The following is a 232180-nucleotide window of genomic DNA, read 5'->3' as shown; positions in this document are numbered from 1 at the left end:
ATTTACCATGATAATAATAGGTTAAGACTTGAATAATGTTTTCATCTTCTTTCATCTTCACCCTGTCTCATATTATGTTATTTTTATCCTGATGACAGAATAGGTACTACAGGTATTTTTACCCTGGTTTTACAGTCAAAGAAACTGAGGCACAGGCAGGGTTGCCCAAGGTCACATAACTGCTTAATAGCAGGGTAGACAGGTGAAGTAACTGGATGTGTATCAGCCATGCCTTTTCCCCATGCCCCCGGCACTCCCCATGACAGCTCCCTGAATCCCAACATTTTATTCTTTTGTAGGATTAGACCCAAGCATATAAATTCCTTTTTCCCTCTCTCCATTCCCACATTCTTTTATTTTCACGTACTTACTATAGGCCTTGTAGGGGCTCTGTGAACAAGACACAGGCCAGGTGCTGTGGCTGATGCCTGTAATCCCAATGCTGTGGGAGGCTAGGCATTTGAGACCAACCTGGGCAACAAAGCAAGACCTGGTCTCTATAAAAAATAAAAATTACCCGGGTATGGTGGTGTGCACCTGTAGTCCTAGCTACTTGGGAGGCTGAAGTGGGGGGATCACTTGAGCCCAGGAGTTCGAGGTTAGAGTGAGCTATAACTGCAGTCGTCCTTTCTTTGGTTGACAGAGAAAGACTCTGTCTCTACAAAAGGAAAAACCAAGACTGGTAGTTCTGGCCCTCATGGGGTCAATCATCCAGCTAGGCAGCCAAGTCCATCAGTAACAGAAGATGCTGAGGGATAAAGTCCAGAGCAGCAGAATCCCAGGGCTGTAGCATCTCAGTGCTTACCCCAAGCATTGAGGCCCAGAGCTGCTCCCGTCGGAGCATAGGTTTATAGCCCCAGTTCCCCTGAGCCCTGCACAGCTCTGTCCCCTGAGATGGGGATGCTCTCCACTCACCACTGGCACAAGCCACCTGAGTAGCAAGCAGGTATGGTGGCTGGTGGCTGCAGCAAATTCTGACCTGGCAGTTGTCCTCAACCCCTTTCTCCCTTCCACAGACCTATAGGCCAGAAAGTACACGTCTTTCCAAAATGTGTCCTAGCACCCCAACCCACACTCAGTATTGAGCTCCTCCTACATCTGCCAGGCCATGGATCTATACTAAGTAAGTGTCCACCCAGGCCTGTCCAGTTGCTGCAGCCAATTCAGGCACCCTCCTCTCAGATTCTGGACTCTTCAAGACCTGAGCTGTAGCCTTCCTGCAGCACAGTCTGCTGGCATCTGAGGGTGAAGGGGCTTGCAGGCCACGGCAGGGGTGACTGCCGTCCCTCCCAGTGATGATAAAACTGGATCATCCTGAGGAGCCGAGCCTGACTCAGCTGCACTTAGAAAGAGTCTTCTCTCGCATGCCTGGGGGCCTTCCTGGTGCAGGTGCCTCGATGGGGTCAGGGGAGGATGCTGCTGGTGGTAGCTGGTAGAACACGGAGGAGCCTGGTGACTCCCAGAAGAAGACAGAAGGTTAAGCTCACAGCTTGGACCCACTTTTTGTGCTAGGAGGTGTGGGATTCTGGTTGTGCATGTGTGTGTAGACTCTGACCAGTGTGCACCTGGACCAGGGAGCTGGATGCTTCAGGCTTCACCCTGACTCTGCCTGCCTTGCTCTTGGCCCTTGGAGAGCACCTGGGTCTTGGTTTTCTCACTGGAGTGAGTCGTAGGCAGCTAGAGCTGTTTTGGACTGCTGAATGGAGGGCTGTACTGGCTTTCCTGGCACTTAGGCAATCCTAGCTAGCAGAGGGGTAGAGACAGGGTGCCTTTTTAGGGGGCCATGACAACAGGATATTTTAAGCTTACTTGACCACCCAGAAAAGTGCCCTGTCCACCAGAGTATAAGGCAGCATTGGGGGATCCCATAGGTGGGCAGTGTGCTGGGGCAGGGGGGCCTACATCTCTCAGCAGCCCTGGGCAAGGCAAGCGCCTTCCTCTCCTTGGGCCTCACTTTCCCCGTTTAGAAAAAGGAATTTGGATGAGAAGTGTTTAACGATCTATGAATTTGGCAACTCAGGGTGTCAAAAGGGGAAGGGGTGTAGGCCCCTTTAAGCATCTTCCCCATGGTGGCTTCCAGCCATGACTGCTCGTGGGAGGCATAGTGAGCTGCAAGCACTGTTTTATTGGAAGGGTTCTCAGAGCTCCCTACCCCTGAGTGTTGCTCCCTGCTACCTGCCTGAGTGCGTGACTGCTTGCCTTCTACTCTTTGAGTTCTAGTTGTCAGTAGAGGGCCCCTGCTATGTAGATACATAAGTTGGGAAGATTCTAATGGCCCAATTGTAGATTCTAATTAATATTTCTAATGGTCACTTTTAAAAGAATAGAAAAAGAAGAGCCCCGAGGCAATGGCCTTAGGGGAATTTTAATGGCATGATCAGATGGCAAGGTCCACAGATGATTACTTAGGGTGGGAGAATGTTACAGGGGTCCTGGGAAACAGGGCATCCAGGGTGGGAATCAGAGGGAGAGGTAGGTGGCCAGTTTCACCCTCTCAGCGTTGCTGGGGCTGAGTCCTGCAGGAGCAACCTGTGTGCTGGAGGGAGAGCCTGCACATGCAGGCTGGACTCCGGTGGCCCACGGAGAAGGTCAGCAATCTCTGTTTCTCTTCTCCGGTTCTTGACTTTGCGCCAGGCAGCTGTGGATAATCTCATCAAATAGAGCACAAGGCTCAGGAGGCTGAGCCATGGAGTTGCTGCTCTTAGCTTAGCCCCATTGCAGCTTTTAGCTTCCCCCAGAGCAAAGCACTGTTCCTAAGGCTGCAGGCCACCGCCCCGGAAAACAGGTGGTTCCTTTTGGCACCAAACCAGGTGAGTTAGACAGTGCGACTCATCAAAGGGCCATCCCCAAGACTTGAAAATACTGAGGGTGCACGTTTTTTAAATGAAAATGTATCTTTGGAATTGTAAAGTAAATATTACATAATAGAGACTGTAGATGAGAGAAGCTGCCACCTTCTCACTATTGTCATTTTCAGAACTTTTTTTTTTTTTTTTTTTGAGACGGAGTCTCGCTCTGTCGCCCAGGCTGGAGTGCAGTGGCGCAGTTTCGGCTCACTGAAAGCTCCACCTCCTGGCTTCATGCCATTCTCCTGCCTCAGCCTCCCGAGTAGCTGGGACTACAGGCGACTGCCACCACGCCCGGCTAGTTTTTTGTATTTTTAGTAGATGGGGTTTCACCATGTTAGCCAGGATGGTCTCAATCTCCTGACCTCGTGATCTGCCTGCCTTGGCCCCCAAAGTGCTAGGATTACAGGCGTGAGCTACTGCGCCAGGCCCAGAACATTTTTATTTGTATTTTTTTATTTTTATTTCTTTGAGATGGAGTCCTGTTCTGTTGCCCAGGCTGGAGTGCCGTGGTGAGATCTTGGCTTACTGCAACCTCCACCTCCCTGGTTCCAGTGATTCTCCTGTCTCAGCCTCCCAAGTAGCTGGGATTACAAATGTGCATCACCACGCCCGGCTACTTTTTGTATTTTTGGTAGAGACAGGTTTTCACCATGTTGGCCAGGCTGGTCTCGAACTCCTGACCTCAGGTGATCTGACTGCCTCGGCCTCCCAAAGTGCTGGGATTACAGGCATGAGCCACCACGCCCAGCCACAGAACATTGTTAACATTAATTTTTCAGGCCTTTCCTAACCATCCTATCTAAATTACGCCCTTTGTGGCCCTATTTTTTTTTTTTTAACAACAAACATCTGGCCTTATTTATTAGGCACTGTTCTAAAACCTTTGCAAGTATTGACTTATTCAATCCTCACCATAGCCCTCTAAGGTACTCTTACTTGTTCTATTTTAGATCTACGGGGGAAATTGAGGCACAGAGGGGTCAGGGAACTTGCCCAGGATGGTACAGCTGGTGAGTGGCAGAGCTGGGATTCAAACCCAGGCAGCTTGGCTTTAGAATCAACAGTCTGAGCCTCATGTCCTGCTGCCCAGATCTGGCTGTGGACGCTCTTTATTTATGTCTTTCTTTCTTTCCAGCCGCTGAGCTGCTCACCCTTTATCCACTTTGCTTATCACACCGTCTGGCACACAGTGGCACTCAAGTGCTATTTGTCAGGTGAATGAAGGAATGAATGAGAAAGGGGGAATTTCCCATAACCCAACTACCTTAGCACAATAATTATGGTAATTTTGACAGATTGTAGATTTCAAATCATGGGTCAGGAACCGCTCCTGCCAGTCCTGTTGTCCCGTCATCGTCTTTGAGGCCAGAACAGCCCAGCTGTGCCAACATACCTGGGGCGAGAGGCAGCCCATGTTCCTCATGCCAGTGGCCAGCTGCGGCTTGGCCTCGGGCCTGTCTCTTTCTTGATCTCGCCCTTACTCCCTTGCTGTCTCTCTGAGCCTCCTTATCGCTGTCTGCCTGTCTTGTCCACTTCTCTTTGTTCTCTTTGTGCCTCTAGACCCTCTTTAAAGCCAGTGGAGTTTGAGGACATGCAATAGTAATTTTATAATCATTACCGGGCAGTGTAAAACAAACGTTAGCACAGCTGGCAAAGAGTGTAGGCAGGTGGTTCCTTTGGGATCCTAAAAAAGCAGGATACAGCTGAGATCTCTGTGACATTGTGGATTCAGAAACTGCTGGAACTGTCCAATCCCTGTGGTGGCTGCCCCTTGTAGGGGTGGTGCCAAGGGTGGCTTGGGGGTTTAGGTCCTCCTAAATTTCCATTAGGCCCCAACACATATACAATATAGCTAAAAACAAAAACAAAAACAAAAAACAGCCCAGTGTATTTGTTATGAAAACACAACTTCGAGATGAGTCTCTAGACCCCAAGTCCCCCCTTTGGATAAACTCTGGAGCTTCACAGCTGCTGGAGACCCATTTGCTGTCCTCTGCTTTGCTAACCATCTTCACTGAGTCTTTAATAACAAGTGGGGCTGGAAGACTGACCAGTGCCCTGATTCATTGACGTATTGATTCATTGCAGGTCCCAGGCACAGGTTGATAATTATCTAACTGTTAGATTCTAACACACATTGGATGGCAATACAAAGGGCCTATGAGGCAGGGTCCCCTTCTTAAAGAACTTCAGAGGAAAAGTTAAATGGCAGTTCAGGGGTTAACTGACACCATGTTGGCAGCAACAGATGGTCAGAGATGACTGTGCTGTGTCAAAGGCACACAGGACAAATATGCACAACCAAGTTCATAGGCAGGAGAGATCCTGTGAGCTGGAGAGAGGTCAGGCTTTGTGGAAGAGTGAATTTGCCCTGGGGCTGGAGGATGAGTAGGAGCTGGACAGCTGAGCAGGAGGGTGGGGGAGGGTGTTCCAGGCTGAGGACCAGCGTGGGGTGTGGTTGGGAGAACTAGAAGTGCGGCATGGGACTATGTGATGAGTGGGCCTAGTTGGGAGGTCTGACGGATATGCTCAGCCCAGGCAGTGAGTGTGATGCTGATGTCAGGGCTGCCCACAAACTTAAACAAAAGCCTGGGAACACAAACGTGGTATACACCATACTAACCAATGTGGGAAAGAAATCACACATGGAGCCACTTCTAAGACACATTCAATAAGAGCAGACATGGGTGACCATCCTGCGCTTCTATCCTGTGGGCCAGGGCAGCACTCCCAGGAGAACCAGCATCTTCATGTGCCAGGGTCCCCTTGGGAGGTGAGTCTGGGCCTCTCCTATGATGGGCCAGCTGCAGGGTCCTTCCGCACTCAGGTCCTCTGCTGAAATGATGTGGCCTTGGTTTTGCAGGAGGATGAGCATGGTAGAACAGGCTGGCTTGGGCAGGTGTCCCTTTTAGTAGTCCTCTGGGTCAGTCTCTCTCATGGCCTGTTGATCCTGACAGATCCCAGACCACCTGTGGTAGCCCAGAGATGAATGAGGCCTACTTCAAACAATGCCCTAATGCTGAGGCTTATCTGGCCTCTGTCCCACCAGAAACCAATCAGTTCCAGGAAAAGTTTTCTAGCCCGGCCTGAACCCTGCCAGTCCAGTAACAGCATAGCCCCTGGCATGTAGTGAGCACTTGATAAACATTTGGCTGATGGAATTCCCACCCTCTACGTCTCTCACAGCTGAGTGCCTCCCAAATCCTTGCCCAAGCAGCCTCACCCTCTTCCTCACTCTCCAAACCTCCACAGAGGCCACAACTGCACCATCTCTGTTGCTATTCTCATCACTGAGACATCATCCACCATGCATCTCCCTCCACTCTCTCCCTACCCCAGCTCTCCAGGACCCAGCCTACCACGATTCCCAACTTGCTGGCTGGTCCCACTGTGGCTTCTTGGGAAGTCTGCAAGGATGGAAAGCCCATGTGAGTACCTAATGGCGGGGGGTACTCAGAAAGAGGAGCTGCAGAGTTCTTGGTCCACAACAGGCTAGCAGGGAAGAGAAAGCTGCCTGAAATCTATCTTAATGTATCTCTCCGTCTCTGTCTCTCTCTCTCTCTCTCTCTCTCTGTGTGTGTGTGTGTGTGTGTGTGTGTATACACATATATGGACATCTAAGTTTATGAGGCATCTTTGCATGAATATGTATTGATATATTTTCATTTATTGGCTTAATTGATTTTTTCTGCCTTTGTCAGCATGTCTTCGGTTATAAAATATGGGGTTTGGGAATCCGATCTGCGAACAGGGCGTATGAGCAGCCGTGGGAGGGCATATCCCAATTCCCCACCCCTCAACCCTCAGCTCCAGAGGCATTGAAGGAGAGGCAGGACAAGCACTTAGGGTTGTTTAGGGAGTTGCGACATCCTATGAGAAGTGGAACTAGATGGCAGTTGAGGTCCCTTTAATTCCAGTGAATTTAAATCTAGACTGCTTTGTATAGTAACCAGACATGATTAAGTGGTGGTTCAAAGTGTGATGTTGTGGGGCAATGGAGCAACGGTGCTTATGAGAATGACCCCTGGTCAGGTGGATCTGGGTTGAGGCACAGCTGCATAACTTAATGATTGTGTGCTTCTGGGCATGTCTCCTAACCGTTCTGTGCCTGTTTCTTCATCTGTAAAATGAGGACAGCAATAGTACCTATTAAGGTTGTAGTGAGAATCAATGAGATAAAACATATGATAAGATAACACACGTGGTAAGTGCTCAGTCAATGTTGCTGGTGGTTGTTAAGGCTGTTATTCTTGTTGAAGGATGCAGTTTTAAACACTTGGGTCCTCAGATGAACCATCTGGCTCTATGGAGTCATCCTTAACTGTCTTCCCCAGCTCCCATCCTTGCTCCTGACCTAAAATTCCACTAATGGGGGGAGAGCTCCTGTCCTCAAAATGCCATCCCATGGCCAGTTCAGCTGGACACTAGGAGAACCTAGCCAGGCTGTACTCCACTCTGACAGCTTTGGTTTCTGCTAGGGTCCACCCAGCTGTACACTTGGAAGGGACAGACCATTCAATCCCAAATGCTGAGGCATCATTGCTTCCCAGGCCAGCCAGTGACGCCCTCCTTTGTCCCCTAAACAACAGGAGTCAGAGATATGTTTATGTGGTGCCAACCCAGGGAGGATGAGGATTCTGAGGGGCAGTGACTCTTCAGCCTGCTTTTGGGTTGTGTAAATGAAACCTATGCAAATGAAGCAGCCATTTCTGCTCTTACTCCTTCTAACCAGCTTCCTTCTGGGAGAGAAGGGCTAGGCTCACTCTTTAGTTGTGCTTCCGGGCTGGATGCAGTGGCTCACACCTGTAATTCCAGCACTTTGGGAGGCCAAGGTGGGCGGATCACCTGAGGTCAAGAGTTTGAGATCAGGCTGGCCAGCATGGTCTCTACTAAAAATACAAAAATTAGCCGGGTGTGGTGGTGCATGCCTATAATCCCAGCTACTCGGGAGGCTGAGGCATGAGAATTGCTTGAGCCTGGGAGATGGAGGTTGCAGTGAGCCGAGATCACACTGCTGCACTCCAGCCTGAGCGACAGAGAGAGATATTCCATCTCAAAAAATATATATATATTGCACTTCTGGTGTGAGCCCCTTGCAAAGGTTGCTTGCCCTAGGCTTGTCCTCTCTACCCGAGTCCCTATGTTTGTACTCCTCTCTACACAGCAACAGGTTGGGGGATTCTCTTTAACCCACCAGCAACTGTTCAACCTGGCACATGGGCAGGAAAACTCGAGATTAAAGTCTGAGAACCTGGAAGGGATTGTCAGATCCAACCCCATCATTTCAGATGAGAAAGCTGAAGACCAGTGAGAGGAAGAAACTTCTCCTGTTAAAGCACACTGGATGAAGACGTGCTCCACTCCCAATCTCCACAAAAAAATCACTGATAGAGTGGCCTCCACTGTTCACCAATTTTGCCTTTTTATATGATAGTTTTCTTTCCTGAGAGGGTTGAGAATCCCCATGCAGTGCTCTTTCTGGCAAGGGCATCATACTTAGCAGATTTTACCTTTATTATCGGGGAAAACCGGACAGTCACGGGGAGCTGCTCCTCTTCTTTTGGACTTGGAAACAAAAGAACCTCACTGGGCAGGAGTTCCTGAGGAGAGGAGTGTAAGTGGGAGTGAAGGGAGTGAAACCCTGGGCTCCCAGGGGAAGAAGAGTGGGCCTTCAGTTGGCTTTAAGAGGCCTCTTGCCCCTCGCCTGCCTCATAAGGAATCTGAAACATTTAAACCCCAGAGGCTGACTCAATAAGAGTCATTTGCATAATATTTTAGGGTGATTTAGCCATGCGCAGCTACATGTGGCTGATTTAGCTATGCTGGGCTTGGTGGTCATAAGAATAGCCCTGGTTCTGACCGACACATCCTATATCTGTCTGTCCAATGACCCTAACCCTTGCTTGGGCACTTAACTGTTTGTCAGACTTGGACCAATCACCTTACTGTGTGCCAGCATCATGCTAAGCTCCAGGAATTTGAAGATGAATCCAGCCTGTCGCCCCTTGGAAAGTCAGGTCTGAGACTTGGAAGTAGGTGTCTGTTTGGTGGGGATCACCCAAAGATCAGCCCGTGGGTGTCCCTAATTTGGACAAAGAACCCTCCAAACTGGACCCATCTTGGTATGCCTGCCTGCATGACCTATTTTTTAAGCTGCAAACAGCTAGCATTACCTGTTCTCAACATCTGGCATTACCTACCTGCTTAGTCACCTTCCCTCAGGCTTCAAACAGCTGTAGGGCCCCACCTCCTATCCATCTAGGGTCCCTCCCTCCCCTTTTTCTTCCTGAAAGGATCTGGAGACACCAGCTCCACAAGTCCTGGTGTCTTTAAAAGGATCAGCTTGAGGAATAAGGCTCATTTGAGAGCTGTGACATTCATCTGACTCTAGTGAAAGTCCAACAGCCACTCCCTTTTTGGCCTCCAACTGGGCACCATGAGGGCCTGCATCTCCCTGGTATTGGCCGTTCTGTTCGGCCTGGCCTGGGCTGGTAAGTCACTATCTGGCGGGCATGGGATTGCTGGTGGGGCGGGATCTTGCAGAGAGTTGGAGAACTTGGTAGAGGGCAGGGCCGTGGGACAAGGGAGGGTGAGCTCTGTCCTAAACCCGCAGAGCACTTTTGGGTTGTCCTTGTCTGAGGGTGCAGGCGTTGTTCCCAGAATGGACTGGACTATGTGGAGAGAGTTGCAGGGCTGATGGTCTGATTTCATGGAAGTCCCTTCTTGACATCTTGGAGGATCAGCCCCAAACATCCCTTAGTCCAGCCTGACTTTTGATCTCCCCAGTATTTTGTTGTTTGGGGCCACTGTAAGGTATAAAGCTAGGGCTGGGGTCCACGGGGTCTGAGTGGCCTGGCTGCCCTTGGTCACTCCTTCCACTGCCTGGTGACAGGTGAGGTTGTCTAGGGTGTGATCTTTCTTTGGGTACAGCCTTAGGAGGTGGGCAGGCTTAGGAGGAAACTGAAAGGACCCTTGACCAGGAGGTGGGCCATGTCCTATCTGGGGCTGTACAGGGGTCAGAGGAATGGATCTCTGTTGCAGTGTTAGGAGAATTAAAGAATACAGAAGGGACCTGGCCCACAGTTATGAGAGGTCCAGGGGATGGGACTGGCAGAGGAACAGGACTATGTTCCTGTTTAGTAACTGTGCAAAATGCTGGTGCTGATGTGTTAATTGGTAGCTAGTGGGTGGGTGGGAAGGAGTGCCAAGGGAGGGGCTGAGCTGAAGAGTGTGGGGAGAATCCTCCTCTGCCCACAGGAGAAAGAATCCTTCCACTGGGTTGCTCCTGTGTAGGACTGTGGAAAGGATTAAATGAAATAATGTATGAGAAGCACCTGGTGCAAAGTGAGATCTCAGTGAATTGGAAATTCGCTATGATTATGACTATAAATATTCTTGGGAGAAACTTCCACTTGGGGTCATTTCCAACTGGGTTGTGGAAAGGAGACCCTTACGGGATTTCTAAATTGAAAACCCCTGGAAGAGGAAGTTGTGCCTCCCAACCATGGATGACATAGTGCACCTTACCAGAAACCAGCTCTGCCTGGGCCCTAGTGGGTGGAGAGGCAGTGGGAGAGCATGAAGGTAGGCCTGGGAACCACCAGCCTCAGCCCTGTTGGTGGGGAGGAAGGTGGAACCTGGGGGCTTAATGTGTTGGGGTGGCCAGCGGGCTTGGCATATTCCAGCCTTAGGGAAGGAGAGCAACCCTGGATATTTGGTTCCTGGGGGGACATCCCTGAGGGCAGAGGTAGCAGTGGCTTTAGAAGTGCAGGTGGAGCTCTTGCTGCTGGGTCAGAGGGCAGTATCTGCTTCGGCTGTGGGATCGATGCGGAAGTGAGGTCAAGTGTGTGAGGCTTCCTAAGGTGGCAGGGAAGAGGCTCTGCACTTGTTGATACTATCCCAACATCTCAGAACTGAGAGGCAAGAATATGAATCTCATGGGGAATCATTGACAGCCTCAGGTCCTCCTTTATGAGCTGGATGTCTGTGGAGAACCTTGGTTGATTTTTTTTGGTTGTGAATGGAGGCAGGAAGCTAGTCCAAGGGGTGAGGCTTCTTGGTTGACTAGGTCTCCATGGAAACAGCATCTGGGGCCTTCTGAGAGGTACAGATATGTAGGATGTCCCAGTCATCAGAGGGGCTGAGCGCCAGTGTACAGGGACACTGTGTCCACCCAGGCTTGGGAGCAAGCTTTCTTGATGGCCAGTATGGATAGGGAGTGGCTGTTCTGGCATATTGAAGTCTTAGAAAGTACAGAGAAATTGAGCATTTCATGGGGGAATGGAGGGAGAATCTGAACCCGAGAGAGGAAAGGCTCAGATGAAGAAAGGCAGAGAGTCAGAGAGGTGAGGCAGAGAAACAAGGGGCACAGGTTACTACAGCAGTGATTCAGGCACCTGGCTTGGGGAGCAAGGCTTACTCAGAGTGTTGGTGTTAATGGTGCAGTGTGGGGATGCTGGAGTGAGTTGTTAGGGTGACTAGTTACTCATCAGAGTGTCCCCAGAACGTCACAGCAAAGTGCCTATGAGGAAAAGTTCCTCCCACCCCTGCCCTCCACTGTCAAATCCCAAGGTCACCTTGAAGCAGACTAAGTGCACAGAGAAATGTGAGAAAGTGCTGGCATGGGGCTCTTGCTGGAGACAAAGTTCTTGAGCAGAGATGAAAAAGCCCACTTAGCTTGGGCCAGTGGGGGTGCTCTCCTGCACGTCCAGCTGACTGCTCGCTTGCAACCCTTCTCAACTGGTGCCAGCTGCTGGAATGAAGTGAATTGTTTCCCTGGACTCTGCTGATTTGACCCATTAAAAACATTGTCCTGATTTGCCTGAATTCTCTCCCTTTGGATTCTGGGTGTACTGCCAGGCTGACTGAGCAGGGAGCTGATGGGCTGAAAATTTCTCCTTAAGATCTCTGCATTCAGGCTCCAAGGGAGCATCATTTAACATTCAAGAGGAGTTCCTGCGGGCTTGAAGGAACAAGTGGCCTTGGGCCTGGTCTCTTTTAGGGACTGGAAACCTGCCTTCCTGGCCACCTTGGAGGCCTGACAATGCGAAGTTGTCTGAGGACCCGGGTTAACCTTGACCCAATGCCTCTCTGATGTAAAGAATACAGACCTGTAGTGATGAAGTCAGCCAGGAAACCAGCAACACAGATGTGCTGACAACCCAGCCCAAGGGATGGCCCTGTTGAAACCCTGGGAGAGTGCCAGCTAGTTGAAGTGTGTCGACAAGGCCACCACACAGGGAAGACTGCTCCAGCCAGTCTGAACACTCGTCACTTGGAAGATGAGCAGGAAATATTGCCACCGTTTATTTACCTAACAAATACTTCTGTGGTACTACTATGTGTCACTTGCTGTCCTAAGTGCTTTACACATATTAACTCATTTAATTCTTATAAATATTCTATGAGACAGGCTCCATTATCATCCCACTTTTACAGATAAGAAAACTGAGGCACAGAAGTTCAAATAACTTGCCCAAGATCACATAGCTAGAAAGCAGTAGAACCAGAATTCCAGCCTCAAGCAGTTTGGCACCAGAGTCTAGGTTCTTAACCTCTCTGCTGAACTGTCCCTCATTAGACACAGTATCAACCCTAATCCCAGAATCTAATACTAGGGACTGGTAACTAAACCCAACCTCTAATATTTAAGCTCTAACCCACTTCAGGCTTAAATTAAGATACTATACCTGTATTGAATCATAACCAGAACCAAGCCCCCAAACAAAACAGGGATTATTCATCTTTTTCTCATCCTGACACATTCCTCAACCCCGAATGTCATCTTAAGTCTATTCCTATTCCTTACCCAAATATCAATACAAAGTTGTTAACTTATCAACTAATTTAACTCAAGCCCAAATCCTAACTGTAGTTCTTAACCTAAATAACCCCAACGCTGGTCCAAATTAGGTTTCAGTTTCCTCACTGATACAAATTCTGATGCCGATGGTAACTGTGACTCTGATCTTGACGTTCTCTGTAACCCACAGTATGACCTCTGAACCCAGCGTTCGTGAAATCCAAACCTCAGGAATCTCAAATCAACAAAGACTCTGTTATCACCCTTAAAGCCCAGAGTGGATAGTGGGTTTCCACTGTTCCTTCAAAATGTCTTGTCTTATGCCCCTTGCGACCAAAAGCTTGCTTCTGCAAACCATTTGGCTGCAGTGGGGGATGTGGTCTGTGGTTACACAATAGAATGCTATGCCAGAGCCCAATTCTCACCCGCACCCGCCTCATTCCCCACCCTGAGCATAAATTCATCTGAATGTACTCCAAAGACGGGAAAGAACAGAAAGATGTGACACAGGGGGAAAGAGTGTGCAGAGAAGACCAGAAGGGGAGAGAAGAGCAAAGAAGCAAAGAACATAACAGGGATGGGATAAGAGCCAGGGGAGGGTCAGGGGCAGGGGACATCCCTGGGGCAGTATGACATGACAGGTGAAGGGGGCCTGTGGGCTACACCCAGTTCACAGACCTCTTTCTTTGGTGTGCTTAAAGTGTTACAAGGTTGGAAAATTTCACATAAAAATGAAGATTTATCTTAATAAAAAAGGGGAGGCTCTGGCAACACTGAGCCCACATCCCAACATGGCAACAATCGGCTAGAGCTGAGCATCAGCTGCAAATTTCAGATGGAGCATTGCTCTCGTTTGTCACGGTCTCCATTTCTTCCTACTGCCTCATACCCTGCTTCTTTACTTGTTTATGTTATGGTCCTAACTCAAATAGGCATTTGGGTTTGTGATCCTGGTCTCTTTGACGAGCCTTGAAATATTTGGTGGGTGTTGGGTGGTGGGGAGGAGGCTTATGCTGTGCATGGGAGGCTGTGGATGTTCTTCTCCTTTGCAGAGAGTAATGCCCTTCCCTGCCGGGTACACTCCTGCCCTGGTCTGTGAACCCTCCTGCAGGAGGCACCTTGGGGAGAACAGGGTCTCCATAGAGCTGAGTTTGTGACCTTTACTGCCCATAGGAAAAATGGAATCCTGTGCATCTCGATGTAATGAGAAATTTAACCGGGATGCTGCCTGCCAGTGTGACCGCCGGTGTCTCCGGCATGGGAACTGCTGTGAAGACTATGAACATCTGTGTACTGGTGAGCCTCCTTGTGAGACGAAGGCACGTCCAGCCTGTCTAAGGGGCCACTGACCTGGGTGTCCAGCAGGCCAGAGCAGTGTTCAGGACTGACAGGGGCTCTAAGGGTCTGGACAGAAAGCACTGAGGGACAGAGGCAGGGTCAGAAATTTGGCCACCACTTTTCTCAGGTTTTCTAGGATGCCCCCAACTTAAAATACAGTAGATGTCATTTACCTAGAATTTCTGTCTGAACTATCAGTATTAACAATATCTTGAAAGTTTAAGTACCAAATTCTAAAAAAGGGTAAAATGATAAAAATAATATTTTAGTATGTATGACATCATTAATTGTTATTCAACACTTTAAATCACAAAAATGTAAAAATGGTAGCAAACTCTCACAACTTGTGTACTGCCAGGAAGACTGCACGGTGTCACAGTGACGGACATGATTCATACCACTCTTCCTCTAGTGAAGGGACCACGTGGCGCAACTTCTCCATACCATCATTTCCAGCCTACCAATTAGAACAGGACATGCACCACCTTTAACTGCATAGTTTTAAATGAATACTTGAAAAAAATCTTGTATGAATAATCAACTTGTTTAGGTGCTTCCAATGTTGTCAACTCCCAGATTAATGATCTTCTGCTTTGTGACACAAAGCCTTGCTGTCAAGCCATGCACTCTGACTCCCAGTTTTGAAAACATGGTCACTGAAGCCACGTTAGGTAATGGCCATCAATTTCACTGCATAATCATTGCACAGGTTGTGCATTGCACAGGTTGTGCATTGCACAAGAGAACCTAGTTAAGCAGCAAGCTGGACCAAAATCCAGTCTGTATCCTTCTCATCAGGTTTTGTGCCCTGGTGAAGAGTTGTGTCTGCTGAGAGAAAGGAGTGCTGTTTTCTGAATTTGCCCAAAGGTGGTGGCCAGTTAAGCACCCACAGAGCTGCTTCCACTCATATGGAAGCTTTTTTTTCAATTTATACAAAAACACCATATGTATTAGTCCATTTTCATACTGCTACGAAGAAATACCCAAGACTGGCTAATTTATAAAGAAAAAGAGGTTTAATAGACTCACAGTTCCACATGGCTGGGGAGGCCGCACAATCATGGCGGAAGGCAAAGGAGGCGCAAAGACACATCTTACATGGTGGCAGGCAAAGTGCGGGGGAACTGCCCTTTATAAAACCATAAGATATCGTGAGACTTATTCACTATCACAAGAACAGCACAGGAAAAACCTGACCCTATGATTCAATTACCTCTCACCAGGTCCCTCCCATGACACGTGGGAATTATGTGAGCTACCATTCAAGATGAGATTTGAGGAGGGAAACAGCCAAACCATATCACCATATAAGCATATGTATTATACATCAGCACCACATATATATTAGCACACACACATACACCTCCTTCCCCAGGCAGGGAGACCCAGGCCGAGATCAGCCGGAATCAGAGCCTATGCCTTTTCTCCTGTCCTTGTGTCCCCACTTTTTCTTACCATTCAGAAAACACAGGAAGGCTTGTTCACCTTGGACCATCAGGCTGGCATTCAAGATAAAGGCAATACCCAGCGTACTAGCCATTTCATCTTCAAGTTTCTGATTTGCAACCCCTTTCCAATAGAAAAACATATTGGAAATGATGGTTAGGATTCCAGCTCAGCACACAAAATTTTGTTTGGCATAAAATGTGGCTGAATTCAGAACTCTATGGATTGCCAGCACTTAGAACACAGCCTGACACATAGTAAGTGATCAGAAGATGTTTGTTGACTGAAGAATAACCTGACTGGTAGTTCTGATGGTAATAACTTTCCAGCAAACTCACTAGTAGATTCTGAATCACTTTGTAACAGTACTGTTTGTTGGGTGTGTGGAGGGGGAGCTGGGGGGATTATTCCACTGTGTGATGAGAGAGGAACTCAAAGTCCCCAGGAACATTTCTCCCTGCTGCATCACCCCCAACCTCAAATCCACCCTTCTCCACCCAGAGCTGAGCTACAGTCACTCAACTTGCAGGTGAAGGGAAAGGGGCAGCAATAGGAATATGCTTTTCTGAACATGCCTTTTCCCTAGACGCGGTCTTTGTGGCCATTTCCAAGTGGGGCAAAGAAAGAAGGGAAGTTGGAATCTCAGGAAACAGCTCTTATTCCTTGAGGCCCTGAGAATTTACCCTGAACTCTGATGAGAAGTTTTTCTAGGTTCAGGATGTTCCTAAGTGAGGGCTTTGTCATTAGGACAGCATCAAGGCTCTATTGATCTGTCAACTTTTGTTAAATCAGAGTTTTCATCACCAAAATCAGAGTTTTCAATCCAGATGTGTCACCTGGGGAAATTATTTTCCTTCTTTATAGGTTTTCTATAATGTGTCTTCCATTGGAAACATCTTCCATTTTCTGTTTTCATCCGCATTATTTGGTGCCTGTCCATTGGACCCCAGTCCCTGTTCAGAATTTGCTTCCAGTGCCCTTGCTTGTCCCCTGAGGCTGGGGAAGCAGAGAACCAGAAACCAAGCAGCAGGGGAATTCTCAGGTTGTTGGTGACTTTATTTTTCTATCTACCTGCAGAGGACCACAAAGAGTCAGAGCCATTGCCACAGCCGGAGGAAGAGACAGAAGAGGCCCTCGCCAGCAGTGAGCCTGCTTCCCCAAAGGGGGGCCCTCAAGATAAAGCAAGAGGGACATGAGGGTGACAAGGAGGGGCGGCCATGGCAGTGGCACCAGGCCCAGGCCTCAGCCAGATGAGAGAGGCTTGTTGGATTCTGGGAACCTGGGCAGGAAGAAGCCTGGGGGGCTCAGCCAGCCGGGGGTCCATGGGAGGAGGGTAGCTAGGAAAGAGAGCCTGAGGCCTGGAGAGGGAAGTGGAAGAGATTTTATTTTTAGAATGAGAAGATTAGAAAAACAGCAGGCCAGAAAGTAAAGTTGGGCATCAGAAAGGACTTCCTGACTGTGAAGGGTGTGCACGAATTAGGTTTGTTTGTTTTCCTTCCCTGGAGATCTTTACTGGGCAGAGTGAAGAGAGCCAGGCTAGGGAGGGACAGCCTGTGGGGCATTCAGAGCGACCTCTAGAGGTCAGCCCGGGACACACCACCCCTCTCTTGTCAGACTTGTACTCGGCACCCACCTCTTGCGAGGGCCGCTGCTACGAAGCCTTTGACAAGCACCACCAATGTCACTGCAATGCCCGCTGCCAAGAGTTTGGAAACTGCTGCAAGGATTTTGAGAGCCTGTGTAGTGGCCATGGTTAGTCTTCTGCTCCCTTAGCTAAGCTGCAGAGACAGAAGGGCTTTAGAGCAGGTTCTCAACACGTGGTCCCTGGACAAGCAGCTTCAGCAATGTCTGAGAACTTGTTAGAAACACAAACTCTGGGGCTTCACTCCGGGCCTACTTAATTAGAAACTCTAGGGGTGGGACTCACTGTCCTGTTCTACCAGGGCCTCCAGGTGGTTCTGATGCATGCTCAAGTGTGAGACCCCTTCTAGGGGGAAGGGGCGGGGGACATCCTGTGGGCAATGCCGTGTGGTGATTTTACAGGTCCTTTAGGCTCTAGACCCCTGTCCACCACTAGGGTGTCCAACTGTGGCCCCCCTCCCTCCATGCCAGCTTCTTGAAGGTGCCCAGGAGGGGATGCACACAGATAATTTTCTGCCCGCCCCCCTTTCCCTCTGGCTCTGAAGCCATCCCTCTCCCACTTCCTCCCAGAGGGCTTCTCCCACAGCAGTGATGCCATAACCAAAGAGGAGATTCAAAGCATCTCTGAGAAGATCTACAGGGCAGACACCAACAAGGCCCAGAAGGAAGACATCATTCTCAATAGCCAAAACTGCATCTCCCCGTCAGAGACCAGAGACCAAGTGGATCGCTGCCCAAAGCCGTGAGTTCCCACAATTCCTCTTTCTACCCCCCAAATCTTGCCCCTATCCTTGCTTCTTTTGATGCCTCAGCTCTTTTATCCTCAAGTCAGGCAGGATCAAAGGGAGAGCAGAAAAAAAATAGGTCTCCAGAGACAAAGCCATCTTGAGGGACTGTGGATATCCAGTTGGGAGGGTTTCTGTGATTGGCCAGGCTGAGGATAGAACAGCTCTTCCAAAACATGAGGTGGAAGAAAAGTGACCTGATGTGTGGCTTTCAAGAGTACCCGAAGTGCCCCCTCGGCTCCTGAACCCAGCCCTCGCCTGTCTGCTCCTGGCCTGTCTAGAAGTCTCTGGAGGGGTCACTGCCCTGTGTTTGGGGCTCTCAGTGGGTTCCCCTCTGCCTCCCCCAGACTCTTCACTTATGTCAATGAGAAGCTGTTCTCCAAGCCCACCTATGCAGCCTTCATCAACCTCCTCAACAACTACCAGAGGGCGACAGGCCACGGGGAGCACTTCAGTGCCCAGGAGCTGGCCGAGCAGGATGCCTTCCTCAGAGAGATCATGAAGACAGCAGTCATGAAGGAGCTCTACAGCTTCCTCCATCACCAGAGTGAGTGAGCACCCCCAGGCCCCAGGGCGCATGAGTCTGTCTGAGGGAAGCCAGGTGGGCGGGGGAGGGGAAGGTTAGGAGGGCAGGTGAGGAGGCGGTGGGGACTCTGTGGAGGTCAGTGTACATCTGGGAGGGATGAGGGATGAGGCCAGGGGGAAGCCAAGGAGAGGTTAGGAACCCAACCAGGAGCTGGCACATCCTCTGGCTGGCTGGCTGGCTTGGAAATCAACCCACCTTTGACTTCATGTTAACTGCCTCATGCACGCCCACCCTCTACTACAGTCTCAGGGTTCTCTGCCGGGTGTGAGCCTCCCCTCACATCCCACCCCCACCCAGGGCACGTCTCAGCCACCTCCGCGATCCTGGAGTCAGCACCATGTTTCAGACAGGTAGAGTCGCTGACCCTACTCCCTCCTCCTGCACTAAAGTCCAGGAATTGGGTTGGCTGAGTCTACCTTTTGGCTGGGGAAACAACATCAGAAAATCAACAAAGGTTCAGAGAGGGAAGTCCTATCGGGAAGAGTTGTGGTTGGAAAGCCTCCAGATAGAGATACATTTGAGTCAGACCAAAAAAGATTTTGGCCGCAGGACTTCTTGGCATGGAGTTGTTTGTTACTGTCCTGCAGATTCCTTTCCCAAACTCCAGGCAGCTGGGCTTTGTCTCAGGGGTGGCTCTGTCCGGGTCTTCCCTCGTTGTCCCTGAGAGTGCCTTGGCTCAGAGCTGCTGCCTTCCTTAAGAGTTGGTGACACTGTTTTTAGGTAAAGTGACAGCGACACAGGAGTGACTCTATGAAGAAGTTGCAATCCTGTGCTGCCCCCTGGCGTTCTCTTCATAGTAAACACACAAGAGAATCTTGGAGGTCTAGACTGAGCAAGGGCTTTTCAAATGAGAGAAACGGAGGCCAGACAGGCTAGACTTATCTGAGGCCACAAATGAGTTGGAAGCGGAGCTGGGGCTGGAACTCAGGGTTCCGATGCCAAGGTCAGGCTGTCCCGTTACTTACTCTCTCCTCACCTCTCTCCTTGTCCAAATCCCACTTATCCTTAAAGTTCTATGATAGTTCATATCCCACCGCATTTGTGAAGGCTGCACCTGCCCCAGCTCACTCTGGCTTTTGGCACCTCTGCAGAGTTTGGAGTGTGGTCCACAATAGCCTTGGGCCAGAGAGACTTGGTTTAAATCTTGGCTCTGCCACTTGCTAGTGACTTGACCCTGGGCAATTTATTTGACCTCTCTGGGACTTCCCTTTGAAATGGCGTTTTTGAGGATGACTGCTTATAAAGCACCTAGTAGAAAGCCTGGCACTCAGTCCTTGCTCAGTAAGGGGAGCTATTCAGTGTGTGAAACCATTCTCTGTTATTTCATGTATGTTTAGTCTTGTTTTCCAAATGTGTTTTAAGTCCTTGAAAGGAAGGAATATGTCTGGTATTCCTTTTGTATTCACCATATAAAATTGTGGGCAGTAAACAGTCAATCTTTGATGTTTCCCTCATTGAAATCTCCAGCCCTGAACTTTCCCAAGGGCCTTTTCAACATCTCCACTTAGCTATCTAACCGATATTCTACAGAACTTAGTGTAGAAAGAATTTTTGGTTCCCATCAAAAATACCTGCTCCTCTCTGGGTCTTCCCCATTTCATAAATGGCAACATAACCCATCCGGTTGCTCAGGCCAAAAGCCTAGTAGTTAGATTTAATTGTTCTCTTTACCTCAAAGTTCCCTACTCCCATCTCCTCCATCAGTAATGTAATGTCCATCACTCCCACTTCAAAATATGTCCTGGGCCTACTGCTTCTTTCTCCTCCTCCGGAGTTAACACCACCATCTAAGCCCCATCAACTTCTTACGTGGACAAAGCATGAGCCTCAAAACTGGTCTCTCTGCTTCCACTCATACCACCCCATTGCCTTTTTAACATACACAGCCAGGGTGATCTTTTAAAAGCTCCTATCATATAATTCCCCTGCTTAAAATCCTTCAGTGGCTCTGCACTACCAAGAAGCTATAGAGTTGTTAAAGAGATTGGTTTCTGGAGCTAGACTGAGCGGACTCAAGTGCTGTCTCTACCTTTCAGTAACTGTGATCTTGCATGAGTTTTATACTTTGTCTCAGTTTCTTCATTTCTAAGTTGGGGATAATTAGTACCAAGCTTATGCGAAGATTCAAAACAAGGATTCAGTGTTACATTGGAAGCACTTAAAATGGCAGGCACTAGGTGGACAGAAAGCAATTAGTAAATCTAAAACATTTTTTGTTTTATTTCTATTTGCCTGAGATCTGACCTTCTTGCCATGGCTTGAAGGATCTGACCCTTGGCTGCTTCTCAAACCTCCTCTCCTACCACTCTCCCCTCCTGCTCCAGCCTCACTGACTTCTTTTAGTTCTTTGAATGGCAAACTCAAGTCTGCCTGGAGCCTTTGCTCTTGCAGTTCCCTCTACATGGAAGAATCTTCCCCACAGATCTTTGTGTAGCCAGTTCCTTATCCTTCAGCATTCTGATCAGTGCTACCTTCTCACAGAGGCCTTTCTGATCTTCCTTTCTAGAAGACCCCCCCCACCTCATGTGCCAGCCCTTTCCCATCATTACAGGCTACTCTGCTTCATATCACTGATCTGAAATCATATTTCTTATTGTTTACTTATTATTTGACTCCTCCACTGGAATGTAATATAGATAGAGACCATGTCCTTGCTATTCCCAGCTGAATCCTCAGCCATTAGATCTGGATCTGGCACAAAATAGGCATCCCACAGATAATCATTGAATAAACAGCCGAACACATTTGTTGATTGAACACACGTGTTTCTTGACGTGTGGGAGCAAGTAGCTCTTCAGGTCTCTGTTTAGCGCTCCCAGGATCTGGCCCTGCCTCCCCTCTCCAAAACCCTTTGCGTTCATCTCTGCAGATCGCTATGGCTCAGAACAAGAGTTCGTCGATGACTTGAAGAACATGTGGTTTGGGCTCTATTCAAGAGGCAATGAAGAGGGGGACTCGAGTGGCTTTGAACATGTCTTCTCAGGTGGGAGCACTTTTCTTGGAAAGAAAGAGTTGGAGGGATGAAGAGGAATGGCTTTGCTCAGGAGCAGGGCAGCCCTGGGTGTGGATTAATCAGCAGTCCAGCCAACTAGCAGGGAGGGACCCATGCACTCTCCCCTGCCCATATGGCCGGGGGAGGGGGGGGTGTCTGAGGAGCCATTCTGAGAAACAGTCTTTTCTGGAGTACCTACGGGGGAAAGAAGACCAGATGCTGGGGCTCCCAAGGGGGTACATCTAGGACAAGACATGCGTCTGGGAGCAAGTTTGCCTACCTGTGAACAGTCCTTTGCTTCCAGTGCCTGGCCAGCTGCTTCCCAAGAGGGCCATGGTTCCCCCCTGTTCTACCCCATAAAACTCCCACCAAGCCTGGCTTGCTGCTGGAGTAATGGCTGAGAGAGGTCATCAGGATCACCAGAAGGAAGGATTCTCCCAAGGGCTTGAGCCAGAAGGGGGGCCTTCCTGAGGTGAGAGATAGGACTGTGAGAGACTCTGGGGACTCACAGCAAGGAGCCAAGCAGCTAGAAGTCAGAGACTGGAGAAGGGGGAAGGCTTGATGGGGTGGAGAAAGGGGATTGGAGGGGAGGGTGGGGAAGGAGCCCAGATTATCCATCTTGGACTCTTTATTATAGGTGAGGTCAAAAAAGGCAAGGTTACCGGCTTCCATAACTGGATCCGCTTCTACCTGGAGGAGAAGGAGGGTCTGGTTGACTATTACAGTCACATCTACGATGGGCCTGTGAGTACACGGGCTGGAAAAGCCTTGTCAGCGCCCAGATATCCTGCTGCTCTCACTCTGCATTCCAAACTGTCGACTTGTCTCTCAGCCTGACTCTCAGGGGGCAGCCCCAGGTGATTGTGACTATCACGTCCTCACCTGCTGGACAGCCACTTTAGCCAGCCAGGACACTGGAATTCCCTTCCAAACAGTGAAGGCTCTAGAAATGCAGGGGACAGGAGGCAGGAGGCACCATATCGGGGTGGGAGCCTGGGGCCTGGAGAGGATTCTCAGAGGGAAGAACAAAGATATGCAATTACTCCCTGCCTCAGTTTCCTTAGAATGTGGCTGAAAGTTTCAGCCTGGCTAGTCTGAGCTAAACTTCATACACTTTATAAGACAGAAACCTTTGCTGCCCGGTACCAGGAAATAATTTGGGGGCAGTAAATGATCCTTCTCTTCCATGTGTGAGGGCCACTGGGAACAGTGATGTCCTTGATATCCAGAGATGGATCCTATGGATAGTGATTTTGGCCTTTCTGGTAGATGTACACTGGCAGCTCCAGGCAGAGGGTCTGGGTGGGCTCAGACACCTTAGCAAGGCAGACTGCCTCCTCTATTTAAAGAATCCAGTCTCCCTGGAAGGTTCACAAAGGCCCCTAATGGACCCTCAATAAATACCGTCTGACTGTTGCCATTGGGCACCTGTTCTACTCCACTCTGTGGCACTCACCAGACCCCCTTTTCTGCCCTTCCCTCCACAGTGGGATTCTTACCCCGATGTGCTGGCAATGCAGTTCAACTGGGACGGCTACTATAAGGAAGTGGGCTCCGCTTTCATCGGCAGCAGCCCTGAGTTTGAGTTTGCACTCTACTCCCTGTGCTTCATCGCCAGGCCAGGCAAAGTGTAAGAATGGGGACAGCCAGGCCTGGGGGGCAGACTGGGGCTGCAGGCTGTCCTCAGCCATCAGAGAGTCAAGAGACCTGGACTCTGCCACAAAGAGGCTGAGAGGGCTTGGACAAATCTGTGCTTTGGGCCTCAGTTCTCTTGCTTGAACAATTAAGTTTTTGGATTGGTTTGGTGGCTGCCAAACTTCATCTTAGCAGCAAAACTATCTCCCCTCATTCCCCCAAAGTGAAATCTTATGTAGGACCTTAATATATGAAATAGAAATGGAGTTGTCCTAGAGCTCTCAGCATCTTTATTTGTCCCCTGAGGCTACTTAGGGGAACCTAGAGCTCCAGAAAGTACCATTAGGAACCACTGGGCCTCAAGTTCTCTAACATTCGGACACGTTGAGTTCTCCCACTTCTGAAACCTTAAGCAAACGTTTAATTTCTGAGGATTTCACCTCCAGAATCTGGGATTTTGGAATATTGCTCTGGGAAAGATGAGGAACAGCATTCTTTAAGAAGAGAAGAAATAAGGCAAAGATTTTGAAATGGCTCCTTGCACATGGGGAGCTGGAAGCAGCTGCTGAAGAAAGCAGTGCCAGCTCTGTCTTTAAGGCTGTTTAAGCAGAATGGAGCCCTTCTGCTTCGGTTGGGCTTGATCCTTCCAGCCCAGGGAGAGGCAGGGTGAAGTGGGGAGCCCCTCTGATTTCAGGTTCTTCCCCCACAGGTGCCAGTTAAGCCTGGGAGGATATCCCTTAGCCGTCCGGACATATACCTGGGACAAGTCCACCTATGGGAATGGCAAGAAGTACATCGCCACAGCCTACATAGTGTCTTCCACCTAATCAACTTCGAGCCAGAAAGGGGCATGAGGGCTCTTGCGAGACTGAAGTGCTATCTTCTCTGGACTAGAGAGAAGAGGGAGAGGACTGGAAGGGATCACCAAATCTCAAAGCAATGAGAAGCATTCCTAAATCCCAAAGTGCCCACATGGGAAAGAGATAAAATGTACAAATTAGAAAAATGTGGATAAACAGTCAAACCTTTATCCTCTAGAATTCTGGCAATGTTGACTAAGAAACAGAGTCCAGGCAGAGAAGGTAGGAGCCCTCCATAGCTCTCTGCCCTGATGTGTAGGGGAACTAGGAAGAAGTCCTTTGACCTCACCAGGCCTCATGCTTCCCTTTAATGTAAAGGGAAGGGGTTTGCCCACTTTCCTCTTTTTGGGGTTGGTGAGAGGGCAAACCCTGATATTTTTACTGTGAAGGTGTTTTCAATTGTTCTTAGGAAGAACAGCTGATATAAATTCAAGATTACTATAATGGCTGTTATTATACACAGCTCTGTAAACTACCACTCAGCCCTGTGTTGGGGTCCTCAAAGAAGTAAGGCCACAGTAATCAAGCAAGGGCCTTTGGTTTTTTCCAGAGTTAGATCCTCTCAGAACAGAGTCTGGGAGAACTCCAATGCTGAATGGAGAAGGGTAATAGGTTGGTGCAGTGAATGGGCTGGAGGTGGGGTGGCCTTCTCCAGGCCTGAGTGTTTTTGTGTCCAGCTCAGTATCTGCATCAAGAAGTTTCCCACTTGTGGATGTTTAGTGCAGCCACAGACTTGTATTTTGATCCCCAATTTTTTTTGAAAGAGTTCTCCTCATAGGAGGATGATTCAGCATCAGAAGAAGAAGGAACCCATAGCTTGGTGTCATTAACATAATTATTTTAAGGCTTATCCAGCAGCCATAATTTGAATAACTCTACGAGACCAGAGAGACTGTAGTTCCCTATTTTAACCTCAATTATGCATTTGTCCCCCAACCCCACTGAGAACTAAATGCTGTACCACAGAGCTGGGTGTGAACTGTGGTTTAGAAGGTTCAAGTTTCCAATTAAAGTCATTGAAGAAAACTTGAAATGAGCATCTTCTTTGTATATGGCCTCCCTCCAATGTCTGTCTCCCTGCCTTTTCCCTGGAGCAGGGCTGGCAGTGATACTTTTGCTCTAGAGTCTTTTCAGAATGGCTTGAAGAATGTGGTATCTGGATGAAGTCTCTGTTGACTCACTACATCTCTCTAGCCAAGAGGGGAAGAGAATTCTGTAATATGAAGAGTGGAAGGATCATTGCATACAGATAGTGAGGCAGCGGGGCGGGGGTGGTAAATGGAGATTGGTGGTCCCCATCCCCCCAATAACCAGTCCCCTTGATCAAATACACAGGAGTATAAGGACATTTCTGGATATAGCTTCTGTGGTTGCAGAGGTTGACCACACTGGGGGAAGAGGAGATGCTAAAGAGATACAGAAAGACTTCTTATCTGTAAACAGATTACTCAAGCCACAATGCTAGAAAACGGTCAGGTATGAAGAGATACCTCGGGCAAGTTTATAGACTGCAGATAGATGAAACAGGGCCTTGTCCTGCCCTTTCCCAGAGATGTTCACGGTCAATAGGCAAGACAGTGAGTCAGTAGAGCACAGGGGTAACAGGTACAGGCTCTGAAGTCATGTTGCCCAGGTACCTAGCCAGGCTCTGTTGCTTACTGGCCATATGAGCAAATTTCTTAATTATTCAGATTGTTTCCTCACCAGTCAAATGGGGATAATATTACCATTGTTGTGAGATAAGGAATGTGAAATAACATGCTAGTCTTTCTTATAGTAATTATTGTCTCACTTATTTTACAGATTTAATTTTATACTGGGAGAGGCAATTTACTATCCCTGCTATCAGCCTTAACCTTCAACTACTGGTGCCCAGTACTTGTGCTCTTCATAGGCCTCTTCAGAGGTCTTCCAGGTAGTCCAGTAGGAGACAGAAAGACAGAAATGCAGGAGAGAGTACTGTATTCCAGGGTCTGGGCCTTAGCTTTGCAGGAGAGAAAGGTAAGAACTAACATTTGTTAAGCTGTTAGTTACCATGTCCCAAGCTGTGCTAAGTAGTCCTTTTATATTCATTTTCTCACTCTGGTGGGTATTTTTATCTTCACCATTTTAATTTTACCTAGACAACTGAGGCTCAGATTAAGCCACATTCTTAGTCAGTAGCAGAATCAGGACTGCAAAATTCGACCCTTTTCCTCATGTTGTAGTGAGCCTGGATTTCTAGTAGTATCTACTCACTTATTCATTCATTATTTTTTAAAGAATATTTATTAAGACCCCTGACAGAGGCTGCTGGTTACCCCTCAGTATCTGCTCTCCTCTTCTTCCTTATTCACGGAAGTCTCAGTTTTTAGGTACACAAATGACTGTCAAGAGGACGGACTCTTGACCTCCCTTGCAACCAGAAGTAGGCGTGTGTCTATGTCCTCCCCAATGGCATGGAAAGGAAGTATTCTTAATGGGCAGGGGGTACCGTTATTCCCACTCTTGCCCTTTTCTGCTGACTGGATTTCAGACAAGATCGTGGGAGCTTGAGCAGCCAGCTTGAACCATGAATGAAAGCCATGTGCTGAAGACCACAGAGCAGCCAGGAAGGAGCCTGGGTCTCACACCGAAACTGTCACACTAATCCTGGATTGCTTATATTCAGTCTTACATGAAAGAAAAATAATCTTTCATGTTGAAGCCACTCTTATTTTGGGCTTTCTGTCACATGCAACCAAACTTAACATAGTATCTCCATAACAGGAAGTCCCAAGGCTCATTTTCTTCCTAAAGTTACTTAGCTAATACTTCCTTTCTTAAGATTTACATTAACTGTCAGACTCTAACTATTTGAAAGATCCCAATAATTGTTTTGGATATTAAAATTAATAGCATTTACAATCATTAATTGCAGTATTTTATTGTTGCGATAATAAACACTCCTGTTTATTTCCACTGACCATTACAATTGCAACACATAAAACACATAAAGAGGTTTGTCTCTTTGAAAATAACTCTTCAGGTATTAATGATAAGTTCAACTGAGATGACTGGAGTAAAGGAATAAAACAGACATAAAAGAATGGCAATATTTACACATTTTGTTGAAATCCATTTAAAGATAACTACCAATAGAAGTGGGAAGGTCTGCATGGAATCTAGGAAAGAACTTAAGGTGGCCTAGGTCTGAGCTCACAGGAGAGAAGGCTGCCATTGCAGGCACAGGTTTTGTGGGACAGCAGGAGCCTCAGAATAAGGTGATGATGACCATCAAAACCATTTGATTAACTTTTCTCACTTTGACTCTATATTCACTAAGCTACTTCTGATTATTATGTGGTTTGTGAGAGAAAAAGAGAGAGAAAAGAGGGGTCACCTAAGGGTCTATGAGGTTTTACCAGAGCAGCCAGCTAGCCCCCTTATCTCTCTTCTCAATCAACTCTGCTAGAATTAACAAAACAAATGTGGTTGCTTTTTTTAAAAACACCAGTAAATCAATATTTGCTTTTAAATACTTAATAAAAAAATTCTTAAAAGTCAGTTCTCTATCTCCCTAATACAACCAAAGAATCATTTCATTAGTAAATATTTTGTTGTACACTTAATGATTTGACTACTATGATTTAAAAAAAAAAGATACCAATAATTAAGCAATGGGAAGGATGTGCTAATGATATGACCTTGTAAGACAGCACCCCAGCCTAGTTCTTCATTGATCAGCGCCTGGGTTAGTGGCTTCCAGCTTCAAATGCACAGCTGTATCCTAGGCTTTAAAAAATTCTGATTGGCTTCACTCAAGACTAGTTACATCCGAATCTCGGGGATAGGACACAGAAATCAGTATATATATATACATATACATATATACATACATACACATATATATACATATACATATATACACATATATACATATACATATATACACATATATACATATACATATATACACATATATACATACATACACACATATGTACATATATACACATAAATACATATATACACATATATACACATATATATACTGTGTATATATATACTGTGTGTGTATATATACACACACACACACGTGTATATGTATACACTTCCTAAGTGATTCCAAAGTTCAGTCAAGACTGAGAACCACTGATCTGGATTTTGAGGATATTTGAGGTTACAGTCCTGTTTTAAATGGAAAGTTTCATTTGTTTGTGTTTCCTTTTGTAGACTTCTGCAATTATTTTTGTTTTGCTTTCGTTTAAGAGTTGTCATTGCAACGAAGACTCCCTCACACGGGAAGCAGAAGCAAAAAGTGTTAAAAGTTTCGTTCTTTTTTCTCTGTAAGCCAGAGCATATCTAAAGACAGATTGTAACATTGGCACATGTCAAAGAAAGACTCAGAGATAGATTCACTTAGAAAAGGAGTTTACTTGCAAAAGATGCGAGGAGTTGGACGGAAGGACTAGTTTGCCAAATACCAGTACTTAAAGGGAAAAAAAATCCCCTAAAATTACCAGGATTACCAGTTGACAGTAGTCTGTTCATGGTGGAAAAACAGTAACTTTCTCACATGGTTATTATACTCACAAAGGTCAGACAAATTAATGTCACAAAGGTCAGACATTAGCAAGGTAAATATTAGAGATTAAACTGTTTGAAGGCAATCCAAGGAAATATTCAAGGTTTTATTGTTTTGGAGATCAGAAAATCAGGATGATCCTGCAGTTTTTGGGTTATCTCCTATTAAGTTTAGTCATATTGGAAGCAGGCAGAAGGCTCAAATATTGCTTTTACATACCCTCAAGCCACCAAGCTGGTTCCATCCTGAGAAGGAAGTCACGAAGTTGACTTCCTGCGCGCGCTCAAGCCCAGGCTAAAGGGGGCGGGGCGAGGCCGCGGGGGCTTGTGGGGAAGTGCAGGAGGCGGGGCTTTGCGTGAGTCGCTACCGGGCTCGGCGTGAGTCGCTGTGGGGCTGAGGGGGTGGCAGTGCGGCGGGTTACGGCCTGGTCAGGTGAGCGGGCGTTGCGGTTCTCGCTGCCCGGAGCAGCGTAGGAGATCCTTGGGGTGGCCGGTGGGAGGAGGGGTAGTGGTTATGGGTACCGGTGAGGCGGGGCGGGTTAGGGCTGGCGGTGGAGGCGCGCGTTGAGGCGGCGCGTCGGTGTCCAGGGTAGCGGCGTTCCGGGGCGCGCGTTCCCGGAGGGGCTCGCCCCCGCAACCCGGGCCTGCGCGCTCTGCTTTGCAGGCGGATCCTCCACCCTGCTGCGGTTTGCGGTGCTCGGGAAGGCAGAGCCGCCCTCCCGCAAAGACCGCGGTGGGGCCCGCCCCCTTGCGGCGTGGGTGTGCGGTGTTCGCCGGGACAGCGAGTGTGAAAGTGATACCCCCAGCGCTGGAAGTTTCTGATTCTTGGCTCGCACCCCTGCCCCATCGCAGGGTCCCTGGGAGAGTTTTTGGGCCTGCTCGAGCAGCAGCGGTGATGGGTGAAATGGAAAAGCATCTAACCCGCGTCAGCATCTCACTGACTTGTTGCTCTTTTATTCATTTATTTGAGTTCCCAACAAAGTGTTGTACTAGTTTTGTTTTTGAATGAGTTGTGCATATATGGTCAAACATGGACACTGCCTGAAAGAAGCTTAAACCTAATTTAGTTGTTGAGGCTATGAGTCAGAAGACCTATCTGCATCTGCAACTGTCCCTTCTTAGTGAGGTATTTTTCACTGTCCTAAACAAATGTTTTTCTAATTCCGTCTCTCTCCCTCCCACCTTACTAATCTCCCCTCCGCCTAAAGCTTTGAATCTTCTACCTTTTTGGAGATTTTGACCCATCACTCATCCTTTTTCCTGTATCTTTTACTTTGTTGCTCTTCCCCCAGACTATGCTCAAGAACAAGTCTTATACTGTCAAAGGCAAATGTACTGTAATCTCCATATAATCTCATTTACTTAACTCATTTCATTCCCCCCTCCTTTTTTTTTGGTCCCAGGCTGGAGTGCAGTGGGCCCATCACCGCCCACTGTAGCCTCGATCTTCCGATCCTCCCACCTCAGCCTCCTGAGTAGCTGGAATTATAGGCACCCGCCACCATGCCTGGCTAATTTTTGTGTTTTTAGTAGAGATGGGGGTCTCGAAGTGTTGCCCAGGCTGATCTAGGAACTCCTGAGCCCAAGCTATTACCCCTGCCCTCCAACCTCTGCATCCCAAAGTGCTGGGATTACAGGCATGAGCCACCGTGGTTGGCCTTCCACCCTTTAAAAAAAATCTCATTGAAACTCTAAATAGAGGTCAGGCACGGTGGCTCACGCCTGTAATCCCAGCACTTTGGGAGGCCGAGGCGGGCGGACCACTTGAGGTCAGGATTTCGAGACCAGCCTGGCCAACGTGGTGAAACCCCGTCTCTACTAAAAAAAAAAAATGCAAAAATTATCCGGGCGTGGTGGCCTGCACCTGTAATCCCAGCTACTCGGGAGGCTGAGGCAGGAGAATCACTTGAACCTAGGAGGTGGAGGTTGCAGTGAGCTGAGTTCGCGCCACCGCACTCCAGCCTGGGCGACAGAGCGAGACTGTCTCAAAAAAGAAAAAAGAAAAAAAACCAAAAATTCTGAATAGTCTTTTTATGACTAAATATAATGCACTTTCTTTCCCTCTGTGGCATTTGGCACTGCTAACCTCTCTCACTTTCTTCAACTCATTTTTTGTCATCTGTAACAGTACACTCTAGGTTTTCCTCCCAACTGTCTAGGTGCTACTGCCTACTTTTTTCTTCCTTGGCATCTCTTTCTCCATTTAGTGTTCTCCAGGTTCACCCCATTCCCCAGTTGTCACAGTGGTTAAACATGGCCACATCCTTGATTCTAGCTTCTACCTTATGCTAGTGACACCAGAATTTATCTCTATTCCTATATAGCTACCTACGGGGTATCTCCTCGCCCCATTAGCACTCAAATTCAGCATATCCCAAACAAATAATCTGACTTTCCGTTTGCCCTCCAACTTTGATGCCTCTTTTCCTTTTAACATTGTATTTCTTGAGTCAAAATGGCATCAGTAATCTTACCAGGGTCCCAAGCCAGAAATCTAGGCCACTGTTTGAGTCTTTCTCTGTTCTCCAACACCTCAGTCTAGTCAATCATCAAGTTCTTTTTATTTTACTACCTTGATAGTTTCACATAACTTTCAGAATATAGGTCAGACCTCATGGCCTGCCATTTCAAGTCTGTCCCATGTCCACCTCTTTAATTTTCTTTTCTTTCATTCTCCCTCATAATTCCTCACTCTGCCTGCCAAGTGACTTTCCCTGTTAGTCACTTGGCGGGCCCCTTTGAAATCCAGCTAAAGTTCCAACACCTCTGGGGACTCCTTCCTTGACTCCACCACCCTACCATCTGATCCATGCCTATTTTTTTGCAGTCAGTTCCATAGCATCTGTATGTACCTCTCACACAGGGTTATCAACCAGGGGTTATTTTACCTCTCAGGGAACATTTGGCACTGTCTGGGATTCTTCGTTGTCACAGTCCATGAGGGGAAGGGATAATCCTGGCACCTAGTTGGTAGAGGACAGAAACGTTGCCAACCCTCCTACAATGCACAAGACAGCACTCTTACAACAAATTTTTTGGCCCAAAATGTCAGTAATCCCAAGGTTGAGAAACCCTGCCTAACATATTTTGTTACTAGTGCTTTATGTATTTTTTTCTTCTCCACTACACAGGGGACCTTGTCTTGTTTTTGCATCCCTAAATCTTGATTCAGGGCCTTTCACATAGTAGAAGTTAAACGTTGGAAGAAAAAGAAATAAAGGAGGTAATTGCTCAACTCCAAAGATGAGCAGCCTGTCTGCTACCACAGGCTACTTGATAATTTCAGTGATTTTTCTCCCCATTGCCTTTCTTTAATGTTGCCTTTCAAGGATGCTTAAACTTGTCTATTTTTCATTTGTTGATTCAGCAACTGATTTATTTTTAAAGTATTCTATTGATTTTTCTTTATTCGGCGTCAGTTGGCTCTCTTCTGTCCGTGTATCTTGGCCACTTATGAAGTGGTAAAAGATAATTAGCTAGCTTTCAGAAAAATAAACCAAATAGGCCTATTCTTATCAGAAGTTGGTTGTTCAAAATTCTGCAGGCCATAATGACTTCAGCAAATAAAGCAATCGAATTACAACTACAAGTGAAACAAAATGCAGAAGAATTACAAGACTTTATGAGGGATTTAGAAAACTGGGAAAAAGACATTAAACAAAAGGATATGGAACTAAGAAGACAGAATGGTGTTCCTGAAGAGGTAAATTAAGAATTCGTAATTAAGATCCACCAAAACTATTTTTATAAAAATAAAGCATAACTTTTAAAAATGTTTTGTGAAAATACTGAAATTGAAGTGAGTTGCTTCACTGTCAATTTTTTTTCTTTTTTTTTGCGATGGAGTCTCGCTCTGTCACCAGGCTGGAGTGCAGTGGCGCGATCTCGGCTCACTGCAACCTCTGCCTCCTGGGTTCAAGCAATTCTCCTGCCTTGGCCTCCTGAGTAACTGGGACTACAGGCGTGCACCACCACGCCCAGCTACTTTTTGTATTTTTTTTTTTTTAGTAGAGACGGGGTCTTATCATGTTGGCCAGGATGGTCTTGATCTCTTGACCTTAAGTGATCCACCCACCTTGGCCTCCTGAAGTGCTGGGATTACAGGCATGAGCTACCGTGCCCGGCCCACTGTCAATGTTTTTAGAAATTCTGCTTTTCAAAAAGTCTTTGTAATAATTAAATATATTACCATATTTTAAGGCTTAGTGAGTAGTTACTGAAGGGATGATCATGTGATAATACTTAGAGGTAAATAAATGACTAGCATCATAAAATATGTAGAGGTGTGTGTGTATAAAAATAATATGTGTGATTATGAACTAATGATATATTAACATACCATATTGGCATAAAAATGCAGATAGTACCTAGGTTCAACCAAAAGTTTTTCTTAAGACAGTGCATTTAAATATGGCTGGGTTTTTCATACTGTACATAATATGGAGGCAGTTCAGTTTGTCTTTTCACTACTGCTGGTTCATCGTACTAAGGCTGAAGATAGGTCGTTTTTGAAGGTTGAATTTAGGATTGCAAATTAAAGGTATAATTAGAATTTCTAGATAATACTTTTTTCTTGTGATTGAACAATGTTCAACACTCATCAAAGTATGAATTAAACTTTTCAAGTATAATTATTATAAGTGAAGGTGGTAAATTGGTCTTTTTAAACACTTTAAAATTAAAAAAATTCTTAGAAGAAAATATAGTGAGAATTTTAAACATAGCTAGTTATACAAAGAGTAACAGAGCATAATACTCACAACTTTGTGTTTTTTTTTTCCCTCCTTAGAATTTACCTCCTATTCGAAATGGGAATTTTAGGAAAAAGAAAAAAGGCAAAGCTAAAGAGTCTTCCAAAAAAACCAAAGAGGAAAACACAAAAAACAGGATAAAATCTTACGATTATGAGGCGTGGGCAAAACTTGATGTGGTAAGTTAATCTGGTCATTTGCTTCTTAATATTTGAGTAAAATTTTGTGGGAGTTAGCTGATAATCATGGGTTAAGTGAAACATAACGTAGAGTTATGACCTGTGTCTTTCTCTTATACATGATTTTATGTGGAATAAACATTTAATTACATAGCTCTTTAGTTAATGAGGTAATTTTTTTTTTCTGTAATCCTCTTTCAGCGAATGGTGGCTAAAACAGCCAGGATTTTATTTTTTCTTTCTTTTTACAAAAATTACTATTTACTTATTACTATTTATTTATCTAGTGTACTCTTCATCCAGTTTCCTCTGGTGGTTACATCTTTCTTAGCTGTAGTATACAGTATCAAAACTAGGAAATTGACATTGGTACAGTGTGTGTATGGTTCTGTGTTATTTTATCCCATGTGTAGGTTTGGATAACCCAACCGCAATTAAGATACAGATATATGGCACCACCACAAAGGTTCCCTTTGTGCCATGCCTTTATAGTCATACTGCTCCTCTCTTCGCCACCTTCTCTAACCCCTAAACAGTCAGAATTCTAAGATACTCCCAGAAAAGAATGACTGTGCAGATGTCGTTGTCGTAAACTGAAGGACCTATAGAAATCTGCTAAAAGAGAGTACCTTTGTGTCTAGTCTTAGAACTGGGGCTGTGTGACAATAAACATAGGCCTGTCTTGATCCTAGGAAGGTGGGCTTCTTTACCCTTCTAGACTGGGATAGCAGATATGTGTCCTCCCATCTCCCACATGTGATACACAACATACTTGGAGAATCACCACCAGTGCTCTGCCTTACAACCCTTTACCAGTGTTTCAAGCAGCCACTGTCGTGTCAGCCTGTGAAAGAGAACCTGTTGGCCAGCCCTATTCTGCACTCTGATCTACTTTAAAGGTTGATGTGGTTAGGGGTGTGTATGTTGGGGGATGTGATAACCAACTGATGAATTTGGAATATATATTCCTCTTTAGTTTTTAAACAAGTGTTTATTATGTAATATTTGATTCATACCAAAGAATATGTAGAGATGTATGTTCTAAAGCATAGTAATAAAATGAATACATGAGCCTACCATCTAACTTAAAGAGAATGTTTCCAATATTATTGAAGCTACTGGTATGCTCCTTTCTAATCCCATGTTCTTTTCTCACCTCTACTCCCAGAAGTAACCGCTGTGTGATTTCTCTGTTTATTTTCTTTGCATTTTTCTGTTTAACATTTTTACTGAGGTATAATGTGTATCAAGTCCAAAAATCTTAAGTGTGCATCTTCCTGAATTTTTACTCAAGTGTACACCTGTGAAACCACTGTTTGGATCAAGATACAGAACATTCTGGGAGGCTGAGGCACGAGAATGGCTTGAACCCGGGAGGCGGAGGTTGCAGTGAGCCAAGATCACACCACTGCACTGCAACCTGGGCCACAGAGGGAGACTCTGTCTCAAAAAAAAAAAAAAAAAAACATTTCCAGCCTCGCAGAGGCCTTCCTTTCAGTAGATGACCTCTGAAAAGTAGCCACTGTTCTGACCTCTCATACTGTAGATAGTTTTGGAATTTCATATAAATGTATTATACAGTATGCATTATTTAAGTTCGACTTCTTTTGCTGTCATTATATGAGATCCATATTGTGAGTAGCAGCAGTTCTTTTTCATTGCTGACCAGAATTCCATTGTGTGGATGTCTCAATTTGTATGTCCATTCTCTTATTGATAATACTTTTGTATTGTTGGCGGTTTGGGGCTATGATGAATAAACCTGCTGTGAACATTCTTGTATTAGTCTTTTGGTGAATATAAGCACCCTAGAGGAGATTTGCTGGGTCATAGTTTATAAATACATTTAGTTTTAGAAAATACTGTCAAACAGTTTTCCAAATTATTTGTGTGGTATTTTTCTTAATAAAACTAAGGCTAATTAAGAGAGCACTGGGACTTTTATTTAGTTTGCCATCTGCTTCAGGATTGTCCCAATATAAGAGAAGTAAAATTTTGAGTCTTGAATTTATCACTGTTGGAACTACTTTCTGAAAACAGAATTTATTCTCAAGTTCACGTAGCCTGTCTTCATTTTTTGTGTGTGTGACTTTTTGTTATATAGCCTGTTCCTTTTCATCAGTTGGTGTCTTCTTATAATGCCCGTTCCTGAAAGGCATCATCTCAGATGATTTCTTATAGAGATGTTTTCTACACAGGCATTTACTCATTCAACAGATATTGATTGAGCTCCTGCTGTATGTGGACAATGCCATCAAGATGGTACTGCATAGCTTGCAATTGTCATGTTAGTGTCTGTATACAAGATATAGTTGTTTAATTCCCATTTCATTCTAGTTCAGATCTGAGCAGCTGCTTTAGTGTTCTGCTGCTGTTAGTTTTCTATACATGTCAGCATAGCAGGGTTGGATAATCCTGCTACAATGTTGGTAGGCTGGTGGTATTTCTAGAATCTTCATGCTAAAACACATAGCTAAATTTTAGTCCATGTTTCAGTGTTCATTTAATGAAACTATGCATAGTTTTTTTATTTTTATAAGCAATTTTTTTCCTACGTAAATAACTTTAGTGTTTGAATGCAAAAAGAATTTTCTTTACATAATAATTAAAGTTTGTGTTTAAATGTGCTTTAATCAACTCTAATGGTCATCACGGTGGCTCATGCCTGTAATCCCAACACTTTGGGAGGCTGAGGCGGGCAGATTGCTTGGGCTTAGGATCCAGACCAGCCTGGGCAACATGGCAAAAGCCCGTCTCTACAAAAGATAAAAAAACTAGCTGCGCATGGTGGTGCATGCCTGTAGTCCCAGTTACTTGGGAAAGCGAGGTGGGAAGATGGCTTGAGCCCGGGAGATGGAGGTTGCGGTAAGCTGACATCACACTACTGCACTCCAGCCTAGGCAACAGAGCCAGGTGCTGTCTCAAAAATAAAATAAAAATAAAATCTTACTAAAAATCATTATTTTATCATATAAAAAATAAGAGGAAAATTCTGGTGGCGGTCTATGAAATTATTTATTACCATGAAAGTAGTGTGAGTCAAAAGAGATTGAGAATCGTGGGACTAGCACACTTTTTATTTTTCCTTTAGTAGGGGCAGCTATATTTTGGAATACACTGAGAGACAGTATAACATATCGATTGAGGGCTCTTGGAGGGAGTAGACTTGGTCACTTACTAGCTGAGTGACCTTGAATGAGTTAACTAACTTCTGCATTTCAGTTCCCTCAAGTGAAAAACATGGGTAATTATACCTTCCTCATAGGTTATTGTGAAGATTAGGAGTTAATGTGCTCTTTTTTTGTTCGTTTTAAAATAGTTTTTTGTTTTAAAATAAGGAAGAAAAAAAATTTTTTTTTAAACTTTTTCTGCTACTGGGTGCTAATTATATTAGTTTAGGGCTATTTGCAAACTTCCTTTAAGCCATAAGACCTAGCTGCTAATAGTTTGTGATTTAGGGGTGATTTGTACAGTCTGTTGACTTAGCTTTATGAGTTCAAAGTCAGATTCTTGGTTTGGATCTTGGTTTTCTAAGCAAAGGCATCTTTTTCTCTGGATATAATCTTAACAATGAGAGATTTGGGTTGCTTTGTAAGCCTGTAGGTCCTTAGATTGTAACAATTTACATTCATTTGAGTGTATTTTTTTAGTATGTCTTTTTTCTTTTTTTTCCTAATCATATAATTATGACCCCTGTTTTCCTTCTTTTGATTTTAGGACAGTATCCTTGATGAGCTTGACAAAGACGATAGTACCCATGAGTCTCTCTCTCAAGAATCAGAGTCGGAAGAAGATGGGATTCATGTAGATTCACAAAAGGCTCTTGTTTTAAAAGAAAAGGTACTAATTAGTTAGGTTTTGTTTTTTTTCAGGTAAGCAGGAGATGTTGAAAATCATGTGGATCCTAAAGTTTCTTGAGCATAGTTTTAGTAGGTGTTTAAACTTTATGTTGTTATTGGCTACATCCCTCTCTGGAGGCATTGTAACATAGTGGTTAGGAGTACATGCTCTGGAGCCAGATTACCTGGGTTCAAATCTCTGATAAGTTCTTTAAACTTCTGAACTTCAGTTTTCTCATCTGCAAAATGATAATAATAATATTACCAACCTCAGTGGGTTCTTAATGAGTAGTAAGTGAACTATTTTATGTAAAATGCTTGGACTGTACCTGGAGTTGTCCAGTGTTTTTAGTAGTAGATTGAAGTAACTTGAAATTAGTGTGTGATTCTTGGCGTAAATATTATATTCCACTCCCGGGTATCAAAGGCTATCTTTGGTTACTTTTTGGAATGTTCAGTATCTCCCTGAGGGATGTCTCATTATTATAAAACCAGCTATATTACTTTCACAAAGGTGGAACTCTTTTCAGATTAAACTCTTGATGCTTTTTTTTGGTTACATTTCTGTAGGTTGGCATTGTCAATAAGGAGTATAATGCTGGGTATTTTACTCATTTTTCTGCTTGGGCTCTTGGGTTGTGCCCATACAGTGACCATGTACAGTTACCCTTGAACAATGTGGGGTCAGTGCTTCATGCAGTAAAAAATCTGCATATAACTTTTGACTCCCCAAAAACTTAACTACTAATAGCTTACTGTTGACCGGAAGCAGTATGGATAATACAAATAGTTGATTAGCACAAATTTTATGTGTTATATGTATTATATACTGTATTCTTACAGAAAAGTAAGCTAGAGAAAAGAAAATGTTATTAGAACATTTTAAGGAAGAGAATGTGTATTTATTTATATAAATATATTTTACTGTGTAGAAGTGGATCATATAAAAGTTTTCATCCTTGTCATCTTCACATTGAGTAGGCTGAGGAAGGGGAAGGGGAGGAGTTGGTCTTGCTCTCTCAGGGGTGGCAGAGGCAGAAGAGGTGGAAAAGGTGGAAGGGGAGGCAGGCACACTTGGTGTAGACTTTTATTGGAAAAAATCCACATTTAAGTGGACCCATGCACTTCAAACCTGAGTTGTTCAAGGGTCAACTGTAGTGAATTTCAGAATTTGTAAAAAAGATCATTTTATATAATTTTCTTTTCTTTCAGGGCAATAAATACTTCAAACAAGGAAAATATGATGAAGCAATTGACTGCTACACAAAAGGCATGGATGCTGATCCATATAATCCCGTGTTGCCAACGAACAGAGCGTCAGCGTATTTTAGACTGAAAAAGTAAGAACTTTCTGTAATGTGTGTGAATGTGAATGTCTTATGTATATATGGAGACTTATTAAAAAAAAAGTGTGGAATAAAGTGTGGAAGACAGATTGAAAATGTATTGCATTTTCTTTTCAACTGTAAATTCTTATAGCTCACTCCTTTTTATTGAATTATTTTGTTTAAGCCATTTTAAACATCTGGTGCTAAAACCTTGTTCCCATAGCTCACTTTACTGAGGTATTCCTCTAAAAATTCAGTAATAGTGTTCTTTTCTAATTCACAAAGCTAAAAAAGTTAGTTGGATATTTTTAGAAATTAATATCCTGTCATTTTGAAAAACCATTTATCCACTATTTAATCTAGAGAACATTTTTTATGGAATACTTAAAATGTGTTTCAACATTTGTTTGTCTTTAAGTCATACCGACTTTTAAAGTAAATGATGTGGAAGAATATAAATGTGGTATTGTCTTATCACATGCAGATAACCAACCTATCATAGGGGTTTTTTAAAAAGATAAACACCATCAAGGAAGACATTCTTACTGTTTTAATTATTTGGAAATAAAATTTTATTGGTATCTGAGTTTTTACTATTTAAATAACATTTTTATGTCTTTGAAACTCTTGATATTAATCTTCTAAAAATTAGGGGAATATTTACATTTTATAATATTCGATATCTGTAATATATGTGGCATATACATGAATTACAGAGAATAGTTTAAAATAAGCCTATATAAGCACCCCTCTCAAGAACCAGAACATTACCATTATTTTTGAAGTTACCTTGATGCTCCTTTCTGTATCCTGTCCCTTGCCTCCCTCCCAGTTAACCACTATCTTGAATTATATATTTGTCATCCTTTTGATTTAAAAAAGGTTTATTATATATGTATATGTTCCTAAATAATATATTGTATAATCTTGCTTATTTTTGAGTTTAAAAGTATGTCATACTGTGTGTAGTTTTCTGTGGCTCACCTATTTATTATATTTTTATGATTCATTTTTGTTTTGATGCTTATAGCTCTAGAGCTCTCATTGTAACTGTTATATAGGATAATTTCTTTTTAGAAATATACCATTATGTGTCTATTCTTGTGTTGCCGGATTGTTGGTTCGTTCCTTTCTTCCTTTCTTTTTCTCTCTCTCCCTCCCACTCTTTCTTCCCTCCTTCTGTCCCTCTTTCTTTCTATTGCCCACCTTCTGTCCTTTCTTTCCTTATTTCAGCAATGCTGTGAACATTTTTATATGTTTCTTGGTGTCGGGTCATAAGATGTGTAGATGTTCAGCTTCACAGGATGATGGCAAAGGTAGTTTGTTGTTACACAGTTGTTACAAAGGTAAATGGATGAGTTTACATTCTCATTAGCAGTGTATAGTAATACCTATTTCCTACCCTTACCAACATTGATATAATTGGGCTTCTTAATTGTTTTCAATCTAGTGGGTATAAAATGGCATTTCATTGTGTCTTTGAAATGACATTTTGCATTTCTCAACTATTAGTAAGGTTTTCATTTCTCAACTATTAGTAAGGTTAAGCATCTTATATATTTTCCACTCTTGTTTTTTTCTTTTTTTTCCCTGTGATATGCCTATTTGGTGTTTGGCCATTTTTTTTTTTTTAAGGCTTTTCCTATTGATTTATTTTGAGAGTTCTTTATTCTGGATAACTAATCTTTTGGTCTTTTTCATAATAATTGTCTTCTCTCAATTTGTAGCTTATCTTCTTTATGGAATTTTAATGAATATAAACATTCAATTTTAATATATTTCAACTTCTTGATTTTTTAAAAAGATTAGGACTTTATAAAATGATTTGTTCAAAAAAATAGTTTGCTGCTTGAGTTCATCATAGTCTCCTCTAATTTCTTCTAAACATTTTTAAGATTTAATTTTCACATTTAGGTGTTTTCACATATGCTGAAGGTTTTTCCAGCTCTATTTTTGGAATAGCCCTACTTTCCCCTGTGGATCTGCCATGCTACTATTGTCATATGTCATGTTTGCCGAGATCACTTTCTCATCTCTCTGTTCTTTACACTGGTCTATTGCCTGTCCTTACATCCATTCCACACTATCTTTAATTATTATAGCATTGTAATTGTAAGTCTTAGTATTTAGTGTACTGCGTATTCTCCTACCTTTTATTATTCAGGAATGTCTTGGGTATTCTTGGACTTTTACTCATCAATGTAACTTTTAGAATCATCTTCCCAAATTCCTTAAAATACCCTGTTGGGATTTTGATCAGAATTGTATTACATTTATAAATCAGTCTGGAGAGAATCATATTATGTGTTTTTGTACTTTATTATAGATGAATGTGAAATATCTCCACTTAGATTGTCATTAATGTCTTTGAAAACAGTCTTACAATTTTTTGCATCTGTGTTTGGTAGGTCTTTGTTAGATGTTTTGTTTGTTTGTCTCTTGTTGGTCTCTCGTAGTCACCTTACTAAACTTATAATACGTCCAGCAATGTCTCTAGATTGTTTTGAGTTTTCTTTTTGGACCATCTTATCATTTGAGAATAATTTCAGTCCTTTTTCTTTGTTTCTAGTCCTTGTGTTTCTTTCTTGTGGAACTGCATTGGTGAAGACCTGTATGTAATACCAAGAAAAAGCAGTGATAACGGGCATTCTTGTTTCTCGCATTAAAGGGAATGCTACTAATGTTTCACCATTAGGAATTATAGGCATACCTTGTTTTATTGTGTGTCGCTTTATTGCGTCCACAGATACTGTTTTTACAAAACGAAAGTTTGTGGCAACCTTATATCAGGCAAGTCAAGCAACTCTATTGGTGCCATTTGTCCAACAGCATGTGTTTACTTTGTGTCTCTATGTCACGTTTTGGTAATTGTTGCAGTATTTCAGATTTATTATAATTGTATCTGTTATGGTGTTCTCTGATCAGGGATCTTTGATGTTTCTATTGTAATTGTTTTGGAGAGCCATCAAGCACACCCATATGTTGTTGTGCATTCTGTCTGCTTCATTGACCAGCTGCCCCTGCCCCCCCATCTGTCTCCTTCTCCTTGGGCTTCCCTATTTCCTGAGACACAATAGTATTGAAATTAGGCCAGTTAATAACCGTACAGTGAGGCCAGGCATGGTGGCTCACACCTGTAATCCCAGCACTTTGGGAGGCTGAGGCGGGTAGATCACTTGAGGTCAGGAGTTGGAGACCAGCCTGGCCAACATGGTGAAACCCTGTCTGTACTAAAAATACAAAAAATTAGCCAGGTGTGGTGGCGCATGCCTATAATCCCAGCTACTCGGGAGGGTGAGGCAGGAAAATCGCTTGAGCCCAGGAGGCAGAGATTGCAGTGAGTTGAGATCATGCTGCTGCACTCCAGCCTGGGCGAGTGAGACTCTGTCCCAAGGGCTACTCCAATGAACACAAATAATTAAAAGCAAAAGAAGCTTATTGTTGATAGGGAGAAGGTTTTATTGGTCTGTATAGAAGATCAAACCAGCCACAACATTCCCCTGAGCCAAAGTCTAATCCAGTGCAAGGCTCTAATGCTCTTCAATTTAGTGAAGGTTGAGAGAGGTGAGAAAGCTGCAGAAGAAAAGTTGAAAGCTAGCAGAAGTTGGTTCATGAGGTTTAAGGAAAGAAGCTGTCTCCATAACATAAAAGTGGAAGGTGAAGCAGCAGGTGCTGATGGAGAACCTGCAGAAAGTTATCCAGAAGATCTAGCTAAGGTAATTGATGAAGGTGACTGTGTTAAACAACACACACATTTTCAGCGTTGACTAAACAGCCTTCTGTTAGAAGACAGTGCCATTTAGGGCTTTCACAGCTAGAGAGAATGCCTGGCTTCAAAGGACAGTCTGATTCTCTTGTTAGGAGCTAATGCAGCTGGTGACTTTAAGTTGAAGACAGTGCTCATTTACCGTTCCAAAAGTCCTAGGGCCCTTAGGAATTGTGCTAAATCTACTCTGCCTGTGCTCTATAAGTAAAACAACAAAGTCTGGATGACAGCACATCTATTTATGAACTGGTTTACTGAACATTTTAAGCCAACTGTTGAGACCTACTGCTTAGGAAAAAAGATTTGTGGGAGGCCGAGGCGGGCAGATCACAAGGTCAGGAGATCGAGACCATCCTGGCAAACACGGTGAAACCCCGTCTGTACTAAAAATACAAAAAATTAGCCAGGCATGGTGGCGGGCACCTGTAGTCCCAGCTACTTGGGAGGCTGAGGCAGGAGAATGGTGTGAACCTGGGAGGCGGAGCTTGCAGTGAGCCAGATCGTGCCACTGCACTCCAGCCTGGGCGACGGAGCGAGACTCTGTCTCAAAAAAAAAAAAAAAAAAAGGTTTATTTCAAAGTAGTGTACTGACAGTGCACCTACTCACCCAAGATCTCTGATGGAGATGTACAAGGACATGAATGTTGTTTTCATGCCTCCTAACACAATATCCGTTCTGCAGCCCATGGATCAAAGAGTCATTTTCAATTTCAATTCTCGTTATTTAAGAAATACATTTCATAGGCTATAGCTGTCATAGATCGTGATTCCTCTAGTGGATCTAGACAAAGTAGATTGAAACCTGGAAAGGATTAACTATTTTAGATGCCATTAAGAATGTCCATAATTCATGGGAGGAGGTCAAAATATCAGTGTTAACAGGAGTTTGGAAGAAGTTGATTTCAACTCTTATGGATGACTTTGAGGGGTTAAAGATTTTAGTGGAGGAAGATGTGACCGAATTGCTGCAGTCTTGTGTTCAAACTTGAATGGATGATCAGTTGCTTCTTATGGATGAGCAAAGAATGTGGTTTCTTGAGATAGAATTTATTCCTGGTGAAGGCGCCATGAACATTTTTGAAATGACAACTGAAGATTTAGAACATTATATAAACTTAGTTGATAAAGTGGCAGAGTTTGAGAGGATTGACTCCAATATTGAAAGAAGTTCTATTATGTAAATGCTATCAAACAGCATCACATGCTACCACCACCACCCTGATCGGTCAGTAGCCATCAACATCAAGGCAAGATCCTCCAACAGCACAAAGATAAATAGTCACTAAAGACTCAGATAATTATTAGCATTTTTTAGCAATGAAGTATTTTTCAATTAAGGTATATACATTGTTATTTAGACATAAAGCTTTTGCACACTTACTAGATTACAGTATAGTGTAAATAAAACTTTTGTATGCATTGGAAAACCAAAAAATTTGTGTGACTAGCTTTATTGTGACATTTACTTTCTTGTGGTGGTCTAGAATCAAACCCACAATATCTTTGAGGAATGGCAGTATTGCTTTTATTATGCTTAATTAACTAAAAGGAGGTGGGAAAAATGCCTTCAGTGGGTAAGTAAATTCCCTTTTCAAGGATTTCAGAAACAAATTTTGAAGTTTTGGTTTAGTAAATTAGTTTTACTAACTTTATATATTTTAATGTTTTTAAATTGCAGATTTGCTGTTGCTGAGTCTGATTGTAATTTAGCAATTGCCTTGAATAGAAGTTATACAAAGGCTTATTCCAGACGAGGTGCTGCTCGATTTGCTTTGCAAAAATTAGAAGAGGCCAAAAAAGGTATTTTCTAGTCACTATCTAAAAAATTCTTTAACAGTGTTATCTCACAGATGCTATATAGAGAATACTGAGTAATCACAGTTACTACCTTCAGAGAGCTTTCTGTATTTGAACAAAGGTCGTTTTTGCAACTGAAATGATACCTTGATATTTTTAAGAAAGAATGCATTATTTGCCACCAATCAGAATTTGGTTCAAATTCTCATGTTACTAAGTACTAGCTATGTGACCAGTATCTCCTCTGATTTTCAGTTTCTCATCTGTAAAATAGGCATTAAAATGTCTTGTTGGCTTTAGTGAGGCAAGAGGTAGTGTGTTTAAAGCTCATAACACATGTTTGTTCACTTATAAATTCTAAGCCTTCTGTTATTTCATAAAATAGGTTTGTGTATTATAAATCACAAAATCTGAATAAAGCTGATATTTAATTGGATTTTGCTGCTGCTTAGGTTTTTTTTTTTTTTGAGACAGAGTCTTGCTTTTTCACCCAGGCTGGAGTGCAATGGTGTGATCTCCACTCATAGCAACCTCTGCCTCCCGGGTTCAAGTTATTCTCCCTGCCTCAGCCTCCCAAGTATCCGGGATTACAGGTGCCCACCACCATGCCCGGCTAATTTTTGTAATTTTGGTAGAGACAGGGTTTTGCCATGTTGGCCAGGCTGGTCTTGACTCCTGACTTCAGGTGATCCGCCCACCTTGGCCTTCCAAAGTGCTGGGATTACAGGAGTGAGCCACTGCGCCCGGCCTGCTTCTTGGTTTTATGATATACAACTTATGATAGCAGGTATCCTTCCTGGGGCTGGTGGAAGATGGTTTGTCATAGGATTTTGTCTGCCCTGGGGGAGAAGAAGAAAGTTCAGTGGCTTGGCTCAGCACAGTGGCTTACTCCTGTAATCCTAGCACTCTGGGAGGCCAAGGTGGGAAGACTACTTGAGGCCAGGAGTTTGAGACTAATCTGGCCAATGAGGAGAAAACCTGTCTCTACTAAAAATACAAAAATTAGCTGAACTTGTTGGTGTGTGCCTGTAGTCCTAGCTACTCAGGAGGCTGAGGTACAGAATCACTGGAACCTGGGAACTGGAGGTTGCAGTGAGCCAAGGTTGTGCCACTGCACTCAGCCTGGGCAACAGAGTGAAATCTGTCTCAAAAAAAGAAAGTTCGGTGGCCTAATGATAGTATTTCTTTGTTTCTCCTTTATTTTGCTGTAGGACAGTTGCCTAATTGTCACAGGCAACAAAAGATTGTTTTGTACAGGTTTTAAAATATTACCTATCTTTAAAAATTTTTTTTATCTTCTCTTTTACTTAGATTATGAAAGAGTATTAGAACTAGAACCAAATAACTTTGAAGCAACAAATGAACTCAGGAAAATCAGTCAGGTAAACTATAGTTATTTAAATTAAGTGTATTACTTAATGACCTTTATTTGAAGAAGTAAAGCTTTTTGCATAGATTTTGTACTATAGATTTCTTAATATTGAGATTTTCTAATTTTAATTCTTTGTACTATAGAGTTTTACTAAATGAATTTGCAAGCTAGAGGGAGTGTAATGGTATTTAAAGACCCTTGATTGTTCTAAAAGTTGCCTGAGATCTTTAGAACTACTGCTGCTTTACTCTTTCTCAGATGACAGAATTATTATTTTTTTATCCCACTGATTTTCTTCCTTTTTGGCTTATGCACTGTTTGAAACATTGAGAGAAAAGTGACAGTGATTGGGGAAAGTGTGCTTTTAAATATTACCATTACTATTGCACATAAGATCTGGTAAATATGTTAACTTGATTATAGTTGTGAACTGTATTATATATTTTTAAAATTTTGCCTTAGGTCAAATAATGACTGTGAATATTGAATTTGAGAAGTTTGGTGATGTAGTTGTAATGAACTGTTATGTCTGAAAGCAGCTCCTAAAACAGTTTCTGGCCCGTATAGAAATTCAATAAATATTTGTTGAATAAATGAGCAACTACTTTTAATGGATGCTACTTATTTATTTAAAATAATTCAACTTGTATTTTAGATTCAAAGGGTACATGTGCAGGCTTTTTACATGGGCATATTGTATGATACTGAGGTTTGGGGTATGAATGATTCCGTCACCTAGATAGTGAGCATAGTACCCAATACGTAGTTTTTCATCCACTCCCCTCCCCACCGCCAATGTTTCTCTCCCCAACAGGTAGTCTATAGTGTCTGTTGTTTGTGTTTATGTCCATGTGTACCCAGTGTTTACCTCCCACTTATAAGTCAAAACATGCAGTATGTGGTGTTTGATACTAATTTTAATTGAAATGAGAAGCACATTAGATTTATTATATGCTTATTTTACTTTTTACTTTAATAAGTAGAAAGATTTTGAATTAGAGTAGAAAATGTTATTTTGATTATTTAAAATGTGGCAGAAATTCTAATATATTTGAGGTAATTATGTTTTAAGGTCAAATATATATGCATCTTGCATTACTTTGTTTTATTTTAGCTGACTGCTATGTCTCCTAGGCTTTAGCATCCAAAGAAAACTCATATCCAAAGGAAGCTGACATAGTGATTAAGTCAACAGAAGGAGAGCGAAAGCAAATTGAAGCACAACAGAATAAGCAGCAGGCCATTTCAGAGAAAGATCGGGTAATCCAAAGCTATTCCAACATACAATGTATATGTTTTGCTGAGTGTTGATTTATTTCTTGTATATCAGTTAATTTCTTTCTTCTCTAATATTAAAGTTTTGCTTGAGTAGGAATTGGAAATTAAATGCACTAAAGCCTCTGGGACCTACTAATTCAAAATTTGGGTAATTGATGACTTTATATATAAATTAAAAAAATAACTATAGAAACACTTAAGTTTAGGAAACTACTTTTGAATGTTTTATTATATATTTACATATACATAGTTATAAATTTAACATAGAAGTTAATTACAATCCATTCTTATAATGTACTTTTTTCATTAATTCACACTGAACTGTTTCTGATTGAAATTCCCCTACTAATCATGAGTTAAGGAGGTTTAGTTTGTTTATAGCCTTTCCTGGACCCACAGAGGATTCCTAATAAATATTTATAAAATGATTATTGATTGTGATATTTGACTGATTATAAGTAAATGTTATAGTGAAATCAGGTATACAAATTCCAATACAGTTGAATTTATCTTATATTTGGGCATATTAAAGTTATTGAAGAGTGGGCTTTATAATTCTGGTACTGTATTCTTTCACAAAATTTATTTGAGTTATGAAATCCTTTTGTACAGCTTCTAATGTAATTTAAGACAGTATATTATTTGGACCTTTGTTAAAATAGGTTTTTAAATTTAAGCTTTGCGTAATATGTAATTAATGGAATAATAGTGAATGCTGCAAAGTAATATAGTAGTATACATGTTTTTCCTTTTTAGTACTGAAAAGAGAATAATGCCATTAAAAAAGAAACAACCCAAACCAACAGATTTTAAAACGTGTCTCATGGGCCAGATTTTTAACAATATTCTTTCCTGAAATACTGTTGGTGAATATCCTTGCAGTGTTTCATAAGATTTGAATTCATTAATTTTTTTTGAATTTTTTTTTTATTCTCCATATTTCTCTACAAAATAACAGGGGAATGGATTTTTCAAAGAGGGGAAATATGAAAGAGCAATTGAATGCTATACTCGAGGGATAGCAGCAGATGGTGCTAATGCCCTTCTTCCAGCTAACAGAGCTATGGCCTATCTGAAGATTCAGAAGTAAGTGTTGGTTACATTTTAGTGCTTTTCAGGATAAAAATTTATAATAAATTGGTAAATTTTTACCATAGTTACCTAACATGCCAATTATGGTGTGTTAGGTTAGCTCACATGCCAATTTATGGTAGATTTAAGTAAATTAAAATTCAATTTATATATTTTTGAGCATTTAAAGTGAAATGAGAGGGGAAAAATTGTGTGTGTGTGTGTGTGTATGTGTATGTGTGTGTGTTTATGTACCTGTCGTATACATAGTTCCAGGCACAAGGTGTGTATTCAGTAGATACACACTTGTTAATATTTTCCGGCTTTTAAGTCTGGCACTACACAGTTTACCAGTTTTTCTCTAGTCGCTTTATGTATAGTATTCTGGATCTTGATTAAAAATTATTTTTCACTTCAGAGCCCTTTGGGCAAAGTCTTATCTGGAAATGTTTTATATACATACATGTATAACAAAAGGGAACTGCTGTCATTGAAACTGCTGATTAATAACATATGTAACTAACATTTGATCCTATATTAACCAGCTTTTTCTGGATGTGCCCAAGTTGGACAATCGTAGAATTATATCCGATGGCAGAAACTTAGACTTAGACTTTGTTTCTCTTGTTATACTTTACACACTAATGCCAGAATTTTTAAAAGCCTGTGAGTATAAATAGGAATTCAAAACTTCTTCAGTACCATGAATTCCCCTTTAGCTGTATGTTGAACGCTTCTCAGGATATTTTTAAATGCTTAACTGTACAACTAGGATTACAAAGGAAACCAATTATATCAAAATATAGTTTTGAAAATATTAAAAATTGTGATATAGTAATATATTTGCTTTTTTATTAACACACCTCAAAATGAGAAATTACATTTAAAATACAGGCAAGTGCTGTATTTTATGCTCACCAATATTCAGAATTACAGTAGAAATTTAACCTGCTGCTTATTTGCATGTGATTGTACTGTATTTGAAACTACATTTAAAATACAGACAAGTTAATGTTAAAAAAATTTTAAAGACATGATTGTAAGGTTTCAATAAGGACACTAAATTTTGGGATGATCCTCAACACATCTTCCGTGTACTGATCAACAAGCAAGTGTGGATAGGGAATACCTGAAGCAACATAGATGATTAGATTTCCAATGTGATAACACATGCCTTAGCTCTTTGTCTTCTGAATAACTACCAGGGCAGAGGTGCCCAACAGTTGCCAGCCTTGTCACAAGAGTATCTATAAACCAGACACTGCAATCACATGCAAATAAGCAACAGGTTAAATTTTTACTGTAATTCTGAATAGTGGTGAGCATAAGCAATATTTTGAGATACCAGTAACAGTTGTAATGTAATATGGAAATATCTGAATTTTTTTTTTTTTTGAGACAGAGTCCCCCTCTGTCACCCAGGCTGGAGTGCAGTGGTGTAATTTTGGCTCACTGCAACCTCCACCTCCCAGGTTCAAGCGATTCTCCTGCCTCAACCTCCTAAGTAGCTGGGTCTACAGGCATGCGCCATGACACCTAGCTAATTTTTGTATTTTTAGTAGAGATGGGGTTTTGTCATGTTGGTCAGGCTGGTCTCAAACTCCTGACCTCAGGTGATCTGCCTGTCTCAGCCTCCCAGAGTGCTGGGATTACAGGCATGAGCCACCGCGCCTGGCTGAAATATCTGATTTTTGTTGGTGACAAAGTGATAGATACTGTTGTCTGCATTTGTATTTGAAAGAAAGCTAAATTTTGTTTGAAGTTTAGTGAAAATAATGATACAGTTTTTTTCCTAAACAAGTTTCCACATCCCTCAGAGAATCTCAGGTTAGGAGCTCCTGTCATAGAAATAAATTTTGATTATATATTTAACCTCATTTAAAGTAATAGATATCACTGGAGATAGATTCTTTTGTTGAATAGTCAGAGTAAAGATCATTGCATCTCTTGCTCACTTATGAAAATTTTGATTTTTGCTATCAAAGAATTGTGCATTGGTTTAAAAATTGTAAAGCCTGAGTTCGTTGGTTTGACTAATGCTAAGAGTAATGCCTTCTTATAGGTGAGAGATGATATATGCATTTATAAGATATCTAATTTATTCTATCAGTTTTATTTCTTTAGTTTATAATCGTATTAGTGGAATATATTATACCAAGTTAGCAGAGTATATTTTAAATTAAAAGAACTTATGACTCTTACTTGTATCTTTTTCTAGTGTATCTTTTAGATTCACAGTTAATATCAGAATTTTTTTCTGTACGTGGAGACTGTTGTTATGTATTATGGACTATGTGAGGAACATAAAAAAGCAACATTTCAAGCTTAGACTACTCCTAGTTGAGGTAACCATCCTATAGCTTGAGGTTCTATAAACTGTGTCAAATTAGAGCTAATTAGAACCAGCAGTATAGTCAGTCTTACCTACCAGTGTGTGGGGTAGCAGTAGGGAGTAAGAAGAAATTCACCTAGTTAGGCCAGCCAGGATTCCTAGAGAATGTGCTTTCTGGAGGTAATAGTCTAAATTAGTAGTTTGCATCGGGAAATGAGCAAGACATCCTTGAGTTACAATAATGGAGAGCCTGTGAGCTGACAAATGGTGGAATGTAGGCTGGTAGATGGTTAGCTTCAGAAAGGCTGAAGAAATAAGAAGATAATCAGAAATAAGGAGAGAAGTTTGGGCCAACATTGTAGTCCTTGAAGAGGACTGACCAAGAACAAATCTGAGTCCTATTCTTGGAGTAAAGCATAGATTTAGAGATAGGATAAGAAGAAAATAACCCAGTAGTATTAAATATTAGATTTAGGCAACAGGGTTGAGAGTTGGTCACAAAAATAAGGTAGAATCTTGGTTGCTGGAACTGGAACCAAACTAAGACTTGATTTAGTAGAGGGTGGTTCACTTAATGGTGATTAGGGGCGGCATTTACACTAGAGCCAGAGTAGACCTAGGGCAAGTGGACCTAACTAAAAATCAGAAGGTATCAGGGCTAAGGAGCTAGGCAGAGATGATAGTTTTTCGCACTCACCATTTTTATTCTATTTTTGATTAGTTTGTCTTTTTCTCCAGCCACCTAAAAGATGTTTGTTGATTGGATTTTTCTAAATTCAGTTTACAAATGGAGTGCACAGGAGACGTGTAATAATTTTAAAGGACTTACGTGAGTCTATTTTCAAAGAATAATCGTCTACCTCTGTGGCAACTTCAGACTTTTAGAAAAATTGTTGGGTTTTCTTCAGCTGTACAGTAGAACATGCAATTAAATATGCAATTAAATATACAATTAAAATGATTTCCTAAACATTTATCTTCTGAATTTTCTTTGAATTTGATGTTGGAAATTTTTTGATTTACTTATTCAGCAAATATTTATTGTGCTAAAATGTATCAGGTGTTCTGTGAGGCACTGTGGAAGGTATTAAGTATACAAATATTAAATGTGTAGTTGTTTTTAAGAAACCCGAAATTTGCAGGGAGCGACAGAAAAGGAGACCAATATTTGTGAAAATACGCTAAGATAGCGCTATGAAGGACACGTGCTATAGGAGTTCAGGGTGGGAAGAATACTGGCATAGACTGAGTCCAGGCAGGGGAATTCATAGAAAGCATCTTGAAATTGTTCAAACCAAACTGAGATCTAAAGGAGTAATATGAGTTAATGAGGTGAAAAAACAGGAAACAGGTCAAGTGTTCTAGTGCAGGTTCAAAGACATGGGAGTAGGCAGGTTGATGGTACCTCAACCTGGAAAGGGTGAGTGGTTCATATTATGGCTGTTATTGCAGGGGACAGTGGCAGAGAGAAGGCCAGATACTCAGGCAGGCCCCTGACTTTGCGCTCCAAAGGAATTTGACTTTATCCTGAAAAGTATGGGGGCCATGCAGGTATCTTGAATGATGTAATCAGGCAAGTAGAAAATAACATTGATAAGGGCATGAACACAGATATATTCCTTATCTCTTGCTGGAAAGTGAGTTAAATAAATCAGAGATGTTTAAGTTCATTCGAAATTCTGATTTTTTTCATATGAGATTTTGTTTTGAGGGGAAGATGGCATTCATTTAGGCCTTGGGGAGAATGCAATTACAGGAGTGTTTTTTTTTTTTTTTAATATTCTTATGAAACTTTTCAAACTTATACAAAAGTAGTATAATAAACTCCATGTGTCCGTCATCTAGTTCTAACAAGCCATACTTTTTTTGGTCATATTTGTTTCAGCATTTTCCCCCTGAATTATTGTAAAGCAAATCATAAACATTATGACGTTTATCGCTAAAGAAAGGATATTTTATACATAACCACAACCATTAGCACTCCTAAGAAATTAACAATAATTCATTAATGTCATATTAATATACGGGAATGTCTAAAGTTTTTTTGTTGTTGGGTTTTTTTGGTGGGGGGGGTTTGAGCTCTTCTTAAGCACCTTGTTATTGTAGAGCAGTAATGAGTAAGTCTTTAACTCTGAATTGATTGCCGGTTGCATGGCTGAGTAGAATTTATGCAAAGTGTTAGATGATATGCTATCACATTCGTAGCAAGTTCTCATTTTTTTGTTTCTCTATGAGTATGGGAGATTTACTGTGGGTAAATGTTAATAAAGTTTTATTAGAAAACTAATGCCAGTTAAAATTCTAATGTAATACCTGTGCATATTGAGACTTGGAGAAGAGGTAGGCAGAGAAGCAGTGGCATTCTTTTGTCTGCCCTAGTCATATTTTTGCATTATTATTTCATTGCTCCAGCAGACTCTCCTAACATTCCCTCAATCTGGTACCTTCTCCCTCCTCACCAAATGATTCCAAGATTTGGTGAGAATAAAAAATTTATAAAATAGTTCTCCACTTCAAACACAGATTTAGGAGTTAGTGATTGAAATTATATATACGCTTTTTAAATTAGAAACTTAGTTTATATGACATTTTTCCATAAGCTGCCTTTTTTCCAGTGAGTAATTTTATCATGTTCAATAATAGATATGAAGAAGCTGAAAAAGACTGCACACAAGCCATTTTATTAGATGGCTCATATTCTAAAGCTTTTGCCAGAAGAGGAACTGCAAGAACATTTTTGGGAAAGCTAAATGAGGCAAAACAAGGTAAGACTTTATAACAGCTGGCACTCAGTCATCCTGATGAGTGCCCAAGTTATAGAAGCAGAGATTCGTGTAGCTTACCCATGGTTCAAAGATACTGAACTTAGGGAATTATGTTTTCTTTCCACAGTTTAGATCATGAATAGATTTGGAGGAATGCAGCTTCAGCAATGTACCAGATTATCTTTTTGTTTAGTAGCATACAGTACATTCTGGCTAATTGCCAGTCAACATTAATGAAAAATTTTAATTATAGATGAGAATGGAAAAAGCGATAAAAAGACCAGAATGAAAAGGAAGGGAATCAGTGTTGTTGAGTGAAAGGGACTCACTGTGTGATATGCTTGAAGCCAATACTGTGACATCAGGTTTCTGAGAAAAGGCTTTGTTTATATTGAAAGTTGACTCCCAAAGAGACAGGAATCAAACCCAAATCTGTCTCATTGTCCTGGCCTTAAGGCAGTAATTTTATTAGAAAGGGTTTAGGGAGGTGGATACTGGAATTAGCAGGTAATTAGTGGAAGGAAAGGGAAAAGGTCTTGGGCATATGTAGCTATCTTTTCATGCTAACTAATGGACTGCAGGTGCAAATTTGGGGTAGTTAGTAGAACTTGGTGGAAATTCAGGCTGTGACATCAGCAAGCTCGTTTTTGTGTAAACTCCACTTGGCCATCTTGGTTCCAACCGATTTCAGCCGGTTTTTTTTTTTTTTTTTTTTTCTTAAATCCCAGTAAGCAGAGGAAGTTTCTTTGTTTCAGCAAGTTGTATCTTTTCCTATCTGCCATCCTGCAAACTGAAGAATTTCTGTTAGTGATTGATTTTTTTTTTTTTTTTTAAACTCTTCGGGCTGTGGTTTTATCAGCAGGTAGGGAGTGGAGGATAATGGAGATCTGATGCCATTTTAATTCTTGATACTATTTTTTTTCTTTGTTTTTATGGTCTTCTCTTTTAGGGTATTCATTGAATTAGTCTTTTCAGAGAACCAACTTGGTTCTCCTGTGTGTGTTTTCTATTTAATTTCCTTCTGCTTTTTATTTTATTCCTTCAACTTTCTTTTGGTTTAATTTGCTGTTTTTCTAGCTTCTTGAGATCAGTACTTAGATAATTGATTTTCAGCCTCTGTTCTTTTCTGGTATGTGCGTTTAAAATCTGGCAGTTTCTCTATAAGCCTGTTAGCTACAGCAGTGTTTTTTTTATTGTGGTTAAAAAAAATATGTAACGTTAAATTTATTATTTTAACCATTTTTCAATATATAGCTCAGTGGCATTAAATACATTTACATTGTGCAGCCATCACCACTGTCCATCACCAGGACTTTGTCATCATCCCATTCTAAAACTCTATACCCATTAAACAATAACTCTCCATTCTCCTCTCCCCCCAGCCCTAGTAACCTCCATTCTACTTTCTGTCTCTGAATTTGACTGTTCTAGATATCCTGTGTAAGTGGAATCATGCAGTATTTGTCCTTTTGCCTCTGCTTATTTAACAGCATAATGTCCATGTTGGAGCATGTATCAGAATTTCATTCCTTTTTAAGGCTGAGTAATACCTTGTATGTAATTCTCTTATTCTATTAATATTTTACATTTAGTGAGTTACTCTGTCATTTGTTTACATGGTGAACTTTGCTAAGTTAGATGACCTCTAGGGGCCTCAGTTTTATCACCTTTAAAGTGGGGTTGTAGTGAGGGTTACGTGAAAATTCATATAAAACAACTACAACAGTGTTCAGTAAATGTTCTTATTATAGCTCACCTGTTTCCTAGTAATCTGAGTAAAACTGCTTGAGCTAAAAATGTGATTACTAACTGAATGTATCATGAATATACATGCGAATATGAAAACTCCACATTTTAACTATGTTGTAATGTTTTTAAAAAATTCACTTTAGATTTTGAAACTGTTTTACTTCTGGAACCTGGAAATAAGCGAGCAGTAACTGAACTCTCCAAAATTAAAAAGGTAATGTATTATTTTCACCCAAACATGGTCATATTTTCTGAAACATAAATATATTTATTTGTTGTATAATAAATATTTTGATAGTTATGATTATAAATTTATTTTCAAGGAATTAATTGAGAAAGGACACTGGGATGATGTCTTTCTTGATTCCACACAAAGACAAAATGTGGTAAAACCCATTGATAATCCACTGCATCCTGGATCAACTGTAAGTAAAGCACTTTCATTTTTTCCTTGCCAATTAAATATGTTGTAATAGGAGAATTGGAAACCAGCTATTGTATTAGTAAACTTTTTTTTTTAAATTATACTTTAAGTTCCAGGGTACATGTGCACAACGTGCAGATTTGATACATAGGTATACATGTGCCATGTTGGTTTGCTGCACCCATCAACTCATCATTTACATTAGGTATTTCTCCTAATGCTATCCCTCCCCCAACCTGCCACCCGCAACAGGCCCCAGTGTGTGATGTTGCCTGCCCTGTGTCCAAGTGATCTCATTGTTCAATTCCCACCTATGAGTGAGAACATGCAGTGTTTGGTTTTCTGTCTTGTGATAGTTTGCTGAGAATGATGGTTTCCAGCTTCGTTCATGTCCCTGCAAAGGGCATGAACTCATCGTTTTTTATGGCTGCATAGTATTCCGTGGTGTATATGTGCCACATTTTCTTAATCTAGTCTATCATTGATGGATATTTAGGTTGGTTCCAAGTCTTTGCTATTGTGAATAGTGCCTCAGTAAACATACGTGTGCATGTGTCTTTATAGTAGCATGATTTATAATCCTTTGGATATATACCCAGTAATGGGATTGCTGGGTCAAATGGTAATTCTAGTTCTAGATCCTTGAGGAATTACCACACTGTCTTCCACAATGGTTGAACCAATTTACACTCCCAGGAACAGTGTAAAAGCATTCCTATTTCTCCATATCCTCTCCAGCATCTGTTGTTTCCTGACTTTTTAATGATTGCCATTCTAACTGGCACGAGATGGTATCTCATTGTGGTTTTGATTTGCATTTCTCTGATGGCCAGTGATGATGAGCATTTTTTCATGTGTTTTTTGGCTGCATAAATGTCTTCTTTTGAGAAGTGTCTGTTCATATCCTTTGCCCACTTTTTGATGGGGTTGTTTGTTTTTTTCTTGTAAATTTGTTTGAGTTCTTTGTAGATTCTGGATATTAGCCCTTTGTCAGAGGGTAGATTGCAAAAATTTTCTCCCATTCTGTAGGTTGCCTGTTCACTCTGACAGTAGTTTCTTTTGCCATGCAGAAGCTCTTTAGTTTAATTAGATCCCATTTGTCTATTATGGCTTTTGTTGCCATTGCTTTTGGTGTTTTAGTCATGAAGTCCTTGCCCATGCCTGTGGCCTGAATGGTATTGCCTAGGTTTTCTTCTAGGGTTTTTATGGTTTTAGGTCTATCATTTAAGTCTTTAATCCATCTTGAATTAATTTTTGTATAAGGTGTGAGGAAGGGATCCGGTTTCAGCTTTCTAGATATGGCTAGCCAGTTTTCCCAGCACCATTTATTAAATAGGGAATGCTTTTCCCATTTCTTGTTTTTCTCAGGTTTGTCAAAGATCAGATGGTTGTAGATGTGTGGTGTTATTTCCGAGGCCTCTGTTCTGTTCCATTGATCTATATCTCTGTTTTGGTACCAGTACCATGCTGTTTTGGTTACTGTAGTCTTCTAGTATAGTTTGTAGTCAGGTAGCCTGATGCCTCCAGCTTTGTTCTTTTTTGCTTAGGTTTGTCTTGGCAATGCGGGCTCTTTTTTGGTTCCATATGAACTTTAAAGTAGTTTCTTCCAATTCTGTGAAGAAAGTCATTGGTAGCTTGATGGGAATGGCATTGAATCTATAAATTACTTTGGGCAGTATGGCCATTTTCACAATATTGATTCTTCCTATCCATGAGCATGGAATATTCTTCCATTTGTTTGTGTCCTCTTTTATTTCGTTGAGCAGTGGTTTGTAGTTCTCCTTGAAGAGGTCCTTCACATCCCTTTTAAATTGGATTCCTAGGTATTTTATTCTCTTTGTAGCAATTGTAAATGGGAGTTCACTCATGATTTGGCTCTCTGCTTGTTTGTTAATGGTGTATAGGAATGCTTGTGATTTTTGCACATTGATTTTGTATCCTGAGACTTTGCTGAAGTTGCCTATCAGCTTAAGGAGATTTTGGGCTGAGACGGTGGGGTTTTCTAATATACAGTCATGTCATCTGCAAACACGACAGTTTGACTTCCTCATTTCCTAATTGAATACCCTTTATTTCTTTCTCTTGCCTGATTGCCCTGGCCAGAACTTCCATCACTGTGTTGAATAGGAGTGGTGAGAGAGGGCATCCTTGTCTTGTGCTGGTTTTCAAAGGGAATGCTTCCAGTATTTGCCCATTCAGTATGATATTGGCTGTGGGTTTGTCATAAATAGCTCTTATTATTTTGAGAAACATTCCATCAATACCTAGTTTATTGAGTGTTTTTAGCATGAAGCACTGTTGAATTTTGACGAAGGCCTTTTCTGCATCTATTGAGATAATCATGTGGTTTTTGTCGTTGGTTCTGTTTATGTGATGGATTACGTTTATTGATTTGCGTATATTGAACCAGCCTTGCTTCCCTGGGATGAAGCCAGCTTGATCGTGGTGGATAAGGTTTTTGATGTGCTACTGGATTCGGTTTGCCAGTATTTTATTGAGGATTTTCACATTGATGTTCATCAGGGATATTGGTCTAAAATTCTCTTTTTTTTGTTGTGTCTCTGCCAGGCTTTGGTATCAGGATGATGCTGGCCTCATAAAATGAGTTAGGGAGAATTCCCTCTTTTTCTATTGATTGGAATAGTTTCAGGAGGAATGGTACCAGCTCCTCTTTGTACCTCTGGTAGAATTCGGGTGTGAATCTGTCTGGTCCTGGACTTGTTTTGGTTGGTAGGCTATTAATTATTGCCTGAATTTCAGAGCCTGTTATTGGTCTATTCAGAGATTGAACTTCTTTCTGGTTGTCTTGGGAGGGTGTATGTGTCCAGGAATTTATCCATTCCTCCTAGATTTTCTAGTTTATTTGCGTAGAAGTGTTTATAGTATTCTCTGATGGTAGTTTGTATTTCTGTGGGATCAGTGGTGATATCCCCTTTATCATTTTTTATTGTGTATATTTGATTCTTCTCTCTTTTCTTCTTTATTAGTCTTGCTAGCAGTCTATCAATTTTGATGATCTTTTCAAAAAACCAGCTCCTGGATTCATTGATGTTTTGAAGGGTTTTTTTGTCTCTATCACTTTCAGTTCTGCTCTGATCATAGTTACTTCTTACCTTCTGCTAGCTTTTGAATTTGTTTGCTCTTGCTTCTCTAGTTCTTTTAATTGTGATGTTAGGGTGTCGATTTTAGATCTTTTCCTGGTTTCTCTTGTGGGCATTTAGTGTTATAAATTTCCCTCTACACACTGCTTTAAATGTGTCCCAGAGATTCTGGTACGTTGTGTCTTTGTTCTCACTGGTTTCAAAGAACATCTTTATTTCTGCCTTCATTTCATTATTTACCCAATAGTCATTCAGGAGCAAGTTGTTCAGTTTCCATGTAGTTGTGCAGTTTTGAGTGAGTTTCTTAATGCTGAGTTCTAATTTGATTGCACTGTGGTCTGAGAGACAGTTTGTTGTGATTTCTGTTCTTTCACATTTGCTGAGGAGTGTTTTACTTCCAATTGTGTGGTCAGTTTTGGAATAAGTGTGATGTGGTGCTGAGAAGAATGTATATTCTGTTGATTTAGGGTGGAGAGTTCTGTAGATGTCTATTAGGTCTGCTTGTTGCAGAGCTGAGTTCAGGTCCTGAATATCCTTGTTAACCTTCTGTCTCGTTGATCTGTCCAATATTGACAGTGGGGTGTTAAAGTCTCCCATTATTATTGTGTGGGAGTCTAAGTCTCTTTGTAGGTCTCTGAGGACTTGCTTTATGAATCTGAGTGCTCCTGTATTGGGTGCATATATATTTAGGATAGTTAGCTCTTCTTGTTGAATTGATCCCTTTACCATTATGTAGTGGCTTTCTTTGTCTCTTTTGATCTTTGTTGGTTTAACATCTGTTTTATCAGAGACTGGGATTGCAACCCCTGCTTTTTTTTTGCTTTCCATTTGCTTGTTAGATCTTCCTCCATCCCTTTATTTTGAGCCTATGTGCGTCTTTGCACGTGAGATGGGTCTCCTGAGTGCAGCGCACTGATGGGTCTTGACTCTATCCAATTTGCAGTCTTTGTGTTTTAATTGGGGCATTTAGCCCATTTACATTTAAGGGTAATATTGTTATGTATGAATTTGATCCTATCATTATGATGTTTGCTGGTTATTTTGCCCATTAATTGATGCAGTTTCTTCCTAGCATCAATGGTCTTTGCAATTTGGCCTGTTTTTGCCGTGGCTGGTACCGGTTGTTTCTTTCCATGTTTAGTGCTTCCTTCAGAAGCTCTTGTAAGGCAAGCCTGGTGGTGACAAAATCTGTCAGCATTTGCTTGTCTGTAAAGGATTTTATTTCTCCTTCACTTATGAAGCTTAGTTTGGCTGGATATGAAATTCTGGGTTGAAAATTCTTTTCATTAAGAATGTTGAACATTGGCCCCTACTGTCTTCTGGCTTGTAGGGTTTCTGCTGAGAGATCTGCTGTTAGTCTGATGGGCTTCCCTTTGTGAATAACTCGACCTTTCTCTCTGACTGCCCTTAACACTTTTTCCTTCATTTCAACCTTGGTAAATCTGACAATTTTGTGTCTTGGGGTTGCTCTTCTCGAGGAGTATCTTTGTGGCATTCTCTGTATTTCCTGAATTTGAATGTTGGCCTGCCTTGCTATGTTGGGGAAGTTCTACTGGATAATATCCTGAAGTGTGTTTTCCAACGTGGTTCCATTCTCTTCATCACTTTCAGGTACACCAGTCAATCGTAGATTTGCTCTTTTCACATAGTCCCATATTTCTTGGAGGCTTATTTTATTTCTTTTACTCTTTTTTCTCTAACCTTGTCTTGTCGCTTTATTTCATTAATTTTATCTTCAATCACTGATACCCTTTCTTCCACTTTATCGAATCGGCTATTGAAGCTTGTGCATGCGTCACGAAGTTCTCGTGCCAGGTTTTCAGTTCCATTGGTCATTTAAGGTCTTCTCTGCACTGTTTATTGTAGTTAGTCATTCGTCTAATCTTTTTTCAAGGTTTTTAGTTTCCTTGTGATGAGTTCAAACATCCTCCTTTAGCTTGGAGAAGTTTGTTATTACGGACCTTCTGAAGCCTGCTTCTGTCAACTTGTCAAAGTCATTCTCCATCCAGCTTTGTTCCATTGCTGGTGAGGAGCTATGTTCCTTTGGAAGAGAATAGGTGCTCTGATTTTTAGAATTTTCAGCTTTTCTGCTCTGGTTTCTCCCCATCTTTGTGGTTTAATCTACCTTTGGTCTTTGATGTTGGTGACCTCAGTTGGAAATGTAGAAATCACCCTTCTTCTACATTGATCATGCTGGGAGCTGCAGATTGGAGCTGTGCCTATTCGGCCATCTTGGAACGCCCCCTAACTCTTAAAGGAAATGTTGAAATGTCTTACTGGGGCCCTTTATTTTTTTTTAAGAATCTTTAAAAAATGCTTCCTAGGATTACTGACGTATAAGGGAAATTTAGCAGTGTTTAGAGTTTTGGGATAACTTTTTAAGTGAGTATTTTAATTTAACACTATCGATTTAAATATTTCTGCCTATTTCTCTTATATTAAAGGAATTTCAAGTAGTTTTACATTTTATAGAAATTAAATGTCTTTGTATTTTTATTACTGTTCTTTTCTGAAGTTGGGATAAACACCCTTGCGTCAAGTAAATTATGAAATATACATACAGAAAAGTACACAAGACAAATTATGATTTAGAGAATAATTACAAAGTGAACACCCATGAAACCACCGAGTCAGAAAATTAAAAGACATCACCCCTAAAAAACCTCTCTATGTACCCCTGACTGATCAAGATCCTCTTCCTGCCCTCTTAGACTGTTATGCATAGACGATCCTTTGCATAACAGTTTTCTTTATTAGAAATAACAATTTCATAAGGAAGTCAGAGGAGGTATTTTTATCCTCTTTTTATAAAGGCAGAAAAGGAGAGAAAGTTTGTTTTGCTATGTTTGTACTAGTTAGTAGTAGCAAATAGATTTCTTAGTTTAATACTTTTCCAGTGCATTTAATATGACTATATTCTTTTTTTTTTTGAGACGGAGTTTCACGCTTGTCCCCCAGGCTGGAGTGCAGTGGCGCGATCTCAGCTCACTGTGCAACCTCTGACTCCTGGGTTCAAGCGATTCTCCTGTCTCAGCCTCCCTTGTGGCTGGGATTACAGGCACCTGCCATCACGCCTGGCTAATTTTTGTATTTTTAGTAGAGACGGGGTTTCACCATGTTGGCCAGACTGGTCTTAAACTCCTGACCCCAAGTGATCTGCCCACCTTGGCCTCCCAAAGTGCTAGGATTACAGGCATGAGCCACCATGCCTGGCCTATTATGACTGTATTCTTGGTAATACTGGTTGTGTGTGTTGTGTGCGCCAGGCATAAATCTAGTTGTTTTCACACATTATGGTCATTTTCATATATTTATTTACTGTTCTTTTCAGTAAAAGTGATTACTTAATTAAATGTAGTTTAAACTTTTACATCTTTGGAAGACTTCTTTACAAAAATTCACAAGTTTACAGAAGGCCTTTGTTAGACGTCACTGTCCATAATTATAAAAACATTGCCACGTGATATGTGTAATATCCTATGACTAATATACCATAAGTAGCTTTTACAAATGTGTTGGGTCCACCTTCTTGTTAAAAATGAATTTATGTTAATAGTTGTGAAAATATAATGTGAATTTAAATCTCTATGGCAATATGACAAAACAAAACACCTCTAGGAAATGAGAAATCTTGGGGTAAACTGTTCTGTAAATGATCCAAAATCAACAAAGTTAGTATCCTAGTGGGAAGGGAAAAAAATTGCTGTTGATTTTTATAATGGATCTTCATGATAAAAAAAATGTGGGCATTATTTTTAAAAAGTAGAGGATAGCAGTTTGGTATAATGCCTTTGAGACTGGATTTGAGCCCCACTTGATAAACTTTGCAATCTTGAGCAAGTTAGTTAATCCCTGCGTTATCCTTACTTTTTCCCCATAAATTGAGAATAACCCACAGATTAGTTTATATCAAAGGAAATAATGTGCATAAATGCTGAGGCAGTTTCAGGTGAAACAAATTTTAGTTTCCTTTTTAGTCACATATTTGTGACACCACCTGGTCACCAGAGAAAGTGGTCAGGAAAGAAAGGAAGACTACGGAAAGTAGAGAGAGAAGAGAATGAGTCTCAGGATTATTGAAATGAAAGGCTAGGGCAGGGTAGTCTGTGCTTGAAGGGCTGGCAGCTTGGAGGTATTTTTAGCAAACCTCTAGACAGAGTGTAGGAGAGCAGAGATGTAGGTGAACTTGGGCCTGGGGTTTCTCCTGAGGGTGGTAATAAGTGAAAGTTGTCCTGATCCTTTTGTCTTTGCTAAAATATCTTATTTTGCTTTATTTCCTTTTTTTTTTTTTTTCATTTTTCTGTTTCCTGATGTCAAAACTTCACCTATTTGGTCCCTTTTTCTCTTTATTCCTTTGTTCTTCTCTCTCTCTCTCACTTTTTTTTTAAATGGTCACAATATACAACTAAATAAAATGTACGCTTCCGAGTCATGATTTTAAAAAAGAAGTGAATTGAACCTTTCATATTTTCTTAAGTTCTTTCTATAGTGGTTTCTTTTATGGTTTACTCCTGTTACTAGCATACTGTTCTTCCCCACAGTCCTTCCAGCTGTCATCAGTGACCCTCAGTGGCTCTCAGTACCCTGGGTCTACACTTAACAGAGACCAATGATTAGGAAATTCATAAATTCAAATCATTATTTACATATCTGTTGTCAAGGAAAGGGTTTAATACACATATCCATTCTTGATCAGTATCTTGATAAAAACTTTTGCTGATACAGTTCTTAGCAAAGCATAGGCCTTAACTTAATATGATTATTCTTTAAAATAGAACTGCTTGAAGAATTCTGTTATAAATTTTCTTATAGTTTTTTCATTTTTGTACCTTCATTTAGTAACACTCATTTATTACCATTGGGTCATATCTTAGCTGCATTAATGGAATTTCTGGTTTTAACATTGAGTTTGTTATCTATTGCAGAAGGAGAAGTGCTTATATTTACAACTTTTCAATTTATAATTCAACTATGTAGTTGGAATGTATACTTAGAGTACATTGAGGAAAGTTTTTTCTCTTTTCTAAAGATAAAACAAATTTCAAACATATACAAAAGTATATAGCTGCAACTGTTAATCAATATTTGCAAATTTTAGAAGCTTCTCTTAACTTGTTTCATTTTTCAATACCCTTGGTGGAACAATAGCTCCTCAGTGTATTTCTGTGTGTTTGGTATGATGATATAGTGAAGAATATTGTTGTATTTTATTAGATATACATATATTATTAAATATCAACATAAGTTGAAAATGACGTGTGTAGTGATCGAGATAAACAGTGAAAACCATTTATTTTATTAAATTGGAAAAAAGGGTTTACTTTTACCAACTTTGTGAATATTACTTGGCAGATTTTTAATCCTGGGCTAGTTTTATCCAGCTGCTATATATTGAGACAATGTGTTTAGGTTTTAGTGATAGTCTGTCCCATACATAATGCTGGTTATTGTCTGCCCTTATTCCACTTGCCTTCAGTTAGTCCACAATACTGCTCTTGGTTTGGTAATTTATTTGCTGTATTGCCCCTAGAATAGAGTCCAAACTCCTTTCATGGCATCCAAGTCCCTTCATAAGCTGTCTTCAAACAGCCTTTCAGACTTCATCTCCACCATGCCGTGCCTTGCACCAGCACCACTGGACTTCTCACCTTTCCACTGACTGTGCTGCACCCTTCAACTTTGCCATTCCTGTGTGCTTTTTCTGTGAAGGCTTCCCTCATGCCAGTGTTTATCTTCCTTCCTGTGTTCTCGTAGCATTTTGTGCTTTCATCTCTTAAACATACCCATGGCCTTATATATTTACGTATACATGTCTCTCTCCCTTGTTTCGACCTACCTGGGATAAGTGCTTTGTATAGCTTTTTATTTTTGTATTCTCAGACTCCTAAGTCTGTCTAGCCACCAAATTGAATTTACTTATCACTGGGATATTAGCTGTAAGAACATTGCAGCCTTTTAACTTGTGACCCTAAAATAGGAAACGTTTAATATTTTGATTTAAGGAATTGATTTTAATTGTTTTAGAAACCACTCAAGAAGGTTATTATTGAAGAAACTGGTAATTTGATACAGACTATTGATGTGCCAGATAGCACTACTGCTGCTGCTCCAGAGAATAATCCTATTAATCTAGCAAATGTAATAGCGGCCACAGGCACCACAAGTAAGAAGAATTCAAGCCAAGATGACCTTTTTCCCACAAGTGATACTCCAAGAGCAAAAGTATTGAAAATAGAAGAAGTCAGTGATACTTCATCCCTGCAGTGAGTAGAAATACTGTTATTTGATGATCGTCCAGAATGGGATAATTCCAATGGAGAATTGATATTACTGAGACTTCTGATTTGTACTCATCATGCTAATTTTTTGAACTGCCTAACTTAAGGTTCTAGCTTTTCTTTTTTGTTTGTACTTATTGTAAGGGTGATTTTGCTTAAAGAATGATTACTATTTTTTTTTTTAACCACAGTGTGAAATTTAAAGATGGTAAGAAGGTATCTTGAAAATTGATTTTGTTTAAAAATTTTCATTTCTAGGATTTCAGTTTTATTATTTAGTTCAGCAAAATTTTAGTTTTTTAAAAAGAAGTTTCATAAAAATGTAGAATTTATGGATTGCCATTATTTCATCCATTAGTATTTAAGACTGTTGTGGACTCTAACTTTTGTTTGGCATTTAAAAAATAGTTTATGTGTTTTTTCTTAATAATGAGAATATAGAAGATATAGACTAATTACGTTCATTTTGAGGTATGGAAACCTTACTCATATATTTTTACATTGCCACTCAACAAACCTGCTAAAAGTTGTTTTTTCTTTTAAACTTTGAACTTTAGTAGTACTTTTATTTAAAGTGATAGTATAGATCATGGGGCAATACTATATAGGCAGTTTTTTTTGGAAGAGCATTTCTTCCTTTTTGGAATATCTTGAAAATGATCATTTAGATCTTTGAAAGGCTAAATCATTAGTGTATGTTACATGGTAATTGAAATATATAGAAATGGTATACTCAAAAGGTGGCTAGGTTAGCTGCCCAGCAGAGGAGAATAGTCATTACATAGCCAGCATGTGAAAATTTGCAAGAGCATAATCTATTTTGCCAAAAAATGTTTATATATTATTAGCTGAAAGAATTGAATGCTTGTATAATACAAATAGATAATACAATATTAATAAAGTCAAAAATTTAAAATTTTTATTGATGTCTCCTTGATTGAGCTATGATTATTTATGGTTCTTTTCTGTTTGATACCTCTGAAATATTTCAGACCTCAAGCCAGTTTGAAGCAGGATGTATGTCAGTCTTACAGCGAGAAAATGCCTATAGAGATAGAACAAAAACCTGCTCAGTTTGCCACAACTGTTCTTCCTCCAATTCCTGCAAACTCGTTCCAGCTCGAATCTGATTTCAGACAATTGAAAAGTTCTCCAGATATGTTGTATCAGTATTTAAAGGTAAGAGAGAGGAAGGTAGTACTTCTGTTGTAAGTAAAAGGTCAGAGAACTTCTTTTGTCACTTTATAATAATGGTGCCATATTTGCTTTTTGTAGGATATTATTGTAGAAATTTTTGTAGAATACATCACCCTGGTCAGACCATTTAAAAATATTTACAACCAGGGAACCTTGATGTTCTCCTTTGGCAATAGATTCTGTGTCAAATTCTATTGTCTCAAATAACTTAATCTAATTTCATATATATTAGCTTAAGCTTAATCCTTCAAAAAAAAATCCTAAAATACATTGAGTGTCTTCTGTGTGCCAAGCAGAGCTTGCAATATGTAGGCAATCATTCTTCTAATATTTGCTTTAAGAAAAAGAATCAAATCCTATGAAATTTAGCAAATAATGGATTAGCATGGTCTTTTTCAAGTGTAATGAGAGTAACATTTCCTTATAATTATGCAATATAAAATTACTTCCAAATACATTTTCTCATGTAATTCTACTTTTAAAAATCTCTAGTTATATTTATTGCTCTTTGAGACCCTTTAAAGTTTCCTGTCTCTCTTAGGATGGTGTATATCTCTTCTGCTCGTAAGATTTTTCTGTGACTAGAACAGAGTGATTATCATGCAGTTCCTGTAACTTTCATTCTTCTATCATAATTGCATTTTAATGTGACTCCATTATTATTCATAAGTGCTAATGCATAGTAGTTATTCTTTTCTTTTTGTTTTGGACGGAGTTTTGCTCTTGTTGCCCAGGCTGGAGTGCAATGACGCAATCTCAGCTCACCGCAACCTCTGCCTCCCAGGTTCAAGCAATTCTCCTGCCTCAGCCTCCCAAGTAGCTGCGATTACAGGGATGTGCCACCACGCCTGGCTAATTTTTTGTATTTTTAGTGGAGATGGGGTTTCTCCATGTTGGTCAGACTGGTCTCGAACTCGCAACCTCAGGTGATCCTCCCACCTTGGCCTCCCAAAGTAGTTATTCTTTACTATTTTTACCCAAGCAGTTGTTGTGTAATTTGTGATATGTAAGTGTTGCCATCAAGTAATTGTCTTTTTATTTATTTTTTCAAGCAAATTGAACCATCTTTGTATCCTAAGTTGTTTCAGAAAAATCTGGATCCAGATGTATTCAACCAGATCGTTAAAATTCTGCATGACTTTTACATTGAGTAAGTCAAGTTTTTTTTAGTTATACAGTAAGTCCTCACTTAATGTCATTGATAGGTTTTTGGAAACTGCAATTTTAATTAAAATGATTAAGACATAGGAACATAAATCTTGTTTATATCAATTGGCCTATGGTAAAATTGATTTGTTTATACAGTATGCCGTTTTACATAAAGTCGCAGTTTTCACGAACCTATTGATGATGTTAAGTGAGAATTGACTGTACTCTTATGCTATGCTATTTCCAATGATTTGGGAAGTTCATTCTCTTTGAATGTATATAGCAAATTAGCAGCATATAGCAAAGTTAGCTTTCTTGTAAGTTTCATTGTTACAGAAGTTGCAAGGAAATGACAAGTACAGACAATAAAAAGGGAAAAGTTTAAAAGGGAGGAAAAAGGACTCTAATTTTTTTGTAGGGAAAAGTGGGGTATGGAAGTGACCAGTGTTTTAACAGAATAATAGTTTCCGTGCTAAGCTCTCATTTAAGAATATTGTAATTTCTTCAGTTGACTTGATAAATCTCTTCATTTGGGCATTTAAAATATAGGTATCCAGGGGAAAAATGATGTCATTTATGTATAATTAGAAGTATTGTGTTAGTAAACAGAATGATTAATAAATGAGCTGCTTTTAACTGATCATTTGTTTTTATATTTGGATTATTTCAGGAAAGAAAAGCCATCACTCATCTTTGAAATCTTACAAAGACTTTCTGAACTAAAAAGATTTGATATGGCAGTGATGTTTATGTCAGAAACAGAGAAAAAGAGTAAGTTCTATGAAAGTTTTCCCATGTTTATTTTTGTACATTCCTGTATTCATTCAACAAATAATAGCTGACATTTATTGACTCCTTATTGTGTATAAGGTTATATTTAATTAAATATTTATATTTAAATTGTATTATATTAAATTATATTTAAGTTAATTAAATTGGATAACAAGAACAGTTAAAATTGTATTGTTAGTCCTGACAATATTATGAAGTGTAGGTACTGTTTTCACTGTCCTTTTACAGAGGAGGAAACAGGTATAGAGAGGCTAAGAAACTTGCTAAGGTCACATAGCTAGGAAGCCAGACCCAGGATTCGAACCCAGGCAGTCCAACTCCATAGTCTGAGCCCTTCTACTTGAAAACGCAGTAAATGGTGTAATGGTGGAGTTCCTACTGTTACTGAGTATGTATAGGATCAAAGCCACAGGACCATGTAACTGGGCGAGGTACAGGAAAGGTCTGATCCATTCTGAGAGAGGTAATTTCTTTGAGTTTGATTTTAGCTGAATTCTCAAAGAAGTGCAAGAGTCAGAGGAAAGGCTGGGCAAGAGAGTTTTAGACTGAAAGAATGATACATGTAGTGGTTCTGAGGCAGGAAAGAGCAAATTGAGTCCAGAGAATTTAAAATGGTATGGCTGGATTGTAGAATAGGGAGTAATGAGTGGCAGGTGATGAACCTGAAGAATTGTATTTCTTTTTTATTTCCACATCACAATTTTTGGCATAAAGAGTCTGTTTTGAGAAATCCTAATTAAAGTAAAATTGCACTATGCAGAAACTTCAGTTGCTCAGAGTTTTGGGCTATACTCATTTCAGGAAAAAAGAGAAAAGTCATTCACATACCAGTGTGTCTTTTTTTTTATTTTTAATAATTAGCAAAACTCAGTGTAACATTTTCAGATACCTCCTGTACTAAACATACATGGGCTTCTTTTATTTCTTCTTTATCTTTTTAGCAGTGATGTTGAATTATTTTAAATCAATAAGAAAGATACTTTTGAAATTATACTTAGGGAAGTGGACATGTAATTTATATATATATATTTTTTAGGCCAAGCATGGTGGCTCATGCCTGTAATCCCAGCACTTTGGGAGGTTAAGGCAGGAGGATCGCTTGAGACCAGGCTGGCCAACATGGCAAAACCCCGTCTTTAAAAAAATACAAAAATTAGTTGGTTGTGGTGGCGTGCATCTATAGTCCCAGCTACTCGGGGGGCTGAGGTGGGAGAATCGTTTCAGCATAGAAGGTTGAGGCTGCAGTGAGCCATGATTGTGCCACTGCATTCCAGCCTAGGCAACAGAGTGAGACTCTGTCTCAAATAAATAGTTAAATAAAAATAAAAATATATATATATTAAAATATATATATGTATATTTTAATAGTGAGGGTTTAAACCAAAAGTTTTGGTTTTAGCTTTAGTTAACCAGAAATTTTCCTTGAAATCCCTGAAAAATGTTACTGTTTCTTATTACTGTTTTGACCTCATCTTTTACCACTCTTTTTTCAACCAGTCTGCCCCATTATAGTGGTTTTATATAGCTTTTAATATTCCAAACTGTCAGCCAGGCACAGTGGCTCACGCCTGTAATTGCAGCACTTTGGGAGGCCGAGGCAGGTGGATCACCTGAAGTCAGGAGCTCAAGACCAGCCTGGCCAACATGGTGCAACCCCGTCTCTACTAAAAATACAAAAAAAAAAAAAGAAAGAAAAAAATTAGCTGGGCGTGGTGGCAGACACCTGTAATCCCAGCTACTTGGGAGGCTCCGGCAGGAGAATCAATCGCTTGAATCCGGGAGGCATAGGTTGCAGTGAGCTGAGATCGCACCATTGCACTCCAGCCTGGGCAACAAGAGTGAAACTCTGTCTCAAAAAAAAAAAAAAAAAAAAATTACCAAACTGCCAAACTTATTTTGGCCTCGAGGACTTTGTGTTTGGCTGTTCTCTCAACGTAGAATATCTTCCTACATATCTTCACTTGTGTGCTTCTTCATTTGGTTTTCACCTATCACCACTTCACAGACGTCTTTCTTCACTGACCCCCCCCATGAACCTCTCTCTTCTTACCCTGCTTTATTTCTCTTCGTAATACATTACTAGCTGACAGTGGTTCATGTGTATGTTTATTGTATCTCCCTCTAATAGAATGAAAGCTCCATGACAGCAGGAACTTTGTCTACCTGGTTCACTGGGCCTCAGTGCTAGTACATAATAACCCCTCAGTGTCAGTGTGTTGAATGAATGAATTTAGTGTTACTCTAATGTGATAAGTTCAAGGTATCCGAGAATGCAGGTGGGCTCTTCGGGGTTTCCACTGTCTGCTAAGTTAAACATGGAAAGTGCTTAGAATGGTTCTGGCATGCAACTAAGTATTCAGTAAATACTTAGCTGTTGTTATATTTTATTATTGCCATTATCATTAATAACTGTTAGCTAGTTCTCCAGTTTTAATGTTGAGAAGCATGAACTATAACAGTGTTTTCCTAATGTTGAGTGTCGACCGATCAGTGGTAGTAAATATGATTTTTTTGCGATTCATAATCTTATTTTATTTTTTTGAGACGGAGTCTCACTCTGTCGCTCAGGCTGGAGTGCAGTGGTGCGATCTCAGCTCACTGCAAGCTCCGCCTCCTGGGTTCACGCCGTTCTCCTGCCTCAGCCTCCTGAGTAGCTGGGACTACAGGCGCCTGCCACCACGCCCGGCTAATTTTTTTGTATTTTTAGTAGAGACAGGGTTTCACCATATTAGCCAGGATGGTCTCGATCTCCTGACCTCATGATCTGCCCGCCTCGGCCTCCCAAAGTGCTGGGATTACAGGCGTGAGCCACCACGCCCGGCCCATGATCTTATTTTTAACCTGTAGTAGTTTTAATTTTGTAATATAAAAATATTTAACTGTCCCATCAAGTGTGATTTCATCAGTGTCATTGCTGTTTTTCATTTACAGTAGTGATGTAAAGTTTTCTTTTAAAATAAAATGATTTAGGTTTGAAAAACAGTTTAGTTGAAATAAAAATATTAAGTAAATGAACGTACACTTGTTACACAGATAGAGTAAACATTTTTAAGGTAGTACAGAATGAATTAAGTTTAATCTGCAAGATTAATATCATTGAGAATGCAGGGGAAATTTTATACTGCTAAAGCAAAATATTCCTGAAAGAACCATTGTTGGATTGCTATATAATTTTGTGTTCTCAGATTGGCTTTTTAAATATCTGAATTAGAATTTATAAACCTGTTTATTGCTTTAAAATGTAAAATGTTTTTGACAAATCAGATTGCTCCTTTTAATTTACATTTTGCTTGGTTTTTAAAAAATGAGATTAAAATGGAGAATTTTTTTTCTTTTTCAGTTGCACGTGCATTATTTAATCACATAGACAAGTCAGGATTGAAGGATAATTCTGTCGAAGAACTCAAGAAAAGATATGGTGGTTGATTTCCATTTTTGCTAAAATAATTGTTTTTGACTTTCATATGTAAATTTTTTCTACTGAAAGTGTTTTGCTTTTTAAGAAAATGAAATTATATAGCAGGAAAGGACTATCTTTGAACATAAGTTAATTAACTATAAGGTGAATTGTGATTTAACTAGTGAGAATTGTATTCAAGTGAACTCTTGTGTTTTTCTGAAAATAAAAATATAAATAATGAGATACGTTTGTAAGGATCAGCATTTTATTTTATGAGTCATTTTAAATGTTAAATTTAGATACATTCTTCAGTGACTGATAAATGTAACATTATTTTTATATTTTCATGAGTTTTTGTAACCACTTGCCAAAGCTGCTTCATTAGCATATGAATAATTACCTTTGTAAAGAGGAAGTTAAATAGATAGTGAGATCCTTTCTTTATAAAACTTTTAAATGTTATTGTGCCAATTCACTAACATGAAGTTATTTAGTTGCAGGGTATGTATTTTTAGTATTTATGTTGAAAGAAAGAAGACTTATTTTATTTTATTTTTATCTTGTTATTATTATATTTTAAGTTTCAGGGTACATGTGCACAATGTGCAGGTCAGTTACATATGTATACATGTGCCATGCTGGTGTGCTGCACCCATTAACTCGTCATTTAGCATTAGGTATATCTCCTAATGCTATCCCTCCCCCCACCCCACAACAGTCCCCAGAGTGTGATGTTCCCCTTCCTGTGTCCATGTGTTCTCATTGTTCAATTCCCATCTATGAGTGAGAACATGCAGTGTTTGGTTTTTTGTCCTTGTGATAGTTTACTGAGAATGATGATTTCCAATTTCATCCATGTCCCTACAAAGGACACGAACTCATTATTTTTTATGGCTGCGTAGTATTCCATGGTGTATATGTGCCACATTTTCTTAATCCAGTCTATCATTGCTGGACATTTGGGTTGGTTCCAAGTCTTTGCTATTGTGAATAGTGCCGCAATAAACATACGTGTGCATGTGTCTTTATAGCAGCATGATTTATAATCCTTTGGGTATATACCCAGTAATGGGATGGCTGGGTCAAATGGTATTTCTAGTTCTAGATCCCTGAGGAATGGCCACACTGACTTCCACAATGGTTGAACTAGTTTACAGTCCCACCAACAGTGTAAAAGTGTTCCTGTTTCTCCACATCCTCTCCAGCACCTGTTGTTTCCTGACTTTTTAATGATTGCCATTCTAACTGGTGTGAGATGGTATCTCGTTGTGGTTTTGATTTGCATTTCTCTGATGGCCAGTGATGGTGAGCATTTTTTCATGTGTTTTTTGGCTGCATAAATGAGAAGACTTTTAACTAGACTTTCAAACTAGGTTAATTGAAGTATCACAGTATTCTTACATTTTAATGCCATAGGGTTTTTTCCCTTATGTTATCCATGTTACATACCAGTTAAGGACAGATAATCTAATGCAAGGTGTAAAAATGTAAAAATTAGTAATGTTTAAAGTACTAATTAGCATATAGCCCGTATGTATGTGTTGGATGTGAGTGTAGCATTTGTAAGCTTTTGAAAGTAGGGCTAGAACTCTGCTCATCCCTGTACTCTGCATAGTACCTAGCACAAACCTTTGCACATAGTTAGGTGCTCAACTGATACTTATAAAATTTAATTGAATTTGACGCAAGAATCATATTAAGTAAATATTTAAAGTAGCAGCCTAGCAAATTTTTGGGCATGGCGTAAACACTGGTAAAACCAGTTAATTTTAGAGACTATCAAATTGTTAAAAAATATTAGGACACCATCCTTTAATTGTTATCAGCATCAATAAGACAGTTCAGTTTACAATTTTATACAATATTGTGGTTAATTTTTATTGCCATTATACATATTATTATTCTTATGAATTGTTTGAGAAGTAATCATAATTTATTTACAAAGATAATTTCTTCAGGTTCTGGTATAAATTATTGAGATATGTTTGTAATTTGGATAGTTTGAATGCTTTACAATACACTTAAGATAGAGTTTATTAACTTTGTTTATTGCTAAATGTATTATGACATATAAACAGGCAATTGAATTTAGCTTTTTATCTGCTATCATCTGAATGTTTATATCCGCCACAAATTCATATGTTGAAATCCTAACCCTGAAGGCGATGGTCTTCGGAGGTGGGGCCTTTGGGAAGTGATTAGGTCAGGAGGGCAGGCCCTTGTAAAAGAGGCCCCAGAGAGCTTGTTCACCAATTCCACCATGTAAGGGCACATAAGAAGGCACCATCTACGAACAAGAAGGTGGGCCTTCACCAGACACCAGAGACCAGAATCTACTGGCATCTTCATCTTGGACTCCCCAGCCTCCAGAACTGTAAGAAATAAATTTCTGTTTTTATTAGTGTAAGCTACCCAGTTTGATATTTTATTATAGCAACCCGAATGGACTAAGGTATGATCCTTTGAAGAAACTTACAAGGTAGTCAGGGCAGGTAATGTTACTGTCATTCTTAACATAAGAAAAGGAGGCTCAGAGGGTTAATGTTCTCTGCATGATTATAGAGCTAAAAATTGGCCAAAACAGTTCAGAACATGCTGTCTTGTCTTAATGTAGAGCTATTTGAACTACTCCCAGCTGCAGTTTTTATGTTGTGTTACCTGTGTAGAGACTTAACTGAAGAAGTACAGATCACAAGATTTACTACAGAATTTGAATTTTAAAAAATTTCTGATGTTAGCCTGATTTCTCCCCAGAGACATTTTCATGTAGTGATTTAAGACCAGAGGCTCTGGATTCAGACTTCTTGAGTTTGAATTCTGGCTCCATCTGGCTTAGGGCCTTGGACAAGTTACTTTTCTGTTCTTTGTTTTTGAAATCTGTAGAATGGGTATAAGTGAGATTGAATGAATGCACACATTTTGTTTTGGGAGCAGGGCTGGATGTATAGTAAGCTACCGTTGTTACTATTATTATTACAATTACCATCATTTCCTAAAAGTGATTAGAATAAAGAACAGTCTTTAGGGGCTGTGTCATATTGTTGCCTTATTGCAAAATAGCATAGTGGTTAATAAAGTCATTTTTGAGTCAGATAACCTGCGTATACAACCTATTGCACTCAACTAGCGTGTGAATTTGGACATACTACTTAGCCTCTCTAAGCTTCTGTTTCCTCTCATATAAAATAAAATATTAGTAAATGCCTACCTCAAAGATTTTTAGAAAGGCTAATACTTATAAGTATTAGCACATTAATGCCTGTCACGTAGTGCTCAGTCATTTTTATTAATAATAGTAATATTATTGCCTTAAAGGTACAAAAGCAGTACTTTCCCAAGTGGTTTCTTTCTGGAAATGTAGTTATTTACTGTTAATTGTATCTTTTGACTTGATAGCAACATTTACATCATAATTATTCTTGTATTATTGGCAGAAGCAGCATGCCTGTCATTTATTGGCTGCCTCCCACTCTTGTTTTAGTTACACTCAATTTAATAAATTGATGGGGTATACCCAAGTCCTCACCATTTTAACAATTTGTGCTAATGCATTTGAAAAAAATTTTACTTTCAACATCTAAATCCATTATCTCTGTTAACAGGAGGCATTTCTGAACACAGTACCAAGGCTCATTTTACCTTTTTACAATTCTTTCTTAACGTTTGACCTTTATCAGAGTTATGTTTAAAGAAACATTAAAAATTTAATGTTAGTGAAACTTCTGTTTGATTCATTCATTTAATTAATTTAACAAATATTTGTTGAATCTACATATAATGCCAGGCACTGCTAGGCACTGGAAATACAAAAATGAACAAAGTAAACATGGATTCTTTCCTCACAAAGCTTACAATGAAGTGGGAGGTGGGATGGGATGGTGGGGATACAAATAAAGAGGTACAATGTAATAAATGCTAAACAGGTAATACTAAGGGATCATGGGAAATACCAAGAATAGCAGATGCAAAAGACAAGACAAGTTTGAGAAAACTTGTGTAATTTTTTGCACAGAGTGGGAACTGGGTTGTGGTAAGAAATGAGGCTGGTGAAGACAGAAGGGTTGAGATTCTAGAGGACATTTGAACTTCATCCTGAGGGTACTGTGGAACTAGTGATAGTTTATATAGGAGGGTGATTCTCAAATTTGTATTTTATACAATTTACTTTGGCTACTATGGGAAGAACAGTTGCCTGGGGACATCAGAGACAGGGGAACTTGTCAGAGGACTTGGGGTACCTAAGGCAAGAGATTATGGTATCCTGAACAAGAGTACTAGCCGTGAGGATGGAGAGAAGTGACCAGAATGGAGAAATATTTGGGAAGTAGAATGGGCAAGTTTAGGCAGTAGATTCAGGGCCCCCACATTCAGGGCTTAACTCCAAGGAGCACCCTTTACATTGTGGTCTGCGTGAATGGCATCCCTGGAACATAATGTGAATGCTTCCTAACTTGTACAATTTGGTGATCCTGTGTGGACTGGGAAGCAAGTTGAGAAGCAGAAGGAAGCATTAATGGTCGTGCCCAGATTTTTTTTCCCCTAGGGCAGTGCTTTCATTCACGAAAATATAAACCACAGTGGGTGACACCATATGTGGAACTGGAAAGTTTGGTTTGAGTGGCTGAGGGAAAGGTTCAATTTGGGATCTGTTGGATTTGTGATCTCTTTGGTCATTGAAATAGATTAGGGATGGTGATTTGGGTTTGGACATTAAAAAGCAATTAGGTGAAGTCTCAGGATTAGATGAGATTACTTGGAAGTATAGAATCAGGAGAAAAGGGTGATTGGGTAAGTGGAACAGAACTAACATCCACATTTAACAGATTGGAAAAGGAGCACATAGAGCAGACTAGGGAGAGTGGGCGCAGAGAGGGTGACGTTGGCAAAAAGCACATGATGGAATTAAGCTTTTTGTTATTGATAATTTAAAAGCTTTGTCTTCATAACTAATTATTGGTTCTGTCATGTAAGTTTTTAGGATTGTTGCCAAGTTTGAGAAAATCTCTACCATGTTTCTTTTGTATTTCAGCCATATGATTCTGGGGTTTATATGAGTATATATTTCTGGTAAGGCAGAACTCCCATTTTGACCAGGCATCCGTGAAGCATCCTGTTACAAAATATGTCTGAAGACTGAGAAGTATCTCCACAGATTAGCTTCAGGATCCATACATTACAAATCTTGTCCACCACTGCACATGTACTTCTGGAGCTGGTTACTGTCTAATGCATTTATATCATGGTTCAGCTTCTGGCCTAAAACTGGAAAAGTTGATGGTATGGACAGTAGGAGTATCCCTAAAATCTTCCTGTACTGAGATGGTGAGCAGTAGTTCAACCTGGTACAAAAATGACTGCAGACCATGTAAATATATTCTGTAACACTCAGCTACTTCATAGTCTAGATCTCAAAACACTTGGTGCAGGGAAGTTAGAGTGGAAAGGGACAGCAGTCTAGATCGATTGTGGTTAAAATATATTGGTTTTGAAATTTAGTTTGAAAATGTAGTTTGCAAAAACATAGTCATGTAAACACTTCCCTGTAGCCCTTCTCAGGGTGGAAGTGGCCTGTACAAATGAGAGTTCCTGGGGCTTAAGCCTTTGTTAACTTCAGGGTAAATCAGCTGTTTTCTCAGTCCATAACTCTGAGGCCTATGAGTGTTTAGCAAGCATCTCTTCTTTTGCAACACCAGAGGTTTTGGATGCACAGTCTATACATCTCAACTATCAAATTTGTGAACAACTGAAGGCTTATGCCTTTTTAGGGCTTGATCTGTCTGGTATTGATTTTTCATTTTAGGTATGAGTTACAAGAGCTAGATCCTCTCTCAAGGCCTTCAAACTCTACTCCCCCTAATGGCCTTTTGATGACTTCTAGCAAGCCTCACTAACCTTGCCCTACCACCCACCATTAATCTACTAGGAGAACTCTCCGTGCTAATAGCTATATTCTCCTGATCAAATATCACCCTCCTAGCACTGAAGAGGTTATTTGCTTTCTCTTCCATGTGTATCTCCTTTTTTTAGAGTGTGGGCCTTGAGCCCATGCCCTTCTATCTTTTCTATTATCTTGTATCCTGATGTCCTCTATTTTCTGAGGCTCCTCCCCTGACTACAAGCAAGTCTGGATTTCCCTGCTTAGAGGAATGGTCCTTTGACCCTGTCCATATCCTCTCTCTCTTCTGGCTATCCCCAGTAGTTCTGTGATGGTAAAATTAGTCATTTTCCCCTTAGTTCTTACTGTCCTTGACCCCCTGTAGCATTTGACCTGGTTGGCTATCTTGGCCTTGGTGACATTTCACCCTGTTGGTTCTTTGCCTCCTCCTCATAGCTCTGTCTCTGTCTCCTTTTCATCTTTGCGTGTCTAGTCTAGTCCTTGGCCCTCTCCTGTCCCCTGACAGCATGACTACTCAGAACCTCTACTAATAACTCCCAAATTTGTTTCTTAATTGCTCTCCTTTTTCCCTGGTTCTGTACTAACTGTTATTCCTTGGTGTGCTATTACTGACCAGAACCCAACATTGTAAATAGCAGCTCATTGCCCTTGCAATCCAGCAGCCCCATTCTAGCCGTCTCTCCTGACTGCCCCTCTTTTAATGTGGCCATTGTTGGTTCAGACAGAAATTTCAACCTTAGCAATATTTTTGACCGCTACTTCTTTTTGCCTGCATCCAATCACTAACTCATGAAGTCCAGTGGGCTTTCCCCTTGCAGTGTCTGCCATGTGTCACCTCGTGTCCTGAAGATGGCAGTAACCCCTACTGAGTCTCTCTGGCTGTATTCCTGTATAATCCACCTGTGTGCCTCTGCCAGCTAAATCTTCCTTTAGCATTGCTCTCATTATGTCACCTGTGCACACAGCTTGCAGGACACCTCACTGCTCATGAGACTTCTTGTGATGGCCATCTTCTAAGTTAAATATTGGGACAACTTGTTTGACCAAGGGCTTTCTGATTTGTGGATTTAATTCTTAATTCAGCAGCACATATTATGTGCCAGCTGCTATGCTAAACCACAGCCTCTACCCTGAAGTATCTCGGTCTATTAGGGGAATTGGACAATTCTTCTTTCTAATCAGAAAAGAAAGAAGAATCCAGGCAGATGCAGGGAAAGCATGGTTTAGGTAGAACAGCTTGGAACAGAGGAGTATGAAAACAGGAAACATTTAGGGATTTGCAGGCAGTGGAGGTACTTGGGGCTTGGCTGTGGGGAGATGGTGAAGAAGTAGGAGCCAGATTATGAAAGGACTTTGCTATGACAAAAAGGCCAATTTTCTAAAAGTGATCAAGAATCACTCAAGGATTTCATTTTAGAGATAAGGAAACTGAGGCATATATAGGTTATATAATTTGCCCATAGACATCAGATTAACAGGTGGTGGAGCAGAGATACTGTACCAAGTAGTCTGATTCCAGAAGCCACATGCCCAACCACCATTCTATATGTTATTCTTTTGGATGTATAGAGAAGACAGGATGGATTTTTATTTCTTGTTTCTGAGACAGAGTCTTCTGTCACCCAGCCTGGAGTGCAATGGTGCAATCTTGGCTCACTGCAGCCTCAGCCTATTGGGTTCAAGCGATTCTCCAGCCTCAGCCTCCCAAGTAGCTGGGATTACAGGGATGCGCCACCACACCCAGCTAATTTTTATATTTTTAGTAGAGACGGGGTTTCGCAATGTTGGCCAGGCTGGTCTCGAACTCCTGACCTCAAGTGATCCACCCTGTCTTGGCCTCCCAAAGTGCTGGGATTATAGGCACGCCCAGCCATCAAGATGGATTTTAAAAATATATGTAGGTGGGAGAATCCACAGGACTTCTGGGCGTTCATTCATTCAAAATTTCTTAAGTGTCTATAGTGTACCCAGTAGGGGATTAAGCATCAGAAAACAGACATAACTTCTGCCCTTCAGTAACACACAGGGTAGCTGGGGAGTCAAATAAATCTGCAGTTACAGCACAGTGCCATGAGTGCCCTAATAAAGGTTTGGAAAGAGCACAGAGGGCAGCTCTGAATCAGATTGGGTGGGACAGGGAAGGAAGAGGCAGCATTTGATATGAGTCTTGAGAAGGATGGTCCAGGTCCACAGTGGGAAGGAGATGTCCAGGTGGCGGGATCAGCATAGGGGAAGGCCATGTATTAATAGCATAGTCATGAGCACCTTGACTTGACCTTGGGGGTGTAGGCAATTCTGTATACTATGGAAGGTGACATGGGGGATAGAGTTTGAGTTGACTGGTACATTTTCCCTTCTTTTTTATTTGTTAATTTTTCATGTGTGCACATAACTAGATTTTAAGTTCCTGGAGGGTCGTGACATCATCTTAGATGTCATTAGTGCTAACATTGGCCTTGTCTATGGCAGACGCTTAGCTGTTTATTGAATGATCAGTCTAGATTATTACGACATTAGGCTAGAATTAGTGAGTTTCTCCTCTTACAGTGGTTATTTAATGTAGGACTGTCAAATCTAATTCATGAGAGAATTATACTCTTCATGACTTTTTCACTGTAATCACTTAAAGAGAAGAAAAATGAAGCCACACATGATATAGGCTATCCCAATCGGTTTGATTCTACTTTGTCAAATAATAATTTGGGGCAACAAAAAGACTTGATTAAAAAGTTTTTAACATGATTGTTTTGTTGAGCTTATATAAGTTTAAAACTTATTTCCCGTCAAACATGAGGATTAATAGCTTCACTTCAATTTAGTCTTAACGGCAGCCTGTCTAGCGATACGGCTTTTAAGATTTGTGACATCTTTGAATTTTATATAGCAGTAATTTTAACCTAGTAGCAGCAAGGAGACAAAATTCCTTACATTCCATCTCTGAAAATGACCACTTCTAAAGTAGGCGCACCTCAGGGATCTGGGAGCCTCCATTAGCTGATGCTTACAGTTAGAGTTTGAATTAAGCGAAAAAGACCTCTGGGTAATTTTATTTAATAAATGCTGTTCACCTACTATATATTTTTGCTATGGTCTTCATGTCTGTGTCTCCCTAGACATTAGTTGAGAACTAATCCCCAGTGTGATAGTATTAGGAGGTGGGACCTTTGGGAGGTGATTAAGTCATGAAGTCAGAGCTCTCATGAATGGAATTAGTGACCTTATTTAAAAAAAGAAACCCCGGAGAGCTGCCTTGTCCCTTCTCCCATGGGAGGTTATAGCAAGAAGATTATTAACCTTCACCAGACATCAAATCTGCCATGATCTTTGACTTCCCATTCTCTAGAATGGTGAGAAATAAATTTCTGTTGTTTATAAGCTACCCAGTTTATGGTAATTTGTTACTGTAGCCCAAATAGACTAAAACAAATTTAGAATATCCATTTATATTTTATAATAGACAAAACACCAAACAACAATAACAGTCCCAAGGTTTATGTGTGTATGAAGCCCTGCTCTGGTGTCCTGCTGAATGCAGCTCTGGAGGAGGCTGTGGTTAACACTGCAGGGGCTTCCAGAGGGCTTGGCCTTGGGTGCACCTGGAATCTGCAATCCTGGATGCCTATCCCAGGATCCAGGTATGTGGGCAGTGTACCTAAGCAGAAGATCCTCCTTCAGTGTGTTTGACTTCTGTGATCACAAGCAGCCAGTCAAATGGGAGGTAGGAGACATTTCCCTTGTGGCTTATGGAATCAGTACTGTGCTTTTGCAGTACTGGTGCTGTGCTGATAACTGCAAAGAAGTAAGACTGTGAGTGATGAAAGGCTTAATCAGGGGTTTGATGATTCTGGAGGTGGTGATCTGGGGAATAGACAGGGAAGGTGGCATGGAAGAGGTGGAGTCTGAGGAGGCCTAGAAGGATGCGTCAGATCTGGTTTAGGTGGAGGAGGGTTGATGGCTTCTCTTAACAGGATCCATCTTAACTTCTGAGAGATACAGATGGATAGCAGAATAGTAGGATGGGAATTGCCGTGGCACCTTTCTTGAATGGCACCTTTCTTGAATGGCACATCAAAGCCCAGACCTGTTCACTCAGGAGAGATCTTGGGACGGAGAACAGTGGTAGAATTGTTATTTGGTTTGTCTCTTAAAGATTCTTAAATTTTATGTGACACTTCAGCATTTAAACTTCATGCTGTCGAAATACCAACCCGAGAGGTCAGAGGAAAAGAAGATAAAGAGTGCAGGCACTCAGGCAGTTGACATGGGTAAAACTTAATATTTGGGCCTCACTGGAATCTTTCTATTGGTTTACTATCTCTTCAGGGAATAGTGTAAATGAGGAAGATATGCCTGAGTCCTGGGGTCTATTTTAACCTACCACTTATAGCTTGCTTTATTGACATTTCAGATCACCCAAGCCAGTGAACACATTCGTGATGATCCTGAAGCTGATCGTGGGGGAAAATGTTTTATAAAACTAAGGGCATCCTTTGGGTGGATGAAACAGATGAAATCAGGATGAAATGAGCAGATTAATAAGGGTTGAGCATAGGCCATAAGAAATATTAAAAAACATATAAAACTGTCATCAATGATAAAATATTCATTGAAATATATCAAACGTTCACTGAAATATATCAAACGTTCTTCTGATCCTTGGCTGGTTCTCTTTGAGTAATGAGTCTCTGCAGTTAGTTTCTGCCACCTCGGGATGGAGACCAGTGTGCACTGGGCAGAGCACTGAGGAGGCACTTGCTAAATGTTCACTGAGTGAAAAGCGAGTAAAGCTGGAGACTGTTGTTGCCATGCATTGTCCATGAACACCAGGCAAAAGTTGTAAATGAATTTGATTGTAAATTAATTTGATATTTTAAAAGGAAAACTAAAACTATTCTGTAGCCAGAGTAGTGGAAATACATGAAAATAGATGACTCAGTCATTCCATTGATTCTGTACTAGAACAGAATTTGCAATACCATTTAGAATACTTCTGGAACTCTGTCCCAATAAGAGCAATAGAAGATGAGCTTTTATCATAACAAAGTGCTCTGAGCTGTATAGTTTTCTTGACTTTTTTTTTTTTTTTTTTTGAGACGGAGTCTTGCTCTATTGCCAGGCCTGGAGTGCAGTGGCACAATCTCAGCTCACTGCAACCTCCGCCTCCTGGGTTCAAGCAATTCTCCTGCCGCAGCCTCCTGAATAGCTGGGATTACAGGTGTGCGCCACCACGCCCGACTAATTTTTGTGTTTTTAGTAAAGGCGGGGTTTTACCATGTTGGTCAGGCTGGTCTCGAACTTCTGACCTCAGGTGATCTGCCTGCCTCAGCCCCCCAAAGTGCTGGAATTTCAGGCGTGAGCCACCATGCCTGACCCTTCTTGACATTTTCAGTTTATCTTATTTGACCCTTACAACTGTGTTCAATGAGATATTTAGAGCAGCTGTTACTTGGATAGGAAAACAAAGAGCTGAAAAGGTTAAATTACGTGCCCAAAGTTATGTGAATAATGACATAACTCAGACTCTGCGCTGTTTCCAGTAACCTCTATCAGGTCCCCTCTTATGAAATCCAGTAATGATGTGGACTTTACTGAGTAAACCCCTAGCACTGCAAACCATTGAATGTGGATTCAGTGGTGCTACAGACTGAATGTTGTGTCCTACCCAAAATCCATATGTTGAAATCCTAATCCCCACTGTGATGGTATGTGGAGATGGGGCCTTTGGGAGGTAATTGGGCCATGAGGGTGGAGCCCTCATGCTGGGATTACTACCCTTATTAAAAAGGAACAGGAAAGAGCTGCTTCTTCCCCCACCCCACCCCCCTTCTCTCTGGCTCTTTTTCTGTCTGTCTCTGTCCTCTGCCACGTGAGGATACAATGAGACAACAGCCATCTGCCAACCAGGAAGAGGGCCCTCACCAAACACCAGGTCTGCTGGCTTCTTGATCATGGACTTATCAGTGTCCAGAACTGTGAGAAATAAATGTTTCTTGTTTAAGCCACCCAGTGTATGGTATTCTTAAAATAGCCTCCTGAACTAAGAGACATGAAAACTAGAATTGGTCTGCCTATCAGTGGGATTATAAATGTGCAATGTATTTTAAAGAGTTGATCTCCAAAGTACAGTACTTAGCACGTAATATGAAGTCAATAAATGTTTGCTAGATAAAGGAACGAATGCAGGCAGTATAGAATGAGAATGAAGTATCCAGATGAAGCCTTAAGTTTGGCTGAAAGCACTTGTCTGAACATTTAAAGACGTTTTCATCATCAATGAGGATTATTTTAATTCCCTTTTATAGGATTGTGTTCAGAGTGTTCCTCCCCCAAAATGTTTTTTGAATACCAAATGAATGTAAAAAGGAATAGGGTTATAATGTTCTGTTTCTCCTGTGGAACTCCCTTGTTCATGGCAGTTCAAATAGACTAACATTAGCTAATATTTATATGCATCCTACTGTGTGGCAGGCACTTTACCAAGGGTTTCGCATGTATTATCTCAATCCTAGAAACATGCAGAATAGGTTTTCCTGTGAAGCTGGGGGTCAAGCAGAAGCTAGTCTGACTTAGACGCTCATATTCTTCCTCGTACACTGCAGTGGTTGCTGAGCCACTGTCAGGATAACAAGAGCACAGCGGCTGGAGAAGGCAGGCTGGCAGCTGGCATTTCCTCAGTATTACTGCCACCTACTGGATGTTCAGAAAATAGCAGTATGCATGTGGCAGAAAGCATTCTGATAGGAATAAAAATGAAAGTGAATTTTCATTTCTTAAGATTTTCGGCCAGGCGCGGTGGCTCACGCCTGTAATCCTAGCAGTTTGGGAGGCCAAGGCGGGCAGATTGCCTGAGCTCAGGAGTTCGAGACCAGCCTGGGCAACATGGCAAAACCCCATCACTACTAAAAATACAAAAAATTAGCTGGGCATGGTGGTGCCTGCCTGTATTCCCAGCAACTCCGAAGGCTGAGGCACGAAAATCACTTGAGCCTGGGAGGCAGAGGTTGCAGCGAGCTGAGATTGCACCACTGCACTCCACCCTAGCAACAGAGTGAGACCCTGTCTCAAAACAAACAAAAAAAGATTTTGGCTGCTTAGTATCTGTAAAAGTCTCCTAGTGCATATAGCAAAAATGAAGATGTAATCTTTGATCATGTTGTTCAGTATTGAAACCTGGGAGGAGGATATGGTGAAAGGAGGGAGTATGGCAGACAGTTTGTTACGGCAAGTTCATTCATTAAGCCAGCATACAGGTCCTGGAGGCCTCCTCTGTGCCAGTCATTGTGGTGACAGGAGTAGTTGGCAGACAGGAAGGGATGGCAGTGCTTATTTGGGCCCTGTTATGAGACATTGGATTTACTCTGTCCTGTAGCCTGACAGTCCTGGGCCATGGTCACATAGGGAAGCTGTGAAATCATGGTAGAGTGTCTAGACAGGGAGCATACCTCAAACTGAGTGCCTAACTATGGCTGGGTCAGAACCCCATCTTCCTACATCAAGAAGAGCCCCCTTCCTAATGTGTCACAAGGTCTTTCTAGGGACTTGTGGGGGAGTGTGTGGGCAGCATTTTTCCTCCCCTCAGTACTTTAGTGCATGAGACCTAGATTTAAGCTAAATATTGACTAAATTTTGAAGAGGAAGAGGTGTCACAAAAATGCAGTTAGAAAGGAATGTGCAGAAAGCGCTGTTCTTCCTTGAGAGAGGGGTGTGTGTGCGTGCATGGACATGGTGGGCAATGCCGTTTGTGTGCAATATTCAGGTCTGCTTTACTGGCCTACAGAGATACCTGCTTCTCTTCTACTTCCCCTTCCTCTCAGTTTCTAACATCAGTGAGTCATTTTGATGTTTACTTTATGAGGCCTCTTTAAGTGGTAAAATACAGTGATTTTGTTTAGTCTCACTTGGATAATTGAATATGCATTTCTGTAACATCAGAGCAAAACTATATTTAACGATTAAGTCAACACAGACCCTGAATTACGATGAAGTAGCACACTTGCAATGGCAAAAAGCCAAGTTGACACCAAGAAGTGTCATAGTTTTGTGGTCATTGATTTGATTTCTCAAAGATTATACCATGTTCAGTTCTCTCTTTTCTACACTTTGTACCAAGCCTTTTGTGAGTGCTAAACATCTTTGAATTATCTGTGATGAGGTATTGCTCACTGGGAAGGTATTAGTTTATGAGGATGGTGAAAAGACCAAAGGAAAGGACTCACTCACAATTCTGTCCAACAATAAATAGAGTTGACTGAGATGGCAGTGTTTTTTCCAGCTGAAGTTGCTACCTGGCTGGGCGTGGTGGGTCACGTCTGTAAGCCTAGCACTTTGGGAGGCTGAGGCAGGTGGATCACTTGAGGTCAGAAGTTCGAGACCAGCCTGGCCAACATAGTGAAACCCCATCTCAACTAAATATACAAAAATTAGCTGGGCGTGGTGACACGCATCTGTAGTTTCATCTACTCGGGAGGCTGAGGAAGGAGAATATCTCTTGAACCTGGGAGGTGGAGGTTGCAGTGAGCTGAGATCACACCACTGCAGCCTGGCCAACATAGTGAGCCTGGCCAACACAGTGAAACCCCGTCTCAATGAAATACAGAAAAATTAGCTGGGTGTGGTGACATGTACCTGTAGTTTCAGCTACTCGGGAGGCTGAGGAAGGAGAATCTCTTGAGCCTGGGAGGTGGAGGTTGCAGTGAGCTGAGATCACACCACTGCACTCTTAACCTGGGTGGCAGAGTGAGACTCTCTCTCAAGATGAAATGAAATGAAATTAAATGAAAGCAAATATAAAATAAAATAATAAAATAAAATAAAGTTGCTATCAACCTTATTTTAACCCTAACATCCTACAATTCAAGACCCGGGGCAGTATTATCCATAGAGTCTGGCAGTAGTGAAAGCTCTGCATGGTTACAGACTTTATCATGTCCTCACCTCTGGCCCTGAACTAGCCAGCAACTTCAAAGTGCCAGAGGGCTCCTGCCAAATATGTTTCCCTCCTGACTTGCCAGAATGCCTGAAAATCCTGTCCTAGACTTCTTAGAGACAAACATTTTAAACTTAGCCCAGGTATTACTGTAATTTGAAAATAGTAACATATGAGCTAATTCGTCTATTAACAAAGATGATTTTATCAGTCCCATGCTTTGGAGAGGAGGATCCTGAAGGAACCTAAAAGCAGGCCTTGGGAGACAAAAGCCAAGGTAGGGTTTAGGTTAAGTCAGAAGTGAAAAAGGATGATTTAACCGGGGAAATGAAGAATAAAGAAGGTAGGTATAGATAGTCTTTTTACCTCCCACAGGCTCAGAGTTTTGCCTTAGTTGGGGCTGGAGAGGCTGAGATCCCAGGCTCATAAATTTGACATAGAGGTTTTCCTGAGTAGACTCAGTACTAGGTAATCATAACTTATGGCTCTGGTTATTGTTACCTCAGTGATAGATTGCGCTTAATGGAGGGTGGGGTTCAGTAGGAACCCAGCTGTTGCAAGGCAGCTACCATCTGCCTTTAACCCCCACTGCAAACCAAATAGCAAAGCCATCTGAAGCCCCCAATTTGCTGGAAAGGCAGAAGCAAAAGTAGAGAACCAGATTCAAATGAACTTCTATAACTACCATCAGGATATCCTCAAGGGCTCTAGCTTTAGAGGGTCATCAGTCCCACTGATGCTGGAAAACATAACCTGTGCCTCTTTCTTGTGTCACTAGAAGACATCAGTCTTTGTTGGGTCCCAGCAACACCTACCTAGGGAGTGTTTACACACACACACAAATCCAGGCATACTGTTCCCTGTCAGCTCTCCTGTGGGCAGCTGCCCAGGCTTCCCTGCTGTGGTTGTAGCCTCTTCTCTAGGCTTCCTCTCCACCCCAGGCCTGCTTAACCCCAGGCATGGACGCAGTCTCTTCTGTTAGCCTTCCAAGCACAGCTGATACTAGAAGGCACAGTTTAACAATACTTTACCATATACTTGAAGATACCACTGGGGACTTATGGGACACAAATGAACTTTAAAACCAGGCACCCCTGCTCCTGGAGTCCACTGGCTGTGCTTCTTTGCAAAAGTGCCCCTCCTTAAGCCCAGAATTCTCCACCAGTTGGCCTAAGCCAGATAAAGTGAAAACCAGTTCTCATCCTCTGACAGTCTCTGCAGAGCTTCACTATGCACTCAGTGAAGACTGGGTCAGCATCTGAGTCTGAAGCCTGTGCATGTGGATTACTCTCTGCTTTCAGGACTTCCCTGACCTGAAAGAGTGAGTAAGCATTTACCTTAGATCTGCTTAACCAAAACAGTGTTTCCTAGAACAATGGGAGAATCTTCCCAAAGGAAAAAGAAAATCCAGGAAACACACAAGAATGAAAAGAATGCTTCTGATTCCCCAAATGTTGGCTTTAATTTTGTTTTCTCATGTCTGTTGCAGTGGGTACCTGGAATTTGATTTTGTCCTTTTTTACTCACCAACTTTTCCATCTGAGAATGCTTGATTTGGATAATCAGAGTAAGTCAGTCAAAATCTTCAAATTGGGTATAAAGTGTCTCAGGTAAATATCAGCCCTTACAATCTGAAATGTTATCAAGTCAAGCTACGCTGCATGTTTGCCATCTCACTTTTCATTACACTTGATTTGTCCTTGCATTTGACAAAGAAGCAGAACAAAGTTTTCACCGACCAACCACGTGACAGCATTAACCACCAGAGGATTTTGAACCTAAGCCTGGTGGAAATTCAGAAGCAAGGAAAATCGTGTAAGGCAATGAGGCTCCTTAGAGAAACTTCAAAGATCTTGTTAATAGGTCAACTTAACTAACTGTAAATGACCTGAATTCAGGACTAAGATTTCCGTAAATATAGTGATCAATGTTGATTTTAATTATATTACCTTTAACACTTGTTAGAAGGAAAGCAAAGAATCTCATTTTCATGTATAATTAATTTTCATAGATCTGATACGCTTTTTACTTAGCTTGGAGCAATGGGTCATTTTTTAAAGGACTACATTATTAGCTTTGATCTAATTTGCCTGGGCTGAGTTTAAAATGTTTGTGTTTCTGAGAAGTCTAGGACAGGATTTTCAGGCATGAGATGGCTCTCTCCTTTCCATTTTGGTACTTGGATGTGAAATTTTATACCTCTTATTCCCAAGAAGCTGTCATATATAATAGGGTGGTGCATTGTGAATTTCATAATGTATTCATTGGTCCACTACATTAAAACATAAAAACTGAATCTGAATTATAGGAGTGCGGTCATATTATAAATTCATAAAAATTAAATTATTTTTATCAATCAAATAATGAATATTTAATATAATACTGGGCATTGGGGGTAAAACAGAAATTTTAAAAGCCATCATTGCTTAAAACCTGTAAGTGGGGTCATAAGGCTAATAAAAATGAAACAAGACAAATATGTGTTAAATGAATTAAGAATTAGGATAAAGAAGAGATTACTGTGGTCTCACATCAGCAAGAAGACTTCTTAGTGGGAGATGATACTTAAAAAGTTTGGGGGGACTCCTAGGAAAAGATGGTGGATTAACCACATTTTTTCTTCTCCTTATCTTTCCTCAGATTCTAGTAAAACAATAGTAAAGAATTACAATGAATAAATCATAAACAGCAAAAAGAAGGGGAACTGCATTAGGAAACAAAAACTATTAATACATTTTAGAAAGGTGAAGGTGGAGGGAGTTACAGAAAGGATTTGCATGAGGGAGCATGAGGAAAGTATTATGGGCTAAATTATGTTCTCCTCAAATTCATATGCTGAAGTCCCACCCCCCAGTACCTCAGAATGTGACTACATTTGGAGATAGGATCTTTAAAGAGGTAATTAAGTTAAAGTGAGGTCATTAGGGTAGGCCCTAATATGATATGATTGCTGTCCCTATATGAAGGTGATTAGGACACAGGCACATATGGAGGGAAGACCATGTGAAGACACACGGAGAAGACAGCCATCTGCAAGCCAAGGAGAGAGGCCTTTAGAAGAAACCAATGCTACTGGCACCTTGATCTTGGACTTCTAACCTCCAGAATTGTGAGAAAATAAATTTTTATTATTTAAGCCATCCAGTCTGTGGTACTTTGTTATGGTAGCCCTAGCAACCGAGTACAGATGGTACTTACGTTCTAGAACTCTTGAGAGGCTCTGGACTAGGGAACACTAGGTATAGTAAAGGGTGTATAGTCTGTTGGGTAAATATCAGCTGATATTTTGGGAAAATCTCAGTCATTATTGCTTCAAATATTTCTTCTGTTCCTTTCTCTCTTTCTTCTTCTGGTATTCCCGTTATATGCATGTTACATCTTTTGTAATTGTCCCACAGTTCTTGAATATCCTGTCTTTTTCATTCTTTTTTCTTTCTGCATTTCAGTTTAGATATTTTGTGTTCTGCATTTAGGCTTATGATCCATTTCGAGTTAGTTTTTGTGAAAAATTGCACTAGCTAATGCATTGGCTAGACCTTCCAGCATTATGCAGAATAAAGAATGGTGTGAATGAACATTCTGGCCTTGTACCTGATCTTAGAGAGAAAGCATTCATTCTTTTATCCTATGAAGTATAACTCTAGCCGTAGGTTTTTGTAAATATCCTTTATCAAGTTGAGGGAAGTTTCTTCTATTTCTTTTTTTTTTCCCCTTTATTTAAAAAAATAAATTTAGGAACAGCTCTACCTTTTCTCTCCAGGAAAGTCCCCTCAATTTCTGTTACTCAGAGAGTTTTTATCAAGAATCTCTGTTGAATTTTTTCATAAGCTTTTTCTGTATCAGTTGATATGACCATATTTCTTTGCATTAGTGCAATATGGTAGGTTATATTGATTGAATTTTAAATATTGAATTAGCCTTGCATCCCTGGAATAAATTCCATTGGGACATGGTGTATAATTCATTTTATATAATGCTGAATTCTATTTGCTAATACTTTGTGTCTGTGTTCATGAAGGATATTGTCTGGTTTTCTTTCTTTTTTAAATATTCTTTGTCTGGTTTTGGTATCAGGTTAGTATGATATTCAAAAATGAATTAAGAAACCTCTCCCCCTCTATTTTCTGGAAGAAATTATGTAGAATAAATGCTAATTCTTATTTAAAAAATAGGTCAAATTATCAGTAAAACAATCTGGGCCTACAGATTTATTTTTTGGGAGTTTTAAAATTATAATTTAAATTTCCTTAATATTGTAGGCTATTCAGATTATCTATTTCATAATAGGAAATGTATGGTAATTTGTGTCTTTTGAGGTATTGATGTATTTCTTCTGAGTTGTTAGGTTTGTGTGTGTAGAGTTTCTTGCAGTACTCCTTTATCATACTTTGATGTCTGTAGAGTCTATATGATAGTCTCTGTTTTACTCCTGATATTGGTAATTTGTGTCTTTTCTTTTTCCTCTGTATAATTTCAGTTCTTTTAAATTTGTTGAGGTTTGTTTTATTTCCCAATTTATGTTCTGTCTTGGTATATGATTTGCGGATTCTTGAAAAATCTGTTGATTCTGCTGTTGTGGGGTGGAATAGTTTATAAATGCTAACCTGTTGTTGATGGTATTGAGTTTTCCTGTATCCTTGCTGATTTTATGTTTCGTTGTTCTATCAGTTGTTGAGAGGGTATGGAAGCCTCCAGTTATAATTGTGGATTTCTCTTTGTCTTTTCAGTTGTATCAGTTTTTGTTTCACATATTTTGCAGTTGTATTTTTGGGTGCATACACATTTAGAATTACTATGTCTTTTTAGTTGATTTATCCTATTGTCATTATGTAATGTCCCTCCTTGTTTTTGGTAATTTTCTTTGCTCTGAAGTCTACTTTATCTGATATTAATATAGCCATCCTTGCTTTCCTTTGATTAATGTTTGCATGATATGTCTTTTTCCATTCTTTTACTTTCAGTCCTTTTATATAATTATATTTGAAGCAAGTTTGTTATAGACAGCATATAGGTGGGTCATGTTTTGCAACCCAACATGCCATCTCTGTCTTTTAATTTGTTTTTAGACCATTTACATTAAACATAATTGTTATGTTAGAATGTATGTCTACCATTTTATTTTTTGTTTTTTGTTGTTTTCATTTTTTTTTGCCTTCCTGTGTGTTACTGTAATATATTTTAGAATTCCACTTTGATTTATCTATATAGTTCTGAAAAAGTATATGTCTTAATTGTTTGGGTGCTGTAGGTATTACATTATATATACATTACTTATTGCAGTCTACTGTTGTTATTTACCAGTTCAAGTGAAGTATAGAAACCTTACCTTCCTTTTTGTTCTGTCATCCTCCTCTACTAGTTGTCTTAAATATTTCCTGTACATACATTTAGAACCACATAGACAATGCCATGATTTTTGCTTCAACCTTCAAACATAATTTAGAAAACTCAAGAAGAAAAGAAAAACCTGTTGTATTTGTTCATAGTTTTTGCTTACTGTGTTCTTTCTTCCTAATGTTTCAAGTCCCTCTTTTTATTATTTTCTTTTTGTTTAGAGAACTTCCTTTACCCATTCTTTTGGGTAGTTTTGCTGGTGAAAAATTATCTTAGTTTTCTTTCGTCTGGTAATTTCTTAATATCTATATATTAATAATTCCTAAAATATACTTTTACTGGACATAGAATTCTTGGTTGATAGTTGTTTTGTTCTGGTTTGATTTTTTGAGATGGAGTCTTGCTGTATCACCCAGGCTGGAGTGCAGTGGTGTGACTTTGGCTCACTGCAACCTCTGCCTCCTGGGTTCAAGGGATTCTCTTGCCTCAGCCTCCTGAGTAGTTGGGATTACAGGCATGCACCACCATGCCTGGCTAATTTTTTTCTTGTGTTTTTAGTAGAGACAGGGTTTCACCATGTTGGCCAGGCTGGTCTCGAACTCCTGACCTCAAGTGATCCACCCACCTCAGCCTCCCAAAGTGCTGGGATTACAGGCATGAGCCACTGTTAGCTGGTTGACAGTTGTTTTCTTTCAACACTGTAAAATATCATGCTACTTCTTTCTGCCCTACATGGTTTCTGATGAAAAATCTGTTTTTTTTTCTATAGGTAAGTTGTCATTTTTCTCTGGCTGCTTTCAATATTTTAAAATTTGTATTTAGTTTTCAGAAGCTGGCAGGGATTTCTTTCAGTTGATTATGTTTGGAGTTTGCCCAGCTTCTTGAATTTGTAGGTCTTTGTCTCCTGGCAAATTTGGGAAATTTTCAGCCGTTACTTCGAGTGCTTTTTCAGTCTTAATTGCCTTTTTCGTCTCCTTCTGAAACTTTGATTACATGAATGTTATTTTTTAAATAGTCCCACAAGTCCTTGAAACACTGTTCATTTTATTTCAGTCTATTTTCTCTGTATTTTTCAGATTGACTAATTTTTATTGTTTTATCTCTCAATTCACGATTTCTTTCCTGTGTTTCCTCCTCTTACTATTGAACCCATCCACTGAGACTTTTATTTCCGTTATTTTATTTTTGAATTTTAAAATTTTTCATTTAGTTCTTTATATCTTCTATTTTCTATATTTTGTTTGTTTCAAGCAGGCTTGTAATTGCTTGTTGGAGCATTTTTATTGTGGCAGCTTTATTATTTATTTTTGAAAGAAGAAAATTTTATTTTATTTTATTTTCTATTTTTAAAATTTTTATTTTTATCATTTATTTATTTTCTCTGGGATTTCGCCTTTTTCCCCCATAGGTTATTGGAGTACAGGTGGTATTTGGTTACATGAGTATGTTCTTTAGTGGTGATTTGTGAGATTTTGGTGCACTCATCACCCAAGCAGTATACACTGCATCCTATTTGTAGTCTTTTATCCCTCACCTCTCCCACCCTTCCCTCTAAGTCCCCAAAGTCCACTGTATCATTCTTATATGCCTTTATGTCCTCATAGTGTAGCTCCCATATAGCAGTAAGAGCATACGATATTTGGTTTTCCATTCCTGAGTTACTTCACTTAGAATAATAGTCTCCAGTCTCATCCAGGTCACTGCAAATGCTGTTAATTTATTCCTTTTTATGGCTGAGTAGTATTCCATTGTATATATGTACCACAGTTTCTTTAATTACTCATTGATTGATGGGCATTTGGGTTGGTTCCAAGATTTTGCAATTGCAAATTGTGCTGCTGTAAACATGCTTGTGCAAGTATCTCTTTTGTATAATGACTTCTTTTCCTCTGGGTAGATATCCAGTAGTAGGATTGCTGGATCAAATGGTAGTTCTACTTTTAGTTCTTCAAGGAATCTCCACACTGTTTTCCATCGTGGTTGTACTAGTTTACATTCCCACCAACAGTGTAGAAGTGTTTCCTGATCACTGCATCCATGCCAACATCTACTGTTTTTTTATTTTTTGATTATGGCCATTCTTGCAGGAGTAAGGTGGTATCACATTGTGGTTTTAATTTGCATTTCCCTGATCATTAATGATGTTGAGCATTTTTTCATATGTTTCTTGGCCATTTGTATATCTTCTTTTGAGAATTTTAGCCCACTTTTCGATGGGATCGTTTGTTTTTTCTTACTGATTTGAGTTTATTACAGATTCTGGATATTAGTCCTTTGTCAGATGTATAGATTGTGAAGATTTTCTCCCACTCTGTGGGTTGTCTGTTTACTCTGCTGACTGTTCCTTTTGCTGTGTAAAAACTCTTTAGTTTAATTAAGTCCCAACTATTTATCTTTGTTTTTATTGCATTTGCTTTTGGGTTCTTGGTCATGAAATCCTGGCCTAGGCCAACATCTACACAAGGGTTTTTCCAGCATTATCTTCTAGAACTTTTACAGTTTCAGGTCTTAGATTTAAGCCCTTAATCTATCTTGAGTTGATTTTTGTATAAGGTGAGAGATGAGGTTCCAGTTTCATTCTCTTACACGTGGCTAACCAATTATCTCAGCACCATTTGTTGAAAAGGGGATCCTTTCCCCACTTTATGTTTTTGTTTGCTTTGTTGAAGATTAGTTGGCTGTAAGTATTTGGGTTTATTTCCAGGTTCTCTATTCTGTTCCATTGGTCTATGTGCCTGTTTTTATACCAGTACCATGCTGTTTGGGTGACTACGGCCTTAGAGTATAGTTTGAAATCAGGTAGTGTGATGCCTCCAGATTTATTCTTTTTGTTAGTCTTGCTTTGGCTATGTGTACTCTTTTTTGGTTCCATATTAATTTTAGGATTGTTTTTTCTAATTCTGTGAAGAATGGTGGTGGTATTTTGGTGGGGATTGCGTTGAATTTGAAGATTGCTTTTGGCAATATAGTCATTTTCACAATGTTGATTCTACCCATCCATGAGCATGGGATGTGTTTCTATTTGTTTGTGTCGTCTATGATTTCTTTGAGCAGTGTTTTGTAGTTTTCCTTGTAGAGGTCTTTCGCTTCCTTTCTTAGGTATATCTGTAAGTATTTTATTTTATTTTTTTGTTGCAGCTATTGTAAAAGGGGTTGATTTGATTCTGTGCTTGGTTTGATTGATTCTTGATTTGATTCTCCGCTTGGTTGCTGTTGGTGTATAGAAGAACTACTGATGTGTGTACATTAATCTTGTATCTGAAAGCTTTTCTGAATTATTTTGTCAGTTATAGGAGCTTTCTGGAGGAGTCTTTAGGGTTTTCAAGGTAAACGATCATATTGTCAGCAAACCAGTGACAGTTTCACTTCCTCTTTACCGATTTGGATGCCCTTTGTTTTTTCCTCTTGTCTGATTGCAGTGGCTAGGACTTCCAGGACCATGTTGAAGAGGAGTGGTGAGAATGGGCATCCTGGTCTTGTTCTAGTTCTCAGAGGGAATGCTTTCAGTTTTTCCCATTCAGTATTATGTTGGCTGTGGGTTTGTCATAGATGGCTTTTATTACATTGAGGTATGTCCCTTGTATGCCAATTTTGCTGAGAGTTTTAATCATAAAGCGATGCTGGATTTTGGCAAATGCTTTTGCTGCATCTATTGAGATGATCATGTGATTTTTGTTTTTAATTCTGTTTATGTGGTATATCACATTTATTGACGTGTGTATGTTAAACCATCCCTGCATCCCTGGTATGAAACCCACTGGATCATGGTGGATTATCTTTTTGATATGTTGTTGGATTCGGCTGGCTAGTATTTTATTAAGGATTTTAGCATCTGTGTTCATCAGAGATGTTGGTCTATAGTTTTCTTTGTTGCTTACATCCTTTCCTGGTTGGTATTAGGGTGATGCTGGCTTCATAGAATGGGTTCCCTGTTTCTCTATGTTGTGGAATAGTGTCAAAAGAATTGGTCCCAATTCTTCTTTGAATGCTAGTAGAATTCTGCTGTGAATCCATCTGGTCCTGGACTTCTTTTTGTTGGTAATTTTTGAATTACCAACTGCTTGTTATTGGTCTGTTTAGGGTATCTAATTCTTCCTGATTTAAGCTAGGAGGGTTGTATTTTTTCAAGAAGTTATCCATCTCTTCTAGGTTTTCTAGTTTATGTGCATAAAGATGTTCATAGTAGCCTTGAATTATCTTTCGTATTTCAGTGGTGTCAGTTGTAATAGCTCTCGTTTCATTTCTTAATGAGGTTATTTGGATTTTCTCTCTTCTTTCTTGGTTAATCTTGGTAATGGTCTATCAATTTTTACTTTTCAAAGAACCAGCTTTTGTTTCATTTATCTTTTGTATTTTTTGTTTGTTTGTTTCGATTTCATTTAGTTCTGCTCTGATCTTGGTGGTTTTCTTTCTTCTACTGGGTTTGGGTTTGGTTTGTTTTTGTTTCTCTAATTCTTTGAGGTGGGACCTTAGAATGTCAGTTTGTGTTCTTTCAGACTTTTTGATGTAGGTATGAACTTTAGGGGCTATGAACTTTCCTCTTAGCATTACCTTTACTGTATCCCAGAGGTTTTGATAGGTTGTGTTGCTATTGTTGTTCAGTTAGAAGAAGTTTTTAATTTCCACCTGGATTTTGTTTTTGACCCAATGCTCATTCAGGAGCAGGCTATTTAATTTCCATGTATTTGCATGGTTTCAAGGGTTCCTTTTGGAGTTGATTTCCAGTTTTATTCCACTGTCATTTGAGAGAGTGCTTCATATAATTTCAATTTTCTTGAAATTATTGAGGCTTGTTTTATGACCTATCATATAGTCTATCTTGGAGAAAGTTCCATGCGCTGTTGAGTAGAATGTGTATTCTGTGGTTGTTGGAAGAAATGTTCTGTATATATCTGTTAAGTTCATTTGTTCCAAGGTATAGTTTAAATCCATTGTTTCTTTGTAGACTTTCTGTCTTGATGACCTGTCCAGTGCTGTCAGTGGAGTACTGAAGTCCCCCACTATTATTGTGTTGCTGTCTATCTCATTTTTTAGGTCTATTAGTAATTGTTTTATAAATTTGTAAGCTCCAGTGTTAGGTGCATGTATGTTTAGGATTGTGATATTTTCCTGTTGGACAAGGCCTTTTACTATTATGTAATGTCCCTCTTTGTCTCTTTTAACTGCTGTTTCTTTAAAGTGTGTTTTGTCTGATATAAGAATGGCTACCCCTGCTTGCTTTTGGTATCCACTTGCATGAAATGCCTTTTTCCACCCCTTTAAGCTTATGTGAGTCTTTACGTGTTAGATGAGTCTCCTGAAGGCAGCAGATAGTTGGTTGGTGAGTTCTTATCCATTCTGCAGTTCTTTATCTTTGAAGTGGGACATTTAGGCCATTTACAGTCAATGTTAGTATTGAGATGTGAGGTACCGTTGCATTCATCATGCTATTTGTTGCCTATGTACCATGGTTTTTTTGTTTTTTGTTTTTGCTTTTTAAATTGTATTTTTGTTTTGTAGGTCCTGTGTGATTTATGCTTTAAAGAGGTTCTGTTTTGATGTGTTTCCAGGATTTGTTCCAAGATTTAGTGTTCCTTTTAGCAGTTCTTACAGTGGTGGCTTGGTACTGGCAAATTCTTTCAGCATTTGTTTGTCTGAAAAAGATTGTATCTTTCCTTCGTAGATGATGATTAGTTTTTCTGGATACAAAATTCTTGGTTGATAATTGTTTTGTTTGAGGAGGCCGAAGATAGGACCCCAATCCCATCTAGTTTGTAAGATTTCTCCTGAGAAATCTGCTGTTAATCTGATAGGTTTTCCTTTATAGGTTACCTGGTGCTTTTGTCTCACAGCTTTTAAGATTCTTTCCTTCATCTTAACTTTAGATGACTTGATGACAATGTGCCTAGGCAATGATCTTTTTGTGATGAATTTCCCAGGTGTTCTTTTTGCTTGTTGTATTTGAATGTCTAGGTCTCTAGCAAGGCTGGGAAAATTTTCCTTCATTATTCCTCCAAATATATTTTCCAAACTTTTAGACTTCTCTTCTTCCTCAGGAACACCAATTATTCTTAGGTTTGGTCATTTAACGTAATCCCAGACTTCTTGGAGGCTTTGTTCATATTTTCTTATTCTTTGTGCATGTGTGTGTGTATGTGTATTTATTGGATTGGGTTAATTCGAAGACCTTGTCTTTGAGCTCTGAATTTCTTTCTTCTACTTGTTCAATTTTATTGCTGAGACTTTCCAGAGCATTTTGCATTACTGTAAGTGTGTCCAATGTTTCCTGACATTTTGATTGTTTTTTTCATTAATCTATCTATTTCCTTGAATGTTTCTCCCTTCACTTCTTGTATCTTTTGGATTTCCTTGCATTGGCTTTGCCTTTTTCTGGTGCCCCCCTGATTAGCTTAATAACTAACCTCCTGAATTCTTTTTCAGGTAAATCAGGGATTTCTTCTTGCTGTGTTAAAGAGCCTTGTTTTTTCATATTAACAGAGTTGGTTTTCTTTCCTTCTCATTCGGGTAGGCTGTCAGAGGGAAAATCTATGGATGAAGGCTGTTGTTCAGATTCTTTTGTCCCGTGGGGTGTTCCCTTGATGTAGTACTCTCCTTCTTTTCCTATAGATATGGCTTCCTGTAAGCTGAGCTGCAGTGATTGGTATTTCTCTCTGGGTCTAGCCACACAGCAAGCCTACCTGGCTCTGGGCTGGTACTGGGGCTTGTCTGCACAGAGTCCTGTGATGTGAACCATCTATGGGTCTCTCAGCCATGGGAGGCGGCAGGGGGTTGAAATGGACTCTGTGAGGGTTCTTCAGCTTTGGTGGTTTAATGTTCTATTTTTGTGCTGGTTTGCTTCCTGCCAGTAGGTGGCGCTTTCCAGAGAGCATCAGCCATGGTAGTATGGAGAGGAGCCAGCAGTGGGTGGGGCCCTAGAACTCCCGAGTGTATGTCCTTTGTCTTCAGCTACCTGGGTGGATAGGGAAGGACCATCAGGTGGGGGTGGAGCTAGGAGTGTCTGAGCTCAGACTCTCCTTAGCGGGGTCTTGCTGCTGTGGGGGCTGGGGGTGAAGCCATCAGGTCAATGGAGTTGTGAACCTAGGAGTATTATAGCTACCTCTGCTGAGTCATACAGGTTGTCAGGGAAGTGGGAGAAAGCCAGCAGTCACAGGCCTCACCCAGCTCATGCAATCTGAAGGGCTGGTCTCACTCCCACCATGCTCCCCCGGTAGTCCCAAGTCTGTTTCCAGGCAGTGGGTGAGGTGAGCAGGGCTTGAGAACTTGCCTCAGGCTACCCGCCTCCCAGCTGCAAAAGAACAGGGCTTTGGTTCTTTCCTCGCCTGTGGAGTCTGCCCACCGGATTCTCCCCCTAGCCCGAGTTCTGGCCAGGAGGCTTCTCACCCGGTTCAAATTGTTAAAAAGTCCAGCTGGAGACTTCCTTCTCCCTGTGGCGTCTTCCCCCATGCCTCTGGCCGCCTCCAGAAGGGTCCCTGTGGTGCCAGGCAGGAATGGCTGCTTGGGGACCCAGTGAGCTCCCAGGGCCTTTCCCACTGTTTCTTCTACCCATGTATTTTGCTTGGCTCTCTAAATTGGCTCAGCTCCAGGTAAGGTTGGAAACTTCTCTTGAGTACGACTTTCATTTTCCCCAGTGGAGGTGTGTGTTCAGGAGTGGAGGGTCTCCCTTTCCCACTTCCACAGTTTGAGCACTCACAGTATTTGGGGTGTCTCCTCAGTCCTGCAGGAGCAGTCCGCTTCCTTCAGAGGGTCTATGGGTTCTCTCGGGATTCCTGGTTTGTTCTTGCAGTCATTCTGGAGCTAAAATGTGTGATGTGAGCCTCTGTATGCTGCTCTGTCTGTCCGAGTCAGAGCTGCAATCTAGTCCTGCCTCCTGTCCACCATGATGATCAACAAGTTCTAATTTTTTTTAATTTTTAAAATTTTATTTTAATTTCAGGGATATTTATACAGGTTTGTTATATAGGTAAACTCGTGTCACAGGGGTTTGGTATACAGATTTTGTCACCCAGATGTACTAAGCATAGTACCCAATAGTAATTTTTTCTGATCCTCTCCCTTCTCCCACTTTCCACCCTCAAGTAGGTCCCTGTGTTTTCCTCTTCATGTCCATGTGTTCTCATTATTTAGCTCCCACTTATAAGTGAGAACATGCAGTATTTTGTTTTCTGTTCCTGCATTAGTTTGTTAAGAATAATGGCCTCCAGCTCCTATCCATGTTCCTGCAAAGGACATGACCTCATTCCTTTTTATGGCTGCATAGTATTCCATGGTTTATATGTATCATATTGTGGCTGCTTTAAAATATTTGTCACATCATTCTGACATCTGTCATTTTGGGGTTGGCATCTAGTAATTGCCTTTTTTTCCTATTCAGTTCAAAAGTTTTCTATTTATGTGACAAGTGATTTTTAAAAGTTGAAACCTGCACATTTTCATATTCTATGAGATTCTAAATCTTATTTCAACCTTATTTTAAAAACCTATTTTAATTTGACACTTCTCTGGCAGATGAAGAGGAGGGGACACCACTGTTGTGAGTGCCAGGTAAAGATAAATATCCAGGTTCCCCACTGAGCCTCCACTGACACATTGGGGCTAGGGGTGGGAGCCGTTTATTACTGATGGGTAGAGATGAGATTTTTGTTTCCTTGTGTGGTTTCCACTGGCACTGCGGTAGTAGTGGTCTCATTGTTGCTGAATGGTGGTGCAAGTCCTTACTCTCCATTAGTCCTCCTCAGACACCACCCCATCTGGGAGAAGGATGGGTACCTCATTACTGCTGGGTGGAGGTAGAAGTCCAGGTGCCTCATTTTGTCTCCATTGATGCCACTGGGGGATGGTGCTTGTTACTGGCCAGTGAGGATACAATTCCTGGTTCCTTACTTGGCATTGTCTTACAACAGCCCTCTTGGGCATTGGAGCTCCTCATTAGAGCTTTGTGAGAGTGAAAGCCCGTGTTTCCTACTTAACTTTTGCTGGTGTGTCTAAGAGTTTGGCCACAGATTTTCCTGTGATGTTTGCCTGGAGTGGAACATTCATTATCTAAAAGTCTGTCTTGGCCGGGTGTGGTGGATCACAACTGTAATCCCGGCACTTTGGGAGGCCAAGGTGGGTGCACTGATCACCTGATGTCAGGAGTTTGAGACCAGCCTGGCCAACATGGTGAAACCCCATCTCTACTAAAATACAAAAATTAGCTGGGCATGGTGGCAGGCGCCTGTAATGCCAGCTACTCAGGAGGCTGAGGCAGGAGAATCACTTGAACCCAGGAGGCAGAGGTTGCAGTGAGCGAGATCCTGCCATTGCATGTCAGCCTGGGTGACAAGAGCAAAACTCCATCTCAAAAATAAATAATTTAATTAATTAAATAAAAATAAAAGCCTATCTTGCTTGTCTGGTCCCTTCCTGATTATTTGGCTAGAGAGAGCAGGCTTTGGGGGACTTTTTTTGGTTTATGCCCATTGATGTTTCCAGGTTGTTGGCTTCTTCAGCTCTGTTTGGGATACATGAGTCAATGTATATATATACATATATGTATATATGTATATATATACATATATACATATACGTATATATGTATATATATCATATACATATATATACATATATGTGTGTGTGTGTGTGTGTGTGTGTGTGTGTATGTATATATATAATGTCCAGTGTTTCTAGCTGTACTTAGCAGGAGAAATAGGGAAGTACATCTACCACTAATAGTTTTAAAATATTTTCTGTACTTTCAAGCTTAATCTCACCTAGAAGCTTGAGTCAAAAACTCTGTGCTATCATCTGAACATTTGTGTCCTCTCAGAGTCATTTGTTGAAAACCTAATTACCAAGGTGATGGTATTAGGAGGTAAGCTTTGGGAGATAATTGGGTCATTGGGATGGTTTGGATATGTGTCCCCACCCAAATCTCATATTGAAATGTAATCCCCAGTGTTGGAGGTGGGGCCTAGTGGGAGGTGACTGGATCATGGGGGCAGATTTCTCAGGAATGGCTTAGCACCATCCCCCTTGGTGGTGTCCTCACCATAGCAAGTGAGTTCTCATGAGATCTGGTTATTTAAGTGTGTAGCCCTTCTCTCTCTTGCTCTTGCTTTCTCCATATGACGTGCCTGCTCCCCCTTTGCCTTCTGCCATGATTGGAAGCTTCCTGAGGCCTCCCAAGAAGCAGAAGCCACTAACCCCTGCACAGCCTGCAGCACTATGAGCCAATTAAACCTCCTTCCTTTATAAATTACCCAGTCTCAGATACTCCTTTATAGCAATGTGAGATCAGACTAATACAGTCGTGATGGCAGAGGCCTTGTGAATAGGAGGAGTTCCCTTAAAGAGGCCCTGGAGAGCTGTCTTGTCCCTTCCACCATATGAGGAAGCAGCAAGAAGGCACTATCTATGAGGAAATGGACTCTTACTGGACACTGAATCTGCCAGTACCTTGATCTTGGACTTCCCTACCTCCAGAACTGTGAGAATAAATTTCTGTTGTTTATAAGCCACCCAGTTTATGGTAATTGCTAGAGAAGCCTGAAGAGACTAAGACACCCTTCATTGTCCTTGATTCCTTACTTCCCTTCACTCTCCATTGGTAAGTCATCATGCTTTTGTCTCTGTAACATATTCAGTTGCTCTCCTCTCAGTATTCACTTCTATCAGCTTGTGTCAAGTAAACATCATCTTGGACTACTGTAGGATCTTCCTAGCTGGTCTCTCTGCTTCAATTTTTGCCTCCATAATCCATTCTCTAAACAATTGTTAAACTTTTAAAAACATAAATTAGTTCGTGTCACTACTCTGATTAAGAACCTCTAAATAGTTTTCCATTGTACTTTGAATGATATGTGAATCCTTTACCATGGCCTATTAAGTCCCCCACATGATCTGTTCCCCATCTACTTCTGCAACTGCATCTCTTCTACACTTCCCTTAAGTTGAAAACGCTCCCATCACATTTGCCTCATTTTTTCTTGAGTCCCCCAATCTTGTACCTGCCACAGGGCCTTTGCCCTTGCTGTTGCAGAGCCCAGCATGCTTTTCTCTCATGTGATCACAGGGTTACTTTTGGTCATGTGGATTAAACATCCACTTAAACATTACCTCCTCTGAGAAGCCTTCCTTGACACTTTCTTTACTCAAGTAACTTTCATTATCAGTACTCTATTGAATTTTCTTCAAAGCTTTTATCTCTAATATTTTCTGGCATATTTATTTGTTTAGCCGTTAGTTGTTTTCTGCCTCTGAGATGTGAACTTCATGAGATCAAGGTCATTTCTGTGTTGTTGATGAGGATGTGCTAAAGAAAATGTCTAAATAATTTTACTGAATAGATAAGTTTAATAAGCTCCTTGTGAGCTAATTACAAGGGTCAATCCTGGATACAAGATCGTATTTTACATTTGCTACGTGATTGAGTCTGGACACTAATATTTTGTTGTAGATCTCTTTGTCATCTTTTACAGAGGAGGAAACTGCAACTTGGAGACATTCAGCACTTGTCCTAAAGCTAATGAATTCAATTCTACCAACATTTACTAAGGACACACATATGCAGGCACAGTGCATGATACCACGAATAGAAACTTAAATAAAGCAGGGTTCTTACCCTCCAAATTGCTCACCGTCTACTGTGGGAAAGAGAGCACAAACCATTAACTGTACTACAATATGATTTGTGAATAAACTCTGGTAAGCCTTATTCCAAAGGTAGAAATGAAATACTAAGAAGTAAGGAGTTATGTGACTAATTTTGCTGGACAATTGCATGAATATTTGAAATGTTTTACAGAGAAGGTGACATTTGAGCTAGGCCTTCAAAGATGAATAGAATTTTTTTTTCCAGGTGCAGAAAAGATGATAGGAGTTTTCTAGACAGAGAGAAGAGGGAATGCGAAAGCAGAGAGACTTGTAGGAACACACATTGTGGCTAGTCAGCTGTTTGAGAGCAGGCTGGACTTTTGCAAGATTAATTTTTTTAATTATTATTATTTTTTTAACTTGTTATTGGCCCTTATATTTTATTTTACTTTAAGTTCTGGGATACATGTACTGAACATGCAGGTTTGTTACATAGGTATACATGTACCATGGTGGTTTGCTGCACCTATCAACCTGTCATCTAGGTTTTAAGCTCTGCATGCATTAGGGGTTTGTCCTAATGCTCTGTCTCCTCTTTCCCCAACCCCCTGACAGGCCCCGGTGGGTGATGATCCCCTTCCTGTGTCCATGTGTTCTCATTGTTCAACTCTTGCTTGTAAGTGAGAACATGCAGTGTTTGGTTTTCTGTTCTTGTGTTAGTTTGCTGAGGATGATGGTTTCCAGCTTCATCCATGTCCCTGCAAAGGACATGAACTCATCCTTTTTTATGGCTGCATAGTATTCCATGGTGTATATGTGCCATATTTTCTTTATCCAGTCTATCATTGATGGGCATTTGGGTTGGTTCCAAGTCTTTGCTATTGTAAATAGTGCTGCAATAAACATACATGTGCATATGTCTTTACAGTAGAATGATTTATAATCCTTTGGGTATATACCCAGTAATGGGATTATTGGATCAAATGGTATTTATGGTTCTACATCCTTGAGGACTTGCCACACTGTCTTCTACAATGGTTGAACTAATTTACACTCCCACCAACAGTGTGAAAGTATTCCTATTGCTCCACATCCTCTCCAGCATCTGTTGTTTCCAGACTTTTTAATGATCACCATTCTAACTGGTGTGAGATGGTGTCTCATTGTGGTTGATTTGCATTTCTCTAGTGACCAGTGATGATGAGCTTTTTTTCATATGTTTGTTGGCCACATAAATGTTGTCTTTTGAGAAGTGTCTGTTCATACCCTTTACCCACTTTTTGATGGAGTTGTTTTTTTTTTTTTTTTTTCTTGTAAATTTAAGTTCCTTGTAGATTCTGGATATTAGCCCTTTGTCAGATGGATAGATTGCAAAAATTTTCTCCCATTCTGTAGGTTGCCTGTTGACTCTGATGATAGTTTCTTTTGCTGAGCAGAAGCTCTTTAGTTTAATTAGATCCCATTTGTCAATTTTGGCTTTTGGAGCAATTGCTTTTGATGTTTTAGTCATGAAGCCTTGCCCATGCCTGTGTCCTGGATGGTATTGCCTAGCTTTTCTTCTAAGGTTTTTATGGTTTTAGGTTTTACATTTAAGTATTTAATTCATCTTGAGTTAATTTTTGTATAAGGTGTAAGGAAGGGGTCCAGTTTCAGTTTTCTGCTTATGGCCAGCCAATTTTCCCAGCACCATTTATTAAATAGAGAATCCTTTCCCCATTGCTTGTTTTTGTCAGGTTTGCCAAAGATCAGATGGTTGTAGATGTGTGGCGTTATTTCTGAGGCCTCTGTTCTGTTCTATTGGTCTGTATATCTGTTTTGGTACCAGTACCATGCTGTTTTGGTTATAGTAGCCTTGTAGTATAGTTCGAAGTCAGATAGCATGATGCCTCCAGCTTTGTTCTTTTTGCTTAGGATTGTCTTGGCAATGCGGGCTCTTTTTTGGTTCCATATGAAATTTAAAGTAATTTTTGCTAGTTAAGAAAGTCACTGGTAACTTGATGGGAATAGCATTGAATCTATAAATTACTTTGGACAGTATGGCCATTTTCATGATATTGATTCTTTCTATCTGTGAGCATGGAATTTTTTTCCATTTGTTTTTGTCCTCTTTTATTTCCTTGAGCAGTGGTTTGTAGTTCTCCTTGAAGAGGTCCTTCACGTCCCTTGTGAGTTGTATTCCTACGTATTTTATTCTCTTTGTAGCAATTGTGAATGAGAGTTCACTCATGATTTGGCTCTCTGCTTGTCTGTTAATGGTGTATAGGAATGCTTGTGATTTTTGCACATTGATTTTTTATCCTGAGACTTTGATGAAGTTGTTTATCAGCTTAAAGTGTTTTGGGGCTGAGGCAGTGGGGTTTTCTAAATATACAATCATGCTGTCTGCAAACAGAAACAATTTGACTTCCTGTCTTCCTATTTGAATACGCTTTATTTCTTTCTCTTGCTTGACTGCTTTGGCCAGAACTTTCAATACTCTGTTGAATAGGAGTGGTGAGAGAGGGCATTGTTGTCTTGTGCCGATTTTCAAAGGGAATGCTTCCAGCTTTTGCCCATTCAGTATGATATTGGCTATGGGTTTGTCATGAACAGCTCTTATTATTATTTTGAGATATGTCCCATCAATAGCTAGTTTATTGAGTGTTTTTAGCATGAAGCGGTGTTGAATTTTATTGAAGGCCTTTTCTGCATCTATTGAAATAATCATGTGGTTTTTGTCATTGGTTCTGTTTATGTGATTGATTTTGTTTATTGATATGCATATGTTGAACCAGCCTTGCATCCCAGGGATGAAGCTGACTTGATCATGGTGAGTAAGCTTTTTGATGTGCTGCTGGATTTGGTTTGCCAGTATTTTATTGAGGATTTTCACATCGATGTTCGTCAGGGATATTGGCCTGAAATTTTCTTTTTTGTTGTGTCTCTGCCAGGTTTTGGAATCAGGATGATGCTGGCCTCATAAAACGAGTTAGGTAGGAGTCCCTCTTTTTCTATTGTTTGGATTAGTTTCAGAAGGATTGGTACCAGTTCCTCTTTGTACCTCTCGTAGAATTTGGCTGTGAATCCATCTGGTCCTGGACATTTTTTCTTTGGTAGGCTGTTAATTACTGCCTCAATTTCAGAACTTGTTATTGGTCTTTTCAGGGATTCAACTTCTTCCTGGTTTAGTCTTGGGAGGGTGTATGTGTCCAGGAATTTATCCATTTCTTCTAGATTTTCTAGTTTATTCGTGTAGAGGTGTTTATAGTATTCTGTGATGGTAGTTTGTATTTCTGTGGGATCAGTGGTGATATCCCCTTTATCATTTTTTATTGTGTCTATTTGCTGCTTCTCTCTTTTCTTCTTTATTAGTCTTGCTGGCAGTCTATCTATTTTGTTAATTTTTTTTTTAAAAAAACAGCTCCTGGATTCATTAATTTTTTTTGAAGGGTTTTTTATGCATCTCCTTCAGTTCTGCTCTGATCTTAGTTATTTCTTCTCTTCTGCTAGCTTTTGAATTGGTTTGCTCCTGCTTCTCTAGTTCTTTTAATTGTGATGTTAGAGTAATTTTAGATCTTTTCCGATTTCTCATGTGGGCATTTAGTGCTATAAATTTCCCTCTAAACACTGCTTTAGCTGTGTCCCAGAGATTCTGGTACGTTGTCTCTTTGTTCTTATTGGTTTCAAAGAACTTTGTTATTTCTGCCTTAATTTCATTATTTACCTGGTAGTCATTCAGGAGCAGGTTGCTCAGTTTCCATCTAGTTGTGCGATTTTGAGTGAGTTGGTTTCTTAATCCTGAGTTCTAATTTGATTGCACTGTAGTCTGAGACACTGTTTGTTATGATTTCCATTCTTTTCCATTTCCTGAGGAGTGTTTTACTTCCAATTTTGTGGTCGATTTTAGAATAAGTGCTGTGTGGTGCTGAGAAGAACGTATATTCTATTGATTTGGGGTGGAGAGTTCTGTAGTTATCTATTAGGCCTGCTTGGTCCAGAGCTGAGTTCAAATCCTGAATATCCTTGTTAATTTTCTGTCTCATTGATCTAATATTGGCAGTGGGGTATTAAAGTCTCCAACTATTATTGAGTGGGAATCTAAGTCTCTTTTTAGGTCTCTAAGAACTTGTTTTATGAATCTGGGTGCTCCTGTATTGGGTGCGTATATATTTAGGATAGTTAGCTCTTCTTGTTGCATTGATCCCTTTACCATTATATAATGCCCTTCTTAGTCTTTTTTTTAATCTTTGTTTGTTTAAAGTCTGTTTTATCAGGGACTAGGATTGCAACCGCTGCTTTTTTTGCTTTTCATTTGCTTGGTAAATATTCCTCCATCCCTTTGCTTTGAGCCTATGTGTGTCTTTTTGCATGTGAGATGGGTTTCCTGAATACAGCACACCAATGGGTCTTGACTCTATCCAGTTTGCCAGTCTGTGTCTTTTAATTGGGGCATTTAGCCCTTTTACATTTAAGTTTAATATTGTTATGTGTGAATTTGATCCTGTCATTATGATGCTAGCTGGTTATGTTGCACATTAGTTGAGGCAGTTTCTTCATAGTTTCGTTGGTCTTTATATTTTGATGTGTTTTTGCAGTTGCTGGTACCGGTTTTTCCTTCCATATTTAGTGCTTCCTTCAGGAGCTCTTGTAAGGCAGGCCCGGTGGTGACAAAATCCCTCAGCACTTGCTTGTCTGTAAAGGCTTTTATTTCTCCTTCACTTATGAAACTTAGTTTGGCTGGATATGAAATTCTGGGTTGAAAATTCTTTTTTTTAAGAATGTTGAATACTGGCCCTCATGCTCTTCTAGCTTGCAGGGTTTCTGCTGACAGATCTGTTGTTAGTCTGATGGGCTTCCCTTTGTAGGTAAGCTGACCTTTCTCTCTGGCTGCCCTTAACATTTTTTCCTTCATTTCAACCTTGGTGAATCTGACAATTATGTGTCTTGGGGTTGCTCTTTTCAAGGAGTATCTTAGTAGTGTTCTTTGTATTTCCTGAATTTGAATGTTGACCTGTCTCCTGGATAATATCCTGAAGTGTGTTTTCCAACTTGGTTTCATTCTCCCCATCACTTTCAGGTACCCCCATCAATCATAGGTTTGGTTTTTTCACATAGTCCCATATTTCTTGGAGGCTTTGTTCGTTCATTTTCATTCTTTTTTCCCTAGTCTTGTCTTCATGCCTTATTTCAGTAAGTTGATCTTCAATCTCTGATATCCTTTTTTCTGCTTGATTGATTCGGCTATTGATACTTATGTATGCTTCATGAAGTTCTCATGCTGTGTTTTTCAGCTCCATCAGGTCATTTATCTTCTTCTCTAAGCTAATTATTCTAGGTGGCAGTTCCTGTAACCTTTTGTCAAGGTTCTTAGCTTCCTTACATTGGGTTAGAAGATGCTCCTTTAGCTCAGAGGAGTTTGTTATTACCCATCATCTGAAGCCTACTTCTGTTAATTCGTCAAACTCGTTCTCTGTCCAATTTTGTGCCATTGCTAGAGAGGAGTTGTGATCATTTGGAGAAGAGGCATTCTGATTTTTGGAATTTTCAGCATTTTTGTGCTGGTTTTTCCTCATCTTCGTGGATTTATCTTCCTTCAATCTTTGAGGCTGATAACCTTTGGATGGAATTTCTGTGTGCGAGTCCTTTTTGTTGATGTTGATGTTATTGCTTTCTGTTTGTTAGTTTTTCTTCTAACAGTCAGGTCCCTCATCTGCAGGTCTGCTGCAGTTTGCTGGAGGTCCACTCCAGACCTTGTTTGCCTGGGTATCACCAGGGGAGGCTGCAGAACAGCGAGGATTGCTACCTCCTCCTTCCTCTGGAAGCTTCATCCCAGAGGGGCACCTGATGCCAGCCAGAGCTTTCCTGTATGAGGTTTGTGTCAACCCCTTTTGGGAGGTAAGTCTCAGTCAGGAGGCATGGGGGCAAGGGACCCACTTGAGGAGGCAATCTGTCCCTTAGCAGAGCTCAAGTGCTGTGCTGGGAGAACCCTCCTTGTCAAGATCTACTGCTCTCTTCAGAGCCGGCAGGCAGGAACGTTTAAGTCTGCTGAAACTGTGCCCACAGCCACCCCTTCTCCCAGGTGCTCTGTCACAGGAAGATGGGAGTTTTATCTATAAGCCCCTGACTGGGACTGCTGCCTTTCTTTCAGAGTTGCCCTGCCTAGTGAAGAGGAATCTAGAGAGGCAGTCTGGCCACAGCCACTTTGTCACGCTGTGTTGAGTTCCACCCAGTCTGAACTTCCAGGCTTCCTTAGCACTGTTAGGGGAAAACAGTCTACTCAAGCCTCAGTAATGGTGGATGCACCCACTCCCCCGCCCCCAGCCCACCAAGCTTGATCATACCAGGTCGACTTCAGACTGCTGTGCTGGCAGTTAGAATTTCAAGCCAGTGGTTCTTAGCTTGCAGGGCTCTGTGGGATTGGGACCCCACTGAGCGAGACCACTTGGCTCCCTTGCTTCAGCCCCCTTTCCAGGGGAGTGAACGTTTCTATCTTGCTCTGGGGTTCCAGTCATCTTTGGGGTCCAAAAAAAAAAAAGCCTCCTGCAGCTAGCTCGGTGTCTGCCCAAGCAGTTGCCCAGTTTTGTGCTTGAAACCCAGGGTCCAGGTGATATAGGCACACGAGGGAGTCTTCTGGTCTGTGGATTGCAAAAACTGTGGAAAAAGTGTAGTATCCAGGCCGAGTAGCACAGTCCCTCATGGCTTCCCTTGGCTGGGAAAGGGAGACCCCCTGCTCCTTGCACTTCCTGGGTGAGGCGATGCCCCACCTTGCTTCTGCTTGCCCTCCGTGGGCTGCACCCGTTGCCTAATCAGGCCCAGTGAGATGAACAGGGTACTTCAGTTGGAAATGCAGAAATCACCTGCCTTCTGCGTTGGTCGTGCTGGAAGCTGCAGACTGGAGCTGTTCCTATTCGGCCATCTTGCCAGATCCCCTCACAGCATTTATTAAAATCAGCATGAATGTGAATCTGGCTGAAGAACTATATGAATAGAGTTACTTTTCTGAGTTAATGAATTTTTTTTTATCTCGAAGAGTCAATAATTATGTTTGGTCTGCCTAAGATTTGTACTTCCCAAGCTTTAAGTGGTTTTTCCTCTTCATTTGAATGAACTATGATAGCCTCTTCATTTGAATGAACTATGATAGCACCATATGGAAGTGGGGATAATGGCATGGTAAACTCATTCATAGCCCCAGTTTGCTTGTACTGTATTTGGTAAAGACTTTCTTACTTTTTGCCAATATGACTACGTGGCATAAAATCCCTTAACTAGGAATTCTTTGCTGTGGATTAAACTTTAAATATTGCTTGGAAAGGAAACATAAAATTGATGTTATTGAATATTATTAATAACACCTTCATAAGAAATATTTTTTGTGAGTATCTTCTCTCTGTGCTATTTAATGTCCTTAGAGAACAAAGGGAGTGGGGCCTTTGGATTTGGGGAGAAGAATGGGAAGGAGGAGTGCTGAATAGATGCCAGAAGTGAGTTAGGTGCTCTGGTGCTTTATGCATTTTATCTTCTCAACACTATTCTCTTAATTTTACAGATTGGCTCACTGAGACACATAGAAGTTGAGTAGTTTGACTGAGGTTGCACTTCTAATTGTAGTAAAACCAATTCAAAAGCCAGATGTGCTTCCAACTTGGAGTGCCAGTGGAGGTGGGAGCATGGTAGGGAAAAAATGGGAAAGATATAAGGCAATTAAAGTTCACTGAGTTCCCAGTCACACTTTTTTTTCAGAGACAGGGTCTTGCTTTTTAGGGTGGAGTGCAGTGGTGCCATCATAGCTCACTGCATCCTTGAACTTCTGGGTTCAAGCCATCCTCCTGCTTCAGCCTCCAGAGTAGCTGGGACAACAGATGTACACCACAATGCTTGGCTAATTAAATTTTTTTTTTTTTGTAGAGCTGGGGTCTTGCTATGTTGCCTAGATTCACAGTCACACTTTGGCCCTGAGACCTGTCTCTCTGGTCCAGGTGTTGTCTCTTTGACCTTATCGATGTGCTATCTCTCTGTAGCACTTGGAGGGGTAGAAGCATTATCTAAACAGGCTGATAAAATTATTGGTAAAATAAGGATGTGTCAGGCAACCATTTAAAATGGCCTACATGCCTGCTTCCTATCGTGAATCTGTGGCTTGGAGATCATCAGAAACTCATTTTTATCACATGACATATCATAAACACTATGAAGGAGGGCAAAACATGAGCCAGACAAACTGTGTTAGGTATAGACTGGCTTAAGCATGTCATCCCTTGTCCCTGAGAAGGCTGGTGTGATTCTTTGCCAAGTTTCCTTCCTGTTCATATTTGGATCCCTTGGAAGTAGCAAGCATGACTCTTCAGAATTTGTCATCCAGAAATGAGTGCTACAGTCCCCAGGGATATTGCCTCCTATGTGTTATATACATTTTGTCCTTCAGAGTTTGAAAAGGATCATGCACCCGGCCAAGCAAGGAAGCTATTGTGCAGATTGTGAGTAGGGACACACACACACGCACAGAGCAATGGCATGACCATTTTCTACTCCTTATACATAACATGATAAACTTTGACTTGCCGTTCACAGTTCTGCAGTATCTCTGGGGAGTCTAGCCACCCACTCAGTGTGCAGCAGAGGGGGAAGGAAGGACTCTGCATCTTGGGCTTTAGATCAGGTTCCTAGTCCTCTACAGGGTACATCATTCTGTAACTTCTTCTTTTGAGCTGAAAGCTGGGTATTGTTCACTCTTTCATTTCTTCATGCAGCAAACATTTTATTCAGTGACAATTAACATATACCTTGAACACATCACTAAGTGCTATAGATTCAGTGGTAAAGGAGACAACATTGGCTTACAATTACATTGAAAAAAAAACCTCATCTGCAGCATCAGGTGGAATATCCTCCTTGTTCATTTTGCTCCAGGCACATGAGCCTCTTTCTATTTCTTAAACATGGCTCAGGCCCTTGCCTGGGATTCTCTTTCCCCAGATCTTCACATGACTGTTTCTTTCTTATCTTGCAGGTTTCAGCTTAAATGTTATCTCCTAAGGAAGATCTTCCCCAGTCACTCAGGTTGAAGTTACACTCGCCCTCTCAGCCACACACCTGAACCTAGTCATTCTCCAGCCAGCATATCTGCTTATTTTATTGCAATCTTAGTATTTACCACTACCTGATTTATCTTTTTCATTTATTGGGTTACTTGTTTCTTGTCTGTTTTCCCATCTGCAGAATGTTAGCTTCTTACAGACAGCAACGTTGTCTGCTTACTGTACTCCTAACACTTAGAATAGCTTACGGTAGTCTATAGTAGTTGCTCAAAATATTTGTTGGATGGATGAATGAATGACACTTTTCCTGCCTTTGTACTTACAGTCTACAGAAGTGGTATAGTATCAGAGCTTAGACTCAAGAGTCAGATGGCCAGGGGTTTGAGTCAAGCAATGGGGCTAATGACCCAAAGTCCCCAAACTTCAGATTCATAATCTTTAAAGAGGGGATAATTATAGCGCCCTCTTCACAGGGTTGATGTGAAGATTAAATGAGATAATTCATCTAAATTACTTGGCATTGGGTTTGCAACATAGTCAATGACAATATATGTTGTGTTTTATTATTACTGGGAGTGAATTTAATGAGAATACAATAAAATGTAATAAATGGCATCATAGTACCAGAAGAATCATACCCAAGTTTCAATTGCCCTGAGTAGCTCTTGTCCACTTACCTATAGCCTGAGAATCAGACTGTTCATTACAGTGGAGACAGCAGCCCTAGAGCAGTGAGCACCTGTGGCCAGGGATGTGATGGTGACTTTAATAATCTGATGTGGTGGAGAATCATTTTCTCTCTATTTTGAGTCCAGGTCATGTATTTGAAGTAACATCCTAGCCCTTCCATCTGCTGTCAGTTCTGATTTCATGCTTTTTTCTGCACGTTCTATCTAAATTAAATCTCTACTGGGGAGCCCTCTGGCTTTTAGATCCTATTTTTAGAGTGGTAGTTAAGACTTAGATCTCCAGAAAGGGAGTCCCCAGGGCTCCTGCTGTGGTTTTGGGTCCCCCCAGACTCTGCCTGCTCTGCATACTCAGCCAGACCTGCATGGCTCTGAGGGTTACTGTCTTTTTTTTTTTTGCCTGCCACTGGGAAATTGTTCAACAAGACACCAATGGTGGCTTAATGCCAAGCACTGGTCCACCAGTAATGGTGGAACTTCCCCAACAGGCTCTGAAGCCAGAGTTCCAAAGTCAGCATGAGTTTCTGCCGTTTATGCTTGTCTGGCTCTTTTTTGGATAAGTAGATAGATGCCCAACAGAGAATGACATGTAAATTAGAGTTGCAAGAGGGAAGAAGTGAACCTGGAAGCTCAGAGTCATGGACTGTGTTGAAGATATTGGGAAAGACCAGCTGTCAACAGTCCTGGACCCTGTTGCTGTTTTCAGTAACACTTGTTGGTAGGGTTGGGAGTGGAGAACTGAGGGTGCTTTTGTAGAGATCTTGCAGGGCTGGAGGGACCTGACAGGTGAGGAAGTGTGGTGGGATCAAGGGATTGTGGCTTGGTTTTCTCTTGGAGCACTCATATTAGGATGTCTACTGCCACCCCTGAGCCTGGCTCCTAGGGTGCAGGGATTAGGCTGTGAAAAACACAGGCCCATGAGTGGATATAAGCCCTTTCCTTTGGTTCCCCTCAGTCCAGCTTAGACAAGCTTGCAGTTTCAGGAGGACTTCACCGAATTCTAGGGGCAAAGGTAAAAGATAAATAAAGATATTAGAGGCAGAAAAGTTCAGTGTACATGATCCAGGTCTCTGATGTCACCCTGGGTAGCTCTCTCACCGGATTCCCAGGCCTATGCCAATCTGCTGTGTCCTCCTGAGTGTCCCAATCCAGTTCCTACACTGCCTCCATGTGGAGGACAATTTCTGTCTTCCCTGATGCTGGAATCTGGTTTCCTAGATGTCAGCACTGATTTCCCAGACACTTAGGGTTCTTCAAGGTCAGGGCCAAGGAAAAATGCTAATTCTGCCTCTCACCTAGGGCCTTCCCCTCAGTTCTAGATTCTTGTCTGAATAAGAATTTTTCTCCAGCCACCCAAGAAGATGGTGCATTTCAGGTGAGACCCTTTCTCTACTTTGAGAAAGCAGCTTTGCTCTTAACAGGTCCAAGGATAAAACAATAGATAAGAACGCCCATAAGAACTACCCCCTTACAGTTTTCAGAGGAATTCACTGACAGATGATGCTCCAATGGAGCAAATGTGAAGAGTGAAAGCCTAGAAAGTTTGGAAACCCTTCCCTCTTCTTCTCTGTCTTTCTCAGAGTATCTCTTTTTTGGCTTCATACATCATATTCGCACATGTAATGCATTTATTGATTGTCACTAATTATGCCTGTGAGCTTTTATAAGCTTCTTAGCAAGTGAGTATCTTAATCTGCTTGGGCTACTATACAAAAATACCATAAACTGGGTGGCTTATAAACAATAGAAACTTATTTCTGACAGTTGTGGAGCCTGGAAGTCCAGGGTCAAGATGCCAGCAGATTCAGTGTCTGGTTCATAGACAGCCGTCTTCTCTGTGAGTCCTCACATGGTAGCAGGGGCAAAGGTGCTTACTGGACACTAATTCCATTCATGTGCCCAAGAGTGCTCCACCTTCATGACCTAATCTCCTCCAAATACCATCACCTTACAGATTAGGATGTAACATATGAATTTTGGCGGGACACAAACATTCAGTCTGTAGCAGTGGGCTTTCCACATTGTATAGCATGTGAGGAGTACCATCTTTCATTACAACAGGCAGAAACTTGTGGTGGTGGGTGTGGGTGAGGGCAGAAGGTATTTCTTCAACTGAAAGTTGAAGGGCTGTGCTGAACTGGATGGTTTCTACCTTTTCACTCTTAAAGTCTTCTTTCATATCTCAGTGGGCCTCTTATTTTTCAATCAGACAATTGCATTTAATAAAGCATTTGCTTTCTCAATTTTTTTTTTCCATTCAGGACCTGGTCAGGCATTCCTTATTATGACACAACCAGTGTTACTGCATGGAGGTGGTACAATTCCAGTCCTAAGCAAAGAAACTTGGATGTGTTAATTAACTTATGCTCTGCTAGCACGTGTGATGTTTTCATGTTTAAAATAGCAATGTATTCTTAGAGATCTAAAGGGATACCAAGTAAGGTGGTTGGCAGAGGAATTAGTTGATGCGAACTGAAATGGGTTGGTATGGGCTGCTGTAGTGGAGGGATGGTGGAGAGATGAAGTCAACATTTATGGCAACAGTTGGGAATTTTGGAGAGGAACAAGGGAAGAAGGAAGGCATTGCAGGCAGGGTAATATGGTGGGCTTGTGACTGCCCATGCTGAGGAGCTTTGGAAGATGGAGGTAAAAACAGAATGGGCAGGCTGGACATCTTCATGTGTCAAGCCATGGAGACTAAACTATATTTTGGAGACAAGGGAGAGCCGTTGGAGGAATTTGAGCTAGGAAGTAATCTGATGAGCCTGGTTTCAGGAAACTGGTCTGGCTACATAGGATGATTATATCAATTTTAGTTGCAGAAATGTATAGAGCAGTGTATTAAATGGAGAAACCATAACATATGATTTGTTGACAAAAGTATAACTCTTGTGTTGTGTCAGGAGAATATGTTAAGATACTAATGAATTTTTTTCTCACCCAGAATTTCCTTCTGTCTCTTCTGCATTCAAGCAATTAGTTGGTCTTGTGCTTCTTACCCCAGGGAAGAGAGTGTGGTAGAGATGTATACACGTGGAAATCTTTCTGGTTTTTATCTTTGAAAGTCCAAACCCAAAGGAACAAGGAAAAAATTCTGAAGAATGGATAAAAGTTTCTGCCAGAAACTGAAGGGAAGTATGATTTCTGAAAGACTAGAAAAAGAAAGAAAAATATCCATCTTGTCCCCAGGTTGGGGAGAGGGTAAGAGGTGATGAGAACAGAGAGAACCTCTACCCCATTTCCTAGACAGAGGCTCTCAGAGGCAGCCAGTTTCCCAGAGACCCTGCAAAAGAGGATGCAAGCTTTAGCAGTTTGCCAAAAGCCTGTGAGTTCAGCCTGTCACTGGAGCATCAGGGCTGCGAGGCTTCACAGGCAGCATCTTGTATGGGCCGACGACACGGTGACCAGATGGGACCCTGCTCCCAAGGAGCCTGACACTGAGTAAGATCCCAGAATCATAGCCCATATGAGGGAGAGAGCCTAGAAGTAGTACTTCTGCTATTCCAGCAAGGAAGAGGATTTAAAATGGAAACTAAGTTCAGTTATACCAAATTTAGTTCTAATTTTTGACATCAGCATGTATGGACTGAGATTCATACCAGCTACAAGGTTAATTTACATGTAGGAAAAATACTAGTTTATATGAGTATTTGAGTATCTGATCAGAGGCAGTTATCTGTAATAGTCCATTTACAAATCGGGGTGGGGGTTTAGGCCCCTTATTCTGGTGTGGTGGAAAGAGCCCTGGGTTTAGGAGCAAAGACCTATCTTGTAGTCCCAACCTTGCCTCACACCAGTAGTGTGATTTTAGGCTAAGGTTGTCATATATAAATATAGGACACCTAGATGAATTTGAATATTAGATAAAGAATAATATTTGGGATATAACTTATACTAAAAAATTATTTTGTTACTTATCTGAAATGGAATAAATAAACTGAAATTGATAAGTGTCAAATAAGTTTTTAGTATGTTTCCCAAATATTATTTGTTATCTGAAAATCAAATTTAACTGAAAGTCCCATATTTGCACCCCCAGATATGGCAGCCATACTTTGGGCAAGTTCTTCAAACTCTTGGAGCTTCAATTTCTTCCTGGACATAATGATAGCTACTGCAGAGTGCTGTGCTTCAGATCAAATAAGATCACAATGGTTAAAATGATTTAGAATCTATAGTCCTATGCACTCCTAGAATAGTGCTATGAAAGTTAAGTCTGTGTGGAGTAAGACAAACTCAGATTTTAATTTTTCTACTTAATAGATGTGTGTTCTTGAGTATCCACAAAAAGGGATAATTTATCTACCTCATAGCACACTTATGATATGACTTAGTTATTACTGCAGTTGTGTAAGTATGATGTAATATTATTAAGTGAATCAAGGAGATTTGGAAATGAATCATTGAACCAAGGATGATGTAATGAGTACTATCTCTGTGCTGAGTGGCAATATATTTTCCTTCCAGTTATTTATCAGAAGGGGATGGGAACTTCCAAATTTATCTGGGGAAGAAATTTACAAATTTTGCTGAATATGTTGAGACACAGATAACACCTTTGTGAGCATTTTTGAAAAAAGCCTAAAAAAATTGCCCAAATCTTGGTCCAGTCTGCAAACTCAGAAGAAATCAACAGCTCATGTTTTATCCCAGGCAAAAACATCCCTTGTAAACAAACTGTGGGTCCACTGCAGCATTAGATGTATTGATAGCCCAAGGCTAAAACTCTTACTGTTTAAGTGAAACAGATCCAGTCTAGGTCACAGTATTAGCAAACGGTGAGCTAGTCTTGCCAGGTTTCTCTAGATCCCTGAGCTCAGAGGGAGAAAAAAAAGAACTAATGAAGCAGAGCTGAGCAGGGGAGTTTCAGGGGAGGCTCTGGCACCTTTAAAATAGGAAAATATTAAGATGTAACCAGACAGAAACGTAGGAATAGAAGCTAGATATTAGTGGAAGTAGTAGCCATTTTAAACAATTTTTGAGTTTGTTTAAAAAATATGAATATTATTTGTTTCACCGCATCTCATGTATTACCAGGGTTGACTTTGCAGGGACCTCAGAGACTTAATGGAGAAGTGAACTGATAAGCAAGGGAGTCAGCTATCAGACCCTCCAGCCATTAGATAAACAGAAAACCCAGCCTTCCTCCCCAGTCCTCCTTCCTCATGGTCCCAGAACCCATCCTAACTTGTGTTGCAGATTTCTTTATGTTGCTCTCTCTCTTTTCTTTTCTCTTTTAATCTTTCTGGTAGTTTCTTTATCAAGTCTTTCTATTCTAACGCTTCCAAAATCCAGTTTCCCTGTTGCTGTCTTGTAAGTTACTTTTAATATTTGGTAGGCTTAATTGCTGTAGTAATTATGCCTTTCCCTGAACCAATGTGTCAGAGTGTGGAGTGAAGTGGAGAAGTAAATATCTGTTTATAGCACTAGAAGAGTGATACACAGATTTACATCAATCAAGCTACATAGTCTGAACTGACATATAAGATGCCCCTTGGGAGTGACTGATTTATTTTTGCTTTCTTTTTCAGTTTAAGAAGTTATCATTTCTTTCCCTTTCATATGTATCCAGATGCAATCAAGACATGTCAGTAAATTTAAAATGCAGAAGTCAAACATTTCTCTAAAAAGCATTTGCTTTGAAATAATATATTCCACATAACCAGGATAATTTTCTTAACCTGTCATAAACATTTGCTAATGTAGAAGCCTTATTATATAAACCCTTATGTATATGTAATAGTGTCATGTTTGTCCCTCCAAATTCATATTTCAAAATCCTAACCTCCAATGTCATGGTAGTAGAAGGTGGGGCCTTTGAGAGGTAACTAGGTCATTAGGATGGAGCCCTCATCAATAGGATTAGTACCCCTACACAAAAAGACTCTCAAGTTTGCACCCTCTCTCTGCTCTTTGCCATGTGAGGGAGCAATGAGAAGATGGCTATCTGCAAGCCCCTAAGATTGCCCTTATCAGACACTGAATTTGCTGGCACATTGAACTTGGCTGAATTATGGTCATGTCCTAGAACTTTATGGAAGGCAGAACTTAAGAGTGATAAACTAAGATATTTGGCAAAAGAAATCTCTAAGCAGAAATCTCAAGCAGGATGCTGCATGGCTTCCCTCAACTGCTTATAGTAAAATGCAAGAAAATAGAAATGATTAAAGATGGAATTTATAACTAAAAGGGAAGGAGAAAGCAAATATTTGGAAAATTCTCAGCCTGGTCATGTAATGACTAAACATGTGTGTTTAGGAGAGAAAGCCAAGAGTGTGGCCAAGTGACTATGTGATAGAGATTAGTATGGATAGAAGGAAGCCAAGTGCTATTTATCAAGACAAAGGGAAAATGACCCAAAAGACGTTTTGGAGATATTTGAGCTGCCCCTCCAATCACAGGCTCAGGATACCAGGGCCAGAATGGTTTGTGGGGATGGGCCCAGGTCACTCATGGGACTTCAGGGCTCACTGCCCAGGGCTGCCTGAGGTCTCTGCTCCCCACATTCCAGTACAGTAGTGCTCCTTAGCTGCCCCAGCTGTGGCTCAGGGGGGCCCAAGTATGGCTTGGGCCACAACTCCAGAGGGCTTAAGTGGTGAGCCTTGGTGATGTCCACGTGATGATAATTCTGCAGGTACTCAGAGTGCAAGAGCTTCGGAGGCATGGCTTCCTCAACTTAAATTTCAAAGGATGCTTTGGACAGCCTCAGACCTTAAACAGAGACCGCAGCAAGGATAGAGCCACTGGAGAGAGCCTCACTATGGCAATTCTTAATGGAGCTGTGGGAATGGGGCCATGCCCAAGACTCTAGAACTGTAGAGCCACCAGTATGCAGCATTAGCCTGGGAAAGCTGCAGGCATGTGACTTTAATGTGTGAGAGCTGAAGCATGTACTTTGCCCTGTGAAGCTTTAGGGACATGGCTGTTTGGGGGCTTGGAGCCCAACCCCACCCCAGGATGTTTGGAAGGTAAGACATGGAGAACAAAAAGATTGTTCTCAACCTTTAGGATTTAATGTTTGCCCTGTGGAGTTTTAGACTTACTTGGAAACTGTTTCTCCTTCTTCTGGCTTATTTCCCCTTTTACAACCATTCCACCATTGTATTTTGGAAGCCAATAACTTGTTTGATTTCTTAGGCTCACAGATAGAGGGAATTTGCCTCAGGATAAATTGTGCCTTGAGTCTCAACCACATCTGATTTAGTTGAGACTTTGGACTTGAACTTTTGAGTTGATATTGCATTAGGCTATTGAATTAGGATTTTTGGAGCCATTGGGAGGAAATAAATGTATTTCATATATGAGAAGTACATGAATTTGGGAGGCCAGAGGTGGAATGCTATGGTCTGAATATACTCCCCAAAATTTATGTCTTGGAAATTTAATCAAGTATGTTTGTGGTCTGGCATGAACTCCAAAGTCCAAAGTTTCAACTGAGACTCCAGAAAGTTCTTTATAGTTGTGAGCCCGTAAAATAAAGTTATTTACTTCCAAGACACAATGGTGGTACAGGCACTGGGTAAACATTCCCATTCCAAAAGGGAGAAATTGGCCAAAAGAAAAGGGTAATAGGACCCATTCAAGTCTGAAGCCCAGAAGAGCAGACCTTTAGTCTTAATGATAAAAAAAATATATATTTGATTCATGTCGCATATCCTGGCACACTGGTGTAAGGGTGGGCCCCCAAGGCCATGGCTTTGCTGGGTACAGGCCATGTAGCTGCTCTCATGGGTTAGAGTTGAATGCCAGTGCCTTTTTCAGGCTGAGGTTGCAAGCTGCCACTGGCTCTATCATTCTGGGGTCTAGAGGGCACAAACCCTACTCTCACAGCTCCAATAGGCTACTGCCTTAGTAGAATCTCTATGTGGTGGTTCCACCCTTGGGACAGACTTTTGCCTTGGGCACCCAGTCTTTCCAACACATCCTCTGAAATTTAGATGGAAGCTTCCATGTCTCTACCACTCTTGCATTTTGAGTGCCTACACTCTTTACATGGAAGCTGCCAAGGCTTATGGTGTGTACCTTCTAGAGCAGAAGCTTGAGCAATACCTGAGGCCATCTGAGCCTGTGCTATACTAGCCAGAGTGGCTAGAATGTGGGGAATGGCATCCTGAGGCAGTGCAGGGCCTGGCCACCTAAACCATTCTGTCCTCTTAGGCCTCTAGGCCTGTGATGGAAGGAGCTGCCTCAAAGATTTCTGAAATGCCTTTGGGGCTTTTTCCCCATTGTCTTGACTATTAGTACCTGGCTCCTTTTTAGTCATGCTTATCTCTTTGGCAGCACCCTTGGATTTCTCTCCTGAAAATGTTCTTTCCTTGTCCAACACATGACCAGGCTGTGGATTTTCCAAATTTTTACTCTTTGCTTCTCTTTTAAATATAAATTTCACTTTTAGGAGGTTCCTTTGCTGCCATATCTGATTGTAAGCTGTTAAAAGCAGCCCCACCATGCCTTGAATGCTTTGCTGCTTAGAAATTTCTTCTGCCAGATAGATCATCATGCTTAAGTTTAGCCTTCCACAAATCCCTAGATCATGGACACAATGCAACCAAGTTCTTTGCTAAGATGTAACATGAGTGACCTTTGCTTCAGTTCCCAATGAGACCTTGTCATCATGGCCTTTATTCTCTATATTTCTATCAGCATTTTGGTCACAACCACTTAACCAATCTCTAAGAATTTCCAAACTTTCCCTCATCTTCCTGTCTTCTTCTGAGCCCTCTAAACTCTTCCAACCTCTGCCCATTACCCAGTTCTAAAGCTGCTTCCACATTTTCAAGTATCTTTATAGTAACACTTTACTCCTTGGTACCAATTTTATGTCTTAGTCCATTTGTGTTGCTATAAAGGAATACCAGAGGCTGCGTAATTTATAAAGAAAAGAGATTTATTTGGCTCACAGTTCTGCAGGTTGTACAAGAAGCATGGTACCCAGCATCTGCCTCTGGTGAGGGCCTCCAGCAGATTACGCTCAGAGCAGAGGGGAAAGAGGGGTCAGCATGTACAGAGATCCCATGGAAAGAAAGGAAGCAAGAGAGAGAGGGAGAAGGTATTATGTTCTTTTTAACAACCAGATCTTGCAGTAACTAATAGAGTGAGAACTCACTTATTACCATGAGGATGGCAGCAAGCCATTCATGAGGGATCTCTCCCCCTGACCCAAATACCTCCCACTATGCCCTCCCTCCAACACTGGGGATCAAATTTCAGTATGAGATTTAGAGGGACAAACATCTGAACTATAGCTTGTTGCTATAAAAAGGGCTTATGGGAGTGGGTTCTCTCTCTTTTGCTCTACTTCCATATGAGGACATGGTGTTTCTCCCCTTTGGAGGATGCAGTGTTCAAATTGCCATCTTGGAAATAGAGAGACTGAGCCCTAACCTGTCAGCACCTTGATATTGGACTTCCCAGGTTTTAGAAGTATGAGAAATAAATTTATGTTCTTCATAATTACCCAGTCTCAGGTATTCTGTTATAGAGCACCAAACAGATGAAGACAATACTTGTGAGTCTGGACACTGGCTTAGAACTAAAAAGTCCATTTGCATTTTACATTCCAGAATCCATTTAGATTTCATTCTTTGTTTCAGAAATGTAATTAACTTTCACCTAGGTTTTTTAGGATCTCAATTAAATGTAGATCTCACCAGGATAAATTCACCTAAGTCAGAATTAGTCATGATTAGTTTAGGTTGGCAAGGAGAGGGAAAATTAGCCATCATTTATTTCATTCTTAACAGGAAAAGGTGCTATTAAAACAAAAACGAAACAAACAAACATTCCAGGGAAGGGTGGAATTAATCACAGGCATAGATTGCTCCTTCAAAAGTAATTCTCATCAGTGAGCTCTTTGTGTAGTGGTTGACAGCTGAACAGTCTGGTAATAAGATGTACAGGGCAGAGGTTCTCAGGAGGGCCTCTTCACCCAAAGTGTTTTAGTAGAGAAGAAGGGGTCCAAATGCTGCTCATGGTAAAACATCATCTCAGAAATTCCCTATAGTGAAAATAGCAAAGAGATTTTGTGGGAGAAAGCTTGTTACGGAGAAAACCAAGGTTTGGCTTTGTCTGTTTTTTTATTTTTTTATTCCTGGAGTCATGCCAATTGCCAGACATACTAAGTGCACATAGTTATGTGCCAGACCCTGCATTAGGCCCTGGTAATATAGAGAAGTGACTCACAGTCTCTGCCTCAAGAGCACTGAGTACAGAAAAGGAGACTGACACATGGACTATGACAGCACTCTGCACTGTGGTAATGGTATGCTGTATAATGTAGGGTAGGCTAATTTCTGTAACAAACAGCTCCTGAAGCCCCATGACTTAGCATAGTAGATGTTTGTTTCCCTCCTCTATTACAGAGTAGAGCAGGTGCTTGGCAGACAGTCCTCACATAGCTCCAACAGTCTCCATAGTCTCAAAGTTCTCTTCTGGATCCTCTGCAACCAGTCAGCAAATGAAAGAAAGAGGAAACGAGTGTGGCACAGGAAGATTTTGGGGGATAGGTTTGGAAGAGGTGCCCATAAGCCATTCATTAGAGCTTAGTCCTCTTGGCCTCATGTAATGCCATGGCTAGCCACTTTCTGGCAACAGCTTTGCACTGTGGAAGGGGAGCATCAGTCTTTGATCAAGAGCCAACTGTTTCTGAGACTTATGCATGGGGTAGGGGTGTAATGGGAGCTCAGAAGAGAGGTAAACCCATTGGCGTGTGTGTGTGTGTGTGTGTGTGTGTGTGTGTGTGTGTGTGTGGTGGGGAGGGAAGGGAAAGTATAGCAAAAGTTTTCCAGAAGAATTGATACTGAAACTGAGTTTTGGAAGAAAAATGGGGTTTAAGTCATAAAAGGCAGTGGGAAAGGACATTTTAAATGGAAGGAACAGTGTGTGCATAGGCACTGAGGTATTCATTCATTCATTCATCCATTTAAAAAATCTTTATAGATGTGCCTTTTAGGTATCAGGAGTCATTCCAGATGTTGGCAATACCACTATACATAAACCAGACAAGTTTCCCACTCTCATTACCCAATATTCTAACGATGGGAGACAGACCATAAGGAATCAGCAAATAAATACACAACTTAAAAAATCAAATTGCATGTTATGTGTTGGGGAACTGCATGTCTTTAAGTAGGGTTGGGGCAAAGGTTGCATGTTGGAGGTGGGGGTGGAACAAGTGAAAAATGATGAGACTGGAGAATGTAGAAAAGGCCAGCCGTGAGAAGGCCTTTCATGCATTAAGCGGCATCAGGAAGAGGATATGGACCTAGATTTGCATTATAGAAAGGTCACTGGCTTATGACTGCAGAGACTTGTGGAGTGGCTGCAGGGAGGCCAATTATTAGACAATTGGAATAATTTAGATATGCAATGATGAGGTCTTAGTGAGGAGAGGGTGGAAATGAGAGTTACAAAGGAGGTGCTGTGCGCAGGACTAGGGAGTTGTATCACAGGAATGAAAGGAAGGGAAGGCTCTGAGGATGACCCCTCCTTCCTCCTTCCAGGTTTCAGGCAGAAAATAAGCAGCATGTGTTTCCTTGAGTTCAGTGCAGCCATTCTAATTTGTGTACACTTTTACGTTAAAATAAGTATTGTTTACAAGATGTCACAAAAAGGCTAATAAACTAAAATTTTACTCTGTCTTTTACTAGAAAGCAGTGGGAATAAATTATGTTATTTTAATGTAATATGTGGTTTATGAATTTTGGTTATTTGGCTTGTTTCCATTTGTTGTTCCAGATAGCACCCCTTATGAATGGCATCACTGTGAGTGGGGCATCCATAGAGCCTGTTGGGGTGGGCACCCACCAAACAGCATCATTGGGTGAAGAATGTCTGCCCAACATGACAAGTTGGGAGAAAAACTCATTTGAATATATAGGTTATGGACTGAATGTTTGTGTCCCCCCCCAAATTTATATGTTGATACCCTATACTCAGTTATAATGGTGTTAGTAGGTGGGGCCTTTGGGAGGTAATTAGGATTAGATGAGCTCATGAGGCAGGGAGCCTTCATAAATGGAGTTAGTGCCCTTGTAAGAAGTAACAGGAGAGGCCGGGCACTGTGGCTCACGCCTGTAATCCTAGCACTTTGGGAGGCCGAGGCGGGTGGATCACCTGAGGTCAGGAGTTTGAGACCAGCCTGCCCAACATGGAGAAACCCCGTCTCTACTAAAAAAACCAAAAATTAGCTGGGCATGGGGTGGGCGCCTGTAATCCCAGCTACTCTGGAGGCTGAGGCAGGAGAATCGCTTGAACCTGGGAGGCGGAGGTTGCAGTGAGCCAAGATTGCACCATTGCACTTCAGCCTGGGTGACAAGAGTGAAACTCTGTCTCAAAAAAAAAAAAAAAAAAAAAAGAAGTAACAGGAGAGTTTGCTTCCCCTTTCTGCTTTCTGCTGACAGGAGAAGTCAGCAATCTGCAACTGTGAGAGGACCCTCACTGGAACTGACCATGCAGGCACCCTGATCTCAGACTTCCAACTTCCAGAACTGTGGAACTATGGGAAATATATTTCCATTGTTTATAAGTCACCTCGTTTATAGTATTTTGTTATAGCAGCCTGAACTAAGAAAATTAGTACCAAAAAGTGGGTGTACTGTTGTAACAAATAACTAAAAATGTGAAACTGCATAGTGGGTAGAGGCTGGAAGAATTCTGAGGTGCATATTAGAAATATGGATGTTAAGGGTCATTCTGGTGAGAGCTCAGAAAGAAAAGAGGAGAGCTGGAGAGAAAACCTCAATATTCTTAGAGAAAACCTGAGTAATCCTGAACAGAACATTGGTGGATGGTAAAGGCCATTCTGATGAGGACTGTGTTATTGGAAACTGGAGGAAAGGCCATCCTTGTTATAAAGTAGGAAAGAACGTGGCTGACTTGTGTTCATATTCTAGTATTTTTTGAAAGATAGAACTTGTGAGAGATTTTACTGGATATTTAGCTGAGGAGATTTCTAGGCAAAGTGTTAAAAATGTGGCTTGGCTTTTCCTGACTGCTTGTAGTAAAATAAGACACGAGAGAAATGACTTAAAGACAGAATTTCTGGGCAAAAAGAAAGCAGAACTTAAAATTTTTGAAAGTTCTCAGCCTGTTCATATTGCAAAAAATGAGAACACCAGTGGTGTGGCCAAATCCCCTTTGATGAGGAGATTAGTATGGGTGGGAACCATGGACCTAATCAGCCACCCCAGCAGGAAAATTGTCAGTTTGAACTGATGAGGATGAAGAAGGGAAAGAAGGAAGGAAGGCTGTCAAACTTATATTTAACAGTATGGATCATAGAGCTATTCAACTGTGAATGTGCACTGTTCTTCAAGACAAGGGAAGAAGGACCATGAAGGCAATTCAGAGGTCATCAGGGTTGCTTCCTTGGTTTCCAAAGGGGAGGACCATTGCTTTGCTTTCAACAGGCCAGATAGCTCCAACCCAAAGCCATGGGGACAGGGCCACCCAAAACTCTAATCACCTAATAGATTCTTCTTGCCCACTGCACAGATAGAGCCAATTCATTGAGACAGAGGTATTGCAGTAAAGAAAGAGTTTAATTAGCAATATCTACGTGCACCGGAAGACAGAGGTCCTCCTTCCTTGCCTAACGCAGCCATGGCTCATGGTCCCAAGAAGCATCTGAAGCAGGTAGCAGCTCCAAAGCATTGGATGCTGGATAAATTGACTGGTGTGTTTGCTCCTTGTCCATCCACCAGTCCCCACAAGTTGAGAGAGTGTCTCCCCCTCATCATTTTCCTAAGGAACAGACTTAAGTATGCCCTGACAGGAGATGAAGTAAAGAAGATTTGCATGCAGCAGTTCATTAAGATTGATGGCAAGGTCCGAACTGATATAACCTACCCTACTGGATTCATGGATGTCATCAGCATTGACAAGACGGGAGAGAATTTCCGTCTGATCTGTGACACCAAGGGTTGCTTTGCTGTACATCGTATTACACCTGAGGCCAAGTACAAGTTGTGCAAAGTGAGAAAGATCTTTGTGGGCACAAAAGGAATCCCTCATCTGGTGACTCATGATGCCCGCACCATCTGCTACCCCGATCCCCTCATCAAGGTGAATGATACCATTCAGATTGATTTGGAGACTGGCAAGATTACTGATTTCATCAAGTTCGACACTGGTAACCTGTGTATGGTGACTGGAGGTGCTAACCTGGGAAGAATTGGTGTGATCACCAACAGAGAGAGGCACCCTGGATCTTTTGATGTGGTTCACATGAAAGATGCCAATGGCAACAGCTTTGCCACTCGACTTTCCAATATTTTTGTTATGGGAAGGGCAACAAACCATGGATTTCTCTTCCCCGAGGAAAGGGTATCTGCCTCACCATTGCTGAAGAGAGAGACAAAAGACTGGTGGCCAAACAGAGCAGTGGGTGAAATGGGTCCCTGAGTGACATGTCAGATCTTTGTACGTAATTAAAAATATTGTGGCAGGATTAAAAAAAAAAAAAAAAGAAAGTTTAATTAAAGCAAGGCTAGCCACATGGAACGCAGGAGTTTATTATTCAAATTAGTGTCTCCAAGAATTCAGAGGCTAGTGTTTTATGGAGAAGTTTGTAGGCAGGGGGTTAGAGAATGTGTGCTGCTGATTGGTTGGGGATGAACTCATATATGGGTGAGACTCATGGTATGATTAATTTGAGACAGAATTCCTCCCCAGCTCTAAACTTGTGAAACCAAACAAGTTATGTGCTTCTAAAATACAGTGGTGGGAGAGGCATAGGATAGACACTCCTCTTCCAAAAGAGAGAAATGAGGAAGAAGAAAAGAAGAAAAATAGGGAGGAAAATAATGGGTCCCAAGCAAGTGTAAAACGTAGCAAGGCAAACTCCATGAGAGCTTAAGGCATGAGAATAATCCTCTTTGACTCCATGTTCTGCCCTTCAGGCCCACTGAGGCAGTAGTCCCACCTCTGGACACACTAGGGCAGAGGTGCTGCCCTACAGCTCTACCTGGCAGGGATGTTCCCCCCACACCTCTGGGCACTCCACGCCCCCATGGTTTTGAAACCTCCTTTGCAAAGATTATGACAGCAAAAGAAGTCTAGCCTGGTGATACGGTTTGGCTCTCTGTCCCCACCCAAATCTCAGCTTGTAGCTCCCATAATTCTCATGTGTTGTGAGAGAGGCCTGATGGGAGATGATTAAATCATGGGGGCGTGTCTTTCCCATGCTGTTCTCATGATAATGAATCGGTCTCATGAGATCTGATGGTTTTAAAAAATGGGAATTTCTCTGCACAAGCCATCTCTTATTGCCTGCTGCCATCCACACAAGATATGACATGGTCCTCCTTGCCTTCTGCCATGATTGTGAGGCTTCCTCAGCCACGTGGAACTGTAAGTCCAATTAAACCTCTTTCTTTTGTAAATTGCCCAGTCTTGGGTATGTCTTCATCAGCAGCTTGAAAACACTAATATGGTAAATTGGTACCAGTAGAGTGGGGCACTGCTGAAAAAATACCCAAAAATGTTGAAGTGACTTTGGAACTAGGTAACAGGCAGAGGTTGGAACAGTTTGGAGGGCTGAGAAATATGGAAGACAGGGAAATATGGAATAGTTTGGAACCTCCTAGAGACTTGTTCAATGGCTTTGACCAAGATGCTGATAATGACATAAACAGTGAAATCCAGGCTAAGGTGGTCTCACATGGAGATGAGGAACTTGTTGGGAACTGGAGCAAAGGTGACTCTTGTTATGTTTTAGCGAAGAGACTGGCAGCATTTTCCCTTGGCCATAGAGATCTGTGGAACTTTGAACTTGAGAGAGATGATTTAGGATATCTGGTGGAAGAAATTTCCAAGCAGCGAAGCATTCAAGATGCAACTTGGGTGCTGTTAAATACATTCAGTTTTATAAGGGAAGCCGAGCATAAAAGTTTGGAAAATTTGCAGCCTGATGTGATAGAAAAGAAAAACCCATTTTCTGAGGAGAAATTCAAGCTGGCTACAGAAATGTTCATAAGTAACCAGGAGCTGAATGTTAATCCCCAAGACAATGGGGAAAATGTCTCCAGGGCATGTCAGAGGTCTTCACGGCAGCCCCTCCCATCACAGGCCCAGAGGCTTAGGAGAAAATGGTTTCATGGGCCTGGCCCGGGGTCCTTCTAATGTGTGCAGTCTAGGGACTTGGTGCTCTGCATCTCAGCTGCTCCAGCCATGGCTGAAAGGGGCCAACTTAGAGCTTGGGCAGTGGCTCCAGAGGGTGCAAGTCCCAAGCCTTGGCAGCTTCCACATATTGTTGAGCCTGTGAGTGCACAGAAGTCAAGAACTGGGGTTTGGGAACCTCCGCCTAGATTTCAGAAGACTTACGGAAACACCTGGATATCCAGGCAGAAGTTTGCTGCAGGGGTGGGGTGCTCATGGAGAACCTCTGCTAGGGTACTGCAGAAGGGAAATGTGGGGTTGGAGCCCCCACATGGAGTCCCTGCTGGGGCACTGCCTAGTGGAGCTGTGAGAAGAGGGCCACCATCCTTCAGACTCCAGAATAGTAGATCCACCAACAGCTTGCACAGTTTGCCTGGAAAAGCCGCAGACACTCAATGCCAGTCCATGAAAGCCGCAAGGGAGGCTGTACCCTGCAAAGCCACAGGTGTGGAGCCACCCAAGACCATGGGAACCCATCTCTTGCATCTGCATGACCTGGATATGAGACATGGAGTCAAAGGAGGTATTTTGGAGCTTTAAGATTTGACTGCCCTGCTGTATTTCGGACTTGCATGGGGCCTGTAGCCCCTTTGTTTTGGCCAATTTTTTCAATTTGGAATGAGTATATTTACTCAATGCCTATACTCCCATTGTGTCTAGGAGATAACTAATTTACTTTTGATTTTATAGGCTCGTAGGTGGAAGGTACTTGCTGTATCTTGGATGAGACTTTGGACTGTGGACTTTTGAGTTGATGCTGAAATGAGACTTTGGGGAGCTGTTGGGAAGGCATAATTGGTTTTGAAATGTGAAGATACCAGATTTGGGAGGGGCCAGGGGTGGAATGATATGGTTTGGCTCTGTGTCCCCACCAAAATCTCATCTTGTACCTCCCATAATTCCCACATGCTGTGGGAGGGGCCTGGGGGGAGATGATTGAATCATGGGGGCAGGTCTTTCTTGTGCTGTTCTTGTGATAGTGAATGGGTCTCACGAGATCTGATGGTTTTAAAAAACGGGAGTTTCTCTGCACAAGCCCTCTGTTATTGCCTGCTGCCATCCGTGTAAGATGTGACATGCTCCTCCTTGCCTTCCCCATGATTGTGAGGCTTCCCCACCCATGTGGAACTGTAAGTCCAGTTAAACCTCTTTCTTTTGTTAAGTTGCCCAGTGTTGGGTATGTCTTTACCAGCAGCTTGAAAATGAACTAATACACATAGCCACTGTATTTTAGAAGCACGTAACTTGTTTGGTTTCACAGGTTCTTAGCTGGAGAGGAATTTCCTCTCAGATGAATCATACCTTGAGTCTCACCCATATCTGATTAAACATATTTTGATAAAACCATAAAAATACACGAAATCACATGATTTTGTAGTCACATATTGCATCTGCAGGTTTTCAGAGCAGCTTTGTAGTGAACAGCTGTGCACCATGTGGGCTAGTCTGTAGTGATCCAGAAGGAGAAAAGATATCACTGAGAGGCTATGGCTTGGGAGTGCTCTTTAAAATAGAAACCTCCCTCTCTTTAGAGCTTGGCACATGCTCACTAAACACCTATAATGTGCCACTGTGTTTGTTTGCTGGAAGGCGGTAGACTGTAATATTCAGCAGAAAGGGCTTTGGCATCAGACTTGCATCTGAAGCAGTGGTGTGCTGGAGCCAGCCTGTACAGGCTGTCAAGCCGCTTGTCAAATATACAGGAATTTTGCAAGCCAGTTGTAAAACCATTGGTAACTAGAAATCAGCCATAGTGGGAGTATTTACCCCATGGAAATTGACAGTTACTACAAATCAGGCCTTTTTTCCTCCCTCCCTCCACACAGTAAGCTGGTTTACCAGCACACCACTGGAAGTCCACTTCCACTACTTGCTAGCTAGTAGGTACTAGTGTACCTGCACCTCCAGCACCCTGATGTCAGATTCCAGCTTCTTATGATACGGGGTGTTAGCTATATGATGTGACTTTGGGAGAAGAAGCATGACATTTCCCAGCTTCATTTCCTCATCTGTAAAACAGTAATTCAATTCAATGCTATTTACCTCATAGCTTTATTTAGAGAATAAAATAAAATAATGGGTGCAAAATGCTTTGCATAATGCCTATTTCATATTAGGAGCTCAAACCACAGTTGTTATTGTTGTTGTTGGATGCTGTTAGATAGTAGTATCACATATACTAGGCACACAGACTGATTTGCTGGAAAATAGCTCTTATTATCTCCATTGTAAAGGTGAGGAACGTGGAGTTCAGAGAGATCAAGTTACTTGCCCAGAACCATACACCTAGTAACTGGTGGCACAAAAGCTGCCAGGCTCCCGGAGCTCATGCACTTTCTGCTGTCCTTGCTGCATCTGTACTTGGTGGTGGTAGCCAAAAGTTAAGTTGCTTGACCAGCACAGGCTCTGCATCACAGCTCTAGTTACCTCAGAGTGTTGGTGCTGTCTTCTGGAGTGGGTGGGAGAATCCTGCTTCTCTGGTAGAGTCTCTGAAATACAACTATCTCAGAAACCCAGGGTTGTTCCTGACCAGACCTGGGGGAAGCTAAAAGCAGGGGCTCCCAGATTTCTGGAGCAGGGTGAGGCGGTGGGAGTCACAGGACTGCAAGCAGGGCAGTGGCAGAGGCATGATTGAGGTATGTGCTGTGAGCACAGTGGTGCTGGTGGTGTACGAGGGTATTGGTGATCCTGTGCCAAGTGTGTGTGTGCGGTAGGAGGTGTGGGGGTGTGTACCTGTGCCTCCAGCACTCTGCTGTCAGATTCCGGCTTCGCATGATACAAGGTGTTGGCAAGAAGATCCTAGACTCCCTGAGGTTGTGTTTCTTCCCTTCTCCAAGAGCGGTGCTGCCTGCTGGAGGAAAGAATGGCTGTTGCATGTCTAACGTTGCTGACCTGTAGGACAGTAGGAGGAAGCCACGTTGGAGCCCTCTGTTGGCTCACCAGTCTCTGAGGCAGGCTGGAGCCAGAACCACACTGCTTCTCTCCTTTGTTTCTTTACCCCTCATTGCATTTCACTTTCTTTTATCCCTCAAATGAGATGGCCCAACATTCTTTAATGACAAAACTGGAAATCTAGCTAATGTCTTTGGTCATAGAAGCATGGCTGTTTTCTAAGAAAGAGTTAAAATATTTCTCAGAATAACATAAACCATCCACTAAGAAGGAGACTGTTAGGACTGAGTTTGACTTTCTAAGGTGCATCATTAGTAAGCAAGTGTTTTGTGTTGAAGACCCTCCCTCCTTAGGGAGAAAAATGGAAACACAGTAGTCAAGGCAGAACATTATACTTAGAACCTTCTGTTAAAAGATTAGGCTCTAAGATGAATGTAATGAAAATTTCAAAGATCAAGTGAGTTGCCAGAGTACAACTCCTTAGAGTATGGAGGGAGGAAAGAAAAACATAGCAGAGTGGCGTTCCATGACAACTCTATTTACTTTAGTCATAGATGCTGCTGCTAAGGCAGGGCTTCAGATTGCAGGGCCTTCCCTGTGAGCAGCACCAGAAAATATCTCTGTGAAAGGAGCTGGACTCCTACACTTGCTCACTGGCTAAAGAAGGAGATCAGACACTCTGGAGACTGACTCATTTTCTTAGTGAAGCCAACTAAAGCTAGGCAGAGATCAGAAGCTGGAAATAAACAGTCCTTCAAAGTTCATGGCATCTAAGAAAGAAAAATCATTTCCTTTCTGCTGTGTGTGTTTTTACAGAGAAGTGACGTGCTAGATTTCAGTATAATTTTTTTTTTTTTTGAGATGGAGTCTCACTCTGTTGCCCAGGCTGGAGTGCAGTAGCGCGATCTCGGTTCACTGCAACCTCCGCCTCCCGGGTTCATGCTATCTCCTGCCTCAGCCTCCCGAGTAGCTGGGACTACAGGTGTCCGCCACCACACCCGGCTAATTTTTTATATTTTTGGTAGAGATGGGGTTTCACCGTGTTAGGCAGGATGGTCTCGATCTCCTGACCTCATGATCTGCCCGCCTTGGCCTCCCAAAGTGCTGGGATTACAGGCGTGAGCCACCATGCCCGGCAGATTTCAGTATAAATTTAACACTGGGGTTATTGATCAATTGCTTATTCATTTATTCAAATACATACTTATTGAATATCTGTATTGGTATCTGTATTGGCACACACATATTGAATATGTGCCAGAAACTAGGCTTGATCCTAAGGATTGGAAAATGAATAAGGTGTAGTGTTTTATCTTCCTAGGTGCAAAACCCCAGTAAGTACAATTATCTAAACAAGTAAGCTTAATATGGTAAGATATGTGCTCATAGAGGTATGTACAAAATGCTAGGGGAACCGTGCTAAGCCCAGCGGGGTACTGTTGGGGAAGATTTCGTAGAGGAGATAATATTTGAGTATATTAGACTTATCTTCCAATGTCTGTCTAAACTCCAGTGAAAACCAATAAACACAATATTTATTAATTGTGTTCCTTCTTAGCTACCAAAACCATAGAATACAATGAAACAGGTTTCAAACCTGGCACTCATCAGACACTTGTGGGGAGGAAACAACATTTCTGGGGAGTGCCAAAATTTCTGTGACCTTCAAACATATCAGAAGACTCTCAACCACACTCACAATAAAATAAATGTAAATTACCTGTCAGATTGGCAAAAATCTAAACCCATCTATTTGTGGGGCTGTGGAAATGCAAACTGCTACTCTGCAGAATGTGGCAATATCATAAATTAAAAAATCACTTACTTTTTGACCCAGCAATTCCACTCCTAGAGATGTATTCTAGACGTATACCTGTATAAGTACAAAATGACTCATGCACAAAGGTCATTCAGTGTGGCTTTTATTTTTAAATAGGAAAAAATAGGAAATATGTCAAATGAGCATCATTTGAGGGCATGGAGCACTATGCAACCATAAAAGAGAATGAGGAAGATCTCCACATGTACTCATGTGAAATGTTATCCAGAATATATTGTTCCATGTGAAAAAAATAAAAAGGAGGTTGCAGAACATCCTAGGTTTGCATAAGAAGGGAGGAAATAAGAATTTATGTATATTTTTCTTAAATTTGCTCTGCCAATCACTGAAAGGTTAAATCAGAAACTAATAAAAATAGCTAATAAAGAAAGCTATCTAAAACTTAAAAAATACCTTTTACTTTAAAATAATCTCAAATTTAAAGAAAAGTTGCAAGTCTGGTACAAATACCTCTTTTTCACAATCATTTTGAGTAAATTGCTGAAATGATGATCCTTCCAACACCAAAATGTTTAATGTGCCTTTTTTGGGGACACAGTATGCTCATCACATCAGGGCATTAACATCAAAACATGACTACCATCAAATCCCTAGACCCCATCCAGTTTCAGCACTTGTGCCTGTATTGTCCTTTAGTGCAAAAGGATCACGTTGAGCATCACACACTGCATTTAGTGTCCAGTTTCTTTAGTCTTCTAACATCTAGATCAGTTCTTCAGTTTCTTCAGTCTTCACTTTCATGACACTCTGAAGATTTTGAAGATTACAGGCCAGTTATGTTGAAGAGTTTCCTATTTCCTCATGATTACATTTGGGCTGTGCATTTTTGGCAGGAATATCACAGAAATGATGTGTGTTCTTATTGCACCTTATGAGATGGTGCCTAATTTTGGGTTGTTCCATTACTGATCATGTTGAGCTTGATCACTTGGAGGAGTCCTCCTCCACTGGAGTTAAGCTTTTTCTTCTTTGTAATTAATATACATTTGCAGGAAGGTGCTTTTATGCTATGTAAATACAGTATCTGTTTCCTTAACAAACTTTTGATTGATTAATTAATGAATATCATGATTTCCTATTGTATTCATGGGTTATAATGTTACTATCTGATCTAGTTTGGATACTTGTCCCCACCCAAATCTCATGTTGAACTGTAATCCCCAGTGTTGGAGGTGGGGCCTGGTGGGAGGTGTTTGGGCCATGGGAGCGGATTCCTCATGAATGGCTTGGACCATCCCCTTGGTGATAAGTGAGCTCTCACTCTGAGTTCACGTGGGATCTGGTCATTTAAAAGTGTGTGGCATTTCCCCGGCCCATCTTTCACTTGCTTTCATCACCATGGGATGTGCCTGTTCATTCTTCACCTTCCACCAGGATTGAAAGCTCCCTGAGGATTCACCAAAGGCTGAGCAGATGCCAGCACCATGTATCCTGTAAAGCTTGCAGAACTGTGAGCCAATCGAACCTCTTTTCTTTATAAATTACCCAGTCTCAGGTATTTATAGCAATGCAAGAATGGCCAAATACACCATCACTATTTATTTTGAGGCCCAAGTTGTCTTAGATTTGACTATGAGAGCCCTTTCAAGCTGGCTTTTGTGTCCTTTTGAGATGATTTCATTATTCTTGGAGTACTTCCTTATTTTTTTGGTACAAGATGCTCTAAACTAATGTTGTACTTCCTCTGCCTTAGCCCTGGAATCAGTCATTTCTACAAGGACACCTGGTTCCTTTTAGTGGAGAATGGTGTTTAGAAACTAAGATTTAAGTGACAGGTGTGCTCATTACTATTGGGGTGTCACTGCACTCATGCTGTCTCAGTGGACAGATGAATATCTGTATGCATTTGTGTGTATATAAATTTACGTCTACATTTATTTCTGTATATATGCATATATTTTGAAAACAGAGTTTAGCCTGATTCCTCTGCTTTCTATCTAATATCACAAGATTCATTCTAGTTTTCTCCCCTTCCATATTAGTAACTCCATTCTTGGATATTGAGAAACCTGTCTCCCATTTTCATTACTATATTTACTTATTTGCTCAACCCACCTGTATGTAGCCAATCTTCCATCACTGCTTCTGCCCTCTTCCCCATGCAGATACTCTCCTTACTCCTCTTGTGTTCTGATACTTGCACCAGGTGGAAACACTGTGTGGAAGCTTTCTTCATCCCACCCCAGCTCTGACAACTTCTGCTGAGCCACCCCCATTTGTGGACATCCCCCTTACCCAGCTTGGGCTCTGGCCCCTGCTGTGGAGAATCACAGTTCCCCTTACTCCCTGCCATAGCCACCTGCTTTACTCTGACCTGCCTATGGGCATTAGGACTGAATTGTTCAGGAAGGGGAAGGGAGAGGAGAGGAAGAGAAGGAATATGAAAAAGTGTAAAAATGTTAACTTTTTAATGATATTATAAGATGGAGGAGATGGAAATAAGACTTGATAATTTTGATTGTTTTGACTAAGTAAATCTTTTAATATTCAAAAAGAAGCCCCTAAAATGGAAAATAAATAAATCTAATAATAGATCAATTGACAACAAACATAGCAAGAAAATAATTATTTCAAATGCTTTAGAAGACAATAACTATACATGCTTAGTGGGATATATTCTTGGGACAAGAGAGATGTTAAATTCAGGAGCTTAAAGCAAGTTATATTGGAATTTTTTATTTTGAAACTATTTGATATATATTGCAAGATAAGAAAATAAGTACTATATTCATGTTGTTAACCACTAAAATTTTTAGGATAAGAGAAAAGCAATGTAAGTATAAAAATAAAAAATGTTAAAACACCCATGTTATTAAATTTGTATTGGAAATTTCAATATGAATATATAATTTAAAAATATATACATATGGCTAGGTGTGGTGGCTCATGCCTGTAATCCCAGCACTTTGGGGGGCCAAGGTGGGTGGATCATGAGGTCAGGAGATCGAGACCATCCTGGCTAACACAGTGAAACCCCATCTCTACTAAAAATACAAAAAATAAGCCAGATGTGGTGGCGGGAGCCTGTAGTCCCAGCTACTTGGAAGGCTGAGGCAGGAGAATGGCATGAACCAGGAGGCAGAGCTTGCAGTGAGCCGAGATTGCACCACTGCACTCCAGCCTGGGCGACAGAGCAAGACTCCGTCTCAAAAAAAAAAAAAAAATATATATATATATACACATATGTATGTGTGTGTGTATATATATATATACACACATATATATACCTACACATGTATACATAGATATCCCCCTTCACCTCTGTTCATTGAAAGGGAGGGCCTAGAAACATTGACAACCCAACAGAGGTAAGTACTCCTAGCACTTAGATTTTGATGACTAAATACCATTCCCCATTAAAAGAAACCAAGGTCTTTAGAGGAATGGCTGATTTTGAGTGTGGACGAGGGATTGTACAAGGTGAGCCTGAGACATCTTGCTTTGTGCCAGAAAAAGATCCAGTTTATTAAGAGCTCTTAATGGTTAAAGATGGAACTATTTGAGCTTCAAAAAAATGACTGCAATGGAATGAAACACACTGAATGTATAAAAATCTGCAAGCCTGTAAAATGATATTCAGAAAAGAGAAAACCAGAGAACAAAGGAAAACAAAATATCATTTGTTACCTATTCCTTATTCTGAAAAATGATAATTCAAAGTTAATGATTATTTACCTTGCCTTTTCAGTAGAAGCAGTTGAGACAAATTTCTCTCCTTCTCTTTTACTCTCTCTCTCTCTTTTTTTTTTTTTTTCTGTGACAGAGTCTCACTCTGTCGCCAAGACCGGAGTGCAGTGGCGCGATCTCGGCTCACTGCAATCTCCATCTCTCAGGTTCAAGCAATTCTCCTGCCTCAGTCTCCTGAGTAGCTGGGACTACAGGTATGTGCCACCATGCCTGGCTAATTTTTTTATTTTTAGTAGAGACGGGGTTTCACCATATTCAGTCTGGTCTTGAACTCCTGACCTTGTGATCCGCCTGCATTGGCCTCCCAAAGTTCTGGGATTACAGGCGTGACCCACCGTGCCCAGCCCCAGTCTCTCTCTCTCTTAGAGACTGCCAGCTAATAAGTATAGAAGGAATGGAAGAAATCACCATTTTGCAACCCTTAATGAAGTAATTGATTGAGATAAGAATCATTCAGTGGATGATGAAACCATTAGGTGACAGATGAGTGGAGACTTGGATACACTAGTGCTGCTGAAGTATTACTCCATAGATTATTTGATGGTTGAAAAAAAATGAAACTTTACAATGGAGGGCTGAAGCTGTCTCTGGCTTACTGATAATGGGTCAATTAAATATGACACACCTCACAACGTGTTGCAATATTACAGAGCATCAGTAATGATGTCTTATCTAAAATGTAAATTTACAATCTCTAGATTTAAGTGTAAGGAATGCATGGGTTAGTGGAATAAATTAAATGACACTGAAAATTCAGCAGTTGGACAAAAATCTGGAAGTAGCCTATTGTATTAGTCTGTTCTCGCATTGCTATAGGGAAGTACATGAGACTGGGTAATTTATAAAGAAAAGAGGTTTAATTGGCTCACAGTTCTGCAGGCTGTGCAGGAAGTATGGCAGCATCAGCTTTTGGGGAGGCCACAGGGAACTTAGAATCATGGCAGAAGGCAAAGGGAGAGCCAGCCCTTCACATGGTTGGAGCAGGAGGAAGAGAGCGAGAAGGGGGAGGTGCCATAAACTTTCAAATAACCAGATCGTGTGAGGACTCTATCAGGAGAACAACACCAAGTTTAGCATCAGGATGGTGCTAAACTGTTGATGAAGGACCCGCCTCCATGATCCAGTCACCTCCCACCAGGCCCCACCTCCAACACTGGGGATTACGATTTGACGTGAGATTTGGTCAGGGACAAATATCCAAACTATATCAGGTATTTTGAGGGACATCTGGCCTGGTCTCTTCACCAAGTTGATGTCATGTCAAATAAAGGGTACAGGGAGTTGGGAGAGCACTCATAAAGGTTACAAGTGATTTAAGAGATATAACAACCAAATGTAACACATGGACTTTGATTAGATCTTGATAAGAATAAACTGGGAATAACACTTTTTTGTAAAGCTATTGGCAAGGTTTAAATATGAGTCAGGTATTAGATGAGGATAATAAAGAATTATTCATTTTGTTAGCTGTACAATGGTATTGATTTTAGTAAGGAAAATGTTCTTATTTTCATGGTGTCTATATAATTTGTGCAAAATACCTTAGCAAAAAAGTTGAGGCAAACATGGTAAAAATGTTAACAACTGGCAATCTAGGTAGTGGATATATGAGTGGTCATTAGACACTTCTCCATCTTTCTTTTCTTTTCTTTTCTTTTTTGAGATGGAGTTTTGCTCTCGTTGCCCAGGCTGGAGTGCAATGGTGCGATCTTGGCTCACCGCAATCTCTACCTCCCGGGTTCAAGCAATTCTCCTGCCTCAGCCTCCCGAGTAGCTGGGATTACAGGCATACACCACCATGCCAAGCTGATTTTGTATTTTTAGTAGAGACAGGGTTTCTCCATGTTGGTCAGGCTGGTCTCGAAGTCCTGACCTAAGGTGATCCACCTGCCTTGGCCTCCCAAAGTGCTGGGATTATAGGCAGAAGCCACTGTGCCCGGCATTTTTTTTTTTTTTTTTTTTTTTCTGAGACAGAGTCTCACTATTGTCGCCCAGGCTGGAGTGCAAGGGCACGATCTCAGCTCACTACAACCTCCACCTCACGGGCCCCAGCAATTCTTCTGCCTCAGCCTCCTGAGTAGCTGGGATTACAGGCGCCTGCCACCATGCCCAGCTAATTTTTGTATTTTTAGTAGAGACGGGGTTTCACCATGTTGACTAGGCTTGAACTCCTGACCTCAGGTGATCCACCTGCCTCAGCCTCCCAAATTGCTGGGATTACAGGTCTGAGCCACTGCGTCCAGCCAACAATTCTTCATCTTTCTATGTGTTTGAAAATATTCATAATACAAAGTTAAAAATAATTCTGACTTCTAGGCCCCTTGACTTACTGAATGAGACTGAATCCTACCAGGTATCTTCATTTTATCAAGTATTTCTAGCAGGAAATAAATAAATTAATATCTTAACATTAAAAAAATAGACTTTATTTGTTAGAGCAGTTTTAGGTTCACAACAAAATTGAGAGGACATTACAGAGATTTCCCATATACCCATAACACACATGTGCAACCTTCTCCACAATCAACATTTCTGCACCAGAGTGGCACATTTGTTACAATCCATGATGTAACATGAACTGAGACATCAGTATCACCCAAAGTACATAGTTTACATTAGGTCTCACTCTTGATGTATATCCTGTGGGTTTTGACAATGTATAATGATGAATGTCTTTTTCTTCTGTGTGATCTTCAACAATGTTCAGCAAATATGTACTGGGTGTCTACTATGTGCCAAGCACTTTTCTGAGTGCTTAAGAGTCAGCAGTGAACAAAAGAGATGCAGGGGATCTTAAACCCATGGAGCTTGGCACCCTGCCTTGCCCATAGTGGGCCCCTTTAATAAAACAAAAATACCTTAAAAGTTGTTAAAAATAACACAAACACAGAAAACTGCATTAAATACATGAGCAGCTTAGTGAATTTTTAGAAATTAACCTCCTTCCCTGTAATCCTCCCCCAAGACCTAGTACCCTGCCAGCCAGTCAAGAGTCTCCCATGTACCACCCACCCCCACCCCAGCACAAGCCCCCTTCAAGAGTATATCGTGTAGAATGCTATTGCAGGGAGCAGAGACAAAGTTTAGAACTCTGCCCTTAAAATTCTTCTATCTACTGTACCCCCCAAAAGTGAGATCTTAAATTTTTTTCTTTGGTTCAGAAGGTTTTCAGCCTCAGACTTTCACTAAACTGAGTACAACTGAGACATGCATTATTAGCCATGGCATTTTCACTTTATAATATCAAGTAAATGGAGCCACTTGAGGGCACACTCATTCCTGATTCACAGCTAATTCTGTGGACATAATGTCACAACGAATCTCCCAGACACATAATTCTGTCATGGTGGGATAAAGAAATTAAAACATAATTTAAGATAACCTCAGTACCAGCTTCAAATGAATAAAGTTAAGGCCCTGAGAGACTGTCTGCAGAAGCTTCATTATGTTGTAGTTGTGTTGAAAGGTGACCCAAGGCATTGCTTGTTACCTGGACTGGTGGATCAAATGGGAAATAAGCTTTTCCATCTTTTTAAAAAACTTCAATATCATCCTCCATTTTATATGATTTTTTTTCTACCTTCAGACTTAGGTCTTTTCAGACCCAGAACTGAAATACTGTAAAAATGGATAATGTGTTCCCTGCCTGTGTATTCTCAGAGTGCCCAAATCTTGGTACCAACACAAGGATTGAAATGTAAAGCTTCATGCATTTTATTTGAAAGTCTCAAAGCTCTAACACTTGCAATTTTTATTGGGGGAGGGTAGGGCTACAACAACTTTATTAAAAGAAAAGTGCAGTGAGATTTGTTGAAAGCTCAAAAGAAAGGGAAAACTTAGACACCTCCCCTCAAGTACAGAAACAAGTGCCAAGTGGACCTTTGGGGATGTCATAGTCAGATGGTGTGCTCATCTGCCAGTTGTTTCTGGCAAAGATCAACCTCTGCTGGTCAGGGAGAAGGCCTGCCTTGTCTTGAATCTTTGCCTTGACATTCTTACTGGGCTCGACCTCAAGGGTAATGGTCTTACCTGTCAAGGTGTTCACAAAGTTCTGCATTGTCAATGGCGATGGCAGCAGTGCACAAGAACAGCGGCTCAACTCCCAGCTTCGATGGAACTCTGGTAATTTTCAATGCACAATAATATGATGCCATCCAAGCTGTTGTGTGCGTTAAATAAAATATAAATATAAGCACAGTTTGGAGCACACCACAGGAGTGAAGAAAGAATTTGGGAGGCAGCTGAAGTTGGCTGGAAGGGGTCTAGACTGGGTGGGAAATGAGCTTTTTCTTCTAGCATCTCCACTTCTTAACTTGATGGCTTCGGCCCATCTTGACTTGGTGAAGCCTCAATCTCTTCATGGGTAAATGGGAGAAAACACCAGTTTCTCACAGGGATTCTGTGCCAGGTGATGGTGACACCTACATGTGACCTAATGCCACTGTGCCTCCACAGCTCTCATATATTCTCCACGTCTACCTTCTCATGTGACTGATGAGCAAATACAAAATGTAGGATATGTAAGCCTTTTTAAAAGGGAGGCGGCCAGGCACATTGGCTCATGTCTGTCATCCCAGCACTTTGGGAGGCTGAAGAGGGTGGATTGCCTGAGGTCAGGAGTTCGAGACCAGCCTGGCCAACATAGTGAAACCTCGTCTCTACTAAAAATACAAAAAAAAAAAAAAAAAAAAAAAAAAAAAGAAAAAAGAAAAAAATAGCTGCTGTGGTGGCAGGCACCTGTAATTCCAGCTACTCGGGAGGCTGAGGCAGGAGAATTGCTTGAACCTGGGAGGCAGGGGTTGCAGTGAGCTGAGTTCGTGCCATTGCACTCCAGGCTGGGCAACAAGAGCGAAACTCCATCTCAAATAAATAAATAAATTAAATTAAATAAAAATAAAAGAGAGGCATTTTTGCCATTTCCTCTCTCTCTCTCTTTCAAGACAGGAGGCATCCCGATTGCATCCAGGTCCTCATTTCATAATTTTAGTCTTTTTCAAGTTACTTAATCTCTCTAAACCTTAATTTCCTCACACATAAAATGGGGATTAAATTAATACCTTTCCATTGGATTGTAGTGAGGATTAAATGAAATCATGCATCTTTATTTTTCTTGGTGGTGATGAGTCTGGAATGTCACAAAAGGTCTTGAATCTGAGGCACAGCTGTGCTGAGAGGACACCCACCTCCTGCCTCCCAGTGTGAGGCTGAGATGTGTTTCTTTAAGGCAGCAGCTGAGGCTACAGGATGACAGATATGGCTTGAAGCATGGGATCAGAACTCACTCTACAGCCCAGGCTCTGCTCAGCAAGACCCTGGAAATAGCAGCACTGGTGGGGACAGCACAATTGTATTGTCCTTCCCTGTCTATCTTTCACTTCCTCTCTTGGGCAGTAAATGTCTCTCAGCTATTCCTGCTTACCATCTTCCTGGGGGTTTAGAGCTTGACACTTGAAGTTTTAATGATGAATAATAGCCACATTTGGCCTTTTTCTTCATGTACAAAGCTTTACATTTGTTTTCTTTCTGGAACAAAAACAAAACTGTGTCATATTGTCAGTCTTGGGCTGGACATGAAATAAAAGAGTCAAATTGAGATGGAATGTCAGCAAGAAGGTTTAGTTTTGGCTGTGGGGTTTCCAAGCGTGAGCTTCCTGGCCCCTGTGACACTGGGAAGAGTGGCTCCTCCCAGAAGGAGCTAACAGCACAGGCTATTTCTCTCTGGAAGTTTCTCAAAGAGTCTGTTGCATCTAAAAGCTATTTGGCCGTGTTCCTAATTTGAATTCTGTCTACATTTGTTTCTCCCTGTGGTGCTCATTTGAATGCAGGCTGTGTGCCCAACGACTAGAGGCTATTAGGCTGCTCCAAGGGGCACCAGGAGACCCTCATGTGCCTGAATATCTTCCCTGCCCATCGGCCTAAAGTTCTGTCATTAGCCATTATCTGCAGAAGTTCAATGTTGAAATGCTGCGGGGGCGGGGATGGGGGGGCGGGGTGTTCCATCCCATTGACTCAGTTCCCTGCCTTGGATTGGCTGCAGCTGGGCTCCAGCAGATTCCTTCCTGAGGCTCAGAGGCATCAGGGCCCCTGTGGCCTTAGCGCACTCTTTTGCACACTGCTCCCAGTTCTCCCTTCCTTTTCCTCCTTGCTTGTATTTCATTTAATGCCGAATCTGACAACTGTTTTTTTCCTCCCTGAAAAAAGTGTAAGTACTTTTCTCTTTGTGAAATACATTTTATGGATGAATTGCTTTCTTTTTTGTTGTAAACTTCAGTGGAATGTCAAATGTGTTGAAAAGTACAAGAGCTTTCTTCTCCCTTCTGTCCCTGGGAATGAATATTCCCAGCAGACAGCAGACTTCTCTTCTAAATTCTCTCTGCTTTGGCAAAAACAAGTAAATAAACAAACACCTTTTATCAACTAGTTGTGTGATGTATGAGCAATCCTCATTGAAAATGAGACAGAAAAATTTCTTTTCCTTCCTTACAAATGTGGTAAGTCACTTTGAAACTATCATTTCTTCTCTTCCTTCCTTTTTCTAGTGAAATTAGAATGAGTTTCTAATAATAAAGTTTATTTATATATTTCTGATTATTGGTAACTAAAGTATATATACACTCATGTGAACTAATAGGCATGTAACCAATACATTTAGTTGGCTTCCTTGTCCTTTATCTGGTGATTCATGTCATTCATTCAATCACTTTCTCATTCATTCAATAAGTATTTTTAAATGCCTCCTATATATTAGACATTATGCTAAGCCTACTATGGGGATAGTATGGGGTACACATGGCCACAGGGAAAATACTACATTTTCCAGCCATCTGAGCATCTGTATGTAGCTGTATGTTGCAGGTTGGATTATTACTATTACTCTGAGATGGAGTTTGGAGGATAAGGGCTTATTATGGGGTGACTCACCATCCAGTGGTGCCTGCACTGTTCTGAGATTCAGGAGGCTAAGTTCTAATATTAGTTCTCCCCTCACAAGCTGTGTGGTCATGAATAGGTCAGTTCACCTCTCTGGACCCAGTTTTCCAATGGCAAAATCTAGAAGAGTTACACATTCTATAAGATTCTTAAGAGTTTTAAGCAGTACCTGCCATTTCATTGGAAGGGCACAGTAATGATGATGTGACTTCTTATGCTTGTATAAATACTTCATTACTAATAAAATAGAAAATAGAAAACCTCAGTCTTCGTGAGATCCCTATGCAGTAGAATGACAAGGAGACATTATTCCAATTTTACAGTTAAGAAAGTAGATTTACAGAGCTTAAGCAACCTACTTAGGAACACATGGTAGTCAAATTTGCTTCAGCAATATCATCAGACTAGAAGTATCAGATGGTTCCTTCACCCTGGTATCCAGTGGCTTTGGAAATAGTCTTTGCTTGGAAGGAAGGAGACTGATATTTATTGAGTGCTTACTCTGTCCAAGGCATCAGTAATATGTTATTTTACCTGGATTTTTTCACGGTGTGTGGTCATATTCCTATGGTGTTACGTATTATCAATGTATCATTTCACATTACTATGTTACAAATGAAATACGGAGGTTCAGAAAGGTTATGTGGCTTGCCCTAGGAAGAGGAAGAGATGGATTTAAACTCTGTCTTCTCTCACTCCGAAGTCCAGAACTGCCAGGGATCATGCAGTAGAACTGTCCACTCTACTTTTCCTGTGGGGCCATCAAAATAGGGCTTTCCTCAAATAAGGGCGGTCCTGGCTGTGCAATCTCAACCCAATGGTGTAATTCCAATTCCAGCCCAATCGTCCCAATGTCTACAAACTTTCTTTGATGAAGTATACATGCCTGTCTTTATGGAGGTTCATGGAAACCCCATGTTAATTTTGCTGTTGACCATTTAATGTATCTGTGATCCAGGCCACATTTCTTCACATAGTAGTCATTTTAAAAAGAGCATTTAAGTAGTCTTATTTATTAGTTATGCCTCCTCTGACTGACAAACACAATTTGTTAAGCCAGTTCAAAGTCAAATTTATTTATTATTAAAACATTACTGAAATATAATCTCCAGGTTTCTAGGGTTTATATGAGATCCCATGGTGTTGATATATCATCCACTCCAATATTTAAATATTTAGTTAGATTCTAAAAAAAATCATATTGTCCTACTTTCTAACATTTATTTTGGCATAAAGTTTATTTGGCTTAATGGCTGGTTAAATATCCCCCATAAGAAACTTTTTGCAACTCCACATTTTATTTTCAGAAGCGGACAGGAAGTGATAAATATGCACAGAGTGGAAAGCTATGGGAAAGAACACTTTGCAGCTGTTGGTAACTTTGGGCGAACCATGCATAGCCTCAGACACCTGAGAAAGTTCAGTCTCGTGGGCGAATGAGTGTGGATGTTTACTGGAAAATCAGCACTGGGTTTAAACATCCAATAGATTTAAAAAATAGTCTCAGTGAATTTTTTTCTTTCCATTTTGAAATGTGTGATTCATTAATGAAACCTTATATTTAGGTAGCTGCAGGTGAATCAAGTTCTTCAGTGGACATTTACATAAAAGTTTTTCAGTGGACATTTACATAAAGTTTATTTCCCTTTAAGTAAGAATTTTGAGTTTCGGGAGAACTTCAGAGGAAATTCATTTCTATCCTTTTGATAGAGGTTCATAGGTGAAGTGACTTGCTGAAGTCCACACAGGTAGCTGGGTGGAGGTGGGAACAGACATGGTCTCTTCACTCTGACTGGGCTGTCGTTCCTGCTCCAAATGCAGCAGGCGTTTGTAGGAAACAGGAAACAGGAAACAGCTATAGGAAATAGGAAACAGGATATTTATACATTGGTTAATAGAGAGCTATTCAATTACCCGCACATGAAGGACTGATGATATTTTTTAATGATGCTACAAACTTGTTAAAATTCCAAACACTGTGCATGTGTATAAAAGTGTATAAAAATGAAAGCCCACCACTTCCTGGCCTCCTCCAGTCCCACTCCTCAGAGCTCGTCATCACAATAGCCCAGTACATACCCATCCAGATTTTTCTATCCACATTAAAAACTCTTCTCTCGGCCAGGCACGGTGGTTCACGCCTGTAATCCCAGCACTTTGGGAGGCTGAGACGGGTGGATCACGAGGTCAGGAGATCGAGACCATCCTGGCTAACACGGTGAAACCCCGTCTCTACTAAAAATACAAAAAATTAGCCGGGCATAGTGGCGGGCACCTGTAGTCCCAGCTACTTGGGAGGCTGAGGCAAGAGAATGGCATGAACCCGGGAGGCGGAACTTGCAGTGAGCCAAGATCACGCCATTGCACTCCAGCCTGGGTGACTGAGCGAGACTCCATCTCAAAAAACAAAAAACAAAAAACAAAACCTCTTCTCTCAAATGCAGAATTTACTTTGTAAAATGAAAATTAAATTCTTTATAATATACATAGTCTTCTGTAACTTTCTCAGTAAAAAATAGGTCATGGGTTTCTCTCCATATCCATATATATAGCTCTACCTCTTTCCTTGTGTGGGAATTCAGTGGGGAGAGCAGAATATATTTAACCAGATTCCTATTGATAAAAAACAGCAGCTGTATTTTATTGCTAATTTAAAAATATTGTAAGTCATGGCCATGGAATATTAAATTATTGGGTCACAACAATATCTAGTTGCCCCCCTCTCTCACTTTGCAGCTGTCAGAGTCCCCTCTGCCAATATCAGATGGTCATTCAGTTTTGGTCTAGTATCTTTAGTGGGGCATTGACGTCATCATCAACATAACCCAGGCACAATGCAATGCACAGCTCTAAAATTCCACTGAAGGTAATTTGTGTTCCTGTAACGGTTTAAAATTTTGCAGAACTGCAGGCTCATGACTAGGAATATAAACAACCATTATTTTGTAGAAGTAAAGCAGAACTGGTTTTAGAATCTTGGACTGAGAGAATGGCAAAGTCAGTCATCAGGAACTGTACACCTGAGAAATGCTGCTGTCATTTCTTTTTAAAATATGAGAATAAAGAACTTAGTATTGGAAGTTAATAAACTTTAAAGAATTCCACATACCATTTTTTATGTCATTCATAATTCAACAGCCATTTACTGAGTACTTACTCTATGCCCGACACTGTATTAGGCCTGAGGGTACAGCAGCATATCACATAGCTTCTACCCACTGGGCACTCACAGCATCATAGAGACACTGATGCTTGGGCAGTAACTGCAGCGCTGGAGACGGATGCTCCACAGTGGAATGTCTGTGTTACAGTAGTGGCTCCAAGGAGAAAAAGCTGATCTGCCCGTGGGAGGAAGTCAGAGAAGGCTTCTCAGAGAATATGGTGCTCAGGATGGCACCTTATCCTGTATGGCAAAGGAGTTATGGGAGGGTGTTAAGCAAAAAATAACATCAGACAGGGTTTTAGAAAGGTGGTTGTGGAGTCAGTTTAGGAAGGGCAAGGCGAGGCAGACTGATGGACTGGCTGCTGCAGTAACTGAGAGACCACCGTCTCAAGTAAGGAAGTTAAGGGTACAGAAGAGGGTGAAGGGCTGGAGACATTCTGTGGGTAGGAGTGATAAGCTGTGGTAAGTTTTGTGTTTTTTGTTTTTGTTTTTGTTTTTGAGATGGAGTCTCGTCTCTGTCACCCAGGCAGTGGCGCGATCTCGGCTCACTGCAACCTCTGCCTCCTGGGTTCAAGCAATTCTCCTGTCTCAGCCTCCCGAATAGCTGGGATTACAGGCATGCACCACCATGCCCGGCTAATTTTTGTATTTTTAGTAGAGACGAGGTTTCACCATGTTGACCAGGTGACCTCCTGGTTGAACTCCTGACCTCAGGTAACCCGCCCGCCTTGGCTTCCCAAAGTGTTAGGATTATAGGCGTGAGCCACTGCACCTGGCCTTGTGGTAAGTTTTATAGGTTGCCATGTATGAGAATTAGAAATGTTTGCAAAGTGCCCATGTAGAGCTTGGGCTGCAGCAGGGACCTGTCAGTGGCACTCTTCAGTATGGTGTGGATGCCCTTGAAGGGATGAGAAAGTCCTTATGCTGCAGGACATGCTGGCCCAAAGCAGGTGCTATCCCAGTCTTCTGGAGAAAAGAGGAAAGAACGCCTGACTTGTTTGGTATAGGTTGAAAGCCTTTCTTGTCTTGAAAAGACAGTATGTCCTTTGTAAGTGCTGGACACTTTGCTAATGTTAAAAAAAGACAGAAAAATAATGAACAGATAAAAATGGAGGAGGAGGAAAGGAATGAGGAGGAGGAGGCCACCACCACCAACTCCTTTCTTCTGAAACTTGTACATTCAGAGCAATAGTTTTAACATTTTAGTGAGTATCAGAAAGGCTGGGGTCCTGGTATTCAAGTCCTTATCACCTCTTGGCCTAAATTGTTTGAAAGAAGGAAAGAAAGAAAGGAGTGAAAACGAGGGAAGGAGGGAAGAAAGGAAAGAAGGAAGAGAGGAAGGGAAGAAGGGAAGGAGTGAGCAAACATTCATTCATAGCAGGTTCCTTTTTTCCTCAGTTTCCCCTCCCAGACACCTTCACTCTCACTCTCCTGCTCAAGGGCTTTACAGCTGGCCCTGAGGCCTCCTCCGCTGCCCCCATGCTGCTCCCTGCAGGGAGGGGCCACATCTGCAGGAAGTCAGGCTTTCTCATCTGCTCTGTTCCTGGTCAGTTTTATTTATTGGACACCCCATGCAATATTTCATTTTATCAACAGAGTTCCACTGCTAAAAAGCAGAACAAAATAAATGAAGTTTGAAAGCCACGGGCCTGGAGGATGAAGGCCAGTCCTCAGCCTGGCATTGAAGGCTGCCACCTCTGTCCCTGGCCCAGCCAGCCTCCCCTTCTGATTCAGCTCTGGTTGCTCCTCAGTGGGACCCTCCTCTCTTTGGATCTTCTTTGGGTCTTCTTGCCATTCATCAAACACCCTACCACCTTCCCATCTTTCCTTGTGTCAAACCTACCTGCCCCCTGACCCCTCACCTCCAGTCTCCCCCATGACACCAACTCCACTCCTCCTGGGAAATCAGAGGAGGGCAGCTTGCTAGGTTCCTGCTGGAACCCACCTCCCTGCAAACGAAACAGTTCCTTTATGTGGTCTTAAAACAAAAGGAGGCAGTGTGGCCCAAGGGTTGGGGCTTGGACTCTGAATCCTGAAAGCTGGGTTCTACCTCACAGTGTGTGATCTTGAGCAGGCTCTTGAGGCTTTGTTTCTTCACCTCTAAAGCAGGGGAAATAATTATTCCTCTTTCATAGGGCACTGTGAGGATTAAATGATATAATGTTGGTAAAGTGGTTAGAACAGTGCTTGATGCATACTAAGCATTCGTTAAATGTTAGCATTATTATTTTCATTGTTGTTAATATCATTAGAATCCCACTTCCTTTCATCTTTTTTAGGACATCATTGCAGCAATTTTCTGAAGCCTGAATCATCAATTTTACTCTCCATTGGGTCGTTTCTGTTGGCATACACATGGTTGGTTGTTTCTCCCACCTTAAAAAACAAAACCAACTGAAACAAATTAATAAGACTCCCACCCTCTTTCTGCCAGCCTCTCCTGACTTTCCTCCCCACTCTCTTCTCCCTTTTACAGCAAAACTCAGAGAGGGTGTTCTCTGTATTCCAGATCTCCGACTCCTCATCTCCACTGCTCTCTCGAGCTCACTCTGCTCAGGCTTTGCTAAGCTGCTCTTGCTGAGAGCCCTGTGACCTCTATATTGCCAAATGCAGTGGCCACTGAGAAGCCCCCTCTGGCTTTGGCACAGCGTCCCCTCCTCTGGGGAGCCCCTGATTATGCTCTCACTTCATCGGCCAGTCTCCTTTGTTGTCTTCTCCTTACTTTGACACCTCAAGTGCTGGGAGGCCCTGGGGCTCAGTCTTCGGACCTCTTTCCTTTTCCATCTACACTGACTAGTGAGCTCATCCATCTCGTGGCTTTAATATCTAAATGTGGACACTCTTCAATTTATCTCTCCGGCCTGGACTTCTCTTCTGAACTGCAGACTCATATATCACCCACCCACCTAGCAGCTCCACTTGGATGTCCAACAGACATCTCAAACTTGATGTGTCCAGAACCAAACTCCTGATCTTACCCAACAACTCCCAGCCTGATCTTTCCCTGGCCCTCCCTATCAGCTCAGGGCACCTCCTTCCTTTCAGTTGCTCGGGCTGAACTATTTGGGGTTGTGCTTGACTCTTCTTGTGTCAGCAAACCTGACTGATTGTACTTTAAAAATATATCCAGAGTCTGACTGCATCTCATCACATCCACTACTCTCATTCTGGTCTAAGTCACCATCGAGTTTTTCCTATACATACCAGATTAGTGTAATCTCCTTCTACATGGTGCTGCTGCCCCAGACTCCCCATGGTTAAATGTGAAATGTTGAATTGGATCACCTCACTCCTCTGTTTTAATCCCTCTAAGGGCTTTGCATCTCACCCTGAGTAAAAGCTAAGGTGATAGCAAAGGCCCCCAAGGCCCTACATGATCTGCCTTCCTCGCACCCCACTCCCTCATGGCCTCATTACTTTCAATGCCTTATGTATAAATCTCTGCTTTGCTCACTTCTTTGAGTTCCTCCTCAAACCTGTCAGGCACGTTCCTATCTCAGGGCCTTTGCACTTGCTGCTCTCTTTTTCTGAAACACTCCCCCAAATTTTCACTTCTTTCTGGAATTTGTGTCTTTCTCAGTGAGGTCTTTCCTGGCCACTTTATTTAAAATGACTTCCCAGTCGGGCATAGTGGCTTACACCTGTAATCCCAGCATTTTGGGAGGCCCAGATGGGCAGATCACTTGAGGTCAGGAGTTCAAGACCAGCCTGGCCAAAATGGTGAAACCTTGTCTCTACTAAAAGTACAAAAATTATCCGGGTGTGGTGGCACACCCTTGTAGTCCCAGCTACTTGAGAGACTGAGGCAGGAGAATCTCTTGAACCCAGGAGGCGGAGGTTGCAATGAGCCGAGATGGCACCACTGCACTCCAGCCTGGGCGACAGCGTGAGTGAGACTCTGTCTCAAAAAGTAAAAAAAAGAAATGACTTCCCCTCCCCAAATGGCATTCTCTTTTCCTCTTTTATATTCTGCCTCTCCCTGGTATTTCTAATGCTTATTGCTGTTTAACTCTACAATTCACTTATTAATGATATTTTCATCTATCTCTGGATTTTTGTCTATTTTGTTCTCTCTAGCACCTAGAACAGTGCCTGACACACAGTGGGCACTCAGCAAATGTGTGCTGAGTGGCTGAATGAACAAATTAATGAGGAAATGGGTGGAGCAGGCGGATTTTTTGAGGGACATGATCTTTTGATGATTTGGAGCCTCAGTTTGCTGGGTAAGAAGCTCCATCGTATTTGTACTTGTGGAGAAAATCAGACTTGGGAGAATCAGTCACAATAATTAAACATACAGGTGGCTGGTCTGTTCTAGTTTTTTGTTTTTTCATAATGAGCCATACCTGGCCCATATTTAGCACCAGCTGCTGGAGAATGGAATTTGCTTCTTGGCGTACGTGTCTGCTTAGGAGCCCAAAGGCTCCTCAAGAGAGTGCCCAATGCATACAGAATTAGAGCAAAGAGATCTTATTCATAAGAGCTATTTTTGGCTGGGTGTAGTGGCTCACCCCTGTGATCCCAGCACTTTGGGAGGCCGAGGCCACTTGAGCCCAGGAGTTCAAGGCCAGGCTGGGCAACATGGCAAACACCTGTCTCTACAAAAAATACAAAAAGTAACTGGGTATGTGGCGTGTAACTGTAGTCCCAGATACTCAGGAGGCTGAGGTGGGAGGATCAATTGAGCTTGAGAGGTGGAGGCTGCAGTGAGCCATGATCATACCACTGCACACCAGCCTGGGTGACAGAGAGAGACCCTATCCTCCCTCCACCCCCCCAAAAAGAGTTATTCTTAAAAGACACTTATCATTTATGATTCATCTGTATTTATGGTTATTTTGGTCTGAGAATAAGGAAATACCAAAAGCCTCTTTTCTTTGTTACTTCTTACTTTCTGACTTTTTCTCTGTTAGGTGTGAGCTATCATCTGTGTGTGCCTTTGACACTGACAGCGCCTTTCTTTCATCATTTCCCACTTTCACTTTCCAAGTCTTAAATGCTACAGACTATCTTTCACTGACTTTCCTTTAGTTGGCGCTTCGTTAAGAGGCCCATCTTTTAAAGTCCTGTGAAAAGTGTTTCAAGTGTAATAGCCTCCCTTGCAGTTTTCAGCTGAGAACATTTCCTCATTGCTTAAAGGAAATGAAATTGCCGATGAGTGTCTTTAGCCATTGGGCCTAGTCTAACATTTTTTCATACTGGTAAGCACCAATCAACAACCTCATAACTTCAGTGTACTTCATAGACATAGTCCCATCTGGTTAGACTCAAAGAACTTTGGACCTCATTTTAAAATACGACAACCATGTCATGGGCTATAGGCGTTGCATCTCAATGTTTCGCCTTTCTTCTCTGAAGCCTGCAGGTCTGCATTTCCAAGGCTGGCATTTTACACGAGGAGCAAGTGAGCTTCAGTGCTGGCTTCTCCATGACCCCTGTGTGCCCTCCAACTAGCTTGACCTTTGACTGACCTTTCCGTGACGTTTGACTATATGACAGTAGCCATCTTTGGGTCAGCATGAATGACCTCCTTATGGATTCATAGTTTTTGGTATTCGGAGAAATCAGCTTTTTACACCACAGTGAGAGTTGGAATCAGCTGGCACATCTTTTGATGATGCAGCTAATATGTCTGGTGGCATAAATCAGGGCTATGTTCTGTGCCCCCTTTTTACACATTAAACATTAATAATTTGAAACTGACTTTGATTAATTTCTCCTGGCTACGGAAAAATAGGCAAATGAGTCTCCTTCTGTATACCAACATTAATTTCACAGCCTGGAAGTGGCCTCTGTGGGTAGTTCATCATGCGATGAGACCACTACCAGAACGACTAGTTTTAGATAAACCATTTTGCAATTAAAATAATTATTGTGGTGGGTGTTCCCCAAATGTCGTGATCCTAAATTTAATAATTCCATTCAACCAGCTAATTTTTTTAGTTATTTAAAGCAAGAGTATCCCAACTGTTTTAACCCATTCATGCCTGAGGTTGCAATTGTTTGAATTTTTGCAATCAGACCTTGGCGATGACCTTGAGCAGTAGGATATAAATAACTCCCACATGCTTAGCGTTCCAATAATGGAACGCTAAGCATAAATTACCTACCTCATTAGTGAAAGGAAAGTGTCAATATGCTCTCCCAATCTATATGGATTCATTAATAAATGATACACAGTGCTATTATATTAGTATATTATTTATATTATAAAGATACATAAAGTAGCAATTTAAATGAATGAGATAAAAATGAAATAAATGATTTTTCTTATTTTATTTATTAATAGAACAATATCAGTCTATTATGATGATGAATATTCTGGCTTCCTCATTTTTAAAATCTCTTGCTAATCCTGATGGCTTCATGCTCTCATTAGCTAATATCAAAGGCAAAATACACACTCAAAGCGAGGATCAAAATTAATAAGAGTGGAGGTAAATCCATATTTTAAATAGCTTTTTGTTAATTTCAGATTTGAGATTGACTTTCTGTCAGATACTATCAGATCACTGTTTTCCTCATTATGCCGCTGATAAAAAACTTGTCTGTTCTAAGAATTGGAGAAGTATGGCTCTGCCAGACAAGCTTTCTGTTTGCTTGAGCTTGTATTACTGATATTACCTTTAATCCTCTACACTCATGAGAGCTCATTTCATTAAAACTGGGTGTTATATTTCATACATCCACTTAACTAGACCCTTCTGAATCTAACATGTGCTCATTTGGTGACAGTGAACAAAAATATGCCAACCTTCTGCGTAGGGAACTTCCACTTTTCCCTCAAGATACCCAGAGAACTGCAAGGGGCAACCTGGGCAGGTAACCATCTTGCAAGTTGAGCAGGTGGGGTGCCTCTGTGTCAACTGGAATATGTAAGCAGTATTGAAGTTTACCTTCTTTCATACTGTTGCATATAAATATAGGGATAACTTCTAATATTTTTCATGCATACTAGTCTCACATGGCCCTTGTGGTGTACTGACTCCATTTGGAGAAATATTTGTTACTAACTCATTCTGGGAAGTTCACTGGGAACCAGTGCTGCTCGTGAATGGATGTCCCAAACTCTGGGCATTTACATAATACGGGCACGGTTTGCTTCACCTATATACTATCTATACTTCTATCTACTTAATATTGATAACTCTATGGACTTACTTTTAAAAGTTAAATTTATTTAAAAAGGAAACACCATGTTCCTGACATGAACGGAGAAATCCATACTATTTTCCTTCTTCTTCATCCGTGAACATCAGTTATTCTTACCATGGCCTGAACACAGTCCCTGCTGTTGACCTGTGGCTGAGCTCTCCTGACCTTGCAGCGGAGGTCAGACCGATTCTTGCGCTGCCCACTGCAATACCCAGAAATAACCAGCACTCGGGAGGTGAGGTGACACCTTGGACAGGAAGGACATTGGATTGGCACCTGCTGAAGAGCTTCTCAGCAGGTATTATGCTGAGGGTTGGGAAGGTAGGTGTGTGCTGGCCAGCTTTGTACCACCCCAGATCAGCTTGTGCACCACCTTTGGGAAACAGCTCTTTTTATTTTTATTTGTTTATTTATTTTGAGATGGAGTATTGCTCTGTTGCCCAGGCTGGAGTGCAGCGGCGCGATCTCGGCTCACTGCAACCTCCACCTCCTGGGTTCAAGCAATTCTCCTGCCTCAGCCTCCCAAGTAGCTGGGACTACAGGCACCCACCACCACGCCCGGCTAATTTTTTGTATTTTTAGTAGAGATGGGTTTTCACTGTGTTAGCCAGAATGGTCTCCATCTCCTGACCCTGTGATCCACCTGCCTCAGCCTCCCAAAGTGCTGGGATTACAGGCGTGAGTCACCACGCCCGGGCTATTTTATTTCTAGGAAATATGAAGGCAAATATAAGACTCCAGTATAGTCATGATATTGCCCTTATGGCAACATTTGCATATTTGGGATAGTCCCTTACCACTCCTAGGCCTAGGCCTTGATTGCCTACTACCAATTATATTTTTCCTAGTTCTTCTTTATAGTATACTGTTATTTTTGTGTTTGTATTCTTGTGTCAAGCTATCTCAAAGCCTTGTGGAACAAGGCAAAGGATATAAATAAATAATATATCTCACATGACCTTCTCTGCCCCACATGTCATTACTGGCTTCATCTCTAGTGAGAGATTAAATCTGGTGTTTTGTGAAGGACAGCTCCAAAACAGGTGTGTCAGTGATGTCTTCTTCTATTAGTTCTGCTTTATGACACTTCATGATTTATGAAATGCTGTACAGAAACCATCTCATTTAATAAGCATGATAACCCTGTGAAAAGGGCAGACTCGAAGAATTTGGTAGATGTGTCAAAGTTGAGTTCTGAACCCAAGTCTCAAGAACTCACACTTTCTGTTTCTCTCTCTCTTCTCATTCTCATTTTTTTCTCCCTCTCTCCTTATCTTTCTCTCTCTTATTCCCTTATTTTCCTCACTCTTCATCTTCTCCCCTCCTTTCCTCTCCCATCTCTTTTCTCTCTCTCCTCCTCCCCTGAGCCCCGCTGCTGCTTCTCTGCTGTTATGAGGACAATCCAGGACTAGCCGACTTGGGGCTGAGATAAACTGCATGAAGTAGAATCATGTTGTCACAGCGGAGGCCACTGGCCCCCGTGCAACTCATCCTCATCAGCTGACCACAGACGGATGGCCAAGGTCCACTGAGATCAGTTGAGCCTGGCCCGGATCAGCAGACCCACCTAACCACATATTTGTGAGAAATAGTAAGTAGTTGTTATTTTAAGCCATTATGTTTTGGGGTGGTTCATTACACGGCAATCGCCACCTGATACAGAGACTCAGAGACTTAGGTTACATGACAGAATTGGTGGCGGAGCTAGGAGTAGAGTCAGGCTGCTGCTTTTTTTTGTTTTTTAAATTTGTTTTAAATTTTTATGGCTACATAGTAGGCCTATATATTTATGGGTACATGAGATGCTTTGATACAGGCATGTAATATGTAATAATCACATCGAGGAAAATGGGCTATCCATCCCCTAGGCTGCTGCTTATTCTTGGTCAAGGTGTTTGATACAATGCTCTGCTACTAAACTCATCTACCTGTCTTCCCCTTGACCAGCTGACCTCTTGACCTCTGAAAAGTAACCTCTGGTGCATTCTGTCCCTCAGGGAGTCAATCATGGCTACATGAGTGGATGGATGAGCATTCTGCGAAGAAGATCTATTTAAATTTTGTAAAATGAATCTCTTTTTTAGAAGAAACATCAAACAATCTTTGGTTGTTCTGTAACTATCTGGCATCTCCATCTGCCTGTTTTTTACATAAAATTTTCATAAACCAAAATCAAATGTACTTTATTTGGTTTTTCATCTTAGTAGCAGTAATATGAGACCCTACACATTATCATCTAGAGGTCATGAGATCCATCAGAGTAATTTCCCGACATTGTTTTGACTTTCTGGGAAGCCTGAGGGAATGCTTTGAGATGAATCTCCTTCCCACCCCACTTTGGCTTGATGCTTCACTTCTGATTATTGTGGTGCAAAGATCTAAACTTACAGCTTATACTAGGCTTGATTTCTAAAGTCATGCTCATCTGCAGGCTTTGTAAAATCTCCTAACAACATAGTAAGAAAGGTCACTTAACAATAAGACAATTAACATGTTCCCTCCCCATGAATGAAGTTTGGTGTAAAAAGAAGCAAAAATAGTGCCAGAAATAAATTACTGGCTTATAAACATGTTTATTAAATGCATCATACTTGGAGCACCAGATGTGAGGAAGACAAAGCCTAAATGCCAGCAGCAGGGTTGCTTAGTAAATTATTTGGCTTGTTGCTGGTAATGAGAGGCTGTAGTTGGTGGGAGTTGCTGTGAAATTACATGTTTCTGCTGTTTTGTTCCTCAACAAACCATGATCGACTCTAGGAATTGTTTGGATAAGCTTTCCCTTTGGTGTTGAAAGAAAAAATAATTCTCTTTAAAAGAAAATCTTGCTAAGCCCAAATATTTTTTCTGAACTCAGAATTTATTTATGTCTTCATCAATAAAAGTGATTAATAAATAAATTTATCAAATGTAATTTGATTGTCTTTAATTCTCCCCTTTCTTCATACCTTACAAAAAAATACTGTTGATTTATGCTGAAGACTTAGACTACACAGAAAGTAGAACCTAGAAAGATGATACTGTCTGTTAGCATTTCCAAATCATATTTCTGCTGCAGAAATGGGCAAATCTTACAATAAGGCTGCTGATTTGATTAGGCAGACTAATAATTACACACCGTAGCAACACCCTCCTGCACAATCTCCTATTCACAGATCTGGCATTCTTCTTATTTCTTCTTTAGAAAAATATTTTCTGGCTCAGTTGAGAAGAATAAGTCATTAGAAGCTCCAGTAAACAATTCTGTGTGGAGTGTCCATTTAAGCAAGCAGCTGTCCTTTGAAAATTGTCTTTATTGTTTGAGCCTCCCAATTTGCAGCCAGGAGGTTACATAAAATCAATTAAGCCAGAGGACCTCTAGGTAATCAGCTCTGAGAACTGTCGCCCCAGCTGCGATTATTTGCCGACGGTGGCAGCTTACTCCTTTATTCCTGTGTTGCTCCGCCCCCACTTTAGCCTTCACCTCCTGGCAGCACTGCTCCTCCCTACCCCCCGCCCCTCTCGGCTTCTTTCCTTCACCACTCTTGTTGGTGCAGCCCAGGCTGCTGTCTCCCTGGGTCTCACCCCAGCTCCTGCTTTCAAGGGATGCAAGGAAAATGCCCTGCTGGGTTAAGAGGTTGTGGCTTTCAGTTCCTTCTCACCAGCAGGTAGGAAGCTGGAAGGAGGTACCACAAATTGCAGCTGTTGCTATGGCAACCAGAGCTGCTCCTCAGAAAAGCTGCTCCAGAAGAAAAGCTGCTCCGGAAGAAAAGCTCCTTGAGTCTTTTGATCTATCTTTCTGTGTCTTCCCCTTTCTTCAGCCCTTATGAGGCACCTCAAGTGATTATCTCGCCTAAGAACCCCATCCGCCTCCCCTGCCACAAGGAAGTCATTCGACAACATGAGGATTTGACAGCAGAGGAGCCTTCCTGCACTACTCCGCTCAGAGGCATCATCCTTGAATAAGGCATACTGCAACCAAAAGAACATGCCATATCATAACGTCTAATATTATAATTCTATGCATCATTTGGCTGGGTGGGGAAGTATTTTGAGGTGTAGGGTAGGGTAGGGTAGAGAACTCATTCATTCATTCATTGAGTGCTTATTGAATACTCACCAGGGAGTACCAGGTAAAATGCTAAGTACTGGGGTTTCAGAGACAAAGATGGCAATGTTGCTACCTCACAGTCTGGTGGAGAGGCAGATATAAAAAGAAATGTTCACAATAAGGCATTGCACGTGTTTGATAAAAGTCTATCTGGGGCTTCTAGGGCATAAGGGAGGGCATGTGTGGGCAGCTGGGAAAGCCACTTAATGGAAGTGTCATGAGAGAGAGAGGGTGTGTGGTAAGTGCACACATTACTTTGGAGGACTCTTAAATCTTCTCTTGAATCCAATATCTTAGCTTCATTTATGGCTAGTTGGGCAACACCTTGGAAGATCCAGAGAACCTTTGTGAAATACAATGTAAATATGAGGCAAGGGCTGCTGGTGGTCTCCCTCTTATGAGTCCCTGGAAGGTGGTGATGATAGCCCTGGAAGCAGGGCTGGTGGGACTTGGAATGGTGGGGGCTGGGGGGCATTCAGAGACCCTCATGGAAAGAAATCCTTCGCTAGAACATTCAGCTAGACCTCGGTGAGGTGAGAAGGGGAATCACTGGAGGCTAGTGTGGGAAGAGTAGTCACAGAGCCCCTGGTTACAGAGCTCCTGGGTGTGTGGTGTTTGGGAGTTCAGGAACCTGAAACTGTGTGGGGACACTGATGGGAAAAGATCTGCCTGACTATTATTAAGGGCATGTATGTAGTGTTACGGTTCACTGCAGGGCTTTGGATTCCAACAGATCTGAGTTTGCCTTGACTCCGCCACCAGTAACTGGAGACTCTGGACAAGTAGCAATCCTTCTGGGCCTAGTTCTTCAGGTGTAAAAGAGGATTATGTCTGTGGGCTGAATTGTGCCCCCCCATTCATATACTGAAGTCCTAACTCCAAGCACTTCAAAATATGACTGTATTTGGAGATAGAGCCTTTAGAGAGGTAATTAAGTTAGAATGAGGTCATGACATTGGGCCCTAATCCAATATGACTTGGTATCTTTTTAATAAGAGGAAATTTGGACACAGACATGTACAGAGGGAATATGATGTGAAGAATCAGGGAGAACACAAACCAGGGAGAGAGGCCTGGAATAGATCCTTCCCTCATGGCCCTAGAAGGAACCAACCCTGCCTACACCTTGGTCTCCAGAACTGTGAGAAATAAATCTTTTTTTTTTAAGCCAACCAGTCTGTGATAGTTTGTTATGACAGCTCAAGTTAACTGATATACAGAGTTTTTGAGAGGATAAAATCATCTAATTTATATGATGCAGTAAAGCACATAATAATGTTCATTATATGGTTGTTATAATTAGCAATAGCAGTAAGGTTGGCTCTACTTTAATTAGGAATAAATCTTAACTCACTTGCATGATTGGATTATTAAGGCTATGAAGATTAATTGATTTCTCTGGTTAACTGAGTGTCAGAGGATGCTTTTTTTCCATTCTGATGATGACATCTTTTAAACATGCCTGATCCATCTTTATACAGATTAAAATTGAATCTTTTTGTCATTTGCAGGCCTAAGGTGCCTCTCTTTGATTACAATAGGTTGAAACTGCATGCATGCTCTTTCTGGAAAGTTTAGTTTTGTTTTTAATAAGCCAATTATGTCAATGTTTTCTAATAATTTGCTCTTTTTTTCATAATAAAGTGCTAAAACTCAAGTTAGCTTTAAGGTTCCAGCCAATTGGACAGATCCAATGTGTTAGCATTCTTTACTTTCCATGAGCACATTTTGTAAAACATAGTCTTACATATTGCTGTACACTGTAAGAACTCAAACTTGTTTCTGAAACTTTAATTATAATAAAAAATATGAAAATTGCTATCATTGTCTTCATGAGTTAGGGATCAGCTGCTTCTGAACAATTAACAAATAGATCATGTAAATGTTTTTGGTTAGGAGCAACACCATGCTCCCAACAACAACAAAAAAAACAGAAGAAACAGAATTATATTTACAACTTTCCAGATTATATTTCTCAATTGGGTTTATGGGAACTGGTACCAAACAGCAAATTGTACTTTATCACTTACTTGTTTCCACTTATCTTTTAAGAGAGAAATTTATTTAGCATCTTTCTCTCTCTTGGGTAGGAGGTCACAGAGCAGATGATCTTTACTGGTTCTTTTCTATCCAAGAAAATGCTGCATATGGAAATTCAAGTAAAGAAGAGTGAGAAAGGATGACTATGGAAAGATACAATTCAGTGTCAGGAGGAGGGAATAAAAGACCAGTGGATCACATCTTTGAAAGATGTGGTGAATTAAAATGCTACTCCTTCCATGAGGAGGTGGCACCTAGTATCTTATCCCATGAATTGGGACTCTTCTGAGCTGTACTTGCAACTAGCTTTGGCCAGTAGAATGTGGGATAACAAATACTGTATGATTTCCAAGCAAGACTTCAAGAGTACTTGCAACTTCTACTCTCACTTTCTTGCAGGCATCATTGCTCTGAGACTTCCATGGAAGGAGGTATAGTCTAGTCACCTTAAAGATGACCGACCACATGAAAAGAGATCCAGATGACAGCCAGCATCAACTGCCAGACATGTGAGAGGGGCTATCTTAGACTCTCCAGCTCCAGTCCCAGGCAGGACCAGGAGATGAACAATCTAGCCAAGTCCATCCCAAATTGATGATGTGCAAAATCAATAGTCAGTAAAAGGGATGTTAATTTAAGTCACTAAGTTTTGGGCTGTTTGTTATACAGCAATAGGTAACTGACACAAAAGCACTTGGGACATAGAAAAAGCATTTTACAAAATTCAACATTGTCATCATAAAAATACTCAATAAACTAGGAATAGAAGGGAATTTCCTCAATCTGATAAAGATGTCTATTAAAACCCAGTATAAACATCATACTTAATGGTGAAAGACTAAATGTTTCCCCTTTAAGGTCGTGAACAAGCCAAGGATGTCCACTCTTACTACTTCTATTCAGCATTGTACTGGAGATTCTAGCCAGGACAACTAGGGAAGAAAAAGAAGTAAGAGACATCTGGATTAGAAAGGAAGAAGTAATACATATTATTTGCAGGGGACGTGATCTTGTATATAGAAAATCTTAAGGAGTCCTCTAAAAATATTAGCAGGAATAAACAAGTTTAGCAAGAAGCAAGACACAAAATCAGTATACAGATTTCACTTGTATTTCTATACACTTGCAAAGAGCAAACCAAAAATTAAATTAAGAAAATTCAATTTACAGCAGTATCAACAAGAATAAAATACGTTTAAATAAGCTTAGCAAAAGAAGTGCAAATAAAGACTACAAAACATGGTTGAAAGAAATTAAAGATCTAGGTAAGTGGAAAGACATTCATGTTCATGGATGAGAAGACTCACGTTGTTAAGATGGCAGTATACTCAAACTAATCTATAGATTCAACACAATCCTTACAATCTTTTTCAAGATCACAGCTGGATTTTTTGAGCAGAAATTGACAGGCTGATCCTAAAATTCATATAGAAATGAAAAAGACCTAGGGTAACTGAAAATTTCTTGGAAAAGAACAAAGTTGGAGGACTGACACTTCCAGATTTTAAAACTTACTACAAACCTACATAATCAAGACAGTGTGTTACTGACATAAAAACAGACCTATGATAAATGGAATAGAACTGAGAGTACAGAAATAAGACCTTACAGTTATGCTCAACTGATTTTCAACAATGGCACCAAGTCAATTAAATTGAGAAAATACAATATTTTTAAGAAATTATACTGGGACAAATGGATATTCACATGCAAAAGAATAAAGTTGGAATCCTACCTCACATCATAGACAAACTGAAAATTGTTGACAGAAGATCTAAAAGTGTAAAACTCCTAGAAAAAAACTGTAAAAACAAATCTTCAAGACATTGGATTAGGCAAAGATTTCTTTGATACAAAATCAAAGGCACAAGTGACAAAAAATACAAAAATTGAATTTTATCAAAATTAAAAATATTTATGCTTTAAATTACATTATGAAGAAAGTGAAAGAAAAGCCTGCATAATGTGAGAAAATATTTGCAATTCATATTTCTGATAAGGGACTTGTATCCAAAATATATAATGAAACTTACTACTCAATAATAAGAAGAGAAATAACCCAATTGAAAAAAATGGATAAAGGGTTTGAATAGACATTTCTCCAAACAAGATATAAAAATGGCCAATAAGGACATGGAAAAATGCTCAACATCACTAATTATTAGGAAAATCGAAACTACAATGACATAACACTTCACACCCACTAGTATGGCTACTCTAAAAAATACAGTTGTTGGGTAGGATGTGGAGAAATTGGGGCCCTCATATTTTGCTGGCAGGAATGTAAAATGGTGCAGCCACTTAGAAAAACAATTTGGTAGTTTCTCAAAATGTTAAACAGAGTTAACTAATGACCCAGCAATTCCAATCCTAGGTGAATTGCTTAAGATAAATAAACATATGTCCAGACTAAATTTTGTACACGAATGTTCAAAGCAGCATTATTCATAATAGCCAGAAAGTAGAAATGACCCAAACTTCCATCAAAATGGATCAACAAAATGTCCTATATTCATACAATGCAATATTACTCAGCCATAAAAGGAATTAAGTACTAACAGCTGCTACAACATGTATATTATGCTAAGTGGAAGAAGCCAGTCACAAAAGACTGAATATTTTATAATTTTATTTCTATAAAATGTCCAGAATAGGCAAATCTATAGAGATAGAAAGTAGATTAGTAGTTGCTTAGAGCCAGGGCCTAGGTAGGAAGGAGGAAGAATGTGAAGTGGCTGTTAATGGTATGAGGTTTCATTTTGGGGTGATGAAGATGTTCTAAATTTAGATTGTGGTGATGGCTGCACAATTCTGTGGATATACTAAAAATCAATGAGCTGTGCACTTTAAATGGATGAATTTTATGGTACATGAATAATATCTCAATAAAGCTGTTTTTATTTTTATTTTATTTTTGAGACAGCATCTTGCTCTGTCACCCAGGCTGGAGTGCAGTGGCGCGATCTCGGCTCACTGCAACCTCCACCTCCTGGGTTCAAGCTATCCTCCTGCCTCGGCCTCCCAAGTAGCTGGGATTACAAGCATGTACCACCTCGCCTGGCCAACTTTTGTACTTTTTAGTAGAGATGGGGGTTTCATCATGTTGGCCAGGCTGGTCCCGAACTCCTGACCTCAAGTGATCCACCTGCCTCGGCCTCCCAAAGGGCTGGGATTACAGGTGTGAGCCAATGCACTGGTCCCAATACAGCTGTTTTTAAAAGTGCATAGGAGGCTGTTCAGCCTATGGAATAGTCATTTTTTTGTTTCTTTACTTCTCTCATAAACTTGCTTTCCTTAAAAAAAAAAAAAAGAAGCTCAGTCCTTTATATAGTGTGCTTTTGTTGATACTTCTACTTTATTCACCACAACCATCTAACCATCTTCAGTGCTCTGGAATGGTGTGATTTGGTTGCCATTTTATAAAAGAGACCTCAGTGACATAACCTAAGGGCCCCTCCATGGATAATACCAAAATCTCATTTAAGATAGCTGGCTTACCCAGACAGCATCTAATATCACAGGCTTCATCAATGCAGCAAGCTTCCATAGTATGGACTCATGCCGCCACCATTCTGTGAGCCAGGACACGAGGGAAAACTGCAGACAGTCCTTTTCCACAGGGAGTGCCTGGCACGTGGGGATTCAGATCTGCAAAGAATTACTGTGCAGAGTGCTATGATCACTGCCAGCTTAGTGGTAGGTAGGTGGGAAATCCATGACAGTACAGAGGGAGGTCGAGAGACAATGCTATTTGGAAGAATCAGGTAAGATTTACCAAGAAACTAACTCAGGAGCTGGGCTTGAAGAATCAGTGGGAGATGGAAAGTGGTGCTTGTGTTGGTGTGCAGAGGAAAGAGCACTGTAGACCTAGACAATAGACAGAGACATTGGCACAGACAACATGGTGCATGGGGATTTGGAATATTTGGGGAAGAGCTGGAGCTGGGGTTCCCGAAGGAAGAGTAGATGGAGAGGAGGCTGTGGAGAAGCGGCAGAAGCTGGTTAGGAAAGTCTTGCTGGTAAGGAAATTGTCCTTACTCTGGATGTGATAGGGTTGTGCCTGGGTTTTGGAGATATCATTCAAGTGGCAGCGAGGGAGAGGAACAAGATATAGGAGAAAAGAAAAAGGGTAAACAGACCAGGGTGCATAATTATTAAAATAGTAATGCAAATGAAAGATGGTGTCCAACTGTAAAATTTTTTTTTGTTTTTTTAGACAGAGTCTCACTCTGACGCTCAGGCTGGAGTGCAATGGTGCAATCTCAGCTCACTGCAACCTCCGCCTCCCAGGTTCAAGCGATTCTCATGCCTCAGCCTCCTGAGTAGCTGGGACTAGAGGCACGTGCCACCATGCACGGCTAATTTTTGTATTTTTAGTAGAGATGGGGTTTCAGCATGTTGGCCAGGCTCGTCTTGAACACCTGACTTCAAATGATCCGCCCACCTTGGCCTCCCAAAGTGCTGGGATTACAGACATGAGCCACCATGCCCAGCCCAACTGTAAATATTTATCAAATGATTGAATGACTCCAAAGTTGGTATGTATTTCTTGGATTTCCTTTCCTCAGGGGAGGAGTGAAGATACAGATTAGTTCGAGGTAGGATGGATGGAGTTAAGGGAGTTCACGCCTGGAGATGTCTTTTGGTTTCTCCAGAATCTTGGTCTCAACTCACAACACTCACAAAGTAAGAGGGAGAAGAGGGAATGTACCTGGCCCTGAGAAGTCCTATTGCATTTTTCTCTTTAGTTAAGAAGAATTTGCATGCCAGCAAGGCTTAGTGTTGCTGTTTCTACAGCAAATTCTCCTGAGTAGACACTTCTCTGACAACAACTCTTTTGAGATAAAAATTTTTGATTTACTCTATGCAAATAAACTAGAAAATCTAGAAGAAATGGATAAATTCCTCAACACATACACCCTCCCAAGACTAAACCAAGAAGAAGTTCAATCTCTGAATAGACCAATAACAGGAGCTGAAATTATGGCAATAATCAATAGCTTACCAACCAAAAAAAGTCCAGGACCAGATGGGTTCACAGCCGAATTCTACCAGAGGTACAAGGAGGAGCTGGTACCATTCCTTCTGAAACTATTCCAATCAATAGAAAAAGAGGGAATCCTCCCTAACTCATTTTATGAGGCCAGCATCATCCTGATACCAAAGCCTGGCAGAGACACAACAAAAAAAGAGAATTTTAGACCAATATCCTTGATGAACATTGATGCAAAAATCCTCAATAAAATACTGGCAAACAGAATCCAGCAGCACATCAAAAAGCTTATCCACCATGATCAAGTGGGCTTCATCCCTGGGATGCAAGGCTGGTTCAATATACGCAAATCAATAAATGTAATCCAGCATATAAACAGAACCAAAGACAAAAACCACATGATTATCTCAATAGATGCAGAAAAGGCCTTTGACAAAATTCAACAACCCTTCATGCTAAAAACTCTCAATAAATTAGGAATTGATGGGACGTATCTCAAAATAATAAGAGCTATTTATGACAAACCCACAGCCAATATCATACTGAATGGGCAAAAACTGAAAGCATTCCCTTTGAAAACTGGCACAAGACAGGGATGCCCTCTCTCGCCACTTCTATTCAACATAGTGTTGGAAGTTCTGGCCAGGGCAATTAGGCAGGAGAAGGAAATCAAGGGTATTCAATTAGGAAAAGAGGAAGTCAAATTGTCCCTGTTTGCAGATGACATGATAGTATATCTAGAAAACCCCATTGTCTCAGCCCAAAATCTCCTTAAGCTGATAAGCAACTTCAGCAAAGTCTCAGGATACAAAATCAATGTGCAAAAATCACAAGCATTCTTATACATCAATAACAGACAAACAGAGAGCCAAATCATGAGTGAACTCCCATTCACAATTGCTTCAAAGAGAATAAAATACCTAGGAATCCAACTTACAAGGGATGTGAAAGACCTCTTCAAGGAGAACTACAAACCACTGCTCAAGGAAATAAAAGAGGATACAAACAAATGGAAGAACATTCCATGCTCATGGGTAGGAAGAATCAATATCATGAAAATGGCCATCCTTCCCAAGGTAATTTACAGATTCAATGCCATCCCCATCAAGCTACCAATGACTTTCTTCACAGAATTGGAAAAAACTACTTTAAAGTTCATATGGAACCAAAAAAGAGCCCGCATCGCCAAGTCAATCCTAAGCCAAAAGAACAAAGCTGGAGGCATCACGCTACCTGACTTCAAACTATACTACAAGGCTACAGTAACCAAAACAGCATGGTACTGGTACCAAAACAGAGATATAGATCAATGGAACAGAACAGAGCCGTCAGAAATAATGCCACATATCTACAACCATCTGATCTTTGACAAACCTGAGAAAAACAAGAAATGGGGAAAGGATTCCCTATTTAATAAATGGTGCTGGGAAAACTGGCTAGCCATATGTAGAAAGCTGAAACTGGATCCCTTCCTTACACCTTATACAAAAATCAATTCAAGATGGATTAAAGACTTAAATGTTAGACCTAAAACCATAAAAACCCTAGAAGAAAACCTAGGCAATACCATTCAGGACATAGGCATGGGCAAGGACTTCATGTCTAAAACACCAAAAGCAATGGCAACAAAAGCCAAAATTGACAAATGGGATCTAATTAAACTAAAGAGCTTCTGCACAGCAAAGGAAACTACCATCAGAGTGAACAGGCAACCTACAAAATGGGAGAAAATTTTTGCAACCTACTCATCTGACAAAGGGCTAATATCCAGAATCTACAATGAACTCCAACAAATTTACAAGAAAAAAACAAACAACCCCATCAAAAAGTGGGCGAAGGACATGAACAGACACTTCTCAAAAGAAGACATTTATGCAGCCAAAAGACACATGAAAAAATGCTCACCATCACTGGCCATCAGAGAAATGCAAATCAAAACCACAATGAGATACCATCTCACACCAGTTAGAATGGCGATCATTAAAAAGTCAGGAAACAACAGGTGCTGGAGAGGATGTGGAGAAATAGGAACACTTTTACACTGTTGGTGGGACTGTAAACTAGTTCAACCCTTGTGGAAGTCAGTGTGGCGATTCCTCAGGGATCTAGAACTAGAAATTCCATTCGACCCAGCCATCCCATTACTGGGTATATACCCAAAGGACTATAAATCATGCTGCTATAAAGACACATGCACACGTATGTTTATTGCCGCATTATTCACAATAGCAAAGACTTGGAACCAACCCAAATGTCCAACAATGATAGACTGGATTAAGAAAATGTGGCACATCTACACCATGGAATACTATGCAGCCATAAGAAATGATGAGTTCATGTCCTTTGTAGGGACATGGATGAAATTGGAAATCATCATTCTTAGTAAACTATCGCAAGAACAAAAAACCAAACACCGCATATTCTCACTCATAGGTGGGAATTGAACAATGAGAACACATGGACACAGGAAGGGGAACATCACATTTCAGGGACTGTTGTGGGTTGGGGGGAGGGGGGAGGGATAACATTGGGAGATATACCTAATGCTAGATGACGAGTTGGTGGGTGCAGTGCACCAGCATGGCACATGTATACATATGTAACTTACTGCACATTGGGCACATGTACCATAAAACCTAAAGTATAATAATAATAATAATAATAATAATTACAATAAAAGAAAAAAAAAAATCAAAAAAAAAAAAAAAAAAAAAAAATTTTTGATTTAAAGTTTTTATCCATGTTAGTGAAAGTAGCAAGTTGAAGAAGGATGTGTACTGACAAATTAAAAGCTTGAAAACATGCAAAATGTTAGTATATGCTACATAGAGATTCATACACGAAGAGTGAAAAACAGAGATATGCATGGGACCCTCCCAGTTACCCTGATATGATCATGACACACTGTGTGCATGACTCGAAATATCACGTGTGCCATAAATAGGTACAGTTATTATGTATCAATAAAAAATATATGCATGGGAATGGAAATATAAAACAGGATAGTGATTACATCTGGCAGAAAGTGAGGGGATAAAATTGGGAAAACAGGGGTTCTGTCAACTGAATGTTCATGTCCCCCAAATTTGTATGTTGAAATCCTGACCCCCAAGGTGATGGTATTAGGAGGTGAGGCCTTTGTACGGTGATTAGGTCACAAGGATGGAGCCCTCGTGAATGGGATTAGTACCTCATAAGACAGATCCCAGAGAGCTCCCTTCCCCCTTTTACTGTGTGAAGTTACAGTGAGAAGACAGCAACCTGTCAACCAAAAACGGGCCTTCACCAGGCATGGAATCTGCTAGCACCTTAATCTTGGACTTTCCAGTTGCCTGAACTGTGAGAAATAAGTTTCTGTTGTTTACAAGCCACCCGGTTTATGATATTTTGTTTTAGCAGTCTCAACAGAGTAAGGCAAAGGGTCTCAGTTAGGCATTATGTATATTTGGTTTGTTAAGCTGACTGGTGGGTGTACGGGGTTTGATGCTATTGTGTATACCTTTTTGTATCTAAAATATTTCCAAATAAAAAATAAAAGTATGCAATGGAGTTTGTAATTAGCAATCTTCAGTCTAGGCTGGAGCTTCCAAACAAATGTCTGCTTCTGTACTTGAGGGTCTAGACTCCAGTGCCAGACTTCTTAGGCACCAAGCCTTACTCCATCACTCATAGCTGTGTGACATGGGGCAAGTCTCTTAACATTTCTGTGCCTGAGTCTCCCCATCCATAAAATGAATCTTCCTAAATCTCAAGGATATTATAAGCATTATGTGAGTTATTATATGTAAAATGCTTAAAATAGTGCCTGGCATGTGACCAATGCTTAAAAGATGTCAGTTATTGTTGTAATTTACACACCAAGTCACTTGCTGACGTTGATTATTCCAGTTTCTTCTCATGACCAAATGTATGTGTTAGGCTGATTTTTCAGGGTAGTTATCCCAGCTTTTTGGTATTGCCCACTGCACACTTTCTTTTAGGAGGTACAGAGCAACTTGTTTCCAGAGATCAGTCAGAATGAAGAGCTGGGAAATAAATTGTTTGACTTTGGTTTTCAAAAGCCTAAGCCCTGAGGGCTACTGAGAGGACTCTGGATATAAAGCAAATATTTGGAGAAATATGGAGGGAGTGAGAAGGTCTTTCCCTCCTTCCCAAGGCTGGAGAAAGATCATCGGGCTGGGGAGCGAGAGAAAAGACATCAGGTGGATTTTAGAGAAGGGGCCAGTGCCGCTCCTTCTAGTCAGCATTCAGCAGCGGAGGCAGGACCTGAGAAGGGCCTGCAAAATACAGAATGCCAAGTTTCTGAATCTCCCTTCTCGAGCTGGAGTCATTGTTAGGAGGTTCCAGGAGGCCAGCTGGGCCTGGAAGGACTGTGAAGGCAGGAATGGCAGTAGTGACCCATGAAGACAGATGACATCAAGGGCTTGTCAGCTCTCCTTCCCTGCGGCATGCTTCTAATTCCCCACTGTAATCTCACTGAAACTTCAACCTGAGGAAAGGGTCAGAAAACTCGGAATTAACAAAGATCAAACTTTCTTCATTTAAAAATGGGCTCAAACTAGAAAGCGTTACAGGAAGATAAAGGTTATATTGCTTGGACCCCTGAGTTGGCAAAGTAAGATTCACACGCCATGGCAGGCAGCCTTCTAAGATGCCCCAGTGGTTCTTACCTCCTGGTATTAATGCCGTTGTATAATCTCCCCGTCTTGAGTGTGGGCCAGACCTAGGACTCACTTACAATGAATAGAATATGGCAAAAGTAGTGGAATGTCATTTCTGAGATTGGGCTACAGAAGACTGCATCTCTCCACTTGCTCCCACTCTCTCCCTAGCTCCTATCGAGAAAGTCAGCCGCCATGTTGTAAGCTGCCCTGTGGACAGACCCATGTGGGAAAGAAGTGAGGGCAGCCTCCACCAAAAGCCAGCGGCAAGGAACTGAAGTCCTTAGTCCAGCACCCCTTGGAGAATGGAAGTTTGCCAACAGCCGTGTGAGTGAGCTGGGAAGTGGATGTCATTTTCTAGCCCAAACCAACATCTTGATTGTAGGCATGGGAGAGACGTTGAACCAAAGGATCCAGCTGACCTGTGCCCACAGAAACTGTGAGACAATCAATGTTGCTGTTTGGTACCACTACATTTTGGGTTGATTGATCATAAAGGAATAGATAACTGAACATATACACTACATATATAAACAGTCATCTTTTGAATAGATATTATCATTTTCACATAGACAATATGGCAGAGAAACTATGGGAAGCCCAATCCTTGGATCTCAAAAATCCTTGCTTCTTGCTCTCTCGGTCACTTTCTGCTTTAGGTACATAGCATGGAGACGGGGGATTTGGGTTTCAGAGCCAGTCCTGTTGCTAGAGAGGTACGTGGATGTGGATCATTCTTACCTGCCCTAAGCTCATCTTATTTGACAAGTGGGGACACAAATAATACTTGCCTTGTAAGACTGTTGGGCAGATTTCCTGAAATCATGCAGGTGAGAAGCACTTTGTAAACTCCAAATTGCTATGTAGTTTTAGTTACAATATTATATTATATGAATCATATGTTTTTATTATTTATTAATTAGTTGTTTTCCTGGGTTAAGTAAGTATCCTAGTTTTCAGTCTGGAAAAACAAAATAAAAAGAAATTTTAAAAGGTATTTTTCACTACTTCTCTGCAATGCAATTTCAGAACAAAAATGTATCTAACACATGGGGCAGAAATTATTGTCTATTAATAAATGATGAACAACTTTTTGAAAGAGAATTGGTTTATAGGGAGACTCCTTGTACAGGTTAAATTGCCATCTATATAAAGTCTAAAACAAGCCAGGATTTGAACCCAGTTCTGTCTAAATAATAGATGCTCAATAAATATTTATTAAATGAATAATTGGACCCTAAGTTTGGAATCACTCTAGTATCTTTCTTCCTATTAGAATGAATGCAACCGTTAATGAGTTCTGATGTAATAACTAATGTAACTAATAACTAATATATTATGATGTAATAACTAATATATTATGATGTGATAATTAATATATTAGTAACCTTATATTTTCCATCTTAATTTGGCTTACACTACTTTTTCAGTATCCCTCTTTAATTAAAAAATTAATATATATTCTTCTAACAAAGGGTAACATTCTTTCTATTCTCTTAGGGCTGCCAGATAAAATACAGGGCACTCAGTTGTTCGAATTTCAGATAAATAACAAATCATTTTTTAGTGTAAATATGTCCCAAATACTGCATGGGACATACTAAAAATGATTTGTTGTTTATCCAAAATCCCAATTTAATCGGATGTTTTATATTTTTGTTTGCTAGATCTGGCAACCCTAATCTTCCTCTTAAACAAAACTAGAAGTATAGCATATTTTGTATTCATTATACACCTTTCTCTCTACCTTTCTTGCTCTTGTTATCAAAAATTTTAGTTCCAAACTTTTAAAGTAAAAATATTTTTTAAGCAAATAGCTACAATAGTAACATGTTAACGATTTCTCTGATGATGGCTATTCCTTGATTCCCACTCCTACTGTATGAAATAGGAAAGACCAAACTATTTTTCCTACTGCCATGCTCGACACAGCACAGAAGACACCTGATCACCAAAATGTGTGTAGGTTTTTTTCCACACACCAAGCAATTTTCCAACTGTGTGTCTATAATCATTTCATTCCATTCTGACACTACAGCTGGGTGCAGTGGCTCACGCCTGTAATCCCAGCACTTTGGGAGGTTGAGGTGGGTGGATCGCTTGAGGCCAGGAGTTTGAGACAAGCCTGGCCAACGTGGCAAAACCCCATCTCTACAAAAAAGTACAAAAATTAGCCGGGCATGGTAGCCCATACCTGTAGTCCCAGCTACTTGGGAGGCTGAGGCAGGATGATCACTTGAACCCAGCAGGTGGAGGTTGCAGTGAGCCGAGATCGTGCCACTGCATTCCAGCCTAGACAATGAGCAAGAACCTGTCTCAAAAATCGTTGGCTTTTTAGATTAATTAATATTTATTTTTCCAAGACCTAATATCTTTAAATAAAAGAGGAAACTTAAGACCCCAACACAAATATTATTGCATCTTACTGAAGGAACCACCAAGCCAATATGGGTCCTGTGACACGCTAATTTGTAATCTTTCTTTAAACTAAGCTGAGGACCTATGCACCCTCCTGTTTAAGGGAATATGGCAGAGATTGCTAGTTGCCACCCGATATCCTTCATAATAACAAAACACTAATTTTTTGTTGGGCATATTGCCATCCACCTAAGATTACATTTTTTAGCCTCCCTTGCAGACAGCTGTAGTCATGTGATTAATTTTTGGTCAATGATATATAAGAAGCATTATGTAGGCCAGGCATGATGGCCTACATAATCCTAGCACTGTAATCCTAGCACTTTGGGAGGCTAAGACAGGTGTATCACTTGAAGCTAGGAGTTCAAGACCAGCCTGGCCAACATGGCAAACCCTGTCTCTACTAAAAATACAAAAATTAGCTGGACATGGTGGCGCACACCTGTAATCCCAACTACTTGGGGGGCTGAGGTGGGAGAATCACTTGAACCTAGGAGGCGGAGGTTGAGCCTAGATCACGCCTCTGTACCCCAGTCTGGGGGAGAGAGTGAAGTCTAAAAAAAAAAAAAAATTATATTCTATTTACAGGGACCTTTTTAAAAAAGGGGGCAAAATTTTCTCTTCCTCTTTCTCAGTCCTTCTGCTTGGAATGCAGGTGTGAAGGCCAAGGGCTAAAGTTTTGGCAGCCATCTTCAACCATGAGAACAAGTGCCAAACCCTAGGCTTGACGGAAGACAGTGCTGCTAAGGAGACTTGCTATTTCCGGGCCTCTTTTACACAAAAGTAAAATGTGAAATGTTGAGCCACCACTCCTGGCCTACATAATGCTTCTTATATGTCACGACCAACAATTAGTCACACAACTACAGCTGTCTACAAGGGAGGCTAAAAAATGTAATCTTGGCTGGGCGCGGTGGCTCACGCCTGTAATCCCAGCACTTTGCGGGGCCAAGGCGGGCAGATCACGAGGTCAGGAGATGGAGACCATCCTGGCTAACATGGTGAAACCCCGTCTCTACTAAAAATACTAAACAAAATTAGCCGGGTGTGGTGGCAGGCGCCTGTAGTCCCAGCTATTCGGGAGGCTGAGGCAGAAGAATGGCGTGAACCCGAGAGGCGGAGCTTGCAATGAGCCGAGATCGCACCACTGCACTCCAGCCTGGGCGACAGAGCGAGACTCTGTCTCAACAACAACAACAACAACAAAGTAATCTTAGGTGGATGGCAATATGCCCAACAAAAAATTAGTGTTTTGTTATTGTGTAGGATATTGGGTGGCAACTAGCAGTCTTTTCCATTTTCCCTTAATCAGGAGGAGGCATAGGTCTTCAGCTTAGTTTAAAGAAAGATTACAAATTAGTGCACAACAGGACCCATATTGGCTTAGGTTAGTGCTGGTTCCTTCAGTAAGATGCAATAATATTTGTGTGGGGGTCTTAAGTTTCCTCTTTCATTTAAAGATATTAGGTCTTGGGAGAATAAATATTTATCAACCTACAAAGCCAATGCTTAAATTAATTTAATTAAATTAATTGAGTTAAATTAATCATTGGCTTTGTAGGTCAACATCTACTGGCATTAGATGTCTTTTGATTAAATTGATCATTTAATTTAAACCATAATAACCTATTTAATAACCTATGAGTTTGAAAAAGCATGGGCCTGGGGCTGGAAGACCTAGGTGTGCCACATACTTGCTGTAAGTGTCAAATGGAACATGCAAAAGGCTTCAATAAAGAGTCAACAAATAGTCAGCAAATGCTCAGCTGCCTCTCTCTCTTCCTCCCTTTCCTCCATGAAGATTTCTGTGTGCTGGTGGGGAAACCTGGTTGGCACAAGCAGTTCCACAATTACTTTTAATGCCAACTGTGTCTGGCTAAATCTGAAAAGACATTAACTGTGGCTACCATTTACTGCCTTGTGCACATCTCTGGTTGAGGTTGCCTGGATCTACAGTTTTAAATAGGGCAGTTCTTACAGGAAGGCAGAGGTGCAGTAATAGCTTAGAGAAAAATACACTCATATTTCTAGCTCTGGACCTAAGGGGCTGCCTTAATAATAATAATAATAATAAACTGTAGCAGGCTTTCAGCTATGGAGACAGCAGGTATAGGCTCAAGAGTGGTTTGGGCTTCTTATGGCATGTACTTTCTATAAAGGGCACACTGCTTCAGAGGCAGATCCACGAAAGGCCCAGGAACATCCTCTTTGGTTCTGGAAAATTCCCGTCTTGTTTCTTTGGAAGCTGCTGCCTGAATCATGTAAACTGCTGACAACAAAGAGTGGAAGGAGAAGCATTTTTGTAAAACATCTGTATAGCGTCCACTTCAAACAGCGGTAGGGGGTGGAGGGGAAAATTAATGGTTGTTTTGACAGCCTGAGTCTTTAAGCTGAGGCACTAAAAAGCACTTTTCATATCGTTAAATACAACTTCTCTGCCTTACTCAAAGTTGAGATGTAACAATGGCTGATTACTACGTACAGTCTACTTTATCTTGACTATTTTTCAGTATCTCACATGGGAGGATATTAATTACAGATGTCTTTTGAGGCTTGGATAAAACAATTTAAGTCTTCTTAATAGAGTTCACATTAAATTGGTGAAAGTTGCCTACTAAAATGTTGACAACCTCATTACATGTTAGGGATATTTATTATCCCTGGGAATTTCAGGGACCAAACATATGAGTAATCTTTGGCATGACCTTTTACCTAAATGCCTTTTATGGGGCGGGATGGATTCTTGGTTTGCTGAGTGATAAACATGGGAAACCAGAGTTGTGTAGTGGATAGAGTTTTGGATTTAGGGTCGGACCACTTGGTTTGATCCTTGCCTTTGAAAGTGGAGTAAACTTGATAAGGGTGACTATGAGATTCGTGATGAATAATTGTGGGCGTGAGGCATTGACTCAGGTGTTTCAGCTATGTCCTGTTACTTAATTCTCAGACTGGCTCTATGAGGTGTTCTTACTTTAATCTCAGAAAGGCTTGGATACCCTCACACCCAAGATTCCCCGGCCACGTTCCTCATGTCTTTGTGTGGAACACCTTATGCCTTGCAAATTACAAAAGGCTGTGTAAACATAAGAAGCTGGCCTTGTCTTAACCCAACAGACATGGAGTGCACAGTCTAAGCAGCTCCCCCAAGATTCATAGGCTTGCAGGCTGTGGAGAGGGGAAAGGTTTCTGCAACATGAGAGAAAAATAGTCTTATGGGTATAAAACTTACAATTTTGGAAATAACGTCTCCTGTAAAGGGAAAGGGAGTTTGTTTCAATCTGAGGAAAACTCCCGTTTTCAAATGTTCAAAGAGCTGATATGGCAGATCTTGGGGGTTGGCTGACTCAACTGCATTTCCAACCATATTCCCCTCTTTTGGTTTTGTCTTAGAGGCTATAAAAGAAATAAGCCCATCTTATGAACTGATGGGAAAACAGCACAGCACTGTTTCACTCTGCAGTGTTGCCTCGGACGCTGAGCTCCGGAGGGTTGCAATAGATCTGCCAGTGTCTCCTTGTGAAATCCCTGCCACTCCCACCAGACAGACCCAGGTGCTCGAGCACTTTTAAAGGGAACATGTCTACTCTTGAAAAAGAGAAAACCCTGCTGGTGGGTCCAGGGGGAGATGTTACACAGCACCACATATGGCTTCATTGCCTCTTCATCACATTTAGAGGTCTTTCCCTCCTCCAAAATCTCATGAAATCTGGCCCCAAATTCTCTTTGCACCTTTTCTGCTTCATTATCTCTAAGCAGTGTCTGCCCCTGCTTCCCCCCACCCACTTCTCTTGCTAGGAGCTTTTTTTTTTTTTTTTCCAAATAGTGTAATCTCTAGGCCCAATTTCCATAAAAGAAAGGAGAAGGAAATAGTAAATAATGTACTTATAATTTAATATTTGCTTTCTATTACGATTCAAACAATATAGAAGTACAAAATAAAAGATTAGTGTCCATGTCTCCCCTGTTCTCCCTCAATGCCTCTAACCAGATTTAAAAGACCAGCTTTAAAAGATGGACTTGGAGCCTTCTTTTTTTTTTTTTTTTAATGTTTCACCATGTTTATTTGACATCATGATTTCATAGTCCTTATGCAAGGGGAAATAAGCACTCTCTTCCCTTTTTTGTTGCATGTGTGTTAGCAGGAGTCAGAAGAACAGAATATGAGGGAACAAGCAGAGGGTGCAGAAAATGGAAAGAAAGATGCTGTTGAAGACACAGAGTGAGTGTTTATATAAACCCTTCTCTAAACAAGCAGTATCAACAAAGAGTACAAAGCTGACAGCATGGAGTGTCTTCTTACAGAAATAATCTGGGACCACATTCAACATACATTAATTATACAGCATCAGGGTACAGGTTTTCCGTCAGAAATTATGTGTATATTCTTTTTTCTCACTTTTAAGTGGCATTGATGACATTGTTCATGTACTTTTAGTGTATTATTAAGCAAATATTAATTTAATCATATAAACCAATCGTGGTCAGCAAAAAGCGTTGTTAGCTGCCATGTAAAGGTCCTTCTTTTAAGTAAAACTTAATTCTACACTTCTAGCTTCCTATCAGAGGAACTTCTTGATGGAACTCTTTCAGTTGGCTTTACAACTCATCTGCAACACCAAATGTGGATTAAATTCAGATCACACCTTGGTTGAAGATATGTATATAACAGCCCCTGGCAAAATTAGCTAATATCTTGTAATTGTAAACGAATTGTTCTCTCTTAGCCATTTCCTCCACAATTTCCTATAACGGTCTTTATCCAAATGCTTTGGTGCTCCATAAGTGACTGTGAGCCAGAGGTGCCTCAGTGCTGGAGATGCCTGTCACGGAGAAGATCAGAATGTGTGAAGATAACCCTGAATTACATTCATTTCATCAGTTCTGCCCAATCCACAGGGGTAAAAAATGGATGAGATTTGATATCTTCAACGCCAGCAACTCCAACACCAGGACTTGGAGCCTTCTAAACTGTCTTTTATGTAAATGTAATCTTCATTTTCTAGCTCTATATATAGTTTTAGCAGAGATGGAAAAACTCGATCTTTCAAAAGCCATTAGCAATGTGAGCCCATGGTTCTATTAGGTCGGTGCAAAAGTAATTGCTGTCTTTGCCATTAAAAGTAATGGCAAAAACCAAACCGCGATTACTTTTGAACTGACCTAATAGAAAGAGACTGCTATTTTCTTGGGAAGATGAAACCATTTTGTGGGGTTTTTGAAAATGTAGAGAGAAGGTGCAGAGCCCAGTCCACAGTGAAGTTGTGCCTAAGAAGCACTATGCTGCTTTGACTGATAAAATAAAAGGATGTCTTTACAGGATGGAGATTGGTATAAGCCTGGACTCACTGATAATCTTCAGAAATACCAGGGAGGTCACTGGGATTTGGAGGCTACCATCCTAAGGATGAAGGCTTGAATTGTTCTAATTAGATGCCAAAGGAACAGGTGGCCCCAAAAGGCCAGAGAACTAGGATACAGCTGATATACCTACTTTAAAAAGGATCTGTTATACAGACTGTTCTGTGCTTTAGTGCTTCCCCTTAGCATGCTACCTTAGACATCCTGCATTGTCAATCTTAGAGTGAGTTTATCAAAAGTTTCTCGTGATAGTGAGTGAGGTACTAGTGCAGACCACAAGAGTATAGCTCATTAATAGAGGGAAATAAATGAAAATCAGTGGGCAGAGAAGTAAATTAACTTTACCTCAAATGTAAATGTTCCTGCAGGAGCTGAAAGTGCATTTTAATGACCTTTCTATGGCCAAATAGAAAACACATCAGCAGATCAGAGCTTGTCTTCTTTCCTAGACTTTAATTTCCTCCTTTGAACAAAGGGACAATGAGGTGTCTGATTCAGAACAGAACATGTTGCACGGTTGTTAAATTAAATGTGAAAAGGAAAAGACTGAGGCTTTTAAAACGTGTGCTCAATTTTTCCGTCAACTGGAGGCCTCGGCAAAATTATCACCCATTCAATAAGGACTCTGTCACTGGCTTATCAAATGTCCCGAACCCTTGGGAAACAAGACTTGAGGTTAGTCTAGGTCTTTTTGTTGCTGGGCCACCCTAACATCCCTGATTTCCTCTCTGGACTCTCTTTGGCTTAGTTTATTTCCTCCTTTTTGTATATACTTGTCTTTCTCCAAAGTCCTTGTCCTTAGTATATCTGGCTCTCCATAAACATTCTCCTGTTGCTCTAATTCCCAACACCCACAATTTACAATAAATAGAAGGTTCTATTGGGAGTTGAAAACCTAGGTTGGAGCCTTGACTCTGCCACTTAAATGGCTTTATCTTCTGTTTTTCCAACTGTAAAGTAGATTAGTAATGGGTGTTTATAATTCTTGGAACGACAATGGGTGATAGTGTGTTTGGATGGATATGCTTTATAAACTTTCAATGGTTATAGAAATGCAAGGCGCACACACACACACACACACACACACACACACACACACACACACACACACACACACACACACACACACACACACACACACACACACACGGAAGATAGCCAGCCTGAACAAAAGACATTCAGATTTATAGTCCCTGTTAGCATGGTTGTGACTTCATGGCATGCCACCTCTGGGCCCTGAAATAGATATGTAATAAATTGTATTTTACAGATTTAGAAAACATTTAAACCCTCAGAATATTGCTCTGGCAGGCTCCTTGAGACCGTCAAAATTCTCATCCAACCATGTTATTTTCCGGATGGGAAAACTGAGGGCAGGAACTGTCCTGGGGCAAAGTGCCAAACAGAGCAAATCCCGGCCTGGATTGCAGGTTGTTTGATTCTCAGTTCTGGTCCTTCTTCTGTCTATGATGCCGTCTTGACTCTGACTTTGCTGAGTCCCGGAGGAAGATGAGTAGCCCAGGCTGACTCTCCTGATAAGGTTGTCTTGGAGGACAATGAAAGTGCTGTTGTGGCCCCCAGCCCCCAGCATTTATATAATGAGTTATTTCTAAGGCATTTCCATTAAAAGAAAATGTTTTTTGGGCACGAAGGAGCAGGGTGTTGGACTAAGCTCCTGTCCCTCCCCTCCTAGTGGTACAGAAGACAAGGAGAGAAAGGACAGCCAAGATTGTCACAAAGAAGGAATTGGTCTTTAGGGCCTCATTCTGAGTGTTTTGCTTTCTCTGTAATGTTGGTGCTTTCTCTTCCTTCATCTACCTCCGTCTCCATTTGATGTTGCCCTGGTGCCCTGAGGCAGCTTTACAAGAAATTCCTGTAGATCCAAGCCTTTCCTGGCTCCCTTCCTGCATCCCAATATGTAGTTCCCATCACCCATTTCTATAGAACTCTGCTCTTACTGAGAAATTCAAGAACAATAACTCCCAATGTCTTTGTTGTTCCACATAATAACTTTGCCTATCTCTCTGATGAATTGTATTTATTGTAAAACAGTATAAGGAAAACAATAAATGAATAAAAAACGCCCACTGTTCCACCCTCTAACATGCCAACTGTTTTCATCTTTTGAGTTTCCTGCCCATATGCTGCATGTTTTACAGAGTAGTAACTCATAGTGCATCTACAATTCAGCCCTCTGCTTTTATCTATTACATTCTATTAATTTATCATGTTGCTACATAGATTTCAGAATCATCATATTTAGCTATGGTATAATGTTTCATACCATTGCTATATCATGATTTATTTAACCATTCTCCCTTTTTTTGATGTGTGAATTATTTCTGATTTTTCTTCATTATTAGTAATACTGCTTTGAAAAATGGATACCTTCAATTCTTTCATTCTTTTGAATGATTTCCCCAGAATAAATTCCAAAGAGTTAGATTAGTGAGTCAAACAGTAAGAATAATTTGAGGGATGCACAATTCACTTAACAAACACCAAGAGTCTGCTGTGCTAAGCCCTGAATTATCCCAGATGAAAGTCACAGAGTTTACACTCAATAGGCCCAGCGTTACAGCCTTGCCAATGCACCACAATGTAGTAGTCTCTCGTTGCCTGAGTTATCACCCCAAGTTCTTTGTTTCACAACCAATAAAATTAAGGAGCACAAACACTAAGGGTGCAAATTTGATAAGCAAAAGAAGAAAGTTCTTTGCTGTGGAGAGGGGGCCTGAAAGAGGGTTGCTGTTTTTGCAGTTGAATGCAAAGGCTTTTGTAAGAAACCAGTGAGGGCTGGGTATCTCATCTCCATAAGGTGCAAATTTCTGGTCTTCCTAAAGCGCATGCAGGCTCTTAGCTTAAGTTATTCCATATTACTTTGTTGCCTTACTGTGCATGTGTCAGGGGATGGAATTTTCCACTGTGGGCATGTCTGGGCAAGTCACCTGTGTAGCCTTTCTTATCTGTGCGGCTGTGGGCATGTCTTAGGCAAGCCCTTCTGTGCCTGCAGCTTGATTTTTGAGGCTGTTCTTTTGTTTGAAAGAGTTCAACCAAAGAACCACCCTAACTACCTGCCTGACTGGTTTCTTCCTTTCTCTTCTCTCACCAGCATCTAGCCACAGAAATATTTGTCATAATAACCCCCATAAAAACCCCTATTTGCTAAGTGTCTGTTCAGTGCCAGGTACTATGTTACCAAGTGTCTATATATTTTATTATAACTTCTCAACATCACCAAGAAAACAGTACTATTAGATTCCTATTTTGCAGATGAGAGAACTGAGGCTGAGAGAAATTAAGTAGCTTTTCCAAGGTCACATAGCCAGTGAGAGGCCCAGCTGGGATTCAAACCCAGGTCACCCTGACTTGAAAGCATATGGGCTTCCTGTTAGTGCTACCCAGTTCCTCTTCATGTATAGGTATTTGCCAAACTATTTCCCCAAGATTGTGCAGTGTTGTAGTTTGTCAATTATCTGAGTCTTTTTTTCTTTCTTTTTTTTTTGAGATGGAGTCTTGCTCTGTCATCTAGGCTGGAGTGCAGTGGTGTGACCTCTGCTCATTGCAACCTCCACCTCCCGGGTTCAAGCGATTCTCCTGCATCAGCCTCCCAAGTAGTTGGGATTACAGGCACGCACAACCATGCCCAGCTAATTTTTTTGTATTTTTAGTACAGACAGGGTTTTGCCACATTAGCCAGCCTAGTCTTGAACTCCTGACCTCAGGTGATCCACTCGCCTGGGCCTCCCAAAGTGCTGGGATTCAGGCGTGAGCCACTGTACCTGGTGAATGATCTGAGTCTTTGTATTTCATCTCCGTGCTCACAGAATAAGGTATAATTATTTTCTTATGCAATTTCATTAATTTTTCAAGTGAAAAGCTATAAGCATTATTGTGCTTTTAGAGAGTGGCTTTCAAGAACTTAACTGAAACCCTTAAGGAATACAGTGCTTCAGGGAGGGTGGAAAGGCTCACTCTCCAATACTGCTCAAAGCCATTGATTATTCCTAGGGTTTTGCCTTGATAACAGGGTAGAACGAACTCACATGGGTTCTGTAACTGTCTCAGATAATGTCATCATCCCTAACATAAGGGAATTTGTGGGATATACTCAGTCTTTGTCAGATTTCAGTGGCTATCAGATTTTTTGGCTTATTGGCATGTGAACTGCATCGTAATGCATTTCATTTTTCAATAACTTTCATTATACAAGGAATTCACATTTATTTCAGAAAAATCATAAAATCAAATAAGCCAAAATTAGATTAAAAAATAACTATCTTAGAGCTATATTATCACTGCATCTATTTTGTAGTATACATTTTTCGTACATCTCTCACCATGCTTAATTTCCTGTGAACTGGTTTCTCCATTCAAGATGTAGCATACACATCTTTCCAAGTCAATAAAGATATGTCTATAACATTTCTCAAATGGCTACATGGTGTTTCATTGTGCCATAGTGTACTCAATAAATCCTCTATTACTGGATAGTTAAGTAGATTCCATCTTTTTGCTATAGTGCTGCAATGAACACTCTTACTGTTGAATCTCTTACCCACATTCTTAATTGCTTTCTCATAATAAATTCCTATAAGTGTAACTGCTGGGTCAGAAGGCATGTGGTTTTTAAAAGGCTTTTTATCGGTTTAATAAATTGTCTGCCACAAAGACTCTCAGTTTAAACTCCCAAAACTCTTGAAAACGCTACATATAATACCTATTTTTTCCTGCCATCTTAAAAGGCTTATATATGATCTCATTTTAGATTTCACTGGTTACCATGAGGTTGAATATTTTTTGGTATGTTTATTGGTAAAATGCACTTATTTTAAATACAAGTTTGAACAATGTATTTTCAACTTACCATGTCTGTTTAAGCTAGCTTCATTGGACAATGAAATCTGGAGGCCTTCATTCTAACAGTGGGGTTCTTTAAAGTGGTACATCAAGTGCCCTGGAGAGAAAAAGATGACAGGAAGAGGTTTTTCTAGAAGTGGGATTTTAATGTGCTGCTGTGGCTGAAATCAGATTACTGTTAAATGAAAAAAATGATGAGAGTCATAACGTTTTTGTGTTTAACCTAAAAGACCTTTAGCAGCTGTGTTTTTGAGTGCATTGTACACATCAATTAATACACAAGTGAGGGGTAGATGCTGCTGACTTATTCACATACCATTTCTATTAGTTGGTGTTTAAATCTAGCAATCTGTTGCCAAATGTTACTTTCTTCTCCTCAGGAGAGCCACACATTTTAACTAGGCAAGGAGAGAGTGGGATGTTCCCTTGCCTGCCAGATGATACCTCTTGGCGAAGAAAGGAAATTGCTAAAACATTAATGCCATTTAAAATATTGTTGCCTTTGTTTCCTGAAATGAAATCTCTCAAGGACATCTCAGCATGACAGGGCTGTAGGAAATGCTTTATATTTTTCTAATGCTTGTTTTAGTAAACTTTTGATATTAATTACTATGATGAGGGTCCATATCTTTCATGTATTTATATTTATTCACTCAAAAAAGTTTTTAGTGTTCAGTTTGTGCCAGAGATGATGCTAAGCAGTAAAGATTGTAAGACATGGTTGTAGTCCACAGGAAATTATATTTGGAGAAGATAGACAAAAAACCCTAATATAAAACATGAAACAAACGCTGAGAAAGAGAGAAACAAAATTTAGAGTGGGTCTAAAAGGAGAAATTGTTGCATAAAAAGTCAACTTTATGCCTCATTTTCTGTTTTATGGTATATAAGATTCAGACAAGTTAAAACACACAATTTAAATTGCGTTGTTAAAGGTGGTTACTTCTGCAAGGTGGGGATGACATGAAGAGGATGGGCCTTTCCCTGCCTTCTGCCTCCAAAGCTGACCTGTCCCTGAATACCAGTCGGTGTCTACTTGTTACTGAAACACAAGGGGTTTGGTCTAGGTCCTGCTGCTTGCTGCACAGAAAGCCAATCACTGAGACAATGAGTGTTGCCAAGGAAGAAGGCTTTAACTGGGTGCTGCAGCTGAGGAGATGGGAGATCATTCTCAAATCCATTTCCTGACCAATTAAAGTTAGAGGTTTATATAGCAAGGAAGAAATGTAACTATGTGTAAGAAAATAGGAACTAGGGAGGGGCAAGGAAGCAATCCTGATGCAGGAGGGACCTGGCATTTTATTGTTTGGGTGCCATGATCTGGTGAGTTTTGATTCTTTGATACTTTTTGAGAGGCTGGGGTCCTTTCCTGAGGAAAAATATTCAGATACAACAAATGTAAGTTTCAAGCTTTAAGACAAGAAGGGTCAATTTGTATGTTTTTTTTTTTTAAACCTGTCTATAGGAGTATTGAGTCAGTTTCATATTAAAGTTTCTAGACCTCCTGTGTACTGAAGGCTGGTCTGATGGACAGTGAATAGTAAGAACTCTTGTTTCCAAGCTTAGCACCATAGGATCATAGGGAGCTCTTCTGCTTCTTAAGTTTTTAAAGATACTTATTTCTTTATTTTTATTAAAACAATTTTTTTGGAGACAGGGTGTCACTCTGTCACCCAGGCTGGAGTGTAGTGGCATAGTCATGGCCCACTGCAGCTGCAAATTCCTGGGCTCAAACAGTCTTCCTGCCTCAGCTTCCCATGTAGCTGAGACCACAGGCATGTGCCACCACACCCAGCTAATTTTTATTTATTTATTTATTTTTTGTAGAGGTAGGATCTTGCTATGTTGCCCAGGCTAGTCTCGAACTTCTAGGCTCAAGAGGTCCTTCTGCCTCAGCCTCCCAAAGTGCTGGGATTATAGGCATTAACCACCATATGTGGCTGTTTCCTAAGTTTTGACAAATTCAGTTATACCCCAGTGTATGTTTACTTGAGTTGAGACAATTCAACCTTACAGAATATATCACTTAAGCCCCCTACTTTCATGTAAGAGGCATTTCTTAGTACTTATGAAGACCAATTTGGATTCAGGAACTTCTCAAGCCACTGAATGCCAATAAATGCGAGTTACTACACTGCATTCTGGACAGTTGTATATTTGGCTTATCTCACACAAAGATCTGCTGTCAGAGCATTGCTGGCTTCTAGTTTGTAATAGTGATTGTCTTGTGGATTATTTTTTAAAAATATATTTTGCCTTTTTTATTTGTGCTGAAGTTCTAAGATTATGAGTATTGTGTATATGATCTATATGCTGGCTAAATAATATACTATTAATTTCAGTGGTAATTATGTTTTCAGAGTAATTACTATGTCAAGGGTCCATAGCTTTTAGCAGATCCTTAAAGAGATCAGTGATCCCCAAAAGGGCAAGTTGAATTTCAACCCTATGCAGACAGGTAGGGAAGGTTTTCCAAAAGGCAGGGGGCTTTCTCAAACTCTGTAATGAAACCAATATGGCACCTGCCTGTTCTTCCGGGTCAGCTCAGGCCGTATTTCTGAAGAAATGCTGTATACAGTCTATGTGACTGCCTGTGAATTATTGCTCATTTTTTGGACTAGATTGAACAATATTAAAATGCTGCTCTTTTATTATTTCTTACCTACAAAAATCCACTGCAAATGTTTCAACCTAATATATAAAACCAAAGGACTTAGTGTGAGCCCTTTTGGGAGGCAAAGTGGAACTTTCTCTTAAATGCACTGTGACTCATCATTTTTCCTCAGGGTGGTGATGACAAACATCTGGTTTGTTGTTAAATCACAACAATCAGCCCCCTGTGTTATGAAGGAGACTAATGACTGACTCTTTTAGGGCAAGCCCCTAACCATGAGCCGCACGACTCCTGTGCTCCAGGGCCATCTGGAACAGATGCTTGGGTTGAAAGCTAAGAAAACATAGTTATTTCAAGTCCAAGCCATACTGGGTTGTGCCAAGAGGAACGTAATACATGAGAGCTGGGGAATGCACTGTCCACTTTGGTTGACGTTAGTCTGCCCCCAATATGAGTACTTTCTGTAGTTCATAACCCCACAATTTGACAAGTGAGGAGAAACAGGAGTGAGTACTGGAGAAATGCAGCATGAGTGATTAAAAGGCTAGAACATTATTCCTTTTAAAAAAAGAAAAAAGCATTTAAAGGTCTTTAGCCTAGAGAAGAGAAAGATTGGAAGTGATTTGATAGCTGTCTTGTATTTATGCCCCACCAGGATAACTGCCACAATTCCTCCACCTCAACAGAGGCCTGACTAAGGGGAAATGGACTTCAACTGCAGTAAGAAATGGTGTCTTTATCATTATGGTAACTAAATATAGAGGGTGCTAGGTGACATTGAAAAATCATCTTTCCCTGAAGAACTGTGTAGGATCTTAGCATCATACTTTCATGACAGCATCTGTTTCATCCTTCTTCTCTAACCAGTAGAAATAACTGTCTACTAGTGACTTTTTAGGAATTAGAAACAGGCTGGTGGAAAGGAGTTTGAGGGGGCCAGAGACAACCCTTATGTTGTCTTAAATTGAATGATGCTTGAGCTAAGGCCAGTTCTGGCTGTGGTTAAAATTGACAATCTGTCTAGATCTTTTTCTGCCTGCCAATGGAAGGGGAACCAGGAAAAAAAGCATTAGAAATTTTAAAAATGATTTTTTGAAGTGAAATCCATACATGAAATTAACCATTTTAAAGCGAACCATTCAGTGGAGCTAGTACATTCACAGTGTTGTACAACCACTACCTCTCTCTAGTTTCAAAATACTTTCATCAATCCAAAGTAAAACCCCTTACCTGTCTAGCAGTTTCTCCTCATCCTCCCCTCTCCCTAGTCCCTGGAAACCACCAATCTGTATTCCTTCCCTATGAGTTTCTGTATTCTGGATATTTCATCTAAATGGAATCATGCTATATGTGACCTTTTATGTCTGGCTTTTTTCACTTAGCCTAATGTTACAAGGCTCATCAACATTGTAGCATGTATCAGTGCTTCATTGCTTCTTATGGCCGAATAATATTCTGTTATATGGATATACTGCACTTTGTTTACCCATTCATGAGTGGATGTCTATTTGGGCTGTTTCCACCCTTTGGCTATTGTGAATATGGCTGCTATGAACCTGCCTGTTCATAACTTCATTTGAATACCTGTTTTCACTTCTTTGGATATATACCTCGGAGTGAGAATTGCTGGGTCATATGGTAATTCAATGTTTAATTTTTTTAGGAACTGACAAACTATTTTCCACAGTGGCAGAACCCTTGACGTTCTCATCAGTAATGTATAAGGTCCTAATTTCTAAACATCCTTGTCAATGCTTGTTATTATCTGACTTTTTTTTTCTTTTTTTGAGACAGAGTCTTACTCTGTCACCCAGGATGGAATGCAGTGCAGCCTTGACCTCCTGGGCTCAAGTGATCCTCTCACCTCCACCTCCCGAGTAGCTGGGACTACAGGCACATGCCACTATGCCTGGCTATTTTTTAAGATTGCTATTATTTCTTTTGTAGAGACAGGCTTTCACTATGTTGCCCAGGCTGGTCTCAAACTCCTGGGCTCAAGCAATCCTCCCGCCTTGGCCTCTCAAAGTGTTGGGATTATACGGGTGAGCCACTGTGTCTAGCCTATCTGACTTTTTGATTCTAGCCATCCTAGTGGATGGTAAGTGATATTTCATAAAATTAATGATATTGAGCATCTTTTCATGTGCTTGTTGGCCGTTTGTATATGTTCTTTGGAGAAGTGTCTATTCAAGTACTTGCCCATTTTTTAGAAAATTGGATACTTTTTTTTTTATTGTTAAACCATTATTCTATTTTAATTTATATTAATATATCATAGTCTAATTCTCCTCTAGCATATTTAGAAGATGTTGTTAAGGTGATTTTTTCTTTGTCATGGACTGAATAATCCTGTACTATTATGCTTCTCAAATTTTAGCATGCCTAAGAATCACTCAGAGAATTTGTCTTAAAACATAAATTCACGCCCCCCTCATCACTCTCCTTCTAGGCTCTAACTCAAAAGTTCTGGGGTGAGGCCAAGAAGTTGCGTTTCTTACCAACCCCCAGGTGATGCTGATGCTGTGGCCCATGGACCACACTTCCTGTAGCATTGTTGAGATAGACAGCTTTCCAATGTCTGCCCCATTCATGAACTCCTGTTCTGAGACCCTCCTCTTCTTATTCCAAAATAATAAGTCCCTGTGGCAAGATATGTACTACTCCATGACCCCTGCCCTCAGCCATAGGCAATTAGACCATCGGAGGAGGCCTGACCCAAGATGGACCAATCGGATTTTCTCTCTTGGGAATTTGGAATTCAGATTCAGTGACGCTAGTCAATCTCTGCTGGTTTCATGAACTGAGTTGTGTAGGTACGGAGCTGTGGCACGCCCATTCTCTGCCATGTGCTTGAAAAACAGAAAGCCAAGCTGCAGGATGGTGAGTGAGAAGAAACAGACTTATCAAGATAATGGGAGATGAGGGAGAGTAATAAAAACAGCTAACATTCACTGAGCAGTTATTATGTGTCAGGTAATTTAAAAAAATATTTTAGTATTAATTTTTTAAATAAAATTTATTTTGGAATAATTTTAGATTTACAGCAAATTATAAAGATAGTATAGAGAATTCCTGTATATGTTTCATCCAGTTTCTCCTTATGTTAACATCTCAGATAACTATAGTACATTTGTCAAAACTAAGAAATTAACATTGGTACTTTGCTATTAATTAAATTTCAGACTTTATTTGGATCTCACCTGTTTTTACACTAAGCTAATGTGCTCATTTTCTATCTCTGTGTTACATTTGGGTAATTCTCATGTGTGTTCTGATGGCTCCATAAACCAGCTGTTTCTCCATCTCTCTCCCTCTCCTTCAGCCTCCCTGTTCCCCGAGACACAACAATATTGAAATTAGGCCAATTAATAACCCTACAATGGCACTTAAGTGTTCAAGTGAAAAAGCTGCATGTCTCTCACTTTAAATTAAAAGCTAGAAATGATTACACTTAGTGAAGAAGGCATGTCAAAACCTGAGATGGGCCAAAAGCTAGGCCTCTTGTGCCAAATAGTTAGCCAAGTTGTGAATGCAAAGGAAAAGTTCTTGAAGGAAATTAAAAGTGCTACTGCAACAAACACAAACATGATAAGAAAGTGAAACAGCTTTGTTGATGATAGTGAGAAGGTCTGAGTGGTCTGGATAGAAGACCAAACCAGCCACGACGTTCTCTCAAGCCAAAGCCTAATGCAGGTCAAGGCTCTAACTCTCTTCAAGTCTATGAAGGCTGAGAGAGGTGAGGAAGCTGCAGAAGAAAAGTTGGAAGCTAGCAGAGGTTGGTCATGAGGTTTAGGGAAAGAAGCTGTCTCCGTAACATAAAAGCGCAAAGTGAAGCAGCAAATGTTGAAATGCAACAAAGGATTTTGAATATTACATAAACTTAATTGATAAAGTAGCAACAGGTTTTGAGAAGATTGACTCCAATTTTCAAAGAAGTTCTACGTGGGTAAAATGCTATCCACAGCATTGCACGCTACAGAGAAAACTTTCATGAAAGGAAGAATTAATCAATATGGCAAACTTTATAGTTGTCTTATTTTAAGAACTTGCCACAGCCATTCCAACCTTCAGCAACCACCACCTTGATCAGTCAGCAGATCTCAATACGGAGGCAAGACCCTCCACCAGCAAAAAGATGACAACTTGGTGAAGGCTCAGATAATCGTTAGTATTTTTTAGCAATACAATATTTTAAAATTAAGGTGCCCACATGGTTTTTTTTTTTAAAACAAAATGCTATTGCACACTTAATAGACTATAGTAGAGTATAGTATAAACATGATTTTTATATGCACTGAGGAACAAAAAAAGGTCACTTATTCTATTGTGGTATTCACTTATAATGGGGTTTGGAAATGAACCCACAATATCCCCGAGGTAGGCCTGTATTTTATAGAATGATCCCAATTTGCATTTTTCTGATGTTTCCTGTATGGATACATTGGGGTTAATGGTTTCTGGGAAGAACACCACAGAGGTGAAGTCCCCTCCTCATCACATCGCTTTGGGGGTCCATGACATCGACACGACTTTCACAGGTGGTAATAACCTTGATCATTTGGATGAGGTGGGTTCTTCCAGGTTTCTTCCCTGTGAAGTTACTATTTATCCCTTTCCATGCTTTATTCTTTGGAAGTGAGTCATTAAGTCCAGCCCACATGCAAGGAGAGGGGAATTAAGCTCCATCTCTTGGCTGGTGCTGGAGCTACACATATTTGGAATTTATAAGAAAGATTTGTTTTTTCTTTCCCATTTATTAGTTTCTTCAATCATTTATTTACATCTATATGGACTCATAAATACATTATATTTTGGGTTATAATCTAATACTATGTTGTTTATTTTGTTGCTCAAAATGTTACAACTTTGGCCGTTGAGAGCTCTTTCAGTTTGGTTTCTGTATCCCTTTAACATACCTTTTCTTCCTCCTCCCCCTTCTCTTCTTCCTTCTTCTTTTTGTACTTCCTTACTTTCCAGGTACTGTTGTAAGAACTTTGCATACATTAGTTCATTTAATACAACAACCCCATGAGATAGGTTCCTAATATTATCCCCATTTTACAGATGAGGAAATTGAGGTACAGAGATGGCTGTGTGTTATGAGTGCATGTAATCGTAGGCGTGTTACAGAGAGCATGTGTGTGAGATATGCTGCCTGGTGTCTGAGGGTCTTCTGGTTCCCGATCCCTGCCCCTCCTGAAACCTGCCTACTCTCTTCTTGGGTTCCATGAGAAGTCTCTGTGTCTTTACAACACACCCTGTCTCCCTGGACAGGTGGTTTGAGTGGATTCTGTGCATTTTGCCAAATAGACCTGCCCCCACCATGGCTCATGGAATCTTCTTAAAGCCTGAAGGAAGCTCAGTCACCATCATTTTATAGACGACGCATCTAAAGTGAAATGAGCATTGGTAGAAGGTCAGAAATCAGCCCATGGACTGCTAGTCCAGGGCCAGTCCTACAGGATTTAGCCATTTACTGGTTAGAGCTGTGCATGAGAGGAAGGAACTCGTGGTTTAGGTGATGAGACAGTTGAGTGTTGAAATAAAACTACCTGCCCAGTACAGTGGTGGCTCAATACATCCTCCGGGAATTGCTGGGAAAGGCTTCCCAGAATAGCGGCCATTTAAGCTAGGCCAACTGATGGGCATCACCAGGGATAGGTGGGTGGGAGAGGGACAGAGAACTCCAGGCAGGGGTGACTCAAGCACAGAGGAGGCATGCAGGCAAGAGTGGTGAGAGATGGGCCCACACTTCCTCTCCCTTGGAGAAGATGGTGGGAGAAATTCCATTACACATTGGTGGTAACATTTGCATGGGTTCATAGTTGATAACATGCTCATTCACATAAAACATGTGACTCCTCTGAACTCTGTTCAGCACTGGCAAATGCAAGGAAAGTTAACTTTCTTGTGCTGCTTAACCCTGGGAAACTCCATTAACCATCAGGTAGAAGTTGTAGCTTTTTCAGATGATTGTTGAAAGAACAGGCTACTTTCTGAAATGATACTTTCATATAGTATCTATGGCCAAAAAGGCCACATGAAGTGTTCGGCAACTTTGTAACATGCTGATTTTTATCTTTTACTTGCTTTAGCTAATCTTTTTTTGCAGGACCTCGGTGTGCCCTGTTCCCAAAGCCACCCAAGTGAGTGGGAGGTCAGAGGTGCTCATCTGCCCCATCTGCTATTGGCGGGAGTAAGATGCACCAATCTTGCTCTATGTGGCAGCTGACAAAATAAGGTCACTCTCAGACTCCTCCATATACCTAGCAGATGTAAGTGACATATCTTGGAGGGAATTGTGTATACTAATATGGACAAAAATAACATCATAATAGCTCACCTTTAAGCATTCACTATGTGGCAGCCAATGTTCTAAGCACTTCACATTTATTAACTCAATTCTTATACACCTATGTAAGAGGAATACTAATAATAGCCCCAATTTACAGATGAGGAAACTGAGACACAAAGAAGTTAAGTAACTTGTCAACATCATGCAGCTAGTAAGTGGCACTGTGGGTGTTTGACTCAAGGTCATCATAATTCACAACCTTAAATATTGCCTCTCCCATGTCTCTAATTCGTGTGCTTTTGTTGTTGTTGTCTGTTTTTTTGAGACGGAGTCTCATTCACTCTGTCCCCCAAGCTGGAGTGCAGTGGTGCAATCTTGACTCACTGCAACTTCTGTCTCCTGGGTTCAAGCAATTCTCCTGCTTCAGCCTCCTGAGTAGCTGGGATTACAGGTGCACGCCACCATCCCTGGCTAATTTTTGTATTTTTAGTAGAGACAGGGTTTTGCCATATTGGCCAGGCTGGTCTCGAATTCCTGGCTTCAAGCAATCTACCCACCATGGCCTCCCAAAGTGCTGGGATTACAGACATGAGCCACTGTGCCCAGCCTCTAATTCATGTTGATATGTGAATTTCTCAGGTAATTATCTCATGGGATGTTATGTTTGCAGACACATTTCTTCTTCTCCCTATACTCCTGGAAACTTTAGAAGTATGGAATAGGCAGAGAAAACCAAACTCATCTGCTGTAACTCTTACTCCCAGATTATTGGAAATGCAATATAATGGAGAAATCTCTGCTCCCTCACAAATGGTTTGTGGGTCCTTCTATGGAGCCACCTACATTTTTGAGAAGATATTGTCATAAGCTTGCTTTGGTGAGAAATCTGGTTCTCCCAAGGTAGCTCTGTGGTTTCAGAGAAGCAGTGTGTGCATTGGGGTGGGGTGGAGTGGAGGATGGGGGAGCAAGAGGGAGGCCTTTAGAGTGAAATGATGTGTGCTGTGCAGTGTGATCCCTCTTGCGACCTCCCCTCACCCAACCTTCAGTTAATCCTAACAAAGTTTTAAAATGCCAAAAATGATTGGATTTTTATGTGAAAACTGGTAAAGGGGAATAGTCATTGATACAGGGCCAAGACAGCAGCAGACAGAATGGGCACAGGAAGGCCAATGTCTAGGTCCCAGAAGGATGTAAGTAAGAGAAAAAGCACTGGATTTCTAATTTTCTGTGATGCACACATATGGGTTATAAGTAATAATAATATAAAAGCTTAATTACAGAAAAAGGGCATGTAATTGGCACAAAGTCAGGAAATGACTGGCAAAATCCCTGACCCTGGCCTCACTGAGCTCTTGGTGTAAGAGTGTGGGTGCTTCCTGGGCCACCTTCCACTGTCCTTGGATAAACCACCCAAATTCTTCCATGTTATGACCCCATGAGGGTCATAACCAAAGCCCCTCTCTCTGTGCCACTGCCCTTCCCCTCCATAACACCGTGGCTCTCCTAAATATAAATAGCCATTTCTCTAAGATGAAAATCTCTTCTGGCTTCTCACCCTTGGGAGCCTCTTTCCTTGCCACCAAGCTATATATGTGCCTCTTTCTTGGTGGTACCCACTGGGTCTCTCTGCCTGCCTCCACCCCCGGTGACAGGCCCATGGCTAAAAGTGTTAGCTGGCCTGCTGTTCCAGGCCTCCTTACCCTGCACTGCAATGACAAGGCATGAGCTTACGGCTCCTCCTCTCCAGCTGCCAGCCCTGCCCCTGGTGCCCAGGCAGGGCCATTACCCTGGAGGGTGTCAGCCACTCACTCTGCCCTTCATTGCAAGACAGAGAAGAAGCTCTGTCCTGCAGTAACTTCCACTGCAGTGGGGGCCCGCATATTGCCCACTTCCCCGGGTCTCCCAATACTGGTTGGTTATTCTCTGAAGTGGAAGGAGGAAAATGCATCTGCTTACTTGTAAAGATGTGTTTAAAATTATATGTATTTCTAGATCTGCAAATTTATAACCTGATGAATAAGTTGAACATGTGGAAAACAAAATTAACAGACTGAAAACACAGTATAATTATGAAAATAGGCAGTTTTCAAGTGGGTGATTACCCACTCTCCAAGCTGACACAGGCAGCTGCAGCACCAAAACAGACAGCAAACTCAGGCACTATTAAAGGAGCTTCTCACCCCAAACCCCCACACAGACCGTTTCCTCCATCCTTCCACATTTGTCAGCATGTTCCCGATGTTCCTAAAGCCAGGCCTCTGGGAGGTGCAGGGTTAGATATGCACCCAGAAGCCTCACTTGGGAATCGGAGTCACTCAACCTTTATGATCCTGCCTTATGTCAGGAAGATGGCACTACAAGACTGAAAGAGTGGGTGTGATTGTTATTGCAGCTATCTCTGTTCCGACAAGAGAAGAGCAGAGCTTGTAATGAAACTGCCTTTCCAACATTTGCAAGGGGATATCTTTGAGAAAAATGTCCCACCTGAGTTAAATTTCACACCACCGTGGCCATGAGGAGGGCTTGGGGGTTGCTCTTGGGCAACGTGGCTCAGGCTGGGAAACTCACCTTCTTCTCTCCTTTTCTCTCTGGCTCCTCCTTCTGTCTTCTCTGTGCCTTTGTCCTGCTTCCTCCGTTTTGTTTTTACCTGTTCTTTACCCTAGACTTGCCGATGGTACTCATAGCATTTATTTCCCTGCAGGTAGCACTCAGGGCACAAAAGCAGAATGGTTCTTGTTAGGATAGATGTGTATGGTACTTTCCTGGAGACAGGCAGGGAGGATGAGAGCAGAGGTCAAGAGCCAAGGCACTTGGGTTAAAGAAGAGCAAGGACAATTTCTATTCAGATGCAGCAAAAATGTTCAATAAAAAAGTAAATAAAAGGCCAGATCTCTTCAAGAATGAGGATTACCAGGGCAAAGCTGGGGAGTGGTGTTGGGGTTGGGGAGTGACAGCTAATGTGTAATTGTAAGGATTTTGATCAAGGTAACTTTTGTATCAATTTGAGCTTCATTCAGTAAAGAAAGAACCTGAGTGCATAGTTAGTGGCTGGATATGCTCTTCTGGTTGCAGAGGACATCCATCCTGGCCTCTTTCTTCTCAGTTATTGGAGGTAAATCTTTCTCCTGTAGAGAAAGCCACCCCCTTGGAAGCTGGGCCTCGAAGAAGCTGGGCCAGTTCTCCCAACAAGGGCCTCTCACTCCACGCCAGCAACAAAAAAAGCATGTCTCAACCACAGTGTCCCAAGCACGGATTTTCTGTTGGCCAAATTACTGGGCTGAAAGGCTCTCCTGAATATCTAATAAGGAAAAGCAGTCACAACAATATGCGCTGGTTAGGCTGTCCCGATGCCAGGAGCAGAGGCTCATTCATGCTACCTCAAATAATGGGGAAGTTGCATCTACGATTCTAGGGAGGCCTCATGGACAGTGTGCAGGCCTCATGGACACTGAAATAAGATAAAAACAACCAGTTTCCAGTAGAACATGCGACCAGAGGTCCCTCAGAATCCATAGCCACTAAGGGATGCAAGCCCTAGGGTTTTCTGGTCCTCACTTGAATCCTTTCCTGGCTCCAGGACTCTGTGCCATACTCCTTCTGTGTTCCTCTTTGTGCACCCTCTTGTTTCTCCTTTCTTTAGCAACTAACTGATTCTCTCTATAAAATGGCAGCTTGCTTTTCTCAGAGCCAGAGCTCAGAGAGAGAGAGAGAGAGAGAGAAAGACAGCACTCCCAAGACAGAAGCCACAGTTTTTTTAAAAAAATAATCTAACCTCAGAAGTGATATATCATCACTTCTGCCACATTTTGTTGGTCACAGGGACTAACCTTGGTAAATTGTGGGTTTCACCTACTACAAGTATGTGAATATCAGGAGGCACATGTCATTGAAGGCCACCTTGGAGGCTAGCTGCCACATCATCTGTAGGTACTGGATATTTTCTGTTCACTATACTTACCGTCTGGTAACTGTTTCCATCCCCTTCCACGTTTCCTCCTGTATCACTGGGGCTGCAAGCCTGGGAACTACGTTTCTCAGACTCCCTTCCTAGCAGGGTTCTGGCTACAGTTTAAATTTGGCCAACGAGATAATATTTGGGAGGCAGAAGGAAGTGGAAGCCTCTCATCCTCCAGCATCAATGGTGGCTGACATACGGGTTTCAGTGGATGTGAGTTTAGTGATTCCCACACTCCGTGTCCCTCTGACAATCACTGGCTTTGGGGTTGGGGGACAACATTGACTTCAGCAGTGACTTCCATAGTTTTCTGACCTCTCATTGGCAACAGCAGCTTCTTGAGCTCTGGATCTTAGCTTGTGGCCATATGACCCAAAGAACCTCCTATTGGCAGCCCCCCTGACATTTGCTCTTTCAGTCCCTCTAACAGTTTCGAAAGCACAAAATTCTCTGTATTAATTCTCTTTTTACTTGCATACGAAGGAAGGTTTTTGTTTTCTCAGTCTTGGAGAAATTAACAGTAGCTGAGTAGTTAAACATAGGGCTAGACTGCTTTTTCAAATTCTATCTCTACCACTTATTCGTTGTGTGGCATTGAACAAGTTACCTAACCTTTTTAAGCATTAGGTTTCTCATCTATAAAATTGGGAAAATAATAGCACCTATATCATAGGAATGTTATGAGGATAATGCAAAAAAATTTAGCTTGTGTCTGGTACATAGTAAGCACTTACTAAATATGCATTATTATTATTATTGTTATTATTATTGCTGCTGACATGGCAGGGTAGAGTGAGATCCCAGATCTCTAATACCCATGTGAGACTGCATGAGGGTGCTTACTAGAAAGGCAACAGGCAGCCTCAAACTGTTTGGCCTCCCCTCTAAATGGGATGTGGATGTGGTCATGAGAATTGAAAAGGAATAAGCGTGCAGTTGGGAGTTCAGTGGAAGTCAGCTTGGGAGTGCTCCTGCTGGAGGCGAGCCAGGGAGGGTACCTGGCAGGCCAGGTCGGGGGCAGGGCCAGGCTGGTGCAGCAGAATGACCCACTGCAGCAGGCAGGTCTGACCCCTTAAATATATTATCACATGCTTTCACATGCTTGGACTATTTAAAAACCACTAGACATGGAATCAGCCTATCTACCAATGGCTGGGAAATCCAGCAAGATGTGGGCAAGATAGGGCTTCCTCTGTTAGGTTCAAAAGATTGTTCAGCCCAAGATTGAGAGAGACATAGACAGGACCCAGATACTTCCTCCAAATCCAAGAGCCAAGATAAAGCACCTGAGCCCTCAGGAGGGAAACAATTCAGGTTACTTCCATAAATAAGACGGCCAGGGGACCTTTCAAATTTGACAGTGAGGCTGGGAATATCTTTATCTCCTGAAGTGCAGGAAGGACAAATGGCCTGCCCAAGGTCACACAGACCCCTTGGGCAGGTTTCCTCATCCCTATTCTAGCACATTCTCTTCTTCTTAAACATGGCAGCATAGAGGTGGCTGTACTAAAGTGGGAAAATGTCTCATTTTTGGTGAGTCCTCAGTTACTGGGCTCTTTGCTAAAAGAGCAAGGGAAGGCTGAACTTATCCCTTAATTTTTGAGATTTGTGTTGTGTTACAGCACAAAAATGCAAGAAAGACTAATTTCAGGACAAGCATCCTAATTTTTACCATTCGTACTTTGTAGAGAGAGCCATCAAGTTCCAGACAAAAGGGATATAATTGTAATAATAAAAGGCACAAGAAATTCTTCACCTGGTGTCTAAGTGTCCCTAGGGGTTTTGTGAATCGCTCTGAAGTTATATAAGAAACTGTGTTTATGTGAGACTGAGGGCTAACAGCTTTCAACATATTCACAAGAGAATCCATGACCCAAAAAAGTTTAAGAAGCATTGCTACTGAGTTTCACACCCCTTCAGCATTGGCTGGGCTAGTGTATCCACTCATTAAGCAGACATTTATGGAAACTACTTGACAACCTCAAAGGCATTGAAAGCTCAGCATATGTAAAGTCAGCTCTTCCCATGCAAACCTGGTTCCCTTCTGGTGTTCACCACATCAGTAAGTGCTACCATCATCCAGCAGCTCTGAAAGTCAGCAACCTGGGAGTCATCCTTGGTACCTCCCTTTCCTCAGTCCCAATATTTAATCCATCAGCAAATCCCATTGATTTTGCCTCCCAACTTTCTCTCACACTTATACATGGCTCCATCCCTATTGCCCACAGATGGTCCAAGAGGCCATCAACTTCCACCCGGCCTCCCGCCAATCTCCCTGGACCCATTCTGGCTCTTCCCCAGCCCACCTTCTACACTGCAGCCAGAGAAGTGACCTCTTGGAAATGAAACTCCAATCATGGCTCCAATAACAACCTTCCTGTTCCTAGACCTTGCTGAAAAACTTTCTATTGATTTTCAGAGTGAATGAATCCAGAACTTCTTTTCAAGGCTGAGAAATAAAAGATTCACACTCTGTCCTATGATGAGAGCTTTAATTGCGATCCAGGCGCACTGGGGAAAGCCACACTGGCCTTCATTCAGTTCCTCAAACCTACTGTGCTGCCTTCTGCCCACGGCATTTGCACAGGCTGTTCCTTCTGTCTGAGACGCTCTTTTCCTCCCTCTTTACCTGGTTTACTCTGATCTATCTTGCTCATTTCAGCTGTAACATCACCTCCTCAAGAAAGACTTCCAGGATCACTCCCGAGACCAGGCACCACAGTCCTGCCGTTAGTGCTTGTGCTTTTCTTTCATAGGTTTTTGTTGTTGTTGTTTTGCTTTGTTTTTAGATGGAGTCTCACTCTTTCATCCAGGCTGGAGGCTGGAGTGCAGTGGCGCAATCTCGGCTCACTGCAATCTCCGCCTCCCAAGTAGCTGGGATTACAGGTGCATGCCACCATGCCTGGCTATATATATACATTTTATTACTTTTGGTAAAGATGAGGTTTCACCATGTTGGCCAGGCTGGTCTTGAACTCCTGACCTCAAGTGATCCCCCCATCTCAGCCTCCCAAAGTGCTGGGATTACAGGCGTGAGCCACCATGCCTGAGCCTTAGTACGGTTTGTAACAACATATGTAGGTGACTATTTAGTTAACATCTGAATCTCTGTCTTTGTTACAAGCAAATCATGTGTCCTCAGAGCCTAGAATGATGATGCCTCATTTTAGGTAGTCACTAAATATTTTCTGAATGAATGGATAAGTAATGAATGAATTGGGAAGATAAATGAGACTGTGCATGGGATGTTCATAGTACAGTATCTGCATATAGTAAGCACCAACATGGTAACTATTTTTAATTCTGGAAGAAGTAAGTATTAATTCTGAGAAGTTATATAATTAACTTCTAACGTCTAAGCATTTTTTTCTATTATTAAAAGAAAAAGTCCTGTGCTCAGATTCTAAGATAGTCACAGATATTCCCACTGGCAAACATGCAGCACCTTCTTGGGGGCTTCCTGTCATCTCAAGCCCACTTAACACACTTCCTTTCTTGGAGAAGCGTAGTATTGTGGCAAGTTTTCACTTGCCAATCTCAGTTGTTTTCCAGAAAATGCTGCCTCTCCGCTTTTCAGGTAAACCTGTTATTGCCCTCTTGTAGAACAGTCACAGGCAATCTCCATGCAGGGCAGGCACTGAGAGACCCTGTAAATTAGTCTGACATATAGCACTTAGAATGTGCATGATTAAGTGACTAGTGTTTTCTTTTCCAGAATGTTTATGTGCCTTTTCATAAAATCAAAAGCAAGCTTGTAATAATATATTAATGCCTCATATTTTAGTATTTCCTAATATCTGTAAAGTAACAATGTTTTATTTAAGCTTTTTATCATGGAGGATTTTAATCATATACTAAAGTAGTACTACCCCCCCACCCCCACACTCACACCCACAGGCCCATCATCCAGCTTCTATAATTATCAACTCCTGGCCAATCTTGTTTCATGCATAACCCCTATGACGCTTTCTCCTCACTGGATTATTTTAAAGCAAATTCCAGCATCTTTTTACTGATTTGTAAATATTTCAATATCTTTGAAAGTAATAGAACTTTATTAAAAAGCACAATTATCGTAAGCAAAAGATTAACAAAAATTCCTTAATAATATTTAATATACAGTCAGAATACACATTTTCCCAGTTTTCTCAATATTGATTTATATATTATTTATTATGGTTTGTTTGAATCATGATTGAAACAAGGTCCGCACATTGCAATTGATTGATATGTCTCTCAAACCGTTCCAATCTATACATTTTCATTCCCCTTCTGTCTACTCTTTTCTCTACCATATATTTCCTAAAGAAAACTTTATCCTGTAGGCTTTCCCATAATTTGCTGAAGAGTTTTAATATTCTTCCTCAAATGGCATTAAGTAATTTAGTAAATAAAAGGGGGAATCTCAATGTTCTATAGCTATTTTAATTTTTAATCCTAGTTTCTTTGATTTTTTAAAAACGTGTTTTATAATGTCTTAATTTACTTTTTTTGAGTTGTAAGGGACAGGAAGTTGGAGGCTTCCCAAACGCCTTGTTTCACAAATGTAAAAATCAATGCCTTGGTGTGACAGGCATGAAACCATCCAGCAAGCTACTAAGGGCTCTTCACGTTTGTCTCTAGGTCTGACTTCTTTCCTTCTTTCTTTTTCACTGCCCTTACTATTCTATTCAACATCTATCAAACTGGGATCATTATTAGTTGGCTCTTTCCTTCTCTTTCTTTCTTTCTTCTTTCTTTCTTTTTTCTTTCTTTTTTATTTCTCTTTCTTTTTCTTTCTCTTTCTTTCTTTCTTTTTGATCAATCCTTCCTTTCTCTTTCTTTTTTTCTTTTCTTTCTTTTCTCTCTTTCTCTCTTTCTTTCTGACAGAGTCTATCTTCGTCACCCAGGCTGGAGTGCAGTGGCAAGATCTCAGCTCACTGCAACCTCTGCCTCCTGAGTTCACGTGATTCTCCTGTCTCAGCCTCCCAAATAGCTGGCATTACAGGTGCCCGCCATCATGCCCAGGTGATTTTTGTATTTTTAGTAGACAGGTTTTCACTATGTTGGTCAGGCGGGTCTTGAACTCCTGACCGCAGGTGATCCGTCCACCTTGGGCTTCCAAAGTGCTGGGATTACAGGCGTGAGCTACTGTGCCTGGCCTAGTTTGCATTTTCACTGTTTACTTATATCAGGATGGTTGATGTTTCTAGTGATGACCCAAGAGACCAAAAGGTACAAATGTGTTTAGTGTTAGATTCATCTGATCACATTCCAACTCCTGAAAACTGGTCATTCTTGCAAGCTACACATGGTAACACTTCCTAACCTCATCTTGGACTCAGTCTCATTCTAAGCCAGACCAGTTTAGGAGGTATTTTTAGGAGGATTTTGCACACCTTCTTCTCTGCTGTCTGTCCACCGTTTTTTCTCAGTGGAACTCATAATATCTCTTATTTTAGGCAGGCAATACTTTGTTCCCCCATGTTGCAAGTCCTTAATTGGAACTTTTAGAAAGACATTTAATCAGGCAGTGATAGAGCAGGGTGAAGAAAGCGTCCAACTGCAGCATTTGCACTTTTAGAACCGCACCTTAATACCTCAGGTATTAAGAGTTTCCCAGCTTTGCTCATAGGCACTGCCAGGGCCACATTTCTCTTTCCTGCCACCTCCATCTCTGTGCCCATTAGTCCCTGTTTCTAGCCCTTCTAAGCTCCCTTTACTGGAATTTTCCAAGGCAGTATCTGGTATGTAAAATCTCTTAATATTTAAAAAGAAGTTGACAGCACAGACTAACACTTTGACTCCTTTATGACTATATTGCCATTTTTTTGGTAAACTTTCAAGCTACTGCTCAGACTTCTCTCTCCTGATCTCTCATGGGCTTTGCCCCTTTCAGGAAAAAATAAAAATAAAAACAACTCAACATATATTGCTTTGCAACAGTATTCCCTGCGGAGGTGATCTCAGAAATCTAATATCTTATTCCTCTACCAGAATAGATTAGAGAGAGTATGCCAATCAATCAATAGTTATTAAAAACATAATGTTTATCCAGCACTGCAGTCAAAACTGTTGGTTTACAAGCAAATAAAAAGTATGATCTCTTCTCCCAAGTTATGGAAGGGAATATGATTTAGGACCTAAGTTTAGAAACCACTTACTATTTAACTTTGGGCTTGGTTAGCATCTCCTAGCCTTAGTTTCCTTGTCTGTAAAATGAGGGTAATAATCCTAGTTTCATGGGATTTTAGTAAGGATTTAATGAAAGAGTAAACAAAAGAGTATTATATGGTGCCAGATACATAGTAAGTGCTCAAAAAATGTAGCTAACATTATTACATATTATTTACAGTAATAAAAATTATATTTGAGGTAGATTATGTTTTCACAATGAGTGGTTTAGATTAAATAGGGCTGGGAACATTCAGCAAGACATTTAATGTTCTGGAACAGGGGTATTAAGGAGTACTGTTTTAGAAATACTGGTTTAGGTATCTTAACCTGGGACAGATGTGAGAGACAGAGAAGCCAACTAGGAGTGTGTTAACGGGAATCTGGAGTGTGGTGCAAAGAAGATGGACTCAAGCTGGGTTGGAGGGAAGAAGAGTAAGGAGGGACTCTATTAAAATTTTCCAGAGGAGACAAAAAGACTTCATGTCCATTTTGATTTGGGGAAAGGTGAGAGAAGAGCCCATGCTGCCTCTCATACTTGCTAAACTGGGAGAAGGCAAAAGAGCTGTCCATGGTAGCAATCTGGTCTTTCAGTAATTGTATGGATTCCTGTAGGAGATATGATGATGTTTGCTTTGCAGTTGTTGAGACCAGATTAAAACTGCTTATTTACCTATTTAATGTCTTACCTAGGGGGCTATAAGTGTCATGAGGACAGAGTCACCTCAGCATCTTCAGCACTCAGCACAAAACCAGGTGCCTAGTGAATGCTCAGTAAACATTCATTGAATTGAACTATTGAATTGTATGGATTTTATGGCAATGGCTGGAAGTCAAGTGAAGCTGGAGGCAGCTGGAGATATGGATTCCCTGGGAGTCATTCCTTTTAAAAAGTGATACTTAAAGGTACACAAAAGGATGATCACATTCGAGAGTAAATAGAAAGGATAAAACAAGAAAAAGAGGACAACTTTAGAGCCATTTCCACTTTGAGAATAAAAGGAAATAAAGGGATTGTATCAGTCAGGTCAAGTTATGCTGTACTAAAAACAACTTCAGAATCTTTCTGGTTAAACATCTCAAAAGCTTATTTCTCACCCACAAAACATGTCCAACACAGGTTGGCAAGGCACTCTGCTTAATGTAATCACTCAGGGACCCTTCTTGGCACAAAACTTCTGCTTCATCTTATCCTATATTACCTGAGTTATCCATGTGTGATTCTTCTATTTTTTTTCCAGTATCAACTACCAGCTCTTCACTATGAAGCTACATTCAAACTCTTGAAGAGAGAAAATCTAATTGAACCAGGAAGTCACCATCCTTTTTATTGGACTATGGACCACTGTCCAGCCTATTGTCTGTCTGCCTGTGAATCAGGCAATGTCTTCTCTAATTATCTGTGGCCAACTAAAGGGAGTTGCATTGATTGAAATGACAGTCCAAAGAATTTACTGGAATTGCCTTCTCAGAGTAGTAGATCTATCCACAAGAGGTTTTTCCTGAAGCAGCTTCATTTTCCAAAGAGAGGGGTCAGTGTTGAAGTGAGAGTCCAGTGCTTTATTTTGGGGGGAGCTTTATCTATTTTTAAATCAAAATTCCAATTCATTCGTTTGCATAGACCCAGTCTTATTTTTCTCTTTTTCTTCAATTCCACTTTCAAAATTGAATAGAAAGAGAAAATAAGAGTAGCTCTCTAAAGCCTATATCAGATTGTGGGCACAGTCATCATGGTGGAGGTTTGGGGGCTAAAGAGAGAATAAATTGTTCCCCAGAGAGGTTAACGCTGAACAATTTTCTTTTTGATTAATTGAGAATAAGAAAAGTAAAAAAAAATTATTTGAAGGAGCTTCCAGATGGCTGACTAGAAGCATATCATGCTCATCTCCTCCACTTAGAAGAGCCAAAATAGTGTACAGACAATCACACTTCAAATACATTATCTAAGATAGAACACTGGAATTCAAAGAACAGTGAAAGAAAACACCAAAAGCAAGGAAGTAGAAGGAAGAGAGGCAGTCTGCTTGGTCAGGATTAGCTGGGCACCAGGAGTATCTTCCCAAAGTGGGGAAAGAGTAAGTAACAGACTTCCAGTGGCCCATATCCCAACCATGGAATCATGCAATCCTGGACACAGGAGAGCCCCTTGACTCTCCAAGCCCTGAAACTAACATAGGGAGCTTCCAGGAGATCATGAGATACAACTGCTCCAGGGAGAGAACTCGTGCTGGGATCTGTACCCTTTCTGAGACCAAAGTGGCTACAGCAAGGTGCCATTTTCAATCCTAGCCTTTGGCAGACTTCATGTTGTCCTGGGGCCCAGTGGTGCTGGGACTGAGGTGTTAGGCATACTTGGGCTGTTGCTGCTGGGGTGCATGTTGGGAGCAGGTTCCAATAGCTGGGGCTGAGAAGCAAGTGAGGTGTGAGCTGCAGCTGTTGGTGCTGGGATGTGAACACTACCAGGCCTGAGACTGTGATCTGAGCAGGGCAGAGGTTGCTGCTGGGACTTAGTCACAAGCTAGATAGGAGCTCCTGCAGCTGGGGCTGAGGCACAAGCTAGGTGCAGGTAGGTTATCACCACCAGGGATGGGTGAGCCCTGGGAAAACTGGTGTATGAGAGGGATGCGGGTTCACTACCCCCTGCTGAGGCTGTGGCCACTGAGGCAGGCTTCACCGTCTTCAGTGACAGGATCTCAGTGCAACTGCTACAGCCCCTCACCCAAGCACTTTTCTTGGGGCCTGAGGAACACCCCACTCATTTCACCACAGCTGGTGCCTTCTGTCACTCATGAGGTGCCTGAGCACAAGTCCTCCAAGCCCAGCTTCATTTCCCCCTCATCTCTGAGACTTAGCACAGAGCCCAATATCCTGGGGATTGCCCCAACCTATCCACCACTTTAGATATCTAAGCACCTCCCCCAGATGCCTGAGATTGGGCCTAAACTCCCAGCTGCTACCATCTCAGCTGGTAACTGTCTGCAAGCACCAACCACCTGCAGGCCTGGAAACTGGCCCACCTAGCCCATCACAGCCACCGCCATCATCAACACACACTGCTTGGGACCCAGAGAATCATCCCATCTCTGCCACTGTCATTACCCATGCCACATCAGCTGCCCAGGGGCCCCAAAACCCATCCACCCACCTGGTTCACAGCTGCCACTACCAGCAACAGAGAAAGCCATCTGGGGGCCCAAGAATTTGTCCACTGGTAACCACCAACACTGTTGCCAGCATACTCTGCTCTGGGGCATAAGGATAGGCATGCTCAGCTCACCATTGCCACCACTGGGACGTGAAGACTGACTCAATTAGCATCCTGGTCCCCAACACAATTTTACCACAGCTTCCATTAATAACTGCACCCTAACCCACCAGGAAGTCACAGATACCACTAACACTATTTACAGCCTAAGAAATCATACAGAGATTACATTACTGCACACATCCGGAATCAAATCCACAGTGTGCAATACTTGCAGCAATACTACAGATATGTCTTCAAGAGAAGGTCCTCCCCACAAAAGTAAATTCAAATCTAGGAAGTAGCAACTGTTACACCAGATGTGCAGAAATCATGGTGAAGACACAGGAAACATGAAAAAGCAAGGAAATATGATGCCTCCAAATTTACACAATAATAAACTCTAATCAAAAAGAAATTTTTAAAACATCAGGTAAAGAATGAAAAATATTGGTTTTAAAGAAGCTCAGTGAGATTCAAGAGAATCCTGAAAAACAATAAAAAGAAATAAGAAAAAAAATCAGGATATGAATGAGAAACTTATCAAAGAGAAATATATTTTTAAAAATAACCAAATAGAAATTGTGGAACTGAAGAACTAATTGAAGGAAATACAAAATACATTTGAAAGCTTCAACAATAGACTAGATCAAGCAGAGGAAAAGATCTCAGAACTTAAAAACAAGTGTTTTGAAATAATCCAGTCAGACAAAAATAAAGAAAAGGAAAAAAGAGAATGAGCAAAGCCTTCATGACATGTGGGACAAGATAAAGCAGCTGAACATTCAAATTATTGGTATCCTTGAGGGTGAAAAAAGAACAAAAGGACTAGAAAACCTATTTAATAAAATAATAGGTGAAAACTTCCCAAGTATAATAGATTTAAACATCCAGGTATAGGAGGCTCAGCAGTCCTTAGGCAGCTACAATGCCAAAAGGTATTCTCCATGGAACATTATAATCAGGCTGTTAAAAGTCAAAGGTAATGAGCAAATCTTAGTAACAGCAAGGCAAAAGCATGTATCATGTACAAAAGAAACCCTATCAGATTAGCAGTGAGTTTCTCAGCAGAAACTACAGGTCAGAAGAGAATGGGATGATATATTCAAATTGCTGGAAGAAAAATCTGGTAGCCAAGAATACTATGTTTACCCAAACTCCTTTTATAAAGGAAAAAGAAATAAAGTCTTTCCCAGACAAGCAAATGCTGAGAAAATTCATTACCACTAGAAAGGCCCTACAAGCAATGTTCAACGGAGTCCTAAACCTAGAAGCAAAAGCATGACGCTTACCATCATGAAAATACACAAAAACTCATTGGCAAAACAAACACACAAAGGAAGGAGAGAAAGAATTCAAATGGTATCACTACAGAAATCCACCAAACCATAACAACGAACAATGAGAAAAAAAGAAAGAAAGAATAATGTATAAAAAAACAAGAAAACAATTAACAAAATGACAGGAACATAGCCTTGCACATCAATAATAACCTTCAACATACATGGATTAAATTCTCCACTTAAAATATACAGAATGGCTGAAGAGATAAAACAAATATGATCCAACTACATGCTGCTTACAGAAATCTCACCTTATCAGTAAAGACACATATAGACAAAGTTAAAGGATAGAAAAGATGTTCCATACAAATGGAATCCAAAAGCAAAGACAGGAGTAGTTATGCTTATATCAGATAATACAGACATTAAGTCAAAAACAGTAAAAAAAGACAAAAAATATCATTATATAATGATAAAGGGATTGATCCAGCAAGAAGATATAACAATTCAAAATATATATATGAACTCAACATTGGAGCACCTAGTTTATAAAGCAAATATTACCAGATCTAAAGAGAGAGATAGACTGCAATGCAATAAAAGTGGGGGACTCTAATACCCCACTCTAAGCATTAGACAGATCACTTAGACAGAAAAATCAACAACAACAACAAAATTGGATATCAACTGGACTTTAGACCAAATGGACCTGACAGACATTTGTTTACAGAACATTTTATTACACAATTGCAAAATACACATTCTATTCACCAGCACATGGAACAGTCTCCAAGATAGACCACATGTTGGATTACAAAACACATCTCAACAAATTTTTAAAAGTCAAAATTATTAATATATCAAGTATTATTTCAGACTAGAAAAAGCTAGAAATCAGTAAAAAGAGGAACTTTGGAAACTACAGCTACGTAGAAATTAAACAGCATGTCCCTGAATGACCATTGTGTCAATGAAAAAATTAAGATAGAAATAAAAAAATTTATTGAAAAATGAAAATGGAAACCCCATTTCAAAACCTGTGGGATATAGAAGAAAGAGTACTAAGAGGAAGTTTATAGCAATAAACACCTACACCAAAAAAGTAGAAAATTACAAATTAACTATATAACAATATATCTCAAGGAGCTAGAAAAGTAAGAAAAATCCAAACTTAAAATTAGCAGAAAAAAAGAAAGAATAAAGATCAGAGCAGAGTGAAATAAAATAGAGAAAAAACCCCCAACAATACAAAGAATCAATGAAACAATGTTATTTATTTGAAAAGACAGATGAAATTGATAAATGGCTTGCTAGACTAATCAAGAAGAGAGAAGACTCAAACAAACAAAATCAGAAATGAAAAAGGAGACATTACAACTCATATCACAGAAATACAAAAGATCATCAGAGACTATTATGAACAAGTATACACTGACAAACTGTAAGACCTAGAGGAAATGTATAAATTCCTGAAAACATACAATTTACCAAGATTGAATAAAAAAGAAATAGAAAACCTGAACAGATTAATAATGAGTGTGAGATTAAATCTGTAATAAAAAGATTCTCATCAAAGAAAAATCAGGACCAGATGGATTCACAGCCAAATTCTATGAAATGTACAAAGAAGAACTAAAATAATCTTCCTGAAACTATTCCAAAAAATCAAAGAGGAGGGAATGTTCCCTAGCTTGTTCTATAATGCCAGCATTATTCTGATACCAAAAGCAGAGAAGGACACAAAAACAACAAAAAGCTATAGGCCAATATCCCTGATGAACATAGACATAAAAATCCTCAAGAAAATACTACTGAACTGAATCTGACAGCACATAAAAAAGATAATACACCACAACCAAGTGGGTTTTATTCCAGGGATACAAAAATGGTTCAACGTGTACAAATCAATAAGTGTAATTCATCACATAAACTGAATTTAAAACAAAAACCATATGATAATCTCAATAAATACAGAAAAAGCATTTGATTAAATTCAGCATCCCTTCATGATAAAAACCCTCAACAACCTGGGCATTGGAGGAGCACATCTCAAAATAATAACAGCTGTATGCAACAAACCCACAGCCAACATCATACTGAATGGCAGAAATGTTGAAAGCATTCTCTGTAAGAGCTAGAACAATAAAAGGGTGTCCTCTCTCACCATTTCCATTCAACATAGTCCTAGAAGTCACTGCCAAAGCAATCAGGCAAGAGAAAGGAATAAAAGACATGCAAATCAGGAAAGAGGAAGTTAAATTATCTCTTTGTTGATGATGTGATCCTATATCTAGAAAACCCTAAATATTCTTTCAAAAGTCTCCTAGACATGATAAATGACTTCAACAAAGTTTCAGGATACAAAATTAATGTACAAAAATTATTTGCATTTCCATATATCAACAATGCTTAAGCTGAGAACTAAATCAAGAACTCAATTCCATTACAATACACACACACACACACACACACACACCCCCACACACACACACACCCCTGGGAATACATTTAACCAAGGAGTTGTAAGACCTCTACAAGAAGAACTATAAAACACTGGTGAAAGAAATTGTAAATGACATAAACAAAAGGAAAAATATCTCATGTTCACAAATAGGAAGAATCAATATTAAAATGACTGTATTGCCAAAAGCAATCTACAGATTCAGTGCAATTTCTATCAAATTACCAATGCCATGTTTTACAGAATTAGAAAAGCAATTCTAAAATTCATATGGAACCAAAAGGAGCCCTAATAGCCAAAATAAATTTTGAGCAAAAAGAACAAAGCTGGAGGCATCATGTGACCTGACTTCAAAATATATTACAAGTCCAAGCATAGTGACTCACTCCTGTAATCCCAGTGCTTTGGGAGGATAATTGCAAGGAACACTTGAGGCCAGGTGTTTGACAGCAGGCTTGGCAACATGGTGAGACCCCCATCTCTATAAAAAATTCCAAGAATTAGCCAGGCATGGTGGTGCATTTCCACAGTCCTAGCTACTTTGGAAGCTCAGGCATGAGGATTGCTTAAGCCCAGGAATTCAAGGCAGCAGTGAGCTATGATCACACCACTGAACTCTATCCTCCAGCATGGGCAACAGAGCAAAACCCTATCTCTAAATATATATATACACACATATACAACAAAAATAAAACTAAGCTATACTGACCAAGGCAGCATGGTATTAGTAGAAAAGCGGTTAAGTAGACCAATGGAACAGAATAGAGATCCCAGAAATAAAGCCACATATTTATAGCCAACAGATCTTTGACGGAGCTGAAAATAAAACACAGTGGGGGAAAAGACATCCTCTTCAATAAATGGTGCTGTGAAAATTGAATATCCATATGCAGAAGAATGAAACTGGACCCCTATTTCTCACCGTATAAAAAGTCAACTAAAAATAGATTAAAGGCTTAAATATAAGACCGGAAACTATAATAATACTAGAAAAAAACCTTAAGAAAACTCTCCTGGACATTGATCTAGGCAAAGAATATATGACTAAGCAATCAAAAACAGAGGCAACAAAAACAAAAATGGCAAATGAGACTTAAACTAAAAAGTTTCTGCACAGCAAAAGAAATAATCAACATAGTGAATTGGTAACCTATTGAATGGGAGAAAATATTTGCAAACTATTCATCTGACTGTGGACTAACATCTAGAATATCCAAGGAACTCAAATAGTAAACAGGAAAACCCAAATAATCCCATTAAAAAGTGGATAAAGGACATGAATAGACATTTCTCAGGAGAAGACATACAAATGGACAACAGGTATATGAAAGAATGCTCTACATCACTAATTATCAGGGAAATGCAAATCAAAACCACAATATCATTTTACCCTAGTCAGATTGGCTATTATAAAAAAGACAAAAAATAACAGATACTGGGTTGGCGAGGCATGATGGCCAAATAGGAACAGCTCCAGTCTGCAGTTCCAGTGAGACCAAGGCGGAAGGTGGGTGATTTCTGCATTTCCAACTGAGGTACCCAGTTCATCTCACTGGGACTGGTTAGGCAGTGGGTTCAGCCCATGGAGGGTGAGCAGTAGCAGGGTGGGGCGTCATCTCACCTGGGAAGTGCAAAGAGCTGGGAGACACCCTTCCCCTAGCCAAGGGAAGCCATGAGGGACTGTGCTACTTGGCCTGGATACTATGCTTTTCCCATGGTTTTTGCGATCTGCAGATAAGGAGATACCCTCATGTGCCTACACCACCAGAGCCCTGGGTTTCAAGCACAAAACAGGGAGGCTGTTTGGGCAGACACTGAGTTAGCAGCAGAAGTTTTTTCTTTTTATTTATTTATTAATTATTATTATACTTTAGGTTTTAGGGTACATGTGCGCAATGTGCAGGTTAGTTACATATGTATACATGTGCCATGCTGGTGCGCTGCACCCACTAACCCGTCATCTAGCATTAGGTATATCTCCCAGTGCTATCCCTCCACCCTCCCCCCACCCCACAACAGTCTCCAGAGTGTGATGTTCCCCTTCCTGTGTCCATGTGTTCTCATTGTTCAATTCCCACCTATGAGTGAGAATATGCGGTGTTTGGTTTTTTGTTCTTGCGATAGTTTACTGAGAATGATGATTTCCAATTTCATCCATGTCCCTACAAAGGACATGAACTCATCATTTTTTATATAGCAGCAGAAGTTTTTTTCATACCCCAATGATGCCTGAAACCCCAGCTAGACAGAACTGCTCACTCACCTGGAAAGGGGGCTGAAGACAGGGAGCCAAGTGGTCTCGCTCAGTTGGTCTCAATTCCACAGAGCCCAGCAAGCTAAGAACCACTGGCTTGAAATTCTAACTGCCAGCACAGCAGTCTGAAGTCGACCAGGGATGATCGAGCTTGGTGTGTTTGTGCGGGGGCACACCCGCCATTACTGAGGCTTGAGTAGATGGTTTTCCCCTAACAGTGCTAAAGAAGCCTGGAAGTTCAGACTGGGTGAAACTCAACACAGCGTGACAAAGTGGCTGTGGCCAGAATGCCTCTCTAGATTCCTCTTCACTGGGCAGAGCAACTCTGAAAGAAAGGCAATAGTCCCAGTCAGGGGCTTATAGATAAAACTCCCATCTTCCTGTGACAGAGCACCTGGGGGAAGGGGTGGCTGTGAGCACAGTTTCAGCAGATTTAAACTTTCCTGCCTGCCAGCTCTGAAGAGAGCAGCTGACCTGACAAGGGGGATTCTCCCAGCACAGTGCTTGAGCTCTGATAAGAGACAGATTGCCTCCTCAAGTGGGTCCCTGACCCCCATGCCTCCTGACTGGGAGAGACCTCCCAACAGGGGTCAACAGACACCTCATACAAAAGAGCTCTGGCTGGCATCAGGCCAGTGCCCCTCTGGGATGAAGCTTCCAGAGGAAGGAGCAGGCAGCAATCTTTGCTCTTCTGCAGCCTCCACTGGTGATACCCAGGCTAACAAGGTCTGGAGTGGACCTCCAGCAAACTGCAGCAGACCTGCAGAAGAGGGGCCTGACTGTTAGAAGAAAAACTAACAAACAGAAAAAAACATCGACATCAACAAAAAGGACCCCCACACAAAAACCCCATCCAAAGGTCATCAGCCTCAAAGACAAAAGGTAGATAAATCCACAAAGATGAGGAAAAACCAGCACAAAAAGGCTGAAAATTCCAAAAACCAGAATGCCTCTTCTCCTCCAAATGATTGCAACTGCCCTCCAGAAAGGACACAAAACTGGACAGAGACTGAGTTTGATGAATTGACAGAAGTAGGCTTCAGAAGGTGGGTAATAACAAACTCCTCTAAGCTAAAGGAGCATGTTCTAACCCAATGCAAGGAAGCTAAGAACCTTTATAAAAGGTTATAAGAACTGCTAACTAGAATAACCAGTTTAGAGAGGAACATAAATAACCTGATGGAGCTGAAAAACACAGCATGAGAACTTCGTGAATCATACACAAGTATCAATAGCCAAATTGATCAAGCAGAAAAAAGGATATCAGAGATTGAAGATCAACTTACTGAAATGAGGCATGAAGACAAGATTAGAGAAGAAAGAATGAAAAGGAACAAAGCCTCCAAGAAATATGGGACTATGTGAAAAGACCAAGCCTACAATTGACTGGTGTACCTGACAGTGACAGGGAGAATGGAACCAAGTTGGAAAACACACTTCAGGATATTATCCAGGAGAACTTCCCCAACCCAGCAAGACAGACCAACATTCAAATTCAGGAAATTCAGAGAACACTGCTAAGATACTCCTCAAGAAGAGCAACCCCAACACAGATAATCATCAGATTCTCCAAAGTTGAAATGAAGGAAAAAATGTTAAGGGCAGCCAGAGAGAAAGGTCAGGTTACCTACAAAGGGAAGCCCATCAGGCTAACAGTGGATCTCTCTGCAGAACCCCTACAAGCCAGAAGAGTAGGGGCAAATATTCAACATTCTTAAAAGAATGTTCAACCCAGAATTTCATATCCAGCCAAATTAAGCTCCATAAGTGAAGGAGAAATAAAATTCTTTCCAGACAAGCAAATGCTGAGGGATTTTGTCAGCACCAGACCTGCATTACAAGTGCTCCTGAAGGAAGCACTAAATATGGAAAGGAAAAACCAGCACTAGCCACTGCAAAAACACACCAAAATATAAAGACCAATGACAATACGAAGAAACTGCATCAACTAATGTGCAAAATAACCAGCTAGCATCATGATGACAAGATCAAATTCACACTTAACAATATTGACCTTAAATGTAAATGGGTGGGCTAAGTGCCCCAATTAAAGGACATAGACTGGCAAATTGGATAAAGAGTCAAGACTCATCAGTGTGCTGTATTCAGGATACCCATCTCAAGTGCAAAGACACAGGTAGGCTCAAAATAAAGGGAAGGAAGAATATTTACCAAGCAAATGGAAAGAAAAAAAAAAAAAAAGCAGGGATTGCAGTCCTAGGGTCTGATAAAAACTGAAAACAGATGTTAAACCAACAAAGATCAATAAAGACCAAGAAGGGCATTACATAATGGTAAAGGGATTGAGACAACAAAAAGAGCTAACTATCCTAAATATAGGAGTACTCAGATTTATAAAACAAGTTATTAGAGACCTACAAAGAGACTTAGACTCCCACACAATAATAGTGAGAGACTTTAACACCCCACTGTCAATGTTAGACAGATCAACAAGACAGAAAATTAAAAAGGATATTCAGGACTTGAACTCAACTCTGGACCAAGTGGACCTAATAGACATCTACAGAACTCTCTGCTCCAAATCAACACAATATACATTCTTCTCAGCAGCAAACATGCAGAAGAGGGGCCTCTGTAGCACTTATTCTAAAATTGACCACATAATTATGCTCCTCAGCAAATGCAAAGGATCGAAAATAATAACAAACAGTCCCTCAGACCACAGTGCACTCAAATTAGAACTCAGGGTTAAGAAACTCACTCAAAACTGCAAAACTACATGGAAATTGAACAACCTGCTCCTGAATGACTACTGGGTAAATAACAAAATTAAGGCAGAAATAAATAAGTTCTTTGAAACCACTGAGAACAAAGAGACAATGTACCAGAATCTCTGGGACACAACTGAAACAGTGTTAAGAGGGAAATTTATAGCACTAAATGCCCACATCAGAAACCTGGAAAGATCTGAAATTGACACCCAAACATCACAACGAAAAGAACTAGAGAAGCAAGAGCAAACAAATTCAAAAGCTAGCAGAAAAGAAGAAATAACTAAGATCAGAGCATAACTGAAGGAGGTAGAGATATAAAAAAACCCTCCAAAAAAATCGATGAATCCAGGAACTGTTTTTCTTTGAAAAGATTAACAAAATAGATAGACCACTAGCCAGACTAATAAAAAAGAAAAGAGAGAAGAATCAAATAGACACAATAAAAAATGATAAAGGGGATATCACCACTGATCCCACAGAAATGCAAACTACCATCACAGAATACTATCAACACCTCTATACAAATAAACTAGAAAATCTAGAAGAAATGGATAAATTCCTAGACACATACACACTCCCAAACCTAACGCAGAAAGAAGGCATATCCCTGAATAGACCAAAAACAAGTTCTGAAACTGAGGCAGTAATTAATAGCCTACCAACCAAAAAAAAGCACAGGACCAGACAGATTCACAGCTGAATTCTACCAGAGGTACAAAAAGGAGCTGGTACCATTCCTTCTGAAACTCTTCCAAACAATAGGAAAAGAAACACTCCTCCCTAACTCATATTATGAGGCCAGCATCATCTTGATACCAAAACCCGGCAGAGACACACAAAAAAAGAAAATTTCAGGCCAATATCCTTGATGAACATCAATGCAAAAATCCTAAATAAAATACTGGCAAACCGAATCCAGCAGCACATCAAAAAGCTTATCCACCATGATCAAGTCAGCTTCATCCCTGAGATGCAAGGCTGGTTCAATATACACAATCAATAAACATAATCCATCACATAAACAGAGACAATGATAAAAACCACAGGATTATCTTAATAGGTGCAGAAAAGGCCGTTGATAAAATTCAACATCCCTTCATGCTAAAAACTCTCAATAAACTAGGTATTGATGGAACATATCTCAAAACAATAAGAACTATTTATGACAAACCCATAGCCAATATCATACTGAATGGGCAACAACTGGAAGCATTCCCTTGGAAAACTGGCACAAGACAAGGATGACCTCTTTCACCACCCCTGTTCAACATAGTGTTGGAAGTTCTGGCCAGGGCAATCAGGCAAGAGAGAGAGAAAGGGTATTCAAATAGGAAGAGAGGAAGTCAAATTGTCTCTATTTGCAGATGACATGATTGTATATTTAGAAAACCCCATTGTCTCAGCTCAAAAACTCCTTAAGCTGATTAGCAATTTCAGCAAAGTCTCACAATATGAAATCAATGTGCAAAATCACAAGCACTCCTGTCCACCAATAATAGATAGAGAATCAAATCAGGAGTGAACTCCCATTCACAATTGCTACAAAGAGAATAAAATACTTAGGAATACAACTTACAAGGGATGTGAAGGACTTCTTCAAGGAGAACTACAAACTGCTGCTCAAGGAAATAAGAGAGGACACAAACAAATGGAAAAAAAAATCCATGTTTATAGATAGGAAGAAACAATATCATGAAAATGTCCATATTGCCCAAAGTAATGTCTGGATTCAATGCTATTCTCATCAAGCTACCATTGACTTTCTTTGCAGAATTAGAAAAGACTACCTTAAATTTCATATGAAACCAAAAAAGAGCCCCTATAGCCAAGACAATCCTAAGCAAAAAGAACAAAGCTGGAGGCACCACACTACCTGACTTCAAACTATACTACAAGGCTACAGTAACCAAACCAGCATGGTACTGGTACCAAAACAGATATATAGATCAATGGAACAGAACAGAGCCTCAGAAATAACACCACACGTCTACAACCATCTGATCTTCAACAAACCTGACAAAAACAAGCAATGAGGAAAGGATTCCCTATTTAATAAATGGGGCTGGGAAAACTGGCTAGTCACATGCAGAAAACAGAAACTGGGTCCCTGCCTCACACCTTATAGAAAAATTAACTCAAGATGGCTTAAAGAGTTAAATGTAAAACCCCAAACCATAAAAACTCTAGAAGAAAACCTAGGCAATACCTTTCAGGACATAGGCATGGGCAAAGACTTCATGACTAACACATAAAAAGCAATGGCAACAAAAGCCAAAACTGACAAATGGAATCTAATTAAACTAAAGAGCTTCTGCACAGCAAAAGAAACTATCATCAGAGTGAACAGGCAACCTAAAGTATGTGAGAAAATTTTTGCAATCTGTCCATCTGACAAAGGTCTAATATCTAGAATGTACTAGGAACTTAAACAAACTTACAAGAAAAAAACAAACAACATCATCAAAAAGTGGGTGAAGGATATGAACAGACACTTCTCAAAAGAAGACATTTATGCAGCCAACAAACATGTGAAAACAAGCTCATCATCACTGGTCACTAGAGTAATGCAAATCAAAACCACAATGAGATACCATTTCACCCCAGTTAGAATGGTGATCATTATAAAGTCAGGAAACAACAGATGCTGGTGAGGCTGTGGAGAAATAGGAACGTTTTTACACTGTTGGTGGGAGTGTAAATTAATTCAATCAAAGATGGTGTGGTGATTCCTGAAAGATTTAGAACCAGAAATACCATTTGACTCAGCAATCCCATCACTGGGTATATACCCAAAGGATCATAAATCATTCTACTATAAAGACACATGAACACATATGTTTATTATAGCACTATTTACAATAGCAAAGACTTGGAACCAACCCAAATGCCTATCAATAATAGACTGGATAAAGAAAATGTGGCACATATACACCGTGGAATACTATGCAGCCATAAAAAAGAATGAATTCATGTTTTTTGCAGGGATATAGATGAAGCTGGAAACCATCATTCTTGGCAAACTAACACAGGAACAGAAAATACACCACATGTTCTCACACATAAGTTGAAGAATGAGAACACATGGACACAGGGAGGGGAACATCACACACCAGGGTTTGTCAGGGGGTTGAGGGCGAGGGGAGGGAGAGCATGAGTACAAATACCTAAGGCATGCAGGGCTTAAAATCTAGATGACAGGTTGATAGATGCAGCAAACCACCGTGGCACATGTATACCTATGTAACAAACCAGCACATGTATCCCAGAACTTAAAATAAAATAATAATAATAATAATAAAAAGATGTTGGTGAGGATGCAGAGAAAAGAGGACACTTACACTTTGTTGGTGGTAGTGTAAACTATTACAGCCACTCTGAAAAACAGTATAGAGATTTCTCAAAAAATTACACATAGGAGCAGTCCCATTACTTGGTATCTATCTACTCAATAGAAAAGAAATTAATATGTCAAAAGCATGCCTGCACTCCCATGTGCTCCCATAATTGCTGCACTATTATGTTTACATTTATTGAAGCACAATAGCAAAGATATGGAATCAACCTAAATGTTCATTAATGGATAAATGGATAAAGAAAATGTGGTATGTATATATAATGGAGTACTATTCGGCCATGAAAAGGAATCAAATCATATTTGCAGCAACATGAATAGAACTGGAGGTCATTATCCTAAGTTAAATAAGCTAGGCACAAAAAGGCAAATACCACATGTTCTTACTTGTATGTGGGTGGGTACTAAAATATTTAATCCCCATGGAGGTAAAGAGTGGAAAATAGATAACAGAGACTGACAAGGGTGAATGTGGGGGAGAGGGGAAGGTGAAGAGAAGTGTGTTAAAGCGTACAAATATAGAATTATATGGAGGGAATAAATCCAATGTCTCATAGCACAGTAGGGTGACTATAGTTTACAAAAATGTATTAAACTTGGACACCCTAAATACCCTGACTTGATCACTACAAATTACATAAACATGACAACATTTCACATGTACCCCACACCATACATTTTTACAAGTAAAAAAAAAAGTGATGAACCACCCAAAAAAACTATATCAAAATAAAAATGTCAATTTTGTGATCCATTTGAATGGAAGTAAAAGAGACAAGAAATATTTGATATATTTGATTTACTTGTAATATGAGCACAATTCAGGGAAAAAATATATTGAGTTATCAGTACTAGAAATAATTTTATAATACCAACTGTCATATTTATGGATGTAAAAAGACACACACACAAAAAAAGCATGGACAATTGGAAACTGGATCGCAAATGCTTTTCCACCAAAAATCAACATCCTGAGCTCAGAAACTTAGTACCTTAAAGGGCTGACCAGCATTCATCCTACAAGCAGAGTGCTTTGCTACCTGAAGAAAAATGCCTTAACATTTGTGTAGAATTTAAGAGCTAGAAAACACTGCTACCTACCCTTCTCATTGTAGCCTTTTCCATCATTCAAGGTAGACAGGGCAGGTGTTACTATGTTAATTTTCAGCTAAGGAAACCTAGGCAAGAAAAGTTGTAATTTAGCCAGGATTTTGAAAGAAATATGGGCAGATGCAAGGATTATAATTCAGGCCTTCTAATTCTAAGTGTTTTGTTTTATGGCTTGGATGACGTTGTGAGACCCCAACCCTCTCCCTCATTTCCTGCAGTGACTAAAATGCAGTGAGACAGCACCATTTACAGCAGAGTGGCTCTTGGTGCCATCTATCAGCTTTGAGACCTTGGACAAAAGCTTGGCTCTCTACATCTTTATTTTTCTCATACATAAAAACTGAGATAATTATAACCTAAGTCCAGGGCTTAATGCGATTTAGGCAACACCTTTACCATACTTAGCATATGTTAGACATTTATTCAATGGTGGTTATTATTATTACCATTAAAAATATTCCTTTGGATGGAACTGTTATGGTCTTCTTAAAAATGTAAATAGCTCTCTTAGCAGATTAAGCCCATTTACCTACTGAGGTTACAGTTAAACTATTATGGAGGAACTGGGATAGGACAGTTGTATTACTGTAGGGGAATAGCTGGTGTGTGACAGCATTAGGAAGACAAGTCCAGGTGAGGCTCCCTGGGAAGGATCTGACACAGCCAGCACAGGGGTGGGTGATCGAGGGATGGTGACTCAGAGCACTGATTGGGGAGGTGGGGTAGAAGCAAAAGTAACCCTCACTTTGTCCTTTTTTTCATGGGTTGGTATCTGCTGATAGGAATCCCTGTGATGTGTGAGAGTGAGATTGGGAATCTCTTCAGTCACAGCTGAGAAGAATCCATTCAACTTTGAGGACCGTTAAAGAAAAGTTCAAATGAGGGCCACACTCTGAACACCATGGCTGTAGAGTAGTATCCCCCTCTCTACCCCCAGCTTCATTTCCAGCTGACACCATTGGAGAGCTATGAAGGTTGGCTGGTGGCCCAGCTTGCCTTAGGGGAAAAAGAGATGACTCATAAATTGAAGAAAATATTCTCAACTTCCCTAGAAATTTAAAACATAATTATATTTATTATTAGAAAAGTAATACCTCCAAACAATTCCAACCAAGAGAGGATTGTGGTCAGAATACCATCCTTAAAAAAAAAAAAAAAAAAAAAAAGAAGTGCCTATAACTCTCTGGGAGCATTTCAATGTGTAAATTATTAAGATAAAATATACTTTTAAATACCATAATACTAAGTACTGGTATTTGTGTACAGTGGCTCTCACCTGCAATCCCAGCAATTTGGGACACCAAGGCAGGAGCATCACTTGAGCTCAGGAATTTGAGACCAGTCTGGGCAACATGGTGAAACCCTATCTCTACAAGAAATACAAAAGGTAATTGGGCGTGGTGGCATGTGCTTGTAGTCCTAGCTACTAGGGAGGTTGAGATGGAAGGATTGCCTGAGCCTAGGAGGTGGAGGCTGCAGTGAGCTGTGATTACACCAGACTGGACAACAGAGTGAGACCTTGTCTCAAACAACAACAACAACGACAACAACAACTCAGAATGGCTCAAACTGGTGTTGTGACCACTATAGATCTTATTCTTACTGCTTCTTTCATTCACTTAGGTGAGCCCCCCTGATTCTGTTCCCTCCCCTTCCTTACCACTTCACTCTGCATTTTTTATCCTTCACGTTTCTGATTCCAGAATATAACCAGACTTCACTGGCTTTTTCCTTCCCTAATTCTTTTATATTTATTGTCTGTTGCATAATTAGATTATTCCATCCATTAAACATTTTTGAGTGCTTTGCAAGCAAAGTCAAAATCTTTGTACTCAAGGAGTTTGCAGCCTACTGGGTTTGAATAGGACAAGGATGCAGGTAAATGTAACACAAGACAGAATAAGAAAAATGTCACATCTTACTACAAATTCAACACCATAATTATGGGAAGGATGAGGAAGATATGTGTAGCTGTCCTCCATTATGCAGATTAGGTAAAGTTGAGGTCTACAGGGGGAAGTGCTTTCTTAGGCACCAGTTACTAGTCCATGTGTGGTGTGTAAGTTCAGGCACTGCCTCTATATCTGCAGCATGACTCTGAGTGGTCCAGGGTTCCAGATCGAATTCTGAGGTGCTGTTATCAAATGAGGTGCTCTGCTTTCAGTAGTCAAATATTTAGGAAATGCTGGTTATCTCCAGTCTTTTGTTCTAGTCAATGCTGCAGTGAATAATTTGAGAAATTGAAGGCACTGGTAAAACTAGGTAGTAACTTCCAGCCACAAAGAAACATTTAAAATGTTACTTGATGATCTATAACAATTCTCATGTAATGTGCAAGGTCTCCAGAGCATGTCAGAGACCTTCACGGCAGCCACTTCCATCACAGGCCTGGAGACCCAAGAGGGAAAAATGGTTTCACGGGCCGGGCCTACGGCCTCCCGGTTCTATGCAGCCTCAAGACAGGGTGCCCTGCATCTCAGCTGCTTCAGCTCCAGCTGTGGCTAAAAGGGACCAATGTACAGCTCAGGCCATTGCTTCACAGGGTGCAAGCCCCAAACCTTGGCAGCTTACATGTGGCATTGGGCCTGTGGATGCACAGAAGTCAAGAATTGAGGTTTGGGAACTTCTGCCTGAATTTCAGAGGATGTATGGAAATGCCTGATGTTCAGGCAAGTTTGATGCAGGGGCAGAGCCCTCATGGAGAACCTCTGCTAAGGCAGTGTGGAAGGGAAATGTGGGGTTGGAGCCCCCACACCAAGTCCCCACTGGGGCACTGCGTAGTGGAACTGTGAGAAGAGGGCCACTGTCCCCCAGACCTAAAATGGCAGATCCACCTACAGCTTGCATCATGCAAGTGGAAAAGCCACAGACATTCAATGCCAGCCTGTGAAAGCAGCCAGGAGTGGGGATGTAACCTGCAAAGCCACAGGGACAGAGCTGCCCAAGGCTGTCGGAGCCCATCTCTTGCATCAATGTCCCCTGGATGTGAGATATAGAGTCAAAGGAGGTCATTTTGGAACTTTAAGGTTTAATGACTGCCCTATTGGATTTTGGACTTGCATGGGGCCTGTAGTTCCTTTGTTTTGGCCAGTTTCTCCCATTTGGAATGGGTGTATTTACTCAATGCCTGTACCCCCATTGTATCTAGGAAGTAGCTAACTTGCTTTTGATTTTATAGGCTCATATGCAGAAGGGACTTTCGTTTTCTCAGATGAGACTTTGAACTTGGACTTTTGAGTTAATGCTGGAATAAGTTAAGACATTGGGGAACTGTTGGAAGGGCATGATTGTGTTTTGAAATATGAGGACATGAGATTTGGGAGGGGCCAGGGGCAAAATGATATGGTTTGGCTGTGTCCCCACCCAAATCTCACTTTGAGTTGTGTTCCCACAACCCCCTCTGTGTTGTGGGAGGGACCCGATGGGAGGTAATTGAATCATGGGGGCAGCTACCTTCATGCTGTTCTTGTGATAGTGAGTTCTCATGAGATCTAATGGTTTTATAAGGAGCTTTTCCCTGTTTAGCACATCTTCTCCTTCCTGCCACCATGTGAAGAAGGACATGTTTGCTTCCCCTTCCACCATAATTGTAAGTTTCCTGAGGCCTCCCCAGCTTTATGGAACTGTGAGTCAATTAAATCTCTTTCCTTTATAAATTACCCAGACTTGGGCAATTCTTTACAGCAGCATAAGAATGGACTAATAAAGGCCTGGCCATATTATTTTAACGTAAGACAGAAATGCTTCATGGATTGTTACCAAATGTCTCATAGTGCTTAAATAGCAATGAAGCTAGTAATGTAGTATTAACATTTACTGAATTTATCAAAAAATAATATCTTTAAAGCTACCACATATTGAGTACAACTTACCATATTCATGCACTATTCTAAGCACTTAAGAGAGATTACTTTATTTAATCTATTAACAACTCATGAGACTGGTGCTATTATCCCCACTTTATTTATTTATTTTATTTTATTATTATTATTTTTTTGAGATGGAGTCTCACTCTGTCACCCAGGCTGGAGTGCAGTGGCACAATCTCGGCTCACTGCAAGCTCTTCCTCGTAGGTTCACACCATTCTCCTGCCTCAGCCTCGTGAGTAGCTGGGACTACAGGTGCCCACCACCATGTCTGGCTAATTTTTTGTACTTTTAGTAGAGACAGGGTTTCACCGTGTTAGCCAGGATGGTCTCGATCTCCTGACCTCGTGATCCACCTGCCTCAGCCTCCCAAAGTGCTGGGATTACAGGCATGAGCCACTGTGCCCAGCCTATCCCCATTTTAGAGATGAGGAAATTGAGGCCAAAAAAGGTGGTTGACTCCTCCAAAGTCACACAGCCAGTCAGCAATGGAGCCAGGTTTTCTACTGGGCAATCAGAATCCAGAACATTCCCTCCTTACCATTACTGCCCATTGTTGGTCTTTACTTTCAAGTCTTCTCTAGTTCCCTATGTGATAACACAATAAAAAGGAATTAAATTTTTTTTATATTCTTAAAAGTTCTTTGAGCTTTGTGGTCAGCACTGGAGACTCTAAGATCTTTCTGGCCTATAATTCAAACATATGAGCTGTTGATTGTTACAAGAACAGTGTTTTCTCTTCCTCACATTAGTCTTTCTGCTTCGTGTGTCATGATTGTTATTTTGATTCTTGCTTTTCCCTCCAAAATAATCTGCTTGAAATCACCACTCTGAAATGACTTTGGCATTTTACAAAAGACAATTGTTCCTCATAGGCTGTGATATTGGGTTTATTCTTCCGAACACGTTCTTTCAAAGGCTGAATTTATTCTTCAAATAAGCTTCCAGCTGCTTTATGTGTGCGTATTATGGTTCAAATCCCCTCGTCAGATCTGGTAGGATCAATGAATTTAATTCAGAAGAACCATCAAGTTCACTAAAACATCAGAAAACACAGTGATAGGGAACAATTTGTAAACAAAATGTAATACCTTTCTGCAGACTTGCTTTGTGCCTGTTGTATTGAGAATTTGGAAATTTCTTGAGTTGAGAGCAGGACTTACTCTAACTTGTGAATCAAATTATGGATAATAAACTCCAATTTAGATTGGCAGAGGTAGTGTCTATGCTTGCAGAATGCAACAGGTATTCATAATATATGCACCATCCATAACTATGCATTGATGAAATAAAGATTTTATAATCATTCTGAAAATAATGGTGTATTAGTCAGTGTTCTCTAGAGAAATAGGACTAATAGGATAGATGTATATATGAAAGGGAGTTTATTAAGGAGTATTGACTCATGCAGTCACAAAGTGAAGTCCCACAGTAGGCCATCTGCAATCTATCAGTGGATCTAACATTCTGGGGTCTAGAGGAGAGTAGCTCTTTTCTCACAGCTCCACTAGGCAGTACTCCAGTGGGGACTCTGTGTGGGGGCTCTGCAGTGCCTTAGGAGAGGTTCTCCATGAGGGCCCCACCCCTGCAGGAAACTTCTGCCTGGATACCAAGGTGTTTCCATACATCCTCTGAAATCTAGATGGAGGTTCCCAAACCTCAATTCATGACTTCTATGCACCTGTAGGCTCAACACCTTGTGGGAAGCTGCCAAGGCTTGGGACTTGCACCCTCTGGAGCCATGGACTCAGCTGTACCTTGGCTTTTTTTAGCCATGGCTGGAGCAGCTGAGATGCAGGGCACCAAGCCCCTAGGCTGCACATAGCAAATGGGGGTGGTTCCTGGTCCCAGCCCACACAATCATTTTTCCCTTTTGGGCCTCCAGGCCTGTGATGGGAAGGGCTGCTGTGAAGGCCTCTGACATACCCTGGAGATATTTTCCCTATTGTCTTGGTGATTAACATTCAGCTCGTTGTTACTTTATGCAAATTTCTGCAGTTGGCTTGAATTTCTCCACCAGAAAATGGGGTTTTCTTTTCCATTGCATTGTCAGGCTGCAAATATTCCAAAGTTTTATGCTCTGCTTCCTCTTGAACACTTTGCTGCTTAGAAATTTCTTCCACCAGATACCCTAAGTCATCTCTCTCAAGTTCAAAGTTCAACAGATCTCTATGGCAGGGGGAAAATGGCGCCAGTCTCTTTGTATAGCAAGAGTGACCTTTATTCCAGTTCCCAAGTTCCTCATCTCCATCTGAGACTGCTTCAGCCTGGACCTTATTGTCCATATCTCTATCACTATCAGCATTTTGGTCAAGGCATTCAACAAGTCTCTAGGAAGTTCCAAACTTTCCCACATCTTTCTGTCTTCTGAGCCCTCCAAACTGTTTCAACCTCTGCCTGTTACCCAGTTCCAAAATGATTCCACATTTTCAGATATCTTTACAGCAGTGATGGACTCTCTGCAGTACAAATTTACTGTATTAGTCTGTTCTTATGCTGCTCATAAAGACATACTTGAGACTGGGTAATTTATAAAGGAAAAAGGTTTAATGGAATCATAGTTCCACATGGCTAGGGAGGCCTCACAATTATGGCAGAAAGCAAAGAAGAATCAAGGGCATATTTTGTATTTTTATTTTTGTTTTTTCGTTTTTTAATTTTAATTTTTTATTATTATACTTTAAGTTCTAGGGTACATGTGCACAACGTGCAGGTTTGTTACATGTGTATACATGTACCATGTTGGTGTGCTGCACCCATTAACTCATTATTTACATTAGGTATATCTCCTAATGCTATCCCTCTCCCCTCCCCGCCAACAACAGGCCCTGGTGTGTGATGTTTCCCACCCTGTGTCCAAGTGTTCTCATTGTTCAATTTCCACCTATGAGTGAGAACATGCGGTGTTTGGTTTTCTGTCCTTGTGATAGTTTGCTGAGAATGATGGTTTCCAGCTTCATCCATGTCCCTACAAAGAACATGAAATCATCCTTTTTTATGGCTGCATAGTGTTCCATGGTGTATATGTGCCACATTTTCTTCATCCAGTCTATCATTGATGGACATTTGGGTTGGTTCCAAGTCTTTGCTGTTGTGAATAGTGCCACAATAAACATACGTGTGCATGTGTCTTTATAGTAGAATAATTTATAATCCTTTGGGTATATGCCCAGTAATGAGATGGCTGGGTCAAATGGTATTTCTAGTTCTAGATCGTTGAGGTATTGCCACACTGTCTTCCACAATGGTTGAACTAGTTTACAGTCCCACCAACAGTATAAAAGTGTTCCTATTTCTCCACATCCTCTCCAGCACCTGTTGTTTCCTGACTTTTTAATGATTGCCATTCTAACTGGAGTGAGATGGTATCTCATTGTGGTTTTGATTTGCATTTCTCTGATGGCCAGTGATGATGAGCATTTATTCACGTGTTTTTTGGCTGCATAAATGTCTTCTTTTGAGAAGTGTCTGTTCATATCCTTTGCCCACTTTTTGATGGGGTTGTTTGTTTTTTTCTTGTAAATTTGTCTGAGTTCATTGTAGATTCTGGATATTAGCCCTTTGTCAGATGGGTAGATTGTAAAAATTTTCTCCCATTCTGTAAGTTGCCTGTTCACTCTGATGGTAGTTTATTTTGCTGTGCAGAAGCTCTTTAGTTTAATTAGATCCCATTTGTCAGTTTTGGCTTTTGTTGCCACTGCTTTTGGCATTTTAGTCATGAAGCCCTTGCCCATGCCTATGGCCTGAATGGTATTGCCTAGGTTTTCTTCTAGGGTTTTTATGGTTTTAGGTCTGACATTTAAGTATGTAATCCATATTGAATTAATTTTTGTACAAGATGTAAGGAAGGGATCCAGTTTCAGCTTTCTACAAATGGCTAGCCAGTTTTCCCAGCACCATTTATTAAATAGGGAATCCTTTCCCCGTTTCTTGTTTTTGTCAGGTTTGTCAAAGATCAGATGGTTGTAGATGTGTGGTATTATTTCCGATGACTCTATTCTGTTCCATTGGTCTATACCTCTGTTTTGGTACCAGTACCATGCTCTTTTGGTTACTGTAGCCTTGTAGTATAGTTTGAAGTCAGGTAGCATGATGCCTCCAACTTTGTTCTTTTGTCTTGGCAATGCGGGCTCTTGTCTTGGATTGTCTTGGCAATGAGGGCTCTTTTTTCATTCCACATGAGCTTTAAAGTTGTTTTTTCCAATTCTGTGAAGAGAGTCATTGATAGCTTGGTCAGGATGGCATTGAATCTATAAATTACCTTGGGCAGTATGGCCATTTTCACAATATTGATTCTTCCTATCCATGAGCATGGAATGTTCTCCCATTTGTTTGTGTCCTCTTTTATTTTGTTGAGCAGTGGTTTGTAGTTCTCCTTGATGAGGTCCTTCACATCCCTTGTAAGTTGGATTCCTAGGTATTTTATTATCTTTGAAGCAATTGTGAATGGGAGTTCACTCATGATTTGGCTCTCTGTTTCTCTGTTATTGGTGTATAAGAACGCTTGTGATTTTTGCAATTGATTTTGTATCCTGAGACTTTGCTGAAGTTGCTTATCAGCTTAAGGAGATTTTGGACTGTGATGATGGGGTTTTCTAAATATACAATCATGTCATCTGCAAACAGGGACAATTTGACGTCCTCTTTTCCTAATTGAATACCCTTTATTTCTTTCTCTTGCCTGATTGCCCTGGCCAGAATTTCCAATACTATGTTGAATAGGAGTGGTGAGAGAGGGCATCCCTGTCTTGTGCCGGTTTTCAAAGGAATGCTTCCAGTTTTTGCTGATTCAGTATGATATGGGCTGTGAGTTTGTCATAAATAGCTCTTATTATTTTAAGATATGTCCCATCAATACCTCGTTTATTGAGAGTTTTTAGCATGAAGGGCTGTTGAATTTGTCGTAGGTCTTTTCTGCATCTATTAAGATAATCATGTCATTTTTGCCATTGATTCTGTTTATATGCTGGATTACATTTATTGATTTGCATATGTTGAACCAGTCTTGCATCCCAGGGATGAAGCCAACTTGATCATGGTGGACAAGCTTTTTGATGTGCTGCTGGATTCGGTTTGCCAATATTTTAGGATTTTTGCATCGATGTTCATCAAGGATATTGGTCTAAAATTCTCTTTTTTTATTGTGTCTCTCCCAGGCTTTGGTATCAGGATGATGTTGGCCTCATAAAATGAATTAGGGAGGATTCCCTCTTTTTCTATTGATTGGAATAGCTTCAGAAGGAATGGTACCAGCTCATCTTTGTACCTCTGGTAGAATTCGGCTGTGAATCTGTCTGGCCCTGGACTTTTTTTGGTTCGTAGGCTATGATTTATTGCTTCAATTTCAGAACCTGTTATTGGTCTATTCAGGGATTCAACATCTTCCTGGTTTAGTCTTGGGAGGTGTATGTATCTAGGAATTTATCCATTTCTTCTAGATTTTCTAGTTTATTTGTGTGGAGGTGTTTATAGTATTCTCTGATGGTAGTTTGTATTTCTGTGGGATTGGTGGTGATATCCCCTTTATCTTTTTTTATTGCATCTATTTGATCTTCTCTCTTTTCTTCATTATTAGTCTTGCTAGTGGTCTATCAATTTTGTTGATCTTTTCAAAAAACCAGCTCCTGGATTCATTGATGTTTTGAAGGGCTTTTTGTGTCTCTATCTGCTTCAATTGTGCCCTGATCTTAGTTATTTCTTGCCTTCTGCTAGCTTTTGAATGTGTTTGCTCTTGCTTCTCTAGTTCTTTTAATTGTGATGTTAGGGTGTCAATTTTAGATCTTTCCTGCTTTCTCCTGTGGGCATTTAGTGCTATAAATTTCCCTCTACACACTACTTTAAATGTGTCCCAGAGATTCTGGTATGTTGTGTCTTTATTCTCATTGATTTCAAAGAACATCTTTATTTCTGCCTTCATTTCGTTATGTACTCAGTAGTCAATCAGGAGCAGGTTGTTCAGTTTCCATGTAGTTGAGTGGTTTTGAGTGAGCTTCTTAATCCTGAGTTCTAATTTGATTGCACTGTGGTCTGAGAGACAGTTTGTTGTAATTTCTGCCCTTTTACACTTGCCGAGGAGTGCTTTACTTCCAACTATGTGGTCAGTTTTGGAATAAGTGTGGTGTGGTCCTGAAAAGAATGTATATTCTGTTAATTTGGGGTGGAGAGTTCTGTAGATGTCTATTAGGTCCTCTTGGTGCAGAGCTGAGTTCAATTCCTGGATAGCCTTGTTAACTTTCTATCTCGTTGATCTGTCTAATGTTGACAGTGGGGTGTTAAAGTCTCCCATTATTATTGTGTGGGAGTCTAAGTCTCTTTGTAGGTCTCTAAGGACTTGCTTTATGAATCTGAGTGCTCCTGTATTGGGTGCATATATATTTAGGATAGTTAGCTCTTCTCGTTGAATTGATCCCTTTACCATTATGTGATGGCCTCCTTTGTCTCTTTTGATCTTTGTTGGTTTAAAGTCTGTTTTATCAGAGACTAGGATTGCAATCCCTACTTTTTTTTGTTTTCCATTTGCTTGGTAGGTCTTCCTCCATCCCTTTATTTTGAGCCTATATGTGTCATTGCACATGAGATGGGTCTCCTGAATACAGCACACTGATGGGTCTTGACTCTTTATCCAATTTGCCAGTCTGTGTCTTTTAATTGGAGCATTTAGCCCATTTACATTTAAGGTTAATATTGTTATGTGTGAATTTGATCCTGTCATTATGATGTTAGCTGGTTATTTTGTTCATTAGTTGATGCAGTTTCTTCCTAGCCTTGATGGTCTTTACAATTTGGCATGTTTTTGCAGTGGCTGGTACCAGTTGTTCCTTTACATGTTTAGTGCCTCCTTCAGGAGCTCTTGTAAGGCCAGCCTGGTGGTGACAAAATCTCTCAGCATTTGTTTGTCTGTAAAGTATTTTATTTCTCCTTCACTTATGAAGCTTAGTTTGGCTGGATATGAAATTCTGGGTTGAAAATTCTTTTCTTTAAGAATGTTGTATATTGGCCTCCACTCTCTTCTAGCTTGTAGAGTTTCTGCTGAGAGACCCTCTGTTAGTCTGATGGGCTTCCCTTTGTGGGTAACCTGACCTTTCTCTCTGGCTGCCCTTAACATTTTTTCCTTCATTTCAACTTTGCTGAATCTGACAATTATGTGTCCTGGAGTTGCTCTTCTTGAGGAGCATCTTTGTGGCATTCTCTGTATTTCCTGAATTTGAATGTTGGCCTGCCTCACTAGGTTGGGGAAGTTCTCCTGGATAATATCCTGAAAAGTGTTTTCCAACTTGGTTCCATTCTCCCCGTCACTTTCAGGTACACCAATCAGAAGTAGATTTAGTCTTTTCACATAGCCCCATATTTCTTGGAGGCTTTGTTCGTTTCTTTTTACTCTTTTTTCTCTAAACTTCTCGCTTCATTTCATTCATTTGATCTTCAATACCCTTTCTTCCACTTGATCAAATCTGCTACTGAAGCTTGTACATGCATCACATAGTTCTTTTGCCATGGTTTTCAGCTCCATCAGGTCATTTGAGGACTTCTTTACACTGTTTATTCTAGTTAGCCATTCATCTAGTCTTTTTTCAAGGTTTTAACTTCTTTACGATGTGTTTGAACTTCCTCCTTTAGCTCAGAGAAGTTTGTTATTACTGATCATCTGAAGCTGTCTTCTCTCAACTTGTCAAAGTCATTCTGTGTCCAGCTTGTTCTATTGCTGGTGAGGAGCTGCTTTCCTTTGAAGGAGAAGAGGCGCTCTGATTTTTAGAATTTTCAGCTTTTCTGCTCTGTTTTCCCCCATCTTTGTGGTTTTATCTTCATTTGGTCTTTGATGATGGTGACTTACAGATGGGGTTTTGATGTGAATGTTCTTTCTGCTTGTTAGTTTTCCTTCTAACAGTCAGGACCCTCAGCTGAAGGTCTGTTGGAGTTTGCTGGATGTCCACTCCCAACCCTGTTTGCCTGGGTATCACCAGCGGAGGCTGCAGAACAGCAAATATTGCAGAATGGCAGATGTTGCTGCCTGATCCTTCCTCTGGAAGCTTCATCTCAGAGGGGCACCCAGCTGTATGTGGCGTCAGTCAGCCCCTACTGGGAGATGTCTCCCAGTTAGCCTACGCAGGGGTCAGGGACCCACTTGAGGAGGCAGTCTGTCTATTCTCAGATCTCAAACTCCATGCTGAGAGAACCACTACTCTCTTCCAAGCTGTCAGACAGGGATGTTTAAGTCTGTGGAAGTTTCTGCTTCCTTTTGTTCAGCTATGCCCTGCCCCCAGAGGTGGAGTCTACAGCAGCAGGCAGGCCCTCTTGAGCTGCGGTGGGCTCCACCCAGTTTGAGCTTCCTGGCTGCTTTGTTTACCTACTCAAGCCTCAGCAATGGGGAACGCCCCTCCCCTAGCCTTGCTGCCACCTTGCAGTTCGATCTCAGACTGCTCTGCTAGCAGTGAGCAAGGCTCCATGGGCATGGGACCCTCCAAGCCAGGTGCAGGATATAATCTCCTGGTGTGCCATTTGCTAAGGCCATTGGAAAAGTGCAGTATTAGAGTGGGAGTGTCCTGATTTTCTGGGTACCGTCTGTCACAGCTTCCCTTTGCTGGGAAAGGGAATTCCCCAACCCCTCATGCTTCCCGAGTGAGGCAATGTCCTGACCTGCTCCATGGGCTGCACTCACTGTCTGACAAGCCCCAGTGAGATGAACCTGGTACCTCAGTTGGAAATGCAGAAATCACCCGTCTTCTGCATTGCTCACACTGGGAGCTGCAGACTGGAGCTCTTTGTATTCGGCCATCTTGGAACCTACCCCTGGACAGGCATATCTTATTTGGTGACAGGCAAGAGAGCATGTGCAGGGAACTGCCCCTTTATAAAACTATCAGATCTCTTGAGACTTGTCCATTATCATGAGAACAGCAGGGGAAAAACCTGCCCCCATTATTCAATTACCTCCCACCAGATCCCTCCCACAACACGTGGGGATTATGGGAGCTACAATTCCAGACGAAATTTGGATTGGGACACAGTAAAACCATATCAAATGATCTAGTTTCTCAGGCCTCAATTCATATGTCCTCTCTCCCAGGAGGCTTTCTGTGACCGTCCTAATAGGAAGCAATTTCTGCTCATTTATGGATAGCTCCAGTGTCAGCTTTTCCTTTTTTTAAAAAAATAATCCATATTCTTGCTCTGTTGGAAAAGGGGGGATTTTGTTATAATATACTCGTTCCAGTGATGGCCAGTCCTCTGAGTCATGGGATTGGCACTATCATTCTCTGCTTCCTATGGGCTACTCCTCCCTATGATACCATGGGGCTGCGGCTAGGGTGAGGCACCTAGGGAGAAAAGTGCAAGGAGGCTTTTGTTCTGAGGGCTGTGTAAGTGCATTGTTGGTGTGTGATAGTCCCAGCCTTGGCTGCATGCCATAGCCTGGAATTTATGAACTTTAATCTCCATGATGGGGTGAATGAAGGTGAAATTTTGTCTACACCACCTTTGTGGTAGCATACCACAGTGATTAAGAGCGTAAACACTGTAGCTGGACATGTCACCTGATCTTTTTGTATGTCAGTTTCCTTATTTGTAAAATGACGAAGCTGCTGCTGAAAATACAGCCTACCTTGTAGAGTTGTTCTGAGCTAATACAGGTAAAGGACACAAAGCAGCCCTGGCACATAATACATACTCAAAAAAGTACAGTGTTTCTTCTTACTGTTACTTCTAGTTCCAGTCTCTCACACCTCCACAGCACCACCACCTTATGTTGTAGAAATGCATTAAAGTTTATGAGAAGGTTGGAGAAAGTTAAGTGGAATTTTAAAAGGCAGAGGATTTAGAAATGTTAACTAAAACTCAGTTTCCCCAAGACCCCTTGGAAAAGTCCTCCAGAAGTTAAAGCCTACCAGGAAATGATTCACTTCCTAACCTTCCTTTTTCTCCTAGGGGTTTCATTCTCTCTTGAAATACCTTTGTTTTAAGTCCTCTATTTTTTGGATCTCCTTCCAACATCTATTTTGCAGACAACCTCATTCTGTCTGAGTAAAACTCTTGGCCCTGAATTCATCCCATTTCCCTAATGGGGACCATCAGCAGGACAGTCCAGGATGGACACTGTCAGCCAATGAGCAGTCTTCTACAAAGTCTTACCAGATATGGGTCT

The 232180-nt window shown here is 40.9% G+C and overlaps 2 protein-coding genes, 2 long non-coding RNA genes and 1 pseudogene across 5 annotated transcripts; all 5 read left to right on the top strand.

Moving 5' to 3' along the window:
- Positions 1-9167: 9167 nt before the first annotated feature.
- Positions 9168-23975, top strand: ENDOU (endonuclease, poly(U) specific). Its single transcript, XM_002823143.3, has 10 exons — positions 9168-9340; positions 13825-13947; positions 16513-16578; positions 17050-17187; positions 17647-17818; positions 18209-18408; positions 21317-21430; positions 22077-22183; positions 22927-23069; positions 23784-23975. The coding sequence occupies exons 1-10, from the start codon at positions 9286-9288 to the stop codon at positions 23899-23901; spliced, it is 1236 nt and encodes a 411-aa protein (XP_002823189.1). The 5' UTR covers positions 9168-9285; the 3' UTR covers positions 23902-23975.
- Positions 23976-28777: 4802 nt separating this feature from the next.
- Positions 28778-71290, top strand: RPAP3 (RNA polymerase II associated protein 3). 2 transcript variants are annotated; one of them, XM_024257397.3, is made up of 17 exons: positions 28778-28912; positions 32024-32182; positions 33269-33409; positions 37127-37249; positions 38461-38588; positions 44021-44142; positions 45451-45521; positions 46646-46771; positions 47748-47875; positions 52836-52957; positions 54850-54920; positions 55030-55131; positions 64256-64494; positions 65502-65688; positions 66759-66856; positions 67526-67626; positions 70988-71290. In XM_024257397.3, the coding sequence occupies exons 2-17, from the start codon at positions 32030-32032 to the stop codon at positions 71071-71073; spliced, it is 1998 nt and encodes a 665-aa protein (XP_024113165.2). In that variant the 5' UTR covers positions 28778-28912; positions 32024-32029; the 3' UTR covers positions 71074-71290. The 2 variants fall into 2 exon arrangements, with proteins under 2 accessions (XP_024113165.2, XP_063568208.1); XM_063712138.1 differs by having other exon boundaries at positions 28801-28912; positions 66786-66856.
- A 17792-nt stretch (positions 71291-89082) lies between these two features.
- LOC134759499 (uncharacterized) lies at positions 89083-158589 on the top strand. The gene is made up of 3 exons (XR_010135760.1): positions 89083-89108; positions 154336-155893; positions 158100-158589. It is a non-coding gene; the product is annotated as an uncharacterized LOC134759499 (long non-coding RNA).
- Positions 126065-126948, top strand: LOC100462029 (small ribosomal subunit protein eS4, X isoform-like; annotated as a pseudogene).
- Positions 158590-170267: 11678 nt separating the features above from the next.
- On the top strand, positions 170268-203636 carry LOC129049117 (uncharacterized). Its single transcript, XR_008511918.1, has 3 exons — positions 170268-170410; positions 176644-176720; positions 202978-203636. It is a non-coding gene; the product is annotated as an uncharacterized LOC129049117 (long non-coding RNA).
- The last annotated feature ends 28544 nt before the right edge of the window (positions 203637-232180 follow it).

This window comes from Pongo abelii, chromosome 10 (assembly GCF_028885655.2).
Source record: "Pongo abelii isolate AG06213 chromosome 10, NHGRI_mPonAbe1-v2.0_pri, whole genome shotgun sequence".
Lineage (NCBI taxonomy): Eukaryota > Metazoa > Chordata > Mammalia > Primates > Hominidae > Pongo > Pongo abelii.
This window is presented reverse-complemented; position numbering and strand designations above follow the sequence as displayed.

Bases quoted from the DNA above. Each gene is read 5' to 3' on its own strand.
- RPAP3 (XM_024257397.3), top strand. From the start codon at position 32,030: ATGACTTCAGCAAATAAAGCAATCGAATTACAACTACAAGTGAAACAA. The intron at 33,410-37,126 runs GTAAGTTAATCT...TTTTGATTTTAG, and splicing joins CGTGGGCAAAACTTGATGTG to GACAGTATCCTTGATGAGCT. The intron at 65,689-66,758 runs GTAAGAGAGAGG...TATTTTTTCAAG, and splicing joins TGTTGTATCAGTATTTAAAG to CAAATTGAACCATCTTTGTA.
- ENDOU (XM_002823143.3), top strand. From the start codon at position 9,286: ATGAGGGCCTGCATCTCCCTGGTATTGGCCGTTCTGTTCGGCCTGGCC. The intron at 9,341-13,824 runs GTAAGTCACTAT...TACTGCCCATAG, and splicing joins GTTCGGCCTGGCCTGGGCTG to GAAAAATGGAATCCTGTGCA. The intron at 21,431-22,076 runs GTGGGAGCACTT...TCTTTATTATAG, and splicing joins CTTTGAACATGTCTTCTCAG to GTGAGGTCAAAAAAGGCAAG.